The sequence below is a fragment of the Odocoileus virginianus genome, chromosome 1 (genome assembly GCF_023699985.2).
Source record: "Odocoileus virginianus isolate 20LAN1187 ecotype Illinois chromosome 1, Ovbor_1.2, whole genome shotgun sequence".
NCBI classification, from domain to species: Eukaryota; Metazoa; Chordata; class Mammalia; order Artiodactyla; family Cervidae; genus Odocoileus; species Odocoileus virginianus.
In genome coordinates, this window is record NC_069674.1 from 101,156,289 (window position 1) to 101,444,646 (window position 288,358).

General features: G+C 38.5%; 3 protein-coding genes, 1 long non-coding RNA gene and 1 pseudogene across 15 annotated transcripts; 2 read left to right on the plus strand and 3 right to left on the minus strand.

Moving 5' to 3' along the window:
• Positions 1 to 26,152: 26,152 nt before the first annotated feature.
• VPS50 (VPS50 subunit of EARP/GARPII complex) lies at positions 26,153 to 148,709 on the minus strand. The gene is made up of 28 exons (XM_070471544.1): positions 148,558 to 148,709; positions 138,829 to 138,897; positions 124,998 to 125,120; positions 123,617 to 123,688; positions 121,379 to 121,432; positions 120,522 to 120,592; positions 119,429 to 119,546; positions 119,309 to 119,344; positions 117,413 to 117,495; positions 104,183 to 104,225; positions 102,598 to 102,696; positions 101,069 to 101,209; positions 87,194 to 87,326; positions 84,868 to 84,959; positions 83,070 to 83,164; positions 82,635 to 82,733; positions 67,698 to 67,788; positions 65,641 to 65,817; positions 62,093 to 62,211; positions 58,841 to 58,947; positions 48,096 to 48,217; positions 45,039 to 45,119; positions 38,781 to 38,929; positions 37,431 to 37,527; positions 35,849 to 36,007; positions 32,543 to 32,664; positions 30,590 to 30,779; positions 26,153 to 26,868 (listed from the first exon to the last, which is right to left on the minus strand). The coding sequence occupies exons 1-28, from the start codon at positions 148,588 to 148,590 to the stop codon at positions 26,749 to 26,751; spliced, it is 2,895 nt and encodes a 964-aa protein (XP_070327645.1). The 5' UTR covers positions 148,591 to 148,709; the 3' UTR covers positions 26,153 to 26,748.
• A 34-nt stretch (positions 148,710 to 148,743) lies between these two features.
• HEPACAM2 (HEPACAM family member 2) lies at positions 148,744 to 205,332 on the plus strand. 8 transcript variants are annotated; one of them, XM_070471596.1, is made up of 10 exons: positions 148,744 to 148,795; positions 161,402 to 161,755; positions 166,215 to 166,499; positions 181,778 to 182,074; positions 194,803 to 194,928; positions 195,016 to 195,040; positions 195,133 to 195,170; positions 197,074 to 197,147; positions 200,799 to 200,908; positions 204,612 to 205,332. In XM_070471596.1, exons 2-10 carry the CDS (start codon positions 161,551 to 161,553, stop codon positions 204,613 to 204,615), a joined length of 1,164 nt encoding a protein of 387 aa, XP_070327697.1. In that variant the 5' UTR covers positions 148,744 to 148,795; positions 161,402 to 161,550; the 3' UTR covers positions 204,616 to 205,332. The 8 variants fall into 8 exon arrangements, 7 of the variants coding, with proteins under 7 accessions (XP_070327697.1, XP_070327684.1, XP_070327708.1 ...); XM_070471583.1 differs by lacking the exon at positions 148,744 to 148,795 and adding an exon at positions 148,810 to 148,893; XM_070471607.1 differs by lacking the exon at positions 148,744 to 148,795 and adding an exon at positions 149,082 to 149,162.
• LOC110138397 (ubiquitin-conjugating enzyme E2 variant 1 pseudogene) lies at positions 175,804 to 176,538 on the minus strand (annotated as a pseudogene).
• A 29,351-nt stretch (positions 205,333 to 234,683) lies between the features above and the next one.
• LOC110138402 (sterile alpha motif domain-containing protein 9-like) lies at positions 234,684 to 270,024 on the plus strand. 5 transcript variants are annotated; one of them, XM_070471612.1, is made up of 4 exons: positions 234,684 to 234,884; positions 238,713 to 238,842; positions 249,213 to 249,305; positions 262,856 to 270,024. In XM_070471612.1, exons 2-4 carry the CDS (start codon positions 238,815 to 238,817, stop codon positions 267,607 to 267,609), a joined length of 4,875 nt encoding a protein of 1,624 aa, XP_070327713.1. In that variant the 5' UTR covers positions 234,684 to 234,884; positions 238,713 to 238,814; the 3' UTR covers positions 267,610 to 270,024. The 5 variants fall into 5 exon arrangements, with proteins under 5 accessions (XP_070327713.1, XP_020751092.2, XP_070327721.1 ...); XM_020895433.2 differs by lacking the exon at positions 249,213 to 249,305 and adding an exon at positions 255,304 to 255,529; XM_070471636.1 differs by lacking the exons at positions 234,684 to 234,884; positions 238,713 to 238,842 and adding exons at positions 253,786 to 254,534; positions 255,304 to 255,529 and having other exon boundaries at positions 247,724 to 249,305.
• Positions 270,025 to 271,042: 1,018 nt separating this feature from the next.
• On the minus strand, positions 271,043 to 277,789 carry LOC139036344 (uncharacterized). The gene is made up of 2 exons (XR_011489085.1): positions 277,755 to 277,789; positions 271,043 to 271,184 (listed from the first exon to the last, which is right to left on the minus strand). It is a non-coding gene; the product is annotated as an uncharacterized lncRNA (long non-coding RNA).
• Between the last annotated feature and the right edge of the window lie 10,569 nt (positions 277,790 to 288,358).

Below are 288,358 nucleotides of genomic sequence, written 5' to 3' on the forward strand. Positions count from 1 at the left end.
CCTGAGCATCCAGCAGGCCATGGGTATCCACCAGAATGCTCTAGGGAGGGAAGGAAGAGCATGACTTCATTTGGAAAACCAGTAGAGTTTCTTCAGTAACAAAACTGAGGTTTTACTTTGGTTGTGAACTAGTCTAAATGCTTTACATACATTATTTCCTTGAATCCTCTTAAGCATGATAACAAGGAAGATGTGGTTCCCATTCTACAAATCACAGAAGTAAGGCTCAGCCAGCTAACTTGCTCCATTATCACACGATCAGTGGGTGGCAAAAGACATACCAACCAGGAGAAAGCAGTCTTATTTCCAGTCAAAAAATTTGTAAATCAACTAAATGGAAAGAAAATTTCTCATTTGAAAAGAAGACCAGTCCACCTCTCACCTTCTTTAGATCACAGTTCAAGAAATTTTCCCAAAAGGAATGTGATGCAAAAGAGAGAACACACACAGGGTTCAAATTCCAAGACTTCTGAACAGATCCTAGGGGAAATGAACCCATGCCAGACTTCATTTGCTGAAAGCAAGATTCTTATCCTTATTAATAGAAGCACTTTTCATGCTTGATATTCTGTCTTATTTACTAATTTATAATGTTTGTGGTTTTTTGAGTGCTCATAAATCAAGCAACACATTACATTAGCCCTAAAATGGATGCGATGTCAAAAACTACAGATATAAGTGAGCAACCAAACCTAAATTGAGTTGTACTGAATCCCAAATATTTACAAAGTTGCTGATAATCCACCCCTTTAAATATCTGGAAGAGATTGCCTTCTCTACTAAAAAGGACCAAAAAGGAGTGTCACATTGATATTTTATTCTATTCTTTGAATCGTTGTTTTACCACCTACAAGAGAAAAAAGCAACACAATAAATAGGACCATGAGCCAAGAAAACAGAGCCCAGATGTTTCTAAATTGTCTTTCCTGAACAATAGTACAACCAAAAGCAATTTTTGATTCCACAAAAAATTTCTATTTTTATAATTACTAGTTGACAGAATTTTAAAGAAGAAATTACACGTCATAATACACTGTCATAGAAAAACATTTTGCAGTTGGTAATTTCAGTCTGTTAGTTATTAATGGCAAATTTTTCTAAGCTTGGCAAATATTAGAGTGCCTACTAGGGGGATGGTACTGCACCTCATATTGACTTCCCAAGTGGCTCAGTGATCAAGAATCTGTTGCCAAGCAGAGGATATGGGTTCAATCCTTGGGTGGGGAAAATCCCCTAGAGGAGGAAATGGCAACCCACTCCAGTCTTCTTGCCTGGGAAATCCCATGGACAGAGGAGCCTGGTGGGTTACAGACCATGGGATCACAAAGGAGTCAGACATGGCTTAGCAACCAAACAACAACTGCACCTCATATCTGTTAGAGAGATGGAGGGACCTGCATGCTTGATTCTGAGTCTGCATTAATGAACCAAATCTCTTACTTTCTTCAAAAAGTGAAAGAATTCAGGGGAAACAGAGAGGAAAAACAAAATTTTGCATCTATTATTTTTACAGTTACAATTTAAAATATCAATAACATTTTCATTTTCTTAGAAAACAAGGGTTTCTTTCAACAAAAAACAAAGACAGGCAAACCTGAGGTGAGGCGGAAAGTGACTGTTAGTCACTCAGTTGTGTCCGACTCTTTGCGACTCCATGGACTGTAGCCTGCCAGGCTCCTCTGCCCATGGAATTTTCCAGGCCAGAATATAGAAGCGGGTAGCCATTTCCTTCTCCGGGAGATCTTCCCAACCCAGGGATCCAACCCAGGTCTATCATGTTGCAGGCAGATTCTTCACTATCTGAGCCTCCAGGGAAGCCCGAGGCGAGGTGGAGCCTGCCTTAATGATCTTGAATTTGGAGTCTGAGCACCAGTGTTCCCATCCCAGCTCTGTCACATACTATGTCTTGATATCCACATCTGAAATGAAGCTCTTTCTGGTGTGATAATTCTAAGATCACATGAAAAATATTCTTGGCAATGATGAAACTTCAAAAAATATAAATTTCAATGACTGCATTATACTTAACCTTCCAGAGATTATGAATCAAAGAAAGAAATCTAGAAATATTCCCCCCAAAGTGAAAGTGTTAGTGTCTGACTCTTTGCGGCCCCATGGACTGTAGCCTACCAGGCTCCTCTGTTCATGGAATTCTCCAGGCAAGAATACTAGGGTGGGTTGCCATTTCCTTCTCCAGCAGATCTTCCTGACCCAGGGATAGAACCCACATCTCCTGGATTGCAGGCAGATTCTTTACCTTCTGAGCCACCAGGGAAGCCCACAAATATCCCAAACGGTTGCTAAAACACTCTTCCATTCCAGTACATGTCTGTAAAGCTAGATTTTCTTCATATACTTCAACCAAAGCAATATATTTCAACAGACTGATGGCAGAGGCAGATATAAGAATCCAGTTGCTTTCATGAAACCAATCATTAAAGAGGCAGGCAAACAAGTAAAACAATGCCACTTCTCACTAAATGTTGTGTGTTGTTTTTTTTTTTAAATCACTCAAATTTGCATCTCAGCAAATCACATGTTTTTGGTCCTTTGGGTTGCTTGTGAGTGGTCTGAATAGTACATTTTACAATCTAACGTGTCAAGGGTTAATTATGTCTCTAAAAATTGTTCAAAAGATATCAGACAATTGATGTGATCATATCAGCACATTTGCAAGAATGTTACAAAGCTTGAGATTTCCTGCAGCCTCTGTAAGGAGAATTTCCTTCTCAGGAGGTTCTACTTCCTAGGTGAAGGAGTTCCCTTCTAATCAGAAGATTTCCCCCAAACAAAGTATCACTCCTTCCCCAAACCACCGTCTTTTGACTCCTCACACTTTCATCCCATTTTTATCTTAGAGAAAGAGAACAAAGAAATTACAGTAAGACAAACTATGTTGCTTATTAACAACTAATTTAACACTCCTTAGAGAGCTCCTTAAAGATTTTTCTTTCAATCAGTAGGAGATTCCTTTAAGATAATGATCTACACACTAAGTTTTTATGTCCATAGAGTCAACTTTTAGCTGTGACACATCACTGTCACTAAAGTGATACACGCCAGACAGACACAATTTCTCCCTCCAGGTTGGGATAAGAATGCAGTATATTTGGAGCATTTCCTAACTGACCCAGTAATCAATAAGCAAAATAAATTGCATTCTGCCCAGAGTCTGTTATTAGTTGCTATAAACTTCTGCTGAACAAAGTTATTTTTTGAAATCTTCTAAATTCCAAGGAGCATAGAAAAGGAGGATAACTGGGTTTTTATTGTCTACTGTGTCTCATACTTCTCTGGACCAATTTATAGAGAATTAAGAGTCCTAGGTCTTTCTCCACTTTGATCCTTTTTAAGTCAGAGAAAATACCTGAATGAAGCAGAAGTCAAGTCTCCCAGATCCCATGCTGACTATGTGTGTGGCAGCAATTTCACAACTGTTGAGTTCTCGGTCACACAGAATCTTCAGGATTACCATAGCTCTTCACTTTCTGAAGATACCTGAAGAGTCGTTTAGAGTGAGGAGAGAAGGGGATGATATTAAAGATGGTAGGTCTGCCTGGAAACAATTTCAGATGAGTGAAGTCTGCAGAACGCCATGGGGCTCCAGTCTTTACTACAGAATTGGTTTTTTGCTATGCATCAGGAGTAGGTCCTGGATGGCCCTACAGGATATGCATTTGTTTCAGGGGTGAACAATGAAGCACTATTCCTGGGTCAATACATCGGGGTCCAGTTACAGGAGATGATCTATGTCCTGGAAACCAGAGGAGGGCTGAATGGGAAATGTGACAGCCTCTGGTCCAGGATCAACCAGTTTCTTAGTATTTAAGAGGAAGTTGTTTTGAAGCAGAGAATCTGTTTTCACGAAAAACTTAGTGAGGTTTAGAGCACAAGTAACAATGCTTGGGTCCAGGTCCAAAGCAAAGCTCAAACTAGGGGAAGACATCAACTCCACAAAGACCGCAGTGTGGCCCCAGGTACAGTGAGGACTGAGGGGGAGGCAGGACTGTCTTATATCTTAGAGTTTCATCAGTTAAGCAACCAAAGGTGATGATGTACTGTGCTGTGCTTAGCCGCTCAGTTGTCAGACTCTATGTGGCCCCATGGACTGTAGCCCACCAGGCTCCTCTGTCCATGGGATTCTCCAGGCAAGAATACTGGAGTGGGTTGCCATGACCTCCTCCAAGGGAATCTTCCCAACCCAGGGATCGAACCCAGGTCTTCATCAGTGATGAGTGTTTTCTGCAGAAAGGATGCATCACTCCTTGAGGACAACTGTGCAAGTAATTGGTGCTTGGCAGTCACACACTAGACAGCCACCCAGTAGGGAGTCTGGGAAAGTAATGCCAATTGTCTTCATATAACCATAAACTGATAGCTAGTGGACACTTTATGATTACACATATTTTCCACATTTGATTTCACATTAAATGTATCTGAATCCAAGTTACCAAATGTTTGATTTGCAAAACATTTTTCAGTATGGGGCCATTATTCTTGAGATGTCTAATTAACATGCCCATAATTCAGCCTTCTTATCTTTGTGATTTTCTAATGCCACCCAACTAAGACTCTAGGCAGAAATTATCCTCCTTTGCAAAGAGTAAAATCAAACATCTTAAGATTTTCTGTGCAAACCTTTATGTTGATTTCTTTACTGTCACATTTCAGGCCTGAATATTTCTGAAATTAATATAAATGTTTCCTACATCAAAAGAAACCACATTTGAACAGGAACTTACATGAAGTTAATTTGCACAAATAGTCTCTATTTCTGTACTCATTAAAAGAAATCAGCAGAGGCTTCCTTGGTGGCTCAGGGTAAAGGATCCACCTACCAATGCAGGAGACATGGGTTCAGTCCCTAGTTGGGGAAGATGCCACACGCTGCAGACCAGCTAGGCCTGTGCACCACAATACTGAGCCTGTTCTCAAGAGCCTACAAACTGCAACTACTGAAGTTTGCACGCCTAAAGTCACTGCTCCACAAGAGAAGCCACCACAAGGAGAAACTCGGGCCCCACAATTACAGAATGGCCCCTGCTCGCCGCAACTAGAGAAAAGTCCTCACAGCAATGAAGACCCAGGACAGCCAAATATACATAAATAAATAAAATTTTAAAACATTAAAATAAAAAAGAAATCAGCAAATGTAGGAAGAAAGATCTCTAAAGAAACATTTTTGGTTTCCTACAGCACTTTGTGCTTGAATTAATTGCCCATTTGCTCCCACTGATACCAGGCTGTTCTATTGGGTTTAGCTGTACACATTTTGAGGGCAAGATCTAAAAGCACATCACTGTTGCATGAATGTGGTATGTGACGAGCAGCTGGACTATTACCATGGAAACCCCTTGGGCTTGTGCAATGTGATCACCTTTTAAAATTTACCTTTAAGATCATGTCTTCCTTATCTCTTGGCTAAAGGTTATCCTCAGATTTCCTACTACTTTCAAAGGAGAGCTTGACAGGTAGAATTTCAGCAGTTCTAATATTCACGAAAGCAAATAAGGTTATTGTGTAGGTTCTATTTGGATTTCAGCTGTCCAGAGGACATGGTTAAACATTTTGGCAAAGGTACAAAACTCAGCCAAATTTGACAGCCCCTCACTGGAAGCCTACTCTTTCTCCACAGAACTGACATGCAGGCTGGAAAGAGTATAGGAAATTGTTCTTCACAGAGGACTGAGGGCAAACCTCTGCCAGAACATAGCACAGAAAGCATTCTGACAAACTCCCATGTTCTTGAAAAGCTCAGGTTTTCCTCTTCTTGGGGCATAACCCTTCCACCATCCAAAATGACTCCTGCATCTTCTTTATTTCTGTCTTGCTGGCTCAGCATTCCACTGACCTCAGTCTCCTGGCTGGGTGCTCAGAACTTCCTCCAGAGTAAGAGAAGTAGGCCTTGGGGCAGAGGGAATGTGGCTCTGGGAGAATGTGCGCATAATGCAGTGGTAAAGTAAGAAATGCAAGCCTGAGAACAGGTAACTTAAGTGCCATCCCACTGCCACAACTAAGACGACTGCAAATAAGACCCAGTGCAACCAAATAAACAAATAACGACAACAACAAAAACCGTAATCACTGCCGATATGACATAGTGTTTGAAATTCCCATTTTGTACATCATTTTATGTTGACTCTATGTTAACCTGAGAAAGACTACTGTCAAATGCAAATTCCTTAACTAGAAATGCGTGTGTGCTCAGTCTTGTCTGACGCTTTGCTAACCCCTCTCAGGTTCCTCTGTCTGTGGAGTTTTCCAGGCAAGAATACTGGACTGGGTTGCCATTATAAGCAATCATTCATACACTTACACATATAGTTTATCAATTCTGAGCACTGGGCTAGATCAAGAAGTGGGATTCTACTCCTACTCTGCTGGTAGAAATGTAAATTGGTGCAGACACCATGGAAAATAGTACGGAGACTTCTAAAAAAACTAAAAATAGAGTTCCCGTATGATCCAACAATCCCACTCCTGGGCACATATCCAGAGGAAACTCTAATTCAAAAAGATACGTGCACCCCAGTGTTCACAGCAGCATTATTTACAGCAGCCAAGATATGGCAGGGATTCCCTGCTGGCTAAGCAGCAAAGAATCTGCCTGCCAATGCAGGAGATGCAGGAGACAAGAGTTCAGTCTCTGGGTTGGGAAGATCCCCTGGAGAAGGAAATGACAACCCACTCCAGTATTCTTGCCTGGGAAATCCCATGGACAGAGGAGCATGGCAGGCTACAGTCCATGGGGTCACAAAGAGTCAGACACAACTTAGTGACTGAACAATAAGACATGAAAGCAATCTAATGTCCATCTACAGATGAATGGATTAAGAAGATGTGTATACATATACACAAATACACACACACACACACACACATACATACATACAATGGAATATTACTCAGTCATAAAAAGAATGAAATAAAGCCATTTGCAACAGCATGGATGTACCTAGAGATTATTATACTAAGTAATTGAGAAACAGCAAAAGACAAATACATATGAGGCCAGTTAGATGTGGAATCTAAAATATGACACAAATGAACTTATTTATAAAACAGAAATATCCTCAAAGACACAGAAAACCAATTTATGGTTACTAAAGAAGAAAGGTGGCAGTAAGGATAAATTAAGAGCTTGAGATTAGCAGATACAAACTACTATATACAAAATAAATAACAAGGTCCTACTGTTTAGTACAGGGAACTCTGTTCAGTATCCTGCAATAAGCCATAATGTGCAAGAATATATATGTATATTTACTCATATATATTTCTGAATCACTTTGTTGTACACCAGACACTATTACAACACTATAAATCAATCATACTTCAATTAAAAAAAAAAAAAGATGAGTAGGATTCTAAATTCTAAATTTGACAGGAAAGAACAAGAAGAGCCAAGCTCCTGTAAAAATTCTGTGAAGGGCTGGCTGGGCCCAATGGGAGTATCAACACATGGGCTCACCAGACACTGGTTTCCTGCAAAAGTTGTGGCTGCATGTAGGAGAGGAATTAAGCAGGCCTCAACAGAAGAAAGAAGAGGGGCCTCATTCATAGTTTAACTCAAGTTAACCTCATGTTAACCTGCCTTCCACTTTCCAAGGAGGAAGAGGAAAATCTTGCTGATATTTTAGATCTTCCAAAATTGGAAAGAAACCAACCCAGTGAGAACAGACAAGAGACAAAGGGTGGGCTCCAACTGAGAAAGCACTCTAAAAGAGCCACTGAACATCAGGAAGAAATCTGAAGTCAGAATCACGTTAAACAACACAAATCAAATGTACAGAGTTGACTCCAAACTGGCTAAGACGGGATCTTGACACCTAGACCACCTTTGTAGAAAATCAAGCAGCAGGTAGTCTTGCCTGTAACAAAAACATCATGGAGAATCTGGCTTTTTTTGGTTGTTGTTGTTGTTGCCATTTTATTTTTTAAACGCGAGCTATGATTTCCCATTTCCAGGAAAATGGAGTACATGAGAATTTCTCATGGTGGCTCTAATGCCATGGTAAGCAAACCAGAATCTGAGCCTTTAAATGCCTCTAAGGTACCAAATTAAAACACTGAGGACAACCAGTCACAACCGACCAACTATAATTAAGCTATGGCGGCAGCGCTCAGCTGTGGCGGCAGCGCTCAGCTATGGCGGCAGGGCTCAGCTGTGGCGGCAGCGCTCAGCTATGGCGGCAGCGCTCAGCTATGGCGGCAGGGCTCAGCCGTGCTCCCCTCTTCGCAACCCCATGGACTGCAGTCCACCAGGCTTCTCTGTCCGCGGAATTCTCCAGGCAGGAATTCTGGAGTGGGTTACCATTTTCTACTCCAGGTGCCGATTAAGGTGGAGCCAATCAAATAGCTTAGTCCTTCGGTCCCCACTTTCCCCATTTAAGTCTCCCCACACTCATGGGCTCCTTTCTGAGGAGCATTCCTACCCACTTCCGGTTAGGGAAGTGCTGTCAATTAGAACTGACTTTTGCTCAAATAAACTCTTAAAGATTTTAATATGTTTTAGTTTATTTTTGACAGTCCTTAATATGTGCTTGTGAGTTTACCTCATTTTAGTTGCTGTCTTGTCCTTCGCACAATCCCAGGGAGTCCCGATCGGGAGACAGTTAAAGAAGCCGGCTGTGTGGACTACATTCCGTTTCCTCCCCGGTGCTGCATCCCCCCGTGACCGTGATTATCCCCCCAGTGTTGGCTCAGCTTGTCTAGTCCTTCCAAGCAGGCTTGTTTTACTGTGTCTTCCCCTGTGGATTAGATTTTCAAGGCCTTTGGTCATGTCTGCTACTTATCTCTGGAGCTCTTTCCACTTTGCCTACATTTCTCAGGTAATGAGATGTTCAGGACTGAATATATTACTTACCAAAGAAGGACAGAAGGAACATTCTGCCTCCTCAGATTATGATGAAATTCCTTGAGCTATGCTTTTTAATAGTTTTTTTTTTTTTTAATCCATCTCCCATTTAAGATTTGAATATAATTTTCTGTCTGTGGATAACTTCAGTGGCATTTCTGTTACCTGGGTTTATCCTTCTAATTCAAAAATTATTTAGAAAACATTTCTCTCGATGGATAAGCCTCTGTTTTTAGAGAGTATCATTAATTGTACCATTTCAATATTCTTAAGCTTGCAATTTTCAATTTTAAAAAAGTATTTTTCAATCTGAATATAACCAAAATTTTGCACAAGTGAAAATGAAAAACTACTTTTAAAAAGCATAACATCTTTTAGGAATAAAAGTAAAAAATGAAAGTGTTAGTCACTCAGTGCTGACTCTTTGCAACCCCATGGGCTGTAGCCTAGCAGGCTCCTCTATCCATGGAATTTCTCAGACAAGAATACTGGAGAGGGTAGCCATTTCCTTATTTAGGGGAACTTCCCAACCCAGGGATCGAACCAGGGTCTCCTGCATTGCAGGCAGATTCTCTACTGTCTGAGCTACCAGGGAACCTATTCAAAATCAGTTTGTTCAGAGTGCCAAACTAAATCTAGGTACACAACAAATTTCCACAGATTTCTTTTTAAAAATAGGAGTAAAAGGCATTATAATTAACCTTTTGTTTTGACACATCAAAATTAACAAAGTGCTTTCCAGTTTACATAGTCTTTAATTTCTTTGTAAGTGGAAAGATGTTCTCCAGTGTATCAGGTCTAAGAGTGATTATTCTATTCCTGACAATTTGAATTATGGAAGCTCATATAACTTTAGAACCTTTAGGCAATGTGAAGTAATCAATAAAAATAGTCTTTCAAAGAATATCGTTACTTTGAAAGGGATATGTTCTTAGTGATTCTTTAAAAATAAGAAAGCATTCTACATGTAGTAGTACCTATGCGGGGGGTGGGGGGGACCACTGATTCTATCAAAAAAACAAAACCCAAAATAAAGAAATGAAGAAATACCTTCTTATCTATCCAGGCAGCAAAGGAGCCAGGGTTAAGCCAGTCCACCCAAGATCAAATGTTTTACCAAAAGTAAGAAAACATGCAATCATTAGGAAAAATCTTATAACCACAACAAGAGCTATCAAAAACAAGAAGCTGTGATGTGACAAGGAAAAATTGTAATTGCTGGGCCTTAAAACATCTGTCAATAAAGGTATGCCTAGTCAAAGCTATGGTTTTTCCAGTAGTCATGTACAGATGTGAGAGTTGGACTATAAAGAAAGCTGAGCACCAAAGAATCAATGCTTTTGAACTGTGGTGTTGGAGAAGACTCTTGAGAGTCCCTTGGACAGCAAGGAGATCCAACCAGTCCATCCTAAAGGAATCAGTCCTGAATATTCATTGGAAGGACTGATGCTGAAGCTGAAACTCCAATACTTTGGCCACCTAATGTGAAGAGCTGACTCATTTGAAAAGACCCTGATGCTGGTAAAAATTGAGGGCAGGAGGAGAAGGGACGATAGAAGATGAGATGGTTGGATGGCAACACCGACTCAATGGACATGAGTTTGAGTAAATTCCAGGAGTTGGTGATGGACAGGGAGGCCTGGCATGCTGCAGTCCATGGGGTCACAAAGAGTTGGACACGACTGAACAACGGAACTGAACTGAAAACATTTGTAAATTGTGGCTTTTGGATCCTGAGCATCATATTTATCAACAATAAATGAGGACAAAGAAATTATCCATGAAGGAGAGACTGTATAAGACAAATGTTCTTCTAAACATACCTGGCAGGGAATGATTTCCTCTTTTCCTAAACAAATAAAGTACAGGTCAGTCCCTGCCAAAGAGCAAAATAGATTCGTTCCACTGAACTGAAGCACTGCCTTATTTTTTACCTAAAAGATTTCAGAATATTCCAACTTCATTATAAGTGGTAGATCAATATAATCAAAGTACTTTAATACTAATCATCTTCCTAGGAAAGATTTCAGTAGAAAGTAACATATCTCTTACATCTTTGACACAAAAGACATACATGGCAATTAGTTTTCCTTCTCATGGTCAGCGTAAACAGTGCCATCTGATTTTAAGTGGTTTACTGTTGGCACACTTTCTAATGAAGTTTAAAAGTATTTTGGGGGTAAGTACTGATCTGATAGAATAATGGTTGATGGAAAACATCAATAATACTCCAATGTTGATAGACAACAATCTATTTAAATCTGGTTTTCCACCTTTGAGTGACTCATCATGTTGTTCTTTAGTCACTAAGTCATATCTGACTCTTCTGCCACCCCACAGACTATAGCCCGCCAGGCTCCTCTGTCCATGGGATTTCCCAAGCAAGAATACTTGACTTGAGACCGAATTGACATAGGAAAGTTCCAAAATTTGTGTACAAAGAAAAGATACTTTGAGGCTTCCCTCCCAATACTCAATAGTCAACATAAGGCCAATTTCACTCATCGTTACCAAACAAGCGTATTAGCCACAGGCAACAGAAAGGCAATTCAAACCAGAAAAATGAGGGAAGAAGAATGGCTCATGGCTCATGTAGGTGAAAAGGCCAAGGCTGAACAGCATTTAGGCACACACTAAGGTCCAGAGTTCAAGGCATCGTGTGGATTCAGTCTCTTTGTATCCTGAGTTTTACTTTCCTCCATACTGACTTTGTTCACTGGCAGGCCTTCTCCTTTTCCCCTTTTCTTTGACTGCCAGAAAAGCGACACAAATTCTATATTGTTTCAGTAATTCTCTGGTAAGTGAAACTGAGCAGTTCTTTTTCCTCCTCATATGAAATTGACTTATTTTTTTTATATGTATGTAGCGCTTTACGTGGGCTTATCTGGTCTTCCCTGGGGGCTCAGTGGTGAAGAATCCACCTGCCAATGCAGGAGATGTGGGTTCAGTCTCTGGAATGGGAAGATCCTCTGGAGAAGGAAATGGCAACCCACTCCACTCTTCTTGCCTGGAGAATCCCATGGAGCCTAGCATGCTATATTCTAAGGGTTGCAAAAGAATCAGACACGCCTTAGCAAGTGAACAACAGCATGTTTGTATGTGTGTGTGTGTGTATATATATATATATATGTTTTTATGTATATATATATATATGTATATACATATATTTTTTATGTATAGACTTCTTCAAATTACTTTTGGAAGTGCAACGGGGCATATTTTAGAACAAAATAAATAAGATATTTTAGATATTTATAATTGTCAATCCAGAAAATCTTCTTCCTCTGGATCCCACATACTGCAATCATTCCCATTACAGCACAAGTCAGAAGACCCTTCAGGAGTTGTTCTATATCAAGTAAAATTAGAAATAAGTCCATGGTTCATTCTGTTTTACCACTATAATATGTATGTCAAATTTTGATAGAGAAAACTCTAAACACTTGGAAACTAAGCAACATACTTCTAAGTAATATAAAGATCAAAGAGGAAGCCTAAAGGAAAATCAAAAGATAAAGTGAACGGAATGAAAACACATTATATCAAAACTTGTGGAAAGGAGCTAAATCAGTGTTGAGAGTAAAACATAAAACACTAACTGCTTCCATTAGAAAAGAGGAAAAGTTTCAAAGAAGCCAACTAGTACACACCAAAAAAAGAAGACAAAAGGAACTGAAAGCAAACAGAAAGAAGAAATAATAAAATAAGAGCAGAAATTGAAGATAGATAAATGGAGAAGGTCAATGAAATAAAGAACTGGTTCTTTGCAAAGATCAATAGAATGGACAAACCTCTAACAAAACTTAAAAGCAAAAAAAAGATAAAAGATACAAATTATTGATATCAGGAATGAATTTGTAGATATCATCACAGATCTTACAAACACCAAAGGGATAATACTAAAATACTACAAAGAAATAAGAAAGAAAATATTACAAGGAATTCTATACAAATGAATTTGACAGCTTACATGATATGAAGCATAGAGTCAAAAAACAAAACTACAATTCACTCTATGAAACATCATTTAAATAGCCCTTTATCTGTTAAGAAATTGTACTCATAATTTAAAATCTCCCAACAAAAAAGAAATCCCTAGACCCAGATTATTTCCCTGAAGAATTAAACCAATTCAAAACAATCTTTTCCAGAAAATAGAAGAGGAGGAAATACTTCCCAATTCATCTTATAAAGTTATTATTACCCTGATATCAAAACTTCCCAAATATAGTTCAAAAAAGAAAATTACAGACCAGTATTCCTTATGAATATAGACACAAAAATCCTTAAACTATGTTAACAAATAGAATTCAATGAAATATAAAGAGAATTATATACCATGAAAAAGCAGGGCTTATGCCAGGGATGCAAGATTGGTTCGATATTTCAAATATCAAGCAATGTAATCAACACATCAACAGCCTAAAGAAGAAAAGATATGTGGATTATATTCCACTCACTGGCCAGAGGAATCTACAGACAGGCTCTCAGAACATGTCAACAAGAGCACTTTAGGGCCAAGAGTCTTTGTAAAACTGGGTTCTTAATTTGTCAAACTCCTAAAATATTATAAGTGGTCAATGTATTGAAGCATGTGCTATCTTTTTAGTCTATTCTAGGTTAAAGTTCACAACTCATACAATGACTAAGTCCATTTTCCAATTTACAGACATAGGAGCAGGGTAAATGGAAAACAGAAAAACCAACACTCAGTTAAGAGTTAATAAAAATACTACTAACTCATTAGCTGGTTAAGACTTGCTTTCAAAGAAATCCTAAAGCACCATTTTAATCAAATGGTCCAGTGACATTTGTAAAACAAACATGGTGCGTCCTTCTCTCATCTCTCTGAACTGGGGCACCGCAGAGTGTCAAGAACCCCTTGCCCTCAGTGGTACCTGCCACAGTCCTGTGCCAATGGAAAATACGGAGACTGCCAAAAACAGAAAGCCTACACAGGCTTAAAGTTAAAAGTGCTTATTATGCGACTCAGAAAAGTATAACACATCTTAGAGACATCATGGTGATTTACTTATGTCCTACAAAGATACATTGTTTTTAGAGGATTCTAAGAAATGGAAAATATCAATAACCTCAGATATGCAGATGACACCACCCTTATGGCAGAAAGTGAAGAAGAACTAAAGGGCCTCTTGATGAAAGTGAAAGAGAGTGAAAAAGTTGGCTTAAAGCTCAACATTCAGAAAACTAAGATTATGGCATCTGGTCCCATCACTTCATGGCAAATAGATGGGGAAAGAGTGGAAACAGTGGCTGACTTTATTTTTCTGGGCTCCAAAATCACTGCAGATGGTGATTGCAGCCATGAAATTAAAAGACGCTTACTCCTTGGAAGGAAATTTATGACCAACATAGACAGCATATTAAAAAGTAGACACATTACTTTGCCAACAAAGGTCTGTCTAGTCAAGGCTATGGTTTTTCCAGCAGTCATGTATGGATGTGAGAGTTGGACTATAAAGAAAGCTGAGCACTGAAGAATTGATGCTTTTGAACTGTGGTGTTGGAGAAGACTCTTGAGAGTCCCTTGGACTGCAAGGAGATCTAACCAGTCCATCCTAAAGGAGATCAGTCCTGGGTGTTCATTGGAAGGACTGATATTGAAGCTGAAACTCTAATACTTTGGCCACCTGATGCAAAGAGCTGACTCATTGGAAAAGACCTTGATGCTGGGAAAGATTGAGGGCAGGAGGAGAAGTGGACGACGGAAGATGAGATGGTTGGATGGCATCATCAACTTGATGGTGTTGGAGTTGGTGATGGACAGGGAGGCCTGGCGTGCTGCGGTTCTTGGGGTCGCAAAGAATCAGACACGACTGAGTGACTGAACTGAACGGAACTGAAGAAACGGAAGCAGAGGCAGCTAAAATCACAGCTATCCATCTGCAGGACTGTGGAACACACAACGTCTAATTAGTCTGTGGCTGCACAGTCTGAGGGTGAGAGGTTGGGGTGGCCAAGTGGTAACTAAGTGCACCTGGGAAATAGGAAATTGAAGTACCTAAAGCCAACTCTGGGTGCTACTTACACTATACACACTGTTCACCACATCCCAGTCAGTGATTCATCGACTCCCTCCCTCCTCCAGAGCCTCTTTCCCACTTGGCTTCCCGTTCTTTCAAGGAAACTATGCTGTACAGGTGAAGTGGGGGTCAGTCGTGCCTGACTCTTTTGCAACCCCGTGGACTGTAGCCTGCCAGGCTCCTCTGTCCATGCAATTCTCCAGGCCAGAATACTGGAGTGGGTAGCCTTTCCCTTCTCCAGGGATCTTCCCAACCCAGGGGTTGAACCCAGGCCTCCTGCATGGCAAGTGGATTCTTTACTGTCTGAGCCACTGGACCTCAAATCTGAAGACATCTTTAATTAATTAATTAATTAATTTCTGTTTCTTGGCCATGCTGCATAGCATGTGGGATCTTAGTTCCCTAACCAGGGATAGAACTCATGCCCCCTTCATTGGAAGATCAGAGTCTTAATCACTGGACCACCAGGGAATTCCTTGAAGACATCTTCTGTAAGGCTAATTCTGCTCAAGGCAGGGTCATCTAAGGAATTCTGGCTTTGCCTTGCTGATGGTTTCATCATTCAGGAAGTAGTGGGAGGCACAGGGCCAGTGTGTGTCCCACACGCCTGTAGGAGGCACTATTCCCTCTGAAGTCTGTGTGAACGTTGCCCCTGCAGTTATATAGGGCACAACACACAGCCCTGGAGACAGACTCTTAAACTTCATTCCTCAAATAAGGGAGAACTCATTAATCAAGTCAGGAAGATGTGATTATTGGACAAATGGAATCAAATTCCTAGGACTCACAGTAGCCTGGTCAAAAAATGGTCCCTACACCACAAAAAATAATTAATACATATTGTATTGCATTGGGCACTTGGCTAAGAATTTTACATATTTTCATCTTCAATCTTCCACTATGACGTATTATTCTCTTATTCCAATTTTATAGATGAGGACACTGAGAAGGAGATTAAGTAACTTGCCCACATTCAGCGAGCACAAACATGTTAGACCCTAGAGGTGACTCACTTGACTGCCATATAGTCTTCCCCGAAAGAAAGCAGAGTTCAGAAAATAGTCAGGAAAAGATATCACACCCTGTGTCCAGACTGAAAGGAAATTTAACTCTAGAATAACATTAAAAAGAGAGAGAGAGAGAAAGAAATTCTGACTAACGAGTTCCAAGCAATCATTCCGAGGAGGACAGAGAGTCCTCTGAAGATGATGGTGTACTTGCTCAAGGAGCAGTATGCTCATTTCACTGTAAACGGTACACAGGAAGAAGACAGAGGTATGACCAGAGTCAGACAGAAGAGGGACAAGTGGCCTCTCAGGAGCTCAGAGCACCGTGTGGCCTGAGACGCAAGGAGCCTCTCGGGGTGTTTCCATATGTGCTCCAAGCCCAAAGCAGGAGGAAAACACACCGCTGCTTGAGCTGTGTGAAGTAATATCAGTTAGGCTTAAAATTAAACAGGAAGAATGTTCATTACAGTTAGAAAGGGATGAGACCACTCTACTAAGATAAGTGGAAGTCAGAGACACATAGTACTCCGATAAACGGACACCTAGAAACTACCTGGGTTCAAGTCTTCCTCCTGGGGCTTCAGAGAAACTAGAAGTGAAATCTAGCAGAAATTTCTGCACCATTACACAAACAGACGCAGGGTGTCTGAAGTCTGGAATTCAGCAAATAACATTCTAACACTGAGAGGTATTAAGCTTTCCACAAAACCGTCTAGCGAGCTTACCGTGGAATACTTGGCAGATTTCACAAGTAAGGTATTAAAAATTAGTTTGTGAGCCCTTGTAAAAGGTCATCAAAAGCCAGCATAGAATCAAGCGAGGACAAGAATACTAAAATATTTCCACTTTCCATTTTGATGGTTTATTTTATTCCTAGCAAAGAATTTCACAAAATTTCCTATTACCTTTGTGGTCAAACTGGAAAAACATGGGGAAAATGATCAAAGGTACTACACTCATAGTTCTAACATTCCTGTTCAAAGAATTCTCATGACTGGAGTTGGCTTGTGCTAGGTCTGAGAATTCTGTCCTTGGTTCTGTCCTCATATTTTTACCCACTTGACCAAGGAACTACAAGAAATACCACCTTATCGCTTGGACAGCAAAGTATGGCATGCTTCAAATTCTGAATGACAGATTCTGGAACCAAAAAATTCTGACAGGCTACAATAAGGCCAAACATAATAAAATAACATACAGATGAAAATTGCATAAGATCTTGTATCAATATTGGGAAAAACACCGTACCAATGCTGGAGGGTAGATTTTAACAGCACTGAATAAACTTAAGAACTTTAGTTGTCTACAGCTCAAAATGAGTTAATATCCTGCATATGATCAGGTTCTCATTAGTTAATGCAGCTGCAGGTAGCCTTGGTAGTGGTGGTTTAGTCTCTCAGTCGTGTTCGACTCTTTGCAACCCCATGGACTGTAGCCTACCAGGCTCCTCTGTCCATGGCATTTCCCAGGCAAGAATACTGAGGTGGGGTGCCATTTCCTTCCATTAATAGAAAGGAAACAGAAACATTCCTCTATTCTCCCTGATCAGAAGGCAGAACACAGGACAATGAATGTAGGCCCCAAGGAGTACAGTTACAGATCCAGGGAGATCACTGATGATGAAAACTTGAGAGGAAGCCAGTTTCCTGATGCTGGAAATTCTCAGAAAGCATGTAGGATTAGGCTGGTAAGTATAGGATATCCTGCCTTGTGGATACTCAGAGGTTTTGGAACACATATCTTTCCTGGTAGAAAGTTGTACCAGGTGAACATGAAGCTTCCCAGTTCAGTTCCGATCAGTCCCTTAGTCGTGTCTGACTCTGCGACCCCATGGACTGCAGCACACCAGGCCTCCCTGTCCATCACCAACTCCTGGAGTTTACTCAAACTCAAGTCCATTGAGTTGGTGATGCCATCCAACCATCTCGTCCCCTTCTCCTCCCGCCTTCAATCTTTCCCAGCATTTCCCAGAGGAGAGTGAAGCTTCCTACCAGCTTCAGAACTGTTAGATGTTACTCTGGAAGCTTCTCAGCACCTTATCTGTTTGTCCCCTGGGGCTACTACATTGATATGTATCCCTGCTGCCAGCCCCATGCGCTGCCTTCCATACAAAGTCATTGGGTCCAGGGCTTCCCTGGTGGCTCAGTGGTAAAGAAACCACCTGCCAAAGCAGGAGATGTGGGTTGTCTCCCTGGGTCAGGAAGATCTCACGTGCTGTGGAGCAACTCTGCTCGGGCATCACAACTCTTGAGCCTGTGGTCTAGAGCCTGGAAACCATAACTTTCGAGCCCACACACCACAACTACTGAAACCTGTGCGCCCTAGACCCGTGCTCCACAGCAAGAGAAGTGAGAAGCCTGTGCATTAGTGAAGGGTAGCCCCCCCCCTCACCACAACTAGAGAAAGGTCTGGGCCGCAACGAAGGCTCAGCACAGCCTCAAATAAATAAAATCAAACAAATCCATGGACCCTATGTAAACAGGATGCTCCTGGTCTTTGAGTTCACAGAAGATTCCTGACATTTCCTGCCTACTAGTTACTGCCCCACCTCCATAGAGACTCACGGCAGACTCCCCAAATTACGGCAAAGAGATAATTGCCCATCTTTTTTTCTTCATGCTCAATTTTTATTTGTTGTCACTAAAATATTTTTTTACTCCCATACTCTACATCACCAGATGGACAATTTTAGTGTGATACTGTCACTGCTAAAACTTTCCTATTTCAAATGCTACAATTATGTATTTACACAGTATCCCTGAAGCTTAGGGAACAATAATTCATAGCATGAATGGGTTAATACCTGCTCATCCCAACCTCTGCACAAAGCCTTCTATGCCACCATCATTTTTATTAAATCATGAACTCTTTCCAAAGTTCCTCTTCATATTCTCCTGAAGATGAAATCTAAGATGTGAAAGAGCAAGAGTCAAAGAAAAAAAGAGGAGTTTGACTCAGAAATCTGTTTTAGCCTAAATTAAAAAAAAAAAAAGGCAAGATGCCTTAAACCATAACAGCCAAGTGCCTTGTACTATGCTTAAATTCCAGCCAAACAACACGGCAAATTGCCAGTATGTTAAAAATTCCTTTATTTCATTCATAGTGGTCAATGGGATTTCACTTATGAAGATCACCTTGGCTTTTCTCTATAAGATGCCTAGGAAAGTGTTTAAACCTGCTTCCAACAAGTGAGATTTGAAAGATGAAGACAAAGTACTTACTGAGCGTATCAGGTACTGCCACCTCTCAGCCCCCTAGTGGGTGCTAATTATGACCCCATTAGAATTTTATTATTGACACACACTGCAATCTCAGGGACAAAACTGCAATTCTTTGCTTGCAACAAGCCTGTCTCAAAGATTAATGACTCAGAAGAAGTAACCAATGGACCTCAGACCGAATAAATTTTAAAGTAACTATTCCGTTATCTGAAGAAACAGATAGCAGGTAGGCCGTTTGTTTGTTTCATCAATGAAACTGGGAGCTCCAGGAGACGCGGATGGACATATCAACCTGGAGAGGAAACTAGCAAGTCCTTGCATTTCTAAATTTTGAAAATTATTTATTTACAGACAACAAAGAATCTACTAAACAGGTTGAGAATTCTCTCCTGACACTCTTAAGATGTTAATAAATGGCAGGATTAGCTTCCCTGATTGCTCAGTGGTAAAGAATTTGCCTGCAATGCAGGACATTCGGGTTTGATCCCTGTGTCAGGAAGATCCCCTGAAGGAGAAAATGGCAACCCACTTCAGTATTCTTGCCTAGGAAATCCTAGGGACAGAGGAGCCTGGAGGGCTATAGTCCTTGGGGTCAAAAAAGAGTTGGGCACAACTGAGTGACTTAATAAGAAAAACAAATATCCCTGTTAATGCCTCTGTTGGTTTTCTGGGCTATTCCTTTTCTTTGCTTCTCACTAACATCCGAGTGCCATTTTTCCTCCTTCATCCCTCAAAGAGGCTGAATTACCAAAGCTGACACGGTGTGAACAAGAACATGCTCACTTGCAGAACCACTTGTTCCCCCAAACATGGGAAGACTGAGGCTACAGAAAGGTACTGGGTTTCTCAGTGGGGTGTCTGGGATAAAAAAGAAAGAAATGGAGAAAGTAAAACAGAGAAAAAAGAAGGCAATGCTGCCACTTGAACAAGAGGTAAGAGAAGGGACACAGGGCTGAGCTGCCCAGAGTGTGGACATTTCTTTTACCTGTGGGCCAGCTGCCACTCCATGGCCCCAGATTTAAATCCCTGAATAGAGACTGGGAGGACTGGGTGATGTTACGGAGGCAAAAGAGAAAGCCTTCCGCACCCCTGAGATGGACCTGACCCTAACACTGGGGGTTTCCTGAGGCCGGTATGGCTGGGGAAACTCGAGCACTGCCAAGAATCGTACATGAATTTCTTATGAGTCAGAAGAGGGTCCCTTGAGTAGTTTACCAACAGAATCCATGAAGGAAGACTCTTGAGCATGTGCCCGTGATAATGGCATAAACACTGATTCTCACTACCCCAAGTCAAGACACATGACTCACCTCCAGCAGGCTCTGCTATTAAATCTGGAGGCACTAAAAACGGAGGGAGCCCTATGGAGGACCAAAATGTGCTCCGCAGTGTGCCAGCCAGCCCTTCAGGAAGGAGGCCCAAGTACAGCAAGGGGCCGACCCGGGGATGTAACTCAGGTGGACCCGTGCACTGATGAAACGTGATGAGGTCCTCCAGTACCAAAGCCGCAGACCACGCTGAGAGAAGCCGCGAGCGGAAGAGCGCTGGGTTCGAGCGCCACTTTCATGCCTTGCAATGTGACTTTGGGAGGAAGGCTCCACCCTTCTGGGCCACAATCTCCATCTCCACCACATAAGTTCATGTAACAACCACCATCTACTGAACTCTTCCTAAATGCTGAGCACCGTAAAGAACTTCTTTTCACATTTTCTTTTATTCTTACAACAGCTCGATGAAGTAGGTACTATGATTATCCCACCTTAGATAAACAAATTTAAAATTATTGACACAGAAGGGTAACTAGAGACCAGGCAAGAATGAAACAATATGAACCCATCAGAAGCCCAGTTACCAACACACAACCAGCTCATGCCAAGCTCCTTTCACCAAATCAACTGGCCCCTCTCTCCATCTGATTCAGTTAATTGCTGAGAGAATCAAAGACAAAAGTCTCTGTAAAACATAATACATTATATTTTATTCCTGCAGCTCCACTTGTCTCGCTGCTTGTGACTTGGGCGCTTAAAATTGTCTCGGGAGAATCTTTCTGATTCCACTCAAATCAGAGTGGAGGATACACACACGCTTGGTGGCCTGTTCAAACACTAGTTATAGAGGCTTATGTGGGGAAGGCAATGAGCTAACATTTATTTCACAGGAAAGTATCCATTCTTATCCTAAAGTGGAAGGGAAAAAAGAAAAAAAACTGTCCAAAAATGGGGAAAAAAAAAAAGGCCCCCTCAGCAGTCTGTTTTGGAATAGCTATTCTGCCGTCCTTTCTGTGAGGAAAAAGTTGCAAGTGAACAACTTCTCTGGATCACTTCGTGTGTGTGTGTGTGTCTTGGTAGCTCAGTGGTCAAGAATCCACCTGCCAATGCAGGAGGTGTGTGTGTGTGTGTGTGTGTGTGTGTGTGAAGGCAGTGGTTCACTTCCTTGGTGACTCAGTGGTAACGAATCCACCTGCCAATGAAGGAGACTCGGGTTCGATCCCTGAGTCAGGAAGATCCCTGGGTCAGAAAGATCCCCTGGAAAAGGGCATGGCAACCCACTCCATTATTCTTGCCTGGAGAATCCCATGGATAGAGGAGCCTGGCGGGCTACAATTCATGGGGTCACAGAGTTGAACACAGCTGAGCGACTGAACAACAGAGTTTTGTTAAAACACTATGATGTCCCACCCTGAGTTTCTGATTCCAAAAGTCCCTGCTACACAAGCAGGTTCTCAGGTGATACTGAGGCTGCTGACTTGGAACCACATTTTGGGAACCACAGGTCTAGGGCAGTCTATTAAAACAAGTCAATCTTCGTCTCAGGCAGCCTGCAGGTGTGAAGAAAAAATAATTAAGGAATAAAGTTCAGTATTAGCTTCTTTTTAAACTGTTATTATTTCAGCTTCCAGTGCCAGTGGGCACTTCTCTTCAACAATCACTGAGTAATTAATGCTTTTCTCAGTACCAAGAAGTCAATAAACAAGCATCAATTATGTCTGATCCAGGATGAGGAACTCTGGAGTGTAAAGAAGTGAATTTGTGACAGTCCTGCCCAAACAAACTGCCCAGCCATTCAGGACAGGTTAGGGAGGAACTCTAGTTGGAGGAGTCCAAGTACTCGCATCTCATTTATTTGACCACACCATCCGTTGTGTCATTTTGAGCAAAGTCAGATTCTCTGCTATCAAGATGCACAAGGAAACACACAGATGGATGCTCTGAGTTGTTTTCTTCTGTACAAAGACTCTCTTCTGCCTTTAGCTGATGGGGCCAGTGAAGGCGATTCGTTCCTTTAAATGCTGAGATTATAATTCGAATGCCTGTAGATATAGCCTAGCCTGCCCTGCCCACATCTCACTCCTTATTGAATAACATCTGCTCTTATGCATTTGCGTCTCCTGCTTGGATGCTCGGGACCCCTGAGTCTGCCACATTTCCTCAGTTTCCCACTTTCTCCCTCCCTTCTGTGCACCGACCGCCCTGGCCTTTTCTCATCTTCAGGTGCGGTTTTCCCCGTCTCCTCATCAAACTGCTCCTCACCCTCAGTCTCCAGGTGCACATCTCTTCCTCGGTGGTCTTTCCTGACGCCTACTCCAGAAGTTTCCTTTGGAGCACTCCCCAGAATGAAGTGTGTTTGGCTTGCATCGCCTTATCCGCTAGACTTAACACTCCCTGAGAGCAGCTGTTATCTGTCCACTCCACCAGAGCCTTGCCAGTACCAGGCAGACACTGGGCTCACCCTGGGGCTCACTCAGGTTGCCTGGGTGATGAGCTAACCATAGAGGAGGGATTGTACTGAAATTCATCTTCCCAAAGAAAATGGCCTTCTCCTCCCAAACAAAGAAATGATGACATCCACAGACCCCAGGTCACTAGGTGGTGAGTTGCTCTGAAACTGAGTGTTAGTCACTCAGTCATGTCTCTCTGTGACCCCATGGACTATAGCCTGCCAGACTCCTCTGTCCATGGAGTTCTCCAGGAAAGAATGCTGGAGTGGGTAGCCATTCCCTTCTCCAGGGGATCTTCTCAACCCAGGGATTGAACCAGGGTCTCCCTGCATTGCAGGCAGATGCTTTGCCGTCAGAAGCACCAGGGAAGCCTGCTAAGGTGCTCCACTTGCCATTAAAAAACCCTCCCCTAATGCTGTCTCACCTCTCTGACGGCAATGGCAAGGGAGTAAGGGACAAAGCCTTCTCTTTTTCTTTGTCTCAGGCTTGTGAAGGTCCCCAAGAGAGCCTATTCCTTAACCCAGTGGATGTGCTGTGGAGATTGTCCTGAGCCCAGCTGTAAGGTAACACTGAAAAAAAAATGATGCAGGTGTTAACACTTAGCAACATTCACAAAAGGATATGCCAATCAAGAAAAGTATCAGAACTAGTGAACTACTTTCTGCCATCATTTTGGATGAGTTACGAATTCTCATGTATAGTCTGACACAGCTTTGTCCTTGGGAGAGTGGCACAGATTAAATTTTTTGACGGCCTCTTATCGAGCAAATATTTTCCATAATAATAATAAAAAATCTGTAAAAAGCTGCACCAGTCTTAACATTTACAAAGAATACACCAGAGTATTAATAATTTTCTTGTCATTAACCATTGTGTCCAGCATTAAATATCACTTTGTTAACCACTAAGTCCGCATTAAAATTATCCCAAAAAGTAAATATAAAATAGAAATTTTTTCCCCTGGACCACTTCTTTTTGCTCTGAGCACAATTTATATTTCACCTTCAGGCATACTTTTTCATTTGAAAAGATAACTATGTTTTCAAAGTGAACTGAATTACAAGACTTTTTATTTCAGTGAGTGGGTAAAGAAAAAGCTATTTAATCTAAACTTTAAGTTTCACTTTAGCACTCAGCTGAATAGAAAATTTCAAAGGAAATTCTGCTTAAAGATATGATAAAATACCATATGGTCCTGACTACAAGAAAATTCTATTTCATTTTGTAAGTTGAGCACATGAGCTTATTATTAGTCAGAGATCTTATAAGATCTCTATAGGTTTTATAAACTGAAGCAAACTAGTTCACTTGAATTGCTATGTATCTCCCTGGTATTTTTTAATGGGAGACAATGTATTTGTAGAAATCATCATTCTTTCTCAGGCGATAATTTACCAGGCTCTCATAGCAATTTAAAATCTTGAATTCTACAGCACACATTCATACAAAATGCCAGTTAAGGAATACTTAGACACTAAATGTTTTATAAAGTTTCTAGAACACGTATAATTCCATTTACATCCTCAAGCTTTTCAATTTTATTTATCTTAAAATCAGTTTCATAAGACTGGATGGAAGGGGAGTTTGAGGGAGAATGGATACATGTATGTGTATGGCTGAGTCCCTTCGCTGTTCCCCTGAAACTGTCTCAACATCGTTAACCAGCTATTCCCCAATGCAAAATTAAAAGTTTTAAAAATATCAAGAAAAAAAATTAGTTTCATAAAATGTTATATGGTTATAATTCAGTATCATTACAATAGTATATTTGAGGAATGTCTGGTAACTCTCTTTTAAAGTAATTTAAAGATTCAAATATCGTGTTATTATTTTAAAATCATTTACACTTATGAAGCTACCTTTTAATGAAAAAACAAATAAAATACTTTTCTTAAAAAGTATCAAAAAGATGTAGCACTTTTATTTTGAAGATGGGGAAAGCAAAGTACAGGTGAGCTAATAGGGCTCTCCAACTGATATGGCTGTCTCCAACAAGATAAATAATTCTCCTGTATCTACTGTTATCACCCAGGAAAACGCCCTACTGAGCAGATAGCTGCAGATCATACAATCTGGAGTGAACTAAAGTAGAAATGAAAGAAAACCAACTATAAATTCTATGTGAAAATGAAGAAGTAAGCAGGGCCTAACAACTGAGAAATAAATGAGACTGGTTAGCTCTTCCCCTGCCCAGCTGAACATGCATTTAAACGCAAGGACTAAGCTTATCTCATGTTCGCTTCCCACAAGTGGCTGCACATAGATAACGGTGACCTGCAGGGTCCACCGTATAAGCACACAGTCTAGTTCCACAAGCAGATCACTGTGGAATGCATGAATGGCGCCACGTTCGTACCTTTTCACAAGAGGGAAGATTTACGGTCAATATTTAATCGACAGCAAATGAACAGGGAAGTGAGAGGTGGAAAACGAAAAATGCATAACACAGGTCCACACTCGTTCCCCTCACGCAGACATATTCTCAAAGTGTTTCGTGTTATCTCCCACCATTACAGGTATCTGAGGGAACCAGTGAATGCTAAGTGGCAGTCACCTCTTTGTCACCTCTGTGCTTGATCAGGTGCCACGCTGTGCCCTTTACTTCAGCTCTCAAAGACTCACAGGACCCAAGGCCCTTTTCTCAGGAGATGCTTCAAGATTCTGTGAGCTAGCAATGTTACAGGTCATGTCAAGTAATCCGGGACCAACACCAAAAGCTTCTTCTACTCCCCCGTCAGAAAGAATATGCAAAAAATTTCTTAGCAGACAGCTGGCAGAAGTGCACAGGCAATTGATTTTTATGTCATATGTGACGGTAGAAGATCCTTAGCTTCAAAGAAGATTTCAGAGTAACAGTACACAGTTACTCAAAACTAACTTAGTTCCAAAGTTTATCACCTCTGACACTGTATCTGTGATACAAAGCAGATACTTAAGAATGGCGAACATATGATCCTATACCTATGCCTGACTAACTGGCAATTCTTTCCCTGAATCACCTAAGCCAGGTTTTGCTGTTCTAAGACAGAAGTTAAATTCAAAGAGAACAAAGCTTACAGGTAAAAAAAAAAAAAAAATCCATTATTTAAAAAGTAAAAAAGGGAGGGAGGGAAGAAGGAAGTCTCACAATCACCATTCTGCTGGCCACTCAGGCGCTGAAGAGGCTTACCCAATGAAATTACTTCTCACACTGATTTCAGGATGTAAGACTATTAAAATTAGAACACAGTTTTAAAAAAAAAGGAATTCCATTATAATTTCATGCAATCTGTCTGCTGTGAAAAAAATACCAAAACGCAGTCTCATTTGATCATGTTAGAGTATAGTATTTATTAAATTTCATCATTTATGATCACTGTGTCATTAACTCTAACAGAAATATTGACATTTAAAAACACAGACAGCATACTGATTTTTCAACTATTTAGCTTACATGTACTTTTCAACTGTCATGCAGTGTTCATAATTAAGAGACATTACACATTAACCCTCTCGTATTACACTTATTAAGAAGTAAATCTGAGGGTAGAAAAATGCCAACATAAATTCATTCTCCGAAACCACCCGTGAGTGTACTGTCACTGTTCCTTCTGCTCATATACTGAGAGTACATTCTTCAGTAAAATGGGTAGCTGTAGTCATGTAACAATAGTTATGATGAGGCAATATCATTTCAAGAAAGAAATACAACAAATGAGACCAAAAATTGAAGAGCTGAGATCACGGCATATAAAAATCATTTGCAAAGACCACATAAACTTCAGTGTTTTCCACTTTCCAGCTGGAGAGAGCATGCACAAAGTTTTCTTAAGACAGATGTCAGCAGTGCATGAAAAACTGGCTTTCATGTCACGCGCGCTGAGAGACCATCAATGCCACTGAGGAAAAAGAACTCTGTTCATTATCTTTTGGGTCTGTCTATATCATCTATAGCTGAGAGAAGTTTTTGTCTTGCTTTCTTATTGATATGGGATCCCAGGCAAACATTTACCAGGTTGGTCAGCTGCTTTGTTGAATACTCCTGCTCAAAAAAAGAAGATTCAAATTTAGTACACTGATACACATGTGTGTGATCAATGCAGAAAAAGAACAGGCAGATAGATAATCAGGACTCAGTGGGTAACTACTGAGCACTACAAATCAATGGAAAGCAGTGGAAATTATAACTGAGACATGGAAAACAAACTGGTTACAGAGTTGTAATAAGGGAATGAGAGTATCTACAGCATGAATTTGAAACAGGAACCACCAGAATCTTTTTAATATGGCACGTGCTGTAATCAGGCTCAGTCACTAATTGTGCCTGACTCTGCGACTCCATGGACTGTACAGCCCACCAGGCTCCTCTATCCATGGAATTCTCCAGGCAAGAATACCGGAGTGGGTCGCCATTTCCTTCTCCAGGGGATCTTCCCAAACCACAGAATGAACCTGCATCTCCTGCACTGTCAGGCAGATTCTTTACCGCTGAGCCAGGGAAGCCCTTCATATGGCACATAACATGCCAATGCTTATTATTTTTAAGATCACACATTATGCCTCTTTCTGTGATGGTCTTTGTCATCAAGTTATCAAAACACCCTGACATTTCAAGAATTTATATACATATAATAAAATACTACTAAGTAAGTAGCTTCTAGCACTGCACATTTTGCACATTTTAGATAAAAGAAAAAAAAATCTCCAAACACAGAACAACTCTTCTGAGACATAACAAATGAATAAGGTAATAACAAAGATCAGAAAATTATTGGTTCTTAAACCTTTGTATCTTAACAGTAGCTAGAAAGTAAAATTGAAGCCACAGCTAACCTGTGAACAACTCAGGGATTAGGAGTGCTTTCCTTACAGTGGAAAACTTGCACACAATTTATAGCTGGCCCCCCTCATCCAATGTTCCTCCATATTAAAGAATTTAACCAACTGAGGATAATGTAGATATTCACTATTGAAGAAAACTGTATATAAGTGGACCTGTACAGTTTAAATTCATGCTTTCTGATGGTCAACTACCTAAGTATTTGTTTGCTGTACAAATTGATTTAGTTCCTGGATTTCAGATAAGTTGTCAGGATGAGCATGATGAACAGGACTCTTCGGAAAGTTCTACATCTTGATTTGGTTCTGGAGAATTAAGACCAAGAGTTCAGCAAGAGAAAGAGCTGTGTTCTATCATCTAATGAGAAAAGAACATGTCTTCACTGGAGACATTAAAGATGGTACATCTTCAAAACACAGGAAAGAGTTCATTTTAATAATTAGGCAAACTGCTCAGTTTGTGTGTCTGATCTCTGAGAGCACCTGTTAACACCTGGTGAATTCTCTCAAGTGATGACTCAACATTTAGGAAGTACCACCTAGGCACCACACCAGGCATTGTGGAAAGAGCTCTAGAAAACAGGGCAATCTTGCTGAAAGGAAAATTTCACTGTATTACAAATATCAGTGAGTAAAGCTCTTCCAAAACACTAAGCTATGACAAACTTAGACAGCATATTAAAAAGCAAAGACATCACTTTGCTGACAAAAGTCCATATGGTCAAAGCTATGGCTTTGCCAGTAGTCACGTACAGATATGAGAGTTGGACCATAATGAAGGCTGAGCGCTAAAAAATTGATGTTTTCAAACTGTGGTTCTGGAGAGGACTCTTGAGAGTCCCTTAGACTGCAAGGAGATCAAAGCAGTCAATCCTAAAGGAAATCAGTCCTGAATACCCATTGGAAGGACTGATGCTGAAGTTGAAGCTCCAATACTTTGGCCACCTGATGTGAAGAACCGACTCACTGGAAAAGACTCTGATGCTGGGAAAGATTTAAGGCAGGAGGAGAAGGGGACGACAGAGGATAAGATGGTTGGAAGGCATTACTGACTCAATGGACATGACTTTGAGCAAACTCTGGGAAATAGTGAAGGACGGGGAAACCTAGCGTGCTGCAGTTCATGGGGTCACAAAGAGTTGAACACGACTCAGAGATTGAACAACAACAATAAAAAATGTTAGCCCACTGTATCAAAAGAAGAAACCCTAAAATGGGCATCTTTCTCACATCAAATAATGGATTTCAATAAGTTGGGCTTTTTCTCCTCAGATACTTGTCCCAAATCCCTTCCTCAATACCAACTCCAAAGTGTTAACAGCTTAAGTTATGAAATGGATTCTAGCCACATTCAGCAGTTCATCTGCATCTGATCTAGCATCTTGTTCCTCAAATGACAGAGGTCAATGAGACAAAAAGTGCTGACATCTCTCAGTTCTGGTGTACTGATCAAAATCACTGAAAAGATGTGTGTTTCTATTTTGCTGTCAAAGATCTGAAACTGCCCTATGGTGGGCACATCAACACAAAATTCAGGTTAATGGTCCAGACTAAACCTCACTTCCTTTTTCTAAAGTGCTGAAACTAGAAAGGATGTGCCTGATAAATACAAATAATTCCTTACTTCCTTATTCAGTCAGATGAAATAAAAACTTACATAACTTTCACCTATGATGTTCATAGCATGTGAATGCTAGAGTTATTGATGGAATAAGATTCAGTGAAGATTTCAACACTTCTCATATTTTCATTAAACCCATCTTCACATACTGCCTAACTAGACAAATGATGTAACAATCATATCAAAAAGCTCCTCGTATTGAGCATTCTCTGGTGATACATGTTGACTTGAACTGTGTCAAAAATTCAGAATCTTAAATAACACTTAGTATATGTAGTATTTTTCTCTACATATCTATATACTCACACAAAAGAAAAACAATTTTATCTATACTTCAGGTAAAACCTAATGTAGGATGAAGTTAAATTGAGCTATTTAAATAATAAATATTAGTATATTCAATCATTAGGCTTCACTGGTGGCTCGATGGTAAAGAATCTGCTTGTCAATGCAAGGGACGTGGGTGCGATCCCTGCATTGGGAAGATCCCCTGGAAAAGGAAATGGCAACCCACTCCAGTATTCTTGCCTGGAGAAATCCCACAGATGGAGGCACCTGGTGGGCTACAGTCCATGGGGTCACAGAGTCGGACATGACTTAGCAACTAAACAACAAATCCAATCAACACTAATACACGTCAGTGTGTTTAGAACATCACTGTTGATGGCTAGAAGCTTTAAGTTATACATCAATTCAGTTCAGTTCAGCTGCTGTCAAGCCTGACTCTTTGAGAGCCCATGGACTGCAGCACGCCAGGCTTCCCTGTCCATCACCAACTCCTGGAGCTTGCTCAAATTCATGTCCATCGAGTTGGTGATGCCATCCCGGGTGGTGGTAGCGGTAAATAACCTGTCTGCCAATGCAGGAGATGCAGAAGACATGGTTCAATTGCTCGGTCAGAAGATCCTCTGGAGAAGGAAATGGCAATCCACTCCAGCTTTCTAAAAATTATATATAGACTTGAGCTTGAGAATCATTTCAATGTTCCTGTATTTGTCCTGAAGTTTACCAACTTCAGCTCTTTTCCTACAACACAGTTGCAGGACAAACACAGCTAAAGTTCAGACTCTGTTTTTCCAGATAATTACAGTTCACAAAGTCTCAAAAGGATCTGATGAGGCAAAGGGTGTTTTTGCACAGACACAATGTGAATATGGTAAAGAACTGGCCTAAGGAGTTCATGCTACCAAAAAAAAAAAAGTTTCTGTTTCATCCATATGATTTTGAATTATCTAACATACCACACAAGAACAACACAAAAGACAAAGAATAAAAATTTAATTAACTGCTTCTCAGCTCTTACCCTGTGCTCTTTGATCCAGCGTTCCATGTCATTCTCAGTTAGATAGTATGCTTTAATATAGGTTTCCACAAATTCTTTATCCGGAATGGGTCTAATATCAGTTAGCTTTTCAAGTTTCATTAAAAACTGTTGAAAATCCAATTGCATCAAGGCACGACCCTCATTACTACACTTCTTGACGTTGGCATATCTAAGATACACAATAATAAAAAAACACAAGTTATGGGATGGTTAGGAAAAGAAACCTTTAGGCACTTATTAAACTTTTCTCTAACCCACATTTGCTGAGATGCTATAAGAAAAAGAGGACGTAAGTGTTGAGTCAGAAGGACTGTGTTGTATTTGGGCCCTGTCACTCAGCAATCATTTTACTTATCTGGGCCTCAGTTTTCTCATTTGCAAAGCAAAGAGATCAAGCAACTTCTAAGGTTCTTTGCTGTTCTACAGGCCAGAGTTCTGCAAAATCAATTAACATACTCATCTATAAGAAAGTTAAACTGACATTTAAGTTAATCTGGCTGCCAAGAATTATTTATAAAATAAAGCTATGAATATTCTCAATTAGCTTCATAGAACTGTTCAATGTAACTACTCAATGCAAAGAAAACAAATGAAATAACTCTCCCATAAACACTCAGCAAACCTAAGAAACAGAAGCATAGAAAGGATATACATATTTCTCATAATAAAACACCTTTATAGACTTGTTTCTGAGACCCCACACTACTAAAAAACTGCATGTTCTAAGGTGGACTAGTAATAAGAATACATTTGTTAACCCTAACAGTACAATTTTATTATTCATTAAGTCAGTGTTTCATTCCTTCCATCACACAAAATGTGGAGAATTCAATCTGAGGAGATGAGGTACTTTCCCTAGGAAAATCTGCAAGAAGACTACTTTATATTACTTAAAGTGATGGAGCTTTTTTATTTTTTAATAAAGTGTTTATATTGAAATATATAATATTTGTTTGTCACTATTCTACTATTAAACAAATTTATTAACAGTAAAATCCAGTCATGACTGCTGATATAGAAACATCTTGGGATTTATAGCATTGCTGACTTTAATACAAAATGCCAAGGCTGTTGTCAGCTTGTCACCATCACCTTCCACTTTCTGACACGTTCTTTTCTATAACAAATAAGAAGTGAAGAGAAATCAGATGAATGACAGTGTGAAAATTCAACTGATGTGCCATTCTAGATCACTGTGAGTGGTCTTTGAAATAGAAGCTTGCTTTCCAGGTATATTTTAAATGTATTACTAATTCTTATTTGTGTTCCCGATGTTATGGACAGAGTAAGCATGACCTCTGAGTAAGTGGGAAAATTACTTTTGACCTGTAAACTCAACATATGAAAGATTTATCTGGTTTACAAGGACATAATAATGATACTCTGAGCAGTGATATAGTGGTTTTGAGGACTGATTTTGCCATGAGAAAATTAGGAGACATTAAGCCTTCTCTGCATTTCAAAGACTGGGTGAACTTGGACAAGTTACTTAACCTCTGTAGCCTTGATTTTCTTAGGCAAGGCTATCTTTCTGTTGATAAAACAGAGAACAGTACTATCAAAAAGAGTTTATGTTAGGATTTGGTGATAGAATCCTGTGAAAGGCTTGAAGGGCTTGGTCCAATAAATGACAAATAGTAATCAATGAACAGGATGTATAATAATCATCAGCATAATTATATTTGGTAATAATGGTTTAACTTTCAGATAACCATTAGCTGGTACATTCCTCATTCCTCAACTAGTTGATTCTAAGTCATCAGAAAGAAAAAAAGGGACACAGTGGGATTTAAGGTCTCTGAATTACTATAATGAGACTGTCTGACATTTATCACTATCTTTTATCTATTCTCTGCATCTGTTGGTGATAACACATAATGTTATTCATATATTATGACTGAAGAATCAGATATGCTTTCATGGAAAACTTACCCTTCCACAATAGTTCTATTAGCCAGGCGTATACAATGTTCCCAAAGTATATTAGACACAGGCAAGGGTATCCGAACTCTCTTAGAAACTTCATTTAACCGCATGTTAAACTGCTCAAATTCCTAAGAAAAATCATAGCCACATGTGAATACAATTATAATGCTTTCCCATCTTAGAGGCAAAAAAAACCCTAAAAGACTCAGAATGAGATCAAGTAAAACAAAAAGAGATAATGCCCAAGATAATTTGGACTTACTGTGAAGTATATGAAATTGACTAATCATGTTGTAATGTAGAGTACACTACATTTCCTCTCAAAGGAAGTAAGTGCCATTAACTGATTAAACAATATTCAAATGTTTCTACATCTCAAATTTTCTGACTGTTGGTATGAATTAAAATGGCTTTATAACTAGTATGTCTTTAAAAATATCTTCAAGAGACCCAGAGTTTTTAAAAAAATGTTTTAATGAGCTTTCAACTCAGAGTAAACTATTTGTAATTTGTAGCTGTACTCCTTAGAGAGCAGTCTGATAAATTATTCTCTTTACTGAACATTCTTTTAAAGTAAGTATCAATACATGATTACATACTGAAAGAGTCGAGTCATATAATAGCTGTAAATTTTCAGCACCAAAAATGCTCCATATTATCTCATTACCTATAGAAAAACTGAACATTTTTATTACTCACCAGTACCTTTTATAATACTACTCTCCTAAATATAAAAACATATATCATTTAGACAATTTCAACAACATGAAAACAGCAGATGGCTCACCCTTCAATAAATTTATATTTCTGATTTCTTTGGACTATTATCATCTAAATATGTTCATTAACAAAAGTAAATGCTGTTGATTCTTTCTTGACAATACAGTTCAAAAAAATTTAACAGCCCTTAAAACAGTATTTTTTTCTTTCTCAATAAAGAAGCCATGTAACACGTAACAAGCCAAGACTGACAATGTGTTCAAGTAACACACAGGTTAGAAAAAAAATCTAATCTGATCATCACCAGTGAAGCTACTATTACATGATGGTTGTGTTATCCTTAGCTACCTCCTAGATCACATTTTTTTTGATGATTAATTCTTTGACAGTTAACAGCTTTTAGTTATTTATGAGAAAGCAATGGATCTTCAATCCATTAAGCTTACTTTTGAAAATCAAAGTAAATAAGTAATTGCTCTTACCCTTTTTTCATTTCATGAATCTACCAGAACCAGTAGTATTTGCTACCAGATTTATGCTTCACTACAGTAAAAGTGGCTTCAGATTTTAAAAGTCACAATACTTTTGATTAATATTTTAAAGATAAATTTATATGCTTATTATATAAAATGCCATGCTGCTAATTGCTAAATCCAATCTTCAAGAATGCTTATTATTAAATGAATAATAAAATTATTTCATTTTACTTATGATCCATTTGGGGCAACAAATGCTGACTGCTTTTACCTAAAGGTTTGGACTTGGGAAAGTAACAAAAAGAACAAAATTCATCATAAAAGTTCCCTTATGAGAGAAAGTCTTAAACTGCTGAAACTTGAGTTCAGGTTAATAACCTCAGTAACACTGGCTCTTTCTTATTTCTTGAAATTAAGACTAATTGAAGCAAATAGTCTCTCTCTCTATATATATATATATATATAAATACATAAATAAATAAATAAATAAATATATATATATATATATATATATATATATATATATGCTGAGGGCAGAAGTCTTTTTTCTTGCATCTCCATAAGTACTGTAATTGTTGTTTAGTGCTAAGTTGTGTCCAACTCTTTGCAACCCAATGGACTATAGCCCACTAGGCTCCTCTGTCTATAGGATTCTCCAGGTAAGAATACTGGAGTGGGTTGCCATTTTCATCCTCTGGGGGATCTTCCTGACTCAGGGAACCCAAGTCTCCTGCATTAACAGGTGGATTCTTTACCACTGAGCCACCTTAAGGAAGCCCAAGTACTATAATTAGCAGGTTTTAAAAAACAGAATCAACTTTTCAAAAATAGAACCATTCAAAAAAGTGTGATTATAAATTACATGTATCTTTTATATTCCAAATTAAAATTCCCAGCTGAAGTCTCCTGGGTGCTCAAGAAATCAAAGTCCTTCCAGGTTGGCAATTACCGAGCACATGCAGATCTTGTGCTAACACCTGGACACTTTTAACTGATCTTGGCACCCTTAGTTCCCTGACTCTGAGGACAGTCTCCAAGTCCTCAACCCAGCCCTCCAGAACAGTCCTAGACACGCTGGGAGTTGGCACCCCAGATGAATTCGGCTGCTATCTCTGCTTTGATCTCTGGGTTTGTTGACTGAATCTCAAGTATTTCAGGCTATTATTTTCTGCCTTGGATGAAGCAGGTAAGAATGTTTGTAAATAAGATAAACAGGGAACCAGGAAGGGCCAACTTTCTTTTCGCTGACAAATATGAAGAGTAACACTTTTCTGAAAGCTGTTTTCCTTTTCTCAGCTGCACTTTCCTCACCTCAGACATGCTCATGGTTCATTGCCTCACTTCCTTCAGGCCTCTCATTATCACTTTGAGTCCTTCTTTGACCACAAGGAAATATATGGTATTCCTCCCCCACAACACTCTGCCACTCTCTATCCCTCTTCTTCTGGTTATTTTTTCACAAGACTATTCACCACCTGATACATTATATATTATGTATCTCTTTACTGTTGTCCCTGCTCTAGCATATAAATACCCTGATGGCACATTAAGCTCCTTAATTCACAACTAACTATATTGCTAGCAGCTAGATCAGTGTTTGACACATGTCAGATGATTTATAAATATCTCTTGATACATAAATGAAAAAAAACAACTATACTTCTTTTCAGAAAACTTATAAATGTTAAGTCATTAAACACAATGATGCTTGCATAACACAGAGCACAAGTTAACGTGATTTCTGGGAAAAACCAACTAGAATAGCCAGGAGTATGATCTCTTGCCGATGAATATAAATACACCATAGAAATGTCTTCTTGTCACTGCAGCCATGGCTATCGAGATTACGTAACATGAAAGGCAGCCAAGACACATGAAACAAACTCTGACTCAAACTGGGAAACTTGTGAGCAAAGACAAAATCTGCAAGGTATTCTTGGGTCTAAGAGAACACAAAATTTGGAAGGAAATCCAAACCCAACTCAGGAGCTTTAATATCACAAGAATGCTCAAATGTGGTAAAAACCATAATCTCACAACTTTAGAGTGACTGCAATTACAGGAATAGTTCCATACTATAAACATCTTTAACAAAGGTGTTTCCCAGAATACTTGCCTTTAACAATGTATCTACATATATGTTGTGCTGTGACATAATTTCTTTTACATCCCATTTCACATTAGCCATTAGGAGCAGCATCTGTTCATAATCAATGGCTTTACCAGCTACAATCCAGTAAATTGGTTTGCGTAGTTCACTGGCCGTTGAGACTGTCTAAAATAAATTTCACAGAAAAACAAACTTTTTCTAAAAGTATGAAATTTATAAAAACTATTTTGCCCCCATTTCTAGTACACATAGTATCTGAAAATAAAACACTATACATTTGGAGATAAAATTTATGAAAATACTTTAACTTGTGGGCAAAGATCTTACTCAAAACATAATTTTGAGACATTCAATATGCTTCAGTCCACTGACAATACAACAGTAAAACTACAGATTTCCATGGAGATGAGCAAATATTTCTCAAATTCTTCTGCTTTTCTCCGTTTCCATTCCCATTCCCACACTGCAACTCAAGATCCGATCATCTCTTACCTGAAGTAGTCCAAAAGTCTTCAAGCTGGTCTCCTGTCTTTAGGTTTGCCATCTGAAGTCCGTTCTTCACACCACCCCCAAAGCTCTCTTTCCAAAACACACACCTCACTGTAATACTCATCACCTCTCTGAAACCCTCCAGTGGCTTCTCAGCACCCTTGGAGCAATGTCCAGTTCCCAGCTGGGAGCGCTGGATGTCATGGAACTTCAGCTTACTCACTCCAGCCGTCTTTCTCATCACCGCCCCTTTTCCCTCGTCTAAGAATCTGGATCTTCCTCAGCTCCACCATGCCTCTCTCCCACCTGTGGGTCTTCATATAGGCCACTGCCTCAGTCGAAATATACCCCTTGAGGGCGATTTGTGTTGTTGTATGGCAGAAACCAATGCAACTTTATAAAGCAATTATCCTCCAATAGAAAACAAATTGTAAAACTTTTAAAAATAAAAATTAAATTATATAAACCTACAATGAAAGTATATCAAAAGCACAGATTAAAAAATATATATATACTCCTGACTCAGTCTCTTTCTCTGCGGTCCAGTTAAAACATCACTTCCTCAAGACAGTATTTCTCTGCCAATTATACCCGCCCCGTGTCTAGTCAAGGTTAAATACCCTGCCCTGTTTCTTTACCAGAACTATAGTCTATTTTAATAGGGTTTTTTCTTTATTTATGATTGAAGGATAATTACAATATTGTGTTGGTTTCTGCCATGCATCTGCAAATATCAGCCACAGGTATACACATGCCCCCTCCCTACTGAGCCTCCCTCCCACCTCCCACCCCATCCATCCAGCGGGTCACAGAGCCCTGGTCTAAGTTCCCTGAGTCGTTCAGCAAATCCCCACTGGCCATCTACTTTCCACATGTTAGTGTGTGATACAGTTTTAACTGGCTCTCACGAGACTAAACGTTATAGGAGAAGTTCAATAAGTATCTAGTTAATACAGGAATACATGAATGAATAAACAAATACTCTAATCCAGCTCTCCTGAAGTTGAGACACTGATCATTAGCAAAAAATAAAAAAATAAACAACATGTGACAGTCTTATCTTGCTCACAGTTGAAAGGATATACCAGACATGTCTGACCTGAGAATAAAACTGCTGAAGAAAGGGTTTTTTGACTGCAGGCATCACAGCATCCAGATGAGGCTGAAGGAACTCAAACTGTTCAGCCAAGAATACCCTAAAAGGGAATGAATAACCCACCATGTAAACGAAACACAGGATTTAGAGCCGGTCAATATTTTTGTGTAACTAATCTTTAAGATCTCTGACCAAAAGTTTAACAGAGTTATTTTCCATTTTAAAGAACAACCGTGCGTGGCCACTTGACACACTCATTTACAATTCACACAAAAATTAATGCTGAGTTACCGCTGAACGTGAGTTGATGTGAAAGAAGAGTGACTTCAAGGGAGCTAAGCTGGTTACTGCAGGGTATACAGTTATGCTACTTTGCATGTAAGATATGAGCAGTGACAACGCAAAAGGTAGAAAAAAGAATACAACGGTATTTTTTGAAAGGATTTCTTTCAAAGGTCCCATGTAAATTACACACAACAGACCCATGAATTCACAGATTTGATGCCTGGTGCTTTTCAAAAATAACCCAAACATTCATAACATGAAATAAACTAGAACTTGGCTGAGGCATACACATGAACTTCAGGGCAGGAGGCTGGTGTGCATGAATGGGAGTCACTCAGTCGGAAGACTGCTGGCAGTCATTCTATTTTTCCCTACCTTTTGTTACATACACAAAAACTCAGAGTATTCTGTCTGGCTGTATGCTCAGTTTCTCAGTCATGCCCATATGTTATGGAAGAAGCTATACTGTTTAATTTTATTAAAGAACTTGGTGATTTACAAAGGTCAAGGATCGACTACATTTAATACTAAATTGACAGTGTAACTACAGTTTCTCTAGAATCATAATTCAATAGGAAAATATAAAGAACTATACTATAACATGGGCTTCCCTGGGGGCTCAGAGTAAAGACTCCGCCTGCCAAAGCATGAGACACAGGTTCGATCGCTGGGTCAGGAAGATCCCCTGGAGAAGGGAATGGCAATCCACTCCAGTATTCTTGCCTGGAGAATTCCCTGGATAGAGTAGCCTGGTGGGCTACAGTCCATGCGGTCACAGAGTCCGGACACAACTGAGTGACTAAACAGTACCAGCATGCTGTAACATGTTTTTCTGAAGTCTCACTTAAAGCAAGGATCATGCTGCCAAAGAACAACCTTAAAAGATTTCCCTTCTTCCATTTATACACCTAAAACTCAACCATGCAATTTTAAAAATCGACTGGGACTCTATCTTAGGACATATTTCTCAGAACTACTGAGTAATTTAACTAATACAGACTACATTGCTTACTTTTATCATCTTTCTTAAATATTTAATGGCAAAGCAACTGTTTTTTAATAACTTACAAGGATTCTGTGGCGACCACTCTTTCCGCCAACCCATACAACGTGTCCCCAGATGTCAGAACCACTAAGTGACTGAGGTGGGGACTTGGTACCTTCTCCTTTCTCTCTTCTGCTGCTGTGAGCGTGGCAGTGGGGTCAGCTGAAACGTCCTGAAAACACAACACACACACACACACACAGCCTGAAATAGCAAATCTCAGAGCAATAAACGACACAGTGTTACAAAACTGGAACTGTAATTAAAATGCTCTCAGGCATATGTTAATTATACTTAACTTCAGTTCTTTTTCCCTCCTTTTATAGTTCCTAATTACTAGAACTTTCCTTTTTATACTAAAGGAAAATGACCCAACTCCATATAATATTTTTCTAAGCGTGGTCAAAGAAGAAATCCTTACGAAGTGACAAATATTTCATAGAGACAACAGTGAGAAGTCTTTCAAGAACTTGTAAATGTTGAAAAAGAGACTGCCCCACCAGGATCAAGCTGTTAAAATCCAAAAAACCGTGGTGTGATCAACCCTTTCACATCGAAGTTTTAACCAAGGTAACCCTGGTGTATTCCCAAGAAGGTAGGACTCAAATGTGGTTCTAAACTGAAATAGAATCAACTGTATTGTATATATCTACGGATAGATTAGGATTTCCCTGGTTACTCAGATGGTAAAGCATCTGCCTACAATACGGGAGACCTGGGTTCAGTCCCTGGGTTGGGAAGATCTCCTGGAGAAGGAAATGGCAACCCACTCCAGTACGCTTGCCCGGAAAATCCCATAGACGGAGGAGCCTGGTAGGCTACATTCTATGGGGTTGCAAAGAGTCGGACAAGACTGAGCGACTTCATGTTCACTTTCACGGACAGATTACTGATCTGCAGGAAGATGGTAGATGGAAATAAAAGAAAGGGATGTCCAAAGAGACGAGTGGGCTGAGCCTTAAAAGCTCCCTGAAGAAAGTTACAGCACAAAAACTGAACATAAACAAAGCTAGAAGTGTACAAAATGTAAATCTAGATTACTTTTTAAATCAACTTTATAATCACAAATATCTTAACATTTGCCTCATAGAAAAAAAGAGACATCAAATGCATAGAACTCTGGGAGCATAATAGTTTTATAAATTTAGGAAAATGGAGATAATACATTATAAAACATTTCAAGTTAGAAAATGGTTTTATTCTTTAGTTTTTTTTTAATAGCCTGTCTTCTACTAAAGGTACTGTCTCTCTTCAATCTCTAATTACTCAATTAGCATTTAAAAGCCATCATTTTGTGAACAACTGTGTTTTCTCTCAGGACGATCAAGATAAGGGAACTATGCAAGTTAATCACTGTCATGGCTCCATTATTTATTTCTTTCTACTAAAAAGTAAAAAAATTACCCCACTACTGTCAAAAAAACAAACAAACAATCACAAAATTTCATACTGTTTTGTACCAATTGGTTGCCTGGGCTATTATATTTAATAATTTAATTCTCGTGGCTATTTAATCACCACCTACTGGACTGTCCAAGTAAAAAACCTTAGAATCACTCTTGACCCCCCTTCCTTCTCACCTCCATCATGCCTAAACAGACAACTCCCTTGTCTGTTTCTGCCTCATGTCATTACTTCATCAGGACCAAGGCCCCACAACATTCCTGACCAGACCCATTCTAAAAGTCCCCTAATAGTCCCTCTAGCTTCTCCTGTTTCTACCCCACTTTCCACACTGGTTTATTTTTCAATAATACCTAGGTGATTTTTCTAAAATGGACATGTGATCACACCAGTCCATAATTTAAAAATCGCAACTGATAATCCCTTCCTTGTGGAGGAAAAGCCTAAACTTGCTGCCACGACATCACTCCTTTACCACCTTGCCAGTCTTGTTTCCAGATGATCTCTGCACCCTGAGATCTAGTCACACCGGACTGCTTGTTACACCGGTCGTACTGACACTCCTGTCTTAGAGCTCTTTTCTCCTTGTCTTCCTAGCTCTTACTTCACTTTTTAAGTGTGAACTCATATTCACCTCTTTCCTGTAAATTTCTCACTCTCCCAAGAAATTTGCGTGTGTTACCATTATCTATCTGTGTACCTGCATGTGGCATACAGCACAGTGTATCCGTGGTTGCTCCCCCTTACAGCGTCGTGAGTTCCCGAGGGAGGGACCAATTTTGCCCTCTTTGTACCTTAAGTTCGTGGCATGCCTCTTGGCATGAGGAGACCCTCCTCAGTTTAACTGATGGAGAGGATAGTAAGAATCTTCTCTTACTCTATTGTTCTCTTTCAAGCCCATTCATTCCCATCAGGCGTTTGTCTGCTTCACTCCAAAGAAAGAGTTAGCCAAGTACCCACTGGCCTCCTTAGGGCCAAGTCCAACAGTCAACTCTGAATATCCATCTCTGAATATTCCTCCCGACCTCTGAACCCAGCAGTGCTCCCGCCTTTATTCCTGACACTTCTCTTACTGACATTCTACTCCCTACACAATTTCATCCAGTCTAACAGACTTAAATGCCATCCACATGCCAGCAGCTCAAAATTTAAGCCCTGACCAGTCTCTCATCTTTAGCTGATTTAACATATCTGAAACTGAACCCCTGATGTCCTCCTAAAACATGCGGCTCCTTTAGCCTTAGCCACCCCACTAATGGCACAGGCCCCAGAAGTCAGCTGCCATCCTTGACGCTTCTCAGTGTCAAACTCCTCTTGTAATCCATCAACGAGTCTTGATGGGTCTACCTTCAAAACAGACCCACTTGGGGAAACATGCTCAAGAAGAGCAAGAAAGTCACCAAGATGTCAACATGACATAAGCAAATGGTATGTGCTTACTGCGCACTTAAATGGAAAAGCTTCTAAACAGGACCCATGTTTCAGCTTAAACCAGGAGAGTAAGCAAAGGATATACAGCCCTTTGAAGACTTTAAGAAATGAAACCTTCATCTTTATTTTCACAGTGAAAGTTACATTTATAGCTTTTTCTGCCACTAATGTACTAACACAAAAAAATCATATTTATGGACTTCTCTGGATCAATTTAGAATACAACTTTTCTTATCAAAGATTCAGAGTTGGCCAAAGGTCTTAAAGCAAACAATTTAGCATCACCAAGTAGATAACTAAAAATTCGCATTTCTGGTACCACCACCGCCTATGCCAGCCCTCTTTCCTACTTGTTCACTATTAGACCATTTTTTTTTAGACTTTTATTTCATGTGTCAAACAAATTTTCTTAGTTTACAGTGAATTTACATGATAAACAGTTTCAGGTGGCGTTTTAAAGAACACGATGATTTGATTCTGCCTTTTACAGCTTAAAGACAAGCAAAACTTTAAAAATATATATGGAGAAAATTATCCCAAAAGTGCTTATTAAAGTTTTAAGGAACACACAGGAGAAACATGAAGAAAAAATACTACTTCCATCCAGTGGTTTCAGATTGATGAGGCTGTAATTTGTTTTAACAGACAAGAAATATATTGAATAGCAAGAAACCAATTAATGTTCTCTGCCAGTGTAGATGCAAATTAATGAAGATGATTTATATACCAGCTTATGGAAACCCGAGATCAAGGTCTAGTAAACAACAAATATATTTTTTAAAATAATAAAACAATGCTTATCAGCATGAGTAACAATTTAACATGCAAACCACTGGAAACTACTGGGAATTTTCAGAAAAAGTTCTGGTGTACTGCTGCAGAGTCTTATCCATCAGAGGAGTCAGGACTCCGGAGAGGCTCTGTCAAAGGTCAGTGCTCCTTACAGACTGAAGGGGAGTGACAGCCTGCACAGGCTTCTGGTCCAAGGTGCAGATTTGATTTAAGAGACGGAAGAATAAGGTCTTAAAAAAAGATATCTTTAGGAACTTTCCCAGTGGCTGAGAGTCCAACTGCCAATGCAGGGGGACACGGGTTTGACCCCTGGTCTGGGAAGGTTCCACATTCCACGACTACTGAGCCCACGTGCCCCAACTACGGAAGCCCGTGAGCCCAGAGCCTGTGCTCTGCGACAAGAGGAGGCATCGCAGCGAGAAGCCCGCACACCACAGCGAAGAGCAGCCCCGACCGGCCGCAACTAGAGAAGCCCGTGCGCAGCAATAAAGACCCGGAGTGCAGCCAAAAATAAACAAATAAATATCTTTAAAAGACAAGGTACCAAAGGAAAAATCTATTTATTAGGGAGGGGTTTGTCTCCAGTTTAAAAAAAAAATGCATTTATAAAATTGACTATTATACCAATTTAGGGGCTTCCCTCATAGCTCAGTTGGTAAATCATCTGCCTGCAATGCAGGAGACCCAGGTTTGATTCCTGGGTCGGGAAGATTCCCTGGAGTAAGAAATGGCAACCCACTCCAGTATTCTTGCCTGGAGAATCCCATGGACAGAGGAGCCTGACAGGCTACACTCCATGTGATCGTAAGAGTTGGACATGACTTAGCGACTAAACCACAAACCACCAGGACAAAAGGTCTCCAATGCATCAAGAGCTGGTCTGACAGATGCTACAGAAGCACTGTTATTAGTAGATGGGTGACAGCTTGTCTTAAGGAACAGCTAGTTCGGTCACTATGTACCGGATCATGCTCTTTCATTATACACTGTATTAAATCCACACCTCAAGGGTCAGATCTGGAACTGTGGCTTGACAATCATAAGCTAGTAGCTAGCAAAGCTACCAGAGAAACACCAGTGTGAATGACTCTAGTGGTATATTTTGGCCCATCTCTCATCAGGCATTCAGCCAGAGACAAGAAAAAATTCAGCTGTGGGCTAAGATCTGGAAAACAAGATCTTCAGGTCAAGGTCATACTCAGTGTCAAACGAGGAGAAGCAAAATCGAAACAGATAAATGCCAATAGGGCTGAAAGTCAATGGTGGATTTTACACAAAACCAAAAAAAAAGATATAGAAAAAAAATTGATGACTGTGTCAAACAAGCTTTGACTCTGCAAATGAAGATCAGGATTAAGTGGGCAACAAGACCAAGAAAACAAGTCAGGTTAATCCAGGTGACACCAAACTCAAGGATTCAAGTTTATTCATTTACTTTATATACATATATTGAAGAGATGCTGTGTACTAAAGTAAGTGCTATGAATATGAATGTATATTTTAAAAATAAGTGCTGGGCAAAAAGATCTCCAAATTTAAAGGGGACCAGATGAGACAGATACAGGTTATTTCCTCTGCATAAACAGTGCTCACACGAAATATCTACACATGGCTCTCTCACTTTATTCATATCTCTGTCTGAAGAGCACTGCCCCATCACCCTGCTTCATTTTCTACTTGGCACTTACCAGGACCTGCCACTCTTACATATTTATCTGTCTCGCTGCCCCAATAAAATGCCAAGTTTCAAGAAGATGAGAATTACCTCTGTGTACTGATGACTTTTCCACTATTACAGTAATGCATGACATATAATAATTATTCCAAATAAGTACTGTTTAAAAGAATGAATGATGACAAAAACTTCAATAAGAAGTATGCTCATAATATAGAGCTTATGTAAAAGTGATCACTTATTTGGGTAAGTGAAGGAATAAAGGAAAATTCATGGATGCAGAGAAAAGCACTGAAGAACACATGTCTCTGGCTACAGTGACCAAGCATAAGAAAAATTTTTTTTCTTATATTAAATGCTTATGTTGGCTTAAATACTATAGTGGATCAGTCCCAGTTTTGGTAACACAGCATTTTAAAACATGCATTTCATCACATGACAGTTAAGAATCAAGACTCCTTACTATAGAGCCAATTAAACTCAAACGTCTCAAATGTTAAAGACATTTACAAAGCGGTCCTTAAACAATCTTCGCAGCACAACTCTCTGGCATAAACAGATGCCCCATCACAAAAACCTGTCAGTTTAGGCTGGGCTTGCTCCCACCTCCAAGCCCTTGCTCAGCCTCAGAACCTTAATTTGAATACCATTCTTTCTCCCTTTCCTCACTAATCCCATGCCTGCTCATCAAAGTCTAGCAGCCTCCTCTAGTCATTCTCAGACATTAATTGTGAAGATAAACCTTTCTTCTCTTTGAACTTGCACTGCACGCAGAACCAGTATCATATTCTTTTGGGTATACTAGCTGTCTCTCTCCATCTGGCTGTAAGAAACCTCCATCTCACTTCCTACAGGCAATTAGTGGACTAGGAACACAGGAGATTAATGTATATATAGAAATACATTTACATGTAGTTGATTAGATGGCCAATTTCTATCTTAAATAACCCCAAAGAATGGATTCCAACTGATTACTTACCAGATCAATGAGGCTTTCTTGTATCCTGTTTAGAGTTGTTCTTAGTCTACTACTGCTAAGACCTAGTCCTGTTGATTCCAACTGAAAAAGACAACGGAAAGCATGTTAAATCACTTTGGAGAGAACCCTGCAAATGTTTTAACTTCAAAGTAGTGAAAAGTTATCTGATGAGTTTTTATTCAAATTCTTAGCATTCAGAGGGTTTCCAAACACCAAATTATTACCAAAGCATCAAGGAAAGAAGTCAAATCTTCACCCTCAAGGGAACAAGAGAGCTACTGACACATATGTCACACTAACATCAATCAATCTAATGAGTTTATCGGAAGAGAATTCACCAGAATTTCCTTCCCACAGATTACTACTTTCAACTGCAAAACCTAAAGATTTTCATATACTTAAAGAACCCAAGGATGGGAAAGGCCACACTGACACAGAAAAACAAAACAGGGATGATACATACTTTCGGTATCAAGAATGAGAGTATGGTAACACTACAGATTCTTCAGCATTAAAAGGATAATAAGAGAATTTTATGAATAATTTTATGCCAATAAATTTACCAAACCAGATAAGATGGACAAATTCCTTGACAAACTCATAAAAATTGACCTTAGATGAAATAGAATATTTAGCAGTTATTGTTAAATTTAATAAAAACTTTCAAAAAGTACTAACCCTACACAGACTCTCAGAAAATATAAAAAAGATAGAAAAATATTAAAAAAAAATGTTTCCCAATTGTTTTATTTATATTACACTGACTTCTAAGCCAAAGATATCACAGAAAACCTAACTACAGACTCATAAACTTTATGGACACATTTTTTTTTTTAATTCTTAAGAAAATATTGAGGAAAGAGAAGGGGACAACAGAGGATGAGATGGATGGATGGAATCAGCAACTCAATGGACATCAGTGTGAGCAAATTCCAGAAGACAGTAAAGGACAGGGAAGCCTGGCATACTACGGTCCATGAAACTGCAAAGAGCTAGACACGACCTAGTGACAAACAACAAGAACAAGAAAATATTACCAAATTCCTTCATAACCAAGTGGTGTTTGTCTTGGGAATACAAGATTGGTTTAATAGCCTAAAATACTACTTTGAAATTAACCAACACAATTCATTGTATTAATATATTTCTTTAGAAAAGAAAGTTATGATTGCTTAAATAGATTCAGAAACTTTATCCTTTCATGATAACATGAATTTATTCTTTCATGACTGAATTTATCCTTTTATAATAACAATTCAGAAAACCAGTAACAGAAGAGAATTTTGTCAACATGATCATAGGACTCTATAAAATAGCTAGCATCATACTCAATGGTGAAAAGCTCAACGCTTTCCATCCTGGAGAGATGATGGAGGAGGGAACAGGACAAGGATGTCAACTCTCACCACTTTTATTTTATGTTGTGCTGGAGGTCAAGGTTTTGTAATTTTTCTCCAGCATACAGATATATATGCTATATGAGGCCTACAGGCTAAAAAATACAAGGCAAACAGACTGGAAAAGAAGAGGTAAAGCTGAATACCAGATGCTTCTCTTTAAGTGCTGATTTAACTCCACTCCACAAATTTTGGTACGCTGTGTTTTCATTATCATTCACTTTGAAATATTTTCTAATTTCTCTAGTGGTTTCTTATTTAACCCAATCTTTATTTAGATGTGTGTTAATTTTGAAATATTTCAGTTTTCCCATTTTATTGTTATTTCTTTCTAATTTAATTACATTGACATCAGAAAATATATCCTATATGATTTCTAAGGTTTTTAAACCCATTGGAACATGTTTCATGGCCCAGAAGTATGGTCTATCCTGACAAATGTTCAAGCCTGAACAGAACTGTTTTAACCAATATGATACTCACAAGTCACATGTGGCTAATTTAAATATAAACCAGCTAAAATCAAGTACAATGAAAAATCCAGTCCCCAGTCATACCAGTCACGTTTAAGTGCTCAAAAGACACTGTGGCTTGTGGTTACCATATTGGGCAGTACAAATATAGAACATTTCCATTATTGCAAAACTTCTCTTGGACAGCACTGCTCTAGAGGCACAGTCTAAAAAAAGATAGAGTAAAGCTCATTTAAAAGACTAAAAGATGCTAACAATTAGCTAAAACTCCAGAATGGCTTTCTTCTTTAATATTTATTGAGCATTGTATAATGAATTAGTACCTATTTTACAGTGACATGAATTCCACAACTTAAGTCTCTGATTATGTTAGTATTCTAATTTTGCAGAGTAAAGAACACAGCGAATTCAGATCCTATATTAAAAGATCATGTCTTTGATATACTTGTGATCACAGTGAGAATATGAGCATTTTGTGTGACAAATATAGTCATCCATTAAAACTCACAAGTTTTTGAAAAGGTAAAAAATATTGTATGTGAAAAATTAGTATTAGGATATGTTCATAAAATCCAATGCTATGCTTTTATTAAAAAAAAAAAAAAGTCTGTCAAAAATCTAGGAATTCCCAAATATCAGATCAGTTACCTGCTTAACACTGTGCTGTTCTCCTTAGGAGCAGAAAAAGGTAAAACTTAAAAGGTCTTTGCAAGCACATAAAGGAGGTACATGAAATATTAATTCTATTGCAGGCAGATGGTTCAGTTCAAAGATTTTCATATTATTTAAAAAAATATTTGCCATTATCTTCTGGAGGTACAGTGCCTGCTATGGCTGTTAGCCAATACTTATTTTATTGTTAATAAATATACACCAAGACAGATTTAAACAAAGCAACATGCACATTTTCACTGCCAAAATACATGAAAGTTAGAACAAGATGCTGCACTTTTTCTGCCAAAAATGTGAATGATATACAATATGTCTATTATATCAAAGCTTAAAATTAATATTTTATACAAGGCAACTGGGCATACAAAAAGCTGGTATCAATAATTCTGCTGCATTCTGGATAGGTAATTTTCAAAATAATGTTATTTGTGTATTTTATACAGAGAGAATGAACTTTACATTTACAAAAACAAATTTTAAAAGAAACAGAGTCCTCCCCCAAAAGACTAACTTACCGAATCATTCCGACCAAAAAAGGTATATATTGCATACAAGTAATAATCAAAGAGCTGAGACATGAAATGGATAACATCAAAAGCAATTGGCTTAAGAATGTTCATCATCTGCATATATTTACCTGAAAAGAAAAAAAAATTAAACAGCACAAAATTAAAATCTATTAGTCGCTAATTAAGAAAACATAAAAATACTTTACCAAAACATTTTAAATGAAATATTACATTCCTTAGTCATATTGGCCATGCCTCAAGTACTCAACAGTGATTTGTAGCTCACTTATTTGTAGCTAGTGACCAGTATACTGGACAGCGCTGATATAGAACAGTTATACCATCTTGGAAAGTACTACAGGATGGCACTGATTGAAAAAGGAAAAAAAAATCCCTATAAAGACTTCTCACTTCATTCTATTTTGCTGTTTGCCTTATATTTATGGAACTCCTGAACTCTTCTATGTGTACTGTACACATACCCAACACAGCTCCTCATCTCTTGGAGATTCCATTTAGAACAATTTCTTCAAAAATGCTTAGGTGTAATAAGACAAAAGACAATATATTCTGAGAAAAAGTGGGGTTCTTTTCATAAGCACATTCATTATACACATGTAGCAAAAGTAAAACACAAACAAACAAACAAACAAGAATAAAATGTGGAAGACACTCCCTGTTACCCTGGATCCTAGCCCTGTGAAATCTGCTGTTGGAGGCCAAGAACATTTCTTTATCACCACATCAGAGCTCAACAGTCTCAAAGTGCCAAGAATACATCCTCCTCATTCCTTCCTTTGGGAGATGCCAGTGTTCCTTTCTTTTCCCTCTACACATATGATACAGTTACATAAAAACATTTAAAATCCAAAATTTCTGCATTTATAAACTTGTTCATGTGTTTGAAAGGTGCATGGGAGATGGGCTGAATCAAATAACACCCAATAATGAGTACTGAATTGTGTTTCTTTTTTAAAGGAAATAACAGGGAAAGAAGCAGATCTATAAAAAATGCTCTTCTGCAGAAGTTGTCAAAACAGGCTATTTGCTTTTTCCAAATGAGCATTCAGGAGCCATCTCTACTTTATGGAACTGCTATGCATTTTAAACTGGTACCAGTGAGGACACCAGAATTCAAGAGAAAACAGATTAACTGCAGTAGGAAAAAAATGACAAACTTACTCTAATGGAACTATCTACATCATTTCTTTATTATCTAAGAACTCAGTATATCTGTCTTAATTTACACAAGAAATTAGTTTAAATAATGGATGGTCAGAAAGACAAGCGTACACACATATCAAAGAGAAAAAAACCATCAATTTAGATTCTAACTCCTAGATTTAGAGTTTTTTAGATTTTAGTTTTTTAGAGTTTTTTAGATCTTTGGAAACAAAAGATTTACAAGTCTTTTGTTTCAGAATTATTTTTTGTAATCATTTCATATAATCAAGATTTTTTTTAATGAAAATATACTCATAGAACATTCTGGATCATTATGAAGATATTTCATTGACTATAAACACATCGCTATTTAAACTGCAACTATTTACCCATTAAATAATGTGGTACTGTAAAGAAAAAAATGAAAAAGTAGATTAGTCTGTAAAAGAACATTTCTAAAAGGTGAATAGTAGACAACATCTGTATTGACACATATCTGGAATACAAAGCTCCTCTCCATTCCTAATAAGATTAACCATTCTTCATATAAGTCATCTTAAGAAAGGATATAAAAATGAATTAATAGGTAAAAGCTATTTTAAATGTGCATTCAGAAGAAAAAAAAATAAGAGATGATCCAAATTGGTCTGAAAAAAAAGGAAACATAATCATTCATTCATTCATTACATTCAACAAACACTTTTTGAAAGCTTACTATGCTCACGGTCTTTGTTAAGACACAAGGAACTATACAGAGTCCCTGTTCTCTCACAGAGCCCCTTCCATGACTTCACAGGGTCCGACATGGAAGGCAGCCACTGATAAGCAGGCTGTCAGTATATCAGCATAGACAAGAGTAAGAAATCTGTCTTTCCAGTTCTAGAGGGCCAGTTCGAGTAGGCCTTTGGAGGCCTGAGGGAACTTAAGCACTCCCTCAGTATTACTGAACTAAAAAAGAATTTTACAATCACTTAAAATACGTATGAAGAGAAGTGGCTGAGAAAGTAAAGGCAGGCAGGTATGCTCACCAGAAAATGACAAATCCTAAAACATTCCTAGAGCAGGGGTTGGCAAACCTTTCCTGGAGAGGACCAGAGGCTAGACAGCTTAGGCTCTGTACGTCATTCAGTCTCTGGGGCAGATACTCAGCTCTGCCGCTCTTGGTTTCAGCTATTCAACTCTCCCATCACAGCACAGAAGCAGCCATGGACGACACGTGAACAAATGAGCATAGGTGTATTCCAATAAAACTTTATTTACAAAAACAGGTAGTTAGACTGATTTGGCCTGCAGGCTACAGTTTCCCAATCCCTGTCTGTACTAGATGACAGAGAGCAGATGGGAGCAGGACGATGGAAAGATACAAAGAGAATCACAAAGGATGTGGAAGCTGTCTGGTAAGATGTGACTGCTGAGAAGCAACAGGTACTTCAGAAAAACAGGAACGAGACACGGGGCTGAGAAAGGACGGGTGAACTGAAGGTCTGCACATGGAACGAGCTACCTGTCCTAACTACTGTTCCTCATCAGCAGTTACAGCACCGTAGCCTCCCCCAACCCTCACCTGCGGTTTCAGTTACCCACAGTCAACCTCAATCCGAGAATAGTAAATAGAAAACTCTGGAAATAAACAAGTCATAAGTTTTAAGTCGAGTGTTGTTCTGAGTAGCATGCTGAAATCTCAGCTGTTTGGCACCATCCCTGTGGTCCTGCCTGCTAGTCGCTTAGTACCACTTCAGTTATCAGATCAACTGTTGTGGTATCTCTGTGCATGTGTTTAAGTAATCCTGACTTTCCTTTATAACAGCCCCCAAATGCAAGAGAAGTGATGCTGGCAATTTGGATCTGCCAAAGAGAAGCTGTATGGTATTTCCTTTGAGTGAAAAGGTGGACGTTCACAACTTAATAATGAAAGAAAAGAAACCACATGCTGAGGATGCTAAGATCTACGGTAAGATTGAATCTTCTGTGAAACCATGAAGAAGGAAAATGAAATTTGTCATCGTTTCGTTGTCACACCCTGGACTGCAAATGTTTCAGCCGAAGCAATAAGTGTTTAGCTAAGATGGTAAAGGCACTGAATCTGTACAGTAAGATACTGTGTGAGAGAGACTACATTTATATAACGTTTATTATAGTATATGTTATAATTTTTCTATTTTGTTATTAGTTTGGCTTGTTAATCTTTTCCTGTGCCTAGCCTAATTTATAAATTAAACTTTTTACCACAGGTATGTATACATAAGAAAAAATATCATCTATATACGGTATGCCATTATCTATGGTTTTAGGCATCTACTGGGGGATCTTTGAACATATCTCAACACATAAGGGGGGACTACTGTATAGGCTGCCAGAATTTCCCAGACAAAAACAAAATATAACCCCATAGGAGTTCTTTCTAAAAGAAGTATACAGTAAACAACATCTCCCCTCCCCCCAACCCCAGCAAATACACTTGATTGAACAAACTTATAAATTAGAAAAGCTAAGGTTTCTAGTGTGGCTATTCGCACCACAGATTAAAACCTTTCTCATTCTGGGAACTTGGAGATCTGTCCCCATAATGTAAAGGCCACCAGCAAGTCCACCCAAACCTGCCCTACTCTATAAGTTCCCAGTTAGAATATCTACTAAGGAGAAAGAGCCTGCTCCAACACAGTTCTAATTACTCAGCAGAGGACACCCACATGGCTATCCAGGCCTTCTATTTTAGGGATAAATAATCAAAAGTCATCAGGCCCATGAGGAAAATTCAGAGTGACAGTAAAAAGAAAAGTTGATGCTAGAGAAAATAAAACAGCTGAAGCTAAAGAAGAGGAAATACAGTAATTATGTAAAGCCCTATAATAGGCAAACATGGCAGGAAGAAAAAGAGTACAGAAGGGTTGTTATGTATTTAAAGTTATTAAAAATGTGATTTTTAAAAACATTAAAGAAATGGGGAATGGAAGTCTACCAGAAAGTATAGCAAAAAGATAAGAATACAGAAAAATATTGATATTCGAGAAATATGAGAGACATAAAGGGCCAACATAAGAGACTAAACACTTGAGTAAGGGGAAATCAAAGAAAAAGGGATTAAAGAAAATGGGGAGGTAGAAATCAAAGAAACAGTCATAGCTGAGAAACACATGAACCATTAGACTGAAAGGATAACAAACTACCCAACACACTTAATGAAAAAGAACTCACACACAGAGACATCACAGAGGATTCCAAAATATCAAGGGGAAAAAAAACACTAAAAGCTTTCAGACAGACAGAAGAAATTCACCTACAATAAAATGAATAATAGAACATTAGACACTTCAACTTTCTAAGGAAAAGTAATTCTCAGTCGACAATTCTATACACAACTAAACTGTCATTCCAAGAGCAGAATAAAGACATATTTAGACTGACAAGGATTCAAAACATTTACTTCTTAACACCCTTTTCTGAGAAATTACAATTAGAAGACAATCGGAAACAAACCAAGAAATTGCCTTCATACTACTGAGAGGGAGCAGCAGGTGGGTGGCAGACACTTGCTTTTTCCCACAGGCTCTTCTTTACTAATTAATGTGTTACTGCGAGGGCTTCCCCGGTGGCTCCGTGGTAAAGAACCTGCCTGAAGTGCAGGAGATGCGGGTTTGATCCCTGGGTCGGGAAGATCCCCTGGAGGAAGGCATGGCAACCCACTCCATACTCTTGCCTGGAGCATCCCATGGACAGAGGAGCTCGGCAGGCTACAGTCCATGGGGTCGCGAAGAGTCGGACACAACTGAGCATGCACGTACACATGCACGTGTTACTGTGAGAGGAGCTACCTTGATAAAAATACAGAAGCATGGTTCCAAAGTTAGCCAGCCGAGTTGAGAAAGTGTGGTCTGTAGTTCAGATACACAGCACCCTCTCGTCCTCTCCAGAGTTCCCGATGGAAGGCACAAAGGTAGCATGCTTTAGGGACACAGGAAAGTTACCTAACAGGTAGCCTAGCTAACCAAGAAAGGTGTCTCCCAAACCACAAACTTCATGAAGTTCCTATTTCTGCCTCCAACCTCTATTATCACCGTGCTGACCTCTGTCCAGGAACTGACACTCCTGACATCCTCCACTAGGGCTATGAAGCATGCAAGTCAAGAGCTTACTGGCTCTAGGATCAGACAACCTGTGTGACATATAAGGCATGTTATTTACCACCGGGCTTCAATTAACTGTATACTAAAAAGGTACTCTGAAGAACTCATGAGAAAATGCTTTCAAGTATTTACACAGCATATAATAAGAGAGCAAAATGTCTCAGCTACCTCTGCTACTTTTTAAAAATAAATATACTCATGATGAAGGCAAAATGGGAGATATATAGGATATTACATGAAGAGAATCTAACCTAATCTGGAGATGAGGAAAAGCTTTAGAGGGAAAGCACTGTTTAAACTCTCTCACCCTTTGCAGCAACATGGATGGGTCTAGAGATGATCATACTAAGTCAAGTCAAGTCAGACAGAGAAAGACAAAAATCACATGACATCACTTACATGTGGAATCTAAAAAATGATACAAATGAACTTATTTACAAAACAGAAACAGACTCACAGACATAGAAAACAGACTTCTTGTTACCAAATGGTAAGAGGGAGAATAAACTGGGGATTTGGGTTTAGCGGATACACACTATTGCATACAAAATAAACAATGGCCTACTGTACAGCGCTGGGGACTATATTTGATATCTTGTAACACTCTATAATGGAAAACAATCTGAAAAAGGAATACATACCTATATATGTATGCACATATGTGCGTATGTGTGTTATATGTATGTATATGAAACTGAATCATTTCCTGTACATCAGAAACAGTGTAAATCAACTATACTTATTTTTTTTTTAAAAAAGCAAAAAACAAAAACCCTCTCACCCTAAATCTAGACCACGAGTCCTGTCTCCTCAAGGGAAAGAGACACACAGGGGCTGCAGAAGAAACCAAGCGGCCACGTGGACAAGTACTACACTAAGAGGGACAAGAGTGGGCCTGCCTTCCCAGCTCATCGTGGGAAACGCAGAGAGGAGTGTGGTGACCACAGGGAAGGTGGCCTGGGGGGATTCAGTGAGACACAGCCCCTATGCAGAGGAGGGAATGCAGGGCAAAAAGAAATGCTGGAAGTGTGCGTGTGTGTGTGTGTGTTAAAAATTAAGAGTTCTCAGTGTAAAATTTACTAAGTAGCTACAGAAGCAAAAAGCATTTGGCTGGGTGCTCTATATGCTGCAAAGATGGCAAACTTTCTTCTTCTTGTAGAGGAGCTAACAATCTGATGGGGCAAAAGCAAGAACAGGATCTGAGCTGGAAGGATGTTCGTTATCCTTAGAACAGCGCACTGAGTTGAGAGATCCTCAATGGGTATAAATAGCACATTAAGGCCAACTAGAAATGCTACAAATGAGAAAGGAGATTTGGAGGTCAGGGCTTTGTTTATACCTTGGGGTATTTTAATTTTTAACCATTTTCACATATTACTTTTTCAATTTAAAACACTCTGTCATGTCAATGTATGGTGAAACCAATACAATATTGTAAAGAAAATAAATAAATAAAACTGAAAAAAAAAATCACACACACACAAAAATTAAACACTCTGTGATAAAATAAAAATATCAATGCCCCACCTATAAGAATGTACCAATGAAAGAGATTTCTTCCCTCCTATTTCTGGGTTTCCTCCATCATATACACTGCCACTCAGCCACAGTCTCAGTAAATGTCCCTTATGTACGTATCCTGGTAATGTTAAATCCTGTGCATGGGCTGGTGTGTATTCTTTCCAGCTGCTAAGGTAATAATTCTGTTTTAAGGGCTGCAGGTTTTACGAACATAGGTTTTATCACCCTATCTTCTGCCCCTCAGACTTAACCACAGCTGCTCACATGAGAGTTGCCTCCAGTAGAGAAAACTAGATAACAAGGCTACTTCAGTGATGAGACATATACCTTTAAATTTCTCTGCCTCTATCTGCAAGAAATTCTCAGCCTGACAGGATTTTCTCTTTTCACAAGCAAGCATTCTGGTTGGTCCCCTGTACTTGTGAAAGCCTTTCTAATAGATTTGGGCACAACCTAGGACTGGGGAGCCCCGTTAACACTCTTTTGTCTAATCTCTCCTAAATATCTGCCAAATAAACACCACTTTGTATACGCCTTTAATGTTCTCAAATGTGCTTCCCAACCACTGAGAATGAGTTCCTTCATCTTCCCAGGCACCAAAAATTAATCTAGCTTATTTACACAACTGTACTGGCTTTGTGGAGAAGACTCTTGAGAGTCCCTTGGACTGTAAGGAGATCCAACCAGTCCATCCTAAAGGAGATCAGTCCTGGCTGTTCATTGGAACGACAGATGCTGAAGCTGAAACTCCAGTACGTTGGCCACCTCATGCAAAGAGTTGACTCATTAGAAAAGACCCTGATGCTGGGAGGGATTGGGGCAAGAGGAGAAGGGGACGACAGAGGATGAGATGGCTGGAAGGCATCACCGACTGGATGGACATGGATTTGAGTAAACTCAGGGAGTTTGTGATGGACAGGGAGACCTGGCGTGCTGCGATTCATGGGGTCACAAACAGTTGGGAGATGACTGAGCGACTGGACTGAACTGAACTGAATGGCTTTGTAAGAAGAGACGTTACCTTTGCCAGTGTTATCTTCAAGTATTTCTATGCAATAATAACAGGGGATGGAGTACTGTTATTTACTAGTCAGAGACCCCTCAGTGAGTGGCTCCCTTAAAGTTCTATTTTATGAATGTGTACAAATGAAGATAAAGACACCCAGGCAGAGAGGCAGTGGTAGGCATGGACGTCTCCTGAGGAGCAGTGGGAGCACCTAGTCCCAGCCCGAAATGAAAGACACGAGTTAGATGGTCACACTAGGCACTGCGCCCCAGTGACAACTCTAGTGAAAGATCTAGGGGGAAGACGCCTTAAATTATGGCGGTCAGATTCCCTGAGTAAGGTGCTATTCAGGACTGCTCGGGTGTCACACACTTGCTATTCTAAAGAGCCACAGAATGAAGCTTTTCTGTTTTTATAAAGCCACTGTTAGAAAACAATGTCCACTGTGCTGGTCAGTGATCCTTATGGAAGGATTTGTTGTTACTGTCTTCTGAATTTAGTTCCAGCAGCACACTTCTATCATTACCATATCCCTTCCTTAGATAATGAGGAAAACAGAATGCATTGTTCCTTCTGATTTGCCTGCATCCCAGGTGGTGCTAGCGGTAAAGAACCCGCCTGCCAATGCAGGAGATGTAAGAGACTCGAATTCAATACCTGGGTTGGGAAGATCCCCTGGAGGAAGGCCTGGCAACCCACTCCAGTATTCTTGCCTGGAGAATCCCATGGACAGAGGAGCCTGGTGGGGTCCATAGGGTCGCAGAATTGGACACGACTGAAGCGACTCAGCACGCACACAATTGAATAAAACATGATTTTCCCCTCCTCAATTTTGTTGTGGCTTCCTATTTGCTTTGAGTGAATATATGTCTTTTAGGGTAAAAGGCAACAATGATGACCTCTAGTCCTTTTTGAACTAGATAAAGGAGTTAACTTACCTTAAATGTGGTAAAGTTACCATCTAATGTGGTTGACTGTATTATTTTCCCCAATTATCTGTTCTTTCCCACCTCCACTCCCTGGAAGAGGATTATGCATCCCTGTCCACTGCCCTGGACTGGCAGTTCCTTCCTGTGACAGAAGTTCACTTCTCTACCATGGGTCAAGCCTGACTTGCTATGACCAGTGACAGGTCACAGGAAGTCAGGGTAGCACATCAGAGTGGCAGCTTTAAGAGTCCTAACATGGTTCCGCTCCTGTTCTCCCCACATCCCAGACTGGTGCCACTTTTTCAGCCTGCATCACAGAATGAAGACACACGTGGGGCAGAACTAAGATGCTCAGGAGTCAATGTGCATCATGATAAATCATGATGAGGCCACTGATGTGTTAGGGTGTTCTGTTACTTCCACATAACCAAGCAAAAACTGACTTCATTCAACTACATCTCAAGCGTGTGTCCAGACTCTGTAATCTACAGTGAGTACACAGGACTAATAAGGAGGACAAGGACCTTGGAATATCCATCAGTGAGGACCACATAAGGGACCTAAGCACACTGACCCTGAAGAATGGACTGGGGGAGGGGAAGCAAAAGGAAAGGAAGGACAGTATAGCTACCACCACATATCGGAAAAGTGACCACACGGGAAAAAAGGAGAAAAAAGTATAGACTTACTCTTTTTGCTTTTAAGGGCATATCTAAGACCAAGAGGTAGAATTAGACAGTTATTTTGGTTTACTATGAGGAAGAGATTTCTACCAATTATATCAGTCTAAGAGCAGAATGAGGAGTCTTGCAAACTAACAATGGTTTCAGCAACTGCAAGACATGAAACAGAAACTAGATGGCCAACATATATTAGATGCAGTAGGGAAAGAAATTCTCATTTTATGGGAAATTATACAAGATCATCTTCTCAGAACTCTTCTAATTCTGACTATAAATTCTAGAGAGTAACTCACGACTGTAGGTTCAGTTAGCTCTCTTGGATAAAGAAGAAAAGCGAATTCCCTGGCAATAATCAGCCATATAATAGCTTTTTAGAATCTGCCATTTCAGTGTATCATGAAAATATAAACTTTTTGTTTTCTGTTCAATTCATTATTACTTTTCCACACTATTTTTCCTAAAGAAAGTGAGATTTCAAAAAAAAAAAAAAAATTCTTCCTTCTTTATCCCATTCATTAATGAAATTTAGAAATTATCTTTGGGAACACAGACTTTTTTTAATTAGAGCTAATAGTAATTAAACTAGGCAACAGGAAATTATCATCTCCATAAATAGAAGACAGAGATTCTTACAGAAAATCACTAAGATTCCTGACTGGTATAGATAACTTAATTAACATGAGAAGACATCTCTGTAACTTATTTGTCAAACATACAGACTTATTTGTGAGATACAAAGGTTGAGATAGCATATAAAATGCTGAAGTACTGATATTAAAAATCCATATCATCTTCAAACTTAAATATTTCATATGGCATTTCTAGGTTATCTGCTTTCTATAAAATCAATAAAGGTCTTATTTGTAATATGAATAACATTTCCCATGGTGTGAACATTTAGCTTGAAGAACTCTTGTGTCTGAAAAATGCCAGAACAATCACTATTCACTCTGCCTATCTGACAAGATTGTGAATATCAGTGAAACAATAAAATACAAAATACTGTATAAATACAAAACTGGTACTACCATCTTCCTATATGGACCTCTAACTCACACAGAGAATTTTTCCACTAGATTTCTATTAATTGGAGTATTTTAGAAAAAGTGGAAGATATGAATATAAGTAGTTAACTAAAAAAGAAAAACTGACATTAGTATTATACTATTTGGAACAATTAAGATGAGAAAGCACTGACAATAAGACACTCTTAAATTCTTCACTGTGGTGGGCGCTGGACTGCACAATGAAAACCCATTTGGTAACAAATGTAGACTAATTTAAGTGGTATAATAATTAAAAAAAAAAAGGAATAGCTACTTACCAACAAGCCTTATTACATTCAATGTTGTATTTGTTAAGATGGGTGCATTCACTTTATTTAGACTGTAATCTGATTTCTTCCTGCTTTTTAGGGTCTCTCGAGAAACACTTGATATGAGAAAACAAAACAGATTTCAAATTAGGGTTGTCAAGTAGTAAGTCAATAAGTTATTTAGCTTAGGATATAGCCTTCCTTCACTAATTAGCTATTGAAAATCTTACCACATATCAGCTGGGGATACAGAGATTATCCTCCTGTCCTTATAGAGCTTACAGTGCAGAGGGGAAGAGAAACCAGTAAACCAAGATATAAAGGACTATAACGTATTTCTTTGGTTCTCACACATTATCAACCACTAAAAGAAGCTGTGTCACTGAATCAGAGCAATGTTTTCTTAGGTCTCCCAAACTGATAGAAATAAAAGCAAAAATAAACAGATGGGACCTAATCAAACTTACATTCGTTTGCACAGTAAAGGAAACCATAAACAAAATTAAAAGACAACCCACGAATTGGGAGAAAATATTTGCAAATGATGGGACTAACAAGGGCTAACCTTTCAAAATATACAAATAGCACATAGAAATCCATATCAAAAAACACAACACCAGAATCAAAAAACGAGCAGAAGACCCAAACGGACATTTCTCCAAGGAAGATGTACAGATGGCCAATAGGTACATGAAACTATGTTCAACACTGCCAATTATTAGAGAAAGGCAAATCAAAACTACAGTGAGGTTATCACCTCAAACCAGATGGAATGGCCATCATCAAAAGTCTACAAATAATAAATGCTGGAGAGAGAGTGAAGAGAAAGGAACCCTCCTACACTGGTGCTGGGGATGTAAATTAGTGCAGCCACTATAGAGAGCAATATGGAGGTTCCTTAAAAAACTAAAAATAGAGTTACATGACCCAACAATCCCACTCCTAGGCATATATCCAGAAAAGATGAAAGCTCTAATTTGAAAAGATACATGAAGCCCAGTTCTCACAGTGGCACTATTTACAACAGCCAAGATGTGGAAGCAACCTAAGTATCCATCTACAGATGAATAGATAAAGTATGTATAAATATATATATGTAGACATACACACCCACATATGCACACACACATACACAAACACACCCATACAATGGAATACTGTCCAGCTATAAAAAAAATGAAATAATATTATTCAGAGCAACATGGATGAACCTACAGATTATTACACTAAGTAAGTCAGACAAAGAAAGACAAATACTATAGGATATCACTTATATGTGGAATCTAAAAAACAGTACCAATGAACTTATTTATGAAACAAAAACAGACTCAACAGATGTTGGAATAAAAACTTATGGTTATCAAAGGGGAAGTGGTGGGGAGATTATCTGGGTATATGGGATTAACAGATGCACCACCACATATAAAGTAGATAAAAAAAACAAGGATTTATTGTATAGCACAGGGAACTGTATTCAATAGCTCATGATAAACAATAATGCAAAAGAATTTTTAAAAAGAATATATATATACACATATATATGCATAACTGAATCACTTTGCTGTACAATGACAACTAAGACAAAATTATAAATCAACTATATATCATTAAATAAATAAATAATAAACAAAAAAGAAGCTATGTCATTTAAAAAACAAAAAAAATGTTCTAGGGAAATAACACATCAACTGTACAAAGCATCCTGATTTCAGACCTACAAGTATGAACGACATTTTTCTTAGAATCTGAAATAGGTATAAAGTATAATGGTAAAGTCTAGGGTTGGGGTGACAGTAGTAAATTCAAAGGAAAAGCAGGAGATATACGGTAAGGGCAGAAGGAAAGGGGGCAACATATAATAAGGTCAGAGGTGAGAAAACAACAGAGTGTACTCAGAGAGGCCTAAGGAGTTGACAGTGGAAGCCCGGAGAATGCATGGGCAGAAGGAAAAGTAAAGGCCAGACCACTGAAAACAACAGAACCTCGAGATCATAAAGAGCATGAACTTTATCTTAATTGCAGTGGTGAGTCACTGAGCATTTTAGCCAGGAAAAAGACACAGTCAAATTTGTACATGAAAGAAAAATCTAAATTTCTGTTCAAGAATGGATTAGAAAGGGTTAAGACTAGAGATGGGAAGCCAAGGAAAGGGGACTGATTCAATGATTTGCACAGAGACTTTTCCTTGAACTAGGATGGTGGCAGTGAAATACAAGAAATTTTGATAAATTCAAGAGACACTGAGAAGTTGGAATTGACAGTAACTGTCAACTGGTTGGCTGACTGCAATTAGAGTTTACATCATGTATATTTCTTAGGGGTAAAAGTTTAAGGGGCTGTAAAACCTACCAAGAATGTGAGTACATACACATGTAAATGGAAGCTGTTTGTTCAACTTAAGAGTTTTCTTTTCAGCAAAAACATAACCTAGAACATCTGATGAAGAAGTCCAACAAAATAGTTCTACTCAGTTCAAAATGGATCACAGATGTAGATATCACACATTTGTGCAAACCAATGGAAAAAAAATTTTCCCAATTATATGAGTTGCTCATTTTTGAGGTGAGAGATTATATCAATCAAGGTGTCAAATCAACCAAGTGTTAACCAGGAACCTGGAGGGTAAAGGGTAAGTAAATCTGTCATTAAAAATAAAGTATATTTGTGGTCATTCAGTGTCTGATAGTCATGACATTACTCACAAATCAGAATCAGGCCCAATTTAAAGAAGGTGACAAAAATTTTTATATGGTTATCATAGTTATTGAAGAAGACAGTTAATCATAAAACAAAAACTCAAGTACAAAAAAAAGGAACATCAATAAAAGGCTCAAATAGCAAGTATCAATGACACTGGGAAGATTTTTCTGTATTTACTAGACTGAGGCAGGAACTCCGCATACAAAACAGATGACTGCTTCCCTCTTTGAGGAAAAGGAAATCAATGTGAAACAAATGGATCTATGAGGCATAAACTGCCTTCGAAAGCGGTACTGATTCTATAAATTGCAAGTCTGTTTATCTGCAAAAGCTACTGAATTAAGAAAGCTTAGGTTATGCCAATTATGAAAAAAAAAACAAACTACTACATTTTCAGCCTTTCAGGAATCACTTAAAAAGTATATTCACTTGTCATGTGACATTATAACCAAAAGAAAATCTAATTTTTGAGGTTTGTTTCTTCTTAACCTTGCAAGTAAACCCTGTATGTTAAGCATGCGACATAAAATGTGAAATACCACACAACCCAAGAATAATTACCTTTTCACAGGAGCATCTCCTGTTTGCTCATCAACAAAATCTCGTTTTAGTTCCTCAGGGACATCACTGTCACTGTCATACTCCTGATAGGCACTTTTTTCTTGTTCATCAGATTCATACTGAAAACAAAAACAAAAACGGTATATTCAACAGTGTGAACACAGAACCAACCTTTCTTGGAGTCTTTCAACACAATACCCAATCTTATAAGAAGCTTTAATTTTGCCATCAAAAGCTTGTTAACCTTCCCTTTTCTGTATCATCATGCTACCCTAACCAGCTCAAAAGAAAAAAGAAAAATACAAACATTATACTTTCAAAAGCTTATAAATGCCCAAAAGAAAAAAAAAAGTTTCCACATAAACAAACAAAAAACAACACACACCCTAGAAGAGGAAAAGAGTGTATGTTTGATTAAAAAAAAACTCTTCCTTCAAGTAGTTTCATCAAACATATTTCCATTTTGCTAATTTAATATAAAAAGCTGAAGGATAAAATTCTGACAGTCTAGAAGTATTAATTCAGCTTAATAAACACATACAACACACATGCTAATATTCTATGTAATTCATTATTTAATTCCAAGGGCAGCTTAGAAACTTAGGCTAAGCACCCAGGGGCTACTGATCAAGGACACATTGGTAGATTTGCTCTTGAGAGGCAGAGAGCCTCATTTTTTCGCATCGTGGCCCAGTGCCAGCGTGGGAGAGGAAGCGGAGTCCCCGCCCAAGAAAGGAAGCATGGCGGCGTCACCACATCACCGCCGATGAGCATTATAAATTAATGTGGCTGAACAATGGCCAACATCGATGGAGCTTTAACCAGGCACTGGGCTAAGTGCTCTCATAAACTGCCCCACCGACTCTTCCAAACAATCTACAAAGGAGTTTTATCCCAGCTGAGGAGACCAGTATGATGGCAACACGGGAAGGAATTAGTCCTCTCATTCAAAGACCAGTTTTCGAGTCTAAAGCATTATGACAGGCTTCTCAGATGGCTCAGTGGTAGAGTTCGCCTGCCAAGCTGGAGATGAGGGTTTGATCCCTGGGTCAGGAAGATCGCCTGGAGAAGGAAATGGCAACCCACTCCAGTACTCTTGCCTGGAGAATCCCATGGACTGAGGAGCCTAGCAGGCTCCAGTCCCTGGGGTCCCAAGAGAGTAAGACACGACTTAGCGACTAAACAACAACAACAAAGCAGTATGACAGGTTCTTTCTAAGATGTGGACTCTGACTCTCCAGGACCTATGCTGTACCCGGGAAGATTAGCTCACATGTTAATAGATACAAACGAACAGTAGAGACATTCTCCTCTACTTGTACACAAGGTGATTCTGCTGACACTCAGAAAGGTATTCTCTATAAACTAGGGTCAGTTCCCCAGCACCACAGATCATTTTCAAGGATTCTGTGTTTGCACATTTCCCTACCTGATAAAATTTGTAAACCCAACATCAACACTTCACAACACTTCCATGGTCATGCATGGCTGCGTGCTGTGCATGGAGTGGGAAATCCTTCTGAGTCACCTTCCCTGCAAACTCCCAACAAGGTAACAAGGCAACCAGGCAACCAACCCTCTACCCTCTTATTTTGTCCCTCCCGCCATAAACAAACACCCTTTTCACAGTTGATTTACTGCCACATTCTTAAAATCTCTGTGCATTTTGCTGGTGATTTCACTGTTCAGAATGTGCCCCGAGCGCAGGACTAGTGCCGTCTAGTGTTTCCAAGTGCAAGAAGACTGTAAGGTGCCGTATGGCAAAAGTAAGTATGTTAGATAAGCTTCACTCAGGCATGGGCTACAGAGCTGTCAGTTGGGAGCTCAATGTTAATAAGTTGACCCTGTATATTAAAACACACATAAAACAAAGGTTGTATACTGACCAGTTGGTGAAAATGTTGTGACCAGAAGCTTGCAGATACTTAATCCCATATGTTGCCTAAAAGTAACAGTTTTCTATTTGCAGATTTAGTGTTCGTGGTTACCTTATACAGAATACAACTGCCACAAAGAAAGAATCAAAGGCAATGGGAGATTAAAATGAACAAATCACTAGTACAGAGGGATACATTATTTCAAAAATATTGAAATGGCTTAATCCTTTCCATTTAGTCTACATTAACAGAGACAAAATGTCACAAAGAATCACTAAATTATCATTTTAAATAAGGTTTACTATGAAATAATTTCTACTTCACAATGAAACATGATATTGGTAAATTTTCATGACAATATTTTTCAAAGGATAGTTTCATTTAATAACAAAATCTAAAAACATGGAAACAAATTCAACAGCTTTTTGTCAAATCTGCACAGTTTTCACTGCATCTTCATCAAATCCAAAATAAAAATCGTACCCAGTCCCTCTGGAAATTCTGAAGAGCAGAAGGACACATCCAAATTAAAACTGTGAATACACCCTGTAGGCAATGGTGAAGCAAGCATTCCCGCATGTAAATATGGGAAAACTGAGGGTCACAGAGTCACAATAACTTGCCAAGAGCCCCACAGTTAATCAATAAAATTCATAATCATTCAGCTGCCTGCAAGTCTTGCCATCAACTCACTCTACTCCTGGTTTATGCTGTTTTATGAACTGCTCAGAGTGTTGTTAAAACACTACTCCTATATAACACAAGGAGCCCAGCGGGGCACTCTGTGATGGCCTAGAAGGGTGGGATGGAGATTCAGGAAGGGGGGTGATACATATACATATATATAGTCATGACTGATTCGCACTGATGTATGGCAGGAAACAACACAACGTTATAACAAAATTATATACCAATTAAAAATAAATTTACAAAACAAAAACATCATACTCTTAAATGCTCAAAACATTCCTAGCCAGTAACCAAACAGGAGATTACCCTTTCTCAGTAAAGGGGATATGGAACAAAATGACTCACTTAGCTGCCTAAGAGTAGAGTTGACAGAAAAGTGAAGATGATCTATTCTCGCATACACCCACCTATCCAACAAATCATGTAACTGTGCAGTGAAGAAACTATACTCCTATTCCATCAATAATAAGAATATAAAGCAATCTGATAACAATATAAAGTAAACATAAACACAAAGCTCATCATTCAAAAGGACAATGTCAACAAAATGTACTGGGAAGCCATTCACTTCCAGCACAAACAGTAACACGGGTGCCTAAGTATAAAGGTAGGAAAGTGGGTGGTAAATATACGAATGCATGCGCGTGTGCTTAGTCTTGTCTGACTCTTTGCAGCCCCGTGGACGGTAGCCCTCCAGGCTCCTCTGTCCATGGATTTCCCAGACAAGAATACTGGAGTGGGTTGCCATTTCCTCCTCTTAGGGAACCTTCCCACCCCAGGGATCGAACCTGTGTCTCCCGTGTTTCCTGCACGGGCAGGTGGATTCTTTATCACTGCATCACCTGGGGAGCCCCATCGGTAGGAAAGGAGGGTAGTAAATGTATGAACAAATCTAGCCAATTACCTTGCTCACTGGGTACAACCCTCTCGATAAGAAAACCCCACTTACATGCCATGGTATGTTTTAAAAACACCACATACCCCATTAGAAGCCAGGACATCTTCTGTTTCTTCATCTTTGTGGTCGGCCTGAATTTCAAATGGATTCCCACCACTGCAGTACTGCTCAAACAAGGTTACTGTTTTTGAGGAAGTTGCAGATGACTGCTTACTGGGTGAAACGGATGGGGAACGAGACTGTTCCATGAACTTAAATTCCTAGACATTAAAAAAAGAAACGAGCCAGATTCCTTTTTGCAACAGCAATAAAATTCAAGTACATAAACACGAGTTTGAGCAAACTCCAGGAGACAGTGAAGGACAGGGAAGCCTGGCGTGCTGCAGTTCATGGGGTCACAAAGTATTGGGCACAACTTAGTGACTGAACAACAATATAAACATATTCCATTAGTGCAAATGCAGAGTTAGTGAAGAAAACCATCCTGATTCTTTACGTTATTCACTTTTAAATCTCATAAGTTTTCTGAAAGCACAAGCTTGGACACACATGTTCAAACATTTTCCTAAAGACAATTCAGTAACCGACATCACTTAAAACAGAGCTATCTGCATCAAGCTACTTTTGGCTTACTTTATGGAATGGCACAGAATTTTTTTTTAATAACTTCAATTTGAATTATAATTCTAAAAATTTTTACACAATAGCAAAAGTCCCAGTAGGGTAGTTTTAATCAAAAGAGTCATTTATAAAAGCTAATTATTGTCAGGTCAAATAGCTTACACCATGTAAGATACTCTGTGTGAATACAATGAAAACCAAGCACATATATCTTTCTCTGTTATGGTGGTGGTGGTGGTGGGTTAGTCCCTAAGTCAGGTCTGACTCTTGAGATACCATGGACTGTAGCCCGCCAGGCTCCTTTGCCAATGGGATTCTACAGGCAAGAATACTGGGGTGGTTGCCATTTCCTTCTCCAGGGGATCTTCCCAACCCAGGAATTGAACCCGGGTTTCCTGCACTGCTGGCAGATTCTTTACCGACTGAGCTATGAGGGAAGCCCTGTTTTATAATTATATCAAATTTATGTATGCCTGTACCACACACAAAATTGATGGCTAAATATAAATTCAAATAAAATTACTTACATAGAGATTCTAAAATCAATGCTGGAATTTGAAGTAATATAAGGAAACATCTTAATTTAATAACTCTAAAATAATGTTAAAATTAATATTAATTTTTCTATCTTTAAAGCATTTATTAATCAACATGTTTCATTGCATTTAATATTACCACTTTAGGAATGCAATATGATAAACCTGGATAAGAAGTAAGCTATTATACAATATGAATGTAAACACTATTACATTAAAAAAATCCTTTTAATCATGTATTCTTTACATTTATCCAGAATAAGAAAATTCTTTGTAGAAAGATATTTCTTCCAGAGGCAAAAACTAACCACAGTAGACCTTCTAAAAAGGAATCTAAATTTATATACTATATTCTGACACTGGATATTTGTAGGACATTGTCTAACACACAAGAAATATTTATCTACACTATGTTTCAACCAAGAGAAAAAACAAATCAATTAAAGATATTTGCACAGATTACATTACAGGATTCAAGGAATCAACTAATAAAAATTAGTGGTATTTTTTAGTAAATACCTCTTTTATCCCTGAGGCATTTTCTCATTGCAGACAAATTTATGAGTTGCAGCAGAAATCAAGAACCTACTGGACTCTTTAAGGAATGACAAATATCATTCAAATATGAGCATTTTCACTAAAGACCATCAAAACATAACTGATTATTTTTCTGTAAGATTTAAACAAAGCAGGGACCCTCTTCTGAAATCTAAAGAAAACAAATTAATTTAATTGTGACTCTTTGCAGGCAAAAGAGTTTCTCTAAACTGTATAAACTGAAATTTGTAAAATGTGACAGACTATGACATCTATAAAAGTGTCACTCTTGTAAAAAAAAAAAAAAGGCTTATTATTAATCACTTTTAAGGAAGAAAGGAAAGGCACTCTTTCTTAATTTAATTATTTTATAAATGCATTCATGTATCTGGTTTGCTTTTAAAGATTACTAAATAAAAAACTGATTTATCTGTTCTTAAACTTACATGAAGTTGCAAGATGCTGAAATTTGACTTCACAGGACAAAGTTCCCAGGTCTCATTCTCTAGAAACATTCTCAGTTCATCAAGCCTTGTTCTTAAAAACAAATAACGAATACTCCAAAAAGTAAGGAGAAAAGCACACTGCACGCAAGAATTAATATAACAAAAACTATTACAGCTATCATTGTGATCATAATCTATTCTGAAAATCCATTCAGACTAATGTAGTAAACACAAACATTTGCTTTTATGTACTTATCTGTAAGAGAAAAAAAACCTCAAGTACTTACCAAACTCAGAATATTTTTACTATATTGCAAAAATAATAAATGCACAGAAAATGACATTTTTATTAAGTGACTAAACTAAGCGACTCACCAATTCATGTACATAAGATATCCTTTAGCTAATGCTATATCATTGCCAAAAGAAAAAACAAGAAATAATTTACAGGGTTTATGAAACCATAAATACTGACAAAAGTTTTATGTTAAAAAGCATAGATCTTAATCATTCTTACTAAACCACAATATCAAGGTGATTATCACTCTAAATATATGTTAGCTCAGTGCCTATCTATCTCTGCATAACATTTACGAGATAAATTAGCAAGTATGGCACTTAAATTAACAAGTAGTCACATATCATGCTGATCTCTTCTTTCTTTAATGCTATTGCTCTTACTATTTTCTGAGTGTGTGCATGTGTGTGTATGTATGTTCAGCAGTGTCCAACTCTTTGTGACTCATGAACTGTAGCCCACTAGGCTCTTCTGTCCATGGAATTTTCCAGGCAGGAATACTGGAGTGGGTTGCCATTTCCTTCTCCAGGGGATTTTCCTGACCCAGGGATCGAACTCCCATCTCTTGTGTCTCCTGCACTGGCAGGCAAATCCTTTACCACAAGCACCACCTAGGAAGCCCTGTCTCGTTGGTAATCAGTATATTATATAAGCAATTCCAGAGAAACAAATACTTCCTTATTGTTAACCCAGGAATAAAAGGGCCAGTGTCTGTCCTCTTCCTACAACAAGCCTCACTGCTATTACTAAAATCATGCTAAAAACAAAATCTAGATTAAAAAAAAACCCACAGGTTCTAAATTAAAGATGGAATAAATGGTAAAGTCTTTGAAAAGCAGAAACTGCTCCAAATATTAGTGTTTCTAACAGACAAGGGCTTTAAAATAACTACTGTAAACAAGTTAAACAACATACAGAAAAAAGATGCACAAAATGGATAAAAAGAAAAATTTTTAAAGAACTGCAATAATAAAAATAAAAAAGAATCAAACATTCTATAACTGAAAAACTATAATACTTCAAATTAAAACTGGGTAAGTAAAACACCAGATGACAGAATTAATGTACTTGGAGACAGTTCGATAGGAAATAACAAACCTGAAGCACAAATGCAAAAAAAAAAGGGAAAAACCAGAAAAGATCATAAGAGATAGGTGAGTCTGTCAAAACATCTAGTATGCATGCAAATGGATGCAGAGGATAGAGAGAAGAGCAAAAGAAACGTCTTAAGTGGTAGGTCATGGCTGAGAATTTGGCAAAAGTGGCTGTGCCCATATCTATCACCATTTACAAAAATTAACTAAAATGAATCACAGATCGAATGTAAGAACTAAAACTATGAAGTTCAGAACTCTTACAATTCTACAAGGAAAAGATAAATAAATCAACTTTAAAACAGGCAAAAGCTTTGAACAGACATTTTTTTGTAAAGAAGATATATGAACAACCAGTAAACATGTAAAAAGTGTCATTCATCAGGCAAACATAAATCCGAACCATAAGGAGGTACCACTTCACAACCACCAGGATAGCTAAACCAAAGAGATAAGAGCTAGCAAGGGTTTGGAGAAGTTAGAACCCTTATATAGTGCTGGTGGAAATGCAAAATGGTACAACCACTTTGGAAAAGTTTGGTAGTTTCTCAAAATGTTTAACATAGAGTTACCATATGACCCAGAAACTTCACTCTGTATTGGTTTTCTGTGGCCACTATAATTAAAAAAAACAAAAACAAAAATGGGTGACTTAAGGCTTCCCAGGTGATGCTAGTGGTAAAGAATGTGCCTGCCAATGCAGGAGGCTTGGGTTCAATCCCAAGACAGAGGAGCCTGGTGGTCTACAGTCCATACGCTCACAAAGAGTCTGACACAACTAAAGTGACTTAGACGCACACACAGGTGACTTAAGACAACAGAAATTTACAATCTCACAGTTCTGGAGGCCAGAAGTCTGAAATCACAAGGTTGAAATCCAGATTTCCACTGGAAACAGTGGAAACAGTGGCTGACTTTATTTTTCTGGGCTCTAAAAATCACTGCAGATGGTGACTGCAGCCATGAAATTAAAAGACGCTCACTCCTTGGAAGGAAAGTTATGACCAACCTAGACAACATATTAAAAAGCAGAGACATTACTTTGCCAACAAAGGTACATCTAGTCAAGGCTATGGTTTTTCCGGTGGTCATGTATGGATGTGAGAGTTGGACTGCGAAGAAAACTGAGCATCAAAGAATTGAGGCTTTTGAACTATGGTGTTGGAGAAGACTCTTGAGAGTCCCTTGGACTGCAAGGAGATCCAACCAGCCCATCCTAAAGGAGATCAGTCCTGGGTGTTCATTGGAAGGACTGATGTTGAAGCCTAAAACGCCAATATTTTGGCCACCTCATGTGAACAGCTGACTCATTGAAAAAGACCCTGATGCTGGGAAAGATTGAGGGCAGGCGGAGAAGGGGACAACAGAGGATGAGACGGTTGTATGGCATCACCGACTTGATGGACATGGGTTTGGGTGGACTCCAGCAGTTGGTGATGGACAGGAAGGCCTGGTGTGCTGCAGTTCATGGGGTCGCAAAGAGTCACACACAACTAAGCAACTGAACGGAACTGAAAAACTGAAAACAACCCAAATGTCCATTAACTGAGGAAAGGATAATCAAATTATGGTCTATCTATACAAAGGACTATTATTTACCAATGACAAAGAAAGAAGTTCTGTTATATGCTCCAACATGGATGAACCATTAGAAATAGAAGTTAAAGCCCACTATATATATACACACACATATATATATATATACATATATATATATATAAATGATTTCATTTATATGAAATGTTCATATACAGGTAAACATAATGGGCAAATACACAGAGACTAAAAATAAGTAAGTGATTGTCAGATGCCACAGGAGGAGAAAAGTGCCAATTAACTGGTAAATGGTTATTTTTTGAAGTGATATAAATATTCTGAAATTAAATAGTTGCGATGCTGTTGCTGAATTATTAATATATACTTTATAGGAGTAAATTTTTGGCATTTTCAGTATGTGACTTCTATCTCGATAAAGCTAATACTACACAACAATTATTGAGATAGGCAAGACTCTAAAATGCACTCTAAAGTCCCTCAAGATTGTCTGCACTAATGCCCAGGACTAAGTATGATGAAGACCACCCTGTGATTACATTACCAAATATGGAAAAAGGGGATTTTACTGATATAATTAAGATTACTTGAACTGCCTTGAGTTAATCAAAACAGAAAGTATCCAGGTAGAACAAACCTAACTGAACAAGCCCTTTTAAAGTAGACCTTTCTTCTTCTTCTAATAAAAGATGGGGAAGTCAGAGAGAATTGCTGGCTTTTGAAACCAAAGGGGTCAAGTGCAAGCACCAGAGACCAGAGAAGCTGAGAAGGCTTTTTAGCTGACAGGTAGCATGAAAACAGAAACCTCAGTCCTAAAACCACAAGGAACTGAACTGGGCCAGTGTCTTGAATGTGCTCAAATGCAGATTCTTCCTCAAAGTCTTCAGATGAAAGATCAGCCAACACCTTGATTTAGGCCCTATGAGAACCTAAGCTGGGAACCTAGATAAGACTTCCAGACTTTCACAGAACTGTGAGAAAACAAAAGGGCATTGTTTTAAGCTGCTAAAACTCATGGTGTTCTATTACACAATAATATAAGACTATTACGGTGATGAAAGATACCAACTCCCAGACTGAAGTTTAGTTATGCCTACATATAAAAAGTATGGAAAATAATACAGAAAGTCAAATATATGACAACACTAAAAGGGTAAGAGAAGGTAAATGAGTTACAAAGTTGGCTCCTGCATTATTTTGGAAGCCTATTAACCTAAGGTCAACTGTAACAGAAGAGGATGCATATTGGAATGTTGATGGTAGCCATTACCAGGATATACATTTTAAGGCTGACAAAAAAGTGATCTGAAAATTGAAAAGACACAGATCAGTCCAAAAGAAAGTAGAGAGAGAAAAAAAATGAATGAAAAAATAGTTAACTACACTTTTAGAAATCAAATAGCAATATGATGGGCTTAAAGCCAACTATGCCAATAAATACATTACATGAAAATGAAATAAAGGTCCAACTGAAACACAAAAATTGTCAAACTGGATTTTAAAATTTAAAAAAAAAACCTTATATGCTATTTATAAGAAGAATACTTTAAGGTTGAAGTTAAAATTAGACTGGAAGCAAAACTACATTGAAAGTAAAAATTACAGACATGATTTCTTAAAATTATGAACTACAAAGGAAATCTTATCAAAATTCTTTCTTCATTTATTAAAATGATCAATATGGTATTTTTCCTATAGCTGTGAATTAGTAAATTAAATTTATTAATTTAAAAAAAGTCTAGCCAACCTTGTTTTTCTGTACTCAACTCTGCCTATTCTTGAAGTATGGTTTTTTTAAGATATACTGGATATAACCTGCCAATCTTTTGTTCAGGACTTTTGCTCTTAAGTTCTTTTGAGGTACTAACCTGTAATTTTTCTTGTTTGTAATGTTCTGGCATTAGTGCTATGATGGCCTCCTAAAATTAAGTAATAAAGCATTCCCTCCTTTTCTATTCTCTGCATTGGAAGGAAGATCCTTAACACCTGGACTACTAGGGAAGTTCTTTTCTTTTCTCTGAAGGAGTTTGTGTTGATATTACTTCCCCCTTAAAGATTTAGAAGAACTGATCAATGACAATTGATCAATGACAGCCACAGGCCTGGAGATTTCTTTGTGAAGATGCTCTGAAGCAAAGATTCAATTTCTCTAAAGATACAGGACTACTCAGATTTTCTGTATTTTATCAGCTTATTATGTTTGATTTCACAAGGAATTCATTCATTTCTATCTAAACTGTCAACTTTATTAGCATAAAGTCTATATCATTTTATTTCTAATGTCTTAAGATCTATGTACGAGCATGTTCAGTCACTTCAGTCGTGACCTACTCTTTCCGACCCCATTGATTACAGCCCCACCACGCTCCTCAGTCCATGGGATTCTCCAGGCAAGAATACTGGAGTGGGTTGCCATTCCCTCCTCCAGGGGATCTTCTTGACCCAGGAATCAAATGCGTGCCTCCAGTGATTTCTGCATTGCAAGTTGTTTCTTTACCACTGAGACACCAGGGAAGCACCTTAAGATCTATAGAATCCCTTTAACTGATGACATAATTTCTTTCTTTTTCTTGCCCAATTTTGCTAAGTAGTATTGTAGATTTCTTTCTATTATACATTTACTTTCTCTTTCACTGACTTTTCAGTTCAGTTGCTCAGTCGTGTCTGACTCTTTGTGACCCCATGGACTGCAGCACACCAGGTCTCCCTGTCCATCACCAACTCCTGAAGCTTGCTCAAACTCATATCCATTGAGTCGGTGATGCCATCCAACCATCTCATCCTCTGTCGTCCCCTTCTCCTCCCGCCTTCAGTCTTTCCCAGCATCAGGTCTTTTCAGAGTCAGCTCTTCTTATCAGGTGGCCAAAGTACTGGAGTTTCAGCTTCAATATCAGTCCTTCCAATGAACACCCAGGACTAATCTCCTTTAGGATGGACTGATTGGATCTCCTTGCAGTCCAAGGGACTCTCAAGAGTCCTCTCCAACACCAAGGCTCAAAAGCATCAATTCTTCGGTGCTCAGCTTTCTTTATAGTCCAACTCTCACACCCATACATGACTACTGGAAAAATCATAGCCTTGACTAGACGGACCTTTGCTGGAAAAGCAATGTCTCTGCTTTTTAATATGCTGTTGTGGATGGTCATAACTTTCCTTCCAAGGAGTATGCGTCTTTTAATTTCATGGCTGCAGTCACCATCTGCAGTGATTTTGGAGCCCCCAAAAATAAAGCCAGCCACTGTTTGCACTGTTTCCCCATCTACTGGCCATGAAGTGATGGGACCAGATGCCATGATCTTCAGTTCAGTTCAGTTCAATTGCTCAATCATCTCCACTCTTTGCGACTCCATGAATCACAGCACGCCATGCCTCCCTGTCCATCACAAACTCCCGGAGTTTACTCAAACCCACGTCCATCAAGTCAGTGATGCCATCCAGCCATCTCATCCTCTGTCATCCCCTTCTCCTCCTGCCCCCAATCCCTCCCAGCATCAGGGTCTTTTCTAATGAGTCAACTCTTTGCATGAGGTGGCCAAAGTACTGAAGTTTGAGCTTCAACATCAGTCCTTCCAATGAACACCCAGGACTGGTCTCCTTTAGGATGGACTGGTTGGATCTCCTTGCAGTCCAAGGGACTCTCAAGAGTCTTCTCCAACACCATAGTTCAAAAGCATCCATTTTTAAGCACTCGGCTTTCTTCACAGTCCAACTCTCACATCCATACATGACCACTGGAAAAACCGTAGCCTTGACTAGATGGACCTTCGTTGGCAAAGTAATGTCTCTGCTTTTTAATATGCTTATCTAGGTTGGTCACAACTTTCCTTCAAAGGAGCAAGCATCTTTTAATTTCATGGCTGCAATCACCATCTGCAGTGATTTTGGAGCCCAGAAAAATAAGTCAGCCAATGTTTCCACTGTCTTACCATCTATTTCCCATGAAGTGATGGGACCAGAAACCATGATCTTAGTTTTCTGAATGTTGAGCTTTAAACGAACTTTTCCACTCTCCTCTCTCACTTTCATCAAGAGGCTCTTTAGTTCTTCTTCACTTTCTGCCATAAGGGTGGTATCATCTGCATATCTGAGGTTATTGATATTTCTCCCAGCAATCTTGATTCCAGCTTGTGCTTCCTCCAGCCCAGCATTTCTCATGATGTATTCTGCATATAAGTTAAATAAGCAGGATGATAATATCCTTGACATATTCCTTTTCCTATTTGGAACCATTTGTTCCACCATTTGTTCCAACCATTTGTTGCTCCATGTCCAGTTCTAACTGTTGCTTCCTGACCTGCATACAGGTATCTTAAGAGGTGGGTCAGGTGGTCTGGTATTCCCATCTCTTGAAGAATTTTCCACAGTTTATTGTGATCTACACAGTTGAAGGCTCTGGCATAGTCAATAAAGCAGAAATAGATGTTTTTCTGGAACTCTCTTGCTTTTTCGATGATCCAGTGGATGTTGGCAATTTGATCTCTGGTTCCTCTGCCTTTTCTAAAACCAGCTTGAACATCTGGAAGTTCACAGTTCACCTATTGCCGAAGTCTGGCTTGGAGAATTTTAGCATTACTTTACTAGCGTGTGAGATGAGTGCACTTGTGCAGTACTTTGCGCATTCTTTGGGATTGCCTTTCTTTGGGACTGGAATGAAAACTGACCTTTTCCAGTCCTGTGGCCACTGCTGAGTTTTCCAAATTTGCTGGCATATTGAGTGCAGCACTTTCACAGTATCACCTTTCAGGATTTGAAATTGCTCAACTGGATCTTAAGTTTTCTGAATGTTGAGCTTTAATCCAACTTTTTCACTCTCCTCTTTCACTTATATTGACTTCTACTCTTATAATTTATCTTCCCACTATTTCTTTAGGTTTAATTTGCTGTCATTTCCTAAACTTTTTGAAATGTAAGTTTAGGGCACTGATTTTCAAACTTTCTTCTTTACCAAAAAATGCATTTAGACCTAAAAATCCCCACCCCCCACTTCAGTTATACCTCACAATTTTAGATTATATGTTTATTAACATTCATTTTTAAATATTTTCTAATTCCCAATATAGTTCCTTCTTTATCATGGAAAATAGGTTGTTTAATATCCAAAAACTGGCAGATTTTCTAGTTCTCTCTTATTTATTTCTAGTTTAATTCCACTATGGTCAGAATATGCTCTGAATTCAATCTTTTGACTTCTTCTTTTTCAAAGACTTGCTTTATGGCCCACCAACTGATTGACTTTGATTAAATGTCCTTCTGCTCTGAAAAAAAAATATGAATTCTTCAGCTATCAAGTATTATAATGTATATAATGTATATATATGTATAAACATATATATGAATATATTTACATAAATTAGGTAAATTTTACTAATATTTGGTCAAACGTATATCCTGACTAATTTGTCTGTTTATATTACCAATTACTAAAAGTGGCACCCCAAAATTCTCAGTTACAGTTATAAATTGTCTATTTCTTCTCCTAATCTGAATAAATTTGCTTTATATATTTTGATTTTATTTTAGTAAGAGCTTACAAATTTAGGACTGTTACACCTTCCTAATGAAAATCTATTCATCATTATGATGAATGAATACACCTTTACTTTTACTAATACCTTTTGACTTAAAGTTGACTATCTCTTAGGAATTTCTTTCATCTGATATAGAGTATCTACAAAAACCTACCACAAATATCATATTTACCGGTAAAGTAATGAATGAAAGAATGTCCCTTGTTGGCACTTTTTTTCAAAATTGTACCAGAAGTCCTAACCAATACAAATGTTAGAAAGTAATACAGAAAACCATCACTATTCACACATGACATATTGTATACATGGGCAATTCAAAAGAATTTCCAATTAAATTTAATAAAATGCTAATTTAACCCCCAGATCGTAGGAATCCTAGGTCAATACACTAAATCAAACTCACGTCTATGTGTGTGAGAAACAACAAAAGCAAGACAATTCAGAATAATATTTATAAAACCGCAACATTTACATCACGTTCAGCCATGACTAGTCAATGGTGACAGAAGTTAAGAACAGCAGTTAACTCTGAAGAGGCTACTGACTGAGGGAAGTACAAGAGATTCCTCGGGGACACTGGAAAAGCTACACATGTTAACCTGGGCAGTTCAGACAGTGTGTGTGTCTGCGTGCTAAGTCACATCAGTTGTGTTCCACTCTTTGCAACCCCATGGACTGTAGCTGGTCAGGCTCCTCTGTCCATGGGGATTTTCCAGGCAAGAATACTGGAGTGGGTTGCCATGCCCTGCTCCAGGACATCTTCCCAATCCAGGGATTTAATCCACAACTCATGGGTCTCCTGGACTGTAAGGCAGGTTCTTTACCACTAAAGCCACCTGGGAAGCCCCTTATGCAGTGTACATATATTAAAAATTCATAGAGCTGTACAATAAGATATGCAAACATTTGTGTGAGTTAAATTTTAATAAAATTTTTTCAAAGGAAAAAACTAATAGTCTATCACTATCCTCCCAAACTGTCTGCAATAAAAGGCAGGCCCATTTTAAAGATAAAGCCACAGGTGGCTCAAGCAAGGATAAGTCCACTTGTGAAGGGTCCCAAGGTCACAACTAGTAGACAGCAGAGACAGGGGCCCTGACTTCCAAGTCATGTTCGTTTCACTGCAACATAGTCAGAAACAATAGCAAAAAGGAAAAATTTCACTTTTTACTGGAAACCATAAGTTGGTTAGTATTATCCAAATTGATTCAATAAAGCCAAGGAAAACTTCCTCTGCATCTCTTTCCTCAAGAACATTTTATAGAAATTGAAAGATTTGCATTTTATATCCTTTCTTCTAATTTACTGTACTAATACACAAAAGATAGCAGTTATGATCAAAAAGCAGTAAGTATGTAAAGTACAAACTGCAATCAGATGCTGAATAACAGAATTGACTGTAATCATAAAGTTAAGTGAAAAGCAATCTTGTTCATTACTTTAAGCACTGTGGGTGTCACCTGCATCTTCAAGAAACCAGACATAAGCAGGATACAAAGAATTTTTTTTGGCAAACTAAAGAACAGGTGCAACGAAATTAAAATTAAAGAGATTTTAAAGTGCAAACATGGTGAACAAGATAATAACCGATCTACAAACTGTCTCAAATATGTTGACCTCCAAGTTAAAGGGAAAATATCAATGAATTACAAGTGTGTGAAACACAGATCTTTTACTTAACCTAATAAAAGACTTAAAGCAATAGAAGTTAGGCTCCAGAAGTGAATGATAAAAGCACAGAGTTTAAAGATGGCACAGTATCCAACATAAGCCTTATACACTTTGAAGAGAAGGAACCCGATGCTCAGAAAATTAAAAAGATTGGTTAAAATCACATAGGGAGTAAAGCTATTGATGAACACAGTAAAGGTAGGAACCCAAGGCCACTGATAACACCACACGGCCCCAAACTTTTTACCAGCAGGAGGAAAAGTGGAATTTGATAGTTGTTCACTCACTGTTTGGTGTATTTATGTGTATGTACATATACAAAAAATTTATGTATATGTGTATGTACATATATACATGTGTGTTTATATAATGTCTATGTATATATATACAGAAGAGAAACTAGTCTGACACAAGAGGTATATATTATAAAGACACTGTTCCTTTTGCTCTCATTTTAAGTTCAAATTTTAAGCCCTCTTGTACAGTTTAGACATGGAAAATAGTCATGTTTTACATAACTGGATTTTTAGTAGAACATGTCAAGTGATAAAAAATAAACAAATTTATTGATGCCATTTTCACCAAATCCCCCCAAAAACTGGTTTCTGAAAACACTTCTCCCTGTTTTCTCAATGAACACAGCAAAGAGGGCTGCAACAGTATCTCCTATTCCACACACAGCTCTTCTACGACATGACCTAACCACTCCCCTGTCAACAGAAGTCTGCTTTCCCTCCCCTTCAATCTGAACCAGTGTTATGAGAAGTCTGCATTCAGTGGAATGTGGCAGAAGGACTGCATGAGTCCCGAGCGTGTATCTGAAAAGGCCAAGCACCCTCCGCGTGGTTCTCTTGGAAAGCTGGTTCTATGGGAAGTCAGCTGCCATAGAAGAAGTCCAACCATGCTGGGAACACCACACCAGGGAGGCCACACGTGGGCACGCTGACTAACCAATCCAGCTCTACACCCTTCTAGCGACCTCCACCAAGGTGCAAGTGAGGCCATCTTGAACCTGCTACACCAGGCTGACCACTGGTGAGTCACCAGCTGACCACTCCTGAGTCACCCCAGTCAACGCTATGAGGAGCAGAAGAATCCTGATCCCTGCTTAAATTAATCCTGACTCACAGAATACATGAAATAACAATAAGATGGTGGTTGTTTTAAGCCTGTAAGTTTCAGGATAGTTTGTTACAATGCAATACTAGGAAAACATACCCATGGACACTTATACTTCAATGTATACATAACAAATAACTTCAATGTACATGTAACAAATAACTGCAATGTAAATTGAAGTTATTATACTGGTTAACCTTTTCCTTAAAAAAAAAAAACAACTCTCAGGTATCTTATACAACTAAAATTACTGATAAGTTATTTTCTATTCTCTCTGAAGCCTTAACCAAAACAGTTTATTTGGCAGAAGATATATGGGCAGGGGAGGGAGGAGTGATGTGACATGAGCAGGCAGGTCAGTTCTAGAAGATGTCAGGTCCAATATTCAAACCAGAACACATGATTCAATCACTTGACCGAGACAGAAAACAAAGATAAGTATATGAATAATAAAACTAACTCTAGAGGCACACATTTTTAAGGACACTTTAAGGAATAAACCAAGCCTTTCTTACTCAGGCAAGCAAAGACTTTTCTCCCTAAAAGGATAGGTGATCTTTCTCTGCTGACATCAGTCAATGCGCCTTTAAGGTCACTGAAAACATTTATAAACCTTGATTATTAAAGTAATTAAAAACAAAATGCACTTGTTAAGTGTCTTGACAACAGTACACTACTGCATAGTTTCTACGTCACTACTGTTTTAGATTATTTGTGCTTTGGGGAATTCTGCAACATCTGGCAGAAGACTGACAGCTCTCGGTGTATACAAACTTAGAGTCTGAATATAAACAAACCTGTGGGAATAAAACACACCCTGAAAGATGTGAAGTTACACTGACAGATGACAGAGACTGTGCTTCCTCACATGCTCATCCAACTTGGCCCAAGAAAAAGATAATGGCAGGCAAACTTTAACACTTCCACAAAAAAACACCAGTACATTCTATAAACAGATGTTCTGCCACAGAGCAAAACGCTTCTATGTGCACTGGGTTGTCATGTCTACATCTTCAAACCAACAGCCTAAATGGACTCAAAGTCAGGATAATTCGGCTCAGGAATTTCTTCATTCTCAAGAGCTCTATTTGGCAGAAGACCATGAAACAAACTGTAAGCATATTTAAACACTTTAATAAAATCAGAACAGATGATCTGTAGTTTACCATGTTTCATGGTATCTTCTGGTATTTACGTAGTATGATTTGGTGAAGGAGGCATTAAATCAGAATTTAGTAGATTTAGATTCATCACTGGCTAATGTAATGACTTTCATCAACTCAATATTTGTACACTGGCATCATTTCTAAACTGCCTATCGAGTTTATCTTGCTTTAGAACACAGTGATGGTTGGCACCCACTTTGCCAAGTGATTTTCATTATAATTTCCCAATGGCAGCTGCTGGAGAGAGAATGATTACAGGCAGTATATAAGCAAGACTGGTTTAAACACTGGGGAAAGGGAATACTAAAAAAAAAAAAAATTTAAATCTTTATGTTTTAACCTACTTTTATAATATACAGACCAGTATGAAGGGAAAGATCTGCAGGTAATACTTAGGGTGACCATTTAGTCCAACCACCTCATTTTACAATTGATAGATGGAACCATATCCCAGAGGGTTAAGTGATTTGTTCAATGTCAGAAAAGTGGCAAGAGGCAAAGATGGGATAAGAACCCAATTTACTATTTCCCAGTCTCCCTCTCCTTCTAACAATACAATATAGCCTCCTCACTGGGAATCAAGTTTCACAAGTGTTTCTGAGAAAAGTCAATTAAAATGTTGAGTGTTTTGAAAACAGTAATTAATATCTATGTTTTCTAAGTTCAAGGTGAACTTTTGTGAGGAATCTCCATTAGCATCTAGAAATGCCTATTATACCTGGTGGCAACAGATGACAGACAGCTTTTGATAATAAAGTGGAATGCAGAACGGAAACCATCAAGTGAGCCCACATTTCTGCACTGCATACATCTTGCAGTCACAATGAACAAATGACCCTTCAGCGGTACTGTAGGACATAAAGCAATCTTTGGGAACGGAAAAGCAGCACGCCTTCATTCTAACGGTTAAGTGAGGCTTTTCGTTTCTTCACAGCTCTTGATTCTTTTCCATTTCCCATCTGTGATAACAAGGCCACCCTCATTTTGGAAAGCAATCTGTACAGGCTGGGACTTCCATTTAGTAGAGCTTAAGTTTTAACAGAAACGGAAATTGTAAACAAAGGGAGCGTTAGGGTTTTATCTTGTCCCCTTACCACTGTCTTCCCGCGCATGCGTGCTAAGTCACTTCCGTCACGTCTGACTCTATGTGACCCCATGGACTGTAGCCCAGCAGGCTCTTCTGTCCATGGAATTCTCCTGGCAAGAATATTGGAATGGGTAGCTATTTCCTTCTCGAGGAACTCAGATCTCCCCAACTCAGGGATCAAATCCAGGTCTCCTGCGCTGCAGGCAAATTCTTTTTGAGAATCTGAGCCACCACAGAAGCCCACTTTGGTAAAGAGTCAATTTAAATATACTTTCAAAATAAATATTTAATAAGTGAGTGACTGAAAGTCACTCAGTCCTGTCCGACTCTTTGCAACCCCAGGACTACACAGTCCACGGAATTCTCTAGGCCAGAAGACTGGAGTGGGTAGCCTTTCTGTTCTCCAGTGGATCTTCCAGATCCAGGAATTGAACCGGGGTCTCCTGCACTGTAGGCGGATTTTGACCAACTAAGCTATCAGGGAAGCCCATGTTTAATTTTAATAGTTTACTATTAAGACAGAAAATGTGTACTGAAATAAATTGAATAGTAAATTAAATTAGTCAATGGTTTCACGTGCAGTAATCTCTCTTCTGACTCAGCACATATCACCGTGACCAGGGGTTGACTCCGAACAAGGAGAAAAAGAATTTCAAATCCCAACTCTCCCTGGTACCAAATAACAACAGAATTAAAACATTTTAAAAAGCAGAATAACAAGTGAAATGTACCTCAATGCAAATGATAAAATGTATGTAAGAGAGAGAGTGCAGGGCCCAGCTCACATGAAGAGAGGTCTAGTAACTGCTTGCTCTCTCGGTTTAATGCCACTTTCAGTACACCATCACACGGTTGTGTAAACATTCTTTCCACCTTTCCCCATTCCCAAAGCTATTCCACTCCACCCTTTTTAAAACTGGTAGTGATTGTTTGTCAGAGCCACATAGTACATAGTCTTGGCCTTGTAGCTCGATTCTGAATATCATGCCCCATTCTCTAAAAGCCTTTTTACTCCTAAAAGGCACATAGTTTCAAGCACCTCCCGCCTCACTGAGTGCTGCCTCTATTGATTTAACTTCATTACTAAACTCACACCACATATGCAGGTAGAGACTAGTGGTCAAATGTTTCTAGGGATCCTCAACGTAAGAATCATCTTATATCCACAAAGAAGTCAGCTCAAACCCCTGAAGACAAAGTACATATCGAAATTTACAAAAAGTAATGAGGACAATTTATGCTATTTTTGGTAAAAAATAAATAAAAACCTAACCACCCTAAAAAGAGCTACAAAGAAGTGAGTCTTTCAAACTCAAAAGTAATTATTTTAAACCAATCAAGTCTATAAGATGAATAAACATGAGAAAAAGCTATTCTCACTACCTAAATAAGTCTGTTCATGTTTTATTAGAGTTCTTACCTATGGTAGTTCTTAAAATAATTGACACTTTGTTTCCTAATAGATTCTTGCAAAACTTCAGACTTGCTACCACAAAATTCTTCTCCAACTTGCATCAACCTATGTGGACAGAAAGATTTATAACAATTTTGGCAACATGCTTATTATAAGGAAATAAAAGAAGTCCAGGTCATTTTTATTCAAAGATAACAAATCATAAAAATTTGGATACTTGAATAAATTCTAAAGATCACAAATTCATTACAGTTTACAAACATCCAAAGGGCAAAAATATTTAAACACATTCACACATAAACCTGCAGAAATTAGACTGTGAATGCTCAGTTATCTTCACTTTCATGAAGTTACAGCTTATAACTCACTGATTCAAGATTTCATTAATTATCATCGTTCAATGAATCAAGATAAAGAATAAAACAAGACCTCAAACAGTACCTGCTGATTATATCCAAAACAAAGATGAAATCATCATACTTGAATATAGACAAATCAGTTCCAAGCAAGTAGGTTTTAACTTTTAGCTGAACATCCTATAAAACAAAACAAAAAATGTTTCAAGTAAATCCAAAATATAGAAAGTAAGTTCTCAGAACCATGTTTTTGTATAGCTACACATTAAAATGAGACAGGAATAGATTAACTTGACACAAAAATATCTAAATATCTAGCTAGGCCAATACCCAATGAAGGGTGATATCAGAAATAGTCCCATAATCAGATGTAAAAATAGTATAGGCCAGTCATCACTATTAATATACACATACACATGCAAGATAAGAATTATATCCTTATGCTGGATACACAGGTAAAAATCGCCACTATTTGTGTATATCTAGTATAATCACCTTATACTGTATGCAGTAATTACTTAAATCTGCATATAGATTTAAGAGTGAGAACTGGACACGGAACAACAGACTGGTTCCAAATCAGAAAAGGAGTACGTCAAGGTTGTATACTGTCACCCTGCTTATTTAAGATATGCAGAGTACATCATGTGAAATGCCGGGTTGGATGAAGCTGGAATCAAGATTGCTGGGAGAAATATCAATAACATCAGATATACAGATGACGCCACCCTTATGGCAGAAAGCGAAGAAGAACTAAAGAGCCTCTTGATGACAGTGAAAGAGAAGAGAGAAAAAGTTGGCATAGAACTCAACATTCAGAAAACTAAGATCATAGCATACAGTTTCATCACTTCATGGCAAATAGAAGGGGAAACAATGGAAACAGTGACAGACTTTATTTTGAGGGGCTCCAAAATCACTGCAGATGGTGGAAAGTTAAAAATTACCTTAATATGGTCATATCAGAAATTATCAAAGATGAAGCTCTTTCAACTATCACATATTTAAATAGTAAAGTATAAGTTCAAATAGCATATCCAATAGCAAGTAATAAAAAGTTAGAAGAACACTAAATTATAACTGCTAAGTGATTGTTAAGGAAATTTATGTTTGCAGTATATATTTAGCTAAATAATTTTTTCAAAAAAAATCCTGTAAAAGATTTTCAAACTAAATATCACCTTCATTAGAAAAATCAAAAATACATTTTGAAACAACATAATATGATCAAAATTTCTACAGTCTTCTAAATTTTGAGGAAGTCCAAAACGGACAGAAAAGTTATCAAAGAAATCACATTTTATCTAGGAAATGAAAAATTTTAACAAATTAAATTATCTGATAACAACAACTGAGCTGCTAAAACACAAAAGAAAAGCCTAGGAAGACACATTCAGTCAATAAACACATAAGGTTCACTGAAGGCACAAAAATCATTGACTTAGAAAAAAATCCTTCATTCTATTCTAGACTCCAACCCAAGTATGTCATCTATTACACAGTTATCCTTTTCCTAAAATTAACAGAAAAGGAAAACACAGAAACACATAAAATAAACAGTATCTCAATAAGAAAACAACATCTTTAGGAAAGCACACAGATCTGCTACGATACTAAAAGTAAAATGTAATCAAGAGATATTTTCAATGGAGAATTTAAAATTAAAACACTTTTTCTACTGCCACTTATAGTCAAATATAATTCACAACTATTAATAAATTACAGAACTCAAATAACAGACTTATTCCAAAGAAAATAACATATGACTAAATCTGCAAGGAAAAACAAATACAGAAAATCTAAATACTGAATCTGTAAAACAATTTTGACATGAAGGTTTCTATTGCTTCCATAGAAAAAAAAATAGTTTAAAAAAACCAAACCTGCCATATTCGTGTAAGTCCATGTTCTAATTTCTTTTTTATGTAGCCACGATCAAAATTTGTTTCTTCAGCACCCATCATATTACTCCCTTCTGAAAATAAAAGATGGTATACATTTTTAAACCTGCTTCATATTTTGTTCTCAAAAAAAATTGAACTCTAATATACTGTAAGCATATGTAAAATACAGAAAATATTCTCAATATTTACATAATCAAAACAATGTCAAAAATAAGAACTGGGATTAAATGCATTTGATAAGACAAACTCAAGACTCTGAAATGTTAAGTATTATACTTTACACCTAAGACTACTCAGGTTATGTGAGACTGGAGCTGGGATTCCAACTTGGGCAGTGTAATCCCAGAAATCAGGTTCTTAATGACCCATATACTGCCTGCTGCCAGAGCATTACAGGACTGATTAACTGAATTATCAATTAATACACATGTTAACAAGAGTATGGAGTGCAACACTGCTCATGCAGTGAGGCAATGATGTATACAATTTGTATTTTTCACGATCCAGAATATTTTTAGCCATTCCAGGTAAGTAATCTAACAATGTCCACTTTCAGAGGTTAAGATCAACGACCGGCCTCAAAAATAATTCTCTCCCTAAAAGCAACTGAAAAATACATAAAAACATTATATTTAAAAAATTATGCCTCGGTGCAAATAAATCATCTCAGGCTAGCAGGGTGTCTGTCCACTGGAAATCAGCAAAAGGCCCTTTCATATCCAGGCCCTGGATACATGCCTTTGTTGTTTAGTGCTCAGTCACGCCCGACTCTTTTTCTTAAATAATAGACTAGAAAAGGGAAAAAGATGCTGAGATGTCTAAACAGTTACTACATCTAAAAAAAAATTAAGGTTGCCAAAACAGCCTAAACCTTGTGGGGAAAAAAAAATTCCCTAAGCTCACAAACTCCCTAAATAAAATGAAATTAGAAAAAAAAAAAAAAAGGCCTATAGACATTTCATTATTATTATAATTACCTCTCTAGATTCATTTCTTTTGATGATATTAATAACAACTAATTTTAGCACTTTTTACATTGTCTCTAAACTTTATAGAGATCCTACAGGTAAATGTGCTACTACCTGATGAAACTTTTTGTTTGTTCTGTTTATTCTTAACCTACCATTTTAAGGAGCAGACTGGAGCCTGGAGAGGATAAAAGCGACTTCTTCACATTCTCACCTTTGGTAAAGGGCCATCAAAATTTGAAGCCAGGTAAGCCCACACTCGCAGGTGCAGTAGAGGTGGTGGGTAAAATGTCTGGTCTAGGATCCTGACTCAATGCTCTCCTCTTTTTCCTACCTTCTCCCTTCTCTTTCTTTTTTTAAACCTCTTCCTCCCCAACAACATTTCTAAAAGAAGGGAAATCCTTCCATAGAATTTCTCTTTCTTATTTTTCGCTACCTGTATTTATGAGCTTCTTACAAGTCAAGATTAATATTAAACATACATCTTCTATACTACCAAAATCCTACACTTCATCAAACAGTAAGATTTGAGCATTCCTTCACAATCACAAAAACCAACGCTGCAGAAATTAGAGGTTACTAAAATAACTTGATTAACTAACTATACTAAACTATGTAATACAAAAAAATATGTATTGTATAATTTATTTTGCCCATACTAAATACTGATACACTCTTTTAAAAGTACTCTGAATACTTAATCTTAGCTATCGTTCAAGGACAATCACTTAAGATATATAATTATATTATGAAGTAATGCCTAGTTAATACAATTTCTCAAAGATTTGCTGTTTATGAGTATACCATAGACATTTAAAGTGTATTTCTCTTTCAAAGATAGTATTTTAAAAATTTAATGCCCCACTATTTTCAAGGAGAAAAGCATCAGTATAATTATTAATTCTTGGAACCTAGCTTTATTAGTACAATTTGAAAATTAGCAAAAAAAGACTTAACGTTGAATTAATGCTAATATTAAAAAATTAGCATTAATTTTATAGTAAATTTGGACAGACAAATGTCTGTCTTAATTTTGGGGTTTTTTTTTAAAGCGCTCTCTTAATAATTTAGTGCTAAGACCATCACCACATTTTCCTGGAAACTGGTAATACCTATCACATAGGAAGTTCTTCAGCCTGGTAAATCCCCAAAGGTGACGGAGTTTTTATAGTAGCTGAATTGCTTTCTCTGCGGAACATTTAACCCATTTAACCCATTCAGGTCGTCACGGTCCCTGAAATTCTAAAAGTACAGCTACCTCTTTTCTTTCTCCTTACTCCAGAAATATGGCATCTTTATAATTCAGTTTTTATAATAAAATCAAAATTATTTCCTACCAGAAGCAGTAGTAGTATCCTCATTGTCATGCTTTTCATGCCATTCCATAGTCCTGTAATAGCTGAGCATAACTTCCCACAGTGCTTTGCACAGGTCAGCAAGGCATGGGATATAGCTGTCTGGTGTAACATGCTGAAGGAAATGACAAGAGCCAACTTTCAAATGATCGTGTTTATTTTAACACAAAGTTAATCGAAATAAAATGTTATGGTGTCAATCAAATGCAATAAAGAATTAGATAAGAAAATTTCTTCCACTGATACATCTAAAAAGAAAGCCCAACGGCAAGAAAATTGTGTTATTTCAACGTGGAACAAATAGTAATTTGTTCAACATGTTCCATGTTTCAATGTTGGATAAATAGTAATTTCTCTCCATAATGATTTCCCCCTCCTCTAAATTCCCCAGTTAGTAAAACACTTATCAAGCAATTAATAAAAATACTAACTTGTATGAGTCAGTAAGCACACTTTTAGTAATTAACAGTAAAAATTACAATTAGTTAATTCCTACTTCAACATGGCTTTTTAGTATTCATTAGTAGTATCAGTTCTCATACTATGAATCCATATACTACTGAATTGGTAAGTGTTATGAATAAGAGTGCAAATTTCCCCAAATATATGTCTTCAAAGCTATGTTCTTAGCATACAAACGCAGCTTTATTCTCATTCTTAGACACAAGTTACAACTCGCAAAAAGGTGGTTGTACTTTACAAGACAATCATTTACATAAATTAAGTTAGCACCTTTGACAATTTGTAAATTTTTTAAATTACAGGGATATAGCTATTTCATATTTGACAATAATATTTTAAAATATGTTGCATATGGCTATGAAAAAGTATGTGGTCCCAAATCTTCTCCCTAGTGAAAATGCGTGGATTTTTCTCCCTCTATCCTTAGTAAAAAACTATCAGTTGTCATTCTGCTCTTTTTATTTCATAGGTAGGGTAATGCCTCAATTCTATTTAGCAGGTTTTCTGTCTGTCACAATGGAGCATTTGCTCCATCATTTGTATTTCCCCGTGACCCAGCAATTCCACTTCTAGGAATTTATACAGAAGGTGTACTTCAAACAATGTGAAAATACATATGCACAGGTTGTTTGCTAAAGGATAATCTGTAACTGCAAAATACTGGAATCTATCTAAATGTCCAAACACAGGAGATCCGTTGAATAAACTATCTTCACACACACAAAAGAGCACTGTGAAAAATAACAAGCATACACTTTAAAAAAAAGTTTAATAAAAAATATTCCCTTTCATATGGTATGTATACATGTGAGAAAGGGAAACATTTTTATTATATATATGTATGTTATAATAAATAGAAAAAATTAATGCATATATCTGCCTATCATCACAAGAATAAACATAGTGAATATAAAGAAGAAAACACTGAAATTAGCTACCTGTAAGAGGGGGCATGGGGGATGAGACAGAAGGAACACAGGAGGGAAGGAAATTAGGATAGCTATCCAGATTTACACATGGCTTGCAGAGATCAACACAAATATTTCTGCACACTTACACCCTAACTTGGGGTAATTTTTTATGTTGACTTTCCCTGTGTACTTTTACAATTACGACTTTTACAGTGAACCAGTCTTGCATTTTTCCTTGGTTTATTTTTACCACATCACTACAATTGACATCTCTCTCATACCACAAACATGTAACTAAAATTAATACTGATATATAAGTTCAGGAAAGAGCTAAAAGCAGAGGACAAAGAAAAGGCAAAGATCACAAAAAGGTTCTGAACTGCAGCTTAACAACCATTCACTTGAATAAAGGTATTCTTCTACAAACTTTCATAAACTCAACTTTGTGTAAGTTTGCGTTTATACTATGCAAATAAATTTGATCTAATTATATCCCAACATATCTTTCTGATAAAGGAAAGCAGTGCTAACCTGTTTTTCCCAAAGCAAAAGTATGACTATACAAATAATTGCGCTATAGTCCACCAATTACGTTTTATTATAATTGTCACAGTTTAACAAATCAGAAAATCGAAACTTGGAGCTACTACCTTCTGTTCTCCATTAGATCACTGTCTAGATACATTAGTTGCCTATTTGTTCAAAAAAAAGGAGGTTCTTTACTGTTACCTCTTGATGATTTGCTAAAACTTAATGGGTTTGGATGAGATTACACACACAGAAATGTTTATGTGAAATGTTTTACAGAAGAAGTTGAAATTATTTAGTGAAACTATAGAAGCTTTTTCTCACCTAACTCATTCAAGTGTAAAGAATTCACATATCTAGCCAAAGCCCAAACCTGAAAGTTGCCCAAACTTATCTTCAAAAATGTCATATGTACAAACATAAGACTGTGATGTACTAAGCAAGACGCTTCTGACCTAAATTTAAATTCTAAAATAGAAACAAATATATAGATTCATCATACTAAATAGACAGTAAACAGTTTAAGAAAAAAGACAAGATGCAACAGATATATATTGTTTTTAACAGACATAAGTGGAAATGTGTTCATCTCTGTACTTGGAAGCCCATACTGGCTAGAAGTCATTTCATTTTAAAATTGGACTCCAGAAACCACTTACCACTATATTGCATAATCAACCAGGGTCAGCTCTCATAGCAACAAATGCTTTTGATGCTTTTAACACATCACTACTAAAATCATTCACAACTGATGCTTTCCAACTGATTTACAAAATCACCAACAAATTTCAAATAGAGAATCTTATTTCAGACATGTGTGAACCATGACTATAATGAGAGAATCCAAAAAACCAACAAATATGCAAATAATTGTACAAGAGAAGGCAAAGGCACCCCACTGCAGTACTCTTGCCTGGAAAACCCCATGGACGGAGGAGCCCGGTGGGCTGCGGTCCATGGGGTCGCTAAGAGTCGGACACGACTGAGCGACTTCACTTTCACTTTTTACTTTCATGCATTGAAGAAGGAAATGGCAACCCACTCCAGTGTTCTTGCCTGGAGAATCCCAGGGACGGGGGAGCCTGGTGGGCTGCCGTCTGTGGGGTCGCACAGAGTCAGACACGACTGAAGCGACTCAGCAGCAGCAGCAGCGGCAGTACAAGTAATCAGTAAATAAAAGGCAGGCCAAGAAGAGAATCTGGGTTTCTTAATTACTACTCCCGCTCAGACATCAATTCTTCTTCACACCAACAGAGCGTAACAGAAAGAGGACTAGACAAGGAATGGGAAGCCCTGGGTCCCAACCAGCACCACTTTCACAACTTAACCAGTCCCACGCCCTTAGACAGTAAACCACTCTGGATAGCTCACACTCACATTCCACAAACCAGTGTTAGAGATTCTCAGTTCTGCCACTTCATCAATGGTTTAATCCATTCACTGATTACCAAATACCCAACACTGCAACTCAGTTCAAGTTCCAAGTAATTCGTTCAGTATAAAATCAGGTGCACCAGGTCAGAGCAGGGCCATACAACAGTTTCAGTCCAGTGCTCCTATCGCATATCAATAATAGCAACAAAAGCCTTGAATTAATCAATCTAGAAAACATTCGCACAGTGAGACACCCCAAAGAATGAAACAGCATGTCTGAAAAGCTTGTAAGTACAGGAAACAGAAATTTACTTATCAAACATTTTTCTGTGTTCCAGAGCAACTTTCCACTGCCATTCTAAAGCTATGAATACTAATCTATTCAGGGAAGGTTGACAGGTGAGAAGAGGAAAAAGGTATAGTATTTTAGAACCATCGCAAAAACCACGCAGAAAAGGAGGAATATTTTAAGTAACCTAAATTTTGTCTGCAACTCATAAACTCCATACAGACAACATACACATCTAGTAACCAGTGATCACAAGAAACAAATATCCTATGGGCAGGATGGAGAAGACTCACAAATCCAGATGTTATAACGCAAGAAAGCTCAACACAGCATTATTACCAAGCTTCACTATTCAAACATCAAAATTCGTTTTTTTCTTTTTTCAGCCAAATTCCCGTTGACTGTCTATTTTACATGTGGTAATGTAAGTTTCCATATTACTCTTTTCATACATCTCACCCTCTCCTCCCCTCTCCCCATGTCCATATGTCTATTCTCTACATCTGTTTCTCCATTGTTGCCCTATAAATAAATTCTTCAGTACCATTTTTCTAGATTCCGTATACATGCATTAGGATATGGTATTTATCTTTCTCTTTCTGACTTACTTCACTCTGTATAATAGGCTCTAGGTTCATCCACTTCATTATAACTGACTCAAAGGCACTCCTTTTTATGGCTGACTCATATTCCATCGTGTATATGTACCACAGCTTCTTTACCCATTCTTCTGTCAATGGACATCTAGGCTGCTTCCATGTTCTAGCTATTGTAAATAGTGCTGCAATGAACAATGGGATACATATGTCTCTTTCAATTTTGGTTTCGTCAGGGTATATGCCTAGGAGTGGGACTGCTGTGTCATATGGTGGTTTTATTCCTAGTTTTATAAGGAATCTCCATACTGTCTTCCATAGAGGCTGTATCAATTTACATTCCCACCAACAGTTCAAGAGCATTCCCTTTTCTTCACACCCTCTCCAGCATTTACTGTTTGTAGACTTTTTGATGAGGGCCATTCTGACTGGTGTGAGGTGATATCTCACTGTAGTTTTGATTTGCATTTCTCTAATAATGAGCGATGTTGGGCATCTTTTCATGTGTTTGTTAGCCATCTGTATGTCTTCTTTGGAGAAATGTCTGTTTAGGTCTTTTCCCCACTTTTTGATTGGGTTGTATGAGCTGCTTGCACATTTTGGAAATTAATCCTTTATCAGTTGTTTCATTTGCTATTATTTTCTCCCATTCTGAGGGTTGTCTTTTCACCTTGCTTATAGTTTCCTTTGCTGTGCAAAAGCTTTTAAGTTTAATCAGGTCCCACTTGTTTTCTTTTGTTTTTATTTCCATTACTCTAGGAGATGGGTCATAGAGGATCTTGCTTTGATTTATGTCATTGAGTGTTCTGCCTATGTTTTCCTCTAAGAGTTTTATAGTTCCTGGTCTTATATTTAGGTCTTTAATCCATTTTGAGTTTATCTTTGTGAAAATTCATTATTTAATCAAGTCTTGATGAACACTTTGACAGAATCCACAGATCTGATTTCTAATCTTATCACTATCAGTTAAGAATAAAACTTTGTACCTTCCATCTCTACTATTAACCATCCCAACCAATCTACCTGGTCAAAGTTAAAATGATGAAATTAGCTTGTTAAAAGCAGCAACATCTCAGCCTTACCTATAAGCAATAATTTAGTAAGAACTGAGACATAATTTTCATAGAACAGAGAAAAGCCAGAAATGAATACACGCAGCCTCTTCACACCTGAACCACACAATGAAAAAAATTCCACCTTCGAAACTTGCTTCAGTGCCAAGTGGTAAATATGAAAAAAAAGGGGGCCACTAAACTTAGTCTTTTGATTCTTATTAATTTACTTTTTACCCACCAGAAATCTCTATTACAAGTTACCAACAAAAATTTCAGCAAGACGATCTTTTATGTTAAAACATCACAACAAAAAGTCTTAGGAGCATCCTTGAACTATTACCATGTTCTTGTTTCACTCTGACTTAGCACTCTAATCACATCCCGTCAAACAGAAAGGGAGCAGATGTTGTGGCATCCGCACAGAGATTTAAAACTCCTAGCACTGCCATCCCCACCCTCATCCAAACACACAAACACACTCAGAGATGATTTCAAAGGGCAGTGGAGGCTTATCGGCACCTCTAGACAAATGCTGTTAGCACAGGGGACTCACATCACCAGAAGCTGCTGGAGAAGAATGACCACGTAGCTGAGAGGGTTCTGGAAACATGTTGGAGATCAAAACAGCACTCAGCTCCGGGGAACTAAAAACATCTCTGGGGAGCCTGAACTAAATAAGTGGCTGGGCCAAGCAATTTTAAAGATTTTCCCAACCACTGATTACTTCTGTTAGGACCAACCTGTACAAAACATGAATATTTTAAGTCCTTTCGAATCACTGGACACAAGAGCAGTGCTCTGTATAGTGGACTGGATGGCATGTGTTTGGGCCTGGGGCCCAAATTTGTGACTTACTCGGCCATGCATAACTCCAGCATATCATTTCATGTATCCAAACCCCAAGGGATAAAGCAAATAACCTAGAGTTTCTCTGAAGCTTTAAAGACCATGATTCTCCATAGATAAAATATGCATATGCTATAAAAAGACATTCCTTACACTGAACCAGCTTCATTCATGATTTCAACACACAAACATATCATGGTGAAAAATTAGTCATTATCTTCTAGGCATTTTATCATTAATACTAAATATGTATGTACACATGAGGACATATGTAACATGTATGGTATAAACGATACCAACTTGGAACTAAGTAACTAGCACCCTCTAAATAGTGAAATACACAGAAGGAATTCCTTTACTACCATCCTCAAGTTTGCCTGATGTGACATATGCTCAGTTGTGTCCAACTCTTTGCAACCCCAGGGACTGTAGCCTGCCAGGCTCCTCTGTCCATGGGATTTCCCAGGCAAGAATAGCAGAGTAGGGTGCCAGTTCCTACTCCAGGGGATCTTCTGGAACCAGGGATGGATTCCGTGTCTCTTATGTCTGCTGCACTGACAGAAGGGTTCTTTACCACCTACAACCTCTGGGAAGCTCCAAGTTTGGGTAATTGCTGCTAAGTGGCCTTCATCAAATGCACAGCTTAATACTGCAAAACAAGCAAAGCTTAAAGAATCAGAATATACAATTTACCTTTCAAAATTTCAAATGATGAAGTGCTGTGAACTCCCATGCTAAGATCATCACCCTAAATGGGCAGTATTTAAAAATAAGAACTTGGCAGGTTTCAAGAATGGCTTTTACCAGTAAATGACTGTTTCAGCTGGCAGCTGTGTACCACACCTTGAAAACAGGTTGGCTTGGGGACTTTCCTGGTGGTCCAGAGGTTAAGAATCTGCTGTGCAATGCAGGGGACACGGGTTCGATCCCTGGTCAGGGAACTAAGATACTGTATGCCATGGGGCAACTGCGCCCACACACCACAACTGAGATCTCATGCAGCCAAATAAATAAAAATAAATGTTAGAAAAAATAGGTTGGCTCTTTAATATTTACCCCCATCCTTACTCCCAAAAAATCACCCAGCAGTCTAAACTACATTGATAGTTTTAAGTGTCTGTAGTCTTGGGCAGCTAAGAGAGGCCTCAGTACACCTGCGTCCATTTCAAGTGAGCAGAAAACACCTTCATTTCCAGGCGAGGGGGAGAAAGGTGGCTACGCAAACAACATCATGCTCTCTGCAGGCACTCATTAATCCCAGGGTAGCATAGAAATCAAATCATTGTATTTAGTGTAATCCTGTTAAACCAAGCCAGACAGCCTATTGAATGCTCCTTTCCTCTGCCCATGCTCTCCTTTCAGGCCACTGCACAGAACATTGCCTCTGTATCTCTGGACCCAGCCACATACATTTTGCTTGCTGAAATCCAAACCCACTCACAAGTCATACCCTGCTTTTTTGTCTCCTTTAACCCTTAAAGAATTCTGTTGATTCCATCTGACACGTGTATATGTTGCTGGAACTTTTCTTATCTACCTTTGATCATAATGAAAACAACCATCCTAGGTAACAAACTCCTCATAAGCTTATTGCCCCTTGCTGAGCCGAACTGATGACTTGATGAACAAAAACTGGGTAGTGACAAGGGAGGGTTTCCCTGGTGGATCAGTAATAAAGAAGGCACTTGCCAACCAGGAGACATGGGTTCAGTCCCTGGGTTGGAAAGATCCCCTGGAGAAGGAAATGGCAACCCACTCCAGTATTCTTGCCTGGGAAGTCCCATGGACAGAGGGGCCTGGTGGGCCATGGTCGATGGGGTTGCAATGTCAGACATGACTTAGTGACTAAACCACCACCAATGACAAGGGAACTGGTTTATACTAAGTCAGAGTGCTAAGACAGAGGAATCTTGCATCTTCTACTAGCACCCATGAAACAATTAACAGACTACCTTGATAGTCTGCAAGTAGGATAAAATTTCAATCTTTCACAGTTCCTGACAGTCCAAAGAGGAAATGGTGGGGAAAAAGGAAGAGATGGATAAACTTCCTTTACTTATCTTTTGGTCATTAAGTTTTAAACATTTAAAATTACCAAAATTTATTTTTCATTTACTTAAATATTTAGAAACCAATATATAACTCATATAAAAAAACTGACTGAGTGCTACATACACTTGATATGAATAAATCTGACAACTGAATTCTTGGAGTATTTTAAAACTAATCTGATAAAGCACTCAAGTAAATAGTATTATTCCTCTAACTGGAAAGGTTTCTCTAGTAAGAAAGGAAAGGTTCACTCATTTATCCAACCAAATCAACCAAATTAAACTTAACAATCAATGAAATGCCCCCGTTTAATTTCCTTCAGATCCTAAATATGCCTGAGTGAAAAACAACATAAACTGTTATTAATATGCTATCTTCTGGTATTTGACAATTAAGCTATTAAATATAAAATACTCAGCACTCACATACACAGGGGAAAGGGTAAGAGCAGACACTACTGATGAGAAGCCTAAGCTGAAACATGCTTTCTGCAAGGCAATTTTGGAAATATAAACCAAAGTTTTAAAAATGCAAAGCCTTTGACAATGCAATTTTGTTCTTCATCCTTTATCCTAAAGAAATAATGATCTATGCAAAGATTTAGCTTTAAATATATTTACTACAGTGCTGTTCATCATGATAAAAGCTGGAAATAATATAAATATTGAAGAAGAAGAAACTGGTTAATTAATCCACAGGATCTCTTACATTGAAGTCCTGTCAAGCCCTAAAAGGTATGTGAGTAGTATACTTACTGAAACAGAAAATTGTTTATAACATAGCAAGTGGGAAAAAATGTTATAAATCTGCATGTACAGCATAATCCTAATAGCTATTAATCCAAAAAGCTATTTGCTTATATAATATACATTAAAAGAACCAGCTTTGCATGCAGAAATACTAATTTTTACTTTCCGTTTTCACTTTTCTGTACTTGCCTACAGTCAATATGACGGTAATTCCTAGCAGCTTATCATTACAATTCAGTACCAAAAGGTATTACTTCTGACCTAGAAGAATGGCACACTGGACGAGCCTTTGTTGGTCTTTCTGTAAAGTATGCACCTGACGGAATTTGTCAAAGCACACAAGTATCCCTGCCGTCCAGCACAGGGACTCTACTGCGTGCTCCGCGGCAGCCTGGAGGGGACGGAGTCTGGGGGAGGATGGACACGTGTGTGTGTGGCTGAGTCCCTTCACTGTTCTCCTGGAACTATCACAACATTGTTAACTGGCTACACCTCAACATAAAAAGCTTTTTAAAAAGTACATGCACTGAGAAAGCACTCAACGTTGGTTTTTTTTCCCCTCAACCAAATCTGAAGCCTGATTAGGTCAACACTACACAAGTTAGAGACAATGAGTTCAATCCAGTATACTAAACAAACATTTACTAAACACCTCCAATGTGCCAGATAGTGAAAATAAATACTGAAATTATTTCAGAAAGCTTTTTCTAAAAGAAACACTACATTTCCCCCCAAAGTATTATTACATTGCCAAGTTCATTTCAAAAACAGAACTCAAAACTCAATAAAATCATTTGGAAATGAACAATTAAAAAAAGGCTGAGAAAATGCAGCCAGCTTAGCCAGCTCTATAAAATTAATCAATAACATCTTAATTAATATCTTGAAATAAGTTCCCCACGGAAACTCATGAGTCTGCCAAAATAAAAATGTTTTAACAACACTTAAAAAAAGACAAAAAACTGATGCATACTTCATAAACTTTCAAAAAATCTACACAGGGTTTCCCTACAAAGTCAAGAAATAGCTTCTTCCATTTGATGTTTTTAAATCTCTCCACAAACTGGTGTAAACATGCAAGGTACATCAACACACTGATAAATGCAATCACAAAGAGGCTTTTTAATCAAATAAATTGACTACTATCCCCTTTACGCTGGTCCTTGCCAGAAATGAATGTGATGCAATTCTCATTTCAAACTTTTCCTTGTAAGTAGTACTCCATCATTTGTGCTGCAAGATTATGTACATATTTTTTTAAAGAGCCAAAATTACTGATTTAAAACTCTTAAGTCGAGACAGTCAAGATAAATAGCAAAACAAGACTGAAAGATAAACTATACAAAGAAAAACTGTACTTTTAGTCATTTAGAAAACACAGTTTAGTAAAGAAAGTACATTCAACTGCAAAATGACTTCAAAAAGTTCAAAGTCAACTCAACTTTTAAACACAGAGCAATGGTAACAGGACACACACAGGGCAGACACTTCCTAACGGGACGGTACGCTGCTGCCCTTCAGAATGCTGAAGATCCCTGCTTACCAAAGAAAATAAAAACAGAACATGAATTTTGCCCCAGGCTTCTTTGTAAAGGAATATCCAAAAAGAAAAAAAGAGGTCAGTTTCATTCTAGCCCATTTTAGTAATAGAAAGACATCTGTGAGTGGTTTAAAATAACACTGTGAATGAGCACAAGCAAATGATTCTCTTTTCATCTCTCATCTTTTTCCATTTAAAGGAAACAAAGTGGTTCCCTGTTTACAGGGACTCTATCCCTCTCTCAACTCAATCAGTGTACCATTTTTAATTTTTTTTACTCTTATATTTAAATATTTATCTACTAGTAAAGACTTTCTTGAAAATACTGCTGCTCTACAGAGAAAACCAACCACTGCCCAAATGCCTGGGATCCTCCTTCTCATTTCCAAAATCTTCCAGTCAACACCCTGCATATATGTCCTGAGGGTTCTGCTGCTTCTTTCTTAGCTGAGCACTCATTGCCACTATGCTCCTGAACTGCTATATCCTCAATAATTAGGATCAGCTCATTTTAATCAGGGCAAAAATGATGCCCAAGTGCCATATATTGAAATATTAAGAACCATACATTCTAATATAAGGCTCCTTCACAAATCCCCTCCCTTACCTGAATTATGCCATTCGAGATCATTGATACGTGTTCTCACCAGGAAAACATATTTAAGTTTCATCAGCTTATTGAACTTCTAAGAGTTCCTTCTATTTTTCCTCTCCTGAGTTAACCACTTTTATTTATATAACTAGAAGTACACATCTTTCCACCAAACTAAATAAATAAACCTGATATGGATAATTTCTTCCTAACTTACCTGGTCTAAACAGGTCCAATATCATTCAATATTATAGAGAAAATTAAAACTTAGGCTTAGAAGAGATGTTCACATTCTTGTCTGCCTACAACAACACTGACTTACATACTTGCAAGAGGCCTGAGGTAATTTCTAAACTTCCTTAATTTCTTATCAAGAATAGTGCCAAAGAAAGTGGGCCACCTTAAAATGCATCATATTCTTCATCTCATTATTCAGTTCTTCTATGTCTGTTCTTTCAACATTAAAGACCCTATCATACCTAATTCTGTTAAATCTGTTCCTCAAAAGAAATGCCTCCATGAATGCATCGTTAACATTCAATACTATTCTCACCACTTTACACCCAAAACTACTTCAACTAATGTTCTTAGCACAGTCTGAGTATAAACCAGAAATGTACAACTATGTTAGATGAATAATAATACCCATACCTGCTGTTCTGTGTGTGTGTGTGGGTGTAGGGCGGCTGTTTTCTATGACTGAGCACTAACAGACCAATAAAGCAGTTGTTTCCCTAATTTAATTATATATATATCACCTACTATCACACAAATATGGATAACTTTATAAAGAAGTACCAAATGTTTCTGGAGTAATTATAACAAGCACTTACTTGAGATGAAATCAAGAAAGATAAGCCCTTTGTAACCTGATCATTTAAATATACACAGACACCTCAAAAGGTTATTTTATAGCCTTTTAGGAAAAAGCAAAAGAAATTATTTTTAAAAAGCTATGGTAAACATCTTAGGAACAAATTCTTTGTTCATAAAAATGTGTAAGCTAAATACAACTTTCACCTTTGTGTTATATAAAAGCATAGAGGACTTTTAATAGAATATAAAAGCTTAATAGTAACAAAATATACTACAGGCATACAGACATACCAGATTTAACCAAAGTAAAAAAGACTGAAGAACAAAAGCCTAATTTGTTTAAAAATATTTACTTTAAATTATTAAAAGTTATTTTCTGCTTTAACAGAAAAATCACTGACTTGCAATAAATTGCTTTACCACTTAAGCCAATTATTTGTAATAGCAACACTAACAGAATCAAAAAGTAAAATTGACTTTTTGGATATTTAGTTTTAAAATGTATATTATCAACGTAAGAAAATAAATGATACATTTAAAAATCATTGAAAGTTATCAAACAATGGCTGTTCTTAAAACTGGGTATTTAAAATAGAACTATGCAACTATATTGCACAATTGATCATAAGATTTGTGAGATAGTGCCTGTGATTTATGAAGTGATTTTAAAAAGACATTTTAACCTATACTAACAAACATCCACTATCCTTATTAACTTAATCCTTAATCTACCATTATAATCACAATCTTCTGGAATATTTGTTGGCGCTTAAGTGAGAGTATTTCCCTAGTTCCCAATGGACATATAACCTGCACTTTTGACAAAATCATTATGAACATTAACTTCACACTAACTCCTAGACATAATAACAGTACAGAATAGATAGCTACTTCCTAAGAACTGTTGTTTTCTAGGGGACGTTAGGGAAAAAACTCAAGAAATTCTCAGTCAGAGACATAAGATATTCTTGGGCTAGATTTAAAGAGACCAAGGTCAACAATGACTTGCATATTGTCAAGTCAAGAGGTCAGTTCTATGACCACTTATTCAGACTCTGTAGAAGCATCTGACATAGGTTTCAGCTGATTGTCCCATAAACACTTCTTTCTGTAAGCTGCAGTGATGACACAATTTCCTAGATTTCCTCCTCCCCCGCCAGCTGCTCCTTCTTCGGCTTTTCTACTGGGCCCTCTTCCCCACCCAATCTCTGAACCTCACAGGCCCAAGGCCCTGTGTCTTTTTTCTCTCCACCCTTTCCCCCAATCTTCTTATCCAGTACCATGGCTTAAAATACAGTTAAATGCTGATGGTCCCCAGCCTATAACTTCAGTTCTGATCTTTTTACATTCAACTGCCTCAATAAGTCCACTTGAATGTTCAGTTCAGTTCAGTCACTCAGTCGTGTCCAATTCTTTGCGACCCCATGTATCAAATAGAAATCATGATTTTCCACTGCAAACCTGGTTTCTTGTAAAGGCAAGAAACACAACCGTTCTCCTAGATGTTCATCATTCTCTTTTCCTCCCATATGTACATCAATCCACCAGAAGGAAAAATGTGAAAATGGAACCCAACTCAGTTCACTTCCCACCTGTGGATTATATTACCTGCAGATCTATGCTTCTTTAAGAATCAAAAAGAAAAACTGGTTACAGATGCTGACAGAAACAGCATTTATGTAGATGAAAAGACTGATTGAACAAAGGTAAGGAAAATCAGCAAAGATGACTGCTTAAAAGCACCCTACATGCCACTGTAGAATAGAATTCACAGCCTGAGACAGAATGGTAAAAAGAGCTTTAAATGGGTACAAAGTCCATTTAGAAGCAACTGTACTCCACAAATAGGTACTATCTCATCAACCTTTACTGTTTATGTGACTGAATCTTCCAGTTTCTCTATGAGCAAAGTAGTAAAAAAAACTTTTGGCAAACATATTTGTTTTTATTTTAGTGACATCTTCTGATAGTAGGCTCTGGGAAAAATGGAATATGAATTTAAAAACTAAAAGAGATTCATATTAACAGTAATTGAGTTACAGCATACCGTACAGAGATCCTTATATTGCAGCTTTTGGAATTTTGTATCTGTGTTTCCTGCACATAGCTCCACATAGCCAAGAACAACTTGAAACACGGTGTTATGAATGGCTTGGGTGAAGTGCATATGAAGTTGATCCATTGCTGTCTATGGAAATAAAGCACATTATCACCTATTACTAAAATAAATTACTAAAATAAAAAAACAGATTTGAAAAACATAGGAAACAATCTTTACCAATTTTACCTGTAGCACAAATAACTATTATTCACAGAATTATAAATGTTGATTATTTGCAGCTAACCCTTCAAACAACTACAACATGATACCACTACACATAAACCTGAATCATAAACACTGCTCTGTTGCTCTATATTTAAGACTGGTACCCAGCTTGCCAAACATGTCATGCCTAATCACACCTTTGAATTCCCTCTGCCATCCTTTCATTTTCAGGATTCTCAGCGGTCACCTTCTCAGAGAAGCCTTTCCTGACTATCCCATACAAACGAGTACTTCGCATCACTCTGTACCCTTACACTGATTTTCTTTCTTTAATGTCTGTCTCCCAAACTAGAAGGTGAGATACACGAGGGGTTATATCCAGGTGCCTGGAGCAATGCACATAGTTGGCAACAATAAATATTTAATGAGAGAAAGAATTCATCTAGTGGGGGAAATTGGAAGTTATAGTTGCTTAAAGACCTTTGAAAATACATATCCCTCAAAATTACCAAATGTCTTCCTTCTTGTATTTTCCCTAGGTATATCTTAAGATATCAAAACTAATTAAGTACAATAAATAACCATATTTCTTTATTCACATTACACAATGTAAATAGTTTGGTAAAGTCTTAAATTTCCTTCTAATAAAAGAGACTTACATTTACGGGAAAAAAAATTTACATCAATGTTTTGATGTTCTCAAGAAAAATGTATACTCCTATATGCAGAAGATGTAATTAACTTTCAAACTATGGCCTCCACTTCAGGCTTTCAAGAAAGCCCCTCAGAAGTAAGAACAGGTAAAGACATGCAATATGGGAATAGTGAGGACATTCTGGGGTAACAGAATCCTTTGAAAACTCTGATAAAAGAAACAGACCTGTTTTAAAACAAATGTACACAATACACAAAAGTTTATAGACCACTGTGAGGGAATCACGCTGGCCCACCTAGGAACCATGAGGTTCCAACCTTAAAAGGTCTTATTCAGGACCAAGAACTGCGGTGAAAGAGACTACATATCCTCACCCACTGAATTATAGTATACTTTTTTAAAAAACTACAGGAAATGATGAAAATATTAAACCTGAGACACACTTCATAGTTTAAAACAGACCTCAGTAATGTATTAATCACACTAGCCACACTCTGAGCTTATGCGATTCTGTTACCATTGTTAACACATCATAAAAATTTACTTTCTTCAATTAAACTTTTTAAGCACACTACATTAATAATATTCGAACTAAAGCAATCAGGAAGAGCAACAGATTATTGATTAAGAAAAAAAAAATCCTTTTAAAACTTACCTGTGTTTTTCCAAGAAGTCGATAAGCTTGTTGAACTTTGGTGTAGTGGTTAATGTCAAAATTCTTGCAGATTTTGGACAGAGCAACATCCAACTGTTCCTATGTAATTAAAAGAGAAAGTGAGAGGTGGTTAAGGAATCATGTTTTCAAGGTAGTAAGAAAATATTAAGCCTAATTCCTCACTTTTAATTAATACCTAAACACATTACTATCACACTGGATTGAATAGTCAAAAACAAATTTAATTAAAAACATAAGTTGTAATTTTTTTTTTTTGGCTATTCCACACTGCTTATAAGCTTTTAGTTCCCCAGCCAGGGATCAAACCCAGGATATGGCAATGAAAGCACCAAGTCCTAACCACCAGGGAATAAATTATAATTCTTATTACCAACTATACTCAAGTTTATTGAGATGTTATTAATATGTGAATTTAAAAAAAAAAATTTGCTGAATGTTTCTAGGAACACAAAATAATTATAATAGTCTCTAAAGGAATTCTAGTTTTTATTTTTTACTTAGCTTTATGTTTCATCAAGCATCAACTAAAATCATGTAATTATATGAACTGAGTTTGTAGGGTTACTGAAAAATAAAACAACCCTTCTTAATCACTGAAAAGTAATTCTCAACAAAACTACATTGACTTAAAAGTATATACCTCAAGATATTGCCTTTTTATATCTAAATATATCCACTTTGTTTATGGGTTTCTATCTCAATGATTTCATTTTAATTACAAGAATGAAGAAAACAGTTTTCAAAAGAGAGTCTTCATTAAAATGTTCAGGTGACACCCCCAAAAAAAAGAAAGAAAGAAAAGAAAAAAATCAGGTGATTATTTACTTAAGGGACTTTCAAAATAATTCTATTTATGCTTACCAAATTATCATTCTCACTATGGAAATAATTGCATTTATGATCAAAAACTACTTTCATAAAGGTCATTTGAAAGTCTAGCCTCAACCTTTCTAAGAACTCTCATCAGGAAAACAGTAAAATAAAATTTCAGAAGAAACTAAATAATTCTTATTAAATGTATTTAAATGAACCCTCTGCTTTACAAAGATTGCTAAGGAAGACTTTATGCTCACAATGACATAGCTTTTCATTTCCAGTTTCTACACGTTTGAGGAATTGTATGAGATGTTATTATAAGGTTTATGAATTTAGGAGGGTTATCATCAATTAATAAAATTTAAAAAAATCATTCTTAAATTCAGTAAGCTAAAAAGAAGAAATAGTTGATAATCAAAAACTAATTAATGCATGGTAAATATTCTGCCTATAGTTTATGTGAGAACACACCTATAGCTAAGAGTTTAGGAATCTTTGTAGATATGGAAATATTTTCAAATACTCTTTTCAGACCCTACAATTCTAAAAGTATCACTGAGAGAACGAGTAAATTAACATTAACTTGATCAAGTCTGTTAATATTAACAGACATTCCAAATGAAAAACACAAAGGGTAGTGATCTACAAACACTGGTAATAATACGGAAGTCAAAATGTAAGATACATCTATCCTATTCAAAACCCTCTGAAAAGAAAGTCATTTACCTTAAGATATAATCCTTCTTACCTCGATTTGTTCTAAAGTATCTTGCAACTTTGAATTCAGTTCACTATTAAATAAAACAGAATTAGGTGTGTCAATTTTTTAAAGAGACAAACTAGATGAATAAACACTTAAATTGACAAATCAATAGTATGAGCAGTTAAGTTGTGCTGATTCTATAGACAGTACGATAAGGCAAGAAAAATAAACAAAAGGAAAAAAATTAGAAAGGAAGAAATAAGAGTCATCACTAGCAGCAACAGTATTGTGTGGACAGAAAATCCTGAAGACTTTATAGATAAAACTAAGAATTTAAGAATTAAATACTGATAGCAAGTTTTAAAGATAATATGTGTAATATAGATGAAAAGTAAAACAAAGGTAAAACTAATCTCTATATATCAAAAACAAGGAATTAGACAATGAAATTTTTAAAGATATGCCTCAAAAAACCAAATACCTGGGAATAAATCAAATAAAGAATATACAATACAAAACAGAGCCAAAATAAAGAAGACAACTACACAGAGGTATACCATGTAACGACTAAAATCTTTACTATAACTGATACCAATTCTCACAAAAATGATATCTTAAAATAACAGATTTCTTATTAATATTAAGCCAGTAGGCTTTTTAATGGAAAAACTGACAAGCTGCTTCTAAAATTTATGTGGAAACTCAAAGGGCTACGACTAGTCAAGAAAATCCTGAAGAACAATGCTGTAAGACACACTAAAATAGTTACTATATAGTAGACTATATATTTGTAATATATATGCAGTTATATATATATAACTTACTATAAAGTTACAGCAATAAGGCAGTGTGGCACTTATTATAAGAACACATTAACAGATCAACAGAACAGAATAGAAACAAAGGGTAAAAGCCTTAAATACTTGACAAAGAAGATATTCAACTGGCCAATAAACATAAATATGCACTCTTTCAGGCATTCAGGAAATGCAAATTAAAACTATAAAAAGACTATAACAAATGACTAGAATGGCTAAAATTATTTTTAAACAATTAAAAACAACATCAACAAATGTTGGCAAGAATGTAGAACAATAAAACGCTCAACTAAATGCTGGAGAAGGAAAAAGTGATACCACCTCTCTGGAACCATTAACACCTCCTGAAACTCAACATACACTTATTCCAGGTCTGTCTATCAGAAGTGCATACACAATCCTCACAACATTATTTGTAACAGGCAAAAGCATGAAGCAGCTCAACTGTCTATGAAAAATTAAAGGGATATATTTATTTACATGATAAAATACTGTAGCATGAAAATGTGTCACCTGAATCTCAAAAACATAATACAAAAGATGTCCGTTTAAAAAGTACATACTGTATGATTCCATTTACATAAAGTTCAAAATGGGCAAAAATAACATTAGTGACAGAAACCAGAACAGTGGTTGCCTTGGTAATATAATGACTGGAATGAGGCATGAAGGAAGTTTCTAGGGTCCTAGAAATGTTCTACTTCTGTTTTTATTTCTGGGAAGTAATTACACAACTATGTTTTCCCTTTGTAAAAATGTACTGAGTTATACATTGAGGATATGTGATTGAATCTGATTTTCTTCCTCTTGAATCCTCCAGCGTTAGTGTTAGTTGCTCAGTTGTTCTCAACTCTTTGCAATCCTATGGGCTGTAGCCTGCCAGGCTCCTCCATCCATGGGATTTTTCAGGAAAGAATACTGAAGTGGGTTGCCACTTCCTTCTCCAAGGGATCTTCCGAGCCCAGGGATGGAACGGGGCCTATCGCATTGCAGGCCGACTCTACCTTCTGAGCCATCAGGGAAGCCCTAATTCTCAAGAGATCAGTTTAAAAACAACTGATATTTGAATTATAACACCTCATTACTGAAAAATATCTGCTGTTACCTGAAAAAGTAAATACAATTTTAGAGAAAACGTTTTGACAAAAAGGATTAAAGTAAAAGTAAAATAAAATAGTAAGAACAAGAGAAAGATATATTTTCACAGCAAAATTATACAAGAGTTTTTTTTTTTTTGTTTTTTTCTTACAACTGTCTTCTGATCATCAATGTGATTCTCAAAGTCCTAGCAGTCAAAACAAATAGGGAAGGCCACAGTACACAATTCGGTGTCCAAATATCAAAACAAACCAGTAATTTAAGAGAAAGAGCAAAAACAAAGAGACAAAACTCACTTTTGCTGGCATTAAATTCAGAGAGAAAATTTTGCCAGTCTTGATAAAGAGAAGAGCAATATTTTCTCTCCTAAGGCACAACACCCTCAGCAACAGCCTTACAGAATATACAATATGGATTCATGGCTTCCTTGAAAGAGCCTTTCAGTGCAAACTGAGAAGATAACAACAAGGTGGTTTGATAGAAAGATACAGACATATACAAATGCAAAGCAATCTGTCAGGAAAGTGAAACTAATAATAATACAAGTACCCAGTTTTGAAGGCCTCAAAGATAAACACTCAAACCCGTGGAGGAATTAGACCATTCTCAACAAATACTATGTACCATAAGCATGCTTTTAATTAAGGTTGAGAATGGAAGATTATACTCTCAAGTAAAAACTGAAATGAACAAGCCTTTATCATTTGACAATCAACCATGTAGGAATCTGGAGAAGTGAATGGCTACCCACGCCAGTACTCTTGCCTGGAGAAGCCCATGGACAGAGGAGCCTGGTGGGCTACCGTCCACGGGGTCCCAGAGAGCTGGACACAACTGGGCAACTCAACAGAAAAGGCAACAGTCTTGTGCACCTGACCATCTCCTGCTGTCATCTGGCAGCTTCACATGTATGTTACCTGCCTGGTCCCTAAAGACAGCTAAGTTTGCAGTTCCTAAGTGAAGCAGAAATAAAAATCGTATTCATCCACTGCTTTAACACCTTTGGTGATTCCCCATGAAACCAAGGATAAAGCCCTAAATTAGCATGGCACGTAAGACTCTTCATAATTGACAAAAAATTAACTTCCCATTCACTTTTCAGTGCCTCTGCAGTTGACGCTTAAACAACAGGGATCTGAATTGCACTGGTCGACTTATAAGAGGATGTTTTTCAATAGTAAATTCTACAGTACTTCCTGATCCTCAGTTGGGTGAATCTGTAGATGCGGAATCACCTATTCCGAAGTCCAAGTAGGTAAGTTATATGTGGGTTTCTGAGGAAGCCAAGGGTGAGCACCCCCAAGCCCTAGGTCGTTCAAGGGTCAACCATGTATTCAGTCGGATGAACTGGGTGCGATTCCCCAAACAAACCCCAGGCTTTTCCACTCTCTGTTCTTGCATGTAATGTTCACAACAGCTAGAAAGTACATCCCCCTTTCTCACTCCCAAATGTGGTTTTTTCTGGGAAGTCTCTCTCTCCTAACTGTTCCCTTAAATTACACAGTGCTCGGTTTACAGCACCCTGAATTAAGATTAAAGAAGTGTCTGTGACTGTTTATCAGAGCAGACTGTGGCTTATTCCCCAGGGATTCCCCAGGACTAACTAAATGCACTGCCTGACTCAGAGCAGGAAATAAACATCTGCTGAGTCAAATCTGCAATTCAAACAAAAACAGCAACCTTTAACCATCACTCCTTTAGCTCCCATATTCTATTTCAATTTAAAAAAAAGAAAGAACATTTTAGAAAAATGTTCTAAAAAAAGAAAGAAGAACAAGAGTCAGACAGGACTCTGAGTCTACAGGGGTCTTAGTAAAGGAAAAAAAAAATAAATAAAGAGAAGCAGAGAAGTTGGTTCTACTCCTCTATCACACAGCACTCAGAAGTTCACTAAGGCTGAAGACACAGACGTGGAGAGGCAAGAACACCCAGAATAATAAGTATCAGAATTCATAAACATATTCTTTCAGGGAATATTGAGTTTGGAGGAAAAAAGGAATATATCTAAACTAATTCAGAGGTGACAGTAACAATTTCTTCAGCTTCTCAACTGAAAAAAATGGGCTTCAGAATTTATTCACAATATTATCATAAATCTAGGTGCTTTTATTCCTTCTATTATTTATGGTTAAAATGATTTTGTAGCCTATATATTAAGAGCTAATGCAAGCATGGTAATGTATATAGTATGCAGAAAATTTTAAATATAAAATCTATAAATCAACCATTTTAGTTTTATTAAAAATGCTTTCAAGAGGGAAGGGATATATGTATGGCTGATTATTCCTGGTGGCTCAGACAGTAAAGCGCCTACCTACAATGTGGGAGACCTGGGTTCAATCCCTGGGTTGGGAAGATCTCCTGAAGAAGGAAATGGCACCCCACTCCAGTATTCTTGCCTGGAAAATCCCATGGACGGAGAAGCCTGGTGGGCTACAGTCCATGGGGTCGCAAAGAGTTGGACACAACTGAGCGACTTCACTCACTCAAGGCTGATTCTTGTTGCTGTATGGCAGAAACCAACGCATCATAAAGCAGTTATCCACCAATTAAAAATAAAGTTTAAAAAATGCTTTCAAAATCTACAACTGTAGTGTGATAACAGTTGGCTACTAATTAACATATACATATAAAAGTGTGATTAAGGAGTGGACATATTAAATGTGGTCTTTAAAGACATCCTCAGCCATCATTTAGAAACATGAATTTCAGTTATTTGGGTCAGTTAATCAGAGTATGTAAAAAGGACCTAATCATGAACATTTGGATAAATAAAAGCTACATTATAGTCAGAAAAATTACTAGTTGTAAGATGAAAGACTAAAAGCTATTAAAAGCTATTTGCAAGTGAGTGGAATGACTCAAACAATTTGGAGGGCATTTTTATAACCACTACAGAAAATATTAAAAATAACATTCATAAATAATTAACTTTACTTTTAAGTAGCTGCTCTGGGACACACACTCACAAAATGTGTCCTAGAAAAGTGCAATTTGACTGTACTTATTGAAAGACAAGATGGTATGGAGGTAATCAGCCTCTTAACGGTCTTTCCATGGTTTGTTATTAAGCCAAGTGATTTAAGACAAGTCTCTTAATAACTCTGGGCACCAGTTTCCTATATAAAAGTGGGCTGGATCTAAAGGGCTGCTTCCAGCTCTAAAGTTTCTAGATTTTATTATATGCTGAACACCAGCTAACCAATTAGCACATCTTTGTATATGATTCAGTAGAATGCTAAAACCTTTGGAACACACATAAGTAAAATTTATTCTTCCAAGTTTATACTGTGTGCCCATGGCCTGCAGAAACTCCAGTCTGTTTAGATCAGAGGTATTATACAATTCCAAGGATTTCAATCTACTCACTGCTGCCGAGTTTTATCAACAGACCTCAGAGAAAACATGATTTTCAAACACATTGAGGCTAAACAAACAACCCTGAGGTACCATAAAGTGTCACAGGATCCTTCAAACCACGAAAAAACTGTAAAAGAACCCCAAGATCACTTTGGATCTACTGGGATCTCTGTTCACACTCTGTTCAGAAATCCCAGACCTAACTCACAACACAACCACTCACCACATATAAAGTTCAGAGTTCATTATTAAGGACACTAAAAATGTTCAAAATATTTCCAAACTTTATGAATTATAATTCCAGAGCAGAGGCCAGGCTCAGGAGTCAAATCTAGCCAAGAGGCTACGTTTCTATATAAAAAAATGCCACACACATTTGTTTACATATCGTCTACTGCCACTCTTGGTCTTCAAGGGCAGAGCTGAATAACTGCAACCAAGACCTTATGGTCTGCAAAATTTTAAATATTTATTATCTGGCCCTTTAAAGACAAGGGCCCTCTGGCAGCCCTGTGCTACAGTTCAGCAGAAGACCGTTTAGTTGGTCAACTGATCAAAGTTAAAACAGGAATATTTATGTGCACTGAATATTTTAGGGTTTCACTGGTGGCTCAGATAGTAAAGAATCTGCCTGTAGTGTGGGAGGACCCAGGTTCGATCCCTGGGTCAGGAAGATCCCCTCGAGAAGGGAATGGCTACCCACTCCAGTATTCTTGCCTGGAGAATCCCACAGACAGAGGAGCTTGGCAGGCTACAGTCCATGGGGTCACAAAGAGTCGGATACAACAGAAGTGACTTGGCATGGGCACATGATATTTTAACTAAAATTGTTTAAGTGTACATCCATTTCTGACTTAGAGCTAAGGTCTTTTTATTTGACTGGAGCTGTAACTTCTTAGTCTCATATGAACCAAATCACAAATAAATTGACTGTAATTTCAAGTTTCAGAATCTCAAAATTGAAGCAGGAACCTAAAAACAAACGCAGAACAACCTGAACGCCAAATTACAGTTATCTTATATCCCCCAGTTTTTTATGAGTTGTCTCACCTACAAAAGATTCAAAAGGAAATTTATTTTTAACAATAAGTTCTATTTTTCCAATGCATCCAACTTACTTTCAAAACACTGTTTCATCTCATTAGTTTATTTACTCAAGCAACATAAAGACAGTAACAAACACAACTGGCAGAGTGGGTTTAGGAAAAATACAGTTAACTCTAGTTAGAATATACTTCAGAGACTGGAGCAAAATAATATAAATTGGCCTACTAGCCATGAGCTTCCACTGCACATAACAGCTATTACATTGGTAGATGGCCTACCATAGCTGTGGTTAAGAACAACATGATGAAAAAAGAAAAAAAAGAAAAAAGAACAACACAATGTGCATCCCAACAGGTATAAATTTAAATCTTGCCTTTGCCACTCATTTTACAGAGCATCAATGTCCTCATCTACAAGAGAGAGAACACCACCACCTGAGGAATACTTTGTTAATGCTAAATAGGAAAAAATAAGGAATATTATCTTTAAAAGATAAAAAAATAAGTACAGTGCTTGATATTTATTAAAGTCCAAAGTTTTTTCAAATATTATATCATCACTATTATCATGATTCAGTTTTTAAAAGCTGAAGAATAAAGCTTTAGTGAGAAAGCCTTATTAAAATCTAATTTAAAATTACTGTATTGTCAGTGCTGCCTTGGATAATGGTGCCAAGCTCCTGCTCCCACTCCTATAAATGTCACTATTTCCCATTCCCATGGGGGTATGGGAAGTGAACCATTCACAGCCTGAGCATCTCTGACAGCTTTTGTTTATGTATTCCGTGCTCTTAACTGGCATATTATCCACGGTCCTGCCTGTTAACTGCCTGTTATTACCAACTCCTACAGAACAAACACACTTCACAAGCTCTCGGTATAACAAGTAAACACAGCATCTCATGCAGCTAAGCACTAAATACTACTACATTCTTGTCTCATCATCTCAGAGTGAAGAATCTAAGACAGGACTTCTCTAGACTGGTGAAATTTTAGATCAAGTGAAAAAAAAAAAGAAAAATCTTTAAAATTTCTAAAAGACAGGTACCGTTTCTTTGAAAAAATGAGGAGAGTAGTATCTGACTCTGCCCTTTGAAACAGGAGGCTGGAATAGACAGCTAAACAATGCCTTCCATTTTTTAAGGAAAAAAATTACTTTTCTTTCAATCATTTGTCGTTCAGTCGCTAAGTTGTGTCCGCCTCTGTGCGACCGCATAGACTGCAACACACCAGCCTCCCTGTCCATCACCAACTCCTGGAGTTTGCTCAAGCTCATGTCCATTGAGTTGGTGATGCCATCCAACCATCTCATCCTCTGATGAGATGAATGGGCTGTATGAATGGGCTAAATTAAGGTCATTTCAAAATCTGAAAATTTACCCCCTAAGTACCCTGTATTAAAAAAATTTTCCAAGAGGTAACTAACAACAAACAACAAAGAAATGCACCAAAATGGAATATTACAAAGATGACAGAAGTCGAGCAGGACCTACAAAAGTGAAAAATATTCAACAGAAACAGAAAAACACTATGGATTTGGATTTTCATTTAGAGACAAAGGATTATTTTTCCTTTTTCATACATCCAATCACTCAGTTCTGCAGATAATAATATTTAAATATCCATAATATAGTAAACATGACTTCTATTAAGTTAATTTTTTAGAAGTAACCTATTAGACAAAACAAAGATTTAATTATAGTTGTGAGAAGAATATAAATGTTATAAACTTGACCAAGTAAAAATAACAGTTTCACTAACAAAACCTGGAAGATGGAGAAGTGAAAAAAAGTAAAAGGAAGTACACCATGTGCCTATCTCTTATTGTTTTTTATTATGGGGAGTAAATAGTATTGACGACTATTTACATCGATAAATCAGGAAAAGGATATTATAAAGTAATCTTTTAAATTACAGTGAAATCTGGTAGGATGAAAATTAAGCTGTAAAAATGGTTTACCCTAGGGAGTAGGAGAGGGAAGGATGGGTGGGCAGAAAGAAAAACTTTCACCTTTTAAGACCATTTTGTTCAAGTATCATGTTTTATGTAGATTTCACTTTACATTGATTTTAAATGGCACTGCGTGGAGGAGGAAGGCAGAGGAAAACAAGGTAAAAGATGAAGGAAGGAGGTAGTGTCAGAATACCATGGTGTCAATAACAGCCCAAGCAAATCAAGCAACAGGGACTCCAGACCTACATGGGAGTCTAGCTGAGCAGGCCCGGTGATCCTGCAGAAACTCACTGCCATCACTCCAGGTGAGGCTCCTGGGTTCCCCTCGCCTGAGTGTAAAGAAAGAGAGAGCAGACACTGCTTGCTAAGATGGCCTCCAGGGCCACAGGAGAAGAACAGTCCCTAGTACTGCCGTTGTTTGTTGTTTAGTCACTACGGCACGTCTGACTCTACGAGACGCCATGGACTATAGCCCGCCAGGCTCCTCTCTCCGTGGGATTTCTCAGGCACGATACTGGAGTGGGTTGCCAACATTTCCTTCTCCAGGGGATCCTCCCGATCCAAGGAATCAAACCCAAGTCTCCTGCTTGGCAGGTGGATTCTTTACCTGGGGAGCCAAGTACTACTGTACTTGTACCTAAAGGCTGTGCTCATTATTCGATGATCTAAGGGTCTGCAACCTACAATTTTCTTTCAACTGCCAAGATCATCATCTGAGGGGGAAAAGAGGATATTTTAAGATCATCAGAAATTAAATACAGCTGTCTATGTTAAGGTGCAGTACTCAAAACTAGTTCAGGTGGTACATGAACTTTTTGGCGCATAATCTAGCATGCTCTAAGATTCATTCAGGTAGTTTCTTTCAAAGGAAATTTTAAAAAGCAATAAAGAAGTTTTGACTTTTAATAACTTTTCATGAAACTAATTTAGACAAATTTCAAGTGATAAAGAAATTAAATGCTTTATTCAGGCATACTTTAAGATAAACACACTCTGATTCTTATTCCTGATAAATCCCAACCGTATAACTCTCATGCTGAAACACAGCACATCAAGCAAGATACCGAATTACTTGGTACGTCACGTATTAAACTACACAGTCATGTAACCTGAATTTATTAGGCATACAGTCAGTGCCTTTTTATGCAGAAGCAAAGTTGTGAATTCTCTTTTTTTCTACTTTCAGAATCATAAGAGTTCACCCTCACTTGTTCAACATAATCTACTCCTAAGGTCACAAAGTCTCTGCCTTCTATCAAATACTTTATTTCCAATAAAGGAGCAATGTGACCAGGAAAGAAAAGAGGAACATATAATCTACTAATGAAAAATTAAGAAGTGTATGAATAGACCCACTGTATAGATGAATTTGCCTGCAACATAAAAACAAAAGCACCAAATATTACCCGATAATTCCGAAACACTTGGATTCATGGAATGGTTCTCTTACAGGACACTGCTAAGAAGACTATTTCTTGATTCTCTAGTCATCAATAGAAATACAAAATAAATTTAAATGTTAAAGAAAATGAGTGTGAATTCAGTTGGAAATTAATTACTATTCTATGGTTACCAGAGTGTCAAATGATTTTTCACTTTTGAATCACTCAGATCTAAGCAAAAGACTAAATCTTGCCTTTGGCTAAATTAACAGCTCCAGGTAAATGGAAAGAACATTAAAGTGCTGGTGAATTACATCTGACCAAGGAGAGCGCTCAAGAACAGGTTCAATATTGACTGTATTAATAAGACCAGAGGAAAAAGAGCAAAATGAAGAAAACGCACGGAATAAGAAAGGTACATCTAATTAATACACACAAAATTAAAAGGAAATTATTAATAAAATTCCTTTCATTTTTGTGGACTCAATCTCTCCTATAAATCAATTAATTTTATAGCTGTATCCTACATCGCATGATCTACAAGAAGTGAACAAGCTTTGGCTCTCCCAACTAGGAGCAAATGGGTGGCCTAAGAGGTGAAGATTCGAGAAGGGGACTGGGAGAAGGAAACCCTGCTCTGCGTGGAAGAAAAGAAGCGTTGCGGGGCCTCAGTCACCACCAAGCAGTTCAGCGTCACTGAACTGCCAAGTTAAAAACACAATTCTAGCAAACTTCCAGGAAACCTAAGATAAAAATCCCACCACAATGAATTCCCTAGGACATTTCAATGTATCTGTGCATCTATTTTTTCTATTTCCAGAATACGTCAACCTTTTCTTATTACTGCATGCACGACTCACATATGTTAACACAGCATGCCTCTTACATTCTGTACATCTAAAATAAAACAAGGGTTAACTTAAATCAGCATTACAGATTTTTCAATTTCAAAACTTCTCACCAGGTGAGATAACTGTAGTCACACCTCCTCCACACATCACTATATACCTAAAAATGAAAAAGTGCTTAGAGGCTACCTCATGCCAACCTGAAAAAAAACCCAAACAAGGGCTTCTTTCAAAAACATTTTTTATAGCTAACTCTCATCAAGTAAGATACTTACTTTAACAAAGCTAAAGTAAACATTACAATTAATGGAAAAAATAAAGTATCAACATGTCATCTCAGTTTCTTGCCACCAAATTTCCACATTCATTCTTTCCTATTATAAAAGAACAGTGGACCTTTTCAAAGTCAATCTCTCCTATAATCCCTACAAAGCCTTATTAGGATGTTCTCTTCTTTTCAATCTCTCACTCTTTCCCACTGATCTTCAAACACTCAGGTTTCTCCCTCTCAATTCCACATCTTTCCTCTTTATAAAATTTCCTCATTCTGCACTGACTCAGACGGTAAAGCGTCTGCCTACAATGCAGGAGACCTGGGTTCGATCTCTGGGTTGGGAAGATCCCCTGGAGAAGGAAATGGCACCCCACTCCAGTTCTATTGCCTGGAAAACCCCACGGACGGAGGATCCTGGTAGGCTACAGTCCTCGGGGTCACAGAGTCGGACAAGACTAAGCGACTTCACTTTCACACTTACACTTCAACCAAATCTGTCCCCAACAAGGTCAACTCTGATTTCTTTGTTGCTATAAATGCAATAGATAGTTTCAGTCCTCATTTTGCCTGACATCTCTGCAACAAAGAACTTCACCAAAATACCCATAATCTCATACCCACAGCCCTGCATCCTCTCATTTAGCTAAACCCGCCTGCACCTCCTTCAGAGCCTCCTCAGTCTTGACTCCTAAGGAGAATTAGACCCCGATGTTTCTACCACATGCTCAATTTCCTTCTCTCTAAAGCCCCATCTCACTTGTGCCTACCTCAATCCAAGTCCATCTTGACAGACTAAGCACTCTTGAAGACCAAGGATTATGCTGATTATATTTTATGTGATTCATCACTATACAACCAATTCCAAAACAAAGTACCTGGCATATAATAAGCACTCACTTGATATATAGCTGCCTGAATTACTTTAAGCCAACCAGAAATAAACTTTTCTCAGTATAAGAGACATATCATCACGAAATGAAGCAAATGGTTGTTATGCTTCTTCGGGAGCCAAAAGGCCCTGCTAGAAATGGTTCAAGTATATTCACACACTAGAGCTAACACTCTATTGATCCAACCTAATAAATATAAATGACATAATCAAGTTTTTAACAGTGACAGTTAATCACTGTCAAAAAGGATAAAATCCAAATATCACTGGTACTACTCAACTATGTGTTTCCTAATCAAATAAAAAGTATATTGCTTCAAAATGCATTATCCTATAGAAACAAAAACCATAAAAAATATCATCTCTAGGGGGGAATACCCACTTATTCCATACCCAGTAGAGACCTACGTGCGAGTATATTACCAAAAAAAAATTAATTCTAAGCTGTGTTAATGTTTTTCTCTATCACAATCCTTTCATCTTTTCAGATACAAGGAATCAACACCTAGAACATCAGGGCATCCTGCTCACTGACAGCTGGAATCTCCATACATGAGAGACTAACAGGCTACATTCTAAGATTAGTACGAAGTTAATTTGAAACTGAGTTTGCCTGGAAACCTCACTATTTTCCTTAGACTGTATGTTTATTTTCGATGGTTTCAGAGGAATGACAGAAGTTACATATGAGGATAAGAGCCCACACCCACCTCTGCAAGGTACTGTCACAGCTAATGCAAAAGCTTTACTTTAAACAGATCAAATCCATTAAAAAAGTTAGCACTCAGAGCAGAAGGTACAGCAGCTATTTTTAGACAGCATATTTCACAAACAAACAGAAGATGTAATACATTAACTAACAAAAAGAAGATATGAAACATTAATTACATAATCACTTAAATATTACAAAGATGACAATTACATAAGGTGAAATTGCTTTTAAATTTTCCAAAAGAATTCTTATCACAATGAGCCAACAGTTGAACCATCTGGATCTGAAAAACAAACTGTGACAACACTCTCAATATTTATAAGCTGGGCAAAGGTAAGGAGGAAGAATTCCCAAGAGGTGCAATGAAGACAGGAACAGATGAATTTATTCTCTACTACTGCATAAAAATGAAATCAGTAAGACTGGGAAAAATATGAAAAAAAGAGTTACAATGATGTCACAGGAAACAGGATTCAAAAGTATCTCTCTGATCTTTCAAACCTTAAGAATTGTTATCTTACTGTGAAAGTGAAAAGTGAAAGGGAAGTCGCTCAGTCATGTCCGACTCTTTTTGACCCCATGGACTGTAGCCTACCAGGCTCCTATGTCCATGGGATTTTCTAGGCAAGAGTACTGGAGTGGGTTGCCATTTCCTTCTCCAGGGGATCTTCCTGACCCAGGGACTGAACCCAGGTCTCCCGCACTGTAGGCAGACACTTTACCGTCTGCACCACCAAGGAAGTCCTATTTTACTGTACTGTCCATTTATAAACAAGAAAGCTAAACTAGGATACAGCACTTAGTAATTTTCAGTGCTTATTAACACTGTATATTATACAACTCCTATATTAAAACTGACGGCAGAGTCAGCTTGAAAATTTGATTTTAGCTTACCTTATGCAACTGTAATGTTTAAAAGTGCTGGCAGCTTTCTGACATTCCAGGCACAGCTGAATAGCTCCTGGATAGTCTTCCTCCTGGAGAGAGCAACAACAGAAATCATTGGGACGGAAATATTTCTCTTAAAAGACTCTGAAAAGGGGCTTCCCTGGTGGTCCAGTGGTTAAGACTCCGCCTTGCAATGCAGGGGACACTGTTACATCCCTGGTCCGGGAAGATCCACATGCGTGGGGCAACTACGCCCAGGCACCTCGGCTACTGAACCCGTTCTCAGGGCGCCTGGGCCACAACTCCTGAGCCCACAGGCTGCAAACACGAAAGCCAGCGCCTAGGACCTGTGCTCCACAACGAGGGAGGCCAAGGCGGCGAGCAGCCTGTGCGCCACAACTGGGAAGTAGCCCCACTTGCCGCAACTAGAGAAAGCCCACGCACAACGATGAAGGCCCGGTGCAGCCAAAAATAAAAGCCTCTGAAAAGGATAGATCTCTGTTCATAACTCCATCTAAAAGTTACACTACAAGAAAGCTTTAATTCTTCTCAAAGATTATAATACCAACAACAGATAAATAAATGTAAAATGTAACAAAACTAGCTCCAACCTAAAATGTAACATGGAAAAAATATCTTGTGCCCATAAATACATAGTAACAGCCCTCTGAGACCATGACATGTGGGTAAAGCCTACACAGGAAGTATAAGCTGCTTCAGAGAGGAGTTCTTTAACTGTTAATGTATCTGCTTTCAGTCGTGTTTATATAAAAAACCTTCCATTTTTATTCTACTTGCAATCAACACTCAACAGTTTTACCATCAATGAATCCATAAATATTCTTAAATAAATTTGGAAAATAAAGTGAAATATTCATTAATGGCCTCAGGATATTTTTAACACCTAAACAGAGTAATTTACTGCCAAATTAATTTTTCATATGGATTTCTCAAACCATAGTTGAGTGGTAATAGTTTAGAAGTAATACAGTGATTAAACAGAAAACCATTAAAAAAAAAGTTCCTTAAGCTCATATCTAAATTCAACAAAGGCAATTCAAACCATAGGGGATGCTGAGATCGTGACAAAGTACCTACCTAAAGGTGCTTGAGAATTATGGGGAAACACACATAATACACTAGGCCGTGGTGAACCTTATGACAGAAGTATATAGAAAACTCTAAGAAAGCCATCGAAGAGAAAACAGATGGCTCACTCAGAAAATCAATACATATATGAGGGCTTCCCTAGTGGTCCAGTGGGTAGGAATCTGCCTGCCAATGCAGGGGACACAGGTTCAGTCCCTGCTCCGGGAGGACTCCACAGGCAGGGCGGCTCGGCCTGCGCGCCACAAATGCTGACCCTGCATGCCACGACTACCAAAGCCCGAGCATCTAGAGACTGTGTCCTGCAACTGAGAAGTCACCACAACCAACAGCAGCTCCCGTCTGCTGTACTAGGGAAAGCCCTCGGGCAGCAGCAAAGACCCAGCACAGCCAAAAACGTTAAAAATTAGTAATTAAAAAAATATATGTATATATATATATATATATGAGACACCAAAATAACTAATACATGCCTTCTTCCTCAAATTACTACTTTATGTTACATGCAAAAGGTAATGTCATTGCTATTTGGGCCCAGATACAATGGAAACATACTGAAATTAACATTCCCACATTGCTACACACATTCCCCCCAATCAATTTTTCTGAATGAAGTCTATCATGACAATAGAAAAAGATGCACAAGTGTTAAGAGTAGAAACAGTAAGGTCCTTTACTGCCTAAAAATGCTCTTTACACCATACACCAATTTGAGAAAAACACACATCTGTGCTTTTCCACAATAATTCTCTAATATTATGAGAAGCACCAAACTTCCAAGCCTTGTAAACTTACCTCCAGCATTTCACTTAAGCGGACATCTGTTCTTTGCTGAAAAATAACAGAAATGCAAAGGTAAAACCTGTTTCAGCCATAAAATTAAGTTTTAATTTTTAAAAAGGAACTGACATATACCAATGTTTTTATAGTTCTCAGAGATTTCAGAAGTCCAATCAGCAACTGACGTTTCCTCTGATTTGCAAGGAGGCCTAAACTAGCTTGAGTAAAACCTTCCTTTGCAATATTCAAGTGTCTGTAAAAGTGAACAATAAATAGTTCAGTTTTTCTACTATAAGAACACTATACACACAGAACAATTAGGCAGTTAATGAGACAGTATCCTGGATTGCTCTTAAATTTGGGGACTGTGAGTCCTCCTACCGATTGAACAGATTGACCGATCTGTTCAATGCCTCAAAATAAATCAGCATTACCAGAGTGGTAGGTGGTCTGCTATCAAAGTTCAAACTGTTACTAGTTCATCACAAGAAAAGTACAGAAATTGAGAACAAGCATTTAGAAACATATAGAGCAAAAGTTGACGAAACAATTTTATGCTTGATGAATCTAACCAAAAAAATTTTAAACACAAAGAGCAAAAGTTGACACAGTAATTTTATGCTTAATGAATCTGATAATAGAAAAAATAAGACTGTATTTTATATGTGTTTGGTTGTCTTTTTTAATTTATTCCAGTAATTTGTTTTCATGGCATTTTATAAAAACAATAATCTGTAACATGTTGGAAATTAAAAAGGAAAAAAAAAAAAGGCTGGTCGTTCACCAAAGACAGTTTGAGAAGCAGTGATTTAAGCAATACAAAAACAGTAGTATTTTGGGACTTTCCTGGCAGTCCAGTGGTTAAAGACTTCGTCTTCCACAGCAGGCGGTGTAGGTTTGATCCCTGGTCAGGGAACTAAAATCCCATATACCTCAGGGCCAAAAACCAGAACATAAAAAAAAGAAGCAATATTGTAATAAACTTGATAAAGACTTTTTAAATGGCCCACGTTAAAAAAAAAAACAAAACCTTAAAAAAACTAATATTTTTAATCCCTAACTAGACTTTAAAACATTTCCCACACACCTTCTTAGTGCAGTTTATAGATCATTATGTATGTTCAGTTAATGAATGGCATTCTAGACACCACAAAAAAAATCAATTTCCAAGACAGTTTCTCTTAAATGTTATTTAGCTTAAAGAACAAAGCATCATCAAACACAATACCTTCTCCCATTGGTGCAGATAACAGCAGCTAACTGAAGACCTGTCTGTAATGAGGTAACTCTCTCAAGTTCCTATGGAAAGATGAGGTGTAGGTAACTGGGTGAGGCATTCTATTTTTCTTTCTTATTGGTATGGTTCTCTAACAGAAACTTTAGTGGGTTTCAAAGAGAAGCCTGCTTGATAAAGTAGTAACAAAGATACCTGAACTTGTACACTGTTGGTATATTTTTCATAAAATCATTTTAAATAACTACTTTCAATTGATTTTCATCATGGCATGTCACAAAATATTTAGGCAGTATTGCTTGTAAGGAAATCTAGACCCATCCTCTCTTAGATGGGTGTAAATAAATACTAATAATATATTCGTTTAAATGTTTCTATCCAAGAGAGCTTCACAAGATAATGACAAATACGACAAACATGATTTGTTTGCTAAGATGCTTTTACAGTGAATGGCTTCGTTTGAACACAGATATTTCAGTGCATTCTGAAGTCTCTGTTTTTCTGATGAAAAGGCAGATTCACAGAGACAGTTCCAATTTTATCATATTTTAAAGGCAGACTGAGCAATCACTGTTGATGATCTGAGTTACAAAATACACAGAAGCAATTTTCATTGGCTGTTCTCAAGTTAGGAAAACCAAACAGATTAGAGTCAGATATAAAAACTCTGTCATTTCTCATAGTTTGGTAAATTCCACACATGAGAGAAAAAACCATATACAAACACAACCCAAATAAAGTTAATATGTTGCTATAAACTACAGACAGAAGAATAAATATTTCAAATTCCAAGTATAAGTCACTCAAACATTTTTAGTATTTTACTTAAAAAATAACAAATATTATCCTACCTTGACATAAGCAGGCTGTTTTTCAAGGATTAAATCTGCTACTTTTTTAGAGACCTAGAAGAACATGCAATCAAACAAAGGAAATAAAAGAAAAAGCCTCATGCTTCCTATTACATTTTACATTTAAAGTTATAGCAAGAACATTCAACAGGGCTTCTCAATCACTCCTACAGCAGGATTCTGGCATGCTATGGCCACACACATTTCTCTGGCCATGAATTTAGTAAAAGAGGTATAGCACGTAGCACAATACTTGGTCCTTAATAGAAACTCAATAAATGGTCACTATTACTGTTAATGAGTATCATTATCTGATTTCACTAACATGTGCAAAAGTCTACCCATCTTTAAGGGTACCTGATTTGCCTTCAAAACACAGACTTCTTAAGATAAAGAAATGTTTAATCTGCTCAATTTATGGAAATACTATCTGGAAAATAGAAAATATCCTTGTCCCCTTTAAACTGTTTGTACTGCATAAGAAGACAAACAGCAATTTGGTCCACTACTTCTGAAAAACTGAAAATGTGCTTTTTGGAGTGCTATGAAGGTACCGAAGGTTTCTTGGTCGGTGTCATGAATAATGTTAATGTATGCAATGTAGAATTCTAATGATCTTGAACTTAAGTTTCTTATTTCACAATCTCATGGGCCTCTGCACTGCACTGCAGAGGTACCATGACCAGCAATGACCACGACCACGCTGCCGGGCACAGAAGGCAGTTAGTGACCATCTGCTCAAGAAATACAACTGTATCCCCTGCCCCAACGCGGCTGAGAACAAAACACTACACACGCATTCAACTACTGCACTGATTCTTTCATGTTTTCTTAATCTGCTCTGAATTTGTGTAGATCTGTATAGACAGGAACTTGTAGAGATGTACATGGACAGAAACCCACTTAATCTTACCATATTGTTTTTTCAATCATTCGTTCGTTCATTTGTGTGTGTTCATTGCTTTTTGTCTTTTGAGTTACAGGTTTTTCCATTGTTCTTGTTTTAAATAGACCATGTGGCTATGTTAGCTTCCATGGCACCAGGCAGTGTGCTGAGTGCTTTTCTTGCATCACCTCAATTAGTAATTAGGACAATCTACTGAAATGGGTGACACGTTTCCTTATTTTCCAGGGGGTGTAATCTTAGACACAGTAATAATTCACCCACAGTAAGTTGCAAGGTCACAGTTCAAGGCCAGGTTGATCAAATTCCAAAGGCCACTATGCTACACGGCCCTTGTGGTAGGATGCATCCCCAAAAGAATGCTACCACATGAGTTACAAAGAGGGAGGAGTACATATTAAAATACGCCGAGACCAAAAACCCAAAGGTGCCAGCATCCGCTGAACTCAAAGCCTCCAGAACAACAACACGCTTTTACTACACAGCCCTCGAGTGCTCAGGGCCCTTCCCCACGCTACAGCTGCCGCCCTCTAGGGGATCCCACACCCACTGAGGCCTCTGGGTATAACACAAAAGGTACAGAAGTAGATCTTCCTTTATTTGTTGCAGGTATTATTAAAGATCGTATCTTAAATTAAAATGGCTGAATGCATTATTACTGCTTTTAGTATTAAAAAATTAACAAGACTACTTACTACCATTACTTAATCTCCTACAGTACAGTCTGAGTTTTATAATACGAATTCAGCCTAACACAAGCAAAATAGAAAATCACAGAATTTTACATCATTAGGTAAAATGCAGGCCCAGCCCACTACTTCACAGATGACATAAAAGATTTAGGAAGGCAAAGTGACTTGCCCAATGTCACACGATTAATAGTGACAGCAGTTCAGACTTTCTGAACCTTAACCCTGTATTGTCTTTGGACCTTTCAACTAGAAGTGGGAGCCTCTACTCTGATATAAGAACGTTCTATCTATCATAAAACTATGGATTAAAAAAAAATGGATAGGAAAGTCACACACATGTGACAAGGAGCAATCTAAGAAGGTACTCAGTAATTTGAGAAAAATAAATTCAAAATTCTTTCATCATGTTTAGGATTCCAGAGAAAGAACACCAAGTTCTAGAAGCAAATCTATCACAGTAATATGAGGGGAACTGGATAGTAAATGTGCATACATATAAATGTATCATTGAGTCAAAGTCATGTCAAATAATAAGATTTGTTTAAAATGTTAGCGTATTAGTGAAGCCATAAAACCTGCAAACATTACACTTCTCTAATGCGTTTCCTTTACAGTTTTGTCAGAAATGTGTTTTTTACTTACTGCAGCCTGCTGTTGTTTCAATTTGTCTCTGTACTCCTCTAATTCTTGCAAATTGAGAACAGGAGGGAGCTTCTAAAAGGAAAAATCCATAAATAAAGAGTGAAAAAAATCAATTGTTTAATTTAGTTTCACTTCCCTGCACACCTAAGTGAGGAATTGCAATCTGCACATACAAAACAGTGTCACACCCCACTCCTCCCATCCTCCCTACCTCTGCACTAGACCCCAGACCCCAGCCTGTATTACTAACCCTTTGAGGCTCAAGCTCCACCCTCCCTCTGCTATCTCCACTGCCGCCATCTCCAACCTCCTGGAAATCCCACTCCTGTGGGGACTCCCGGCCCCTAAGCTGGGAAACTCTGCTTCCAAGACCTGTAACAGGAGAACGTGAGAAAGTTCCTAACCCTAATTCCCACTCTACCAGCCACTGGCATCTCCCTATTCATCCACAACAGAACTCAAAACCTACTTCCCCTCTGAAATACTATGAATGGACATGAACCCCTCCACGTGTCGGGTGACAGTGACGGTTATTTGAAGACACAGATGACACATGCTCCAGAGGAGAGTATGAAAGTAAAGTGCAGTAGCTCAGCTGTGTCTGACTCCCTGCAACTCCATGGACCCCAGCGTGCGGTCCTCTGTCCATGGGATTCTCCAGGCCAGAATCCTGGAGTGGGTTGCCATTCCCTTCCCCAGGCGATCCTGAACCCAGGTCTCCCGCACTCCAGGCAGATTCTTTACCGTCTGAGCCAGTGAGAACTAACAAAAACGCATGCCATGGTGAAGATGGGAAATACCAAGTCAGACCTCCAGTCTCAGTCAACTGAAGACGAAACTTCGGAATAAGCTGGGTACTGACTCTAGGTACTACACATGTAGCACGCATGCATGCAGCATTTGGTTTCATCTAAAACCCAGACTTTACTATTCTGACTTTTTTTTTTTAAATTCCTATAAATTTAAAATGCCAAAGTTATAAACATTATGGCACAGGGGTATTTATCACAACTAAATAATGATGTAAATACACTTTTATGATTAAAAGTCTCAGAGCTTTCCTAAACATATTTAGCCAATGTAAAATAAGATAGAGGCAGTACACTAACATAATTGTGTGCTGAGAGTTAAAAACAAAAAATACAAAAATGTTTCTTGGACCAATATCCTATAGCTGCACTTAACCTTACACTTTAAAAAATAATCTCATCTTTAAACAATGCTGAAAGTTCATTTAATCACAATGTGGTTATCACAGATCGGTCCTAGTATCAAACATAAATAAAGACAATGACCCTAAAAACCATTCATATTTCACTCACAAAGTTAAATCACTGAACAAAATAGGCTTTAGATAGGTTTTAATGAATTTTTTTTTTACCTCCAGTTCATATTTAACAATATCAAATGAATCTGTAGAAAAATACACTTGTTCAATACTATTAATTAGTTCTTGTTCAGCTTGAGGGTCACTAGGTTGTTCTCGAAGTTCTCGGAATTCCTCCTTTAAGGGAAAACAAAACAAAAAAATTATAGTACTTGTAGTTGCTATAATTCTATCTGCACAGAAATAAATAATCATCTGTCTTAACCCTGACAAATCTCCTGGGAAACACTGACCAAGGAGACAAACTGACAGAAAACAAGAAGAAAGTTTGTGGAAAGTTAGGAAAAAGTCAAACACTAAAAACCACCCATCTATTGGAGGAAAATACTAGCCAGTTTGAAGATTCAGATTTTATTTTCAATTCCTGGTGTATCAACTAGTAGTTGAGAAAATTCAGATGCTAAACAAAAAGAAAAAAGTGACTACCTAATACCTATTATACGTATACACAGTTTCTTCATCCTAAGTGTGTCAGTCGCTCAGTCGTGTCCGCCTCTTTGCGACCCCATGGACTGTAGCCCACTGGCTCCTCTGTCCATGGAATTCTCCGGGCAAGAATACTGGAGTGGGTAGCCATTCCCTTCTCCAGGGGATCTTGCCGACCCAGGGACTGAACTCAGGTCTCTCGCACTGCAGGCAGATTCTTTACTGTCTGGGCCTCCAGGGAAGCCCTTTCTTCATCTTCAATGCTCTAAAATCTGTCCCCACAGATAACCAGTGGACATTTCAGTGACTTTCGGGTCACAATCAGTATTGGAACCCTGAACAGATTTTCCGCTGAAAATCTCACTGCTTGGCTAAGAAAAACTTGTTCCATAAGAGGTTCATAAGGGACTTCCCTGGTGGTCCAGAGGTTAAGAATCTGCCTTTCAAGGCAGGGGACTCGGGTTCAATCCCTGGTTGGAAAACTAAGATCCCATTTACCAAGGGCGGGCCAACTGAGCCCACGAGCTAGAACTAGAGAGTCTGCAGGTGGCAATGAAAGATCCTGAGTGTCGCAACGAAGACCCGATACAGTAAAAAACAAATAAATAAATATTTTTAAAAAAAAGGTTCACAAGGTTACTTCTGTACTCCCATGAGGCTTCCTTCAAAGTATACTGACACTATAATTAATAAACCGATTATGAACCTAAAGCTCTTCTAAACCTAAAGCTCCATTATGGAGCTTCTATGGATATGCAACCAAAAAGAGCTTAACAGACAAGCCCTTATCCTTGCATCCTTATCCTATGCAAGTTCACTGCATAATCAGATAAAACTTCAGTTAACTGGGAAATTTCAATAATACAGATACCCACTCTCTGCCACACTAATTAATCAAAACAATATTACAGATATATAATTTAATTATTTGGCTTTATTCAAATTAATCTCAAACATTTAAGTACACAAAAAGAAATCAGAATTTAAAATCATTTTACAGTCAAAATAATATTTAACAAGAATTCTTAATGAATCACCACTAATTAAATATACAAAAATTATATGGTTAATTTGAGGACCAAACCTGCCAAGCAGAGACACTCTAGATTATTTTATCACGGGGCATAGTTTTCATTTGTAGAAAAGAAAAAAGGAAGAGCGTAGCTCATATATCTTTAGGATTTTAATTTATATCTTAAATTTATACAATTACTATAAAATTATTTCTTCTCAGTTGATTCAAGCTAAAAGAAAATATTAGAGCAATAAACCTGAAACTTAAGATAATAGTTGTTTACATTTAAAATTCTGATAAATTGAAAAGAGAAGGTAAAATCATAAAAACTAAACCTGCAGAATTAAAAGTGCATGAAAAAGAAAATGCTTCTTCAGTATCAAAACTCAACTTATAAAAATACACTAATCAAAAAAATAAAAAGATTAAAGATACTGCCATCACTGATTTTGCTGCAATTAGATCCTGTGAGTGCGATAAGAAATCCAGCACGGTAACGGGGAGCTGTATCCCGGTAGGGATTTATCTACCACACTCACTGTGCAGCACCTTGGACAACGGCACAGAAGAGTTTCAACAGACTTGTGTTAAACCCACATTATTTGCGGGAGGGTTCCGACTAATTAGCGTATCCACAGGTCACCTCCCTGAGTACAGTGGAAATCTGAATTGACAGTGAGACATGAAACAGAAAAAGAGATCAGAAATTCCTGGCACTCTCCCTTCCTAAAGGTGCACAGGCATTTGAAATACCAGCTTCAGATACCGCAAGCTGAGGGAAGGAATAAAGCCCGAGCGAGGGTATGCCTCCCTAGTAATTCCACAGCACCAGTGGCAAATAAATGTACTTGGGACTATTCACACACACAAAAACTGAAGATTACAAAAATTTCTAAGAATGAAAACTATCAGATGTGAAACAAGTCGGAAATTCAAATAGACTGCAGTGAATGAGCACTGTCATCTCAACTGTGTAAATGGCATTAGCTCCATGCTGAGGTTCTCCCTATATATACTACCTATTGACTAACCTAAAGGGAAAGATGCAGATTTTAGCTGCAACTTGGCTATTAACCTTAGTTAATAGCAACTTAGGTCTCCGCATGCCTATTTTTTTTCCACCTGTAAAGGACATACACACACACTCCAAATGACAGTGAAACAAATTTCCAAAGTTATTAAGAATGTCAGAGGGAAAACATGATTTATAAATATCTCACAAATGCTCATTTCACAAAGGTGATGTATCTGTAAAAAAAATAAATAAAATGTACAATCTGTATATGTACATAAAAGGTCAAATGCCATTCCTTCCTAGAACACTAAGCAATTATATCACTGAGAGCAGACAGACTCGAAGTAATTTCAAAGCGGTGACATGTAACACTTAAACACCAGACTAAGAAACCTGGAACTGAGGGAGAGAAAAATCAAGAAAGGCAGAAAGAAACACAGCACACAAAGCAGAATTCAGCCCAGACACGCGCCTGACGCCAGGTCCCTATAAAATACCCGCTGCTTTCAGGGGCTCCTGTTTGAACACGTACGTCTGAACTCAGTCAGAACACACTCCGCTCTGCCTGGAATCACAATCACTGTGTTCCCTTTAATCGCACTGCACTGTCGTCTGTAACTCAGCCACTATCCCACTATCCAATCACTCTCTAAACGTCTGTTAGTGCGGCAGCTCCATCAGATTACACACTTCTTGAGTACGGAGGCTTTTCTTCACTCTCCATCATTTGCTCCCAAGTGCCAAGGCACACTGTAGATAAAAATCATGGATCAAACTAATTTACACAGTGAATCGTATAAAAAAAAAAAGGAATATAAGAACAAAGGGAAAGGAAGAGACTGTGTGTCTTGTTTTGATAGTCAAAATTTTCCACAAACTCCTAAGGAAAGGCTTCTTTCTTCTAAATAGAAGCAACAATAAATGTAAAATGATTGTAGGAATATTTTATGCATGTAGAGTAGAAAAATAAAAAGAAACAGCTAGACGGCATATTCTTCAAACAATCTTAAAATGGAGGGGCAGGGAGTATACTTTGCATTTTTCACCTTTATAATCACTGAATATTTTTATCAAGAGAGTGAATACATTTTGTAATAAAACACCTGGAAATACTAAAAAAAAAAAAAAAAATCACTCCATAATTTTACCATTATGTAAACTAGTTTCCTAGAATTGGAAATGTGCAAAAGTATTAATTCTTCACCTAAAACAGAACCAGTTTTGCAAGCCAATATATATGTATGTGGCAAAACTTTACATAAACAAAATGAACAAAAGATTCCCTACAAAACAAATTTAAAGGTATAATCAGGGGAATAGAATAACAAACGAAACTCCTCAAGCCAATATTAAAATATGTAATGTTCTTAAAAGTTACAAGAAGATTAGATGCCTTAACTATGTTTGGTAATAAAATATTTTAGTCTTATGGACTGCTATTAAAAGTACAGTTTTTTAAAGAATTTTTATAGAAAAGTTTATGACACACAGTAAGTAATAAATACATATTATTATTAATAATAGTGGTAGGAATGCTCTGCAAACTTTGAAAGTCCAAAAATAATTCATCAGCAACTACAAACTATCCATCAAACGTGTCACAACTTGCCTACGAAGGGTGGGTAATCAACTACACCTCAAATAAGTACACGAATGTCACCCCAGAATTAAAGCTGGAGAAAAACTACAATTAATGAGCTTAATTGTAAAGGACATAGAAACAAAAATACAAATGTCAAAAAAGAACAAATCAAACCTCTCTCCCACATTATCATTAGGAAATAACCTGCCTACTAGCAAAGCTCCACTATCTCTTATTTCCCAGTCAAGTCACATATGCCAATTAAAGAACTTTTTAAATTAAAGTCCCACTATGTAAAAATCCTCTGTGCTAGGTCATACAGAAATAAAGATGAGTAAAATACAGCTCTTTGCTCAAATAGCTGCTGAAGTAATAGATGAATAAATGATGATGCAAGGCAGAACATAAAGGAAATACAAACAAAATGAAGGGCATTAAAGGATCGTGAGCTACCATCTGATGGAAGCGGTGGCATTTACAGAATATGAGAAAAGGTAAAATTTCAAATATGAGAGATTGGGGGAATAAGGGTAAAAAAATAAAGTGAAGCAGAAGTAAAAGTAGTGGAGTGGGAAAGCATACAACAGGTTAAGTAACAGTGGATGACTTCCCACAGGGCAGCAAAATGTCATGGGGGAGAGACTACGTGGACACTGAGAGCCAAGAAAATAGAACAATTGTGATGCTGTTAAAATTCAACACGCTTTTATATAAACTAGGACCATATTTTTCCTTTACTAAAAATATCTTAACACATTACCACGGTGCCAAACGCTGTATCCAAAAAACAAGCATAAACATTCACCATTTTCTTAACATAATACACCAAGCAGGAATATTTTGGCAAAGTGGTAGATAACGAAGAAGTCATTCAGTGTTTTAGAGGCTGCCTTTTCCAGCAGTCACAGTACACCATAAGGTTGTATATAATACACACTACCTAGTCTATTCAGATTATCTCTGAGATAAAGCTACGTGAACATATTAATACATATAAAAATGCATACTGCAAATGTAACTTTTCGAAAAAGAAAATCAGAATAGAAATTTAAGTCAACATCTTTGATTTTAGCCAAGCCATGTTTCCTCTCAACATTACAGCAAAAGGTTATATGAGAACTGGGGATTCAAGTCTATAAATTGGAGCCCTCAAGTGTAAAGGTGTTATAAAACATTTCCAATATATCTATGGTTTCCAAAGAAACCAGGCTATAACTTTACAAAACTATTTCCCACTTAAGAGTTCACCTCTTAAGGGGATGTATTCAAGTCCAGGAGGGAAAAGAAAAACTACAAATTTTATATTGAATCACTACTTTCAAATTATCTGAAATACCACACTAATTAAAAATATCAACCCAGGCTCAGGCTTTCAATCCTATTCACTTTCATAAGTGTAAAAAGTTAGTTATGATAGCTTAACAGTTCTCCTTAACATTATTTGGTTCAATATTCTCTTTGAAAAGTAATTTAATTTTTAAACCCACAGAACAGCCTGGAAACTTATCATCTTCGGTAGTAGGTTTTTATTCAAATAAAAAGGTGAATGCAAAAATCTTCATTTCACAGGTCAGCTTTCAAAATCCTGCAGAAAAATGTTAAGTAGAATAAAAAAATAAATGCAAACCAACTTCCATTTTGGTACATAGTTTATCAGACCATAGTTCAAATTATATACCAGAATAAATACACAATGCATTGTATTGGGCACAAGTGAGGGAGTAAAGAAAAAAGTTTGCTCTTACACAGCATGAATTTAGGTTTGCCAAGACAAAAGGTTTATTTGTCTGCTTGCATTTTTCGTAAGTCAACAACAAAAAGCTATTCTGTTATAATAAATACTAAAAACAGAAAATCATAGTCTTACTAAAGCTAACATCACATTAGAGTTCTAATTGAGAACAAAACGTGATTATCAAAAACTATACAGAGCTTAAAGGAAGAACAAAAACACAAGAGTTTTCAATATGCAATCAGTGTTGTAAAAATCATAAATCACTGAAAAAAAGTAGGTTTTTCTGTTTCCCAACGAAATAGGATTCAAGATCACAAATACACTAAAACTATACATCTACCAGTGTAAGCTTATAATGAATTGACAGATGTCTGATTACATTGGAGAAATGGCATATTTTCTTAAAATTATTATTAGAACAACAATAATCTATCAAAGCATCCGGTTCATCATTTTCTGTGTGTTTTAAATAAAACATAGCTTTTCAAGCCAACTGTTTTTCTTCAGGCTGTCAGTGCCATCTAGTGGAATATTATTAGCACTACAATTTGAAAGGTTTTAGCAACACGATTTATAGATTTTTATAAAAGGTTTTTATTAAAGTGGCATTATTTTAATTCTTTCCTCAAAATAACAACAGCCCAAATATATACATATCTGTCTTTAAAGAAATATATATTGAAGAAAAACTGATTTTATTCATAGAAATGCACTGAATTATTAACATGTACTAAAAATCACCAAACAATCAAGCAAAACTTTCATATTTGATACTCTGCCAAATATTATTACTTACTTCTCTTATTCAATAGCTACACTATTTTATCCCCAATTTATTCCTATGATAGAGAAAACATTAAAGGTAACTGCTTTGGAGAGAGGCATCAAATGTATATCTATTTTTAAAAGCTATCTTTAAAAATTTCTCAACTTCAGTGAAAACTATCAAGCTATTTGCCACATGCCTGTCGCGCTAAAGCTGAAGACAAGACACATAGACTGAAGCACACGGAGAGAAGTCCAGGGTCTAAGCCTTAATTTAAGGCTTCTGGTTTTAGTTTTCAAACATCTGGTCAGACCCTCTCTTTAAAAGAATTTCTAAATTGAGATTTCTATCTATTCTGAGAAAAGACATCGTAGCACCTTTAATCCCAGTGTCTAAGGACCTCAGTCTTTCCAACTCCTTTACCTTCGACAGCCAATAAATCCTCAGTCTTAAATCCTGTTTCTAAAATGCCTCTCAAATTTTAACTTTTCTTCATTTCCTAAATCTCATATTATCTTTTTAATCAGTATCCTGGCGCAGGACTGCCACTCAAAACTCTATCTGTACACTAGTTATCCTTCAAAAACAAATCAATCACCAACCCCAGAAGATCCAGCACCCACGTCTACCTACCCCCAGCGTCTCCGAGCTGGCTACCAGTATGCATACCTTACTATAGACCTCTATTATAGCCTCCGACGTTGTCTATTTTTGCTTGTCTCTTTTACTCAGGTTGAGGTAGGAACAGAGTCTTGTACCTCTTTGCATCTTCCTAACTTGGTAACTGCCTGGGTCAATGAATCATTGCCAAAAGCACAATAAATCATTGCCAAATACACAGTGTAACTGATCTTTTATGATCTGCTAGAAAGAATGGTTAAGAATCCCAAAGCATCTAAGAGAAGCAGAATTTCATTAATGGTTAAAAAGAACACAGATAAACATTTTTATACACGAGTGTCTAAGAAAAATTCTAAATAATTTTGCAGATCCACAGTTAGAATCCCTCGTGGTACCACCTGCAGGAGACACCTGTCTTAAATGAAACATAATCCTAAATTGAAAGTTTTTAATCCCAATCACTAAAGCTAAAAAAGTCTCCTAGTCAAAAATGTTCATACGAATTCTGTCTGCATCAGACAGTAATATAGTCATCTTCTTTAAAAAAAAAAAAAACTGCTCAGTTTATCCTTTGATTGTATTTTTATGTCATATCTCTCCTACAAATATTATAATAGAGATATTAAAAAACATCAGTGCTAAAAGGGCTCTAGTTTAATCACGTTTTCACAGATGAGGATGCTGAGGTAAAAAAGCTATTAAAATGACTTCCCTTTAATAATAAGCTAAACGTTTATGTCAATACTTGAACCAGCTCTCCTGGCTCTTATTCCAGCACTTTCCTCATGTCTTGGTAAAGTTCTGAAAATAAAGCTCTGTAATTAGGGTCATTTTAGGAGTCTTTTCATGGATACTAAGAAGTCAGTCAATACATTTTTCTTACTTCACAGAGGTCATCTAAAAGTTAGCATACACTCTACCCCAAATCGCAGAATGCTACATAGTAGAAAGGCCACAGAGTAGGTAGGTACTCAATAAATATTTGTGGAATAAATTAGGCATACAAACAAAAATAGTCCCATATTTAGACAAATGTATTTTCAGGTTTTGACAGCAACAGATTTCTTTTTTCCCCACACCCTATATTTTTCTTCAATGAAAAAAATCAAAGGCATAGCTAAACCAACCGTGCAAGAGTAAATGCAGCAGAATCCTATTTGTATTATGAGTCAGTAAGATCAAGGCCCAAAAAAAATGAAACTAACCCCACTGCCAAAAAATCCTTAACGTTAAGGAGGCAGTATTTCAGTAAAAAATCATAAAAAATACTAATATTAGCTCTCTTTTTCAAGTTTATGACACGTAACTATTATGGAGGCGCTATGGAAAGTTTACCTAAAGCCTAGATGTAGAAAGAGAAATTAAGGAAACAATACCATTCACCATTGCAACAAAAAGAGTAAAATACTTAGGAGTATATCTACCTAAAGAAACAAAAGACTTATACATCAAAAACTATAAATCACTGATGAAAGAAATCAAAGAGGACACAAACAGATGGAGAAATATACCGTGTTCATGGATTGGAAGAATCAATATTGTCAAAATGGCTATACTACCCAAAGCAATCTATAGATTCAATGCAATCCCTATCAAGCTACCAACGGTATTTTTCACAGAACGAGAACAAATAATTTCACAATTTGTACGGAAATACAAAAAACCTCAAATAGCCAAAGTAATCTTGAGAAAGAAAAATGGAACTGGAGGAATCAACCTGTCCGACTTCAGACTCTACTACAAAGCCACAGTCATCAAGACAGTATGGTACTGGCACAAAGACAGAAATATAGATCAATGGAACAGAATAGAAAGCCCAGAGATAAATCCACGAACCTATGGTCACCTTATCTTCGACAAGGGAGGCAAGGATATACAATGGAAAAAAGACAACCTCTTTAACAAGTGGGTGTTGGGAAAACTGGTCAACCACCTGTAAAAGAATGAAACTAGAACACTTTCTAACACCATACACAAAAATAAACTCAAAATGGATTAAAGATCTAAATGTAAGACCAGAAACTATAAAACTCCTAGAGGAGAACATAGGCAAAACACTCTCCAACATAAATCACAGCAGGATCCTCTATGACCCACATCCCAGAATATTAGAAACAAAAGCAAAAATAAACAAATGGGACCTAATGAAACTTAAAAGCTTTTGCACAACAGAGGAAACTATAAGCAAGGTGAAAAGACAGCCCTCAGATTGGGAGAAAATAATAGCAAATGAAGCAACAGACAAAGGATTAATCTCAAAAATATACAAGCAACTCCTCCAGCTCAACTCCAGAAAAATAAATGACCCAATCAAAAAATGGGCCAAAGAACTAAACAGACATTTCTCCAAGGAAGACATACAGATGGCTAAAAAACACATGAAAAGATGCTCAACATCACTCATTATCAGAGAAATGCAAATCAAAACCACAATGAGGTACCATTATACGCCAGTCAGGATGGCTGCTATCCAAAAGTCTACAAGCAATAAATGCTGGAGAGAGTATGGAGAAAAGGGAACCCTCTTACACTGTTGGTGGGAATGCAAACTAGTACAGCTGCTATGGAAAACAGTGTGGAGATTCCTTAAAAAACTGGAAATAGAACTGCCATATGACCCAGCAATCCCACTTCTGGGCATACACACCAAGGAAACCAGATCTGAAAGAGACACGTGCACCCCAGTGTTCATCGCAGCACTGTTTATCATAGCCAGGACATGGAAGCAACCTAGATGCCCATCAGCAGACGAATGGATAAGGAAGCTGTGGTACATATACACCATGGAATATTACTCAGCCATTAAAAAGAATTCATTTGAATCAGTTCTAACGAGATGGATGAAACTGGAGCCCATTATACAGAGTGAAGTAAGCCAGAAAGATAAAGACCATTACAGTATACTAACACATATATATGGAATTTAGAAAGATGGTAACGATAACCCTATATGCAAAACAGAAAGAGACACAGATGTATAGAACAGACTTTTGGACTCTGTGGGAGAAGGCGAGGGTGGGATGTTTCAAGAGAACAGCATCGAAACATGTATATTATCTAGGGTGAAACAGATCACCAGCCCAGGTTGGATGCATGAGACAAGTGCTCGGACCTGGTGCACTGGGAAGACCCAGAGGGATCGGGTGGAGAGGGAGGTGGGAGGGGGGGTCGGGATGGGGAATACATGTAAATCCATGGCTGATTCATGTCAATGTATGACAAAACCCACTACAATATTGTAAAGTAATTAGCCTCCAACTAAAAAAAAAAAAAAAACCTAAAAAAAAAAAAAGCCTAGATGTAGATTTATAAAGTTCAGGTATTTTTAAACCATGATTCAGCAAGTCCTTTCAAACAGTCCTTATAAGTTCTATAACTACTAAACATGTGGCTATTACAATTATTATATACTATATTAAATTTTTGTCTTAATTCTTCAGAATTCTTATACCCAATTATCTAAAAATCTTTCACATAGTTCAAACAGTATACCTTTCCTTAACTGAATATTCAGTCAATAAATACAGTATAGATTAATTTCTTATAGCCTTACCTCTGCACACACAAAAAAAATCCCATTAATTTGAAAAAAACAGTATCCATTTCCCAAAAATAAAATTCTAGATCATCACTAACTCTTTATTCTACCTTTTTCCCCACAAAAATTGTCAGGAAAACTACCAAATTTTTATCTAGAACAGTTTCTGTGGTCCCCCTTCCTTTCTCTTCATTGCACCCTCAGCTTGCTTGGCCAATGGTTCCCAAACATGGCTCCTCAGCAGAATCAGCTGGGGATCTGGAATCAAGATCCTCACCGGATCTTTAAACACTATGAACGCCTAGCTCTACCCCCCACGCAGCAATTAGAATGGGGTAGCTCAGTGGTAAAGAATCTGCCAGCAATGCAGGAGGCCCAGGTTCCACCCCTGGGTTGGGAAGATTCCCTGGAGAAGGAAATCTCAACCCATTCCAGTATTCTTGCTTGAAGAATCCCATGGACAGAGGAGGCTGGCAGGCGACAGTCCATGGGGTCACAAAGGGTCAAACATGACAGCAACTAAACAACCATGGCCTGGGTACTAGCAATTCTAATGTGCAAAATTTGGCCACCGCTGACCTTGGCTCTGAAGTATTTAAGCTATGATTTTTTTAATCAACCTCAAAGTTTTCCTTTCCTATGGCAAGTTCTGAAAAGAATCCTTTTTTCCTTTTTACCTTCCATACTATTTTCTCCACCCAAATCCCCAATTTCCAGTATATGGATTATTATTGACTTGCATCTCCTCTTAAGATTGGACAGTGTCATCCTGTGTATAAAATACATAAACTGTACCAGATGATTTCTAAGGTTTCTTCCACTCAGAATTTATATAGTACTCAAAAGAAAAAAAAAATCAACAGTACTTCCTAGATTATCAAGCTCACCTGCCGCCTTCTTCAGTTCTCCTTAACTACCCTCCTTTTTCTGAGTTGAACCATATGAAATCAGCCAATATTAAACCATTTCTAACCTAAAACACAGCTAATTCGTATGCTCCATCTTAATAACCCCTCCTACTTTCCCTTTTATACAAAACATACCCAAGCTAAACTTTCTTTCTTTCTTGAAAACCCCAACAAAATCTCAATTCCCTGTTTTAACTTAGAAAGACATGATGACAAGAACAGGCAAAAGAAATGGGTCCAGTCCTGAAGATAAAAGATGCTTTTTTCTTTTTAATGTTCTACACATACTTGGGTAAGGAAGAGCTATTAAATGAATTAATATTTAAAAGTTTCTCTAAGCTAAAGGCTACACTAAAGCAGAGATACTACAGTTTACTAAATTGTCTTCTTAGTGTGTTTCAATCAGACTACTAGAAGTGAAGTCGCTCAGTCGTGTCCGACTCTTTGTGACCCTGGGGACTGTAGCCCGCCAGGCTCCTCTGTCCATGGGATTCTCCAGGAAAGAATACTGGAGTGGGTTGCCATTTCCTTCTCCAAAGGATCTTCCCAACCTAGGGATCGAACCCAGGTCTCCCACATTGTAGGCAGACACTTTAACCTCTGAGCCACCAGGGAAGCCCACAATCAGACTACTACCTCAGGCTTAATCATCACTTGAACCATTTACACCTATTGACCCTGTGATTTCAGACTGTTCTCCCAGAGCCCAACCTCTCAAAAGTATACACTGCTAAACATATACAAGGATCTATTCTTTTTCAAATTCGTTTTCCATTTAGGTTACTACAGAATATTGAGTAGAGTTTCCTGTGCATTGATCAACTATACTTTGACGGAAAACTTTTAAAAATTCTTAAAAAATTTTTTTAATAAAAAAGTGTACACTGCTGATCACTGATAGGGAGAGCTGGGAGTCAGTAAGAAGAGTGTATAATAAGATCATTATAAATTCACTACCTACCACTACTGGAAAAACATCATGAGCTCATGGTTTAAAGACAACAGAAAGTTCTATGCAATACATTACTGTATTTTTTCTTAAAGGGGCTCACTCATCAGTTTCACTGTGGTTTAGAAACATCTAATGCCATCTAATTCAAGGCATGTTCATAATGCCTGATACAGTTTTTTTTAAGTCAAAGAAATGGAAAATGATCTGTCAATTGGGATTAAAGGTTATCTCTCAATTCCCAATTTTATCACATCCAATAGTCTTTTATAACACTATGTACAATGATTCAAAATACCTCTATAAGACTTCTGTCTGAGCCATTTCATGCAAAAGGGTTGGTTAGAATTTCATTGTATCTGGATCTGATCTAATATAAAAAAGCTAAGCAGTAAATACAAAATTCACTTTAGGGGGTAAGGCACCTCAACGAGGTGGGAAATCCTCCTCCTAAGCAGCTGACATGGAGGTGTGACGAGGGGCCCTGTAACGGCCAAGCAAGAGAAACAAGCCCTTGTACTAAGCTGCTAGGCACAGGAAACAAACATTAGTTTCAGATATGATCCCCAAATTGAAGATCACAAGAGCAGGCATTCAAAACTGGCTTTGATCTGTGATGGAGCTACTACAGACAGAGGCAGCGCTGAGCAGTGGGGCCCCAGGGCGAGGCACAGCAGGGACTGACTTATTTAACAATGGCTAATATTTCTCCTGTGGGGGGGAGCCAGCTAGCTTTCAAATAACACCTGTTAAATTTGTACATGGCCAAGTTTACATGAATATTAGGGGATTAAAATCCAAGATCTCTACAATTTACTATAAGCTGTGCTTTAGCTACTTATTCAAATATCTCTGCTTCATAACGAAAACGTAATTTACTCTGATTTGGAGTCAGTGTTGCAGCATAAAAAGTAAATCATTTCATTTTATTTATCTGAACGACAGCCGATGAATCAATAGGTTTCATTTATATGTATATATATATATATATATATATCACTGCTTTTGGGCAAAGAATTTGATGCAGTAATCAACTCTAAATTTATCAATTTCCCATTTTCGGCTTCACAATAATGAATCATACTGCATCCCAATGAAGATGAGAGCAAAAACAAGCCCCAAGCCCACTGCATTATAAAACCTGATCCAGCTCATCACATCAACCATATGCCTGTGGGAGGGGAAAGCTTCTGTGGATCAATTAGTATCCGAAGGCAATAATATTCTCTTTAGGAAGCGAAAAGTCACGCTCACTCATGCAGATCAATACCTTTCCAGGGACCCGGAGACTCTCAACAGCACGGAGGTCACTGAGGCTCTCTGGAGGACTTTTCAGACCCTTCAAAAAGAGAGAAAACAGAGAGGAATTTCAGCTGTGCTGCAGAACTGTAACATGAGAGGAAATACTTACTTGCTTGTTTGTCTTGCTATATTACCACCAAGTTTATTGATTTTGATGTGCAAATATGTGTGATTTGTTTATCTCCTTGAACAGTTGCTTTTTAACATTTTACTGTATAAAGAGAACTGCAGGAGGAGTCAAAAATAAGCTGCAAAGCCTTCATCTTCTTTCACTAAGACCATCAGCTGATAGCAAAAGACTTTCCATTCATATTTCTCAACCCTCACTTAGACTATACTTACTGAAATAAAAATCACCATTTTAAAAAGACATGTTCCTGTTGTACGATACATAGAATATGTTTCTAAAAACAGCTGTCACAATACACACAGTACTATTATTAAATCAAGGAAAAACATACTTTTGGAAATTCAAAATAAAATCACTATATGGCAACTTCATACCTACTGGCTGAAGTCTAAGTTAACCATTATTCCAGAACAACCAAAAGAGAAGAAACTTGGGTGACAAAAAGCATTCCATAAAAGCACTTATCTATGAATCAGGACCAAATTCATTTGCCAAATTGGACCTTGGCAAAAAGGTCCAAGCATTATGACTGAGTTAACCAAAGATTTTTAAATAATGATAAATTTTTAAATGATAAAGGCTTAATTAATACATAAATAATCCCTAGAATTTACCTTATCATTCTCATCAATGTACCCAATTTATACTACATAACTGAGAGTTAAATCTCACGTCTCACTGTTTCAGCTCTTTGGTACTTTCTCTATTCCAGGTTCCCTCATGGCTCAGTGGTCAATACTCTGCCTGCCAAGTTGGAGACCCAGGTTCAATCCCTGGGTCGGGAAGATCCCCTGGAAAAGGAAATGGCAACCCACTCCAGGATTCTTACCTGGAAAATCACATGGGCAGAGGAGCCTGGTGGGCTATGGTTCATGGATGACGTAGCAAAGAGTCAGACACGACTGAGTGACTATGTAACAGCTTTCTGTATTCAGGGATTCTTATTCAAGAATTCAGGGATTCTGAAAGTCTCATTTGTGCACCAGGGAAAGTTATCAGGACAGAAAGAAGTGTGCAATTTAAATTTTCTTTAAAAGCCTCTTTTTAACATAGGCTATTCCAAGCAGACCCCTAAAATCCCTGTAATAATAGTCTGGAAGCAAAATCAGCTGGTACATGAACTTAAGGAGAGATTTATGCTGTTGAGTTTTTGTCCTTTAGCTATCCTATACTGGTCTTCTGGTATCCATAGTAACCAAAATATATGGCACATTTATTTGAGACTTAGAGTAGAACTTACTCATCTTTAAATTATAGAAGTGTATATTTTACCTTCCCTAATATAAAATACCACCAATCATAGCTATAATTTTTTTATGACAAGGTGCTCTGCTTCATCCCCACTCTTCCATTTTCCCCAGAAAATGCCCCCCCTCCGCCAGCCTTCTCTCCCTCTTTTCTCTCTCCATCCGTACCCTCTCCCTCTCTCATCCGCTCTCATTCTCCCCGTCTTCTTCTCCCCGCACCCTTCTCTCTCTCTCATTCCACCCCACCAAACCAACCCCCCACTTTCAGAGCTCCTCTATGAAAATTTCCTAAATCCTATGTTTCAAAGAAACACTATTTCTCAGCATGATCCACGGACCAGCTCCATCACCTAGAAGTTTTTTCCTAAGTCCCACCACAGATCTAACAAATAGGTATTTCTGGATCAGGACAAGGAATTGCATTTTAACAAGCAACCCAGGTGACTACTATCATTTCTAATGTTTTGGAAACCCTGCTAGACATTTCGCAATACCTCTGCCAAAGTAGCAAAGTTTTAAATAGTAAACATACCTCTCTCTCTGGAGCCAAGAGAAGGGAAAGACCAGGTTCTGTTTGCCTCTCTAGCCTATGGCTACCACAATTTCAGGAACAGAGTAAACACCAAAGAAATTAGTAATTTATTTGGAGCCTTGGTTAGGCTCCAACCTCCAGCTAATTAAAACCCCATTCCCATGAGAACATTAAACTGATTTTAAAAATGAAGTTTCTAGGGAAGTCTGCAGGAATAAGAAAAGCATATGGAAGCTTAAGCGCTTCCCAGGTGGCACAGTAGTTAACGAATCTGCCTGCCAATACAGGAGACTCAAGAGACATGGGTTGGGTAGATTCCCTTGGAGTAGGAAATGACGACCCACTCCAGTATTCTTGCTTTGAAAATTTCATGGACAGAGGAACTGTCGCAAAGAGTCAGCCATGACTGAGCACGCACACATGCACTGAGGCTTAAAGTCTTACAGTGAGTGAGAAAATTAAGGTGTGAGACTACTGGTGTGTGTGTTTTCTTCCTTGTCCCAATTTCTCACCAACAGTCATCATAAGGGCATAGCACCAAAAGTGGTGAAGAGGGCAAGGCTGGATTACAGAAGTACCCCTTGGACTGCAAGCAGATCAAACCAGTCCATCCTAAAGGAAATCAACCCTGAATACTCATTGGAAGGACTGATGCTGAAGGTGAAGCTCCAATACTTTGTCCACGTGATGCGAACATCTGACTCACTGGAAAAAAAACCCTGATGCTGGAAAAGATGAAAAAACCCTGATGCAAAAGGAAAAGTGGGTGACGGAGGATGAGATGGTTAGAGTGCATCACTGATTCAATGGACATGAATTTAAGCAAACTCAGGGAGAGAGTGGCGGAAAGAGGATGCACTATAGCCCCGCATGCTATGTATAGTGCATGGGTCAGACTTAGTGACTGAACAATAACAAAATACATTTTATATACACACACTTCTATGCATTCATATACACATACATGAGAGTAAAACTTCATAATTTGATTCAAAACCACAACCAATCCTAAAATATATTTTTAAAATATAATGTTCATGCCTTTTAAACAAACTATTTGTTTAACAACCTAACAGAAATTCTTGGAAGAGTATATCAGGTGTCATTTTTTCTTTCCCCAGAGTTAAGAGGAAAGAATCCAATGCCTAAAACAAGCAAACAAGTGGTACACACCAGTATCTAGAAAAACACCTTGTCTCCAAGTTAGTTATCACACAATAATTTGCTACTAATATTAATACATGGCAACTTTCCACCAAACGTACAAAATAAAAGTAATAAAAACTGGAAACCCTATATCCATGTCAGGAAGCAAAGGATTCAAAGAATGGCTTCTGCCATCTTGAACAACCTGCCTATCATCATAGTCTAATGATAGTAACAACATCTCAGAGGCTCTTATAAGGGATAAAGGAGATACCATATATGAGAGGCCAGAAACAGTGTCTGGTACATGGTAAACACCCTTTAAGTGTTTACAATTATTCTGAACATCACAGGGAAATGCTTTTACCTCATCAAAACAGAAACCAAGAGTTAGTAAATGCCTCAAAGCACAATATCTGACACTCATCCGTATTTTAGGATTATAGATCCGATTAGCAATTTTATAAATTTCTATTCACAAATATGAAGTCATCATTTTTATTTTATCTTCACCTCTTCAAAGCAGGAAGTCATGGTTATAACTAAGCTGCTGCCTGCTGTTCTGTCGCTAAGTCAAGTCTGACTTGTGACCCCTCGGACTGCAGCACCCCAGACTCCTCTGTCGTCCACTATCTCCTGGAGTTTGCTCAGGATCATGTCCATTGAGTTGGTGATGCTATCTAACCATCTCATCCTCTGCCGCCCTCTTCTCCTTTTTGCCTTCAACATTTCCCAGCATCAGGGTCTTTTTTTCCAATGAGTCGGCTCTTCATTGGTGGCCCAAGTACTGGAGCTTCAGGTTCTCTAACTCCAGTGCTCTGCCTTTTTTAAATTCAAACTTTCACTCTAATCATTAGCCATTGTTTGATTTTCTTTTGTATCTGGTTTTTGTTTTCATAATTTCCCCATACAAAATCCATCATAAATAATACACGCCTCTGCAACTTTCTTTGCCGAATCAGATTACACTTCAGATTCACCTCTGTTTCGTCTACATGAATCTTCAGCTTCCCTCGATGAGAGCAGCAACGCAGGTCCCAATGATCAAAAGGAGCTGGTTTCTGATTCCTTCTCTTTCCAAGCAAAAGTTTCGGCAAAATTCAGAATGTTTATCCTCAGCCCTCGGCTTCTCTCAGACCGCCCCCACCCCCCGATCGGGCCTTCCTCCTCACCACTTACTGCAGTGCTGCTGTCAGGTCACTGATGGCCTCACTGCTGCTCAATCCAGAGGCTCACTCCTGTCCTCACCCTCCACGGCCCAGGTGCAGCAGTTAGTACGGCTGCTCACTCCCTCTTCTTTTAGGTTCTTTACTTGGACCTAACTGGTTGGGATGTTCTCTTTATCCAACAGATACGTACTGAGCATCTGCCACAGGAGAGGCGCTCTTTGGGATGCTCCTTGGGATGCAGGAGAACACTTCTGGAGGGACGCTGCTCCCCTGACAGCTCCTTCCCAATCTGCCTTCCTAAATCCCCGAGCTCAGAACTCGGGGCTCTCACAAGCTCCAAGTGCAGACCCTTGTTTCATCTCTACACTGACACCGTTTGTGATCTGAGCTGGCACACACCCTCCTCATGCTCGTGACTCTTGAATGTTTACCTACACCCTGGATTTCTCGTCAGAAATTCAAGCTCTTTCAGCCCAACTGCCTACTTTCTTCCTCCAAACAGCCAAGAGGCTTTCAAATGAGCAAGTCTAAAAACTTGCTTCCTTCCTTCAACCTGTTCCTCCCTCAGTCTTACCCAGGTCGATTCAATTCTTCCAGTTGCTGGGGCCAAACCATTTGGAGTCAACCTTGAAGTTTCTCTTTCTCTCACAGCCCAAATCCGATCTATGAAGAAATTCTGTCAACTCCACATTCGCAAATATACCCATGGTCTGACCTTTTCTCAACACTTCTGCTGCTGGCATCCTGGGGAAGGCCCACGTCCTGCCTCACCTGGATTACTGCAGTAGCATCCTTGCTGGTCGCCCTGGCCTTCCCAAGAGTGAGGAGAGAAGCAGAGAAGATGAGACGGAGATGAGACTATGCGACCTGGCTTCCTGCCTCGCTCTCTGACCTCATCTCCTGCTATTTCTCTCCTCACTCACTTCACTCGTCCCACACCGGCCTCGTGCTGCCCCTCAAAGATGCTCCTGCCTCGAGGCCTCGGCATCTGCTTTTCCTTCCACCCAGAATGCTCCTTCCCAGACATCCTCGGAGCTCACTCCCTCACCTCCTTCCAGCTTCTACTCAAATGCCACCTTCTCAGCGAGGCCTGCTGTGGCCACCAGACCTAAACAGTATGCGCTACGTGCGTTCAGCTGCTCAGTCGTGTCCGACTCTTTGCGACCCCGGACTGGAGACCACCAGGCTCCTCCCTCCATGGAATTTTCCAGGCAAGAATATTGGCGTAAGGTACCATTTCCTCCCACAGGGGACCTTCCAGACTCAGGGATCAAACCTACATCCCTCATCTCCTGCCCTGGCAGTGGTAAGCACTGAGCCACCTGGAAAGCCCCATCTAAAAATTATAAATGACCCTAAATCGCCAACAACTCCCAGGACTCTCTAACCTCTATCCCTCTGAAAGGTGTATCACCATGACTGCCTTCACACATGTCTGTTCTGTCACTGCTGCATTCCCCAGACCTAGGATGGTGCCTGGTACATAGAGTTCGGTAAGCACTTGTTGAACAAAAGAACAGAGGCCAGCATCATGGAGAAAGCAGAACAAAGGAACCCATGTAAACAGAGAGAGCTAACAAAGGCTGCTCTACACTCCTCCAAACCAAGATCCTTGGAGAGCTGAAATGCCAAAAGTGTCAGAGACCTTAATTTCATACCTCTTCACATTAACAGCAACATATTATCAGCATATTCTTTAGTCCCTCCAAAAAGAAACATCTTTATTTGTATTTACTTGAAATACTGCTATATTTAACCTAACAATAAACAGTACAAATAAAATTCCCAATGCTAGGCAGCACCCTACTTTCATACCTCGTAGACTCATAAAAAGTGTATTAATAATGATTAAATATGAGGCTTCTCTGGTGGTTCAGACAGTAAAGAATCTGCCTGCAATGCAGAAGATCCAAGTTCGATCCTTGGGTCAGGAAGATCACCTACTGAAAGGAATGGCAAACCACTCCAGTATTCTTGCCTGGAGAATCCCATGGATGGAGGAGCCTGACGGGCTACAGACCATGGAGTTGCAAAGCGTCAGACATGACTGAGCAACTAACACACACAAATATGTGGAAGTCAAGTCATAAATATAATTAGGATGACCTTAAAACTCTGTGTGAAACTCCTAACTTTACCTCACCTTCTATACAGTACAGTTCCAGCTTTTTGTATGTGTTCTTTAGGTTCTTTTTTTTTCCTATCCCAGATAAGCACAGATTTTACCTGCTCAATCTGATAAACAAATGACTAAGGCTGAAGAGTTATCATTTTCAGAACAATTTCACTACATTCAGGAGACATAAACTTATTATCACTGGTTATTTGGACTTTTATATTTTTTCTCTCTCACTCACTCTTACAAAGTAGGGTTAGAAAACAAACCAACCTAAGTACCATGATGGCAATGCTGACTGCACTGAACCACCAGCAAGCAACAAGAAAGGGCACCAAACTTAGCTGCTGCACAGAAGTCCAAATCCAGCATGCCAGAGGCAGTGTAGGGGTATTAGTGGTATAATGTACAGAAGTGTATATTGTTTTAAAAGTCAAATGGCTACCAAAGTGAGCCTGAAATCAATGACTGCTTAAATTTATGCAACAGCCAGCTTCCAGTTTTCCCGCTTTTCCACCATCAGTGCAGCCACTGAGATAATCTCTGTGGTTATGCACTTCTTTGTTAGCCCCAGGAACTGTTAACTCCTTTATCTCTTTACTTTGATCATATCATATAAACACTGCTAGGAAAGCCCCATGTGATACATGCTATCATTCCTGTTAGAAAGAGGTGAAAACAGATATTCAAAAGGTAACAATGGGGCTGGGAAAACTGGACAGCTATGTGTAGAGGAATGAAATTAGAACACTTCCTAACACCGTACACAAAGATAAACACAAAATGGATTAAAGACCTAAGTGTAAGACCAGAAACAATAAAACTCTTAGAGGAAAACAGGCAGAACACTCGATGACATAAATCAAAGCAAGATCCTCTATGACCCTCCTCCTGGAGTAATGAAAATAAAAACAAATATAAACAAGTTGGACCTAGTTAAATTCAAAGGCTTTTGCACAGCAAAGGAAACTATAAGCAAGGTGAAAAGGCAACCCTCAGAATGGGAGAAAATAACAGCAAATGAAACAACTGACAAAGGATTAATTTCCAAAATATACAAGCAGTTCATACAACTCAATACCAGAAAAACAAAAACCCAATCAAAAAGTGGGGAAAAGACCTAAACAGACATTTCTCCAAAGGAGACATACAGATGGCTAACAAACACATGAAAAGATGCTCAACATCGCTCATTATTAGGGAAATGCAAATCAGAACTACAACGAGGTATCACCTCACCACAGTCAGAATGGCCATTATCAAAAAGTCTATAAGTAATAAATGCTGGAGAGGGTGTGAAGAAAAGAGAACCCTCTCACACTGCTGGTGGGAATGTAAATTGATACAACCAATGGAAGAGAGTATGGAGATTCCTTAAAAAACTAGGAATAAAACCCCCATATGACCCAGCAATCCCACTACTAAGCATATACCCTGAGAAAACCAAAATTAAAAAAAAGACACATGCACCCCAATGCTCATTGCAGTGCTATTTACAATAGTTAGAAAATGGAAGTAACCTAGATGTCCATTGATAGATGAATGGATAAAAAAGCTGTGGTACATATATACAATGGAATATGATTCAGCCATAAAAAGGAATGCATTTGAGTCCATTCTAATGAGGTAGATGAACCTAGAGCCTATTATACAGTGAAGTAAGTCAGAAAGAGAAGGACAAATATCATATACTAACACATGTGTATGGAATCTAGAAAGATGGTACTGATGAAATTATTTGCAGGGCAGCAATGGAGACTGAGACATAGAGAAGAGACTTGTGGACATGGTGGAGGTAGGGGGAAGGAGAGGGTGAGATGTATGAAGAGAGTAACATGGAAACTTACATTACTACATGTAAAATAGACAGCCAATGGGGATTTGGTGTTATGAATTAGGGAACTCAAACAGGGGCTCTGTATCAACCTAGAAGGGTGGGAATGGGAAGGGGATGGGAGAGAGGTTTCAGGGGGAGGAGACATATGTATACCTATGGCTGATTCATGTTGATGTTTGGCAGAAACCAACAAAATTCGGTAAATCAATTATCCTTCGATTAAAAACTAAGTATTTTTTTTAAGTTAGGTAAAGTTGCTCAAGGTCACACAGCTACAGGATGGACCAGGATTCAAACCCATCCTCAAGAAAGAAGTGTTATGAAGCATAAGACCAGGACTCAACAAATCTTACTATCCACTTAATTAAATGTTTTATAATTCAAAGAACTTTAAAACTTTATCTTCATGACAACAACAACAACATAATTTGACAGAGGAAAATAATCACATAGAATTCGTGTATTCTTCACCAGAGACCTACAATGTGTAATCTACTCAGACGTCTCTCAAATTCTAAACTATCAAATAAGAATTTAATTTGGAATTTGTAATCTTTTTTTTTCATCAAGAAAAATATTCACAAATGAATCTTACACTAAATGCTTTGCCTCCACATACTCCAAAGTTCTCAAAATGACACTGATTCAAAATTCTAATCTAAATTACCCTCTCTTATTATTATAAAAATAATAAAGAATGATCAATTCTAGCAAAATATTAGAGCTGAAGCAAATAAAGGTATCTAAAACCAAACTATAATCAGTAAGTACATAAAAGCAGATTTCTGCCATTTCTGATTTGAAGGAAGCTGACACATTATTAGGATATCCCTATAATTTATTACAGAAAACAGCCAAAGCTTTTATTCAAGATTTAACATTCTGGCAAAAAATAAAAGATCATTATTTTGCCATGACAATGACTTTGTTTTTTAAAAGATCATTTCACAGCCACTAACTTACTGATGACTTTAATAACAGAACTGTGAAACAGGATGAACAAAAATAATTATTATTCTCACTTTCGCATAAGGAAACTTATGCTACCCTATTTAGGGACTTGTCCAAACTCATAAAGCTATCAATATAAATTCTGCCTTCAAATTACTGCTCCCACCCCCCCACTCTTTCTAGTCACCTCTATTGCATAGACCTCACTTTCCTACCCAGGCCACCCTCAGACAACCAGGCAGCCTAGGGACAAAGGGAACCCGGCAGTATAGCTAGGGCGATCACTGGAAAATTGGCAAAGAGGGGAAGGGGGAGACAAAGATCCTCCGGCTCCCTCATTGGCCTTATCTAAAAAAATGTTTTTGGGTCCCCGCGTCCCATCTGAGCAAGGCTCGGAACCCCGCGGGTCAGGTGAGTTTTCCAGGGTGTGCCCAGAATTTATAGTGCCCCTGGCACCTGCCACCACCTATAACTTGGGTATCTGCTTGCCTGCGGCCCAGGGACAGAATATCTCGGCTCCTCTCCCAGCAGAGATGAAGGAGACCTTTGCTTCAGGCTCTGCAACTTACCTGCCGGGTCATAAGAGATTTTATTTTTTGCATGTCGAATTCGTGAGGCGATATCCTGCCGCAGAGAACTAACAAATCACACACAACCACCAAACTGCTGGCCCTGACACAGGGAAGCCATAGTGAGTGGTCACGTGGAACTGCCGACCTGGGTTTCCCTTCCTATCCCTTAGCATGCTGGGAATTGTAGTCCTCCGGCTGCCGTCGCACCTGTAATGGAGGCGAGACAACGGTCCAGGTACTACATTTCCCGGCAAGCAAAAGAGCTGACGCTTCGGTTAAATGCACAAAACTTGTTGCTCTGAGAGACCGCGGCAGCCGCCAGTCTTTAAAAAGGTACTAGGTGTCGGTAGCTCTGCTTCGGGGAGGCGGCAAAAACTTAATTCATAGGTGACCAGGAACAAATACCGAGGAGGCAGTATATAAACCTGACTGACATGACGCCCCTTAGGAATGTAGTGAAGGAAACCCCACCTGGTCTCCCAGGCGAAGTGAAAGGACGACAGACTGACGCGAAGGGGCTGGACGCTCCAAGAGTACTTGGCGTTCTCCAGGTGGCGCTGGGCTTGGCCTGAGGAAAAGTGTGTCCAGTGCTGGCTGTCCAGGTTCGGGCTCTTCTTCCTCAGTCTTGGTATTCACAGCGGAAAACTGAAACCAAAGGATTTAACTCCCCACTTATCATTTTACCACCTATGTAATCTAAGGCGAATCAAGATAGAAAATATGAATATAGCAACAGTAGTAAGTAGGCATGTCACTTTAATGTTCTCTTTTCAACTTACAGCAGTTTAGTTACATTGAGAAAAGGAATAGGGGAGTCTTTGGGGGGTCAATTTAAGAAAGAACTTTCCAATTATAAGAATAGCAGAAACAGTAACCCAGAGCTAACAATAAATAATAGCAGACATGTATTGAGAGCTTGCTACCTGTCAGAAACTTACTGTCAAAAACCTTGCTAATAACTTTACTTGTGGTATCTCACTTACCCACACAAGTAAGTGAATGCAATTAATAAATTGTAAGGCACTTCATAATTATGAAATATTATAGTCATAATTCTACCCAGTTCTCTCCAACAGAAGCACCCTGTGCATAGTTTTATCATTGTGCCTGACAGTTCCTTTTGAAATATTTGCTCACCTATATGCTTTTCAGACTCTATTACTTCTAACCCCATGAAGAAATTACGGTGCCTTTTGGGCAACCTTAGTGTAGTTGATTACAGCGGATTACCTGCTATAATCTTAACTGCCAGACAGTTATTGACTGGCAGTCCCTGAAAGAGAAACTGCTGACCATATGGAATGAAATGAAACCCAATTCACTAAACATTTGTTGATTTCTGGGCACTAGTCAACCCTGTGAGCACTTCAGGTTGATAAAATAGAACCCTGATCCCTAAAGAGTTTACAGTTTAGTTACAAAGTATGTATTAGAGGGGCTGTCAGTTCCTGGTTCTCAAACTTGATTGTTCAGATTCACCTGAGGAGGGAACAGTTGTTGTTCTCATTTTTGTGGGAGTTCTTTGTTTAAGACCCTCAGTGACTCTTATAGGCAGCCAGCTGTAGAATTTAAAATACACTGTTTAGAATGAACCCAGATCCAGACCCAGAATTTTTACACAAGGTTGCAGGTGACAAAAAAAAAAAAAAAAGTGTTTTTTTTTATTTCATTCATTTGGTGTTCTCCTGTCAACCAAATTGGGGAAAAGAGTGGTTTCTGTATCTGCTTGACCTGAAAAGGCAAGGAAGCATTAAAACTCTATTTAACTCTTAATACTCTACATTTTAATATGTTTCTTTTTAACTATAAGGAGATGGACAACCCAGGCCTCTAAAAGTTCAAAGGCTGTAGCTCTAATAGTAGAAGCATGGAAAGTAAATCAGTGCTATTGTCAAAATAAAATATATGTCCTAATTCAGCATACCCTAACACTATAGAAAATAGTTGAAGCAAACATGATAGGTTTTTTGACTCCTTAAGCTAAAAAATAAAAACAAAAACCTAGAGCCCTAAAGCACACTTTTTTAAAAAGGTGAAGCATGTTATTTCATTTCCATTTTTCAAAACTACATATGTAAAACTTATTTAGGGGACTCCCCTGGTGTTCCGGTGGTAAGACTCCACACTCCCAACGCAGGGGACCCAGATTCAATTGCTGGTCAGGGAACAAGATCCCACAGGCTGCAACTAAGAATTCGCATGCCGCAACTAAAGATCCAAAAATAAGTGCATTATACTTATTTAGTACTCACACAGTTGCCTGAGGGTCATTAGTGGTAGACCAGAACAAACTAGTGGAAAGTGTGGATGGCCTCCCAGCAAATCTTGACAAAAGTTTTTAGGATAGTAGTCCCTCTGTGAAGGAATTCCCGCCCCATTTTTGTAGATTGGAATATCCGGGCTAAGAAGTAAGTTGATGATTCGGGGCAGTCACATTAGCTGTAATGAAGGATATGGGCTTCCATGGTGGCTCAGACAGTAAAGAATCTGCCTGCAGTGCCGGAGACCTGGGATCATTGGGTTGGGAAGATCCCCTACAGAAGGGAATGGCAACCCACTCTGGTATTCTTGCCTGGAGAATCCCCATGGACAGAGGAGCCTGGCGGGCTACAGTCCACAGGGTCGCAAAGAGTTGGACATGACTGAGTGACTCACACACACACACACTTGAGCGACACACACACACACCACAAGGGCATATTTCTGATGGCCCAGATAGAAGGAGCCTCTGAAGCTTAAATTAAAAGCAGAGATCCTGGTTTGATTAGGACCAGGATGAATTTTAGTCATCCTATAAATATCAAAGCAGCAGAAAGATGTGGCCTCCCCAGCAAATGTAAAGACATTGCCTGAGCAAGCAGTAGTAGAAAAACAGGACACTTGCTGAAGGTAAAGCACTGATCTGGAGAGGGGCCCTGGAAGGAAGATGTTGCTGATAATCATGTAGTAGCCATATAAATTGATCAGGATTCCTTGGAGGCAGTACTATAGACCTAACTGTAGGAGTTAGCACAGGCATGGGTGATTGTGATGGGTGATGTGATCCCTGTAAATTCTGATCTTTCCTGAGATCTATCGAATTAGAAGACAAGGCTTTCTTTCCTCAGTTCTTGCATGCGTGCATGCTCAGTCATGTCCCACTCTTGCAATCCCATGGACTGTAGCCCACCAAGCTCCTCTGTCCATGAGATTCTCCAGGCAAGAATACTCGAGTGGGATGCAATTCCTTTCTCCAGGCGATTTTCCCCGACCCCGGTCTCAAACCTCTGTCTCTTGCTTCTTTTGCATTGGCAGGCAGATTCTTTATCATTGCGCCATCTGGTAAGCCACTGTTCTCTGTGGACCTTGGCACTGGCGTGTCACCACCTCTCCTTCCCAATTCTTCCTACCATTCCAAAGCATTCCTATGCTACTAGTAAATGATGAGTGTGGATGTCTGAAATCCATAGGCTCCTGAACAGAGCCCCTCTGTGGGTTACAGCTGAGATGTGACGTGTAGCTGGTGGAAAGTTTCTTACAATGATGAAACACTTTAAACCATCTGTAATAGCACTTAAAAACTGAAAACAATTGAAGTTATATTTTAGCGTTATCTTGTGTAGCTTCCTGTGTGAAAAGTGAAGTTGCTCAGTCGTGTCCGACTCTTTGCGACCCCATGGACTGTAGCTTACTAGGCTCCTCCGTCTATGGGGTTTTCCAGGCAAGAATACTGGAGTGAGTGGCCATTTCCTTCTCCGGGAGATTTTCCCAACCCAGGGACTGAACCTGGGTCTCCCGCATTGTAGGCAGATGCTTTACCATCTGATCCACCAGGGAAGTCTGAAGTTACTCTAGCAGGTTAAGATTTTTATTCCTACTACCGGCCACGAGAGGGCGCACTGTCATGATTTTTGTCTCAGCACTTTCCCAAGAGGAGCCAGTCGTCATTTTTTAATATGTGCTTGCATGCGAAGTCACTTCAGTTGTGTCCTACTTTGTGTGACCCTCTGGGCTGTAACCCGCCAGGCTCTTCTGTCCTCGGGATTCTTCAGGCAAGAATACTGGAGTGGGTTGCCATGCCCTCCTCCAGGGGATCTTCCCAGCCCAGGGACAGAACCCCTGTCTCTTAAGTCTCCTGCATTGGCAGGCAGGTTCTTTACTACTTGCGCCACCTGGGAAGCCCTTTAATATGTGTCTTGACATGAAAAGATCATCTAATTCATTTTGACATTTTATTTATTTATGTAACATCTACTATCACTGTATCATAAAGGCTATTTTAATATAAAAAACAAAAAAATGCAGAATAAAAATCATTCCTTTAAATTGAGTAAATTTAACATTAGGAAAAACTCACTGAATCATCTTTATTTCTCTCACTTTGCTTAGGACCCAAAAAAGTTCGTCATGAACCAGCACTGGGTTTGAAAAACACTAGAAAGAGCTTATTTACTAAATTGCAATTCAAGATGGATATTGATTTAAAAGATGTGAGGGGGGAGTCTATCTGCTATCTGTAGAATTTCAATATTACTTTCCAAATTTTGTTTTGTAAAATCCAATATTAATATTTGTAGGCATTTCTCAAGCATCAAGTGGGAACCAGAAGACATGGACTAAGGAAATTTGGGTTTATTTCTGGGGGAACAACTTAAGAAAAATACTAGTTAATCACTATGCTAGATTCATAAATGAATAAGACCAGTCTTTGTGTTTGAGGACCCAGAGGGAAAATAAACATGCAACAAAGTCAGTTGAGGTTAATGAGATAAATGCTGCAACAGTGCTGCTATCTCTAGATGGCATATACAAGATTTAGAAATAGCACAAAGAAAGTTGTAGTATAACAATTACCTGGGGGGAAGTTCTTACCCTTTTTTTTTTCTGAAGCTTGGAGAGACCTCTGAAGAGGTGACCTCTGAAGAGGCCTCAGGTTTTCCAACAGTCACTTTGCTTGTAAGAGCAGATCTGGCTGAACTGGGCTTCCCTGGTGGCCCAGATTGTGGAAAATCCGACTGCAATGCAAGAAGACTCTAGAGTTTGGTCCCTGGGTCAAGAAGATCCCCTGTAAGAAGAAATGGCAACCACACCAGTATCCTTGCCTGGAGAATCCCATGGACAGAGGAGCCTGGCGGGCTACAGACCATGGTGTTGCAGAGTTAGACACGACTGCGTGACTAAGCTTGAACACACACAGGTCTGTTAACCTTAATCTAAAAAGTGTTTCCAAACTTAAATTCCAAAATAACTATCACTCTCTTTTTTACCTTTAATTACAATCGAGGAATATTCTTTCTTCACCTATTTTATCATCAAACTTCTTCGGTGAGCCTTTACTTTTCAAAAATGATGTATGCAAGGAATTTTGCATGATTTGATGCAGATTTGTTTTATATAGTAGAGGCTTGGACTGGAAACTTCTTGCAGTAGATGACATGAACTGAAATAGGGGTTAACTTACAGCTTGGTAAATTAAGCAGAAGTGCACTGCCTGGCAGTGAAAAGCCAGGCAGAAAATCCGTAGCCCGGGCACCACTGTAGAGGCAAGATGGTCTCTGAGCCGTTGGTTCACTTACTCTGTGCTTCAGCTGTGAAAATGTGGCCTCAGATATCATCTGTTATAATTATGCGCAGTCCATGATTCAGTGTTACTCGGAAACACACCTGTGGTTTGCTTTTAAAAATAACATGAATCCATAGACTCAATAAACCCATGGTGGACATTTCTAACAGGAAATACTACACAGAAAAATACATATTTAAAGATACTAAGATGCTCTTTTTCTTTGATATAACTTTTACATATTATTTCATGGTGATTTATAGCTATTTTAGCAGATATATGAAATACTGTGATCTTCATAGAAAAAAATTTAATTTTAAAATAACGGCATCATTTTCCATGATAAGATACTAGCTTCTGTTTTTTCAGAAAATTTCACAATATGCTCTTGATTATTAAAGCATACTGTTTTTTATTAGAGTCACCCAAAAGGATGTTTTCCTTCATGTGATGATTAACAACTAAGAACAATTCATGAAACATGCTGACAATCACTGATGATCGCTCAGAAGTGGCTCTGAAAGTCACAGCCTGTCTTCTTGCAGAGCATGTAACAGGTGTTCCCGCTCCCTGTGTCCTTTGTATACACATTCATTCTGTATTCAAATCACAGAAGCAAGAGGCAAGCTAGGGTCTGTTACCTCACTGCTGATTTCCCTGGCAAATAAACCAGCAGCTGCTGGTCCATGAACCAAGTTACCGCCAGGACCAGGGCGCTGTGTGCATGGAACAGGATGCATTCATGGACCCCTTCAGCAGCACGGCTGGGGTCCTTCGGTGCAACATATACCTCCTCCTCTTAGGTAAGGCACTGCATAAAGTGCATTTTAACTACTTTTTTAAAAAATTGTGAGCATAAGGTAAATATTTGCTCTTGGCTGTAGATTCACTCAGATTATTGAAGGACAGCGCAGAACCTTTTAACAATAACACAGTTTGTTCCAGCAAAGAAACAGGATCATTTAGGAGAAAGGAAGTTCAATCAATAGATGGTTATTGTTTTCTGAAGACAACAATTATTGTCAGTAGCACTCATTAAGAAAATTAAGATATTCTAAAAACTTAAATGTGTTTCTTCTTTTTATAGAGTTTATATATAGGTTCAACACTCTTTAATGCATTCTACCTTGGCAAACATTCTTATAGGTCAAGAATTTGTTACCACTTACCGGGAAACTTAGAACAATTTATGAACATAGTTTCTGGCTATTTTAATTAAAGATATTGTGGTAAACTCTTAACTCTAGCTATTTTTACCTAATTTATGAAATGTGGGGGGAAAGTTAGATTCCAAACTGATAACAAAAAATATACACAATAGGGAGAAATGTGTTTAAAAGTATTATTTCTCCAAAATACCTTTAGTCTTCCTCTTTGCCCAATATTTAATTCAATTAATTTTCCCCCTCTACTTTGTTTCTCCCTCATTCTCCTCTTTATCCTTAGAATTTAAAGGAGTCCACTGTGTCTATGTCATAATTTCCCCAGACGTTCTTTTTCCATTCTTCCTATATCAGCTTTAAAAATCAAGTTAAAAGAACAAGTCAGTTTCTTATTTTGTTTATATCCAACAGATAGGAATTCAAAAAAAACCTTTTATTCCTTAAATTTTAAGAACAAATTAGCTAAACAGCCACTTAAGTTTTTAACCTTCTTCAGTATTTAGAGCTTGCACTTACTGGTATTTTATGGCTTAGTCTTCATAGTACCTGTGATTATTTACATTTATACCTAATGTTGTTCATACTCCATGTACTTGAAATGTACAGTTTGTTAATTTTTTAAATGTTTGAGTTTCCCATAATTGTGATTGTTTTTCCATTACGTTGTCAAATTCAAGCCTATACAGATGTTTAGAAATTTTTAGGAAAATTAAGCAGTTACCATAGCTGACTTTTTGTCTTTGTGCATTTTTCTGGGCTTCAAAAGTATCGTTTGTGGCAGTGCCATCCTTAATTTTTTACAACAGGACTGCTCTCATTTCCTAAGTACTTTTTTACAACTGGCTTTAGGAAGCACTGAGAGCCAATTCATTTGAAGGATTCTACCAAACTAAAATTAAACATAATTTCGAGAAATAGATAGCATGTCCATAAGTAACTAAAGCAGTTATTATCCCTTAAGACTTTCACAAATTTAATCTTCCCCACTGATAGTGAGTTGTAAAGACCATGGGTAACTTGGAATTTTTTTTTATATTTTGAAATACTAAGTTATCAGTTTGTTTTTTCTTTTTTAAAGGTCGCAGCTATTCGAAGCCCCAAATGTAGTTTGTATAGTCTATTCAAAGTACATCATCATAATTTCTATTTTCTCTAAAGATACAAGAGTTTATTTATAGTCAACAATAGCTGTGTTGTGCTTGCTAATATCAGACTTGGCAATGGGGAAGTAAATGCCAACTATTTTGAGCTACAGTAGAGGTCACTTTGTGGAGTCTGATGTTTATATTCAATACAGTAAAACTGGTCTAAAGAGTCTTTTGTTGCTGGACTATAGATAATTTCACAATATGAGGTCGTGTTCTTTAACACTGGACATTCCTTTATCATGCCTTTGTTTTATAGTTTAAGTGAATCTCTGAAGGGGAGAGTTTTGCTATAATTTTCTATGTCAGATTGTTAATGATATTATCAATGTTCTTCAAAGCAGTATAGTGCCTCAGATATAAAAAAATCAAGAGTTTTCTTTTCTTGTACTCAAAAGTATTAACCTAATAATAAAATTGAATTTTCATTTAAGTACAAATATTTGAAATGTCAAATTAAAATTTCATCAATTTTCATATCATTTATTTTCAAAAAGTTTATTTATTCTTACAGAGGTTGACTTTCTAAAATCCACATAGTTCAGTCATTTACATTTCCTTATACAATGAGAAAAGAACACTTGAAAACTTCTGAAGATGAAGCTAATTTTTTTAAGTTAGTAAACTACTGTTTGGACAGCTTAAGTTCATCACATCTATAGGGGGAAGTTCAGCAATGGCTAAAGAGTACGTGCTCCTAAAGTGGAGCAGAAGCATACAATTACCTGTTTATTCTGCAAAGTTCATTACAAGGAAGGATTACATCATATCAATAGGCTCATGTATTTCCTGCAAATTAAAAAGATTTTAGTGGCTGATATAAAAAAGTTTATAAAGAAAATTTCATCCCTCACTGATACTCATAACTTTCTACCTATAATTTATCTGATGAAAATGGTGTAGGCAATCTAAGCAAACAGCAATTGTAACAGCTACGTTCTCTCTCACTGGCATACATAAACTTGAAAAAGCACACATGATTTCATATCAAGAAAAAAGTTAAATGACATGACTTCACATCATTTGGTATGATAAGCATTGAATACATTCAGAGATACCATTGATGGTAATATATTATGTAAGGTACTACTACATGATGCCTGTTATTTCCAAAATAGACCAAAGAACCAGTTCACTCCCCTCAGTGATTCCTGTGCCTGCCATATAACACTTTCTACTAGGTCCATATTTTCCTAGGCTGCAGTGTTTGTGTCATATTCAGTATTTTAATAAATAAAATGTATTTCTGTAACTTTAGTCATAGACTTTCCAGTCCGCTTAAGATTCAGCTTTCTGAGTCAAGATCCACCTACATTTCTGTTCCAGTCATGCTCTCACTCCAAGGTAATAAAGTGTTTCCCAGTCATTTTCAGAACATTACGATCTCAGTTAATCTTTTTTCAACTCAAACCACACAAAAAAGTAGATTAAAAAGGGTGCTTCCTCTTTTCAAAAAAAAAAAAGTAAAAAGTAAACAAGGACTTCTGCAATGACTTCCCCAAATGCCAAGAACAGATTGGCCAGGATTGCACTCGGGCCATCTCTCGCTACAGCGCAGTCTACCAGCAGTTTCTAAGCTGAGGTGTGAAATGTATTAAATAGACCAATAAATCAGTGACCAAATTGCTCACTGTCAGAGGCAACTACCGAGCTTTTTATCAGCAGCCATGCCGCTTTTTCCAATGTGTTCACAAGGCAATGATGTGGCTTCCCACCATCCCCCTTGATTCCTTGGCAAAAAAACACAGAACTGCCACTTTACTAAAAGATATCCTTGGTGACTCAGTGCTAAAGAACACACCTGCCAATGCAACAGTTGCCGGTTCAGTCCCTGGGGCAGGAACATCCCCTGGAGGAGGAAATGGCAAATCACTCTAGTATTCTTGCCTGGGAAATCCCATGAACAGAGGAGTGTGGCAGGAACAGTGCATGGAGTCACAAAGAGTCTGACATGACTTAGTGACTAAACAAAGGGATTGACAACTTATTAAGTAGACTTAAATCTGAGAGTCAATACTTCAAAATTCTTTGGGCCCTCTCTTACTTAAATATGGGCCCTTCCCCTTCAAATGTAGGGTAGCTGCTACCATGAGAAAGGCATCTTAGGATGTTGAGAACATAACCATAAGATGAGGCCTTGGACCTCATCTAATATAACCTTCTTTTCACACAAAAGAAAACTGAGTCACAGAGAATTAAAATGCCTTATCTAAGGTAAGTCATCTAACTAATCACAATTTTATCCCAAATATGTATTCAACACTTCAAACTTTAGTGGACTTTTAACTTTATTAAAGTATCTAATTCAAAAATCTCTCTGAAACCTTAGAGAATAGGTTCCTAAAAGCTCTTATTTCCAGGCAGTTTACAAGTGATTAATTTAAGAATGTGTGGACAGGGGAGTCCAAGATCAAGAATTAACCATGAAACCCACAGGAATATTTTTGTATTCACTGAAGTAAAAAAAAAAAAAAGGAAACAGCAACACAATAAATACAGAGAAAATTACATTTTGCATATCTTTTAAGTTAGTAATAATGGGCAAACTAGTTTTTATTTATTTCTTGCCAGGAACTTGTCAGGCACTTCCTATCGCCAATTACAATGAATGTCATGAAAATACATGCTGTTTCATGCTATATCACAGGTACTAAGAATAATAATTTCCTGTGCAGGACCCCCACCCAGATGCCCAATGTCTTCCTATATCTATGGCTTCAAGAGCTTCACTCCCTTCCCACTATCGCTGCTTCACATATCTCAGACATCACTAGTGTTAAGTCCTAGATTTACTCTCTCAACTTCATTTATCTCTCTTATGATTTCCTTTCCTGCAATCCACTATATCTCCTCTTTACAGCTCTCAGCAACCAGTTCCTTCTTTTTCTAATGATTCAAATTAAGAACAACTACAAATTTAACATTCTTGCACTTGTCAGAAAAGAAAATAGAAGTAAATGCTCATACCTTTGTAACTCGTTTGTAATGGACCAAATCATTAAAATGAAATGTGCAGATACAACCCATTGTCAAGGAAAAAAAATTACAAGTCAATCACAAATATACACAGAGGCCAAGGAGTCTGTAAGACACACATTTATTTTTCCCAGACAGTCACCTAATTTTCACTCCATATAGTCAGTTTCAATTGTGTATCTTCTCCCTGTAACCTCCTCCATCCTTCTTCTTTGTTCTTTCTCCTTTTCAGTTCTTTGCTCTGACTTCCCTGCTGGCCCCAGGGTCTCACTCTTCACTGCTGCTGCTGCTGCTAAGTCGCTTCAGTCGTGTCCAACTCTGTGCAACCCCACAGACGGCAGCCCACCAGGCTCCACCATCTCTGGGATTGTCCAGGCAAGAACACTGGAGCGGGTTGCCATTTCCTTCTCCAATGCATGAAAGTGAAAAGTGAAAGTGAAGTTGCTCAGTCATGTCTGACTCTTAGCGACCCATGGACTGCAGCCTACCAGGCTCCTCCATCCATGGGATTTTCCAGGCAAGAGTTCACTAACAGCTACCCAAAAACTAAAACCATGGAAATCTTTGCTCTGACCTTCACCCTGGGAAGGAAAGAAGAAAATTTTGTTGGTGGCTTTTTATTCCTCACAGGAGCAGGCCAGCATCTTTCAGTTTCTCCAAAGACAATCATTGTACAAACAGATCTTTCTACCATTCCCTTCTTAATATTGATGGCTTTCCATAATATGAATCAGATAAATCTTAAAGATCCCCTTGCTAGTAGAGATAAAAAGGGAGAAGCAATGAAAGAAGATAAAAACTTTGTATAAGACAGAATTGAAATTGTAAGATGTCTCTGCATGCATGATAAGTCGCTTCAGTCATGACTCTGCAGTCCTATGGACTGTAGCCTGCCAGGCCCTTCTGTCCATAAGACAAAATGTCTTCCAAAAATGTCTCCCCATGATTAATTTATTAGCTGCTCATTAATAAATGACAACTGTATTCTTCCAGTTGATCAGGTCATCAACCTTAGAATCATTCTTCACTCATCTTTGTTTATCCCACTCCCAACGTGTCATCAAATACTGTAGGCACCACCAGTCTTTTCTCACAGTATCTTTTACTACCACCCTATCGAGAGCACAGCCCTGTCTTGCCTACTTTATTGCAGGCACCTTCTAAATGGGCTCCCTTCTGCTCTTTCCCCTGATTCAGTCTGTTCTCACAGCAGCTAGAGTACACCTTAAAAAAAAAATAAGAAGAAAACCCCTATCCCTCCTGCTCACAAAACTCTGGTCGTGTTCCCATCTTGCTCACAGTAAAATTGCCTGAGTTGTTTGCCGTGACCCTAAGGCGCTCTGGCCCAGCCGTCTTGCTGGCCTCCCGTCTCACCAGGCTCCGCGGGCTCCACTCGGCTCCATCTCTTCCTGTCTCTTACTGTTAATCGAACACACAAACCAGATCCCCACTTCTCAGCAGTAATAATCAATCACAGCTGGTAATGGTTTGCTATCATTGTCCTTGGGATATTTGCATTTGGCAAAGCTTTGGCTAAAGGGAAAAACTTCCAATCAGGGACCACCAGGTCACGTCAGAAGACTGTGAAGGAAGATTCTCAAGAGGAAGTAGCCCCTCAATCACATAGCCTGATTAGGTTATGGTATGACTCAGACATTAATACAGTCACAATTTCAATTTTTTTGAAGGTTCCGTTGGACTTCAGAACTAATCGTCTATCCCAGTTCTCCTTTTCCCATTATTCTTTAACAGTCGGAGATAATAACTTCTGCTTTTCCTTTTCATCATGCATTTAAAGAGGTCATGCGATCCACACAGTCTTTGGGTGGAGTTTTAAAAATGCTCATTTCAGAGACAAATATTTACCTCTGCAGGTAGCCAGTACTAGACTAGTCAGTACCTAGAAGCCTCTCTTCTTTGTAAAGGATTATCGCCCCATCAGGTTCTCTCTCGTTTTGTGCCTTTAGGTTATGAAATGTGGCTCAGGGTCTTTACAGCTTTCCTTTCCTTCACAGCAGGTGCTTGCTCGGGGCTGAAGGTGGCAGTGCCATCACAGACCGTCCATGGCATCAGGGGCCAGGCTCTCTATCTCCCCGTGCACTATGGATTCCACACTCCAGCATCAGACATCCAGGTCATATGGCTTTTTGAGAGACCCCATACGATGCCCAAGTACTTGCTGGGCTCTGTGAACAAGTCTGTGGTTCCCGACTTGGAATACCAGCACAAATTCACCATGATGCCACCCAATGCCTCCCTGCTCATCAACCCGCTGCAGTTCACCGACGAAGGCAATTACATTGTGAAGATCAACATCCAGGGTAACGGAACTCTGTCAGCTAGTCAGAAGATTCAAGTCACGGTTGATGGTAAGTCCACTGTGAGGGACATTGGCTGCTGAGTAGCACCGCAGTAAGCAGTGGCTTAGGAGACTAGGCTACCTGGGCTTTAGGTCTTCTCTGCAACTTAGGGCACATTAACCCTCAAAACCTCAGTGTCTCATGGCATGAATGGCATTATCCACCTCATGAGGCTTTCTGGGGAGTAAATAAGAACATACGTAGAAAGGATATGCACAGTGCCCAGCTAAAGGTAATCAAGCAGTAAGTAGGAGTTATTGTTTGCCTGGAAACTATCAAGTGTAAAGTTGCTGATGTGATGAGATGGAGAAAATTTTATTTTTCATTAGCAGAATGCAACCTGGGAAGAGCCCTATTTTTTGTCACATAAAGATTTGTGTGGTTTTTGTTGTTGTTGTTGTTTTATTAATTTTGGCACACTGGGAGAGGATGAGACTTGCTCAATGACCATACTTGAGGGACAGCAGAAGGTGCTGGGAATGTCCTCAGAGGAAGAATGGGATTCAGCTAACTTTCAAACATTGATTTTCCTTAGTGAGATGTGTAAGCAGTGTACCTTAAAGATAGTATACTATGTTCAAAGCACAACTTTTGATTTTTCCCCCAAACCTGTCTGTTTAACAATATTCCTCTGTTTTAGCAAATGCAAGCTTCATTCCATCAGTTGCACTCTGCCATCACCCTTGACTCTGTCTTTCTCTCACATCCTCATCCAGTCCACAAATTAACCCTCTCGGCTTTACCTTCAGAGTATGGACAGAGGTGAGTCAGTCAGTTCTTGCTGCCCCCACAGCTGCCCTACTCAAGCCCACCATCAGCTCTGGCCTGGACTCTCCAAATAGTCTGTGCGCACTCTCCCTGCTTCCACCCCTGCCTCCTGCAGCTCAAAATCCTCCTGTGGCTTCCTATCTCACTCACAATCAAAGCCAAAGTGCCAGCAGCGTCCCTCAAGGCCCATGTGATCCCCCCAGCATACCCAGCCCCCTCTGACCCCTTCCCACCTCTCTTCCCCTCACCAGTCTGGCCTCCTTGCTGTTCCTAGAACAAGCCAAACACTCTCATACCTCAGTGTCTCTGCGCTTGGCTGTTCACTCCACATAGATTACTCTTCTCTCACATACTGGCCTGGTTCCCTCCCCTATTTCTTTATCGTCTTAGCCAGAGTGTCGCTTTACCTGTGAAGGCTTTTGTGACCACCTTATGTAAAGTATAACTTCATTCCCCCAAACTGAGAGAGAGGGTGAGAAAGAGAGTTACTATTTACCTTGAGTTCCGCTTTATTCTTTTCATAACACTGGATATCTTACATGCATTTGTTTCTTTTATTGCTTCTCTTCCTGGTCTAGAATACAAGATCCATGGGAGTAGGCTTTATATTGTTTGCTGCTTTGCCCTCACTGCCTAATCCCTGATGCTGGCCGTTCGTAGGCACTCAGTAAATATGTGCCCAGGAAATGAGTGGACCTGGAGACATTGCCGGGGAACAAAGACACAGGCTGTGGCAGCAGATGCCTAGAGGGGAACTTTGGGGAGAGAAAAGGAGGACATTTTTTACACTTTCATGAAATTCTCCTGGGTAATACCCTATCTCTTCCCCCCAAACTTTTAATAGAACATCCATTCCTTGTTAATGTGTAGTGCAATTGGACGTGTTGAGGAAAACGGAGCCAAAAGTTCTTTATACAAAAAGAATGTTGGGTATAGTTGATTTACAGTATCATATTAGTTTTAGGTATATGGTGTAATAGTTCAGAATTTTTATAGGTTATGCTGCACTTGTAGTTACTGTAAAATATTGGCCACACTCCCTGTGCTGTATGATGTGCCCGTGTAGTTTGCTTGTTTTACACGTGTTAGTCTGTACCTCGCACTTGTTTCTGTAGTCACCAAGTCAGGGCCTACTCTGTGGCGACCCCGTGGACCGCAGCCCGCCAGACTCCTCCCTCCACGGGAGTCTCCAGGCGAGAACACTGGAGTGGGTTGCCATTGCCTTCTCCAGGGCATCTTCCCAACCCGGGGATTGAACCTGCATCTCTGCATTGCAGGCAGATTCTTTACCACTGAGCCAGTGGTTGATTTACAATGTTATGTTAGTTTCATGGTATACAATATAATAATTCAAAATTTTTATAGATTATACTGTTTATAGTTACTATAAAATAGTGGCTATATTCCCCATGTTGTGCAATATATCTTGTAGCTTACTTATAGTGCTAGTTTATACCTCTTACTAACCTACTTCTATCTTTCCCCTTCCCCCTGCAACCAAAAGGTCTTAGTAGGGATTTAGGACCTGTGTTGCAGAAGGAAATGGCAACCCACTGCAGTATTCTTGCCTGGAGAATCCCATAAGCAGAGGAACCTGGCGGGCTACAGTCCATGGGGTCACAAAGATTTGGGCGTGACTGAAGTGACTTAGCACACATGCACAGGACCTGTTTAAAAAATCTCCTTGGGAAACTTCCACCTCTGAGTGACACTGTTAAACCCAAGTGCATGATCACAGTGCCAGTGTCTTTTCTAATGGTTGGTTCTCCCTGTACAAGACTTTATTTTTTTTTTTAATTTTTTTTTCTTCCATTTATTTTTATTTGTTGGAGGCTAATTACTTTACAATATTGCAGTGGTTTTTGTCATACATTGAAATGAATTAGCCATGGATTTACATGTATTCCCCATCCCGGTCCCCCCTCCCACCTCCCTCTCCACCCCATCCCTCTGGGTCTTCCCAGTGCACCAGGCCTGAGCACTTGTCTCATGCATCCAACCTGGGCTGGTGATCTGTTTCACCCTAGATATACATGTTTCAATGCTGTTCTCTTGAAACATCCCGCCCTCGCCTTCTCCCACAGAGTCCACAAGTCTGTTCTATACATCTGAGTCTCTTTTTCTTTTTTTGCATATAAGGTTATCGTTACCATCTTTCTAAATTCCATATATATGTGTTAGTATACTGTAATGGTCTTTATCTTTCTGGCTTACTTCGCTCTGTATAATGGGTTCCAGTTTCACCCATCTCATTAGAACTGATTCAAATGAGTTCTTTTTAATGGCTGAGTAATATTCCATGGTGTATATGTACCACAGCTTTCTCATCCATTCGTCTGCTGATGGGCATCTAGGTTGCTTCCATGACCTGGCTATTATAAACAGTGCTGCGATGAACATTGGGGTGCATGTGTCTCTTTCGGATCTGGTTTCCTCAGTGTGTATGCCTAGAAGTGGTATTGCTGGGTCATATGGCAGATCTATTTCCAGCTTTTTAAGGAATCTCCACACTGTTTTCCATAGTGGCTGCTGTACAAGACTTTAGATGTTACCTATTTGACTTTTCCCATATCACATATATTTCCATGCACAGGCATTTTTGAAACAAAAACTATTTCTACATAATAAATGTACCAAACAGTCTTTCTTTTTAAATCATGATACTCTAAGCAAAAGCTGCTCCAAACCATTTGCTCTTGCCAGGGAATATAAAGGGTTAAAATGAGGGGACATCTTGATTGCCTCCATCTTGAGAAAGGCTGGAGCCTTCAGGGCTACCCAGCTTTCCTGCAGTTTGCTTTTCAAACTCCTTTCTCCTTTCCTGTCTTCTCTGGGTGGAAGGATTGAATCTGTATATGCTCTAATGCGCATTTGCCAGTGTAAAATGAAAGTGAGCATGAGTCAAAACAAATTTACCTGAGAAGATGCATCAACTCCAATTAAAAGTCTGATAGGAATTCAAAGCTAAACACTGGAACCAGTTGTCTGTTACTTATTTGTCATCTTACTCTCTCTGTGTGACCTGTAATTTTGCATATAAGGAAAGTTCATAATAGGCTTTGGTTTGTTAAAGAGACTAACATGGTACAGTGACTGAAATAATGCTGCAATACAAATGCACAGCAATTAAAACATATAATTAGCTTCCTTACATAGGAGGAAAAGTAAATGGTGAAAATATGATTCTTTAAAACTTTTGCTTTATACCCCCAAAGTATAGTATGTCTAAGCTTTGTATTTTGCAGATAATGAATAGGAATTTGGGTTCACTACATCTATCCCAACCAATTGCTCTCGGGATAGCAGGACAAATCAAGAGAGGGGAATAACCATGTAAAATTTGCCTGTGAGAGTAAACCTTTATGGTGTTGGAGGGAGCACAATGAACAGGAAATAAGGAAGCTGATGTTCTTCACCGCTAACTGCATTATCTATAAACTAAATGTTCTCGTTACAAAATTCTTGAAGATTAAGTTCTAGAATTGGTTATCTCTGCTATAAATGATATTTTTATATCATCATCTTCTATTTGTAGTGACTTTTTTATCCTCTTCTTTAATTACTTCCTGAGCTGTCTACATTTAAAAAGTACAAAATTTTGGAATCATTTTCCTAGGATTTAAAACATGTGAAAGACCTCCTAGACTTTAATTATAATCCTGGGGTGACAAAGATTATTTCTCTTGTTTTGATGTTGTAGACCCTGTCACGAAACCAGTGGTGCAGGTTCAGCCTTCCTCTGGGGCTGTGGAGTACGTGGGGAACATGACTCTGACGTGCCTCGTGGAAGGGGGCAGCCGGCGGGTTTACCAGTGGCTGAAGAATGGGAGGCCTGTCCACACCAGCTCCACCAACTCCTTCTCTCTTCAGAACAACAGCCTTCACATTGCTCCAGTGACCAAAGAAGACATTGGGAATTACAGTTGTCTGGTGAAGAACCCTGTCAGTAAGATGGAAAGCGACATCATTATGCCTACCATATACTGTAAGTTTTTAAAAATGTAAATGTATTTATATACCCCTGGAGAAGGAAATGGCAACCCACTCCAGTATTCTTGCCTGGGAAATTCTATGGACCAAGGAGCCTGATGGGCCCCGGTCTGTGGTGTCACAAAAGTCAGACATGTCTGATCGGCTGAGTTTTCTTCTGGGAAGTTTTCACCAGAGTTGTCACAGAGAACATCAATGCCAGGTGCCATTTGGTTCTCACCACTATTGTAATGCAGTGCCAGCTGCAGTTGTACTTCCTAGGCACTGTCTTGTCATGAAGTATAGTTACTTGCACAGCCCAGTTTCTTGAAGATCCAGTTGAGATACTGGTCTTTTGAATATATTCTCTGACTCAGTGCATTCTGTGACCTTATTGCCAATGAAAAATAGAAACCTCAATTTCAAGAACCCAGAACCATGCAGAAGGCATTGATTTATTCACCCATAACGAGGGAGAGTTGTTCATCATAAAATGGGACAGGGATGTGCTCTGGAGCTGACCACTGGGAGAAAGAATATTCCCAGGTTATATGTGGGTTATACAGCCCAGGATATGGCTAGTCTTTCTGCCCATTTTCTCAGCCCCGTTTTTAGAGGCAGAGTGCAGAGAGGATCACAGAAAAAACCTAGTTATTCTGCAGCAAGTTATTCAGCTTCCCAGCAAATCTATAATTATTTCAGGTTTCACTTTTCTTTGGTTCTTTTTTCTGTTGCTGTAGTTGCTGTTGTTATCGTTGTGATTTTAATCTCATGTATGAAGTTAAGTTCACCAAACTTTTCAGTCCATGTCGTATGATCATCATCAACCCATGCAAGATCTCTCTTGATTGTATTACTTTTCCCCGTCACCTCTACTCCGCAGCACCACCTCTAATATATTTAACCTTGCATCCTACTTTCAGCCTCTCACAAAGTTTCTCAACCTCCACCCTAATGACATTTTGACTGGACAACTCTTTGTTGCGGGTACTTGTCCTTTGCATTATAGGATGTCTAACAGCTGCCTAGCCCCTACCTGCTACATACCAGTAGCACCCTTCCCTCCAGTTGTGACAACTAAAAGTGTCTCTAGACATTGCCATATGTCCCCTGAGTGCAGGAGAGAGGGAGTGGTATGTGCAGAATCTCCCCAAATTGAACCAATGGCTTTTCACATTGGGAAGCAGTCTGATCAGTTGCCATCGTAGCTGACTTAGTGCGTGGCCACAGCAGCAGTATAATGAAATAAATGAGGCATGGCAAAGGAAGACGTCTCACCCTGTGGCGTGAGGGTGGAGGGGTCAGCTGGGTGAACCACAGGGGTAGAATTAAGCCTTGTAAATGTATCTACTCCCTTATCAAACATATCTCCATAATGCCCAGAAAGGCCCTAAAGACTATTGTTTAAGTGTTTAGGAGGTAGACAGACCTAAGTAGGCAATGGGTTCTGTCACTACATATGTGACCTTAAGAAGTCCCTGACCTTTCTGGGCCTCATCTATAAAATGGAGATGGTTAAAACTACTTTCCTACAATAAATGAAATCCTGTCTGAAAATTAGCCAGTGACTGACACCAAGCAGGCATTCAGTAAGTGGAGGCTGTTTGTGTTATCAACACATCTGTCTTCTGTTTTCTTCAATAGAAAGTTGATAGTCTTTCTTGAGAATGTGTGTTATTAATTCTTTGAGGAAAAGCACCAGCATATGTAGGGTTTTTTTTTTTTTCAGCTATATCAAGCTTAACAATAAAACTGAGCTCCAGAAATGTGGTCGGAAAAGTGACTTCTGAGAAGTATAATACGGTGGTTTGATACAGGTATACAATAAGATCTGCTTCATTAAGCAAGATTCAGATAAGAAAAATGGAACCATTGATTCTTTTAAAAATCTTTTAATGTGTTTATTGGCTGTATCTGGATTTCAACAGTGGACAGATGACAGGTTAGGATAATCAAAGGGATTAAGTACAAAGATGTGAATGGGATGTAGGAGAAACCCAGACTGTTACCAATAAACCTGATTCTGCACCTAGATCCAGAAGGACAGGCGCAAGGAGAGGTTACTGGAGACCTTGAAAAGTAAAATTCCATAAAGCAGGGGCCTCTGGTGGAAAGAAACAGCCAGAATAAGGAAAGGAACAAGGAAAACAAACACCTCAGCCTCATTCTCCTCCCTCATTCTAATCTTCTGCCAGGAATCCCCCGTGGCCAAATTCACCCAGAAGTCGGAGGGAATGGGAACGCTGCACAGGCTAGGATCGTGGCACGCTGCTTCTTAACACTGGAAGCTCTCCAGTATTTTAGCAGAAGTGAGATAATGTGACGATGAAATGTGTGAGACCGTCATAGATACTGTAGGAATGCCTGCAAAGGAGCACAGCGTGGGCACAGAACTCTGGAACGGAAGGCCTGGGTTCAAATCCTGCTTCTGCCGCCTTAGCTCTCTTGTGCCTTAGTTTCCTCATCTATAGAATGGTGATAATGATAGTAGCTACTTCCTAGGTACAGTTATTATTTGGATTAAATCTGTTACTGTACGTAACTTGCTTACAACAGTGACTCAGTGTGAGTTGCTCAGTCATGTCCAACTCTTTGCTACCCCTTGGACTGTAGCCCACCAGGTGGCTCTGTCCAGGAAATTCTCCAGGCGAGAATACTGGAGTGGGTTGCCATTTCCTTCTCCAGGGGATCTCCCCCACCCAGGGATCGAACCCCAGTCTCCTGCATTGCAGGCATATTCTTTACCATCTGAGTCACTAAGAAAGCCCCACAGTGACAGGCCCATAGTAAATAGTATATAGCTGTTGGCTACTATTATTACTACAATATTACGTGTCTTTGGGAATTCAGAGAAGGAAAACATTACTTCTAGCTGGAGAGAAGGCTTGTTGTAGGAAGTAACATTTGAGATGTACCTCGAACGATGGATTTGAAGGGGACAAGGGGAAATGTCTGGAAGAACATTTCAGGCACTAGGGAGAGTAGACACAGATGCTAGACAGAGATCAGAGTATTTGGCAAGTGGTCCAGTTTGACTGGAGCATAAGATGCAGCAAGGAATAGATACAGCTTCCCCACGCCCCTCTGTCAGAAAATGGAATGTTCCTTTGAAACCTTGTATGAATCAAAATGGTGCAAAGTAAACAAGCATTACCTGTTTTGCTAAGGGATGCGAAAAGTGAGTCAAAATAAAACACAGGTGCCCACCAAGTTCAGAGCTATGGAGGCTTGATGCTGAGATGCTGAGTGTAGTTCCCTGGGAAGGAGCTTGGGGGCACCACTTTTGCTGCTGGGGAGCCCACTGCCTCTAAAACAGTTCCTGGAAAACAAATTCTGAACGCTGTTTTTCACTTTTCATCTTTTTTTTGAGAAAGCAAAAGTCCTCTCTAGACTTCTCTCAGTCAGCTAAAACAGATATTAATGCAGGTCTTTCATAAAAGCTAAGTGGCATAAGCAGAGCTTTGAAAAGCTGCGTCAGATTGCAGGGAGCTTTGAACACCAGGCATCACTTGGTAAACAATTAGGAAAATTATTTTTTAAGAAAGCTCCAATTTTTTAGAAGACTGCAGAATATTTTATAAATAAATACACAAACATATTCTAGGGTAAATCAACAAATGTTTTTCTAGAGAGCATGGTTTCAAGCTAGATCATGAATGTCATACAATTATAGAAAAAATATATATAGGAAAGGAAAAAAGGGAGGTAGGATGTATTTTATTAACCTATTCTACCGATTAAAAAGTCACCAAATTTAAGCTGCATGCAGTAATTAAACACATCTAAGAGCAACTTAAAAGCATTTTTTCCAAAAAAATATTGTTCACACAGAAATAGAAAAAACTTCATACACTGTATAATTCAGCATTAGGGTAGGGGAATCCAAAGAGGATTATCTGCTAGTCCAACCTAGCTCAGAATTCAGTGTCTCAAAGATGAACCAGTCTCTTCTTGCAGAAAGAGGAGAAATTATCAGTGTATTAAAGAGCATAAAGGAAGAAGGAAATTATAGTTTTTCACCAAAAAAATACCAAAATACCACTCTTCAAGCAAATTATATAAGATTTATTGCAATCACTAGTTATATTGTGTTTAACAAAGACATTGTTTTTATAGCTAAACTTTTAGCTATATTTTATAGTAGTTTTATGTAATGTTATATTCAGATAACTGTGAAAATATTCTGTGTGCCTTAAAACACAGAGAAATGGATTTACAAAGTATAAATTGTGACTATCTGCATGGCTAGCATTGAATTAGAGTGAAAAATTTAGATTTGGCACTGTTAGTACATGTAGTCATATTCTTGACTGAATAAGGTTACTTTGACATAAATTTAAACTTCCATTCAACTCCAGGGAGCACAGACCTAAGCGTTCAAGTTACCTGAACACAGTGAAAGAAAATGGGAGCAGACAAATGAAATCAAGTCTAGGGCTATCTAGAGACTCCTTACATTATTTAGGATGTTCTTTATTATATGGTCTAAACAATTTACATTCACATAGAAAAGGTACAAAATGGTAAACAAGATATTAAACCAACCAGGTATCATCAACTAAAAATTAATTCAGAGAAACAGTCACTCAGTGTAGTAAGAGACAGCAGAAAATTATGGTGGAGCATTCTTTGTCCACTGACGAAAACCTGATCTTATTTTGTTTCCATACAGACTCCAATAAGTGCTATGTCCTTTGGAGAGTATAGCATTTAGCACAGTGTTATGAGTCTAAGCTGTCATTCAAGCTGCCTGCGTTAAAGCTTTGGTTCTGCCATTATTACTCTGTGTCAGTTTCCTCGTCTCCTTATCAGCACTGTCCCAGTGTAAGGCTAAACCCTATCTCTAGAGGAATGGGGAGGATTATGTGAGACTTTATGTGTAAAGAAGGCAGTGAGTGGCACATAGGAAAAACTCAATAATATTAGCTGCTTGGCTTTTCCTCTTTTTTTTCTTTTCCCTTGGATCCCAAACTATGCTGACATAATTGGCAACATGACATCAAGAAATTATGGAAAACCTGTGCAATTTGGAAGATACCTGCAAAGAGAATACTGAAAAAATACTTTGAAAAGAACTTTCTTCCCCAGAAATTACCATTTTTTAACACATTTCATTTTTCTACATGAAAATATTTCCTTTACAGCAATCCTTTTTATCTTGCCATCTATTTACCTATCTCTGAACTTTAGCCATAAATTTAAATGAAAAAATCCTGGGGAAAATTTCACAAGCAATTACAGATACATGAAAATGTCATTTGCATGATCTTGAAATACACTTTTGTTTTGCTATATAGTTTACTTTCATCTGACAAAGTAAAAATATTGAATAAGATCTTTCTTTCAACATGTGCATGTTCATGCCATAATCTTATAATTATCACAGAAAATGGTGTGTAAAGTATTTAAATGGAGGAAAAACCATAATCACACCGATAAAGGCTTTAAACCCCTAAATTTCCTTTCCTTTCCTGTGTTATTTGAAAGAATTAGAATATCCCCATGTGAATAAGTTCAGATTTTATAGAACATATCTCTTATTTGTACACTGAACTTTCTTCCTTACATTCTTTTTAGACATATCTATGCAAACCTCACAGAGAAATACCTGTCTTCAGTAAAGACTAATGGCAGGTAGTTGAAAGAACATTTAGAAAATTTTGCCATGTGAGTTCCATTTATACATTGTGAGGATGAATTATCTAGATGATTTAAGAAAGATTTTTTTTTTACTCTTACTATGTAGTAATTGTGAATAGTGTTAACATCTTCTTGATTATTTTTGCATTCGAATGCAAAAACTTTCACTGGGTCAACATCTCATCTTCTTGACCTTCACTTATTCATTCATTCATTCATTTATTCACTCATTCACTCATGGTTTGATTTGATTCAAAAAATCAAACATCATGGTCTTCTTTGTGCTAAGCAATTTACTACTGATCATATACCCCTTCATAATGCACAGCCTTGTCATGGCAAAGGGGCATGTATAACTCACTGAACCTATGAGCCATGCCGTGCAGGGCCACCCAAGATGGATGGATCATAGTAAAAAGTTTTGACAAAATGTGGTCCAATGGAGGAGGAAATGGCAAACCATTCACCTATTCTTGTTGGGAGAACCCTATGAACAATATGAAAAGGCAAAAAGATATGACCCTGGGAATGAGCTCCCCAGGTTGGAAGGTGTCCAGTATGCTTAGGGAAAGAGTAGAAGGCAATTGCTAATAACTCCAGAGAAAATGAAGCAGCTGGGCCAAAGCAGAAACAACACTCAGTTGTGGATGTGTCTGGTGGTAAAAGTAAAGTCTGATGCTATAAAGAACAATATTGCATAGGAACCTGGAATGGTAGGCCCATGAATCAAGGTAAATTTGATGTGGTCAAGCTGGAGATGGCAGGACTGAACACAGACATCTTAGGAATCAGTGAACGAAAATGGACAGGAATGAGTGAATTTAATTCAGATGACCATTATATCTACTACTGTGGGCAAGAATCCCTTAGAAGAAATGGAGTAGCCTTCATAGTCAGCAAAAGAATCCAAAATGCAGTACTTGGGTGCAATCTCAAAAATGGCACAATGACCTTGGTTTGTTCCCAAGGCAAACCATTCAACATCACAGTAATCCAAGTCATCCAATGTAATCCAAGTAATCCAATGCTCCAACCTCTGATGCTAAAGAAGCTGGAGTTTAATGGTTCTATGAAGACCTACAACATCTAGAACTAGCACCAAAAAAAGATGTCCTTTTCATCATAGGGGATAGCAATGCAAAAGTAGGAAGTCAAGAGATACCTGAAGTAATAGACAAGTTTTACCTTGGAGTACAAAATGAAGCAGGACAAAGGCTAAGAAGAATTTTGCCAAGAGAACACACTAGTTGTAGCAAACACCCTCTTCCAACAAGACACAACTCTGTGTGTGGACATCACTAGATGGTCAGTACTGAAATCAGATTAATTATATTCTTTGCAGCCAAAGGTGGAGAAGCTCTATACAGTCAGCAAAAACAAGACTGGGAACTGACTGTGGCTCAGATTTGATCTCCTTATTGTAAAATTGAGGCTTAAATTGAAGAAAGTAGGGAAAACTATTAGGCCATTCAAGTATGACCTGTATCAAATCCCTTATTATTATACACTGGAGGTGACTAATAGATTCAAGGGGTTAGATCTGATAGACAGAGTGCCTGAAGAGCTATGGATGGAGGTTCATAACATTATACAGGAGGCAGTGACCAAAACCATCCCAAAGAAAAGAAATGCAAGAAGGCAAAGTGGTTGTCTGAAGCTTTACAAATAGCTGAGGAAAGAAGAAGAACAAAAGGCCAGGAAGAAAGGGAAAGATATACCCAACTGAATGCAGCGTTCCAGAGAATAGCAAGGAGAGATAAGAAGGCCTTCTTAAATGAAAAATGCAAAGAAATAGTAAAATGGGAAAGACGAGATCTCTTCAAGAAAACTAGAGGTACCAAGTGCAAAGTTGGGCACAATAAAGGACAGAAATGTTAAGAACCTAACAGAAGCAGAAGAGATTAAGAAGAGGTGGCGAAAATACACAGAACTGTACAAAAAAGGTCTTAATGACCCCGATAACCACTATGATGTGGTCACTCACCTAGATCCAGACATCCTGGAGTGTGAAGTGGACCTTAGGCAGCAATACTACAAAGAAAGTTAGTTAAGGTAATGGAATTCCAGCTGAGTTGTTTAAAATTCTAAAAGATGATGCTGTTAAAGTTCTGCGCGCAATATGTCAGCAAATTTGAAAAATTCAGCAGTAGCCAGCAGACTAGAAAAGGTCAGTTTTCATTCCAATTCCAAAGAAGTGAAGTGCCAAAGATTATTCAAACTACCATACAACTGCGTTTATTTGACAGGCTAACCAGTTTATGCTCAAAAGCCTTCAGGCTAGGCTTCAGTAGTACATGAACTGAGAACTTCCAGATGTATGAGCTGGTTTTAGAAAAGGCAGAGGAACCAGAGACCAAATTGCCAATGTTCGCTGAATCACAGAGAAAGCAAGGGAATTCCTGAAAAACACCTACTTCTGCTTCATTGACTATGCTAAAGCCTTTGACTGTGTGGATCACAAAAACTGTGGAAAACTCTTAAAGAGATGAGAGTATCAGACCACCTTACCTGACTCCTGAGAAACCTGTATGTGGGTCAAGAAACAACAGCTAGAACTGGACATGTAACAACAGACTGGGAAGCAAAAATGGAACAACAAAACATGTAACAACAAAATTGGGAAAGGAATACATCAAGGCTGTATATTGTCACCCTCCTTATTTAACTTCTATGCAGTATACATCATGCAAAATGCCAGACTGGATGAATCTCAAGCTGGAATCAAGATTGCCTGGAGAAATATCAATAACCTCAGATATGCAGATGACACCACCCTTATGGCAGAAAACAAAGAAGAACTAAAGAGCCTCTTGATGACAGTGAAAGAGATTTAAAAAGTTGGCTTAAAACTCAACATTCAGAAAATTAAGATCATGGCATTCAGTCCCATCAGTTCTTGGCAAATAGATGGGGAAACAGTGGAAACAGTGAGAGACTTTATTTTTGTGGGCTCCAAAATCACTGCAGATGGTGACTGCAGCCATGAAATTAAAAGACACTTGCTCCTTTGAAGAAATGTTATGACCAACCTAGACAGCACATTAAAAAGCAGAGACATTACTTTGTCAACAAAGATCCATCAAGTCAAAGCTACAGTTTTTCCAGTTGTCAAGTATGGATGTGAGAGATGGACTATAAAAAATGCTGAGCACCAAAGAATGATGCTTTTGAACTGTGATGTTGGAGAAGACTCTTGAGAGTCCCTTGGACTGCAAGGAGATCCAACCAGTCCTTCCTAAAGGAAATCAGTCCTGAATATTCATTGGAAGAACTGATGCTGAAGCTGAAGTTCCAATACTTTGGTCATCTGATGCAAAGAACTGACTTGTAGGAAAAGACCCTGATGCTGGGAAAGATTGAAGGTGGGAGGAGAAGGGGACGACAGAGGATGAGATGGTTGGATGGCATCACCAACTCGATGGACATGAATTTGAGCAAGCTTGGGGAGTTGGTGATGGACAGTGAGGCCTGGTGTGCTGCAGTCCATGGAGTCGCAAAGAGTCGGACATGACTGAGTGACTGAACTGAACAGTATCTTAAGATAAACTGCTTTTGAACGGGAGCTTTCTTTCCAGTACTTTGAGGTCTACAAGACATATCTAGAAAATTTACTACTGTGGAAAATGAAAACTGCTTAAATTGAATGGGGGGCAGGGGAGGGCCTGTGGTTTTATTTTTGGTTAAGTACTGTAATACTGTCCTTCAGGCAGCTGAGGGAGTTTCATATTTTCTTTAGACATCATTAGGCACTGAAAATATTGATGCTATACGAATTCTGCCATTTTGCAAACTGATGTGGCTCTTGGGTCCACCACGCATTAGAACTGTCAACTCCATCTCATATTAATTTTTGTTACAAATCTTACAAAGGGGGGTGCTTCTGGGTATTTAGGTACACATTCTATTTTAAGGTTGTATATTCGGTTTTCATTAATTGTTCTTGGAGGCCCAGTTATCATCCCTGTCCATCTTGTGTCATGTTTTCATCATCTTATAGACCCCAGCTAACTGTGCCATCTCCTACTCCTTTCTGGCCTTCTTCGAGTTCTTCCGAACAGTCAGAAATTGCAAGGGACTTTTACTCATGCAAAAAACTGCTGTAAGTTGTTGTGCCTCAAGCTTGCTGCTTATAAAACTATCTATTGACGAGCACAACCAGAAGGGAGAGGCACGTGGTTCATTACCGGTAGAGTGACGACTAAACCAGGGCTAGGTGACGGAACCTACAACCAGCACAAGATGTTCACACAGTGAGACACGTGGGAATGAGACCAGCTAAGAGACCACAGGTTCTCACCTGCCAACTCCAGCTCTTCCTGGGGAACACTCCTGAATGCAACGGGAGACTGTAACCTCCACCGCCCTCGTGGTAAACTGTTCATAAGAGGACTGTGTGTATGAGGCTGCTCCAACATATGCGGATTTAAAATGTAACGGGCTTACTCTTCTGGCACTCCGTTTTTGGTTAATTGTCAGGGTAGCCTGTGGGATGCTGGATCAGAGGAAAGACCTGGCTGCCAAGGGCTGCTCTTTGAGGGCCTGCAATCCTGGCCAAAGCAGGAGGAAGTTACCTGTCATAACATGAGCATCCTGAGGATTCTGGTGGGCTTTTCACAGTTCCACCCTCTAGGATCTATGCAGAAATCACACAACGGACCCCTTAACCAGTGGGGCATCCTCTCAGCCACCCCTCAGGATCCTGTTTCTTTCTCTCATTCTTCTTCAGGGGCTTCTCTGAAGTCAGGGCCAAATGGACATCCCCAAGGCTCCTCCCCCCACTCAGACACCCAGCATCCAGCAAAGGACTTCCATCTATCTAGGGCTGCCTCCTCATCCTCTCGGGGACCCCTCGATGTCATCTAAAGAGCCACCAGCCCCCGACTCCTCCGGAGTGGCTCTCGTCTCACCCCTTGCCTGCTCCGGCCATTTTGCAGCACTGCACGGCTGGGCCCTTCCTCTCAACAGGGCCCTCACGCTGCCCTCCATTTGCTTTTGTTTGTTTTTTCTGACCTTTAGCAAAGTTCCTCAATAATGTAGTAAATGTGATATTTCAATATTCCCACATAGAGACCCACATCATAATTTAGAATTTCAGCATGAATCACCTCTTCTGTTTTCTTGAGGTGCTGTTACTATGACAATTTCCTTCACAAAAACAGGAATTGCTTTTTATTTTGGCAGAAAAAAAGCATAACAAAGTCAAGAGTGACAGTGTATTGTTGAGGTTATGATGTAATAACCTGGTGTTGGCCTTGGTGGAATACAGTGTCAAGCCAGTAATGCAGGCAGGTATCTACTTGCAGTTCACGAAATGTGTATGTCCATCTGTGTTGTAAATTATAACCCAGTAACGACTGCATTTTGTGTACAACATATGGCACCGCTCATGGGGAAGTGCTCTAAGTGATAAATATGAAAGAAAAAAGAGTCATTCACAGTAAATACTTACCATCTGCTCCCAAACAGGATGGCAAGCAACATCATGATGGAAATTTAGGTTCTGTTCCCACCCAGCCATAAATTGTTAAACAGAACAGATGATATATGATTTTACAAGTCACTTAGTAAACACCCATTCCTGAGGCAAAGGTTTCATTTCTATTGGGAGTTCTCTGCCAAGAGCAAGAAACTGAACCACAGTCAAAATAGAGCTATCCATCTGTTTTCATCTTCAATGTCAGAGGCCATACTGGTTGAATCACTCCAAATATCCTCAGTTGGATTGCTCATGCCATGAATAATATGCTAGGCTGCATTTCAAAGTAAGCGATGGTCAGCTTGACGTGGTAATGAAGAAGGAAATAGCATCATTGTGTAGTCAGAAGAAAGTAGATTGTAAGCAGTATGTAGAATGTGATAGATAAACAGATCAGTCCATCTGTGTGCGTGAGAGAGACGGTGGGTAAAGAAAGAAGACTTAGGACTTTCCTGCCTAAGAATCCGTCTGCCAATGCAGGGGAGACAGGTTTGATCCCTGGTCCAGGAAGATCCCACATGCCACGGAGCAGCTAAGTCCATGTGCCACAACTTCTGACACCCACTCGCCTTGAGCCCGAGCTCCGGAACAAGAGAAGCCACAAAGATGAGAAGCCTGTGCACTGTAACTAGAGAGTGGCTCCCACTCACCACACCTAAAGAAAGCCCATGTGCAGCAGCTGAGACCCACTGGGGCCAAAAAGAATAAATACATAAACATTTCAAAAAAAAAAAAAGAAAGGGAAAAGAGTTTAAGATCATACACTGAAATATGGATATTCTTCCTCTGAGATGAAAACAAATGAGTTTTCATCTTCATGCCTCTCTGGAATTTTAGGATTTTCTGCAGTGAAATGTATTTCTTATAAAATCAGGTAAAATATGCTGAATTTTCATGAATCATATCAGAAGCAAGGAACTTATTAAATTCATCAAAGTATTAGGTTCCAAGAACTGAAAGAGGTGTTTGTGTGGGGACCGAGGAAGTTTGAGATAGTTGATGCTACTCTGAAGAGACAGATATAGCAGATAATTAAGACAGACAGAAGAGAAAAGATTATGCTAATCATGAAATCCAATAAATGAGGAAGTAACAAAATCAAAATAAAAATGAGTATAGGGTAGATGAATAAGGACAATCAGATTCCTTTCTTTAGAAACATGTTTTATTTGAAACTAGAGTGATTATTAAATTAGATAATCAACCTTATTCACCTACCTTCACTTTAAATTACTGTGGGTTTTCTCTGCAAATCAAACACATTCTCCAAAATGGAAGAATTACTGCTTTTAAGAATGCACCATTATGTTGTGAGAAAGTGAAAGTATTACTCGTCCAGTCATGTCTGACTCTTTGCAACCCCATGAACTGTAACCCGCCAGGCTCCTCTATCCATGGAATTCTCCAGGCAAGAATACTGGAGTGGGTTGCCATTCCCTTCTGCAGGGGATCTTCCTGATCCCAGAATCAAGCTCAGGTTTCCTGCATTGCAGGTGGACTCTTTGCTACATGAACCAAGGGGGAAGCAGTCCTAAAGTGATTCCAAATGGAAAGTTCCCAAAGAAGTTTTGAGTAATGTCAGCAAACTTTGAAAGCAATATATATCATCATTTTGTGTGTTCTCAAACAATTTGTTTTATATTCTATAAACCCTGAAAACAAGTAGAAAGACAGAAACTTGTACTGAGTGACCACACTTCTCTCTTTCAAGCCTGCCGTGCTCTGCTCTCTGAAATGTGCTCAGGCTTCAGTCTTTGTGACACAGTGGGGTCTTCTGTTATTCCAAACCTCTGTTGACTCCTCCCACTGGTTTCCTATGGTGTGAACCATAACCAGTGTCCACCAGACGGTGACCTTTGCTTCCCTAATATTCTATCAGTGCTATCAACCTGAGGGGATAGCAACTCCTTGAGTGCTGTCAACGCCTGCTGCTGCACTGGAGCTGAGATAATAGCAACAGAAACCATGTATCCAGCACCTCAGGTCTCCTCACAGTGCCTAGAACAGTTTTATGTGTGCAGTTGCATCTCAATATTGATTTTGGTTGAATGAATGGAAACAGCTTTTCATCCCCATTACACAACTAACTATTCAGTGGTTTTGCAACATACAATTCTAAAACAGAGATTTTCCCCTGAGGCTGTATCACCGCATGAAATGAGAAAACAGTATGGGAGTTCTAGTACAGGCCCAGGAAAGGAGCATTCACTTCTCTGCACTCGAACCCTCCATCTCCAGTTCCTGATTACGTTGAATTTGAAGGTACCTTTATGTTCGCTTTCTAAAAGCAGGATCATCTCATGTATATATATTAATATAAATCTATAGGTTTCTTTCAGATGCCTCTGTGTCTTTAGGAAGCGGATATGTGTAAAGTGTATGTCCTCTAGCTAAATATAATTTATGGCTATGTACCTTCAGTTTCTGTTGTATGTTAGGAAATTTGTCTCCCCAGTGGTAGGTTGGTCAGAAAATGTTGACATAATGGAGAACCACTCTGGGAACTGGCAAATTTGAGGTTGACTTGCCAGTATCCAAAATAATAAGCCTGGCATGAATCATGGCATTTCAAAGATAGCAAGATTGGCAGCCAGTCATCCAGTCAATCTTTTTATAGCAAAGGGGAGGAAAGTGAGACCCCAAAAGCTTAAGTGACTTTTGAAGAACATTTTGCTAATCATTGAAAAAGTCAGAATTTAACCTAGATATCCTACTCTCTAATCATCACATTGTATTATTCCCCACAATGAGAGATGAACAGGTGTTACTTTTTTTTAAATCAGCACATTTGAGATTAGGTTGTTTCTGAGCAAACCATCAATAGCCTTATCCAGTTTATAAATTCCTTGAGAGTAGGAACTGTGTCTTATACAGTTTTTATCACTCACATATTAAATATATTATGGAGTACTTAGTATCTCTCAAACAAGTATTTTTTGAATGACTACTTGATTGAGTACAGAATTAATATGTAATTAGACAATCATTTATTGTACAACAAATAATACAATTAGAAAAACAGACACTGTTTTGAAAAAGAAAGTTACACAACTTGGCAGTTTTTTGGAGAGGTAATATGAATAATTAAATACATGTATTTTAGAACCCTAGGTCTGCTATTTAATAGCTTTGTGACCATGGGGAAATTAATTTTTTAAATATCTCTTCCTTCACCTTATAATGGGAAAAACAATTACCTCATATGATTGCTTTAAAGATTAAATGTGGTTGTCTGCATAAGTAGTTAAAGTGCCTTCAGATGGCAAATAGCCAACAAATACTGATTATGGTCAGCTAAAATATGAACACAGTAATACCTAAACCTTAAAGTTTTTAGAATATAAGTCAGTATATAACTGAATGAGAAAAACCTGTATAGCTAGGGAATATTTTTTTAAAATCTCTTCTTATTTATTCTCTGAAGAAACAATGGAAAATGTGTCTTTATCTGCAGACAATCTGGTGCCATAGAAATAGCAACCTGCTCCAGGAATATTGCTATGTAAGGAAAAAACACCATGGGATATCCATGATTAAGTAGTTTATTGATAGTAATGAAGATGTATTTTTTCCAAATGGAATCTAAACTTAGCTTGTGGGGAGGGATTTTTAAATTTTTTTTAACTCTTAAAATGTCATGAAAATATGAAACACTCCTATGCTTTTTTGCATAAATTTGTGCTCCATGTAAAACTATATAACTTTTAAATATTTGCATCAACTGTCCCAACACTTAGAAGAAAAATAGATAATCCTCAAAAAAAGTTGTCAAAGAGAAAGTAGAAGCCATAATTTATTTTAAAATTACTTGTAAGTACAGTTGCAGTTTCAGAAAGATGGAATTTGTCTAACAAGCTTGTAGATTTATCTATACATGACTCAAAAGCTTAGCACCACAATTATTATAACAGTGTCTGTAAAATTATATCCTAAGTTTCAAGGCTTTCACTGTTTCAGACAAGTTCAATTGCATCTCAAATGATTTCCTTTTCCATGGATATCAGAATAAAACACTTTTAGGTCCTTATCATTTACTGGGAGTCTAAATGAGGACCTAATTGCCCAAGTTTAACATAAAGACTTTCATGAAAATAAAACGGTGCTAAACTCTCCCGAGCTCAATAAGTATATTGTGATTATTTATGCCACCCCTATATTTCTCTTTTCAATTAATGTAGATGGACCTTATGGACTTCGAGTTAATTCTGATAGAGGACTAAAAGTAGGGGAAGTGTTCACTGTGGATATTGGAGAAGCCATCTTGTTTGATTGTTCTGCTGATTCTTATCCTCCCAACACCTACTCCTGGATCCAGAGGACAAACAATGCCACATATGTCATTAAGCATGGGCCTCGCTTGGAAGTTGCATCCGAGAAAATAGCCCAGAAGACAACCGACTATGTGTGCTGTGCTTACAACAACATAACTGGAAGGCGAGATGAAACTCACTTCACCATCATCATCACTTCTGTAGGTAAGTGGAACGTAAAAGGCACGGATCCCGATGAAACCCAAATGCATGTTAGCCTTGCTCTGCTCATATTTTATATTTGTGTGGAAGAGAATATCATTGTGTGTATCATATATTCTAGGAAACTCTTTTTTGAGTTAACTAAGCCATGGTTTCTAACAGTCAAAGAAAAAAAAACCCAAAGAATAGTGGAGAGAGAAATCAGTTGCTAGCTCTGAGGGACTATAAAGAAAAAGAGAATTCAGTATAATCCTTCTATATGTGCATTCTTGCTTTCCTGATTTTACAAAGGGGAATAAAAGAGAAGCAGATTCCTCATTTATAGAAGTTTATATATACTGTTGCATTAAGTCAGACGAACACACCTCCATGAATTAGAAATGTGATTTCCCTACCATCTAGCTTCCTTCTCACTGTCTTTCATGGGCTTCCCTTCTTTCACCATTTGAAACCTGAAATCTGTGGGATTTGGGATTTAGCAACAGGGGTCTCAGCACCTTGGAAACTACAGAATTTTGTAAACTTGTGAAATTTGGCATTTTTAGAAGTCATCTAATTTTTAGAAAGGTCATAAATCCAAAGAGTTAAGAATCATTGCCTAAAATACTTATGCCCACCAAATTCCCAACTTTCTGAGCCTGCTCTTCTCTCTACAGTATGATTTCATTCACTCCTGCAGTTTCATGTGACACTGGTGCATCCCAAATTTGTAAGGTTCTAAAACTGTATACACAATTACCTTCTAAATGCCTCCACTTTGACATGCCAGAGGCAGCATACAGGTCCAATATATCAAAAGTGAGACATCTTCTTGTCCCTCCAATTGCTATTCTTTCTGTTTCCCTATTTAAATGAATGGTCCTAGTAGCTACCAATATTAGCTAGAAAGCTAAATGCCATCCCAGACTCTTTTCTCTTGCTTATTGCCTGCCCAGCATCCAATCAAGTTTGTCCATTTTCCTTTCTTCCTATCTCTCAAGTCCATTCTCCTCTCTCCTCTTTCCTCCTCCTCTCTTTTCTTCTTCTCCTTTCCCTTCCCCTTCTCCTCCTCATCCTCCTAAATATCTCCTCCATTTGTGCCTTCTCTTTCTTTGTCTTTATAGCCCTGGTGCCTAGAATAGGACCCATTATATAGAAAGTCAGTGCATATTTTTTTTAATAAGTAAAACAAGAATATAATCCTTAGAATTTTCAGTACTTGACCTGTAGGCCATGTGCATCAGAATCACTTAGGGATATCTAATAATATATTTTCATTAAGATACCTCAGACCTTTCGGATCAGATCCCGGCAGCTCGTATATGGGATCTGAATATTCAGCAAACACAAGCATGACACCCACTTGTTTATGGTGACTTTTTTCTCCATAGCCTATTACATTTATTTAAAAACTCATAATGAGCCATTAAGGGTTATGACTATTATAAATATACAGATTGATAAATATATGGTAGGTGGGATCTTCCCAAGACTCCTTAAAAATCAAGGGTACTCATATTTGCAAAAATCATCTACGTACACTGGAATTTACATAACAGCATGGTGAGGTTTTGTTTTTACTCATATGAAGAAAATGCCACACTATCTAGAAGAGTGCTGTCCAGTGGGACTTTTGCTTTGAAGGAAATGTTTGATATCTGCTCTATCCAATATAAAACTTCCTACCCTTATTTGGATTTTTTTTCTTTTTTTCCTCTTTCTGTTTTAAATTATGAAAGCAATTTGCAGGAGACTTGAAAAACACAGAACAAAGTTACATATAGTTTCTCTACATATTGCAGTTATTTTAAAGTAAATAAATTAAGAGTTTTAGCTGGAGTTTCAATATCAAACTCTCAAAAATTAATGGAGAATAGACAGAAAAATAGGATATAGTAGACCTGAAAAGCACCATGAACCAATTCAACGTAATTAAGATTTATACAATTTTTACACAACAGTAGTGTGCAAATCCTATTCAAGTTCCCATAGCTCATTTGGCTTTTGAGCACTTAAAATATGATTATGCCACTGAGGAACTGATGCTTTTAGTTTGTCCCTATTAATTTTAATTTAAGTATTTCCAGTGGCTCAGAGAAGGCAATGGCACCCCACTCCAGTACTCTTGCCTGGAAAATCCCATGGACGGAGGAGCCTGGTGGGCTGCAGTCCATGGGGTCGCTAAGAGTCGGATACCACTGAGCGACTTCACTTTCACTTTTCACTTCCGTGCATTGGAGAAGGAAATGGCAACCCACTCCAGTGTTCTTGCCTGGAGAATCCCAGAGACGGCGGAGCCTGGTGGGCTGCCGTCTATGGGGTCTCACAGAGTTGGACACGACTGAAGCAACTTAACAACAGCGGCAGCATTTCTAGTGGCTAACATATATCTAGTAACTGCCATATTGGACAATGCAGTGCTAGAATGTTTACCCAAATTATATTTCATTTGGGCAGGAATTAATAACATATTTTCCTTATAGGTCTCAAAAACATATATGTGTTTGTGTTAGTCTCTCAGTCATGTCTGACTCTTTGCGACCCCGTAAGCTGTAGCCTGCCAGTCTCCTCTGTCCATGGGATTCTCCAGGCAAGAATACTGGAGAGGGTTGCCATTCCCTTCTCCCGGGGATCTTCTTGATCCAGGGAGTGAACCCAGGTCTCTTGCACTGCAGACAGATTCTTTACCATTTGAGCCACCAGGGTGTTTAGGGTTATATAAATCAGGCAATCAATCTTTCATTATTTGACAGCTGTTATGGGCCAAATACTAGGGTAAATGCCATCTGAAAAAAACAATTCCTGCTAACAAGATGCTTACAACCTGATATGGGTGGGTGGCCAGCATGTAAGTAAACAGCTAGCATAGTTTACTTTCTATTTTACCAAGTTTTTAACATATTTAACCAGCTTTTTACCTCAGTGGTTAACTGAAACATAATTTTTAAAAACAGCATAATTAAGTATGTAATTTTGTGGCAATCTGGATGTTGTCTTAGACTTGTTCTTTATACTCATTGCAAGTGAAAACATGTCTATGATATGTAGGTGTGTACTGCACTGAAACGTTCCTTACTCCCTAAACTTTTCCCATTAATATTCAGCCAAGGGATCATAATATCAGAAGCCCCCAATACTTGATTCAGATCTCTTTACCAAAGTCCAAAGACAGCTACAGCCTTAATATCAAATAATTACCTTTTACAAAATCTAAAAAACCTGTTTGACCTGTACAAAGACCAGACATTTGTTATTACTGTAAATAAGAGCAGGTGCTTATTTTTCAGAGTGATTCAGTGTTGTCAACATTCATGACCTCTTTGTGGTTTGTAGAGCTGTTTTCCAATCCCCAAATGTCCACAGAACTTAAACAGTAGCAAATGGCAAAGAAAATGAGTAGTATTAATGTGTTTTAAGTATTTGATTTTTAGAAGCTTTCCTAAATCAGTGAATCTCTGCAATGCAAATTAAAGGTACAAACAAACCAGTTGTCTCAGTGGTAAAGAGCCCAAATCCACCTGCTAAACAGGAGTTGCAGTTTTGATCTCTGGGTCAGGAAGATCCCCTGGAGAAGGAAATGGCAACCCACTCTAGTAGTCTTACCTGGGGAATCCCATGGACAGAGGAGCCTGGCAGGCTAGAGTCCATGGGGCCACAAAAGAGTCAGACATGACTTAGGGAATAAACAACAACAACCTACAGTGAAAAAATTGGACATCATTTGTAACTGTCAGTTGAACACTTACTGACCATCCACTCTGATGAGCTACCTATGTTAATATCTGTGGAAAATGCAACATAATTTAAAGTGGTAAGATGTCTGCCTTTGAGAGATTTTTAAAACCAAGTTACGTTTGACATAACCAGAGTCTAGTTGGAAGAAATAGAACTTCTTTGTAATGAGGCAAAGAAATGTGGCCAATCAAAAAATCTCAAGAGAGGCAAAGGAAGGAGTCAAATTACTATGTAGTCGTAAATTTGGAAAGAAAACAACAAGCGCCAGAAATAATCAAAGGTTTTATTAGCGACTTTTAGTTCAGGAGAGGAAGACTAGAGAAAGTGGCTATTAGCTCTATGTTTTCCTGCCTGTTTAAGACTAAACCAGGTGGTGCCTCCCCGCTCTTTGGACTGTGATTCACATCTAAGTTATCTCTGTAATCCCACGACCTCTCTGTATCTTAGTAGAGATATCCTAAAGAAAACAGGGGAAATAGGCAAAGTCACACACACAGCTAGTCAGTGATAAAGTAATGTCTGAATTCAAAACCTCTCTTTTTAAACACTGAGTAAACTGCCTCCCTTGATGTTGACTGAGAATATCAATGTCTAAAAAATACGTCATGTATCTACAGGATATGTCACGTATATGTACAAGGTGGTATGTATTTTCTTATCACCTTAAGTAACTTTATGCTATAAACAAATAGATACTCTGGTTTATCCAGACATGTATACTTTCATATGAGTGAGAAATAGTGAAATATTTGTAACTAAAAGTAATACCTAGTATGTAACTTTCAAGAAAAGAATAGCAATTAAAGTAATAGCTTAGCATTCATATTTTGGAAGAACAATGATTTTATTACCGTAGTTACTTTCTTGAATGCAAGTATCCCTACTTTGCAATTTAACTAGATCTAAATCACTATTGTGACATGCAATATACATAAAATAAAAATGTTTATAATCAGAATTTAAATGTTCACATTTCATGACAACATTCCAATGTACAAGTTATTAAGAGTTCTCAAGGGTCACATGGCCACAGTTTGAGATTTAGCCATAGTAGAAATATTTTTGTATGTGATCCCACGAAATCTCTCATTTTTTAGTATATATTTCTAATTGTACAACTTTTCATAAAAAAGAGAATGGGAAAATGACCCTACTCCTAGGCAGGAGAACGAATTTACTGATTTCTATTAACTACCTAGAAATTTCTCTGGTTAAGATTTCCAGGAGATGTATTTCACTTTAGATCATGGAGGATAACCACTGAGATGAGCTACAACCACTGAAGCCTTAGGTGACGTCCCATGAGCATCTATCACAGAACAACTGTGTCTGTCAGGTGGGGCTGTGGTAGGGTGTGGAAATAGCATGCCCTCAGTAGGCCATCTTCATTTCTATAGGAACGTGAATCAGTGGCCATAATCAGCTGGCAGACTGGATGGGAGCGATCTCAGGACTCCATTCTGATCTAGAAATAGACACGCTGACTGGTGGCATATGGCTGTCTTGTTTTAGGTGCAGTCTCTCAAACAGCAGGGCTGCGATACCATGGATACCACACCTCTTACCTATATTTGCACTTAATATGTTATTTCATTTTATTTGTTTGCCTAAGGAGGGGGCAAATAGCATTTGCACCAGGGCTTTGCTAAATGAGTCAATCGTGTTTAAATAAGGGGGAGAATGGCATGCTATGTGCTGAACAGTACAAACTTCTCTGAAAGGAGGAAGAGGGGAGCTGCTGCAAGTGTCCAGAGCCACATTGTTTTTAATTTTTTGTTTTTAATTGGAGGATAATTGCTTTACAATGCTGTGTTGATTTCTGTCATCAGTTCAGGTCAGTTGCTCTGTTGTGTCTGACCCTTTGTGACCCCATGGACTGCAGCACGCCAGGCTTCCCTGCTGCCGCTGCTGCTAAGTCCCTTCAGTCGTGAATGACTCTGTGTGACCCCGTCCCTGGGATTCTCCAGGCAAGAACACTGGAGTGGGTTGCCATTTCCTTCTCCAATGCGTGAAAGTGAAAAATGAAAGTGAAGTTGCTCAGTCGTGTCCGACTCTTCGTGACCCCATGGATTGCAGCTTACCAGGCTCCTTCATCCATCCATCACCAACTCCTGGAGCTTACTCAAACTCATGTCCATCAAGTCGGTGATGCCATTCAACCATCTCATCCTCTGTCATCTCCTTCTCCTCCTGCCTTCAGTCTTTCCCAGCATCAGGGTCTTTTCCAATGAGTCAGTTCTTCTCATCAGGTGGCCAAAGTATTGGAGCTTCAGCTTCAGCATCAGTCCTTCCAATGAATATTCAGGACTGATGTCCTTTAGGATTGACTGGATTTCCTTTAGGATTGTCTGGATTTCCTTTAGGATTGTATGATTTCTGTCATACAACTACACAGATCACTCACCAACATCTGTATATATACCCCTCCCTCTTGAGCCTCCCAACCATCCCACCCCCATCCCAGCCCTTCAGGTCAGCACAGAGGGCTGGGCTGGGCTCCCTGCTTTATACAGCAGCTTCCCACTAACTATGCATTTTACACATGGTAGCGTATAGATAGATAGATAGATCACAGTGCTACCCTCTCAATTCGTCCCACACTCTCCTTCCCCCGCTGTGCCCACAAGGCCATTCTCTATGTCCGTATCTCTATTCCTGCCCTGCAAATAGGTCCATCAGTACCATTTTTCTAGATTCCATGTATGAGAAGCAGTGTTGAGAGAATCAGGATGCTCTAGAAGAGAAGGGGGCCTGAACAGGGAAGATCATCAGTTCTGAAAAAAGGATTGTCTTTATTCTTCAGTCTCCAGGGAGAGGATACTCGGCCTTAGCCACGGCCAAGGTTTTGAGCTGACAGGTGCTAGTCACCTCAGGATACTTTCTGATGGAGGGCTAACAGAGGCCAAAGGGAAGAGAGGCCAGAGGGCAATAAGGAAGGAGCCCGAAGAAATAAGGAAGTAATGCTAAAGAGAATGAGTTGGCTCCTCTCTAGGACAGAATGTACAAATTCAGTCATTTCAGGAAACACAAAAGGGACAAAAATTTTAAAATGAAGGAGAGGGGAGGAGATGTGTCTTATCTCGTGTAAGACATCCAGTCCTTGTTTGCTAAACCTACTACAAGGCATCAGAATCATAGGATCGCCTGGCAGAGTCAGTGTATGCCCGAGTGTAACTTCAGCATTATGAGAAACACTCTGAAATAATAATTATTAGCATGTTTTCAAGCTTAAGGGGAAAAACAGCTGAGACGACATTAAAATGTTTTTCATTGTAAAGTGTACTGTAGATGGTTGACCCAAATAAATTAGCACTAAATTCATTTCTAGGGACTAGGGGATATTGAATTCTAGTGAAGGCAGTCCGGCTATCAAGTAGTGAGAGAGTTGGAGTACATCAAACCTGGTGTTAGAAAAGTTTAGAGGAAAAGTGAATATATTGAGCCTACCTGCCAATTATTAAAACCATTAAAATTTTTGCAATCAGGGGAAAAATATATTTCTCCAGTCTCCGTTCTAGGACTTACTGACTATAGCATGTATTTTCATATCTGTGAAACTGATTCTTTATTTGTACCTATAAATGTACTTTTAATTTCTTTATTATTTTCATTATTACTGATATGACATACCTATACCAAGTAAATGGGAAACAAATGTACATTTGGTTTTATACACATATAATGCACATAGATTTGATTGTGTATATCTGAAAATTGGCTAATTTTGATTTCAGTAATTGGATCTAAAATGAACAAATAAGAGAATTCACTTGCTAAAAGTGGTGCCCAAGTAATATGCTGTACCTTAAATCATGCCATTTTATTACTGAGCATTTCTTATCAATTTTTTCTGCTATGTTACTTTGCTTTTGTATCACTGCTGGTGTCTCAGACCATTCTGTTTGCCTCTATCTTATTGACAGCCACACCAGGGTATGCGTCCTTCTGAATTTATACTTTAGAAGTAAAATTGAATAGCTTTGTTGAGCTTCTAAAATTGTACCTCTGAAATGGTAGAGAATATGAAAATCAGTCATATAAAGAATATCATCTGGAGATACTGGATCTGAAGAAGAGAATTCTCAGGGGAGAAGTGAGAGCTTCGTCAAACAATCGATGTGGCATCGTGCAGAGGCTGATTTATTTGTTGGAGTCCAAGTAGATTTGGGCCTAATGATTTAAAGGATTTCTATTTCTCATATAATGGTCAGGCAAGAGTGGTAGAAAGAGTAGAGAATTGTAGTCAGCACTACTAAATTAAATTTGAGTCCTATATTAGAATTTTAGCTTGAACATCTTTACTATGAAAGTTATTATTACTGCATTGTTTTGATTTTCATTTCTCTAATAATTAGTGATACTGAGTGACTGTTGGCCATGTGTTTGTCTTCTTTGAAGAAATATCTATTTATGTCTGTCCATATTTTGATTGAGTTTTTTGGTTTTTTGATAATGAGTTGTATGAGCTGTCTATATATTCTGGTTTAAGTCTCTGTTGGTCGCATCATCTGAAAATATTTTTCCCCAGTTCTTAAGTTGCTTCTCTGTTTTGTTTATGGTTTCCTTTGCTGAGTATGCAAAAACTTACAAGTTTTATTGGGTCTCACTGTGTTTTTTTGCTTTTATTTCTTTTGCCCTGGCAGACTAATCTAGGAAAATATTGCTGTGATTTATGTCACAGAATATTTTGCCTAAAAGCATTAGTTCTGGTTAGATTTTTTTTTATCTCTAAAATCTAAGAGACAAACAGTGTATAACAAACAAGAGAGGAAAAGAGGAATAAAATAAACTCCTAATAAAACCAAATTAAGACAAAAAAGGAGAGAGCAAAAATGTAGGATATGTAGAAAAAAATCAGATTATAGTTAGAAACCAAAATATATTAATAATTACATTATATATTAATGGACTAAATATTCCAACTAAAAGACAAGTATTGTAAAGCTAGGTATTAAAATACTATTTAACACTTATCAGAGATATACATTATATAAAGGATGCTGTAAGTAAATGAGTGAACAAAAAAGCCATGCAAATGGTCCAGAGAAAGCTGGTGTGGCCACACTAATACCAAAGAAATTAGATAAGATTTAGATATATTTCTTAAGATAAGAAATATTACTTTAGGTTAAAAATGGACATTTCATAAAAATGAAGTGGTCTGTTCAGCAGGAAGATATAAAAATTCTGAATTTATATGCATCTACTAGAATAGCTTCTAAATACATCTAATAAATAGCAAAAATTGACCAGAGAAATAGAAAAACCCACAGACTGGGAGATTTTAGCATATGACTGATAGAACAAGCAGTCAAAAACCTAATAATGATAAAGAAAAACAATTTGACCTAAATGAAATAATATGAATATTGCACACAGCAACTACAGAATTCAGGGGATATTGTTCAATTAATAAGATTGTTGCCATGTATGACAGTGATGGAAAGATTGTTGATTGTTACACTTAAGTGATGAAGATGATAATACAGAGAAAATTTAAAAGTGCATTGTTTCCATAGCCATTACGTTATATATGGCCAAAAAATATTTGAGTTCTTCCAGTATTCAAAAACTATTATCCAGTTTAGCAAAGCAGTTATTCAAATTACTGTTAAATGAAGTTCCAACAAATGTCACCATTGTTTCAGTTTCATCTTAATAAATGTCAACCAACATTCATGGTGAAGTTACACTTGTTTATCTTCAACGTAAACTATTTCTTTGCTGAATTGGATAATAACCAAGCATTTATTTGAAATCTAATTGTTTCAAAATATAGTTGAAAATATGTGAGTTCAGCAAAAATCAACAAAAACAAACCATGAGAATCGGTTAGATATCTGGAATTAACAATAAAGAGTATTGCATACTTTATTATTATAATAATTCTAAGTTAGGCTCCGCATCTATCACATCAGTAAAATTTATAACTTTTGTATGTATGTGTGTGCATACAACTCTTCTGATAATTGGTTGTTAGCATACCGCTGCGTTGTTGTTCAGTCGTTCAGTCATGTCCAGCTCTGCAGCCTGATGGACTGCAGCACGCCAGGCTTCCCTGTCCTTCACTATCTCCCGGAATTTGCTCAAACTTATATCCATTGAGTCCGTGATGCCATCCAGCCAACTCGTCCTCTGTCGTGCCTTTCTCCTCCTGCCTTCAATCTTTCCCAGCATCAGGGTCTTTTCTAATGAGTCAGTTCTTCACATCTGGTGGCCAAAGTATTGGAGCTTCAGCTTCAGAATCAGTCCTTCCAGTGAATATTCAGGACTGATTTCCTTTAGGATGGACTGATATGATCTCCTTACAGTCCAAGAGACTCTCAAGAGTCTTCTCCATACCATTGCATATAATGTCCTATTTGCATAAACTTCATGTAAAACTCTGGCTGCCTCAAATCAGATAATATCCAAGCAACAAGAGAACTTAAAGGCCAGTCACTCCAGCCTCCTCATTTTACTACTGTGAAAATCCAGGCCATTAGAGAATCCAGGCTCATTTAGCACTTCCCAGCTCTTTAGAGAAAACAAACCTGCGAAGTAGGAGCATGGTATCTAAAGAAAGGCCTAGACCTCACACAGTGATCCCCCAAATGCTAAAACAGTTACCGACTAAAAGGCCAGCATTCTAACAGTGGGAGAGTGTAACTTTTTATACAAATTATTAACTGAGAGAAAAGGAGGAAAAATAATGTATCTAATAAGTTTTGTGATGTTTTGTTCTAGCTCAGAACCAATAAGTTACAATTCTAGCTCATTTTATACTACCTTGCTTTTACTTCTACCCAAAGCTGAAAAAAGTTTAATTTACAACCTGTTTAAAAGCAATAAATATTACATAGCTATTGTAATTCCATAAAAAAACATTTTGGGGACTTCTCTAGTGGCCCCATGGTTAGGAATCCACCTGCCGATGCAGGGGACACAGGTTTGATCCCTGGTGTGGGAATAACCCACATGCCGCAGCGCAGCTAAGCACACGCACCACAACCACTGAAGCCTGATCACTCCGGAGTCCATGTGCCATAACTACTGAGCCCATCTGCCACAACTACTGAAGCCCTGTACCCTCGGGCCCACGCTCCACAACAAGAGAAGCCACTACAGGGAGAAGCCCGCACACCGCAGCTAGAGTGTAGCCTCCACTCATTGCAACTAGAGAAAGCCCTCATGCAACAACAAAGACCCAACACAGCCTAAATAAATAATTTTTTTAAAACATGTAAAGAAAAAAAAGGAACATTTTAAGAACACAGTTCTCTGAATACCTACCAGAAACATATAAACATACCATCTGAAATAGTCAAGATTTTTGGTGAAGAAAAGCAACTTGCCTAAACTCTTAAGGACTTAAAGAGAGTATAAGAAGAACAGTTCATGGAGAAATTAAAGGAGACATCATGATTCCCCTGACTTTTTAACTGGAGTTTAACATATATGATCTACACTACATTTTAACAAGATTCGGGGAAGATTAAAAAGTGCAAGTGTTGTAGGTAGAATAGCTGAGAGAGTATATATAGGTCCACAGTGAAAGAAGGGAAAGATTAAGTTTTCATCCTTATCTTGGCTGCTGGAGGCCTCAGCCGAGTCTTTGTGGTAGAAGTCAACAGGATGCAGGCTGGATATTTATTGCAGAGTTGAGTCTCCACCGTGTTCTTCACCACACCCAGATGCTTCAAGCTGTTCTCCACCATGGCAGAAGGGAAGTGATATCCCGTGACTGTGACCCCCCACATTCAACTGGACTGAGATGGGCAGCTACCACCATTCATGTCCACATCAATACCTGATTCACATGTAATATGGAAGACATCTGTTACTTGCTTTTGTTGAGGGTCACAACAATTTCCACTTCATAGATTAGCTCTCTGACTAAGCATGTTATAGTCTGTAACTAGTGTCAACTTTGCCATACCTGGTAAATTTTGTCAAAACAGCATCAAAGTGAGGAAGTACAGAGCGCCAAGAGTCTGGGGTCTCACCTGGACTCTGCCACTTACTTCCTGAGTGACCCCAGGGTCAGATTCCCCATCTCTAAGAGGGCATAATACTAATAATGTGCTGTGCTGTGCTTAGTCGCTTAGTCGCTCAGTCGTGTCCGATTCTTTGCGACCCCATGGACTGTAGCCCGCCAGACTCCTCTGTCCATGGGGAATCTCCAGGCAAGAATACTGGAATGGGTTGCCATGCCCTCCCCCAGGGGATCTTCCCAACCCAGGGATGGAACCCAGGTCTCCTGAATTGCAGACAGATTCTTCGCCCTCTGAGCCCTCCCTAATAACATTGTTGTGACATCCAGGGGTTAATACGTATCATGAACTCTTAGAATGGAGCCTGATGTATTATAAGCACTCAACAGGTGTTAGCTATTAGCACTCTATTTTCTATAGGAATAGTAACAAAAGGAATGACTTGCAAACCAAAGTGAATTGAAGTCCAAAGTGGGACTTAAAATATTCTATTGACAATCACACACATTTTATTTTAGAAATTATAATCTCTTTATTGGTCAAACATTAGCAGTGATTTAAACTTAACACCTCTCCTCTTGCACATTTAACCACACACCACCACTCTAGAAAATCCACATACATGAACAGTGTTTAAAAAGTGAGATGGGAAGAGAAAGAGAGAGCAGCCTAGCATCTGGGGATGTTCGTACAATGAGATCCAACAGATCCAAGTTAAATGCTAGCAAACACTATTGAAAAATATGACATGAGCTATTTACTACATCTAGTATAACATAATGGTATTATTCTGAACAGCTCACCACATTTCCAATCATAAATATCCTTAGAAAGTTTAGTGTGTATTCTCAAATAAGTGTATTCCTTCTGTTAGGTCTTGCTCAGACTCTGTATGTGTGTATATGTGTGTGTGTGTGTGTATAGTGTAATATATGTACATTTGCAATACTGTACCATTTAGAATAAAGCATAAAGTCAAGCTATATAATAATTTGTTATTGATCTTTAATAAAAATATTAAAATATACTTGTCTTTTTATTTAGGAATAGAAAAGCTTGCACAGAAAGGGAAATCATTGTCCCCTTTAGCAAGTATAACTGGAATATCACTCTTTTTGATTATATCCATGTGTCTTCTTCTCTTATGGAAAAAATTTCAACCCTACAAAGGTAGGTTAAAATTTTTAAAATATATACGAATGGTTTATATGTATACTAAAAAGTATCTTACTATGTTTTTTTCCTTCTGGTTTTTAGTTATAAAACAAAAGCTAGAAGGCAGGTAATGTATATGTTTCTATGAAAATAATTTTTCTCTGGAATGCTTTTTCCTCAATGATTAAGACTGACAGAAACACCAATTTGTCTTTTCAGGCCAGAAACAGAATACAGGAAAGCACGAACATTTTCAGGTAATGGCCAGACTGAGAGGGGCTATGTATTATCATTATTAGTATATATTGTTAATATTAGCTATTCTATATAATGTACTGTTGATATAACAGAATTCATGAGATAATGCTAACCATCCTCTCCCAGGGTGACTGCCCTCACTTCACGAAGTGCTATCCCTTGTATTAGTTTTGTGTAGGTCACATAGATCTGTAAGATAAGCCCCGAAAGACACTTTCAACACCATTTTACAGGCAAGAGAACTAAGGCTCAGAGAGACTATCATTCGCCCACCATCACTGACCCATACTCCATGATCCTCTTACAATTTTGGAACTGCCCAAGTGTTCCCTCGCTGTGTCAGTCTGTAAAGCAGACACAGTGCTGACAGCTCCTGTCCAGGGAGAAGAGGAAAGGGAGGTCCCCCAGGTTGCTGCTTCTCCGACCCTAGGGGTGCCCCTCACTGCCATCGCTTCTGACTCCCGCCTGAGTTGTTAACAGTGGGGCTTTTGCTCAGGCCTTAGAATCATAGGAGCTGGATTTCTGTCCCGTACGCGCCTCTTCCCCCCAGTGTCACCTTGGGGAAATTCTTTTTCCTGACCTCCACTCATCTCTACAGTCACACTCATAACGTCCCCTTAGGGTTGCTCTGAGAATTAAATCCGGTGATATAGGCACCTAACACAATGCCTGGATTCTTAGTAAACATGGGTCTTCTTCCCCTTATCTAGTCCTTTCTCATAAATAATAAAGTGTTGGAGTTCTGAAAGCTCCCAGAGACTATCTGGAAGAGTCACCCTACATTTTACAGATGATGGTTTAGGTGATATTGGACTTGTGTATTCTATTTTGTATGCATAGGCAGCCATGAAGTGAAGTGCAAGTTGCTCAGTCATGTTCAACTCTTTGCAACCCTATGGTCTATACAGTCCGTGGAATCCTCCTGGCCAGAATACTGGAGTGGGTAGCCTTTCCCTTCTCCAGGGGGTCTTCCCAACCCAGGGATCAAACCCAGGTCTCTCACATTACAGGTGGATTCTTTACCAGCTGAGCCACAAGGGAAGCTCTTAGTCACTTATTTTTTTATTAGTCCTGGTGGACTCTGTTAGATCTAGCAGGACATAGCAATATTATGGGTGGATTAAGAGCTGCTGCGATTGACAGATTGAGGCCTTGGTGGCCACAAGTCTCTGGTAACTGAAAGTTACAAAGGGCAAGGCTGCCCACATGTGTTTATTTGAATATATATGATACACCAGTGTTCCTACATCAGACTTTAAGGATAATTGTCCCAATTCAGTTTCAGTTCTGAGCTTCAAAAAGAGTGATTTCCAGTACTACTTAGTGGTTGCTACTGCTGCTAAGTCGCTTCAGTCGTGTCCAACTCTGTGCGACCCCATAGACGGCAGCCCACCAGGCTCCCCCGTCCCTGGGATTCTCTAAGCAAGAACACTGGAGTGGGTTGCCATTTCCTTCTTCAGTGCATGAAAGTGAAAAGTGAAAGTGAAGTCGCTCAGTCGTGTCCGACTCTTAGTGACCCCATGGACTGCAGCCCACCAGGCTCCTCCGTCCATGGGGTTTTCCAGGCAAGAGCACTGGAGTGGGGTGCCATCGCCTTCTCCGCACTTAGTGGCAGCATGACTATAGAGGATTGTCGTTGTTCAGTCGCTCAGTTGTGTCCAACTCTTTGCGACCCCATGGACTGCAGCAAGCCAGGCTTCCCTGTCCTTCACCATCTCCCAGAGTTCGCTCAACTTCATGTCCATTGAGTCAATGGGAAATGTTAAATTGGAGTAAACCATACCACTGGAAGTAAACCATAAAGATCACTTTAAAAAGGTTTCTTAAAAAAAAAAAAAAAGAAGTATAGCAATCACAGTACAAGGCATTTGGTTTGTAAGGAGTATTTGTTTTCCATTTCAGGCCACGAGGATGCGCTGGATGACTTTGGAATATACGAATTTGTTGCTTTCCCAGAAGCTTCTGGTGTTGCCAGGGTTGGTTTTCTAGTGGCTGCTTATCCTAGAAGTAGCATTCTGCTTCAGCAGAGGTGTAAGCAGCATTCCTTTAAACCTGGGGGCACTGCAATCCAATGACTGCACCACCCTCAGCCATATTGACTCACTCTATAATGAATGGCGGTGCCGGATCTGGGGAGCTAAAGTGTCTTTCTAAGCCTCTATCAAAAAGGCTAACACAAATAAGGAAATTACACGAATTAATAATCATTCTTTACTTGGTAAGCTCAGTGGAGAGAGAATTAACTCGGTTGAAGGTCAAAAGAATTGAATAAAAAAGGGACGGAGAGACCCTGGTTTAAATCATTCTACATCACTTTGATGACTGTGGACTGTCTCTTCACTGACGGTCTCTGTCATTCAGCTTCCCCTTTAATTCCCCCTCATATCTCCTGAGGACATTGCAGAGACAATTGATTATACAGGTACTTTATGCTCTTCAGAAGAAAGGTAGTGTAGAAACCCAAAATATGCAGGTATGTATTTTAATTTTTTCTGAAGGTGCAAGAGAACTTTTATACAGTTAAAGTTTTTTTTTCTTTTCCAGTCTGCACAGACAAGGTCTTTGAAGCAATCAATTTTGTTTAAGAGACAAATAGAATGTTTCTCTGAGCTAATCAGCCCATTAACATTTTTACAGATTTATGTACAACTGATCTTTCCTGTTTCCTTATTCCTCTGTGATAGTTCACCTAAGAAAGGGGCCCCTGCAATGAACTACTTGCCTCTGGGCATTTTCATTTCCATTTTTTAAAACTATTTGCCATTTAGGATTGGTTGTCTCACTTGTTCAGAGAATTCTAAGGTTCTGAGGTTCATCCAGCAAGTTACCTGGCCACAGGCTTTATTTCTCAAATGCCAGTGAGTAATGGAGGGGAATGATGGAACTTCATCCTCTTGTGGGTGAGTCATAGCACCAGTGTCCACGTCATCACAGGTAAAGGGCAAAACTGCATTGCAAAATCTTTGCAATGTCCTGTTCAGTCTCAGGCAGGATAGGCTCACTGTTCACTTCTACAACCAAAAAGACAAAAACAAATAATTTGGTGGATCAGTTATTTCAGAGACAGCTCCTCATCATGACAGCAAGCACCCCTCTCAGGCATGTCTTTTAAATGGAAAAGCAGGAAACTGAAGCCTGATAAGCCCTGGAAATGAATTTTGAAGTCAGATTTTATTCCTAGGAATGCATTGGAAAGGGGTGAGTTCTATGTAAGAAACTTTAAATTTATACTTGCAATTAACCAGTACTCAGTTTTAAGATTGTATTGAGAGGACCTCTGTTTGCTCAAAATGCTACTGTTCTAAAGAACCTAAGGCCAAGAAATGAATGCTTGATTACATACCAGAAAAGTGAAAGTGTTAGCCACCTAGTCATGTCCGACTCTTTGTGACCTTATGGACTGTGGCCTGCCAGGCTCCTCTGTCCATGGGATTCTCCAGGCAGGAATACTGGAGTGGGTAACCATTCCCTCCTCCAGGGGATCTTCCCAACCCAGGGATCAAACCCAGGTCTCCTGCATTGCAAGCAGATTTTTTACCATCTGAGCCACCAGGGAATCTGTCATAAGTGGAATAGCTCGATTTGGAACCATACCCATCTTCAGAGATGAAAACTCCTGAGGAATCAGCTGAGGTCTTTCATTGGCAGTTCCAGGTGCTTTGGGAAGAAGTGAGAAAAACAACACGAACAGCCCAAGGAGGAAGAGGAAAAGGATCCACGTTAGAAGCAGCCAGAATTGTGTGAAGATTAGCAGTGAGTGCAGTGGCTTTGAGAAAGGAATAATAATAACATGACCAAGATCTCAAAATTGAAGTTAAGAAGGGGAATGAATTACTAACTTTATGAGTTTTCAAAAATCGGAATCCATCTTTTAGTTTCTCGTGATATGTGAACAGATGAATGCTCCTCTGTCTACTTGCTATACTTTTCTTTGTCCATTTAGCACTTCTTTTTGGGAATTGTACAGAAAGCCATGGCATAGAATGAACAAATTTATTACTTGCTAACAGCTCTAGTATTAGGTTAGGTGAGTAAGTTAGTCATTTTCTATATAGATTACTTTTTAAAAAAAAATTTTAAAGACTTTTTTTGATGTGGACCATTTTTCAAGTGTTTATTAAATTTGTTACAAATTGCTTCTGTTTTATGTTTCGGATTTTTGGCCACGAGGCATGTGGGATCTTAGCCCCTGACCAGGAATAGGACCTGCACCCACTGTATTGGTAGGCAAAGCCTTAACCACCAGACCAGCAGAGAAGCCTGTAGATTGCTTTTATCATTGCCCCTGAATACCTCTATACCAAAGAAAATCAAGAGTTGATCTTAAGTCCAGACTCTGAACCAAAGTTCCCTTGACACAAAAATGATGGGATCAATCAAATCACATAGCCTAGGACTGTTGTGAAAGCTTTAACAAGTAGAATGGAAATAGGAAGTTTCCAGAAAAACCTGAAGCTAAGATGTTCCAAAGTGATCTGGCAAGTCAAATTGGGATGAAATAAAGAACTCTTCAGATGATCTATATAGTGCAAAGAGTCCTCTACGGATAAGACTATATAAATACAAAGGACTGAAAGTGGCCACAAGTAGCCACAAGTACAATGAACATAGGATGAGTTGGGATGAGGAGGGGAACCAGACTTTAGCAAAAGACTTGGGAAGTGTTTATAAGAATAGCAGCATCAAATATAAGAAATAGGAGTTAATGAAACAAAAATGGCACTTGCAATAATAAAATACATGTTGACCTTAACCAAGCACATGCTACTATACTTTCCACATTCATCCAAGCCTTTATTTTTTTTTAATTCACAAGCTTTTATAGTATGTTTTATTTTGTTGAATAAAAACATTCAGTATTCCGTTTTAAGTCTTTACCTTTAAAGCCCATTACTGCATTCAAACCAAACCATCTTCCCTTGTATGTTCAGTATTTCTTGGTACTGTCTTTACTAACTTGCCACGTGATGAGGGCTTCCGGCTATACATTATTCTTTTTCCTAAACCACCTTTGCACACATTATTGGCAATTAGTATCAAAAAGCTAAGACTGAGATATAAAGGATAGTAATATATGCTCTTTGATTCTAAGCTATCCTGATATCTTCCCCTTTGCTATTTTTTTTTCTTTCTATTGCACTTCCTATACAGTACTGCCAGCTTTTTGCTTAAATGGAGGAAAAAAGTGATAGTTTGCCCAGCTATTCCTCTTCTGACCTCATAGCTGTGCCACTGCACAAACTACTATAGGGTAAGTGAAAGGAACTGTAGCAAGGAGGAAATGGATATTGAAGGGAAGTTGTTATTGTTTAGTCGCTAAGCCATATCTGACTCTCTTGCCACCGCATGGACTGTAGCCCATCAGGCTTCTCTGTTTATGGGTTTTCCCAGGCAAGAATACTGGAGTGGGTTGCCATGCCCTCCTCCAGGGGCTCTTCCCTACCCAGGGGTCAAACTCACATCTTCTGCATTGGCAGGTGGATTCTTTACCACTGAGCCACCAGGGAAGGCCACGAAGGGAAGTTAAACAGTTCTAATTCTCTCATCACCACCTCTTCCAGCTATGTAGCGAAGTAGAAATTCCATTTGCTGTTCTGCCAATTATTTTAATGTGCTCTATTTTCTAGATACCCACGAGATCTGTTCCAGCCTCTGATGGTGTACCAGGGCAAGAGCTGCACAGTACAATTTACGAAGTTATTCAGCACATCCCTGCCCAACAGCAAGATCATCCAGAGTAAGTATGAACTTGAGTTTGATGATACTATGTTGAGAGGGCTCAGCATTCAGCCCCTGCTGTCCCCAGACTTTATTGAAAGGTTCAGAAGAAAAAAATACATTAAAAACAGAAAATTATAGCTCCCCTACATGTGAACACACTTTCCCACCTGAGAACAGCTGTAAGAAATAAAACAGGCAAACGTACAAGTATCTTCTGGGGCCAAGTACTTGGGCCAGTGGACTGGACGCAGAGCTCTAGAATCTAGCATTTCCCCCAATGAATCCACTTCTGGAGAAGGGGGTTGTTAGGCCAGTTCTCAAGCCATCTTGGTTCTCTTGCTGATTTTCCAGTGGCTGTAGGGTTTTTGGAAAAGGAAATGGCAACCCACTTCAGTATTCTTGCCTGGATAATTCCATGGATGGAGGAGAATAGCAGGCTACAGTCCATGGGGCCACAAAGAGTCAGACTTGACTTTGGCAGCTAAGCACACATGTAGTGGTTTTAGGCTCAGTGATCTATCACCATGGATGGGTGTGTTCATGTTCAGTCACGCAGTCGTGTCTGATTCTGCAACTCCGTGGACTGTAGCCCACCAGGTTCCTCTGTCCATGGAATTTTCCAGGCAAGAATACTGGAGTGGGGTGCTATTTCATCCTCCAGGGGATCTTCCTGAGCCAGGGATCAAACCCGTGTCTCCTGCGTCTCCTGCATTGGCAGGCGGATCACTACAAATAGGACCAGGAAAAAAAAAAACCCTGCAAAACGTGCCCAACACTGTCCCCATCAAATGCCCACGTCTCACAGACTCAAAGCAGTCTACTCTCAAGTGAATAGAACCACCGTGGTAAGGGCTGGGCTCACTCCAAGAAAAGCCGGGAAACTGCTCATCCAGTTAACCTGGGGGCTGACACCAGGCAGTCGCCTTCCCTTCCCATAGGTGGAAAAACTACGCCAACAGACTTTTGGAATAAAGAAATGAACTTCCCTTTTTTTGTGGGCTGTAACTGCCTGCAGGCATAACTGCCACGAATCATCTTCCATCATTTCTCTATTTGTCATTTATTGACTTTGAAAAGAACATCAATAACCATACATGGGAACTTCCCCTTTGGCAAAAGAAAACAGTTCTAGCAAAGTAATTCATGCACACCTCTGGATGAATACCAAAAATAACAGCTAGCAGTGGATGAATGCCTGGGAAATGGTCTTCCAGGGAGGAGACCCAGCCTTGGGGGCCTGTGCATTCATTTAAGGGCTGAATAAGTGACAGGAGCACCTCAGAGGACCCCATCAGTGCAGTCCTTCTTGTCTCAAGGAACCTGGAGAAAAGGGAGTCAGGTGATTCGGAACAGACTCTGACAGAGCTGGGAGCTTCCGGTTTGAAAAGAAAAGAAAATTGCTTTGTAGCATTATGATATTAATCTAATAGGACACCATAGTGGAATGTTATTCCAGGACAGTTAAACAAAACCTCTCTAAAATGATACCCAACCCTCTTTACTGTCTGGAATAGAAAATGAAGGGGTATTTTTCTTTGTTAAAAATAAGGAATATATAGAATTTTGAGAGTATGCCTGCTTCTTAATTTTAAGATTTTATCTGCTTCCTAATTTTAAGATTGTTTCCAAGCAAAAATTTTGCCCTATTTAAATTCATTTGTTTTTCTATATGTCCTTTATTCTATATTTTTCCAGTTAGCCTGCAAACAAACCAAAGGAAGACTTGAGGTTTATCTTTTAAGTCTCCAAATAATGAAATAAATATTGATTTTCAACTGTGGAGTATGGCAGCTATAATTTCAGAACACCAAATAAAATGATTTGGTGAAAAAAATGATTCCTCAAATTAAAAAAAGAAATCATCCTCAGAAATTAGACTGCTTTCAGACATGAACAATATCACTAAAATTTCTTGAGAGTATAAAATTTTATTTCAGAAATAAACTTTGAAGGTTGAAAATACAGCAGAAAAGCTCTTTTTCGAGTTCATTAAGGACTATTTAACTGCTGTTGAGGACGTGCTCCTTCCAGGGGCAGTCCACTCAAGACCACCCCCCACCCCCGCCGCCCCCCGCCACACACACACAGAAACCAGTACTCGAGAAACCAAGCACCACTCTTGGAGAGTTGGAGAACTCAGGTTTATTACACCGGCTGCCCAGAGGAGTTAACACTCCAAGCTCTGAGCCCCAAACAAAGGGATTACAGAGTTTTTATAGACAGACTGTAGTGGGCAACACTAGTTCTTAACAGGCTGGTTTAAACTAAGGGGTTTCGTGCGCAGGAGCAGCAGCCAGGACGGGGAGGGGAATGCCTTCCTGGACAGGCGTGATGAAGCAGGTTTGCAGGCCGGTGGGCCATTGCAAAGAGCAGGACAAGGGTGAGTGAGATAAACTCCAGTTCCTAGTATTGCAAGTCCCCACTTTCTGAGACTACGTGACTACTTGATCTAGACTTTGCAAGGGGCAAGCTGATTTACAGAGGCAGAAGGAGGTTATGTAAAATTTTAACTTTTCCTCTTCACCCATTCCCCATCTCCTTGGTCTTTCTCTTCTCACCTCATTCCTCCCCATCTTCTGAGGAAGTTCCATTTGTGTCTTTGCTTTGACTTTACCTCCATCCTAAGATGTCTTCACTCTCTGAATCTGCCTTCTCTTTCCTTCTTCTCTCCTCCTCGGTCTCCTCCTGTCTCCCTTCTCTCTAGTATCACTTTTAAATTTTCTTCTCCTCTTTCTCTCTTCCAGCTCATCCTAAATAGGAACCAACATTTTTTTTAAACTTGTTTTCCTTGAATACAGATGAGGCTACCTATTCTAAATTTTAAAAACAAGCAGGTAGAATATTTTCTTTTTATTTCATCAGAAACTGTTTTGCACTTGTATTTTTTTTTACAGTTAATCCACAAACATCTCCAGGTCATTAACTATGTACTAGGGATAGAGATTAAATATAAGACATAGTCTTTTAAAGGTTTCATAGCTTAGTGAGCTCCTCTTTGCTTGTTTTAACTGAAGATCAGTAATCCTTAGTAGAACAAGTATTCCTCAATAGAATAAACATCCCCTAAGCATGCAGAAATCATTTTTCTTTCCTGATTATCTATGGTTTTATTCTCTAGGTCCAGTTAAATTTAGAGATCAATTTCATGAATAATGCAGTATTACAGGTGGTTAGTGAATCTCCAGCATTCCCAGCTTGGGGTAAAGAACTCTAACTTACTGCTTTCTTTACCTCTATTTGACAGTTGGTTGTGAGATAGAAACACAGCCAAAATGTTTTTCCTTTGGCTCTTAGACTATTATTCTAGCAGTGTTGTTTTCATTACTACACACGTCTATTACCTAACTGAACTGGTGTTTAACAAATTGGTGAGTTGGCCTGTGTTCATATTCTAGTACTCGGTCATTTGTTTATTGAATTCATGGCTGCATTTATTTAAATGCTGTCTGTCAACCTCATTAAATACTCTTGGCACAGTTTGTTTTAAACCCAACTTGCTCATAGGACATTCACGTAAGTCAACCTTTTAGTTTCAAAAAGAAATTATCTACAGAATTGAGTGATGACTTACTTTATACTTATTGACTTGTAAATGTAGTTTTCTTGAACTAGTTCAAAGTTCTCATTATTTGCAGCTATAGCAAGGAATAAACGAATTTAAGGTTCTTCAACCTGTAGACCTGGAAATCTGTAGAACATTTTGCATGTCTCTTCACTAGGTAAGCATTCACGGGCAAAGCAGTGCATTTAAGTGAAATAAGGAAAGCACATTTTGAGGAAAGCAGTGGAAATGTGTATTCATCTGGAATCAGTGAAGAAATCAAGCCAGATACCTCTTACTCGTTGGTCCTTTTAATGCAGAATAAAGCCATTTGTAAAAACCTGACTGCAGATTTCCCAGCATACACACAGTGCATTATGCCGCAGAGGAGCGTGGTGGGGCAAGAGTCCCAGAGGACGGTCTTTATCGTGCTGACGGAAGAAAGAAAAGGACGGGACTTTCCAATTACTTTTTTTGTATCAAGTTTCCTACAAGGCTCAATTAGTTCTAATCTATACTTTCCCTTTCCTCAGCACCGACACTATCCTATCTAACCTACAAGTGTGGAAACTTTTATTTGTAAAATCTTCAGCAGGCTTTGTTTTATTAAATTTTAAATTGCTACACTTTTAAATTTTCATTCCCAAATTTCCTTCTTGCTGTTTGTACCATGGAATAATAAAGATGATTGTCACAAAAGCAAGAGTGTGCCTTCTCCTAGGTTGTCAATCACCAATGGAGTTTTTTAAAAGACTTGTAAAACACTGAAGGAAATGACTTATTAAAGTCTGATTTTTACTTTTGTTCAAGGAACAGTGGATTCAAATAAATTATTATGCTTTCACTTGTATATAGCCTTGATTCTTTGTCTTGCAGAGTAAAAAGCTTACATAAATTGACATTATAGAATTAGATTTTTTTTAACCCCTTTTCCCCAGTGTGCATCATGGAGAGCTACCAAAATAAAACTCTTGCTCTCACATGGCTATTTACTTTTCAGGCTAGAAATTTTTTCTTTATTGGATTGTGACTTCTCCTTGTATATTGCTGTATTCTAAAAAACAAAAACAGAAACCAAATGGTAGAATTTAAAAACACCACTTTATAACTCCCAAATGAAATAACTGATTCAGATAAGAGTTAGCACTAGGCAAGACTGCTAGATAAAATTTACCAGATAAAACTACCAAGAATCCTGTTGCAGAAACCCTGCACAGGAAAGGTGGTAGCGGCCCAGAGAGAAGCAGGTCTGCAGAGTGGCACAGAGAACTGCAGGCACAGTGAGGCTGGGGGAGTGGGGTCGGGACGGTCATCCAAGTCTTGTAGGTCTTGAAAATGAAAGACAAATATTTATATTCATTGACTTTGGCTACAGACACTCTGACCTGCCAGTGCCGCTCTTTAGGATTTCATTCTGGCTAAATAAAGGTAGAGGCAGTCTAAATATACAGCAGTGAGGGATTTAAAATGACATCAGTGACATTAAGTCCAGGCAGTGACTCACCTTCCAACTATTAAAAAAGAAGAACTATGACAAAATTTTCCGACTTTAAGCTATGTCTCATGGCCTATTATTTTATACAGAAGAAAGACATCAAAAGAAGAGCATTTCCTGCAAATCAAAACTATGATGAAGTATTACCTCACAAAGGTCAGAATGGCCATCATTAAAACATCTATAAATAATAAATGTTGGAGAGGATGTGGAGAAAAAGGAACACTCCTACACTGTTGATGGAAGTGAAAATTGGTACTGCCACTATGAAGAACAATATGGAGGTTCTGTAAAAAACTAAAAATAAGAGCTACAATATGACCCAGCATAACCACACTTGGGCTTATATCTCGAGAAAATGCTAATTCTGAAAGATATGTGCTCCCCAGTGTTCACTGCAGCACTGTCTACAATAGGCAAGACATGGAAGCACCTAAATGTCCATCAACAGATGAATGGATAAAGAAGATGGGACAGTTACATACAATGGAATATTAGATGACCATGAAAAAGAATGGAATAATGTCATTTGCAGCAACATGGATGAACCTAGAGATTATCATTCTTAGTGAAGTAAGCCAGAGGAAGACAAATATCATTTGATATTGCTTATATAAGGAATCAAAAAATGATATAAATGAACTAATTTACAAATCATAAATAGACCTACAAGCATAGAAAACAAACTTATGGTTACCTAAAAGGAAAGGGAGGGGAGAACTAAATTAAGAGTTTGGGATTAACATATATATACTACTGTATATAAAATAGATAACCAACAAGGACCTACTATATAGCACAGGGAACTCTACTCAATATTTTGTAATAACCTAAAAGGGAAAAGAACCCGAAAAAAATCACTTTGTTTTACACCTCAAACTAACAATATTGTAAATTAACTGCAATAAAAAAACAAAATTTTAAATAATAAAAACAGTAGCCTTTCTTTTTAAAATGCATTTTGAGTAAACCACTATATTTATACTATATCTCATATTTTCATAGAATTACATGGTGAAAGGAAAACTAAGTCCTACAACTTACTCATTCTTTCCTGCTCTTTTTTCTCTACTAGCCTTATATATTTTTCTGCTGGAAAAGTCCATTAGTTCTACCACAAATATTTTCCTATACATTTGGTAAAAAAAAGTATTATCTAATTAAAAAAGGAATCCATGCCCATTGTTAAAAGTGGATCTATACTTGGAAATTCAGAAAGCTAACCATAAAGCAATTAAAATCACCTGTAGAGAGTAGACCTGAAACATTCTCATGACAAAAGAAAAAAAAATGTAATTATGTGAGGTGATGGATGTGTTAGCTAACCTTATTGTGGTAATTATTTTACAATATATACATGTACCAAATCACCACACCTTAGACTTAACACAATGTTATATGTCAATTATATCTCAATAAATCTGGAAAAAATAAATATAAAATCGCTTGTAATTTCACTCCCAGGAAAATAACCTGTTAGAATTTTCTCAGGTTAGTCATGCATACGTTTATTCCTACTCCCTCCAGTTCCAGAAAGGATTTATGGTAGCTCATATAAATGCATAATAGAACAAGATAAAATATACCCCTCAAAATAAAGGTGATAAAACAGGATGAAGGAAAAATGAGAGTTTACAAAGGCGGTGTGAAAAAAGAAATGAGGTTAATAACTAGTATGATGAATTCCCCTTCATCTGAGAATACTATTTTATACCCCTGAGATCATGTGGCATATACAGGAGGATGTCTAAGGAGGGGCCTCTAAACCAAACGCCGTCTGTAGCTGTCAGAGCCAAAGAAAGGTTGCAGTCTTATTGTAGGGCTAGGAGAGAGCAGATCAGCCTTCCCAGCAACCCAGTCACCTCAGGTCCAGCCGCCTCTCTCCTCCTTTCTCAAGCATGAATTCACTTCCTTCCAGAGACCATGTATCTTCTTCCTTGGAGTTCAGTTCAGTCGCTCAGTCAAGTCCGACTCTGCAACCCCACGGACTGCAGCACACCAGGCTTCCCTGTCCATCAGCAACTCCCAGAGTTTGCTCAAGCTTATGTACATCGAGTCGGTGATGCCGTCCAACTGTCTCATCCTCTGTCATCCCCTTCTCCTCCTGTCTTCAGTCTTTCCCAGCATCAGGGTCTTTTCCAGTGAGTCAGTTCTTCTCATTAGGTGGCCAAAGTATTGGAGCTTCAGCTTCAGTGTCTGTCCTTCCAATGAACATTCAGGACTGATTTCCTTTAGGGTTGACTGATTTGATCTCCTTGCAGTCCAAGGGACTCTCAAGACTCTTCTCCAACACCAGGATTCTAACTACAATAAGCTACTGCTGCATCTCTGTGTTCCTGTTCCTAGATCAAATTTTGGGACACTTTAAAACATAGTCTTAAACAACCTTTTTTCTTTTTTGCTTCAAAATGACAATTTTTTATTGAGGTATAATGGATGTAAAATATTGAACAATATTGTAAGTTCTAGGTGTACAACATAGTGATTCACAATTCTAAAGATTGTATTCCACTTATAAAATATTGGCTATATTCCTGTGATGTACAATATATCTTGTAGCTTATTTCATTTTTATTTTTTATTTATTTTTAATAGCTGATTAACAATGTTGTGATGGTTTCAAGTGAGCAGTGAAGGGACTCAGCCATACCTATACATGTATTGATTCATCCCCAAACTCCCTTCCCCTCCAGGTTGCCACATAACATTGAGCAGATTTCCTGTGCTATCTAGTAGGTCCTTATTGTTTATGCATTTTAAATATAACATTAAACAGCCTTTCCTTAAATAGGTAATTATACATTCACATGATTCACAAATCAAAATCCTATAAAAATTATGCATTAAGAAAACTTTTTTTATTAGTGTTTGGTTTTGGGTTTTGGTTTGCTGTTTCTGTGTATCCCTCCAGATTTTCTTGCTGCAACCAAGGGAAATATAAGCACATATTCTTATCTTTTTGAAACTCAGTTTTCAATCACTTGTAATTCTTCTCACTTTTGTATCTCTCACACACACAAAACACACAGACCCTCTTAATGCGTGGTTCCACTCAAAGCAGCAAGGAATTGCTAAAGGGAGAAATGTGAAAGGATCTAGAATCTAATTAACTTTTGCTGTCACTGGTGTGTAACACCGGATGACTCACTGCTTTTTTTTAGTAAATAGGGATCAAAATCTCATAAATTAATCAAGGGAAGTGATGAATCAACCCAGATGTTCACCTAATTGACAAATTAATCTTTAAAACACAGCCTAAAGTTCTTTCCTTATCACTAAACATAATTGTGGCTGTTGTTAAAATTTTTAACTTTATATTCCTGCCTCTAACTTGGAAGAGAATCATATTCCTCCTGCTTTTTATTTTGAAAGAGTATATCCTACTGATAATCTTTTAAGCAAAAAAATTAAAATCCTTATGAATAAAACAATTTTTCTTGTCTTTCTGACATTTGAGCACTTCCATATTAATAAGACAATCTCAGTTAACATAAACTGCACACATACACTCCAAGAAGGTTCATGTGATCCCTAAGTTTTACAAAATCACACACCCTATAAAGTTCTGTTTAATAAAATTGTATTAATAAAATTGTGTTTAATAAAATTGCACAGTACATGACATATAATTTACTATATGTTATTAAAGATTTAACTTATTGTCAGAAACTTTTAATTTTCTGCTTCTGTATGCATCTATCATCCCTGTGAACTTGTATGTCACTTTTATATATTCTTCTAAAGTTCATGTTCAAATATATATGAATGTGTTTGTTTTAGTTTCATAAGGCAGTAAGAAAGCAAAGATTTCTTTCTGATGAGTAGACGGAAGTAAGACACAGCACTTGGATGTAACACTGATGTTCTCCTTCCTTCTTATTTACCACATACACTTCTTAGTGGGATTATCATGTTAACCTTGAAGTTTACAAATACTTTTACAACTATTACCCATATAGATCTTCCCAAGAACCTTGTGGGCTAGAAAAAAACATGGCTGCTTTACAGATGAAGGAACAAATACTCAGAAAGTTAAAAGACTTGCTCAAGTCACTTACATAAAATGCATTTTGTGCATAACCACAATATTCCCCTATATATTCATTTTTAATTTATCTTTTAATTGAAGGATTATTGCTTTACAGAATTACATTTAAAAAATTTTTTTAATTGGAGGATAAGTGCTTTACAATGTTGTGTTGGCTTCTGCTGTGCAACAACATGAATCAGCTTGACAGGTACATATGTCCCTCCCCTCTTGAACCTCCCTCTCACCCCACCCTCTTCCTACCCCTCCAGGTCATCACAGAGCGCCAGCTGGGCTCCCTGTGTAATATAGCAGCGTCCCACTAGGCATCTACTTTACACTTGGTAGTGTGCATATGTCAATGCTACTCTCTCAGTTTGTCCCACCCTTTCCCCCCCCCCCCCCCCGCATCCTTAAGTCCAGTCTCTACGTCTGTATATCTATTCATGTCCTGCAAATTGGTTCACCCGTGTCATTTTTCTAGGTTCCATATCAGTTCAGTTCAGTCACTCAGTCGTGTCTGATTCTTTGCGACCCCATGGACCGCAGCACGCCAGGCCTCCCTGTCCATCACCAACTCCTGGAGTTTACTCAAACTCATGCCATTGAGTCAGTGATGCCATCCAACCATCTCATCCTCTGTTGTCCCCTTCTCCTCCTGCCCTCAATCTTTCCCAGCATCAGGGTCTTTTCCAATGAGTCAGTTCTTCATTCACATCAGGTGGCCAAAGTATTGGAGCTTCAGCTTCAGCATCAGTCCTTCCAATGAATATTCAGGACTGATCTCCTTTACAGTTGACTGGTTCAATCGATCTCCTTGTAGTCCAAGGGAGTCTCAAGAGTTGTCTCCAACACCACAGTTCAAAAGCATCAATTCTTTAGCGCTCAGCTTTATGGTCCAACTCTCACATCCATACATGACTACTGGAAAATCCATAACTTTTATAAGATGGACCTTTGTCAGCAAAGTAATGTCTCTGCTTTTTCGTATGCTGTCTAGGTTTGTCATAGCTTTTCTTCCAAGGATCAAGGGTCTTTTAATTTCATGGCTGCAGTCACGCGCTGCAATGATTTTGGAAACAGTCTGTCGCTGTTTCCATTGTTTCCCCATCTATCTGCCATGAAATTGTTAGGGGAAGCACACTGATTGAAACCGCCCACCCTGGCCAGGCACCATAGTAACCATCTGCATGAGTTATTTTATGACAGGAGATCCTGATAAGGAATAAGGAACTAATAAGCCACCACCAACCGGAAGAGTTCGGGAAAGGTCAAAAGGAGACACTGCGTGTCTGTCCACTTCCCAGACTCCCTCTCGCTAGCGTCCATCTTGGCTGAGCGATGCGTGCGCCACCAGGAAAGACTCTGAATTAGAATGATTGGCCAAAGACAACCCAGAAACTAATCCCATCACCATAAACCCCGAGACTGCGAGCCACGTGGCAGAGCAGTTCTCCTGGGTTCCCTCACCCTCCTGCTCTCCACCCGGGCGCCCTTTCCCAATAAAATCTCTTGCTTTGTCAGCACATGTGTCTTCTAGGACAATTCATTTCTGAGTGTGAGACAAGAGCCCGGTTTCGGGCCCTGGAAGGGGTCCCCCTTCCTACAACAAAATGATGGGACCAGATGCCATGATCTTCGTTTTTTGAATGTTGAGTTTTAAACCAGCTTTTTCACTTTCCTCTTTCACTTTCGTCAAGAGGCTCTTTCATTCCTCATCACTTTCTGCCATAAGGGTGGTGTCATCTGCATATCTGAGGTTATTGATTTTTCTCCCAGCAATCTTGATTCCATATATAGACATGTTACTACACGTTATTTGTTTTTCTCTTTCTGACTTACTTCACTCTGTATGGCAGGCTCTAGGTTCATCCACCTCAGTTCCTCCCCTACACTGTAAATCTTCTTTAGATGACTTATAATACCTAACACAATATAAATGCTATGTAAATAGTTGTAAATGCAATATTAGTGCTGTGTAAATAGTTATCTGCAAAGCAAATTGAAGTTTTGCTTTGGAGAACTTCCTGGAATTTTTTTTTTTTTTTTTTTGAGTGTTTTCAATCTATGGTTGGTTGGATCCAGGATGCAGAACCCTCATATATGGAGAGCTGACAGTATTTATTTGCTTTTTGTTTGTGTCTGAGAACTTTCTCATTTGAATATACTCCTAGGGGAGATGACAACTCTTTTGCTCACCACACAATGGGCATAAACTGGCAGATTGTTTCTTCCCTGAAGCAGAATTCCACTTTTGGTTTATGGCAGAGGTTTTCTGAAGCTTCAAAACAGTCAATCCCTTAAATTCTATGAAAACCAGTTACCCTAGGTAGTGGCAACTTCAGAGACCACACCCCGATGAGAGCCAGTTCTTCTAAGTATCCCCTGTGGCATCCATTCCATTATATGCACTTTAAAAGACATACAATATATGGTTTCAAATTGTAATGAATAGGATTACCTATGCTTTGTATATTTAATGAAGACACCATGGTTAGGAGGCAACTGTTTCCAATAATCCTCCAGTCCTTTGAGACTGAAACTCAGAGCTCTTGATAACCTTGGAGAGTCATTTTTCCTTGCTTCCTGGACTTGGGTGCCTATTTCTTTTCCCAGTTTATGGCTTCCTTGGTGGCTCAAATGGTAAAGAATCCACCTGCAATGCAGAAGATCTGGATTCAATCCCTGTATTGGGAAGATCCCCTGGAGAAGGAAATGGCAACCCACTCCAGTATTCTTGCCTGGAGAATCCCATGGACAGAGGAGACTGGTGGGCTACAGTGCATGGGGTTTACAAAGAGACATGACAGAGCAACTAATACTTTGACTTTCTTTCACTTCACTAAGTATTTTCTTCTTGAAGAAAACAAAAGTTATGGAAACAGAAGAATGAAAGCTTCTGCACAGAAAATTGGTCTTTTTAGGAACAGTTTGCAAATGGCATGCTGAGGCATAGTCTACAGACTAGACAAGATAAATGCAAAAAGGCTTGCCTCGTTACACAGTCTCAAATATGACAGTTAATACTAAAAGTATAAGTTAGAATGTCCAATCAAGTTGATTTATAGGTAAGTTAAGAACAGGAAGGATTATTTTTCTAGAATTGTTTAAAGCTTGTGGGTGGCTGAGATGTCCATACAAATAAATCCTTTCCAACCTGGGATTCTGAAAGTGGTTCCATTCCTTGATCTGTTAGTGCCACCTATGGTTCTAAATTAGAAAGTGTTAGGTTAAAGTATATATGTATTATGAACAGTAATCTGATTTTAAATTAGAGTATTTATCATTCTCTTATATTTTGACCTTTGGGTTTCACTAAATGAATGGAATATCTTTCTGGAGGGCAAATCTCCTAATATGCATTAGGAGATTTTAAAATGTTCATACTCTTTAATCCAGTTTAGACTCTTTAAACCAGTCAATCCTAAAGGGAATCAACCCCGAATCTTCATTGGAAAGACTGATGCTGAAAAGTGAAGCTCCAATACTTTGGCCACCTGATGTGAAGAGCCAGCTTGTTGGAAAAGACACTGATGCTGGGAAAGATTAAAGGCAAAAGGGGAAGGGGACAACAGAGGATGAGATGGTCAGATAGCACCACTGACTCAGTGGAATGAATCTGAGCAAACTCTGGGAGATAGTGGAGGAGAGGAGCCTAGCGTCCTGAAGTCCATGGGGTCACAAAGAATGAGACATGACTTAGTGACTGAACAACAACAAACCCAGTAATCCATGTTTAAGAAATGATGAGAGACAAAGACACATGTATAAGAATATTTAATACAGTATTAAAGTAACTAAATGTTCAAATGATTATAAGTCATATATGAGACAGAATGTGATGCAGCCATTTAAAAATGTCCAAAAAAAGAGAAAATTAACCTTAGTTGTAATTTCTATCATTTGTATCCTTTTAACTCCAGTGTTCTTGCCTGGAGAATCCCAGGGACGGCGGAGTCTGGTGGGCTGCTGTCTATGGGATTGCACAGAGTCGGACACGACTGAAGTGACTTAGCAGCAGCAACAGAAAGATTTCAAGGCTTTCAGAAACTGTCAGAACCCTAAAGAGATAATATAGCTACAGTATGCAATAGCACACCATAAACAAAATTGATAACCCACAAAACTAAGAAGCCATGTGCCTAAAAAATAGAACTTATAAATATGCTAATTGTTGTCTTCTTCTTCTGCACCAGTCAAGATAAATGAGGTAAAATCGGTACTTTGCAGAGAAAACAGAAGTAGAAACTTCTTTCCAAGTGGAAACTCTTTCTTCTTTCTAAAACAAAAAAAATGCACACTTCCGTGGGGCCTCCATCCTGGTCTGCATTTCTCTATCATAGAGGAAACTAATCTCTTTACCCCTGTTTTGGCATCTACCCCTGTTACCTATTCACCAGCTTTATATCATCCATTATCCTTCTTTTCTGTATTTCCAATCAGTGGAATGTATCCCACCAGTTTTAAAATACAGTCATGTGTGATGTCCAAACTAATAATAAGAATTCCTCACTCAAACCCATATCCTCTACCTCCTCACTTCTGGCAAAATATAGTCCTACCTCTATCTCTCATTTCACAGTCAAGCTTCTTAATTTATATATTTGTTATTACAATTTGCATACCTCCTGCTCAGTCTTAAACTCACTCCAGTCTTTTATGTGCCCCCATCACTCTATTAAAACAGCTCCCTATAAAATCACTAGTGACCTCCAGGTTGCTAAACGTGGACTTTTTCCAGTGTTCATTGTAGTGTCTCAACAGCAGTCAACACCCTTGACCAACGCTTCCTTCCTGAAACTCTCACTACTCTTGGTTCCCCCACCCCCCGCCTTCTCTAGGCACGTCTTTGTTCCCTTTGCTGCTCAATACGACCATTCAATATCTTAGCTCATTCTTTGACTCTCTTCTCACTCTTTAATATCTTCCTAGGAAATTCCCTATAGCTATAGTTTATATTACCACCTATATACAGATGATTCACAAACCCTAATTTCTGGCCCAGTACTTTCTTCTGAGCTCCAAGAACACATGTTGAAAATATGTATTTCTTCACTTCTTAGAGATCTCGAAGGTAGGTACCTCAATCTCTATTTAAGCAAAATCTAACTCATGAGTTTTCCTTCCAAACTTACTCTTCCACTGTCCTCTTTCAGTTCTATAAATGGCCCACCACCAACTTTGCCGAACACAGCAAATGCTGAAAGTCATCTTTGATGTTTCCCTCTCCTTCATTATGCACATTTATCTGTCTTCAAGCTCTGTGGCTTCTACTTCCTCCTTCTTAACTCCATCGTTTCTCCATCTCCACCATCATGTCAATCCAGGTCACCATTATCTCTTGTCTATGTTACTACATTACAGTCCTATTAGTTTTAATAGTTTTATTTCTCTGTACTTAACCTGGACACCATTGGTTTAATTTTTGTCTAAATTCACTAGCCAGGACCTCCATGCAGTTTTAGACAGCAGTGATGGTAAGAGGGGACATGTTTGCCTTTTAATTCATCTTAGGGGAAAAGCATCCAGTTTCTTACCATTTAGTATGGTTTTGTGTGTGTGTTAGTTGCTTGGTCGTGTCCAACTCTTTGCGACCTCATGGACTATAGTGCACCAGCCTCCTCTGTCCATGGAATTCTCCATGCAAGAATACTGGCATGGGAAGATCCTTTCTCCAGGGGGATCTTCTGGACCCAAAAATTGAACCCAGGTATCATGCTTTGCAGAGGGATTCTTTACCATCTGAGCCACCACAGAATCCCAAGTATGGTATTAGTTCTAGGTTCTTTGTAGATGTTCTTCGTCAAGCAGAGAAATTTCTCCACTACTCTTAGATTGCTGAGAGTTTTTATTATGAAAAGTGTTCAGTCAGTCATTTCCATCGCTCAGTCGTGTCTGACTCTTTGCAACCACATAGACTGCAGCATCACCAACTCCCAGAGTTAACTCAAACTCATGTCCATTGAGTTGGTGATGCCATCCAACCATCTCATCCTCTGTCATCCCCTTCTACCACCTTCAATCTTTCCCAGCATCAGGGTCTTTTCCAATGAGTCAGTCCTTCTCATCAGGTGGCCAAAGTATTGGAGCTTCAGCTTCAGCATCTGTCCTTCCAATGAACACCCAGGACTGATCTCCTTTAGGATGGACTGGTTGGATCTTCTTGCTGTCCAAGGGACTCTCAAGAGTCTTCTCCAACACCACAGTTCAAAAGCATCAATTCTTTGGCACTCAGCTTTCTTCACAGCCTAACTCTCACATCCATACATGACCACTGGAAAAACCATAGCCCTGACTATACGGACATTTATTGGCAAAGAAATGTCTCTGTTTTTTAATATGCTGTCTAGGTTGGTCATAACTTTTCTTCCAAGGAGCAAGCATCTTTTCATTTCATGGCTGCCATCGCCATCTGCAGTGATTTTGGGGCCCACAAAAATAAAGTCTCTCACTGTTTCTGCTATTTCCCCATCCATGTCTTGAAGTGATGGGACCAGATGCCATGATCTTAATTTTCTGAATGTTGAGCTTTAAGCCAACTTTTTCATTCTCCTCTTCACTTTCATTAAGAGGCACTTTAGTTCCTCTTCGCTTTCTGCCATAAGGGTGATGTCATCTCCATATCTGAGGTTATTGATATTTCTCCCAGCAATCTTGATTCCAGCTTGTGCTTCATCCAGCCCAACATTTCACATGATGTACTCTACATATAAGTTATATAAGCAGGGTGACAATATACAGCCTTGACGTACTCCTTTTCCTATTTGGAACCAGTCTGTTTTTCCATGTCCAGTTTTAACTGTTGCTTCCTGACCTGCATACAGGTTTCTCAAGAGGAAGGTCAGGTTGTCTAGTATTCCTATCTCTTGAAGAATTCTCCACAGTCTGCTGTGATCCCCACAGTCAGTCTTTGGCGTAGTCAGTAAAGCAGAAGTAGATGTTTTTCTGGAACTCTCTCACTTTTTTGATGATCCAGTAGATGGCAATTTGATTTATGGTTCCTCTGCCTTTTCTAAATCCAGGTTGCACATCTGGAAGTTCACAGTTCATGTACTGTTGAAGCCTGGCTTGGAGAATTTTGAGCATTACTTTGCTTAATGTGAGATGAGTGCAATTGTGCAGTAGTTTGAGCATTCTTTGGCATTGCCTTTCTTTGGGATTGGAATGAACACTGACATTTTCCAGTCCTGTAGCCACTGCTGAGTGGCATACAAATTTGCTGGCATATTGAGTGCAGCACTTTCACAGCATCACCTTTTAGGATTTGAAGTAGCTCAACTGGAATTCTATCACCTCCACTAGCTTTGTTTGTAATGATGCTTCCTAAGGCCCACTTGACTTCACATTCCAGGATGTCTGTCTCTAGGTAAGTGATCACACCATCATGAGTATCTGGGTCATGAAGATCTTTTTTGTATAGTTTTTCTGTGTAATCTTCTTAATATCTTCTGCTTCTGTTAGGTCCATACCATTTCTGTCCTTTATTGGGCCCATCTTTGCATGAAATGTTCCCTTTGTATCTCTAACTTTCTTGAAGAGATCTTTAGTCTTTCCTATTCTATTGTTTTCCTCTATTTTTTTGCATTGATTACTGAGGAAGGCTGAGTTGTCCAAATTTGCTGGCATATTGAGTGCAGCACTTTCACAGCATCACCTCTTAGGTTTTGAAATAGCTCAACTGGAATTCCATCATTTCCACTAGCTTTGTTCGTAAAGATACTTCCTAAGGTCCACTTGACTTCCACTCCATTTTATTTTCACTGATTTCACTCCATTTATTTCACTGATTTATTTCACTGATTCACTGTCAATGTTCACTCTTGCCATATCCTGTTTGACCACTTCCAATTTGCATTGATTCATGAACCTGACATTCCAGGTTCCTATGCAATATTGCTCTTTATAGCATCAGACTTTACTTCCATCACCAGTCACATCCACAACTGGGTGTTGTTTTTGCTTTGGCTCTGTCCTTTTAATTCAGTTTTCTGTTGATGGGTGGGGCTATGTTCCTTCCCTGTTGTTTGACCTGAGGTCAAACTATGGTGGAAGTAATGAAGATAATGGTGACCTCCTTCAAAAGGTCCCAAGCAGGCACTGCTACACTCAGTGTCCCCAACCCTGCAGCGGGCCACCGCCAACCTACTCCTCTGACCCAGTCCACTGCTGACCCGGACCTCCTCAGGAGACACTCAAACACCGTTCTGTCTCGGTCTGTGTGGGGTCTCCCTAACCCTAACCCTAACCTTAAGCCTTAACCCTAACCCTTAGGTAAGACAGAAAGGATGAAGGGAACTAGAGTTGGGGAAATGCCATTCGCAGTGGGTGAAGTAAGACTCTGGTAGCCTTTTCTCCTGGAAAGTAGGCCTTTGTTGTGAACAGGACTAAAAGTTTACTTCAGAACAATTACTTTGCTCCTCCCTTTGCCCCAGCTGTAAGGCAGAATTTTCTTAGTTCCTCACCAAGAGTTTCCTGAGATAAAACCCGTGCAAGTGTGGGGACCCCTCTGAGACTGAAAATTTCTCATTCCCCTGCTAGTTCATGCTCAGCTTCTAGCATTTTATCAAAATTACCATTCAGATAAGTGGATTTCAGCTATGATTTTTTAATTTGCTTATGCGTGCAGATTTCAGGATGACAGTTTGCTTTGTAAGTTCTTTGATGGGTCCAAGAAAAGTCACTGATTTTCATTTCTTTCAGCATTTTTCTTGTTGTAAGGAGAAGAGCAACTATTTCCAAGCTCAGTGGTGTCCGATTCTTTGCAACCCCATGGACTGCAGCGTGCCAGGCTTCCGTGTCCTTCACCATCTCCTGGAGTTTTGCTCAAACTCATGTCCACTGAGTCAATGATGCCATCCAACCATTCAGTCAAAGCTAAAACCAGAAGTCAGTTTTTGGTTTTTTTATTGAAATATAGCTGATTCACAATGTTGTGTTAGTTTCTGGTGCATAACAGAGTGATTCAGTTATGTGTATATACACATAAATATATTCAGCCTAAATCTTAGCATTCTTTAGAATCACCTGGAGGGCTTGTCAAGTTGCAGATTTTGGACTCCACCCCCAGAGTACCTAATTCAGTAGGTCATGTTACCTGAGAACTTGTCTTTAACAAGTTTCAGGTGATGTTAAAGTGACTGATCCAGGGACCAAACTTTGAGAACCATTGTTTCCTTTCAGTATTGTTCTAACTGAAATGTAAATAATGTGTGTTTAAACAATAGGAAAAGTTTAGATTATGTAACAGGAAGTTCAAAAGGTAGTTTTTTTTTTTCTTTTATGAATGCAAGTAATCATATCAGTTGCTTTCCAAATACCCTTATTTCAGATACTAGGATTAAGTTACAGAGTCAGTGAACTCTTAAGTACAGTATTAGACGTATCACAATACATTTGTGTTTAAAACTTTAAGAACTTGTTTTAAAACTGTTTATATCCATTGACGTTCTCTCAGCTGAGTGCAGTGTCATAAGGATAATGAACATCCTTCCAGCTCGTATTCTGTTCTTGCTTTTGTCCCACCAGATTGTCAGCTCCTCCATGAGAAGAGAGTTTGCCATCTTTGCGGCATATGGAGCACCCAGCCACATGCTTTTTGCTTTTGTAGGCACTCAATATATATTAGATTGAGAAACCTTGATTTTTAAAATCTGAGTATTAGGGAAACACTTGTTCCTCCTCTCATGTAACAATGCACAATGGAAGGAACCCTCCCCCTCTCTGACCCATGCACACATGTACACACACACTCTTGCGGCATTTCTTTTTCTTTTCCCCCGCATTCCCTCCTCTGCATAGGGGCTGTGTCTCACTGTCTGAATCCCTCCAGGCCCTTCCCTGTGGTCATCACACTCCTCTCTGCGTTTCCCACGATGAGCTGGGAAGGCAGGCCCACTCTTGTTCCTCTTGGTGTAGTGCTTGTCCCCGCGGCCGCTTGGTTTCTTCTGCAGCCCCTCTGTGTCTCTTTCCCTTGAGGAGACAGGACTCGTGGTCTAGATTTAGGGTGAGAGGGTTTATTTTAAATTGAAGTACAGTTGATTTACAATGTTTCAGCTATATAGCAAAGTGATTCAGTGATATGTGTGTGTGTGTATATGTATATATATATACCTTATACATATACCTTTCTCAAATTCTTCTCCATATAGGTTATTATGAGATATTGAATACAGTTCCCTGTGCTATACAGTAGGACCTTGTTGTTTATCCATTTCATATATAATAGTTTGCATTTGTTAATCCCTAGTTCCCAATCCATGTTGTCCCCCACCCCCATTCCCCTTTCTAGTTCCAGTTCAGTTGCTCAGTCATGTCTGACTCTTTGCAACCCCATGAATCATAGCACGCCAGACCTCCCTGTCCATCACCAACTCCCAGAGTTCACCCAAACCCATGTCCATTGAGTCGGTGATGCCATCCAACCATCTCATCCTCTGTCATCCCCTTCTCCTCCCGCCTTCATTCTTTCCCAGTATCAGGGTCTTTTCCAATGAGTCAGTTCTTCACATGAGGTGGCCAAAGTATTGGAGTTTCAGCTTCAGCATCAGTCTTTCCAATGAACAGCCAGGACTGATCTCCTTTAGGATGGACTGGTTGAATCTGCTTGCTGTCCAAGGGACTCTCAAGAGTCTTCTCCCACACCACAGTTCAAAAACATCAATTCTTCAGCTCAACTTTCTTTACAGTCCAATTCTCACATCCATACATGACAACCCATTCCCCTTAGTAACCATAAATTTGTTTGCTATGTCTATGAGTCTGTTTCTCTTCTGTAAATTAGTTCACTTTTATTATCTTTTTAGATGCCACATATATGTGATATCATATGATATTTGTCTTTTCTCTTTCTGAATTAATTCACTCAGTATGACAATCTCTAGGTCTGTCCATGTTGCTAAAAATGACATCATTTCATTTTTCATGTCTGAGTTATATTCCATTGTGTGTGTATGTGTGTGTGTGTGTATTTACATATACCATACCCTCTTTATCCATTTACCTATTGATGGACATCAGATTTATTTTTTTAAGCACAACATGTGCATGCGTGCGTGCTCAGTTACTTTAGTCGTGTCCGACTCTACATGTCTGACCCTATGGACTGTAGCTCACAAGGTTCTCTGTCCACGGAGAGAGAAGCACAATGGTGTAACATCTATAATTTCTTCTGTGCCATATATCTACATAATCATAATCAATTTATAGAATTTTTTAAGTTTTAAATTTTTAAATGAATGGTTAATTCACCATATTGTTCCATTTTAATTTATAATTCATCAATTTCACCATGTAATTCAGTTTTTGCTCTATATAGTTCAAGGCTATGTTGTTAGATGCTCACAAATTTATTTTTACATTTTCTTGGTTGAATGTTCTTTATCTCTACTAAAGCTGTTTATCTTACATTCTATTTTACTTCATTTTATATTAACACTTACATACCCTTTGGTCACTTGCCTGTTATATTTTTCAATACTTTATTTTAAATCAATCTCAGTTTTTTGTTTTTTTTTTTAAGTTGGGTGTCTTGTAACTGCATATATTCAACGTGATAGACTGAATTTTAGCAAGTGAGTTTAATCCATTTACACTCGCTGTGATTACTATATATTTACCTTCTCTTTGTATTTCCTTCATATATGTTCTATTTATTATCATTTTTCTGTCTTTAATATCCTGTTTTCCTGCCTCCTGTTAAACTGATAAAATTATCTGCATTTTCTTATATTCCCTGGTCTCATGGGTGCTCTAGAATATATCCGTTTACTCTTCATAGAATACCCTATATTTTTAAAATAACTTTTATTTCAAAACCTGAAGTTAATATATATCTTTATAGTCCTCTCTGAAAAATATAGTGCTTTAATATCAGAACACACACACACACCTACACACACACTTTGTTATTGCTGGCTCGTCTTAGTTAGAGGATTATGTTTTCAGCACATTTATCAGGTTGTGTGCCTCCATATTTTCCTTACTGCTTTATGTGCCTCCAATTTTTTAAGCCATGTGTCTTCTTTCTAAGCTCACTTTTCTTGTTAAAATTCATCCTGTAATCACTTTTTCAATTAGAATCAGTTAGTAATAAATCCTCTAGAAATTTACATCTCTAAAAATGTCTTAATTTAATGTTTACTTTTGAATTATGGTTGACCTAATTGTAAGTTTCTAGGCCAATGTGTATTTTCCTTCAAAATATTGAATATATTATCCACTGTCTTTTGTCATCAGCTGTTTCTAATGAGAATACTGTTCCCTCCCCTCATCTTTTGTAGATTATTTGGGATTTTTTCTTTGGGGGTTTGAATTTTTATTTACACTTACTGTTTTTCAGTTTCATTATGCTATATCTGGGCTTCCTTGGTGGCTCGGTGATGAAGAATCCGCCTGCAATGCAGGAGACCCAGGATCGATCCTTGGGTCAGGAAGATCTCCTGGAAAAGGGAATAGCAACCCACTCCAGTATTCTTGCCTGGAGAATTCCATGGACAGAGGAGCCTGGTAGACTACAGTCCATGGGGGTGCAAAGATTCAGACAAGACAGAAGCAACTGAGCATGCACACACGCATGCTCTATTTAGCTATAGATTAACTTTTATTTCTTTTGGGTTTTTTTTTTTGGTTATTTTTCTCTATTTTAAATCAAAGAATTCAAGTTTTTTTTCAGTTCTGAAAATATCTGTCATTATCACAGTAAATATTATTTTCTCTCTTCACTTTTTTGGAAACAGCCATCAGACATTTGTTGAAGTCTCTCAAACTATTCACTATAAATTTTAATTGTTCTTTCATATATTTTTATTTTTTCCTTTGTGCTTAATGTGGGTAAATTCCTCAGAAGTATCTTTCAACACACAACTTATTTTACTATAATCAGATTTTATCATTCTTATTGAATATATGCATATATACATATAAGATGAATATACATATGTAATATATTGCTACATGTATTATATATAATATATGCAACATACACATAAAGCAAAATTATATATGTATAATATTTATGCATATATTTATATGTGTGTATATGTATAATTTCTAAGATTTTCAGTTCACTCTTCTCTATATTTTCTTATTTAACTTCTAAATTTTTCATAGCTTCTTATTTTATTTATGGATAGTATCTCTTCATTTCTCTTTGATAATCCTAAACATGTTTTTCAAAAGTCTAATTATTGGGGGGGATGAATTTATAGTTAATTTTGTTGTCTGTTTGACATTAGCTGCTTTGTTTGTTTTGTAATCTTGGTTTGTGAATTTATTCTTTCCCTCTATCTGTTTCTTCACCAGCTTATCATTAGCACTTTGGCAAACTTCTAGTTGATTCCACCTGCATCCAGACTCCTACCTTGGTAGTAAAGTTGTCATTGATGGAGTCCTGGGCTAGTTGTTTTGGTTCAATTCCTGGTAGGTTTCTGCTTATGAGACAATGTCTGTGTCCCCCCAATTCCCTGAGTAGGCTCAGCTTCAGAGAGACTGATCCCATCCCTGCCTTATGTACTGTGACTGGGCAATTACCTATGGTCTGCTCTTCCCATGGGTGACTCTAGGTTAGCTAGAGAAGGGTCCGTGGGATTTCCTCGTAGCTCACAGGAGGGAGTGATCTTGAAGAGTGGGCATTATAAACTGACCCCCCAGTGTCAGCTCTTACTTTACCAAGCCACCTCCCGGCGCTGGCACAGTGGAACCCTTTGCCTGCTCACTACACAACTCTTGAGATTACGATCCTTAGGGGCCAGCGCCTGTTCCTTCCTGGCTGTCAGTGTTCATGCCCTGAGCCCTACTCGCGCTGTCCCGGAGAGCAGGAGGGAGCTCCTGTGTCCTTCACTCTTCCTCCTGAGACCATCTCAGGAGGCGCTTTCCTCCAAACCCTCTCTTCCTTCTCCCATCCAACTCCTAGAAATCCTTGATTCCACAGCAGGGTAATTTTTTTTTTTAATGATTTGACCTGATGCCATCTAGCTTTAAATTCTGAATAGTCTGTCTGAGCTGTCCTTTGAAGTCTGACACAGGAAAATTGAACCTTTTTGAATATTAAAGCTAAAATGGGTGGTACCTTTTGCTTGTTGTTGTTTAGTCACCAAGCCGTGTTCAACTTTTTGATGACCCCATGGACTGTAGCCTGCCAGGCTCCTCTGTTCATGTGATTTCCCCAACAAGAATACAGGAGTGAGTTGCCATTTCCTCCTCCATGGGATCTTCCTGACCCAGGGATTGAATCCATGTCTCCTGTGTCTCCTGCTTTGCAGGCAGATTTTTTTACCTCTGAACCACCAGAAAAGCCTAAAGTACATACGTAACCAAACACTCTCTGGCTCAATATGTTCAAGGAAAACTCAGAAAACATGAGTAGATGTTTGAATATTTAAAGAGCTTCCAAACTCTTAGAAACACAGCTCTTAGGTCACTCAGAAACCCCTGGTGCTCACAGACTCTATCCTTTATAAGACATGGGTCAGGTCCCTCAGAAATCCCACTTGCTGTGCATCCTAGATTAAGCAGAACTTCTACTAGGAACACTGATTCTCATGGGCTGATGACTTGGGCGATCAGTTTCAAGCTTGAAAATTCTTGAATCTCTAGGAAAGTTTATACCAGAAAGAGACAACCTCCAACATAGTTCTTTTAAAAATAACAACAACAACAACAAAAACTGAACAGAGTCCAAGTGTTTAGGGAAAACAATGAAAGGGACACACCAGCTTGGAATGATTACTGTACATGAAAGTTGCCGGAGAAAGAAAGCAAAAAGCTGCCTCCATCTGGAATCTGCTCCCAAACACTGGAAGCAACCCCAGAGTCTCAGGACCACAGTTGCTGGTGCAGGCACATTTCTTTCCCTTACCAGATGGGAAATCCTGCAACAAGTAATACCCCTTCTCTCTAAATATATACCCGCAAGCTACAGCTGCACATCCAGAATTCATTCTTAATGCTACACTGGATGGGATCTAAAAGGCTTTTTCACATATTGCTTCATCTCACATGATCTTAACAGGATCCCTGTCATCCTCATCTTAAGAGATGGAGAAACTGAGACAAAGAGATTGGATGACTTGGCCAAGATCACAAGGCTAAGATATTGTTGAGTCAGGACTTAGCAGATCCTTCCAGGACAATAAATCTTCCTTTGCTTTAAAATGGATCACTTGAGCGTGATGTATTTTTGTGTGAAATCCCATGTGAGTAAACCATCCATTCTATAATCACTCAGATGGTCTGGATTCCAGAGACACTCTAGGAAGGAAGACAAACAATATACAGAGTGGGTATTAACCCCAGTAAGAATAAACTAGTACAGGATGGAAGGAATCTGATATAATCAACCTACCACTAGTGCCTGGCTAGTATCCTTGAAGGATGGTGTCACATTGAAGGTTCAGCACTGGTCTATGCTCTGGGCAGTTACGTCAACATGCAGAGACAATAACCAGATCCAGTTTTGTGAGAGGGAGTCTTTGCTATGTGATACTTGAATAGCCTCAAAACCTGTTCTGGCCAGCTCATCTAAGGAACTGCTGTGCAAGCATTGAGGTGTCTGAGAAGAGAGGCAGGAACATGTAAAGGATGAGCTGCCCATCTGGTCAGACAGGGTGGTTGTTTAGGGCCTTCCCTTCAGTAGGTGCTCTCTAGGCGTAACAGGAGATGACAGGTTGCACACAGTTTGTGACCACTCCCAAAGATTTGTCCATATACCTCTTCCTCAAACTCCTGAACAGCTATCTAAACCATCTGCCACTGTTCAAAGGATCCATGTATGTCCATACTTCAGATAGTTTCCCCTCCATAGAATGACCCCTGGACAGATTTCCTTTCACTCAGAGTTACTGTTGAATGTGGCTGTAGCAGGCACAGTCCATTTTCAGTTAGCGCCAATATACTGAGCTGACTCATCTGTGAACCAAACCTTATTTCCTGCTTTTCTCTCTATTAGTCATGAGGAATTCCCTTGATATCATAAGTACAATTTCAGGGAGAGGCAAAAGTGCAACTGAGATAGACAATGTGGAATTCTGGTCCTGTTATGAGACTGATGCACCTTTATGTGATTCCTCGTGTGACCTCTGGACCTACTGAGATGTGATCTGAAGGTGCCATTCTAGCATTTGTGTGTCTGCCCAGCCTGACCTCGTGACTCACTGCATCTGATCACATATAGCTGTGTTGTAAAAATCAGCCATGTAGTCAGTCACTTGATATCCTATGATCAAGCACTCAGTCTCTTCTAAGGCTTTCTTTTTTCAAACATAAGTAGTTCTCTGCCCAAAAGTCCTGCTATTACAAGAATCCTGGAAAATCTGCAACATGCCTCTAGTATTAGGCCTTTTGAAAGACTCCACCCACAAAGGACACCTCTAGTATCTTGGGCTCTGCCAGGCCACATCGGCTGAAAAGCAGAGCAGCTTGCACCATCTTCTATAGAGCTGTTTCTTCCTTCACAGACCATGAGATCCCTAAAAACTTCATCGTGTGACAGACCCCTGAATTTGTACCATGTATCTTTGCTGTCTGGTCTGTGTTTCTCTTACTAAGGAATCCAGAGTATTTCCTGTACCCTGAGTCCACTTGGCATGATGTTATCAGCCTAGCGGACAAGTATAAATAAAGCTGCTCCATCATCCTTGTACATGTGTTTTGGTGGGCACATGCATTCTTCTTTCTTCGATATACCTAGAATATTCAGGTTGAGTAGACAAAATCCAATCATTTTCCAAGGTGGATATACACATTTATACTCCTATAATCACTGTATGAGCATTCCAGTTGCTTGATCTTAATATATATATATAAAATATATATAGTCTAATTTATCCATTTTTTCTTTATCATTATGACTTTCCATATCCTGCTTAAGAAATTTTGGCCTAGCTTCGTATTCTCCTGTGTTTTGTCTTCAAACTTTTCTTTTTTTGTTTTGAATTTTCAGAGTTTTCATAGATACTGCTGAATTTCTCTTGATTATTCTCATTTACATCTTTAGTATTATGAGCTAGCTTATTTCCCCATATCGTCCCCAACACCAGGTATTATTAAATTTTTCATGTTGGCAACGTGATATGAGGTGATATTTTGTAGTTTTTAATACTTTTTTTGTATGACTGAGGCTGAAAATACTTCATTTATTTATCTTTTTTTTTTCTTGAAAATACTCTTCATATCCTTTGCTTATTTTTTTAATTAGCGTATAGTTGCTTTACAATGTTGTGGTCATTCCTGCAGGAATGGAATTGTAGAGACGTGGATGGACCTAAAAACTGCTTATTTTTTTAAATTGAAGTGTTCAGTTTTTCCTTACTGATTTGTACAGAGTCTTTATAAATTACAAAGTTAGCTCTTTAACAGTGTTATAAGTGTTACAATTTTCCTGGTTGATTGGTGCTCTTTTGGCTGACTTTATGAAATATTTTACAAAGTGATTACATATTTATGCAACTCAAATGTATTAACTTTTTCTCTGTATGTTTTTTAGGGCTTTTACTATACCTTTCCCCACTTTAATACTTTCAAAACTTGGTCATATCTTCTGAGAGCGTATTATTGAATTTGTTTATTATGTTTAAATCATTGAGCCATCTGCAATTTAATGTAAGATGATGTAAGTTATCTAATTTTATTTGGTCCTGTATCAGGGAGCATGCTCTGTAAGGGATACCATGTGGATAGGGTACCTTAGCATCATTCTCTTAGTCAGGTTAAGCCCCAAAATATTGATTCCAAGAGAGACCACAAGCCTCCCATCTACCTTGAGATAGGTCCCATGGTTACTGTATTCCAGGTGTATATACATTTCTTTCTCTTGTTTTTTTTTCCCCCAAAGAATTGGCTCACCTTTTTAATACTATTTTTTTCACTTGTCTCTTTAGGAACTGTTCTCATTCTCTTCACAAAGAGAGAAAAAGAGGTGAAATCTATACATTATAATTCCTGATCTGAACTGTATGTGAAAACACAGACTTAACAGAAGCCCTCCAAGTACCATACTTTCCAGCCTGTCATGCTCTCTACTGGTCTTACCTATTTCTTTCCTTTTTCAGCTTTCGATTGCTGGAGATATTTCACTGAAGGAAAATTTTATTTTTCTGCCATATTTCTGATCTCTAGTTGGGGTGAGGATGAAGATGTTGAGATGACAGGAAGTGGCTTTTTTGCATCATTTCTCTTGATTGCCTACTGACCCATTTGGTTGGTTACTCCATAGGCTAATGAAATTGTCCAGATTGTTTTTTTTATTCATTCTTCCCTCATTTTGAATTTTAAAAGTAGATACCACATGTTGATTCTTACATAATTGTCTCCTTCTATTCATGATTAACACTTTAAGTTATGGAATAAGCATGTACCCTTTCCTTTGTCTATATGTGATTAGAGGTTTGTCTATATGTGATAAGAGCCCCTTACCTTATACCTAGTAGAAGGCAAAACTAGAAAGTATTTACAAAATAACATGAGAAAATATGATCTCAAAGTAGGGAAGATGTTCTAAATAAGACACAAAAAACATAAACCACAGGAAAAGCTCATGAATTTAACCACATTGAAATTAAGAGCTTCTGTTTACCACCACAAAGTAAGTGAAAAGAGAAACTAAGAGCTAGAATTAAATTTGCAATACACACAGTAAATAAAGGATTAGGATTTAAAGCATCCAAAAACAAGCAACAAAAATTATGACCCAAATGATTTTTAAACATGCAAATTAAATAAACAGGAATTTCACAGCTGAGGAAGCATACATAGTACTAAACATATGAAAAGATTTTCAATCTACTAGTAATGAGGCAAATGGAAATTAAAATTGCAGCAAGACACAGTTTCACATCCACTTGAATGATAAAAGTTAGAAAGTCTCATAATACCAAGAGTTATCACGGATGTAGAGTAAGGCAAACCCCTTAATCTGCTGCTTGTAGGAATGTGGGGCTTCCCTAACAGCACAGTGGTAAAGAATCTGCCTACCAAGGTAGGAGACAGAGTTAGATCCCTGGGTCAGGAGGATCCTAGAGAGAGGAGCCTGGCGGGCCACAGTCCATGGGGGTCACGAAAGAGTCGGACAGGACTTAGTGATTAAAACAACAACAATAGGAATGTAAACTGCTGCAACTTTGGGGAACATTTAAGTATTTAGGAATGTTGATCGTGTACCTCAACCAAGATTCCCCTCCAGGCAATATTTTCTAGAATAGCCCGTGTTCATGTGCATCAGAAGACACGCACAAGAATGTTCAAAACTACATTATGCCACTCTAATATTCATCAACAGAAGCATGGATAAGTCAGATATGGCAAAGTAACTCAGTAGAATATTAAATAGCAATGAAAAATAACTACAGCTATGTCAATGTGGATGAATGCCAAGTGCATGTATATGTAACAAACCAGTCCCAGTAGACAGAGCCAAGCAGTATATTTTCTATGAATATTTTTATGGGTGGTAGAATCTCCAGTGAAAATTCCGGGATCCTAAACCTATTTGCATACAGCTGAGAAAGATGCCATTTAAAGAGGGAAATTTTAATTTGGAGTTAAGTCCGTGAGAATGAAGGAGAGAATGAACTTCACTTTACTTCTTTCTCTTATTGTGGTTAGGGGTAATATTATACAGGTGGTAATTGTATGATTCCTTTTTTATTTTCAGTAATTACCAACTTGTAATCTACCAATCAAAAACTTACAGATTGATAGGAAGTACGAGGACAAAAGTTTTTAATGAGCGGTTTGAGTAAGAAATTGAATCATCCTCCAATACTTCAGTGTGTATTTCAACAAACAAGGAAATTCTAGCCACAGTACAGGGAAACCTAGTCACAACACAACCATCCAAATCGGGATGGCCAACTTGGGGTGGACACTGATGTTAACTTAGATGTTGATTACTTTCATCTAATCCTCACACTTCATTCAAGTTTCACCAGTTGTCTCAATAATGTGCTTTATAACAAAAACACCCAGCATAAGTTGCATTTAATTTCCTCCAATCTGAAACATTTCCTTAACCTTTACATATTTATGACCTTGACACTTTTCAAGATGAGAGGCCAGCTATTTTGTAGAACATCCCTCAATTTACATTTGTATGATGTTTCAGGATTCGTAGATCTAAGTTATGTATCTTGGCAGGAATATCACAGAAGTGATGCTGTGTATTTGCCATCCTATTAGGGTTCATCTTTCTCATTTGTCCCATATGGATGTCATTCACCTCGATGACTCGAAGATACCACTGAAAAAAAGGGCCTGCAGCCTTCTCCACTGTAAAGTTAGTCTTTCTCATTGTCATCAGTAAGTAGTTGGTGGGAAGGTAAATTGAAACTTTGTCAATACACTATTTCTCATCAAATTTTCCACTTATTCACTTACTTATTTATATCTATTTGAACTCATGGTTCTCTATATCATTTAGTGAATTATCTGATTATTCAGTGGACAATCTGTTACTACACTATTTATTTGGATCTTCCAGTTGTCCTAGATTTGAGTATCAGGAGCCTATTCAAGTTGACTAAACTTTTTAGTACTTTCTATATCTTCCTTTGATCTCTTCCTTGCTTTCTGGACCAAAAAAAAAAAAAAAAAAAAAGATGTTTCAAGCTTATCTTATCCTTTCCCTGTCCCATCTCTGGAATCTGCTATCTTTCCAAGGGGCCCTGGTTTTTTCAGAGAGAAAAACGGCATTTAGAAGGCACCATTTGAGTGCTAGTTGTGCTCATTGCTATGGAGGTGTCTCCCCTCACTCTCAATCAACAGGAGAAGACAATGTATTCACAGCTATATTTATTTCCATATCTAAATATACTTTAAAAACATGAATTCACACAGATATCTCCAACTGTAGTTCCATACTGCAAATTGTTCTTTTCTCATGTTTGTAACCCACTTCTCCAACAGTGAGAAATACGGCTTTCACTTCCTTATATATTTTCTTATTTGAGTAATCCCTCTGTGTAATCAATCTTCTATCTCAATGCTGCTATCTCCTGCCCAGAAGAAGTGCCCTCCCCTCTCAATTCAGCTCTGACTCTTAACCAAAATGAACTTTAATGATTTCTAAGCTTCCCAGGTGGCTCAGTGGTAAAGAATCCTCCTGCCAATGCAGGAGATGTGAGTTCGATCCCTGGGTCAGGAAGATCCCCTGGAGGATATGGCAACCCACTCCAGTATTCTTACCTGGGGAATCCCATGGACATAGCAGCCTGGTGGGCTACAGTCCACAGGGTCGCAAAGAGTCAGATACAACCAAGCAGCTGAGCGTGAAATCTTTACTAAACTTGGGACAGGTATCTTCTAGATTATAGGTCCCTGACTAACGGCCTCCCTTTCCTTAAAGCATTTACTTTAGAAAATTTGTTGCAAATTATTTCTCTGCCCCTTTAAAATGTATGCAAATATCCTCCCAGCCTGGTTCCAGTTTTACAACCCAGGATTGTCCTTCTCAAGCACCAGGGAATGAGGTATTTGGAATGTAAACATCAAAGGAGATAGCACCCCTGTTTCCCAGTATCTGTGAGAGGGTGGAAACCTTGGATGCATGTCAACTAGCAAACCCAGGGGGCCTAATCACGGAGAAAAACGTTTGCAAACTAAGCCACACAGTGTCCTTCGGGCACCCCAGTGACCAACCTACCACATAGTAGTCCAGTTTTTTTCCACTAGTTCATTCCAGGGTTTAAAAACCTTCCCATGTTTTACTTCAGAAGAGCTGAATCAGTCTCTCTCTCTCCCCTCTATTACCACAGAGGCGGTTTAGCTGCTAAGTCGTGTCTGACTCTGTGACCCCCGTGGACTGTAGCCCACCAGGCTCCTCTGTCCAGGGGATTTCCCAAGCAAGAATACTGGAATGGGTTGCCATTTCCTTCTCCAAGGGATCTTCCTGACCCAGAAATCAAATCCTGGTCTCCTGCATTGCAGGGTAATTCTTTATTGACTAAGCTATGAGTTCTCCAATAAAGTCTTCCTTGCCTGTTTAACTTTCCTCAGTGCAATTTTTGACACTCTTCATTTTAGGATCTTCTCCCAGAGGAACACTCTCTTTTCTGCTTGGGCTCTAGTAGCCCACACCAGATCAATCCTCCATTGAGACACTCTGTTCACTGTACTAGCGCTCTGACACCACAGCAGGCTGCCTCTGCACACCCTCCACACCTCCGTCAGGCTCGGATGCCCAGCACTGGGTCACTCCCACAGGTGGATACTCCCTTCACACTGTGCAGGTTCTGACCCGCCCCACCTCGACAGCACCCCCACCCCGCCAGGTCATCCGCCTTCCTAGGCCCTGACTTGCCACTCTCCCACCGTAGACATCTACTTTTCTCTGCATGTATAATGATTTAAGGACTGAACTGCTTGAAAATGGAAGAGAGATAAAAAGAAGGTAAGGGAAAGAAAGGGGAAGATGAAGACTTCAATTTATTCCAGACATTCTCACCCTGTCTATATATTAGAACTGCTCAGGAAGCTTTTAAAAAATTTACTGATGTGTGGCCTTGTCTCTAGAGATGTATGATTGCCCAAAAGCAGTCCTGGGCGTTTTCTGCTTTTATTGAAAACTCCAGGTGATGTTATTGTGGAGTCTGGGTTCAGAAGTGCACCCTTAGGTACAAAGAAGGGGTAAACAGGGGCACAGCTGGGTTTAGGGGTCTGGAGAATGAGGTATATGAGAAAGCCCACCTACAGGTGGGCCTTCAATTTTGCCCATTAAGTAGGAAGAGATGTCACCAGCGGAAGATGAGGGGGTCAGAATTTTCAGGAGACGGGAAGTGGAGAATCTAGTGAACTGTGCTTATTCAGAGAGGGAGACAAAGTGTAATAAAGAACAAAAGACTGGACATAATGCTGAACTTAACAAAAACTACAGCAAGAATCCTACTGGGGTGGAATGTTCATCTTTAGCATATTGTGGAACACAGGAACGTGCGCATTCCGAAAGTCCACACTCACTGGGGTTTTAGTATAGCCCACCAGTTTGGTAAGACACCTGGGAGTATCAGTAGACATTATAGCTCAAACAACTATAAAAATGATCTTCACTTAATGAAAAAATGTTCATCATATTCTTAGAGAATTTTCTTTAACAAGCTTACCAAGGTTGTGGGGGTGTGTATGTTAAGATTTTATTGTTTATTAATTATATCATTCCATACAATTTTAAGTAAACAGACTTGGAGAAAATACACTGGGAGATTTAAACAGATGATGGTAATATTGATGAAAATATTCAAATGTGTTACATAAGATAGTAAGAGGCACCACTTCCACTATCATCCCCCAAATTTGTAGATTTCATATAAGAATAAAAATAGTCCATGGCATTCTTTATAAGTCTATGAACCACGATGTGTGTGTGTTAGTCACTGTGTCCAACTCTTTGTGACCTTAGGGACTGTGGCCTGCCAGGCTCCTCTGTCCATGGGATTCTCCAGGCAAGAATACTGGAGTGGGTTGCCATGCCCTTCTCCAGAGGATCTTCCCAACCCAGGGATTGACCCGGTTCTCCCATACTGCAGGCAGATTCTTTACCATCTGAGCCAGCTGGGAAACCCTTGAACCATGATGCACCTAAACAATGTCAAAACTTCAAAACAAAGCATTTCTTCTACTAGCAGATGTAGCAGTTTCAGTTTCTTTAAAAACCAACAGCAGAAGCTAATGCAACATTGCAAAGCAATTTTAAAATGCAAACAAATTAGCAAAAACCATACACACAATCCCCAAAGTTGTCATATTCCAGTGGTTCTGAATTTTGATATTTATATCAGAATAATTTTTATATCAGAATAATTCAAGAAATAAAATGTGATTCAGCATTTACTGGGCAGTGTTTACTACCCATTTGAAATTATATGTTTCAGAGTCTGGTAAAATTTCTCAAATATTAAATTTATATTTGAAAAATATATGAATAGAAAAAAGTATAATGGAAAACAAAGATTGCATTTGGATAATATGGTTCCTCCCCTTCTTTCTATATTCTATATTTCTTAAGTTTGAAAATGAACTTCAATTATATTCATAATTAAACAAACTAATGTTCTAATTTTTAAAAAATAATGAAATTCATGTAAGTATTAGCTTGTTGGGACTGCCATAACAAATTTCTACAGATAAGATGAGTTAAAAATCAGAAATTTATTTGCTCACAGAGGTTTGAAGACCAAGGTCAAGGATTTGCCAGAGTTGTTTTCTTTTAAGGCCTCTATCTTTGACTTATAGATGACTGTCTTCTCCCTGTGTTTTCACATGGTCGTTCGTGTGTGTGTGTGTGTGTGTGTGTGTGTGTGTGAGAGCATGTAACACCAATCTCTTCTTACAAGGAAACCAGTCATATCGGGATTAGGATCCACCCTATGACCTCATTTTAGCTTAATTAACTCTTTAAAGACCTTCTCTGCAAATACAGTCACATTCTGAGATAAGGAGGGTTAGGGCTGCAACCTATGAATTTGGGGAAACAATTCAGCCTGTAACAGACACTTGTATTACTCTGAGCTTTCAGTGTTTTCCCAGTATTTTTTTCTGTAGGTTTTTTGTTTTTTTTCACCTCATTTTCTTAACTCTGGATGACTTGAAACTGTGTCTGGTGGACAGTTTCTCAGCAATGGTTCAACTTTGTTGATTTTCTGTGATGTTAATCTTTTAATATTTTATAACTATTAACATATATTTACATATGTTTAATATTTTACAAACCTAAAGAAATATGTTCAGAAGCAAAACTGAAACTGTTTGCATTTCTGCTTCCTCACTCTGCTTCTGCACAGGGTCAGGGCTCCAGGAGACAAGTAAACGTCACAACCTAAAGCCTTATTTTTTAAAAAGGATTCTTACAGCCACACATCTCCTACCCATGAGAAGAATAAGAAAGCAAAAGTTAAAAAATCAACCGTTCAAAGTTTCCGATATAAGAAGTTTTCAGAAGAATCCTGGTAAGTTTCCCAATCGTTACACTTTTATTTTTTTTATGCTTATGAGGAAACTGCTATTTTTATAAACTCCAGCTGTACTTTTTAATTAAAAAAACATGTGCTTGTACATAAGCCATTACTTGTAAAACTATTGAAAGTAGAAATACCAGTGTTTTAATTCTATATCAGTATATCTAACTAAGACTATCTTTGTAAATGTTCTTCTAAAAAGAAATGGATCATTAAGTATATTTAAGGTGGTGAGGAGGTTTCTGGTCACGGGGCAGTGGGGAAAAACGATACAGAAACAATGCAAAGACCGTCAGAAAGTTTAACATAAAAGATTGTAAAGGAACCTGTGGTCATGTGCAATTCTGCCTTCCAGAACTTGCGATGTTATTAGAAGTTCAACAGAATATTTAATCAAAGATAACATCCCCCGGAGGCTATTTTTTAGGTTAAGTGCTTCCTTCACATCCATCTCATACAGCAATTTGGTTTAAAAATTAAAATGAAAACTTATGCTTAGGAAAATAACACTGAGTTTGGCTTATGTGTGGTTCCAGTCCGTCAGACCTTCAAAAGACAGTGTGGGTAGCCTTCCTGGGCAGCGGCCAGGATCCTGAATGGTCTCTGCCCCAGTCAGCTCCCAGTCGAGCAGACGCCTCCCCCAGGCACGACATCTGGGGTGCTGCTGAGGACCTTCGCCTCCACTGGCGGCTCAGCGGAAAGGAACCCGCCTGCGATGCAGGAGACTGAGGTTCAGCCCCCGGGCCAGGAAGGTCCCCTGGAGAAGGGCATGGCAACCCACTCCAGTGTTCTTGCCCGGAGAACTCCATGGACAGAGGAGCTGGCGGGCTACAGCCCATGGGGTCGCAAAGAGTCGGACACGACTGAGTGACTCACCAGCAACAACTGAGAATCCCTTGAGATGAAGGTGGGTGGGCACCAGTTCTCATCCTGAAGAGTTCTGCTGATTTGGTACTTCTTAACACCTCAACAGAGAAGACTGGAGTAGTCACTGGAGAACGGCATCCTGTAGCTCCTTTGTCAATGATTAGTTACTACTACTACTACTAAGATTTGTGTTCGTGATTATTTCAAAGCAGGAAGATGAGGGCCCCTAGGAAACCAAGACTGTGGCAAGGCATTCTCAAAATTTGTGCACACCAGTCATTTTGACCTTTATATATTTCCAACTATATACACACATGCATACATACGGTCTTAAAATCAATGAACTATAAACTACTTTAAAAGCATTACTGAATATAATAGTTTAAAATCATTATATGTTACCACTCCTATCATGTGGGAGAGAGGAGTTGAGAAACTTTTGAAATTATAATCAGTCCACAGATATTTTTAAAGAGTTAGCATATTTTATTGAGACCAGGTATTGTTGATGTTTACATTTAACAGAAGAAAATACATTTAACATTACATTTTACAGAGGAATAAATGTCAATGACCTGATGTGAGAAGAGTATTTCTACTTCCCTCGTATCTATAGGCAGAATCTGAACAAAAAGATGTAACAGAAAACTGTCACCTGTTAGATGGCACGAAGTTCCCTTTGCAGCATCCCCCATGTTAGACACAGCACACAGTGAGTCACTGGTGGTTTAGAAGCCAAAGAAAGAACTGTAAAAATAAGGGACTGATTACACACGGAAATCAAGGAAATTCTTTCTTTTTTTAAATTTACTTTTAATCGGAAGATAATTACTCTACGATGTTGTGCTGGTTTCTGCCGTATAATAATGTTGAACCAGCTGTAAGTACACATACATCTCCTCCATCCTGAGCCTCCCACCCACCCCACCCATCCAGCCCCTCCAGGTTGTCACAGAGCACTGGGCTGAGCTCCAGAGGGAAGTTCTTGATGTGCTGCTTCATTTCCAGAATGTTGGGCCTTATTGGAATATTGTAGTCACTGGTTAAATCAAAAGAGAAAACTTGGAGTCTGTCCTCTGAGTCCTTAGGATATGCAGAGAGAGGGGAGATGGTTAAATTACTGAAAGCAGACCCGGGCTAAGAGAAGGCATTGCATCAGACCCTGACAGACTACGTCTGCGGAAAGAGGCAGGTACCTCACCTGGAGATCAGCTTCCCTGAGCAGAGGCAGCAGGTGAAAAGAGCAGAGGGGCTGAGGCTCCAACCCTGAGGGCCCAGGAGAGAAAGGGACCCACGTTGGGGGAGACCTGGTTTGGGAAATGGCCTCATTTGGGGACTGGGAATGACATAGCAGAAAAGTTTTATGGAGTATTGTGGAACTGGGGTACCTAGAAGGACTGGGGGAGAAAATACACTTTCTTTTCCTTTTGATAAAACTTTTTTTTTTCTTCTTTTGTGACCAGATGATTGAAGCTAGAGTTAGGTCTGGCCTAACAGGCAGTAGAGTAAAGAAAGTTCTCCAGATTTCAGTCTGGGATTCAAGCCAAGGAAAATAAGTGCCCTAGTGTAATGAGCAAAAATTCCTTGACCCAGACATTGCTAATTCAATGGTTTTCAAAAATTCATTATTTTTAACTACTCTAAGAAAACGTTATTCGCTCAACAAATTTTTGTTAAGAAGCTACCACATGCCAGGCACTGAAAAATAGTGAACAAAACACACAAAAACTCTTGACACAGAATAATGGATAGAACAGAAAATAAAAAGGTAAATAAGTAAAAATACATGGAATGGAATACTGGATTGTGATAAGTCTTATCTAACTTTTTAAAAAAGCCAGATGAGGGAAAGGAGACATCAGGAGATGGGATAGCGTTCAGTAGGCGACCAGAGCAGTGTCTCTGGTAACGACCTGAAGGTTTGATAACGACCTGAAGGAAGTGAAGGAGTGAGCCTGCTGGTGTCCAAGGATATTCCAGGGAGAGGAAACAAGTAGAGTGCTGGAAGCAGGAACAGATGCCACCTGTGAGGAGCAACAGGGAAGTCAGAGAGCTGCAGCAAATTTAGAGACAGAAAAATAAAACTAAGATGTTATATCAGAGGGGTAATAGGGTGCCTGGCCATCTGAGGCCTGGGCTTCCCATGTGGCACAGTGGTAAAGAATCCACCTACCAGTGCAGGAGACCCAAGAGACACGGGTTCAATCCCTGGGTCAGGAAGATCCCTTGGGTAGGAAATGGCAACCCACTCCAATGTTCTAGCCTGGGAAATCGCATGGACAGAGGAGCCTGGTGGTCTACAGTCCACAGGGCCACAGTGACTCAGACACGATTGAGCAAGTAACACACACACATGAAGTTCATAATAAGGAGCTCAGCATTCACTGCAAGTCAGACCGGAAGCCGCTGGAGGAACTGAACAGAGTGTTACTCTGTTACTTACTTTTGGAAAGGGTCACTCCAGCCGAGATTTTGAGATGTCCCCAAAGGGATCAATTACAGCAAGGGTGAAACTCGTGAGAGAGCCACTCCTCAATTTAGGAGAGAGATGATGGGACCTGGACCAAGAATGGAGGGGCTAGCTGGTAATCGGATGCCTGTTTTGAAGATGCGACCTGTAGCATTTGCTCCACACTGAATGTAGAATGTGGGAGAAGAGAAAGAGAAAGTATGCCTGCAACAAATCTTGAAAGTTTATTTAATCAAAATTATTTATATTTAGGAAGAGATGCCATGTAGCTGAAGAATGTGCTTTTAAATTTTCTATACTTGAAAAATTTTCTAGTAAAAAGTTAAGGGGAAAATCTGTCCCACAAACAGTTTCTAGTAACAGTCCAATCAATTGCATTTTAATTTTGGAGTGATTTTTTAATGTAATAGATTCTCAACAAATATATCCTCAGGTAAAGTTGGGCAATGACCAGGTCTTCTCACACCTCTGCTTCCTCATAGATGCCTTCTGGGATGTAACTTCTGTAAATTCACAAGAAAATGCAACTCCTCTAACAGTGGGAGATCAAAGAACCTCTTGAAGACCCATTTCAAGTTGCTCTCATGAAAAGGAGTTTTCAGAAAAGCCCTGGTAAGTTTCTAAGAATTAGAGATATCTGTTTCATCAACTTTCTTTAAAAGCTATCTTTAAAAACTAATTCTAAAAACTAAAGCATAACTTTGGAAATGAATATACTTTGAAGTGTACATAAGCCATTTCTAACAAAATGATTCTAAAAGGAATGAGAGATCTCACTGCTTTCATATACACATCGCCAGGTGCCACTGTTTAAAAAAAAGAAACCTTCCAACCAGCAAGGTGCAGAATGTTTCTGATGGTGGAAGGCTCTGGAGATGAGGCTAGAAGAACTAAGTAAAATTTAGATCAGAAGATCAGGAGTTCAAGCGTACCAAACTGTGCAGAAAATTGTGACTACATGTAGCTATGCAAAACTCTGTCCGATGTAACTCAAGACGGGATCAAAAGCTTTTGTTGTTGCTGTTGTTGTTAAGTCACTAAGTCGCGTCCGCCTCTCTTGCAACCTCATGGACTGTAACTCCCCAGGCTCCTCTGTCCATGGGATTTCCCAGGCCGAGAATACTGGCGTGGGTTGCCATTTCCTTCTCCAGACGATCTTTCCAATCCAGGGATCGAACCCTAATTTCCTGAATTATTTACCGTTGAGCCATCAGGGAATCCCTATCAAAAGTTTACATCTAGTTAAAGATGAAAACCTCCCAAGTTTAATCAACATTTTACTCAAGGCTTTCCTTTACAATTAGCTTGTATAAAGACTATGACAAGATCCTAGAAAATGAAACTAGCTAGCTTTGTCGTTTCAGTCCGAAAGAACATCAAAGCAAGGCATATGTCTGCTGGGCTCCGGCCAAGACTGGGAACATCCTTTCTGGGAGGCATGAGTACCTTCAGGCTGCTGAGGCCCAGTTTCCTCAAGGTGGGGGTGGGTACCAGTTCTCACCACAAAAGCTGCTAGTTTGAGCCTTCCTGCTCACCACTCCCCAAGAGAAAAAATAAAAGACTTTAGGGAATGGATCCTGAGAGTAAGTACCCATAAAGAGAACTCTGGGTTCAAAACTTTCCTAGAACAGAATAAAAAGGTAAACTGCAATTCTTCTCCCCAGCTCCAGGAGCAGCTCCCCCTTTACCCATTTTAGACATAGATGCTTCTAGTGCATTTCTTTTGAAGAAGCAAAGCAAAAACAAGCAACAAACAAGACAACACTGGTTCTGGTCCAATAGCCCCATACGCACAATGAACAGTAAAACAGATTAGCTGAGAGGAGACCTAATTTAATTATGAAATAGTTTTCCTGATCACAACTCCCCCCACCCCCTTTACTTACACTGTGTAGTCTTGCCAAACATAGAGGTCTCTCATGTTTAAAAATAGGCCGACACTCTAGAACGTAAATCTGTTCAGGTGATGTTCATGAAAGGATTTTGTAAGCCTCAGAACAGTGAACTAGATTAAAGCTCTGTATAAACACTAACAAACCATCACTGAAAAAAAGGTTGAAGACAGTGATGGGCCTAGGAGTTATATTAAAGCACTGTGAGAAATTTTTGCTCTTATTATTGTCACCGTGAATTAAGTACAATATATCACTCCAGACCAAATAAGGATCAGTGACCATATAAGTTGCTCATATAATTGACAGAGTGCAAAATTCATGTGAAAGCATTACCAAATATATAGTAGCTTCAAATCAGTATGTATCTTCTCAGCTCCCATCATAAGAGTGGGCAGTTGAAAAATTTGTTGATGTTATAAAGGGTCTTCATTTTTGAATAATGGGGGAAGCTTTGAGATAACGCAAAGGATTTAAAAAAAAAAAACTGTCTTGGGAAGAACAGATGTCAGTCACTCTATTCCATCTCCCTGGATAGAATTCCTGGGAGAATTTAAACAGTGAAGGAGAAAGCAAGAAAGAGCCTGTCTCCCTGTTACGTGGCGCAAAGACAAAAAAAACCGAAGATCACTCCCACCATCCCCACGTTACACATGCGCACATACACATGCCAGTGCGCGCGCACGGTGTCTCCGGGCAAGTGATGGCCTGTAAACAGGAAATCCTTCATGGGCTGTTTCTTGTCGAGTTCCGGGCCAGAGGCAAATGCTATAATCATTGGCTCAAACAGGAGAGAAAACCTAGAACTTTTCTTTACAGTCTTTGGGGGTGCCCAGAGAAGCTACGGGTGGGTAGCTTCCTGAGAGAAGACACCGGCTAAGAGAAGATAGTGCCTCAGATCTGGGCAGGGCAGGTCTGTGGAGAATGATACGAGCATCTCCAGAGTCAGGTCTGTCTGGCAGTTGAAAGAGCAGAGGATAATGCAGAGACCCCCTGAGTCTAGCTCACTGAGAATCTAAAGTAGAAAACTCTGGAAACAGGGTGAAGCAGAACAGCCAATGGAAAAGGCTTATACTTAGAAAATAGGCTTAGCGTGCAAGCCCAGCAGTGCCAGCCCTCCACTGAGTTACACAGGTAAGTTAGAACTCTGTTTTCTCATTTGTGAAGTGAAAATAAATTTTGTTTGCAAGCATCTGGTAAGGATTAAGTTGAATAGTGTAAGTTATTGATATGTATCTGGCACTTAGTAGGCTGTTATTAGAATGAGATAATTCACATACTATAAAATTCTCCCTTTTAAGTTATACAAGTCAGCGGTTTTTGGTATATCCATAGGGTTGTGCACAATCAATTTTAGAACATTCTCATCACACCCTTAAAAATCCTGTACCCATTAACAGTCAGTCACCATTTACCCTATCCTCCAGCCCTTGGCAACTACCAATCTACTCTCTGTCTCTATGGATTTGCCTATTTTGGACATTTCATATAACTGGAATCACACAATATATGTTTATTTGTAAATGGCTCCTTTCATTTTGCATAATGTTTTCTAGGTTCATCCATGTTATGTTATCATGATTTCATTCCTTTTTATTGTTAAGTAAATTCCATTGTATGAATATACCACATTTTGTTTATTCAGTCATGAAGGCAATTTATTTTTGTGAAGCACTAAATGAATATTGCTTTCTTGATCTAAGATGGGAGTGTTTTACCAAGTTTGCCAAGATCGTCTTGAATTTAAATAACTGTCTTTGTCACTCCATTTCAGTCTTTGTTTACAGTCCTTTATTCACTGCTAGTCTATTTCAATCCCCTTCTCCTAAACATATAACCTTAGTTTTCTCAAACTGTATTGTTTACCCCTTTTCCAATACTCACCTTTGCATTTAGTTATGTCATAGGTACATCAGTTTATATGACTTTAAATAAAAACAATATTTTTCCAATAGTTGGAAAACTAATTATCACACTGGAAACAAGGAAATTAAAAACTGGATGGATAGTTTTTTTTTCCATTATTCATACCTAAGTTAAGTATAAATTGAAAAAAAAAATTATATCCCAGAATGTTTCTTCAAACCATTTGAATGTTTTATTTTAAAATTTTTATTAGAGAAAATAAATATCATTCCTGAATACCAAATATACATGAGTTATCTAAGAGCCAGAATATCTTTAAACATGGTTGGCTTCTACTAATCACTGTGAAGCCACGTCACAATACCTCTAAAGGATAGATAAATACAGACTATTTGGCTCAGCAAATTCTTTAGGGAACAATCATTCTATTTTCCAGCTTCAACAATACTCTCAATATTTCCTCAAAACACTTGACTAAATAAACAGAGACTGGCTTAGACAAAAACTTACAGTAAGCTTGATATCACTCTGAAGGAATAACTAGTATATTAGTGTGGAAATAGCTATGATAAGAAATGCACAGCCAATGTGGGATTTTAAATCATGTGAATAGTATTTTAAGTTAGCAAAAAGACTCTTAACAAAGAGACATGGAACAAAGAGGAAGAAAAATTTTTTTGGCTGCACCATGCAGCTTTGGAGATCTTAGCTCCCTGACCAGGGATAGAACCCAGACCCTAGCAGTGAAAGTGCAAAATTCTAACCATGGACCGCCAGGGAGGTTTTAAGAGACATCAGAGTTCTCTGCTTAAAGCTGGGTAACCCTTGAGTAAATAAAGTGTACCTGTGTGCTCTGAGTTTAACCAATCCTTTTTTTTTTTTTTTAAACAGTCTGTGGAATAGAGACTCTGTTGTGCAAACATACCTAGTCTCTGTGGGAAAACTGGGCATTCCCAGTGGACAGTTGGCAATGATTATCTATTGCTCATAAGATATAACCCAGTTTCTGAATGCAGTCGACTCTTCAAGGAGCCTCATGTGTCCAAAAGACTGAACACATGCATTGGATATAAATAGCCATAGGAATATTCATTTTGTTCTTACAGTCTTAGAAAAATGGAAAGTGGCATTCAAATGAGTCATGGCACACAATTTATAAGTCCACCCACAAAGAAGAAATTAGTAAGAAATAGAGAGTTAATAGGAAATATCCACATGGTCTCCTATTATTTAAAAGATATTCATTGTGTGCAAAGGAGCAAGAGCTGTCCAGTAGAACACAATATCCATATGTGATCCTCATAATGTCACTTTATTTAGTTCTTTCAACTACTTGTATTAACTTTCCATCTGTGCACTCAATATATATAAAGCAGATTGACTTTGCTGGCTCATCTTATAAGTTCTGAAATGATGTTCCTTGTAGCTATTGTAAAAATATAAACATTGAGTGTCACATTTGGCCCTTCCTAAGATGGTGAGAACATATTAGGCAGTTCTAACATCAGGCCATATAGTTTGGGTACCAATTAAACTAAAACACCTTTTGCTCACAGATGTGGTAGGGTAAATGTGATATTTGGCAGCCTCAGACTCTTGATACGGACATGCTGAGTATCATTATTTCTTTATTCCTAAACTTACCGGGTGAGATTACACCAGTTCCTTATTTCACTTTGACTGATAGAGGGATCTGATGAGAAGATTCACCATGCCTTAAAGAGTATTGCTTCTGGTATGAGTTTGGGTGAAGGCTTGACAGTTTCTTAAAAAGTTAAACACGCAGCTATTATTTGATCCAACAGTTCCTTGCCAGGGCTGTTTACCTAAGAGAAATGAACATACATGTCTGCATAAGACTTGTGCAGAAATAGTCATAGCAGCTTTCTGCATGACTGCCAAAAATGGAAATAGCTCAAATGTCTATTAAAAGAAAATTGGATAAACAAAGTGTGACATGTTAATAGAACAGAATACTATTCAACAATAAAAAGTAACAATCTCTGGATACATGCAACATTTAGACCAATCTCAATGACATTATATTGAATAAAAGAAGTCAGTCACAGAGGAGTACATTCTATATGATTCTAGTATTTCAATTATCAGATAAGGTTAAGCTAATCAGTGTGTGTGTGTGTGCCAAGTCACATCAGTTGTGTCTGACTCTTTGCGACCTGTGGACTGTAGCTCACCAGGCTCCTCTGTCCATGGGATTCTCCAGGCAAGAATACTGGAGTGGGTCGCCATACCCTCCTCCAGGGGATCTTCCTGACCCAGGGATCGAACCCATGTCTTATATCTCCTGCATTGGCAAGAGGATTCTTTACCACTAGCGCCACCTAAGAAGAATGGTTTCCTCTGGAGGGGGGTAGTAGTGACTGAGAAGGGACATGGGGTGACAGAAATGTTCTGTGTCTAGATTGGGGTGGTTTGTCAAAATTTTACAGTGCACTCCAGTTTTACCTCAGGGCAAGTATATCTGAAATAAGAGTAACTAAATGTAAAAAAGAGAGAGAGAAGAGCAGAAAGTCAGTGGCTCTGAAGCTGCGTGATGGACACAGTGTTCATTATGCTGTCCCATTTACTTTGTATGTAGGATTTTCCAAAGAAATTGTGCTGTAAAAGTCTAGTTCATGATGTGAGGAAACAGAAGCTATAGTTTGATGAGTGCGAGGACAAAATATTATGACACATGCTTCTCCTGTTGGCAAATCTTTTGCTGAGAGATTACAGAAGAGTGAGATTGTACACCAGAAATGTTAATAACCATGAACAAGGGATAGAAGTCAGGTAGATCTTGTTTTTCTTTTTTTTATATAGTTGTTTCAGATTTTTTAATTGGACACATATTAGTCTTTTAATTAGAAAAATATACTATAAATATTACTGTCTTAAAAATACTAGGACTTCCCTGGTGGTCCAGTGGTTCACAATCCACCTGCCAATGCAGCGGACACAGGTTTGATCCCTGGTCCAGGGAGACTCCACATGCCATGGGGTAACTAAGCCCGTGCACCCACACTCTAGAGCCAGCGAGACACAGCTACTAAGGCGACGCGCCCCAGAGACCACGCTCCGCAACAAGAGAAGCCACACAGTGCGAAAGTTGCGCACCACGACTAGAGAAAGCCCACGCGCCACAGCAAGGCCCAGCGCAGCCAAAAGTAAATGAACAAATGTTTTTAAAAGTTTTTAAACAATAATAAATAACACACCCCCCCCCCCCCGCAATGATTCTCAGTCCTAATTATTCTGAAGCAATAACAACAAGGGTAATGTACTCCGGATGCTTGCAAAAATCCTATCTCATGAGCTAAGAGGCTTCTTGGTACTGTAATATGGCAATACTTCCTCCATCTGAGAGAAAGAGGAACATGATAAAGTGTAAACCTTTTGGTGGTTTTGTTCCTAAGAGAAATTTTATATAAAAACAAGAGCATGGAATGAAAACATGAGCCATTCTCCAGAGCATTTCTAGATCATGACCGATTTTTCTGTACTTCCTACATTATAATAACTTTATTAGTGCATAAGGACCCCAAATGAGTTAAAAGAGAAACCCTGATCAGATAGTATCCAGGGAGCTTAACTTTGAACACTCTTAAAGGGATCTTCACTGTTTGGTTTATTGAAATAATTTTTTAAAGATAACAAATGTCATTCCAACAAAGAGTTTAAAAGAAGGCCTCGAAGGAAGAAGGAACTTCCCTCGATCTATAGCAAAGAATTCCTCTCAAATATAGATCATGACTGCCAGTGAGACAGGTCACATCCCAGGATTATTCAGAGGCTGACTCCCAGCAGGAGAGGGCTGATGGTTGAAGAACCAGACTGAGATCTTAGAGCGCAGGAGAAGAGAAGGAGCTGGACAACATCAGAATTCACCAGCAGAATCTACCCCCTCAGGTGGACAGACATAACTGGTTCCGTTTTCTATACAGGACTGTTTGAGGAAAGAGTTGGCCCAATGAACTCATATGCAATAGCCGGACTGAACCAGCAGGGTGGGTGAAGTAAGGAGGAATCCAGGCAAACAGTATATGCACATCTAGATCATGCATTCTCAACTTACCTCTAAGGAGTAAAAACTGCTTCTTAGAAGCAAAAAAAAAGAAGAAAAAAGCAGGCCTTTTTTTAAAATAGACCTCATTTTTAGAGCAGTTTTAGGTTCATAGCAAAATTGAGAAGAAGATACAGAGATTTCCTAACTACCCTCTGCCCCCACATATATATTAATACAACCTCCCCCACTATCAACATCCCTCACCAGGGTAGCACATTTGTTACAACTGATGAACTTACATTAACACATCATCACCCACGCTCTATAGTTCAGCTTATGGTTCAGTCTTGGTGTTGTATCTTCAATGGGTTTTGGCAAATACATATGTAATGGCATATATCAACCATTATAGTGTCATATAGAATAATTCCATTATCATAAAAATCCCCTGTGCTCCACCAATTAACCCTTCACTCCTTCCAAACTCCTGGCAAACACTGAGCTTTTTGCTGTCTCCAAAGTTTTACCCTTTCCAGAATACCATAGTGTTGGAATCATATAGTATGTAGCCTTTTCAGATTAAGTACTTTCACTAAGTAATATGCATTTAAGTTTCCTTCATATCTTTTTATTGCTTGACAGCTCACTTCTTTTCAGCACTGAATGAAGATTCCATTGTCTGGATGTATCAGTTTATTTATCCATTCACCTGTTAAAGGATATCTTGGTTGCTTCCAAGCTTTGGCATTTATGAACAAAGCTGCTATAAGCTTTTGAACACAGGTGTCTGTGTAGACACAAGTTTTCAACTCCTCTGGTTAAATACCAAGGAATGTGATTGCTGGGCCATATGGTGGGAGAAGGTTTAGTTTTGTAAGAGAGCACCAAACTGTCTTCCAAAGTGACTGCACCATTTTGCATTCCCACTAGCAATAAACCAGAGTTCCTGTTGCTCTAACATCTTCACTAGCCTTTGGTGGTGTTAGCAGATTTCGGCCATTCTAATAGGTGTGTATTTCATTGTTTGAATTTGCAATTCCCTGATGACCTTTGATGCCCTTGTTTATGTATAAGGCACAGATATACATAAACTCATGCAGTATATCTGTAGTATTACGATTTCAAGGGAGAGGACAACTAGGTTGAAATCCTCCTCCTTAAGGGGGAAACAGTCTAATAAAGAATCGGAGAGGCGCTGTCTGGGTCGTCAGAGAGGCAGCATGAGGAGAGAGACACAGGACAAACAAGAAGGACTGCACACACTGGAGAACTGGAACCTGGCCTCGCAGGGAATCTGAGCAATGAGACAAGCCAGGGGAATAAAACTGAGTATGGAAAGCAGAGCGTGAGTTAATTTTTGTAACCTGTTTGTGTTAGGCAAGGTTCTCCAGAGAAACAAAACCAATAGTACATATTGGAGAGAAAGAAGGAGGGAGGGAAGGGGGGAGAGAGAGATTATTTAACAGTTTGTGCCTCAGTTTCTTCAGCTGTAAAATGGAAATAATAATAGCATCTACCTCAGAGGCTTGTGGTGAAGAGGAAATAGGTGATAGAAAGCACTTAGAACAGTGCCCAGTACATAATATATGCCCAACAAATGCTTAAAAAACATATGAAGCCAGTCTGAATGTGGAAGCCAAAAGCTAACTGAGTTCACATAATACATGTTAACACTTGCTATTAAATTTTTCTTTCTTTTTTTGCTTTTTAGATTTGGTTTTGGTTCTCTAGTCACCATGAGCCGGGGCTACTGTCTCTAGCTGAGGAGCGCCGGCTTCTCATTGTAGTGGCTTCTCATTGCAGAGCACAGGCTCTGGGCCACGCTGCTTCAGCAGTTGCAGAATGTGGGCTCAGCACTCGGCAGCTCATGGACTCTATAGCACGGGCTCAGTAACTGCACACACGGGCTTAGTTGCTCTGCAGTGTGGGGAATCTTCCCAGACCAGGGATCGAAACTGTGTCTCCTGCATTGACAGGTGGATTCTTCACCACCGAGCCCCCAAGGAAGCCCCGCCACTTGCTATTAATTTTTTAAACGCTATCTTTGCCACTCTCAGGCGTTCTGTGCCTGTCACTGAGTCAGACGTTAGAAAAGATGAATCCCAGCAGAGTGGCCACTGGGGGCCCTACCCTGATCTGCTCTGCAGAACTAACCTGGAGGGCTTTAGCATTCATGTGAATATGAATGTGCTAAGTCGCTTATTCATGTCCAGCTCTTTGCGACCCCATGGACTGTAACTGACCAGGCTCCTCTATCCATGAGCTTCTCCAGGCAAGAATACTTGGTGGGTTGCCATTTCCTCCTTCAAGGGATCTTCTCCGCTCAGGGATCGAACCCCATCTCTTGTCTCCTGCATTGTAGGTGGGTTCTTTACCACTAGTGCCACCTGGGAAGTCCCTCAGTTCAGTTCAGTCCATTTCAGTCACTCAGTCGTGTCCGACTCTTTGCGACCCCATGAATCGCAGCAGGCCAGGCCTCCCTGTCCATCACCAACTCCCGGAGTTTACTCAAACTCATGTCCATCGAGTCGGTGATGCCATCCAGCCATCTCATCCTCTGTCGTCCCCTTCTCCTCCTGCCCCCAACCCCTCCCAGCATCAGGGTCATTTCCAGTGAGTCAACTCTTCGCATGAGGTGGCCAAAGTATTTCAGTTTCAGCTTCAGCATCCAAGGTCAGGGGCAGCGGCCAAGAGGAGCTACCCCACGCCTGAGGTCAGAGGCAGCGGTGGAGAGGAACTACTCCACGCCCGGGGAAGTCCCCAGGGAGCTCCAAAAAGGCCCTGGAAGTCATTCCTTTACATTCTCTTTGGGAAAACAGAGACAGATGGATAGGGCACCCAAGAAAACCAGTGAAACGCCGGCTTAAAATCTTACCAAGTTCTGGGCTCTTGGCAGCCCTCAAAAGTCTTAAGCAAAGAACAGATTTTAACATTTGAATTCTAACCACACACACCAGAAGGGTGGATGAGTAATGGCTTACCGAAGGACTCCTTTCAGAGAGAGAAAAAAGTCACTTCAGTAAATGCAGATCTGGGAAAACGAAACTGAAATCAAATCTGCCGACTTCCTTCTCCCCACCTTCACCAGTTTCAGCACACCCATACTGAAAAACACTCTGCCATTTCTGAGCCAATTAGAGCTCAGACTGAAGTGGAAGCAGAGAGGAAAAGTGCATAAAAACCTGACTGAAAAAAAGTGTTTTTCTCTAACCTAAAAGAAAGAAGAAAACACAGACATTTGAATGCCTCCTACACTGAAATACATGATTTTCCTGTTGTTTATGTAGAAGAACTTTGCAAGAAAAATCTGGGTGAGTACAATATCTGTTATTAACAGTATTATTACTATCTATAGAAGCATTTTATTGAATAGGAAGGAATCTACTTCTCAATAGAAAATTGAAATATACTCCAAAAAATAATATTTTAAGCCTAAATTTTTTTAGCCTAGACTGTTCACTGCTGTGACACTGTGTGCTTTATATTAATTGAAAAGGAGTCACAACATTCCATAAAAGATACAGTTGAAAACTAAAGGCACTTTTCCTCTAGAGGTATTTTTATTGATGAACTCCCCCAAGGCATTAGCAGCATCTTCAAAAAGAACATATAATGAAAATTTAAAAATGCACTTTCTATTAATCTACTCTAAGGAGTTGCCAGAAAATAAAACTCCCTGATAAATCCTCAGATATTAGTGTCAGATGATATGTATTATAAACAGACAGAGACAGTGATAGAGATGTAGACAGACTACAGGAAGTACTTGAAATTATAACAACCTTCCTCTTTCCTGGTAAAAATCTTGGGTTTATGTCTGATTTTCTCCAAAATAAGGAACAAGGTAGTACAAGAGGGTGAGGGAAATACAGTTCTGATTAAAACCCTACTCTTCAATTTCCTTTTCCTTTAGAAAAACTAACCAGCCCTAAAGTTAACCCTACAGCTGATACGTACATACATGTTTGATCAATCAACTAACAATCAGTTAACAAGTTCCTTTTTAAAATACTAGTTGCTAAGAAGCTCAGAACCAAATTTTCGCGACAGTTGTAGTAAAGCATATAGAATTGAAAATTAATTTTTGCAAATTTCATCAGCATGTACAATGGGAAAATCATATATTTTGGTGTAGGAAACATTCAAATGTCTGTGTTTTCTTCTTCCTACTATATTAGAGAAAAATACTTCAGGGTCTTTTATGGTTCCATACAAATTTTAGAATTATTTGTTCTAGCTCTGTGAAAAATGCCTTTGATATTTTGATAGGGATTGCATTGAATCTGTTGATTGCCTTGGGTAGTATGGCCATTTTAACAATATTAATTCTTCCAGTACATGAACATGGTATATCTTTTCATCTGTTGTATCAGTGTCACAAGGTTTCCAGTGTACAGGTCTTTTACCTCCTTAGATTTACTCCTACCCATTTATTATTTTTGATGCAAGTATAAATGGGATTATTTTCTTTACTTCTCTTCTGATAGTTTGTTGTTAATATATAGAAACACAACAGATTTCTGTATATTAATTTTATATCCTGCAATTTTACTGAATTCATTTATTAGTTCTAATAGTTTTTTGGTGGCATTTTAGGATCTTCTATATATAGTATTATGTTATCTCAAAACAAGGACAGTTTTACTTCTTCATATCCAATTTGGATGACTTTTATTTCTTTTTCTTGTTCAATTGCCATCACTAGTATTTCCAATGCTATGTTAAATAAAAGTAGCAAGAGTAGGCATCCTTGTCTTGTTCCTGATCTTAAAGGAAATGCTTTCAGCTTTTCACTACTAGTTTGATGTTGACTGTAGGTTTGTTATATATGGTTCTTATTATGTTGATATATGTTCCCTGGGTTGGGAAGATCCCCTGGAGGAGGGCATGGCAACCCATTCCAGTATTCTTGCCTGGAGAATTCCATGGACAGAGCAGCCTGGTGGGCTACAGTCCATGGGGTCGCAAAGGGTCGGACAGTACTGAGCAAATAAACACAGCACATGTTCCCTCCATGCCCACTATACTGAGAGGTTTTTTTTATCATAAATGAATTGTCAAAAGCTTTTATTGAATCTTTTGAGTTGATCAGATCATTTTTATTATTCAACTTGTTAATGTGATCTTTCACATTGATTGATTTACAGATATTGAACCATTCCTGCACTGCTGGGATAAATCTCTCTTGATCATGTTTATGATCCTTTCTCATCTAGTGTATTGTTTAAGGCCAGTGTTTCTTTATTAATATTCTGTCTGGATAATCTGTCCACTGATATAAGTGGAATGCTAAAGTCCCATAATACTGTTGTATTAGTTTCAGTTTCTTTCTTTATGTTTGTTAGTATTTGCCGCATGTAATTAGGTGTTCCTATGTTGGGCTTCCCTGGTGACTCAGATGGTAAAGAATCCACCTGCAGTGTAGGAGACCCAGGTTCGATCCTTGGGTCAGGAAGATGCCCTGGAAAAGGGAATGGCTACCCACTCCAGTATTCTTGCCTGTAGAATTCCACGGACAGAGAACCCTGGCAGGCTACAGTCCATGGAGTTGCAGAGAGTCAGACATGACTGAGCAACTAACACTTTCTTTTTGTCTTGGGTGCATCTATATTTGCAATTGTTGCCCCTTCTTGTATTGGTTTATCTTTATGTAAGGTTCTTTTTTTCCTGTCATTTGTTGTAGTCTTTCTTTTAAAGTATATTTTGTCTGATAAAAGTGTCGCTACTCCAGCTTTTCTCCTTTCAATCTGTGCAGAATGTGGTTTTCTTTCTCCTCGCTTTCAATTTGCCCATCCCCCTCCCCCACTCCAGCACCTCTTAACCTCTGTTCTCTGAGTTCAGCTTTAAAGGGGAAGTGGTGGTTTTCTTAGATTCCACATATAAGTGAGTTCATACAGTAATTGTCTTTCTCTCTCTGGCTTATTTCACTTAGCATAATGTCCTTCAGTTTCACCTATACTGTCACAAACAAAAGGATTTCCTTCTTTCTCATAGCTAGTGTAAATATGTTTATTTGCTACAATACACGTGGGAGTGCAACTGTCTCTTCAAAATACTTATTTCATTTCTTTCTGATATATAGTCAGATATATATAGTCTGCTGGGTCCCAGAGTAATTGTTGTTAATTTTTTGAGGAATCTCCATACTGTTTTCCATAATGGCTGTACCAGTTTACATCCCCACTAGCAATGTACTAGCAATGTATTTTCTCCACATCCTCACCAGCTTTCATTATCAGTTTTATTTTGAATAATAGCCATCTAACAAGTGTGAGAGGTTACCTCATTTTGATTTCGATTTGTATTTCCCTGATGATTGTGATGTTAAACACTTTTTTCCTATATATGTTGGCCATTTGTGTGTCTTCATTTGAGAAATGTCTGTTTGGGTCCTTTGTTTATTTTTCAAATAAGATTATTTTCTTGCTATTGAGTAGTTTGAGTTCCTTATTTATTTTGGAGGAGAAGGGGGCGACAAAGAACGAGATGGTTGGATGACATCACCAACTCAATGGACATGAGTTTGAGTAAACTCCGGGAGTTGGTGATGGACAGGGAAGCCTGAAGTCCTGCAGTCCATGGGGTCACAAAGAGCTGGACATGACTGAGAGACTGAACTGAACTGAACTGAACTGAGATATGGTTTGCCAGTATTTATTTTTTCTCATTCTATAGGGGACCTTTTAATTCTGTGGATTGTTCCTTTTGCTGTGCAGAAGGTTTTTAGTTTGTTCAATCCCATTTGTCTGTGTCTTCTTTTATTGTTTGTGTTTTTGGGGTCATAGCCAAAGCTTGTTGCTCAGACTAATGTCAAGAAGATTTTCCTCTATTTTCATCTATAGATTTTTGGTTTTGGGTCTTAGAGTTAAGTCTTTAATCAATCTGTGTTTTCTACTCAAGATCACTTTTTCATGGGTCTTTTGTAGTTCCATATGAATTTTAGGCTTTTTTTTTCTATTTTTGTGAAAAATTTCATTGGAATTTTTATAACTATTGCATTGAATCTCTAATTGATTTGGGTAGTATAAACATTTTAATAATATTCTTCTAATTCATAACACAGGATACCTTTCATTTATTTGTGTCTTCTTCAGTTTCTATGTTTCATAGTGTTCAGTGTATGGATCTTTCACCTCCTTCTTCAAATGTATCCCTGAGTAATTTTTATGCTACTGTAAGTGAGCTCATTTTAATTTTTTTCAGATGGTTTATTGTTAGGGTATAGAAATGCAGCTTTTTAATATTGATTTTGTATCCTGTACCTTTACCTAATTTGTTTTTCTGTTCTAAAGATTTTCTCTTTTTCTTTGGTGGTGGTGATGGTTTCTAAGGTTTTATGGGCTTCCCTGGAGGCTTAGATGGTAAAGAATCCGTCTGCAATGCAGGAGACCTGGGTCCGATCACTGGGTTAGGAAGATCCCCTAGAAGAGAGCATGGCAACCCACTCCATTATTCTTGCTTGGAGAACCCCCACAGACAAAGGAGCCTGGCGGCCTATAGTCCATGGGGTCGCAAAGAGTCAGACACAACTGAATGACGAAGCACACACACAAGGTTTTATGTGTATAATATCATTGCAAACAGAAACAATTTTGCTTCTTCCTTTTCCTATTTGGAGGCCTTTATTTGTTTTTCTGCTAATTGCTCTGGCTAGGACTTTTAGTTTTATATAGAAGGAAAGTGCCTAGAATGAGAATTCTTGTCTTGATCTTAGAGGAAAAGCATTCAGTTTTTCACTACTGAGTATGATGTTAGTTATGAGCTTGTCTTTTATGTCTTTATTGCTTTTAGGTAACCCTAAGGCTTCAATGTGGAAACCGTTTCAGACTTTATTTTGGGGGGCTCCAAAATCACTGCAGATGGTGACTGCAGCCATGAAAGTAAAAGACGCTTACTCCTTGGAAGGAAAGTTATGACCAACCTAGATAGCATATTAAAAAACAGAGACATTACTTTGCCAACAAAGGTCTGTCTGGTCAAGGCTATGGTTTTTCCAGTGGTCATTTATGGACTGTGAGGAAAGCTGAGCACTGAAAAATTGATGCTTTTGAGCTTTGGTGTTGGAGAAGACTCTTGAGAGTCCCTTGGACTGCAAGGAGATCCAACCAGTCCACCCTAAAGGAGATCAGTCCTGGGTGTTCATTGGAAGGACTGATGTTGAAGCTGAAACTCCAATACTTTGGCCACCTCACGTGAAGAGTTGACTCATTGGAAATGACCCTGAAGCTGGGAGGGATTGGGGGCAGGAGGAGAAGGGGACGACAGAGGATGAGATGGCTGGATGGCATCACCAACTCGATGGGCATGAGTTTGAGTGAACTCCAGGAGTTAGTGATGGACAAGGAGGCCTGGCGTGCTGCGATTCATGGGGTCGCAAAGAGTCGGACATGACTGAGGGACTGAACTGAACTGAACTGAATGCTTCAATACCTAATTTATTGAATTTTTATTATATGATACAAGTAAAGAATTTCATCAAATACTCTTTCTGGATCTATTGAGATGATCGTATTATTTTTATCCTTCATTCATTTAATGTGGTATGTTGCATTTATTGGTTTGTGTATCTTGAACCATTCTTGCATCCCAGAGATAAATCCCATTTGATTATGGTATATGATCTTTATAATGCTTATAATGTTCTGTTGAGCTTCATTTGCTTATATTTTGTTGATGATTCTTACATTTATGTTCATCAGCGATATTGGTCTGTAACTTCCTTTTTCTTGTACTGTCCTTAACTGGCCTTGGTATCATCTTTAGGCTGGCCTCATAAAATGTACTTATATAACTGTTCCCTCCTTTTCTATTTTTTGGAAGAATTTAAGAAGAATTAACATTAATTCTTCTTTAAATATTTGGCAGAATTCACTGGTAGAGCCATGAGATCTGAGATTTTTCCTTCTTTGCGAGGTTTTAATTACTAATCCAAACTGCTTACTCATTATTGGTCTGGGAGGTTTCAGTTACTGATTCAAACTCCTTACTCATTGGTCTGTTCAGATTCTTTATTCATGATTCAGTCTTGATGGTTTGTATGTTTCTAAGAATTTATTTATTTCTTCTACATTGTCCAATTTGAGGCATATAAATGTTCACAGTAGTCTCTTAATATACTTTGCATTTCTGTGATATCAGTTGTAACATCTCTCTTTCATTTGTAATTTTATATATTTGAGTTTGCTCTACTTGTTTCTTAGTCTAGCTCAAGGTTTGTCAATTTTGTTTATGTTACAAAACAATAGCTCCCAGTAGCAAGGGAAGATTGATGCCTCAGTCACTGATTTGGCTGGTCTTTTCTCTTTGCAGTGTTATTTCCTTCATGCCCTGCTGCTTCGAGATACAAACTATTTTTAAGAAACTTGGTATTGATGCAAAGATCTTCTTTGAATATGGTGGAGTAGAAGGACCCTAAGCTCACCTCCTGAACACACCCAAATCACTATCTGAAGAATTATTTGCAGAACAACCTTACTAGAAAAGATCCTCTACAACTAAAGACATAACAACAACTAAAGGCCATCCCCCACCCCAGGTGGGTGACCCACAGATAAGAAAATAATTATATTACAGAGGTTTTCTCAATGGCAGTGAGATTCTGAGCCCCACATCAGTCCTCCAGTTCAGGGGTCTGGCAGTGGGAAAATATGACCTTTTTCATGGTTGTTCTAGTTTCTATTTCACTTATTCATCTGATTTTATTATTTCATTCCTTCTGTGAACTTTAGGTTGAGTTTGTTCTTAAGGTATAACATTGGGCTGCTTATTTGAGATCTTTCATAATGTAGGCCTTTGTCACTATTAACTACTCTCTTACAACTGTTTGTGCTGTGTCTCATAAGTTTTGGTGTACTGTGTTCCCACTTTTATTTGTCTCAAGATATTTGTTGATATCCCTTTTGACTTCTTTGATCAAATGGTTGGTCAGAAGTATGTTATTTAACTTCCACGTATTTATGAATTATCCAACTTTCCTTCTATTATTGATTTCTAGTTTCATATCATTGTGGTCAGAAAAGATACTTGATGTGGACTTCTTAAATTTGTTAAGACTTCTTTTGTGAACTAATATAAGATCTAGCCTGGAAAATGTTCCACGTGTATGTTGAAAGAATGTGTACGCTGTTGCTCTTGGATGGAATGTACTGAATATGTCTGTTAGATCCATTTGACCTATGGTGTTGTTTAGGTATGCTGTTTCCTTATAGATATTTTGTCTGAATGATCTATCCATTGTTAAAACTGGGATGTTGAAGTCACCTACTATTATTGCATATGTCTATTTCTCCCATTTAGTTTTACTAATGCTTGCTTTATTTTTAGGTACACTGGAGTACCTAAGTTTTGGTGCATTATATATTATCATCTTGATGAGTTGACCACTTTATCATTATATAGTAACCTTCTTTGTCTCTTTTGGCCGTTTTGACTTAAAGTCTATCTTGTCTAACTACTACCGCTCCTGCCTTCTTCTCATTGCTATTTGCATGGAATATATCTTTCCATCCCTTTATTTTCAGTGCATGTATGTCCTTAAGTCTAAAATGAGTCTCTTGAAAAGACAGCATATCACTGTTGGATCTGTTTTTAATCCATTCAGAGACACTATATCTTTTGATTGGATAATTTAATTCTTTTCTATTTAAAGTAATTATTGATAGGTAGAGAGGTAAAGAATCTCTCTCTTCAGGAGATGCAAGAGACATGGATTTGATCCCAGGGTCAGGAAGATCTCCTGGAGCAGGAAATGGTAACCCACTCCAATATTCTTGCCTGGACTATTTCATGGACAGAGGAGCCTAGTGGTCTACAGTCCACGGGGTTGCAAAGAGCCAGACACAACTGAGTGACTGAGCGCACATGCACACAGGGTTTGCTATTGCCTTTTGTTTGCTGTTTTCTGGCTGTTTCATAATTCCTTTGTCTCTTTCTTCCTCTCTTGCTGTCTTCTTTGTGATTTGATGACTTTTTGTAGAGGTGTGCTTTGACTCCTTTCTTTTTATGTTTTGTATATCTGTGCATGCTTGTGTCCTAAGTTGCTTCAGTCGTGTCCAACTCTGCAGGCCTGTGCACTGTAGCCCACCAGGTTCCCCTGTCCGTGGGATTCTCCAGGCAAGAATACTGGAGTGGGTTGCCATGGCCCCCACCAGGGGATCTTTCTGACCCAGGGATCAGACCCAGGGATCAAACCCAGGTCTCTTAAGTCTCCTGCATTGGCAGACAGGTTCTTTACCACTAGCACCACCTGGGAAGCCCTTTGTATATCTACTACAGGTTTTTTACTTGTAGTAATCATGAAGCTTTACATTATTCATCCTATATATATAACAGTCTATTTTAAGTTTATAACAACTTAACTTCACCCACATACAAAAACTCTACACTTTAACTTCTCCCTCCACATTTTGTGTTCTGTCACAGTTTACATCTTTTATTCATATCATATCTATTAACACATTATTTTACTCACAGTTATTTTTAGTACTTTTGTCTTTTACTTTTATATAAGAGTTAAAAGTGATTTATCTACCACCATTACAATATTAGAGTGTTCTGGATTTGACTATATTTTCACCATTACAGTAAGTGTCATACTTTCATATTCTTTTCATTTGTCAGCATATTTTTGTTACAACTCAAAGACCTCTCTTTAGCATTTCTTGTAAGATAGGTTTAGTGGTGAATAACTCTACAGTTTTTGTTTTGGTCTGGGAAAGTCCTTATCTCTCCTTCATTTCTGAAGGACAACTTGAAAGTTTAAGTATTCATGGTTAACGCTTGTCTTTTGGCACTTTGAATATGTCATCCCACTCTCTACTGGCCTGTAAGATTCCTGCTGAGAAATCTGCTGATAGTCTTATGTGGGTTCCCATGTCTGTGGGATTTTTTTTCTCTTGCTGCATTTAAAATTCTTTGTCTTTGATTTTAGTCTTATTATGTGTTTTAGAGATCTTTTTGTATCAAAACTCTTGGGGAAATCTATGAGCTTCAGGAACTTCAATGTCCAAATCTCTACCCCCACCCCCCGCCCTCCAACAACTAGGAAGTTCATGGACATGACTTTTTTTTTTTTTAATTGGAGGCTAATTACTTTACAATATTGTGGTGGTTTTGCCATACACTGACATGAATCAGCCACGGGTATACATGTGTTCCCCCTTATCAAACCCCCCCCTCCCACCTCCCTCCCCACCCCATCCCTCTGGGTTGTCCCAGAGCACCAGCTTTGAGTGCCCTGTTTCATGCGTTGAACCTGGACTGGTGATCTGTTTCACATATGGTAATATACATGTTTCGATGCTGTTCTCTCAAATCATCACACCCTCGCCTTCTCCCACAGAGTCCAGAAGTCTGTTCTTTACATCTGTGTCTCTTTTGCTGTCTTGCATGTAGGGTTGTCATTACCATCTTTCTAAATTCCATATATATGCATTAATATAGTATATTAGTGTTTTTCTTTCTGACTTACTTCACTCTGTATAATAGGCTCCAGTTTCATCCACCTCATTAGAACTGACTCAAATGCGTTCTTTTCTATAGTTGAGTAATATTTCATCGTGTACATGTACCACAAGTTTCTTATCCATTCGTCTGCCAGTGGACATCTAGGTTGCTTCCATGTCCTAGCTAATTGTAAACACTGCTGCAATGAACATTGGGGTACACGTGTCTCTTTCAGTTCTGGTTTCCTCGCTGTGTATGCCCAGCAGAGAGATTGCTGGGTCATATCAGCCATGATTTCTTTAAATAAACCTTCTGCCTTTTTCTTCCTCTCTTCTCTTTGGATTCCAACAATGAATGGATTATTACATTTGATGGTATCCAATAATGCACGTAGGCCTTTTTTTCACTCTTTGCTCTTTTTTTTTTTCTCCTCTGAATGGAGAATTTCAAATGTATTGTCTTCACAAGTTCACTGATTCTTTCGCTTGGATGAGTCTGCTATTGAAGCTTTCTATTGAGTTCTTCAATTTAATCATTGTGTTCCACAATGCTAGGATTTCTGTTTGTTTTTAATGGTTCCTGTTTCTTTGTTGAACCTCTCATTTTGTTCATTCATTGTTTTACTAATTTCGTTTGTGTTTTATTGTAGTTCACAGAATTTTGTATGAAGATTATTTGAAAGTATTTATCAGGTAGTTCACTGCCTTTCATTTCTTTAGGGTCATTTATTGGAGCTTAATTAGTTTCCTTTGATGGTGTCATGTTTCATTGATTATTCATAATTCTTGTGGACTTGCATTGTTGTCTACACATTTAAAGAAGCAGGCACCTCTTCCAGTCTTCACAGATTGGGCTTAGGCAGGAAAAGGCCTTCTCCAGTCACCTTGTCCAGAGATTGTAGGTGAGTTGTCTGGTAGATTCTGAAGATGAGCTTGATGCTGGAGTCTTCAAGTGGGGCAGGCCTGGTGCCTGGGTCAGTGGCTGGGCTGGACTAGTGCTTAGGTTTATAAGGGTGGGCTGGCATTTGGGTCCATGGGGTAACCCTGGCCCCTGAAGTCCTGGTGGTGGACTGATACAACAGAATTTGGCCTATAGCCTAGGGCTGCTGATACTGGCCTGAAGGTTGGGTCCATGAGGTGCAGCCTGACACTGGGGCTGGCCATGTGCCTGGGTCCTCAGGAGCCAGTCTGGAATCTGGGCAGGCCAGGAGCCTGACTCCAAAGGAACCAGTCTGGAGTCTGTGTCCATGGAGCCCAGGCCAGCACCTGGGCAAACAGAGAGCCTAGGTTCATAGAAGCAGGCCCAGTCCTGGACTAAGGCAGGAACCTGATTCTGCAGAGACGACTTTGAGCCTGGGGTCTCCGGTAACTGTCTGGTTACGAGGGTGAGGCAGGAGTCTTGGTTCACTGAAGCTCACCTCAAGGCTGGGTTTGCAGAGGCTTGGCTAGTAGGGTAATACCAGCTTCATAAAATGAATTGACAAGAATTCCCTCTTTTACTGTGTTCTAGAAGAGATTATATAAAATCAATGTTAATTCTTTAAATGTTTGGTAGAATTTTTCAGTGAATCTGTCTAGACCTGGAAATTTTCCTTTGTAGGGAGATCTTTAAAATTAAAAATCCAGTTTTCTTTTAAGTTATGGGACCATTCAAGTAATCTGTTTCATATTAAATGGACTACAGAAGTTTGTTTTTTGAGGAATTGTTCCATTTCATTTCAGTTGTCAAATTTGCATGTGTGAAGGAACCTTGGTATAACTTTTTTATTGGTTTCTATAGATGTTACATTATGTATACATAACTTGTGATAGTTCAATAGTGGGTTTTTTTTTTTTACCAGTTTGAGTGAAACATAGAAATCTTCATAGAAGATATCCCTTAGCTGTCATAGAAAGCATAGAAGCATAGAAATCCCCTTACCTGTCATGTATAATGATCTTAAATATTTTCACTAAATACATTTAGAACCATATCAGACAGTGGTTTAAAAATCAAACATAAGTTTTAAAAACCAAAGAGAAGAAGTCTATTATATTTACCAGTTTCTTTTGCTTACTGTGTTCCTTTTTCCTTCCTAATGTACCAAGGTTCCTTCTCTTATTATTTTCTTCCTGTTTAGAGAACTTCCTTTCACCATTCTCTTAAGGTAGGTTGTATAGGTTGCCTCTTTTCATATTCCCACGAGTAGTGCACAAAGTTTCCTTTAATTTCTCCACGTCATCCTCACTAATTCTTGTTATTTTTCTGGAGGTTTTTAATAGTAGTCATCATAATAGGGTCGCACAGAGTCGGACACGACTGAAGCGACTTGGCAGCAGCAGCATCATAGTATATGTGAAATGATACAGCATTGTGCTTTAGGTTTGTATTTCTCTAATGATTAGTGATGTTCAACATCTTTTCATGTGCTTGTTGGTCATTGGTACATCATCTTTGGAGAAATGTTTAAGTCCTTTGCTCACTTTTAATTGGGTTATTAGTTTTGTTGTTGTTGAGTTGTAGGAGATTTTTTTTAACATATTCTAGATTAACCCCTCATCAGATCTATGCTTTACAGATATTTTCTCCCATTCCATAAGTCACCTTTTCATTCTATTCATTGTGTCCTTAGATGCATAGTTTTTGAGTTTGATATAGTCCCACAAAAGGGCTTACTTTAAAAGTTAGTACACTTAAAACAATTTCCCACCTCTTTTCTTTCTCTCTTTCCCCAGATTATTTTAAGTTTGAGCTACTTAGTATCTACAGGCCAAATTACTGAAAGAAACTTCACCTAATTAAACTTTTTTAAAAGGCATTACATCTCTGTGGTTTCTGATTGTCATAATATTTTAAGAATTTCCATCAATTGTGCGTATCTTTGCTGGTTTTTGTGTTGATATAGCAAAAGATAAGCTATATCTTTTATTCACTTAATATGAATACAGGAATTACTAACCAGAGAATAATAGCTTTAACCTTAGGCCATTGGTCTGGCAGCTTTATGTCTGGAAGGGGAAGTAAATCCTAACCTGAGTTTTTATCTGCCTCTTGTAGGCAGTATTCCTGTGTATTAATTATTTCATGGAAGTGTACCTATATAGTCTATTTTCCACTATCCCCCAGGCTTTTCTTCTTTGTTGATTTGATTCTCCCATAGAGATTTTGTAGGAATGGCTCACATTTTTGGAGCAATTTTTGGATTGTACTTAAAGCTGACTATTTAGGCTGTACTTAAAGCTCACATTTTTGAGCCATTTGGGGTTGTACTTAAAACTATTTTTGTCTATTGTTTTTTTCCCTAACCATTGCTATATATCTATAACCCAGATTGCCAATGATTTTCCAAATAGTAGCTTGCCATTTGTATACTAAATAGTAATGCCATTTGTTACTGCACAGGAATCAGCTATTACCAAATATTATGTGAAAATTTACATGAATGTAATAGTAGCCTCTAAATTCACTACCCAGCAAGCTATCCCAGAAGTCATGAAACTGAATGGCTCACAGATCAATCTAAGGTATTTGAGGTACATCTTTATTGAATCAATTAAAAGTTCTTTCCAAGGGAAGTCAACAAATACAAGATACCTTGTGTCAGTGAAGTCCACTTGCTCCAGTCAGAGAGATGCAAAGGGGCATGTATGCCTGACTGCAGCTCTAACTCATCAACTAGCCTAATAAGCTACTCAGGATTTTGTTTATGTTTCTTAATTACAGGACACTAAAGATCAGAATGGGTGTCAACAGTAGGTGACCCAATTAAAGTTTTAAACATATAAAGTGCTTCAAGAGTGCCTCATGAATATTTAATATCTATTTGGCCCTTCAGTCTCTTGCTAACTATGTTTAACACTCACATGCGCTATTTACTTAATCTATGTCTATTATAACATGTTTCACAAACTACTTGCTTCGTAAATACTTCTCATTTTACATGTCCATCTCTCTTTAGTTTCATATAGCCTTTTTTGTCTCTCTTATTTTCTACAGCAGAATTGAATATTTAAACAATAGAGCTAACACACATTATAGAAAATAACCATTAAGGAGGAAGAAACTTCTCTCTCTCTCTCTCTCTCTCTCTCTCTCTCTCTCTCTCTCTCTCTCTTTCTCTCTCTCTCTCTCCTAGAAGCATCCCCAAGATGATGCAGTTAATGAATAAGGCAAGGCAAAGGGAATTGTGCATGGTATGTTGCCATTGAATGGGAAAAAGTGTGCACTCATTTATATTTGGTAGTACTTCTATGGAAGGATGTAGAAGAAACTGATAATGGTAATTTCCTCTCAAGAGGGTCATTAGAGGGCGTGTATATCCTTTTGTGCCATTTTCAATTTTCTAGGACACACACATATTGTCAATTGAAAAATTAACTGATTATTTTTTAAATTTCTTTATAAAAATATGAAATAATTTTTCTTTTTCTATACACAGGTATCAGAATGGCAGCACAACTTAACTTACCAGAAAATACAGATGACTGGACAAAAGAGGATGTAAATCAGTGGTTAGAAAGTCATAAAATTGAACAAAAATACAGAGCAATTTTGACTGCAGAAGATGTGAATGGTGGAAATTTGAAGTACTTAACTAAAGATCACCTTGTTGCTATGGGCATAACATTTGGACCAGCTGTCCAAATAGAGTATCTCTTCAAGGAGTTGCTGGAGACATCCTCTGGAGATCCTTTCCAGACATGTAAGAGTGGAAAAGGCAGTAAACGTGTTCCTAAAACACAGGAGAAAGATGGAGAGACTTCAAAACAAAAGAATAAAAAGAAATCAGATAAGGTTAATGACTCTACAGTGAGTACAGTCACTAAAGGTTCTAAGTCACTGAAAAATGAGTTCATGGGAGATGAAATAGATGACACAAAGAAAAAGCAGCCATCCACAGAACCGACATGCGTGTCATACCCTTTTGATGAATTCAGTGATCCATATCGTTACAAATTGAATTTTAAACTGCAGCCTGAAACAGGACCACTGAATCTCATTGATCCAATACATGAATTCAAAGCCTTCACAAACACAGAAACAGCCACAGAAGAGGATGCTAAAATGAAATTTAGCAATGAGGTTTTCCGATTTGCTTCTGCTTGTATGAACTCACGTACCAATGGCACCATTCATTTTGGAGTCAAGGACAAACCTCATGGAACAATTGTTGGCGTGGAATTTACCACCATCACCAAGGAAGCCCTCATTGACCACTTCAATCTGATGATCCACCAATATTTTGAAGACCATCAGGTCCAAAAAGCAAAGAACTGCATTCGAGAGCCAAGATTTGTAGAAGTTTTACTGCCAAATAGTTCTCTATCTGACAGGTTTGTTATTGAAGTGGATGTTGTTCCAAAATATTCTGAATGTGAAGTTGATTATTTCCAGATTAAAATGCAAAATTACAGCAACACAATATGGAAACAAAGTCCAAAATTCTCAGTCTTTGTGCGAGATGGGGCCAGTTCTAAGGACATCATGAAAAGTAATGCAGATTTCAAAGCATTTAAATTAGATTTGAAAAAACTGGCAGAATCTAGGAAAGAGGCAGAAGAGAAATGCAGAGTAAAAATAACCAAAAAAGAGAGCGAGGGGCCAAAGCTTGTTAAATTGTTGACTGGAAATCAGGATTTGTTAGATAATTCATACTATGACTGGTACATTCTTGTAATAAACAAATGCCATCCTACACAAACCAAACACTTAGATTTCCTAAAGGAAATTAAATGGTTTGCTGTGTTGGAGTTTGATCCTGAATCTGTGAGCAAGGGTGTGGTCAAAGCATACAAAGAAACCCGAGTAGCAAATCTTCACTTTCCAAGTTTGTATGTGGAGGGGAAAACCACAAATGAGAAGATTACTAGTCTGAATCTTTATCAACAACTCAGCTGGATTTTCTGCAATGGCCGGTTAGATCTTGACAGTGAAAAGTATAAACCCTTAGATGCAAGTTCCTGGCAAAGAGAAAAAGCGTCTGAAGTCAGGAAACTGATATCATTTCTTACCCAAGAAGACATAATGCCAAGAGGGAAGTTTTTGGTGGTATTTCTATTACTCTCCTCCGTTGATGACCCAAGAGACCCCCTCATTGAGACCTTCTGTGCTTTCTACCAAGATCTCAAAGGAATGGAAAATATATTGTGTATTTGTGTAAATTCACGCATATGTCAGGGATGGAAAGATCTACTTGAAGCAAGATTAACAACACAGCAAGATGAATTATCAAACCAATGTGTTTCTTCTTTAAGTCTTGAAGAGATAAATGGAACTATTCTTAAGCTAAAATCTGTGACTCAATCTTCCAAGAGATTTTTACCATCTGTTGGTTCATCTACTGTCCTTCTGAAAAAAGAAGAAGATATCATGACTGCTCTGGAAATTCTCTGTGAAAATGAATGTGAAGATACAATCTTAGAGAAGGACAAAAAAAAATTACTCGAATTCAAAGCATTGAAAGAGGAAGATTTTTATCGAGGTGGCAAAGTAACATGGTGGAATTTCTACTTTTCTTCTGAAAACTATTCTTCCCCTTTTGTGAAAAGGGATAAATATGAAAAACTTGAAGAAATGATTCAAAGAGGGGCAGATTCTTCTAAGTCGACGTGTGTCAAAATTATTCATCTGTATCATCATCCAGGCTGTGGTGGGACTACATTGGCCATGCATATTCTCTGGGAACTAAGGAAGAAATTCAGATGTGCTGTGCTGAAAAACAAGACAGTGGATTTTTCTGAAATTGGAGAACAAGTGACTAATTTAATAACCTACGGGACAACAAATAATCAGGAATACTTACCTGTATTGCTGCTTGTCGATGATTTTGAAGAACAGGATAATGTCTATCTCCTGCAGGCTTCTATCCATACAGCTGTAGCTAATAGGTATATTCGATATGAGACACCTCTAGTGATCATCCTAAATTGCAGGAGATCACAGAATCCTGAAAAAAGTGCAAAGATCTCAGATAGTATTGCCCTAATACAACAACTGTCTCCCAAGGAACAGAGAGCTTTTGAGCTTAAATTGAAAGAAATTGAAGACCAGCATAAAAACTTCCAAGATTTTTATTCCTTCATGATTATGAAAACCAACTTTAATAAAAAGTACATAGAAGATGTGGTCAGGAATATCCTGAAAGAACAAAATATTTCCACCAAGGAAGCAAAGCTTTTTTCCTTTCTGGCCCTTCTTAACTCATACGTGCCAGATACCACCATTTCATTATCACAGTGTGAAAAGTTCCTAGGAATCACAAACAAGAAAGCTTTCTGGGGAACAGAAAAATTTGAAGACAAAATGGGCACCTACTCTACAATTCTAATAAAAACAGAGGTGGTAGAATGTGGGAACTACTGTGGAGTACGCATTATTCACCCTTTGATTGCCATTCGTTCATTGGAAGAATTGAAGATAAGCTATGACTTGGATAAGAGTCAAATTATGCTGGATATGCTAACAGAAAATTTGTTCTATGATACTGGAATAGGAAGAAGCAAATTTTTAGAAGATGTGCAAACATTGCTGCTCACAAGACAGCGCAATGAAAATGAAGGTGAATTAGGAACTTGGTTTTCCCCGTTCATTGAAGCATTACATAGAGATGAAGGGAATGTGGCAGTTAAAACTGTATTACTTGAAGGCATTCATCGGTTCAACCCAAATGCATTCATTTGCCAAGCCTTGGCAAGACATTTCTACATTAAAGAGAAGGACTTTCACAGTGCTCTACGATGCGCAAATCAAGCAAAAAAGATAGAACCTGACAATTCTTATATCTCAGATACACTGGGTCAAGTCTTCAAAAGTAAAATAAGATGGTGGATAGAAGATAATGAAAGAAACAGGAGCATTTCTTTTGAAGAGCTATCTGAGCTTTTGGATTTAGCAGTACATGCCTCAAATGCATTCAAGGAATCTCAACAGCAAAGTGAGGATAGAGAGTATGAAGTTAAGGAAAGGTTTTACCAGAAGTCAAAAAGGCGGTATGATACTTACAATATAGCTGGCTATCAAGGGGAGATAGAAGTTGGGCTCTACACAATCCAAATTCTCCAGTTCATTCCTTTTTTTGACAATAAAAATGAACTGTCTAAAAGAGATATGATCAACTTTATATCAGGAAGTAAAGATATTCCTGGAGATCCAAACAATGAATTTAAATTAGTCCTCAAGAACTTTATTTCTTACCTAACCAATTTGAAATTTTCTTTGAAAAAGTCCTTTGATTTTTTTGATGAATACTTTGTCCTTCTAAAACCTAGGAACAATATTAAGCAAAATGAAGAGGCCAAAACACGGAGAAAGGTGGCTGGGTATTTTAAGAAGTATGCAGATATATTTGGCCCCTCAGAGGAATTACAGAACACAGATTTTGGCCCAAAGCTTAGTTTGCCACTTCAGGTAGAGCTGTATCGGAGAAGACTGGAAGTTTTAAAAGCAGACAAGTTTTCTGGACTCTTGGAATATCTTATCAAAGCTCAAGAATATGCCATACACACCATGGAAGATATAATGAACAAATATACTTTTCTCTTTGAACAGTGCGCTGTCAGAATCCCGTCAAAGGAAAAGCAAAATTTCATCCTGGCCAACATCATTCTCTACTGTATTAAACCGACCTCCAAAATAGTGAAGCCAATTAAAAAACTGAAAGAACAGCTTCGAGAAGTCTTACAACAAGCAGGAATGTCATATCGATATCCAGAACCTTATTTCCTAGCTTCCCTCTTATTCTGGCCAGAAAACCAACAACTAGATCAAGATTCTAGACTAATGGAAAAGTATGCTCGGTCACTGGAAAATTCTTTTCGGGGACAATATAAGCATATGTATCGTATAAAGCAACCAATTGCCTATTTCTTTCTTGGGAAAGGTAACAATATGAACAGACTTGTTCACAAAGGAAAAATTGATCAATGTTTTGAAAAGACAGCTGATATTAATTCCTTGTGGCAGAGTGGAGATGTATGGAAGGAGAAAAAAGTCCAAGAGCTTTTGCTTCGGTTAAAGGGACGAGCTGAAAATAATTGTTTAAACATAGAATATGGAATCAATGAAAAAATCACAATACCCATCACACCTGCTTTTCTGGGTCAACTCAGAAGTGGCAGAAGCATAGAAAAAGTATCTTTTTACCTGGGATTTTCCATTGGAGGACCACTTGCTTATGACATTGAGATTATTTAAGAGTTTGGCCTTCTCCCTCCAGGAATATGGACAAAATGCCACTTAATTTTTTAGACCCAAGAAGTATACTTATTTTTTTTTAATTGGAGGATAATAGCTTTTCAGTGTTGTGGTGGTCTCTTCTGTGAATCAGTCATAATTATCCCTTCCCTTTTTAGTCTCGCTCTTCCCTGCCCCCCACCCATTTTACCCATCCAGGTCATCACAGAGCACCAAACAGGACTCCGTGTGTTACACAGCAGTTTCCCGCTGGTTTACTGTTTTACTCACGATAGTGTATATATGTCATTGCTACTTTCTCAATCTGTCCTACCCTCTCCTTCTCCCACCATACTTTAAATTGGCAAATTTATAGACACAGCCTCCATTTTTTTGGCCCTGTGCATACAGTATTTATATTTCCTTGTAAGCATGTTGTAAGTCCCACTTCGGTTGTGATGAGAAAGCAAGGAATGAGAGATGTGAAAACTATCACATATCTCCCTTGGCTTGGACAACACCACTGAGGGCAGAATAAGAAGGAGCCGGATGGAAATGGGCTTCCCAGGTGACTCAGTGGTAAAGAATCTGCCTGCCAAGCAAGGGGCACAAGAGACATGCATTCAGTCCCTGGGTCAGGAAGATCCCCTGGAGAAAGAAATGGCAACCCACTCCAACATTCTTGCCTGGGAAATCCCATGCACAGAGGAACCTGGCATGCTACATTCCATGGGGTCGCAGAAGAGTAGGACACGACTTAGTGACTAAACAACAGCAACATGGAAGGAGTGAGAAGCAGTGAGTGTAAGCATTCAGCTGCACAGAAACCCAGCATTCCCTCAATTAACCAACCAAGGCATGGATTGAGGAAGATGGTCTACTTTCTTCACAAATGTGAAAGTTTTCAGTCAAAAGACAATGGCTATGGTACCAAGACATTACAATATCTGCAAAACTATTTCACAAAAAAGGTGAAAACCTCTCAACAATAACATTTAATCTCACCAGGCAGACTGGAAAGGTACTCTGTACTTGGCACTGAAGGATCTTTCAGAGCAGAGGACCAACCAGTTCTCTGAAGGTTATAGCCATAGAAGTATGCAGATCATACCAAAGTAGGTTGGAGAAGCAGGCTTCCTTTTCATGAAGTAGGTGACAATTGAGCAGAAGTGAATTTTGTTTCTATAGCTAAGAAGCTCATAGGCCTCCAAACAAGCAAAAATACAGCAAAATTCCAAAGCTAAGGAATAAAAAGGACTCTTGTGAAAAGACTAATGAGTCCCCAATCCAGGGGATCCCATTGTTCTAGCAAGTATACATATAACCAATGCACAACCAATGAGAGGTCATTAAAATGTCATTTTCCCTAATAGAATTATGGACCTGGGAAATCGTCAATGGTTGCTAAAACTGATTTTTTTTTTTAAAAAGCTGATAAAGAACTATAATAGATGAGTCAAACTGTCCTAAATGCTGATCAATATTAACATTGCTGAGAGAGGCCCAGACATTATTGTCCTGGAAGCGCTATAGGAGTGCACACTAGAACCCTGAGACAGTCTCACCAAATAAATGACCCTGAATCTAATCAAACCTCTGGATCTTACTTCCAATTTAAAGGAAATACAGACATTGGATATGTTTCTAAGTAATTCTGTGTATGGGATACGGAGATGGATAAAAGAGAGTAGATGGACATTATAGCTGCCACAAGATTGAACCAGAGTTAACAACTGCTATATTCTGAGGACATGAGAGGTCATCAGACTCTGCTCTTCTCTTTGGACTGTGCTTTTGAAGTTTTCTGTTATAAAATATTTGTAAAACAAACAAGAAATGCTGTTTGTTTTTGCCTCAACAATCCCATTCAATTTTTTTCACTGGAGGAGGGTTTTCCTTTGCTCCTGCATGAAATTTCAGCTTCATAACTTATTGGCTCACTCTTGGCATGAAGTAACCCTCTGTTCAAACACAGTCTCAATTTAGAGATGAGAAGGTCAAGTCACAATAATTTCTCTGGGGCCGCTTCCCATACTGTTCCAAGTTTTGTTCTACTCTACAGAGAATAGTCTCTGTTGGAGTCCTCTCACCTTCCCAGGTGATCCTTTTGAACTCAGACCAGCGTAGGCAGGTACGGGAGAAGCACTTATGGATGTTTGTCCTACCATTGGTACAGAATGCATCTAACGTCCAGTCTTGAGAACAACATGCCCCATATAGTCAAGAGGATGCATCAAGCATACCACATGGTCCTCTTGAAGCCTCCTCCCCACCTCCCAGGCTCAGGATGAAATTCTCATGGTTCTTGGGAGAATTTTCACCAAAAGAGCCTCTTGATAAACCCTCTCTTCCTCAATGCCAGCAGTGGACAAACTACAGCTTGTGGGCCGAATCCAGCCTGCCTTTTACTTTTAAATAAAGTTTTACTGGAACACAGCCACACTCACTTGTTTAAATACTGGCTTTGGCTGCTTTTGTGATGCAACCGAGTTGAATAGCTGCAACCGAGCCCATCTAGCCCACAAACCTAAAATATTTGCACAGCCATCTGGCTCTTTCCAGAAAACTTGCCAACCCCTGCTCCATGCTATCAACTCTTTTATGTCTTAATTGTAGGTCAGTTGTCTAATTGGTTCTTGGACATTTACCTTGAATACACATCTTGGTGTATCATCTAACTTCGGTATCTGAGTTCTGTCATTTTAGGGCCAAAGTTAAAATTTAAGAACAATTTTGTCTCACAAAATCCGTTTTTCACAGATAAATCTAATTACGCTTGATCTGGGGACTCTGTCTGTATGCCTAACTTGTTCATCCTAAGAAAGCCAGAGTCCCAGACTGGCCCAGGCTGCTGCCTCTCCCTTTTTTGGGGTCTGTGGGGGAGAGGGGCGGGCTGCCCTGCTAGTGTATCTCTCCCTTTCAAGAATTTCTGGACCATCTCTGGAGAGCAGATGGCTATGAGGTGGGGTGGGGTTTGAAATGATGTGCTAACATATTTGCTTTTTTAGGCTGCTGTTTATTCTGAGCTGCCTTGACTGGACTCTCCCTTGCAGCTGCAGTAACTATGGATCTTTATCAAGGTGGTCTTGGGGTAGAATCCCTCTTTTATTTTACCATGTGACATAAAACATTTATTTTTGACCTGGCCTGTGGCTTCCAACAGCAATATGTTTCCTTTTCCTAGTATGCAAGTACTGGCTTTGTTTGCTCAATTTTGTGAGTGCTTTGGAATTTAGATGATCGTATAATTCAAGAGGGACTTCCCTGGTGGCTCAGATGGTAAAGCATTTGCCTACAATGTGGAGACCGGGCTCAATCCCTGGGTCAGGAAGATCTCCTGGAGAAGGAAATGGCAACCCATTCCAGTAGTCTTGCCTGGAAAATCCCATGGACGGAGGAGCCTAGTAGGCTACAGTCCATGGGGTCGCAAAGAGTCAGACACAACTGAGCAACCTTCATTATTGACCTTCATTATAACTCAAGAAGATCATGATCACTTTATTATCTTGCTGAAAATAATAATTATAAACATCATCAGCATCCAGGCCACTTCACCAAGGAACACAGAGTAATAAATGTGTGTCAGTTTTTCTTTTCTGTAAATTAAAAAAAATAGCTGAATTATGCTGGACAAATTTGACAAGTGCATTGACCTATCATTCTCTTTACCTACTTAGCTTTGTATTTTCCTTAGGTCCATGGAATTTGGTCTTGCAAAACAGAAATTTGGAATGTTGGATTTAAATATTAATAATTTACTATTCCATAAGCCAGCAGTTTCAGTTGAACAGAATCCCCTGAAAGGTGTTTCTAAATTGCCTGTTCTATCTCCCAATTCAGACAGAGTCAACCTAGACCGAGAAGGAATCAGATTTTTTTTTTAACTTGAAAATCATTGATTAGGTCATTGTAATACAAGTTTCTCAGGAATTCCCTGGCGATTCAGTGTCTAAGACTCAGAGCTTTCACTGCCATGGGCCTGGTTTCAATCCCTGGTGGGGAAACTAGTATCCCACAGGCCACCTTGTACAGCTTCCCCACCAAAATAAGAAAAAAGTTTCCCAACTCAGTATTCAGAAAGAAATATTAATCAATTCTCTTAAACAAATGGTGGCCAGAACAAATGAGTTTTGGAAACTTAATGGAATTCTGCTTCTGGTTATTTGGAATGTAGATTAGCAAAGAAATCTCAGTAACATCAAAGGGAAGATCACTTTTTAAATGGACCAAGTTATTTCTCTTAAAAATTTTTACTTTATTTCCTAACTTGTTTTTATATTTCTTGCTCCTCCAAAGGTCTTTCTGTTGGAAACTTGGAAAATACTAAAAAAGAGCTCCTATGCACTGAAATGTTTATAGATATTTCACTTTCTCTTTTCCTACTGTCAAGAAGTCCAGCGCCAAATGAAGTATGTATACAATTATTCTCTGTTCCTTTCTGTACTTTTGAAACTTAAATATGTATGTACACCATCATCATAACATTGTAGACTAGTTTCTAATTCTAGGGAAGGCTTTGTAGCCTGAGAGTCCTATGTCTCCACTGAATATATTTAAAGTAATTTTTTTAAAAATTGTATTTTCTTTCATTGGTGGAAGGAGAAAATTGTTCAGTTCGAAATCCAGAAATTTACCCTTTAGTTAAATGCTATCATCATCTCATCCTATTTGTTGAAAATGTAGTTAAAGCCTGTATTTTAGCGATTTACTTTCTGTCACTTGGCTAGGCCACACTACCCAGATATTTGGTCACCCACATGTTGTATCAAACAGCCATCTACGTGTTGCGGTGAAGGTATTTTTAAGATAATATTAGCATTTAAATCATAGATTGTGAGTGAAACAGTTTATTCCTCCATAATATGGGTGAGCCTCATCCAATCCATAAGAGAAAAAGGACTGAAGTCTTCCAAGGAAGAAGTTCTAGAGAGTGCCTCCAAACTCCAGCTACAAAACATACACACACCACACACACATACATGCTATGTGTGAGCGTGGATTGTGTGTGTGTATACATCTTTCTCTGTATTGTTGTTGTTGTTTAGTCACTAAGTCCTGTCCTACTCTTTGTGACCCCATGGACTATAGCCCGCCAGGCTCCTCTGTCCATGGGATTCTCCAGGCAAGGATACTGGAGTGAATTGCCATGTCCTCCTCCAGGGGATCTTCCCAACCCAGGGATCAAACTCATGTCTCCTGCTTGGCAGGCAGATTCTCTACCACTGAAGGCCTGGGAAGCCCCTATATATATATATATACACATATATACACATCCTATCAGTTCTGTTTCTCTGGAGAACTGACTGTCACTATCCTTAAACCAAAAATCAGCCATCAGGAGTCTCAGATCTTCCAGAAACCAGCCTTGGTATCCTTGCTTTGATTAGTCACTGGTTGTGAAAGGTCCATGGAATTTGCCTTGATGCAAATGCAGGAATAAATTTCAGAGTCCAGCAGCAAAGGTGCTTGGTTAATTAAACTCCCTACAGTTAGAGATCTGCAAAGTGCATTTTCATGGCTATATCACAAACACCAAGATCAAATAAAACAAAATTAAAGTAGTTCCAAGTCCTAGACAAAAATGGATTACATTTGGTAAACTAAGACAATCTGATTTCTGAATGTCTACACAAGAAGATGTCTCTTTAAATATCTCTATAGAAAGCTCCAAGTGAGCTAAGTGTTTAAGAATAATTTAGCATTAATTCAAAATCATGATACAGGAACAAAAAGACATTATAGCTAGTTTATTGGATAAGAAAGAAGTTGAGAACTTCCTGGGTGGTGCAGTGGATAAGAACCCGCCTGCCCGTGCAGGGGACACAGGTTCAATCACTGGTGCTGGAAGCTCCCGCATGCCTCAGAGCGACTAAACCCATGCACCACAACTGAGCCCACACTCTAGCTCCCACAAGCTGCAACTACTGAAGCTGCATGCCTAGGGCCTGTGTTCCACAATAAGAGAAACTACCACAATGAGAAGCCCACACACCACAGTGAAGGTAGCTGCCACTAGCTGCAACTAGAGAAAGCCTGTGCAAAACTCAAAGACCCAGTGCAGCCAAAAAACAAATCAATAACTTGATCTGCACATAGTTCAGATTCACTGGTCCATGGTAATGGCTAGACATAGGGTGAAGGTGAAAGCCACTCAGTCAGTCCAACTCTGCGACCCCATGGACGATACAGTCCATGGAATTCTCCAGGCCAGAATACTGGAATGGGTAGCCATTCTCTTCTCTAGGAGATCTTCCCAACCCAGGGATCGAACCCAGGACTCTCACTTTGCAGGCAGATTTTTACCAGCTGAACCACAAGGGAAGCCCAAGAATACTGGAGTGGGTAGCCATTCCCTTCTCCAGCGGATCTTCCCAACCCAGGAATCGAACCAGGATCTCCTGCATTGCAGGTGGATTCATTACCAACTGAGCTACCAGGGAAGCCAGATATAGGGTAACAGGGATCATATAAAATAGGGAAAACTAGCCATTTCACAGAAATGGGCTGCTCATTCGTTTAGTGTGTTTCATACAGTATTATATTCTGCAGTCTGAAGTGGGGCTTTAGGATTTCACTGGATCCAAACACAGAATCAACAATAAGAAAATGACAAATGAAAAGGTAGCATGTTCTTTTAGTCTCATTAAATATGACATCAATAGTTCAAGATCTTCAGAATTAATGAGAAAATCTGTTGCAGTTCATGTTCTCCTGAAAACAGACTCAGACACCAATGTGACCAGTCCTCAAGTCTTCAGGGTGTTTATCTCCCATCCTCTAGGGCGCTTGTTTCTTACCAAGTGTTCTAATGTGCTGGCCTGCTCATCTGACTTGATTAACATGATGTTATCAATGTAAGGGATCACAGTGATGTTCAGCAGGATGTCCAGATATGTGCGTTAATATTGTGACAGAGGGACCAAGAATTTATGCAGTCTTCAGGCAAAGCTATTGACTGTATACTGCTGTCCATTTCTGGTCAGGCTGGACCATAAAGCATTGTCTAAACAAGGCCCTCATATCATGTGCCTGAGAGCATTCTAATCTTCTCTGGGGAAGATGCCACAACTGTCAGTGAAATTGCAATTAGGGCTTCTATTGGTTAAGTCTGTAGTATTTATTGTCTAGAGAAGAGGTCTTAACAACTTCAAACAATAAGCATAAGGGATGCATATTCTTGGACTATAATGCAAGGAAGTCAGAAGTGGATCATAAAAATAACTAAATAAAACACCCCTATATATTTGGAAATTTAAAAACAAACCAGGAAACTTATAAGCTAACAATAAAATAAAAAAGTAAATTTTAAAGCAATTGCAACTGAATAAAAATTAAAACATTACATTTTAAAACTTGTGAGATGCGGCAAAAGTGTTACATGGAGAAGAATGTATAGCCTTAATTACTGATTCCAGATAATAAAACATAATGAAAATTAATCAACTGGGTGTAAACTTATGAAATGAAAAAAATAGAATATCTCAAAGAAAATTTTAAGGTATATTACAATAAAGATAAAAGCAGAAATTAATGATATAGAAAAGAAGAAAACAGAAGAGCTGGATAAATTAAAAACTGGCTCTTTGTGAAACCTAACAAAATATGCAGACTTACGGCATGATTGATCATAAAATAATTAAAGAAGAAACATAATTACAGATAAAGCTAAAAATAGATTTCAGCTTTTATGAAGATGGATTAGACACACTTTTCCCTATTCTTTTCACTGACTACAAAAGACATACAAAAGATGGCTTTTAAAGGTAGACAATGGAAGGTAAACTAACTAGGGACCTAGCTATCGAAAGAAACAACGTGATGCAGGGTGTTATCAGCACCAAACAGGAAACCAGAACTCTCATCCTCATTCAGTGGTCATGCCCCGCTGAGCTGTCAATGCAGGCCGGTGGGGAGGCTGGGAGGAACAGGGCAGAGCACATTCTCATTCTCCCTGATGGAGTGGCATCACAAAAAGTCAATTAGAACAGAAACTTCACATAAGATTTGGAACCTCATAACAGAATACCCCAAATGTCCAGGTTGCAATAAAAAAAAAGTCATGCATCATACAAGAATTAAAGAAAAGACCTCAAAAGATCTGAAAAAATTGCAGAGAGATTCAAGAACCATGGGTCCATTAAAAAAAAAAATCTGTATTTTATTTAATAGTAATCATAGGAGTGGAGAAAGAGGGTGGGATTGAAGAAATTATTGGAAGAAATAATGGCTGCAAACTTCCCAAATTTGGCAAATATATAAATCTACAGATTCAAAAAGCCAAGCAAACCTCACCTGAATAAACCCAAAGACAAACACACCAACATATACTAGAGTCAATGATGAGAGAAGAATTCAGTGAAATTGAATTCAGAACAACAAATATAGAGAAAATCAACCTGTAAAAAGCTGGTAATTAGAAAAGAAAATTGACAAACCTCTAGTAAAACTGACAAAGGAAAAAAAAAAAAAAGAATTACCAATATCAAGGAACAGGGGTATCATTACAGACTCCAAAAACATTAAAAAGAGGGAATACTATGTGGGAGACCTGGGTTCCATCCCTGAGTTGGGAAGATTCCTCTGGAGAAGGGAAAAACTACCCACTGCAGTACTCTGGCCTGGAGACTTCCATGGACTGTACAGTCCATGGGGTTGCAATCAGACATGACTGAGCAACTTTCACACACACATGAATCCCTACACACATAAATTTTACAACTTAGATGAAATTGACCAATTCTCAGAAAAGCAGAAACTACTATATCTCATCCGGTGTGAAACAGATCATTTGAATAATCTTATAAGTGAAAGTAGCTCAGTCAAGGCCAGAATATGAGCTGTTCCCTTTTCCAGGGGATCTGGAAAATCCCAAACCAGGGATCAAACCCAGGTCTCCCACATTACAGGAGGATTCTATACCATCTGAGCCACCAGGGAAGCCTGAATAACCGTATAACCCCTAAGGAAATTGAATATATAATTTTTAAATTCCCAAAAATGAAGTCTCCAGGCTCTGATACTTTTACTGGAGAACTCTGCCAAAACAAGAAAAGCAGTGTTAATGCCACTTCTATACAATCTTTTCCAGAAAATAGAAGAACCACTCCTAATTGATTTTATAAATTTAGAATTACCCTTATGCAAAAATCAGACAGAGTGCCTCACCTAAAAAAAAAGCAAAGACCAATATCCCTCATGAACATATACACAAAAGATCCTTAACAAATATAAGCAAACAGAATTCACATATAAAAGGATTATATACCATGGCAAGTGGCATTTATACCAAAATATGAGGGTGATTCAATGTTCAAAAATTAATCAACTACCATATTAACAGGCTAAAATAGAAAATTAAACAGTAAATCAACTTATAGAGAGAAATCATGTGACAATATTCAACATTCATTTGTGATAAAAAAAAATCTCATAGAAAACTAGGAATAGAGGGAGACTTCCTTAACTTAATAAAGAGCATCTACAAAAAACCATGCAATTAAATCATACTTAATGGTAAAAAAAACTAAATGTTTTTTACCCCAAGAATGAGAAGTAGGCTAAGATATCTGCTCTTATCACTTTTATTCAACATTGTACTGGAAGCTCAAGCTAATTCAATAAAGCAAGAAAGGAAATTAAAAGATACAGACCAGAAAGGAAGAAATAAAAACTAAAAATTATGTAATTTTCTACATAAAAAAATCCTAAGGAATCTACCAAAAAAAAAAAAAAAAACCACACCTAGAATTAATAAGGGAATTCAGCACGGTCACAGTAGACAAAATGAATGTACAAAAATAAATTTTCTTTCTATAAGCAATAAACACATGAACACTAAAATAAAATATCAATACTATTTATAATCACTCAAAAAAGGGAAATAGTTCAATTTAAGTCTAACAAAACATGTGCATAACTCTTATATTGAAAACTACAGCATGCCAATGAAAGTGATCAAAGATTAAAAGGAGAGACATACCATGTTAAAGGATTAGCAGACTCAATGTATCCATTCTCCCCAAACTGATGCATTTTTAGTGAAATTCCTATTGAAATGTCAATAAGATTCTTTGTATAGACAAAATTATTATAAAATTTATATAGAAAGGCAAAAAAAATAGCTAAAGCAATCTTTTAAAGGAATTAAATGGAAGGAGGTGACTTACCTGATTTCGAGTCATAAAATGGTCAAGGCTGTATGACAGAGAGACAGATACAAAGATCAATGGGACAGAATAGAAAGCTTATAAATAGCCTCACATAAATATACTCAACTGATTTTTTACAAAGTTGTAACATTAATTCAATGGAGGAATAATAGCCTTTTCAACAAATGGTGCTAAAGCAATTGATCATCCACAAGTTCAAAAATGAACTTAAACCTCATGTTTAATGCAAAAATTAACTCAAAATGGGTCACAGGTTTAGATTTAATTATGTTTTTACAATTTTATAACATTATAAAACTTTTAGGAAAAAACATGGGAGAAAGTATTTGGTGTCTAGGGCCAGGCAAAGAATTCTTACACTTGACACCAAAATACCATAGAGGAAAAGTTAATAAATTGGACTTGATCAAAATCAAAAACTTTTGCTCTGCAAAGATCCTATTACGAGGATCAAAAGACAGAGATAGAACAGAATAAAATATTTGCAAACCACATATTTGACAAAAGACTATTATTCTGAATATATAAAGACCCCTAAAATCACAACTGTTAAAATCACTCAACTCCATCAGAAATGGGCAAGGGTGCATGCTGCAACTGCTGAAGCTGGCGTGCTCTAGGGCCCATAAGCCACAGCCACTGAGCCCGCAAGCTGCAACTCCTGAAGCTCCTGTCCTCTGCAATAAGTCACGGCAACGCGAAACCCACTTACCGCCAGGGAGAGAAGTCCCCTCTCACTGCAACTAGAGGAAGCCTGAGAGCAGCAAGGAAGACCCAGCACAACCAAAAATAAGGAAATAGACAAAGTGTTAAAAAAAAAAAAAAAAAAAAAAAGGAAAAAGAAAGGGGGTGAGGGTGGAATTAAAAATGTGGTCTCCAGACCAGCAAGATTAAGAAAAAAAGAAATGGGCAAGTGACATGAAAAAACATTGAGATGTTTCATCAAAGAGAATATATAGATGGCAAATGAGAACGTGAAAAGATGCTCTGCCCAACATTGTTAGCCATTAAAGAAACGCAGACTAAAACCACAGTGTGTTATCAGTATATGCTTATCAGAATGGCTAACAGAAAAAAGTAGGGCCAATGCTAAATTTTGGAAGGAAGCTGAGAAACATATGCATTGTAGATGGGATATAAAATATGATATAGCTGCTCTGGAAGATGGTTTGGCATTTTCTTAAAAATCTAACTGTGTAGCTATTATATGATCCAGCAGTTGCACCCCTGGGCATTTATCCCAGAGAAATGAAAAGGTATGTTTACACAAAGTCTTATACAGTAATGTTTTAAATACCTTTACTCATAACATCACCAAACCAGAAACAACTCAGGTGTCCTTTAAGGTAAATAGCCAAACAAACCACAGAATGCCCATGCTAGGACTTATTACTTTGCAATAAAATGAAATAAACTACTGATACACTCAACAACTTGGAATTGGCTGAGTAAAAAAATCCAGTCTCACAAGTTTCCATACTGAGTGATTCCATTCATATCACAATCTTGAAATAACAAAATTATAGAAATGGAGAACAGATTATTGATTGCCAGGAGTCTGGGGAAGAAAGTCTGGGAGAAAGATGGGTACAGCTATAAAAGGGCAATAGAAGTGATCCTTGTAGGGATAGAATTGTCTGTATTGTGTCTGTATCAATGTCAATATCCTGCTGGTGACTGTAGCTCCTCTAGATGTTACCATTGGGGGGAACTAGGCAAAGCATACCCTGAATCTCTGAATTACTTCTTACAACTGCTTGTGAATCTACAGTCTTTTCCTCCAAAATTTTTTAAGTGAAAAAGAAAATTAATAAGATGGACTTCCTCGGTGGTCCAGTGGCTAAGAACACACTGCCAATGCAGTGGACACAGGTTCTAATCCTGGTCTGGGAAATCCCCACGTACCGCGGGGCAACTAAGTCTGGGCACCACAGCTAGTGAGGCCTCACTCTAGAGCACGCACGCTGCAACTCCCGGAGCATGCACGCTGCAACTCGAGACTAGGAGCCCTGATTCCTGCAATGAGTAAAAGCCCACCCACAGCAACAAAGACCCAGACTAGCCACAAGTAAATAAATTCTTTCTAAAGTTAATAAGAGAATACTCCCCAAAATGTACAGCTTTGAAAACAAAGTAGTAAATTCATATAGATTAACTTATATTTATAGATTTACTCACATATATTTATATTTCTTCATATAATCTGATTTATGTTGTCTTTGTAAGAAGGTTTAAAATCATGGTTTAATTTTCCATAATAGTAATAGGACTTTTCCAAACTTACTTTTTATTTAAATCCAATTATGTAAATTTTCTATAACTTAAGTAAACTGGATAAATGAATAAATGTGTATATATATATATGCATGTATAGCATAAATAGTTATACACTATATATGCATAATAATATATGTGAGTTGAAATAATCTGTCAGTAGCCCCTTGCCTGCTATAGCACTGCGGTTACTAAGACTTTCATCTGTGGTAAATTTGAATGGCGTACAGTAGAAAGATAATCTGCAATATTATACTCTTCGAGACTTACACAGAAAATAGTAACTATGAAGCATGTGGAATTAGTTGGTGGTTGCCAGGCTCTATTGATTAATGAAGACAGAGAATGATATGCTCAAATCATACTGGAATTGTAGAAGCTGGATTCTACTGTTTCAACACCCCAAGGCTCAGCAGTCCTCTAATCTGAATCATTGCTGGAGACTTTAGAAAAATGAAGACTCATTTCCTCTTCCACTCCATAGCTAGTGCATAACTTTGCATTAGCCAGCATTTGAAACATGTTTGTACTGTGCTCAGTCATCAGTCGAGTCTGACTCTTTGCAACCCTATGGACTGTAGCCCACAAGTCTTTTCTCTCCATGGGATTTCCCAAGCAAGAGTACAGAGTGGGTTGCCATTTCCTTTTCCAGGGGATCCTTCCAACCCAGGAGTTGAACATGCATCTCCTGTGTCTTCTGCATTGCAGGTGGACTCTTAACCTGCTGAGCCATTGGAGAAGCTTGAAACATGTTTGTTGCTCATTACATTTCATTCTCCAAAGGCTTCTATTGTTCTGATAGCTTCCACTTGCCCCACGGGGTCTATTCTCCACCCTATCCAGCCCTGCCTTCTGCCCAAGATGCTCACCTACATGGACCACATTAATAGGCCTCCTTCTGAACTCTGGCGTCCAGGTGGGGCTGGCCATTAAGCATGTCTCAATAAGAAACTGGAGGGAAGGAGAAAAGTAAGGATATTTATTAGCCTGGTAGCTTTGCAAAGTCACCTTTCCAGCTGTGTTCCTGACTAACGGTAACTGCTTCTTTCTAGTGCGACTTCCTGACAAGACTCTCTTTCCTTTTGGGTTCCAAAACCTCCCCCTGTCTTCATTTCTTCATGGGTTGAAGGTGACAGCTGTGCTGCCGCTAACTCCAACACAGCCCTTGTGGTTTCCCTGATGGTCATACCTTTGTATGTGTTCCCTTATTAATCTTCCTCAAAGTATTCTAATTTGCATGTGTCATCTATTTCCTGCTAGGATCTGACTGATGCATGTATTCTGTGCTTTGCTCTGAAGCATCTCCTAGTGGCCGGATATGATTAACTTGGAATGACCTTAGCCAATTCCAGAAGGGATGCAAACTTTGAAGAAACATCTCTTTCTCTGTACTAGCAAGCCCAGAGCCTTAGCCTCACCAAAATGAGAAAACATAAAAATTTTCACCAGGTCCTTTTCTTTCTCCTCTCCCCTCTCCTCAGGTCAGATACTCCCTATAGCTCCCCCTTAACTGATTGGATTGTTAATTTCGACTTAATTGGATAGTTAATTTTATGGATTGTTTTCTCAACTTTGCCCTGCAGAACCCAGGTTTTGATGGAAGGTCTTTGGGAGGTTCTTTGGGGAAGAAAGTATAGCAAAAATGAAGACCGCCTCTGTCATTAGAGCTTTCTGATACCCATTTCACTTAATTTTTAAAAGTTATATGCTGTGGTCCCATATGAAATTTTATTTGAAAGGTAATTTCAGTCCGACAAATAAAAAGGTTTTGATTACTGGTTTAATTCACTTTGCTAGCCACTGACAAGTCAAAACTCTTTAGGATTCAAAAAGCAACCTCTAATGGTAGGACTTCCGGTGACAGCAGAAGCAGAAGTGGTAACAGTGTGCATATTCAGAGCCAGGTGACTCCAGTCCAATGCACTTCAAGTTAAGCCCGGTAAAAGAAGCTGCTTTTTATCAATAGCCACTCAAAAGCTCTGATGATCTGTTTCTTTGTCAACGTGGATACATCCTTTATTATTTACAAATTCCAATCTCCAGCTGAGTCAATCTTTATCTAATTATTTTTATCTTCCTCCAGGAACTCTTCCCAGGCTACATAGTAATCAGCCTTCAGCAATTACCATCTGGTGTTATTTAGTGGCTTCCAATTTGTGAGTCATGGAATCACAGAAACTTATTGAGTTGGGGTTGTCAAGGTCTAGTGTTCCCTCCCTGCCAGAAATCCTGCTCTGTTCTCCCTGACTAGTCATGACTCAGCCACCCTAATGCTTTCAGGTAACAGGTAAGGCCCTGTTTTATGAGGTACTCCACTTGTAAAAGAGTTTTTCCCTCTATTAAGTCAAAAATGTGTGTTTCTGTGCATGGCACCAACTAGTGTCACGCATTCCCTGTAGAGAAAAGAATCGCTCTCCTCCTTATTTACAGAAAAATTCTTAAAGTATTAGCCAACAGGAATCATGCCTTTGGGCTTCCCAAGCGGCACTAGTGGTAAAGAACCCACCTGCTAATGCAGCAGACGTAAGAGATGTGGGTTCAGTCCTTGGGGTGGGAAGATGCCCTAGAGGAGGGCACGGCAACCGAATCCAGTATTCTTGCCTGGAGAATCCCACGGACAGGGGAGCCTGCGGGTCCTAGTCCATAGGGTCACAAAGAGCTGGCGGACTGAAGCAACTGAGCATGCGTGTTTTACTTAGCTTCGCCACAAAAACCATCCATCACTACCAGACCTAAAACTGTTCCTCTGAGGACATTTAAAGGTTTCCAGACTGCTCACCATGCTCGTAGCCCTTTTCTGACTGTGCTTCAGTCTTCACTTCATTCTTAACATTTATGCTCGCTATAGAACACGATTCAGGAAACATGTTCTGACCAGCTAAGCCCACTGGCTACTCTACTAAAGACATTAGACTGATTAACATCACCAAGTCTGTATCTGCCTTCTTATTTGGCAGTCACTACACACCATCAGGGCTTCCCAGATGACGCGAGTAGTGGAGAACCCGCCTGCCAATGCAGGAGACATGAGTTTGGTCCCTGGGTCAGGAAGATCCCCTGAAGGAGGAAATGGCAACACATTCCAGCATTCTTGCCTGGAAAATTCCATGGACAGAGGAGCCTGGTAGGCTATAGTCCATGGGGTCTCAAAGAGTCAGACATGACGGACTGCACGTGCGCGCACACACATACACACACACACCCCATTATTCTGACTCATAACTGAGTCAGCTACAACACTCCCATCTTTTTCACACGAACCCTCACAAAGGTGGGTGTCTCCTGTCCTATGTTGGTATCTAAATTCAAATATCACAAGGTGGGTACACTCTTCCTAGTCTAAGGCAAGAAAAGCTGCATTCAGAGAGGTTTGGTATTTTTTAAGGATCACACAAGTGGCTTAGCAGAGATTTGATTTTATATCAAAACCTGTATGTTTTCTGCTTGGTCATGCTGCCTTTTCATTCATTTACTCGCTCATCAAATATAACTGAGCACTTTCTATGTGTCAGACATTATGCTAGGCCCTGAGGATAAAGTGATGATGAACACGTCCCTCATGGAAAATAAACTGTAGTGGAGAATATGGTTTACATGCTTGAAGACAAGTAAATGAATATAGGAAGGATTTGCAGAGACACAGAAGAGAAAAATATCAATGCCAGTACTTTTTTTTTTTTGCCTAATTGATCAGGGTAGAGCTTCCTGTACTGGGTTGAATGCGAGTAGTGAGAGTGGGCACCCTTGTCTTTTTCTTGATCTTAGAAGAAAAACCTTTCACACTGAGTATGATATCACAGTGGGTTTGTCATTATAGCCCTTATTATATTTAGATACATTCTTTCTATACCTAATGAGTTGAGAATATTTATCATGAAAGGATGTTGAACTCTGTCAGATGCACAGATTCTTTATCTATTAAGATGGTCATATGATATTTCTTTCATTCTAATATTGTGATATATTCTATTAACGATATGTGTACGTCAAAACTTTCTTGCATCCCAAAAATAACTTTCACATAATCATGATATATAATCATGTAAAGTAAGATTGTTTATTTGAGATCTTTCTATTTCACTAGTGTAGATGTTTATTGCTATGAACCTCCCACTTGGAACTGCTTTTGCTGTATCTCATGAACTTTGGTATGTTGTTTCCATTTTCATTCGTTTCAAGATATTTTTTGATCTCCCTTCTGATTTCTTCTTTGACTTGGTTGTTCAGGGGTGTTTTGTTTAATTTCTGTATATTGGTAGATTTTCCAGTTTCCTCCTGTTACTGGTTTCTAGTTTCATACCATACTGGTTAGGAAAGGTTCTTGATATGATTTCAGTCATCTTAAATTTGTTAAGACTTGTTTTGTGATCTAACACATCATCTATTCTCAAGAATGTTCCATGTGCACTTTAGAAGAATGTGTATTCTGCTGCTATTAGGTAGAATGTTCTGTAAATGTCTGTTAGGTCCTCTTAGTCTAAAGTATAGTTCAAGTCCAATGTCTCCCAATTGATTATCTGTCTGGGTTATCTATTGTTAAAAGTAGTGTGTTGAAATTCCCTACTATCACTATACTGTTGCCTATTTCTCCCTAAATTGGCTCAATATATTTTGGTGCTCTGATATTGAGTGCATATATAAAAAATAAATTGCAAAATGGTAAAAATGTTGAAACCAAATCTATGAGGCTAAAGTGCACTCTAAGTGGAAGCCATACAAGTAAATATTTTCCTACATTTGTCCATATAAAAGCAAAAGATTTTTTTATTCATCCATTTCACCAAGATTATTGAGTGCCTACTCTGCATTAGTTCTAGATACTAAGGATACAACAGTGAACAAAACACAAATTTTTCTGCACTCCTGGAGCTTGGATTTTAATAGTGGAAGTCTAATTATTTAGTATATCTCTGGCATAGGCCTATGGAGGAAAAATAGGAATGTGAGAGTAGTGGAGGTCAATTAAAACAGAGTGCTCAGGAAAGGCCTCGGAATAATGGTGATTAAAGTGTTCTGAACTCAAGCCTTGAGAGCAGGTCACATGGAATCGATCAAGCAAAGGAGACAGCAGATGCAAAGGCCCTAACGTGAGTGTAGGATTGGGCATATTTGAAGAACAGAAAGGAGAGCAGTAGAGCTGAAGCAGAATAATCAAGGGGGAAAGAACAGGGCATAAACAGAGGGTAGCCAGGGCCAGACCTGTTGAGTTTTCAGGAAAGATGGAACTGAAATGGGAAAGATTTCAAACGGAGGTGGTATGGAGGGAAGACAGGGGATTCCATTTTGGCTAATGTAGGTCTGAGATGCATATTAGACATCCACATGAAGATGCTGAATAAACAGAGGATAAATGAGTCCAGAGTCTACAGGAGATGTCTCGGCTGCAGATATAAGTTTGGAAGCTATTTCTGTATTGATTCTAAATAAGGAAAAATATACCTTAAACAAAGACAATAAACAAGGGATTAGAGAAAATATTTGGAATAGATGTAAAAGTATGTGTGTGTATATATATACATAAATATATACACACATAAGAAAACAGTAGAGAAAAGGACAAAATAAACAACATGTGATTTGCAGAAGAGAAAAACTGAATGGCCAACAAATGTATAAAAAGATGCTCAAGGTCAGTAGCAAAGAGGAAAATGTGAATTTTAATATAATAAAGAAATAACAAGTCACACCCATCAGATTGGCAAAATTTTTTTAAAATATTGGCAAGGATGTAGTACAAAGGGAATACTCATTCACTGCCAATAGATATGAAAATCAGAATGAACTCATGCAGTCACTTCTCAGTATATTAAGAGTTAAAGGCACACATGTTCTAACCCTGAAATTCCACTTCTTATATTCCCTTGAACTGTGGATCTTCAAATCAGGCGCTTTGTATTTTCTGAGGGTGTGTGAAAGCCTTCCAGTGTGTAACAGGGAATGGAGAAAGAACTCCGTTTTAGACCTCTCATCTCTACATCTACTCTTCCTAAAAGCGATCTACCTAAAAGAACGCCTACTTCATTCACTCTTAGGCTCATCCTTCCATTTTACCAACACCCTTTCCAATTTACAATGCTCAGAAGTTTGAATCACAAGAGGGAACTACTTTAGAGCTCTTTTTCCTTTGCTACAATAGGTAGCAACACCCCAGTGGAAGCAGCCTGGGTATCAGAGCAGGGACAATGTTCAGTGGAGCCCCAGCTAATCCAAGAGGACAGGTAGGGTTAGAGATAATTAAACCTCATTGTTTTAAGCTACTGAAATTTGGGGGTTGTTTGTTACTATACCATGAATTGCCTATACTGAGTGATAGAGCGACATGACCCTGCTCACTCTAAATTTTATTATGGTGACTTGCTTCTGGTGTAGAAACGTCCAGAGCACCAAACAAAAATTCAGTTTAAAATATTGGTTTCTTCTTTAATGATTGACCTATGCACCATAAACCAAAGTCTTTTTTCTGGCTTATATGTATTTCTTTTAAGACAGGGAAGCCAAGTGTTAGGAATAGGATGTTTTGGCCCATGTTGGGATGTTGTGAATTTAAATTGTGGTGTACAAAGATGGGAGAGATAGCTCCTGCATTGCAGGTGAATTCTTTACCAGCTGGGTCACCAGGGAAGCCCAAGAATACTGGAGTGGTTAGCCTATCCCTTCTCCAGCGGATCTTCCCAACCTAGGAATTGAACTGGGGTCTCTTGCATTGCAGGCAGATTCTTTACCAGCTGAGCTATCAGGGAAGACAGGGAGAGATAACATTCATTTAATGACTTCATCTCTTCAGTCTCTTTCCTACTGCCAAACAATTCTTCCTGCTAAAAAGTCCCATAAGAGTAATGCAAGGAGAACATTAGAAGGAAATAATGCCAAAAAGGCTTTTTCTACATATTTTAGTGTAACTAACTCATATAAGCTAGTCTCAAAATTGTAGGAAGTACCATCACATCGGAAAAGAATGAGTCTTTGAACAGCTGAAGCAGGACAAGTTAATGATGCTTCTTCATTTAAGAGACACTGGGAAAATATTCAGGACCACCTTATGTTTCAAAATACACTACATGAAACTTAGGGATGAGACTTTAGTGGCTATCCTTCAGATTCAGTGTACACTGTTTGGTATAAACCTACTGTGCTTCTCACCCCCTGTGTGAGTGTTCAAGGTACCTCTCCTGGCCTTGGTTTCCTTGACTGTAAAATGGGGATAATTACTGTAGCTACCTGACAGAGTTGTTCTGAGGGAAATAAACCAGTGGGTATTTGTAGAGTCCTTAATGAAAGTGAAATGAAAGTCATTCAGTCATGTCCAACTCTTTGGGACCCCACGGACTATAAAGCCCATGGAATTCTCCAGGCCAGAACACTGGAGTGGGTAGCCTGTCCCTTCTCCAGGGGACCTTCCCTACTCAGGGATTCAACCCAGGTCTCCTGCATTGCAGGCAGATTCTTAACCAACTGAGCTATTGGACCAGAGTAAAAGCTGTTTTCTATTTAACAATAAAGAAATTAGTGAATAAATGTTCCACGAGATAGCTAAAGCATATTTAGCAAATTCTATTCTGAATATTTATACCACTTATGTAATTATATAATACAAATTATATATGCTTAAATAAGATGATCTGGTATCACCTTATAAAATGTTTATTTCTAATTCTTGTTAAAATGTGGTCCAATATATTTACAGCAAATATACCCTTTTTATTAAATCAAAAGGGAAAAGTTTAAATGTTTATTGAGATTACTAAAGTTATTTCTCTTTTTTTTTTACATGATTCTTAATTTTTCCAGAAGGTAAAAACCAGAGTTTAATACACACATACACACACTCTCACACTTTTTTACTGAAAGAAATATCACATCTTTGTTTATATTTGCTCCACGCATATCATGTAGCTTGGCTGCATATTATGTTGTGTTAGTTCTAATTAAGGAATGAAAGATTTCATTATTGTCCTATTTTATATTATGATGCAAAAGGAATAATTTTTATTAGAACCACATCACATTAACACTGCCTTTTCTTCTATTAGTCTGTTTTGCAAGGTACATTTTAATTTGTCATTGGCTTTTATAATATACCTTGAAATGTGTATTAACATATATTTGATTTTAAAATTTGAAGTCACACTTTCTGACAAAGTTTAATTTTGCTGATATATTTGTAAATTAAATTTCAGGTTGTCATTTCAATGAACTGAAGTAGATAAATCTATAGTTCTAAAATTTTGATAAAAATCTTTAAAACATAAGAGTATAGCTTTTTATGTAAAATCACAATTAGCAGAGCTGTATTGAAATTAACAATATATTTATTTCCCCAAAACTTT

Coding starts and splice junctions, on each gene's coding strand:
- VPS50 (XM_070471544.1), bottom strand. CDS start 148,590: ATGCAAAAAATAAAATCTCTTATGACCCGGCAG. Junction 87,327..101,068: donor AATATAAGGATCTCTGTACG/GTATGCTGTAAC, acceptor CATTTCCTTCAG/CATGTTACACCAGACAGCTA. Junction 26,869..30,589: donor GCTGGATCAAAGAGCACAGG/GTAAGAGCTGAG, acceptor TTTTTTGAGCAG/GAGTATTCAACAAAGCAGCT.
- HEPACAM2 (XM_070471553.1), top strand. CDS start 154,827: ATGGAACAGGATGCATTCATGGACCCCTTCAGCAGCACGGCTGGGGTC. Junction 161,756..166,214: donor GATTCAAGTCACGGTTGATG/GTAAGTCCACTG, acceptor TTGATGTTGTAG/ACCCTGTCACGAAACCAGTG. Junction 194,929..195,015: donor AAAATTTCAACCCTACAAAG/GTAGGTTAAAAT, acceptor TCTGGTTTTTAG/TTATAAAACAAAAGCTAGAA.
- LOC110138402 (XM_070471612.1), top strand. CDS start 238,815: ATGAAAAGGAGTTTTCAGAAAAGCCCTG. Junction 238,843..249,212: donor GAGTTTTCAGAAAAGCCCTG/GTAAGTTTCTAA, acceptor CTAACCTAAAAG/AAAGAAGAAAACACAGACAT. Junction 249,306..262,855: donor ACTTTGCAAGAAAAATCTGG/GTGAGTACAATA, acceptor TTCTATACACAG/GTATCAGAATGGCAGCACAA.